At 50.2% G+C, this 242,311-nt stretch overlaps 1 protein-coding gene and 1 pseudogene across 3 annotated transcripts; both read right to left on the reverse strand.

The window, feature by feature from the left end:
• Positions 1 to 371: 371 nt before the first annotated feature.
• On the reverse strand, positions 372 to 112,133 carry ITGA11 (integrin subunit alpha 11). Of its 3 annotated transcripts, XM_034993718.1 has the most exons (30): positions 112,039 to 112,132; positions 82,200 to 82,311; positions 60,663 to 60,763; positions 56,066 to 56,157; positions 52,566 to 52,680; positions 49,829 to 49,956; positions 48,436 to 48,584; positions 43,623 to 43,767; positions 42,978 to 43,143; positions 41,341 to 41,411; positions 33,450 to 33,594; positions 29,699 to 29,847; positions 26,139 to 26,279; positions 25,694 to 25,897; positions 24,827 to 24,957; positions 21,762 to 21,928; positions 20,337 to 20,479; positions 18,613 to 18,723; positions 15,699 to 15,784; positions 14,686 to 14,893; positions 12,500 to 12,598; positions 10,954 to 11,030; positions 10,280 to 10,369; positions 9,306 to 9,396; positions 7,719 to 7,832; positions 7,420 to 7,506; positions 5,933 to 6,043; positions 5,726 to 5,821; positions 2,379 to 2,492; positions 372 to 1,668 (listed from the first exon to the last, which is right to left on the reverse strand). In XM_034993718.1, exons 1-30 carry the CDS (start codon positions 112,088 to 112,090, stop codon positions 1,597 to 1,599), a joined length of 3,567 nt encoding a protein of 1,188 aa, XP_034849609.1. In that variant the 5' UTR covers positions 112,091 to 112,132; the 3' UTR covers positions 372 to 1,596. The 3 variants fall into 3 exon arrangements, with proteins under 3 accessions (XP_034849609.1, XP_034849610.1, XP_034849611.1); XM_034993719.1 differs by lacking the exons at positions 372 to 1,668; positions 2,379 to 2,492 and adding an exon at positions 3,438 to 5,321 and having other exon boundaries at positions 112,039 to 112,133; XM_034993720.1 differs by lacking the exons at positions 372 to 1,668; positions 2,379 to 2,492; positions 5,726 to 5,821; ... (1 more) ...; positions 7,420 to 7,506; positions 7,719 to 7,832 and having other exon boundaries at positions 9,312 to 9,898; positions 112,039 to 112,133.
• Positions 112,134 to 183,419: 71,286 nt separating this feature from the next.
• On the reverse strand, positions 183,420 to 194,667 carry LOC118003578 (annotated as a pseudogene).
• Positions 194,668 to 242,311: the final 47,644 nt, after the last annotated feature.

Raw genomic sequence — 242,311 nt, forward strand, 5'->3', positions numbered from 1 at the left:
CACTGAAATGTTAGCCTGGAGAAATCTAGGAGGCCAGAGAAGGAAGGGCTGGAACTAAGGGCTAGACGCTTCAACCATCCAAACAGTGAAGATGGACCTGGTGGTCTTGCGAGGGAGGAAGTGCTCCATCACCGCAGATGTCCATCCCAGACCAGGCAGCCATTTGGCGGGGATGGTGTAGGGAGCGAAGGGTGGACAAGCCCCTTCTCAACATTTAGAGATAATGCGAAAACAGGAGGGGCCCCGCAACTACCTCCTTTGCTTCAGAGAGAAGAGGTTGGTTCCCCAGGACATGCCCTTCCCCCAGAATGGGATGACAGCACCTTGGTTGTTTTCAATCCCTGTATTTTTTTTTTTTTTAATTTTTAAAAATATTTACGACAGTAAAGGTCGTACTATGTGACAGGGGGACAGATGCCTTTGATGCATCCCCCTTTCATTTCTACCTCAAAACAAGATTAAGGCATAAATTACTCGCTGGGCACCGGGCGTGCCTGTTGTCCTCAAGGCGCCGTCACTGGTGGTACCACTTGTCCCGTGGGCCAGCGGATCAGATATTTGCCACCGAGGTTGCACAGACTCCGGTGTCCCTACACCGGCTTTACCCAGTGCCTTCCAGAGAGGACCCCTCAGCAGCGCCGGCTGAGCCCTTCTCTCGTGCACGGTGGGCGGAAGGGAGGGATGGGAGGCTGTGTGTGTGTGCGTGTGTGTGTGTGCGTGCGTGTGTGTGCATGTGTGTGCGCGCCCTCGCGCTCGCGCAGGGCGGTGGGTGACGCAGGGAGGGGAGGCTCCGCCCCGCTCCCCCGGGAAGACCAAGTGGGGACGCGGGACGCAGGGAGTGCGTGTGCGCGCGCTCCCGCTGGGCACTAGGAACAAAACCGGCTGGCGGGGTGCGCGGGGGTGCGCGGGGGGTGGAGGGCCCGCCTGCCTCCCCATCTCGGGGGTGGGCGCCCCATGTTCTGCGTCCCAGGTGCCCGTCCATCACAGTCTCCGCGTCCCAGGGTCCTTCTTCATCCCTAGCCAGCAGCTGTCACCATCGAGCCCTTGGGCCCTGGTTCATTCAGGGGCAGCCCCGGGGACCTATCCTGTCCGAGGAAGGGGCGAGCGGGACTCGGAGCCTTGAGCAGTGCGGGGGGTGGGAGGACAGCACAGAATGCAGATCTGCTGCCCCCCCACCCCCCCAGGGTCCTTCTGGGACTCGAGGCCTGGAGTGTGCTGAGTGGGTTTGCAGGGCAGTCTTCCTCTCCCTGTTTCTTCTGAGGATGGGACGGGATGGCTGGAATTCCTAGCACCTTAGTGGCCGGGGCAGCAAATGCCCCCACAGAGCCTGGGGGAGGCTTTGGGGTGCCGTGGGAGGGGTCCCTCTAAATCACCAGGGCTCTGTGTTGGAGGTATCTGGGCCTCCCACTAGAGCAACCCCTCTTAACACTGGCTTGAGTTCCTTTCAGAGGGTGCAGCCTTGGTCTCTCAGGAGATGAGGTCAAGTGCAAAGCGAGCTGGCGGTCTTCACCCCTACTCAGTGGGCCCTGGGCCTGGGCCTGCACACTGCCTGGACTGGCGTCCTGGCCCCCATCGACTTGCAGCCTCCTCTGAGCCTCATTCCAGCACTTTGGGGGTGGGGTCCAGGCCAGGCTCCCTCCTGCGCTTGGCACTTTTAAAGAAGCCGAGCTGTGGGCGGCAAAGGGAGAAGTCTCAGCGGTGGGCAGGGCGGACAAGGCCTGTCTCCCCTCCCTGCTTCCCCTTCACTGACCCTCCTAAGGCTTCTTCCCGAATACCCCAGCTAACACGGACCCAGCTAACACCCCCAACCCCCAGCCCAGCAGGACTCCCTTGGTGGGCTGCACAGTGGGCCACTTAATTGGTGAGGTGGGGGGGGGCTGCAATGGAGTGGATGGAGCCTGGGTCAGGAGGCAAGAAGTCGTGCTGTGTGACCCTGTCCCGGTCAACACCCCTCTCTGGGCCTCCCTCCCCTCATCTATAATAGGAGGAGGTTGAGACCAGGGGCTCTCCACCTGAGGCTCAAAGATGGAGAAGGCTTTGGGGGGCTTGCTGGCAGCCTGACACTGTTCGAGAAATTTTGTGGCTCTGTGTGCTCGCTTCTTTTTCTAATAAGAGGAGACCTAGCTTTCATCAGGTTCCTAAAGGGACCCTCAGAAGGGTCAGAGCCACAGGTTGCGGGTCCTCTGGTGGCCCTAGCCAAGCTGTCCCCTTGTGGTGAGAGATGGATGTTTCGGTAGGAGGCAAGTTCTAGCGAGGAGGCTGGGTGGGCACCAGCTCCCATGGGGAGAACGTGGGGACTGGCCCCAGAGGCTAGAGCCCCTGGCCTGGGCCAACCTGCCAGGACGCTGTTCCCCACCACCTGCCTGCTGGGGCCTCACCTTCCATAGTGCCAGGACCAGCAGGGCCAGCAGCAGGAGGCCCCCCAGCGTGCTGCCCACAATGATCCAGATCGGGATCTGCCAGTCTTCTTGCTTGGAGATCTCAAATGTGATCTGCAAGGGGAGGAGGGCGCCAGGTCAGCAGCATTACTGTTCCGGGGCCCCGGGGGCAGCCAGGCGTCAGGGGATAGCTTACACCTGGTGGCATCTGCTGGAGGGATGGGTGGCACCCGGCCTGCAGAGGCCCCAGAGCCCCCAGCCCTTGCACAACAGACACGGGACTTAAGGGACCCAGGTGATCCTGCCTCCTCTTTGAGACACTTTCCGCCTTTGGCCTCGGGTCACTCTCCACTCCCCCTGGATTCTCCTACCACGTGGGCTACTTTTTCTTATTTTCTCTCCTGCTTCATCACCTCCCAAACTTCTAAATTTTGGTGTGTCCCGTGGCTCTGTCCTTGGACTTCTGCTTTAACCGACAGTCACTTCCTGGTGAGCTCGGGGCCGTATTCCCTGGTAGGCACCATGGGCCCAGGCCCCTTCGTGCTTTTAGGGGCCCTTGAAAATGTTCTATAATTTCTTTTAAAATTAGAAGAAGAAAAAATATATAATCTTGCTTGGATTATGTTTGTCTTTATGTGGACACTGCCATAAAATAATAATTTAAATTAATTTTTTAAGGAGGAAGGGGCTCCGAGGGCAAAGGTGCTCAGGGCCATAGAGGGCTTAACGCAGCCCTGGACAAACTCCCTCCAACGCAGGGCTTTTCCATCTCCCCGCGGACTGCTGTCACCTGGCCTCTCCGCTAAATTCCAGACTCATATGCTACCGTCTCCTGGCCTGCTTGGTGTCTTTAGCAGGTCCCCAAACAGACTCTTGATCCCACTCCTCACCCTCAAACCTCTTCCTTCACCGCCTTTCCCACGGAAGCAAATGGCCGCACTGTTCTTTCTTGCTGTTGCTCAGGCCGGAAACTTCGTAATCGGCACTGACTCCAGCAAAGTCTGGCCGTTCTACCTTGGAAGCACCGAGAATGTGGCCAGACGTCCCCCTCCAGGGCTACCTCCTTGGACGAGCACCCTCCTCTTGCCCTGGAGACCGTAAGAGACTGCCTCCCAGCCTCTGAGTCGCCCTCTGCAGTCTGTTCTCGGCATGGCAGCCGGAGGAAGGCAGATTTATTCTCTGCTCTGCTCCGAGCCTCCAGCTCAGAATGGAAAATAAGAGTCGCTGTCCTGGCCCGCAAGGCCCTATACTCTCTGGCTCTGCTCACCTCGCTGGCCCCATCTCCTCCTCTCCCCATCGCTCTCTCTCCTCCAGCCCTCCAGCTACCCGGACTCCAACGTGCCAAGCACACGCACACTGCAGGGTCTTGTCCTTGCTGTCCCTTCTGCTGGCATGGCTCCCCCACCCTGCCCCAGATAGCCACATGACACCCCCGTTCTTCATGCTCTCTGTCTGATGTCAGTTTATCGGGAAGGCTCTTCCCAATCTCCTCGTATAAAATAGCACCCCCCACCCCCCAGTCTCCACCCTTTGGTGCCTGTTGTTTTTCTGGGCAGACCTCATCACTTGACACTGATATATTCCTGTGTCTTGCCATTCTTCCCATCTAGAATGTCAGCTTTGTCTGTGTTGGTCACTGTTCTGTCTTCAGGGGCTGGGACAGAGGAGGAGCTCAGACAACATGGCGGATGACTGAATGAGTGATCCCCCCTGGCTTGGCCACCGACTCACTGTTCATTCAACTTGAAGCCAGTCAGGGCCCCCTCTCTGCCTTATTTCCCACAGCCTCAGTTTCCATATCTGAAAAATGGGGGGGAGCGTAACTCACAGTGCTTTGAGGAGTGAGCCAGAGCGCATGCCACGTGTCTGTTACAGGGCCTGGCCCAGAGTCAGGGCTCAACAAACGGCCAGTGCCTTCTGTGTTCTCTTTCCACCCACGAAGGCTAGGACCTTCTCCGCCTCCCCACCCCTGACAGTAGCTCACACCAAGCCAATGGGGGCCTTAGATCCTGGGTTGTGGGATTTCTAAAAGAGAAGTGAGGCATCCAGAGAGCATCAGAGGGATTTTCTTGGGGGGAGGTGGGAGTGGAAGGAGAAGGAGAATTCACTTAGAAGACATGAACTAGTGTAGAGAGAGGGGTCGTGTGTGTGGGGGGGGGGGGGGGGGGGGTGCCCATACAACGCCTCTTCTCTCTCGGTTGCCTGCAGAATTCCAGCATATCTCTTCAGATTCGGTTCAAGTGGACTGTCTCCAGAAAACTTTCCCTGGACATCCCTCCCTCTGACTGCCCACCCCCCAGGCCCAGCACCTGTGCTCACCCCCAGATCGTAGCCATGCTGTTATCCTCATCCCCTTGTCTGCTTAAATCATCTCTGTACACCCTGGGGGCCCGAGTCATGGGAGGAACACCCACCAAATGTTGGATGAATGAACAAAGAAAACTGCTCCTTAGGTGGGTCCCCTGTACCTGCTTCCCTTCTGCCTGGCAGCCCCCCACCCGGTTTACTAGTGGTATGTGTGCATTTGATTGAGGTCTGCCTTCCTGTCCATGCCGAGTTTGCTCTCCAGCATCTCCACGGTGGGGCTGGGGGTTCACTTGGCCTCTGGTACAGGAGCCGCTCTCAAGGAACGCAGGCCACGGCCAGTGTGGGGATGTGGCCAGTGGAGGGCAGCAGTGTCCCATGTCCCAAGCCCCTCTCCCAAAGACTGGGCTTTTCTTCAAGACCCAACTTCTCATTTTCTCAGGAGAGCACTGCACGAAGCCTCACCCCCTTCCTGTGCCCTGATTCCAGCCGGTCTGGTCTGCGACAATCCGGTTTTACCCAATTCAAAATGAGTCCCAATACAGAGACGTCTTGCATCCCTTGTTCTTCATGAATTCAGTTCACCCCAGACTCCTAAAGCACAGCGTGTGCATTTCCTTAGATTCGAGGTGAGAATGGCTGGGGAGGAGAGCGGTGGATGGTCATCCTGCCTCACTGCTGGTGGAACCCATCAGTGAGTCTCCCCCCCCCCCCCCCCCCCCCCGGGCAGGCAGGCCTGAGCTCCAGTTCTTTCCTCTAGTGCAGACTATGCCAGTTCCCCTCCTTCCTCTGCTTCCACTGAGGAAGTACAGAGCCTGGCGCCCCCGAGGCCCTGGGCGAATGCCTACTTCTAGCCCCCTCCCTGTTTGGCCCCTCCCGGCCTATTTGTCTTGCTTCTCTCCTCTCCTCTGCTGCTGCACTAACTGCAGATCGGTCCTTCTCTCTCCCGCAGGAACACGTGGAGAAAACTCCAGGGAAAGGGGCAGCCCCTCCCCTAGCTGCTCTGGCTCGAGCTGAGGCCTGCAGGATTCCCAGGGGCTCACCTGGCGGCTGGGATCCTCCTCGCGGAAGATGAAGGGACTGTGGAACTGTCTTTGCAAGGCTGCATTGATCGTGATCTTCATCAACTTGTACTTGAGCTGTATAATCAGAGGCCTTGTCAGAAGCTGACCCCTCCCCTGCTGGGACACCCCCCAGCACCCACCACCTTCCCTTGTTTCCTTGGAGTCTCGCTCAAGTGCTCTACTTACTGCTTTTAGGGACCTCAACCACAGGTTCCCCAGCAGATGGAAATTGATCTCCTGGTTGGGGGCCAGCCTCACGTTGCAGTTGATGGAGACTACGTCAGAATTGCTATGATTCTGAAAGAGGAGGTGGGTCTCGGGGTGAGCGACCGGGTTCTGGGGGAGCAAGGGAGGCAGCTGGCCCAGCCATGACCCAAGAATGTGAGCAGGGACTTGGGCCACCAGAGAGATGGCTGAGCCCAAGTTTTGCTCCTGGCGGGGGGGAAAGGGCAGAGGACGGAGACAAGGAGCTGGCTTAAGGGCAGAGGACGGGGACAAGGAGAGGTGGGGGGCCACCAGAGAGATGGCTGAGCCCAAGTTTTGCTCCTGGCGGAGGGGAAAGGGCAGAGGACGAGCATAGCCAATGCTCATCGCGGTTGTGTGTAATCGCGTGTATTCCAGGAGCAGAACTTTGGTTCGACGTTAGGGAGCCTATAAATGTCATCACCACACAAACAGATTAAAGGAAACAATTGTATGATTACTGTAACAGATGCAGAGAAAGCATTTTAGGAAATCCAACTTCGGGTTATGGTAAAAACTCCCAAGGAACTTCCTGAATCTGAATAAAGGGTGTTTATAAAAAACCTATGGCAAGCATCATATTTAATAATGAAAAATTAAAAACAATTTTTAAAAAATCAGGTTCAAGACAAAACTGTCATCATTTCTGTTTCCCACTGCCCTGGAGGTCCTAGCCAGAGCCAGAAGATGAGAAAAGCAGTTTATAAGGATCGAATGGTAAAACTAACACTGTTATTATTTACAGATGATACCATCTCAACAGGAAACCCAAAGAAATCATCAAATGATCAGAATTTATTAGATTAACCTTGTTTGTGTCTCTCTCTTGCAGCCATGTCAACCCCCCCACCCCCCAGGCCCAGTCTTCAGGAAAGTACACTACGCTCAAAAAAGGCTTTGTCTGAGGCGCTCGTTTGGGGAAATAAAACCCAAACAGCTAAGATGTTTGCTTGGGGAAGAACAGTGAAAGCATGCTCAGAAACTGCTCTCTGGGGGGCAGTGGCAGCCCTGGGAACATAAAGCTGGAAACTAGCAGGTGTCTTGGGGAGGGCCTTGGGAGGTGACCTGAGCTGCCCTCCATCTCCGGGGCCAGGCAGGACCCAGCTGGGATGGGCTCAATGTCTCCAAGACAAGCCAGGTAGGTCCTGGCCTTCATAGCCTTGCTCGGTCTGGGCTTCCCCTTCCCTTTGCTCTTCCGTACCCTGCTGGCCAGTCCACGATCCCTGTTCCTTTACTGGAGGTTGTCTGATCTGCTGTCACTCTCTTGACACCTGTCACAGCCTCGTCCCCTGGCTCCTCTGGCATCCACTCTTATGTGCCCTGCGAGATGGGGAGCTCATTACGAGCAAGACGTATCTTTTCTTCATTCTGTTTCCTCTCGGTTTGAAGCTCTGGTATGGTGGCCAAGCCCCGGGTAAGGGGACACTCACCAGCTGTGGGGCACGGGTCAGGTCTTCCTCCGTCGGGGCGTGTCGGTACTCGGTGCTGTTTCCCCAGATGTTACAGGACGTGTTCACCTGCACAAGGGCCACACGCAACCAGCCTCACAACCAGCCCTGGCACGCTCAGCATCCCGGAGGTGCTCTCCTCTCCTCCTCTTTCCCGAGAAGGCCCTGCTGGCCCGGGGCCGGGGAGGAGGAGCTGAGGTCTGAGGACTTGGGGACCCCCTCGGGGTAGGTCTGTCTCCTACGGGCCCCCTCCCTTGAGGAGGCTCCCGAGGGCACAGTACCTGGTTAGTAAGGAAGTCCCTCAGCATCAGCAGGCGGTTGCCCGCCCTGGTGGCGATGGGGACGGTGATCTTCATCATTACTCCGTGGATAGGGAACAAGCCCAAGTTTTGGATCTGTGGCCAGAGAGGGAAGGAGTCAGGACGTCCAGCAGCAGCTGGGGGGGTAGGGGGTGAAGGATGAGGTCTAAGGGGGCGATCCCCCCAGCCAGGTTGGGAAGCAGGCCCCTCCAAGCCCCCTGGCATATTTGCTCTGCCAAGTCACGGCGGGAGCTGTGCCGACAAAGGTGCGTGAAAGCCCCGAAGCAGCCGGGCTCCTGGAGGCTGAGGACAAGCCGGTGGGGCCATGAGGCTGGAGAGCAAGGGCACTTCCATTCTCAGCCTCTCTTGGCTGTGGGGATTCTGTAGCCTGGTGCTGGTGGTCACCCTGGGCCACAGTCGGGGCGGAGATGGTGAGAGCAATGCATTTATTGTGAGAGCGAATCATTGATTAACGAGGGCTCTAACTGGTGAGCCAATGATGTGCACGTTCTAGCCGTGCCGTACCCCGTGTCCGAGCAGCGGTGATTCCAGGCAGGGCTCTGGACTCAGAGAGGCCGGTACACGGCCCAGGGCTGCGACCATGTCCCAGCTGTGTGGCCTCCGGCAGTCGCGAAACCCCTCCTGGACCAGCCACCCAGGTACCAGTGTGTCTGATGCGCCGTTTCCGGTGTCAGCCTGCCCCGAGCTCTCACGCAGAGTTCAGGGGTTGGGGGGGGTGGTGGCGCGGGGCCCACTGGGCAGACTGCTCAACTGCCCCCTCATTTCCCTTCTTGCTCCTTCCTCACACGGGAACAGAGACGAATGCCACATGTCCCAGCCTCCCTAGGTAACTGGCAGTGTGAGGAACTGCCAAGGCATTTCTTTAGTAGGGAGGGGCTTGCTCTTCTCCCCTTCCTCCTTCCTGGGATGAGAGTGTGATGGCTGGAGCTGCAACTGTCTTGGACTATGAGGTGAACCTGAGAGGCTGACAGTGGCATGTCGAGGATGGTGGAGCAGACCCAAGACCCAATCCTGAATGATTTTGTGGAAGCTGCCAACCCTGAAAGAAGTCTGGGGACTTCTTTCATGGAGAGAATAAACTCTGGTCCATTTAGACTACTGTTTTTTATATTTTTTAAATTATATGCAGCCACACCTAACCTTCACCGATAACATCCTCCCAGTCCAGCCCCATTCTTTTCTTTTCTTTTAAGATTTATTTATTTTTATTTGAGTTGGGGGAGAGGAGCAGAGGGAGAGAGAGGATCTCAGGCAGACTCCCCGCTGACCTTGGAGCCTGATGCAGGGCTCGATCTCATGACCCCAAGATTATGACCTGAGCGTAAACCAAGAGTCAGATGCTTAAGCGACTGAGCCCCCCATTATTTTCTAGATGAGGACTGAGAGGCTCAGAGAGGGCAAGGAACTTGCTTAAAATCACAGTGACTGGGTAGCAAGGGCTGAGGCTGAACCCCAGGCACTTGCAATGATTCTAGACTCCTCCCCTCCCAACCGGGGGATCCTCAGCTCTTGTCCTTCACTCTCTGCCTGGCTCTCTGCCAGTCTTACCTTGAAGACGCAGCTGAAGGGAGGCCCAATGCCGTCGTACCTCTCCAGTGAGCTGTTGGCCTTGACCTCGTAGTGGCTCAGGCTACTGCTCCTGCAGGGACAGAGGACAGGGCCGTCGTGAGCTCAGGTAGTGTGGGCTAGTTGGATACGTGCACGAAAGAGGGCGTGGGCATGTGGCTGGCTCCCCTGGACCACAGAAAAGAGGTTTCCTCTCGTGTCCATGGGGAGTGGGAGGGCTGTGTCAGGAAGGATTCAGAGCCCCAGCAGGAACGTGCGCTGAGATGGCTCAGCAACATCTGCGTCCTGTGGGGGATGGCCACGGGCCAGAAGAGCCGGTCGTTGGCCATCCCTGGCCTCTGGGGCCATCCCTGGCCTCTCTGCCCAGGGGCACGGCCTCTTTGGAACACGAAGGCGCCCACTCTGGCCTGTTCCAGCCTCAGGTGGTGGCCACGGCAGGGCCTGCGTCTGCTTTCTCTGTGGTTGCTAGTCCGACTTTTCCATCTGCCTAGAGGCTCCCAGAGGACAGGGGTGGCCGGTGGGAGCACTTTGCCCTGCGGGGAGGAGCATTTTCGCACGTTTGCTGTGGAGGGTTGCTGGTGCAAGGTGGTAACAAAAAGCAGACGGACTTTTAGTAGGCTTTAAGACTATTTTAAAATCTCTCAGACCATGCCCCCTCTTAAAGCCTGCCCTGGGGGTGGACACGTCCCGCGGCCCCGGCCCTCCCCCGCCCCCCACGGGAGCTGCCAGGAGGCCAGCTCTGTGTCTCCTCCTACCCCCTGTGCAGCAGGGCTGAGGGGGCTGCACTCTCTGAGCCCTCAGGGACACCCCCGGCTCCGTCTCATAGTCCCTCGGCACTGCAGCCCAGCCCTGGAGACCTCTGATCCTATGACGGCCCCCCCAAGGGTGCCCCGTCTTAGGTCTCACTTCTCTCAGGCCTCCCCCAGCCTGCCCCCCGCCCCCCCCCCGCCGCCCACCTGGTGAAGAGGACGTCAGCCTCATATTTGAGGTGGAAGCGCAGGAGGGCCGTGTTGTCTTCCTTGGTGCTCTCGTCCTCGTCGCTGTCACTGTAGGGAGAGCCACGTGGGGCGGTTGGGGTGGGGAGCCGGCACACTGCATGGGCTCAGCGCAGCCCCTTCAGATGGGCAAAGCAGGGATGAGTGCCCCCCCCCCCCAACTTACAGGTGAGAAAAGGAAGGCTCAGAAAGGCTGCATGAACTTCCCAAGGACACACAGCAACTGGGAGCGGGACACTGGTTTGTTCTCTTTCTTGGTGTTCTTTCTGGGGACTTCTCTCCCCGTGGGCATTTTTCCATTTTAAAAGACCTTCCTTCCCTTACCCTCGGAGGATAACCCCCGCCTTGCCTATCTTCAGGGGCTGCTGTGAGGCCTGACGATTATACGTAGGGTGCTTAATAACTGAAGGCTTTAAAAATAGCTGCCACAGAAATCACTCTATAGAGGTCAGGGTATTATTATTTCTATCCGAGCTGCCCGAGAGTACAGAAGGCAGCAGGTGGGCGCCCCCGTGGTCCGGCCCAGCAGGGACGGCCTGGGGGCGATCCCAGGGGCACAGGGAGGAGCTGTGGCTAGTAGGGGGGAGCAGCGAGCAGAGCCCAGCGGGGGCACAAGGAGCAGGCGACGCCCAGACCTGCCAGCCGTGAGCCGGATCTCCAGGTGGTGCAGGAAGACGGATTTGCTGAACTCAAAATCTAGCCGGAAAGCCACCTGCGAGGAAGAGGTCCAGTCACTGGAGCTGGGGCGACTGGGAACTGTGGGGTCTGGGCATGGCCAGCCCGCCCCTCCCTGCCCCTGCCCTGGTTCCCCGGGGGGCGGGGGGAGGGTAGCTGCTGACTGGGAGCTGCCCAGGGCCGGGGTGGGGGGCCGTGAGGGCTGCTAACTGGGGTGCTGGAGTGCTGTGAGCTGAGCTCGGGACCTGGGGGTGCAACCATAGACAACAGCTCCTCAGATGGGGTTTCTTGGCTCTGGGGCCAGCCGTCCTCCCCCTGGACTTCCTTTTTTGTTTTCAACTATAGGCAATTAGCAGGCAGCAGGTCCAGCTCCAGGATCCTGCAGGAATTCCTGAGTGGGGAACTTGATGGCGGGAAGGGGAGGTGACCATCACCATGAGCCACAGGATGTGGGGCCAGAAGCCAGTGGGAAGCCTGCCTCAGCGGCCCCTTCTTCCCGTGTGCGGTGGGGTGAGGCCAGCAGAAGGGTGAAGCCTGCCTCGGGCCACCCAGCAGGTTAATAAGGCACCTGCCTCCTGGTCCAGTGGTCCTCCCACCACTCTGATAGCCCAGTCCTGAGCTTCCCTTGGCCTTGGCCCAGGACTCCGGCCTGGGTCCCCTGACTGTGGTGGCCCTGTGACCTCTGACCCTCCTTGCCACCTCCCACCCCACTCTGGGGGCGTTACAGGGACTTTGCACAGACCCCGTGCTCTTCGCAGGTCTGGCTCTCTTGGGGTTTCCCAAGGAGACCTTGGGGCCCCATTCTTGACTTTTGTCCCAGTGGGGAGGTTCTTTGGCAAGGATACTCCCCCCTCCCCCCAGCCTTGCAGACCCTGGTCCTGGGAACATGCTGTCACTCTACCTGGCTCTTGCCTCAAGTTCCCTCTGTCTGATTCCTGCCCTACAGGCAGCCTGGTCTCAGTCGGGTCTTTTCTTGCTCCAGAACCTTCAGTGGCCGCCCACTGCCCCGTGGTGATGGGCTAGTGCTACCTGATCTGGAGTCTGGAATTTGGAGATTCTCCTTCCTGGAGAATTTGCTTCTCCCCTCACACACCCTACCCACTTTCCACTTGCCCTTTCAAGCACATGGTAAGTGCTCACGAGATGTTAATTTTTCTCCCAATCTCTCCGCATGCATGCCGCAGGATGACAGAGGCCGGACTTCGAAAAAGTGTATTAGGATAAAGGACAGCAGGGATAATTGCCCATGAGGTGGTGGGAGAGTGGGGGGGTGGGAGTGGCAGGGCTCCCTCTGAGGTGAAGGGGCCTGGATGCTCCCTTGGGGTGGGCTGGCTAGTTAGGTCATTTGAAGTCATTTCCCGGGGGGGAAAAACATACTTAAAAGCCATGCTCAGGCATCTCCAACCTCCCCCACTTCTCCCCTCTGTTCATTTCCATTTCCCTTGCCTCCCCAGTGCCTCCCAGTACCCGCCCCAGTCCTGCCCCCACACTGCCCCCAGCCTCAACCTTGGCCTTGGCCCGGAAGAAGGGGTAGCTGACATTGCAGACTTTCTTGTGGAGTCTCCTCTCCTCGTTCACGCACTCGATGCTGCCTTCTGAGTCGTCCTGGGGGTGGGTGGGGGGCACCGCGGGTGGCAGTTAGGAGGGCCAGAGACCCAGGTCTGGGGGTCACCCCTGCCGCCCCCGCCGCCTACATAGAAGCTGTAACACAGGTCCTTGGAAGGAAGCTGGGACCCCGGGGGCCCCGGAGACAGGGGTGGCGGTGGCTTTGAGGGGGAACTGTCACCAGGCTCCTGGGCCTCTCTGAGCTGCGGCCCTGCTGGGCCAGCACGGGGGTCCGCTCCGCACGGGGCCTGAGGGGGGACTCCCGCACGGCGCTCTAGCTCGAGGCTGCTGGCTGGCTGTGCATCTTTGTGTGCATCTTTGAGCATGCATATGCACGTGTGGCTGGAACGGCATGTCCGCGTAGACTCCGCACGCGTGGGTCTGCATGTAGGCCCACGTGTGCGCATGCGTCTGGTGGCGTGTGTGAGGAACACGTGCGTTTCCTTGGGTGTATAGGTAGGTCTGTATACTTTTGCATGTGTGTGTACAAAGTGCACGTGATACAAAGACTAACACCTTTGTATCTGGCTGGGTGGTGGGGGTTGGGGGGCAGCCTGGGGAGAGGAGTGCTGGTCTCCCAGCTGTGAGCAGCTCCTGGGCTGGGGCTGGTGGGGCGGAGCCAGGTTGCGGGTTATCCCCACACACCACCTGTCGTGTGTGTGGACGCAGCCCCTTATGGAACACACTGACCACCTCTCTTTGCCTCTCTCAGTTCCCAAAGCCTTTCTATGTCATAGACACAAAATCCCACGATGCCTGCCCCCTGAATAGTCATGGCACTGTACGGTCTGGGCCAGGGAAGAAGTGAAAGGGGAATGCAGGTTTGGGGCTCAGTTTCCCCTAAATACTCCAATTCAGACAGATGCAAAAGTCTCTGGGCAGGACAGGACTTGGAAGGAGGACCATCACATGGGCTCCTCATCTTCACTCTGGATTGTGGCGGGGCTTGGCGGTGGGGTCTAGTCCTGGGTCTGATGGAGGGACTGCCTGGCAGAGGTTCTGGGGGGTGGTGAGGACAGAAGGGTCCCGTGCCTGCCCCACCCCACACTCTGGGCTCCATACTGATGCTCTGAGATCACTGAGGGTGGAGACTGTGTCTGAGGGGAGCTGGGACCCCACCCCCCCAGCACCCACACAGGACAGCGATGTCCTGGGTTAAGTCGATAATCCTGTCTCAGGACTTCTCTGTGCTCATGCCCTTCGGAGTTCAGGGCCACCACAGGCCAGCACTCAGGCACTGTGGATTTCCTCGGAGCTGTGTGGGGCTGGAGGAGCCTGTGTGGCCTTCTGGGAAACTGCTCTGCTGCTTATTAGCTGTGTGGTCCTGGTCAGGCCCCTTAACACCCCTCTGTGCCTCACTCTCCCCCTCTGTAAGATGGTAATCAAGAAGAAACAGGAGCCTGTCAGGCAGAGGAGGGAGGGAGTCCAGGTTGGGGACCACGGTGGGGAGGGCCTCGGCATGAAGGGAGGGGTGCCGGGAAACAGCAGTGGCTGGTGGGACTAAGGGTGTGGGGGTGAGGGTAGAGGGGGCAGGTGATGGATGGGGAAGCGGGACGGGACTTGACATAATAAAGAGTCTGGAATTTGTTTTGAAAGCAACTGGGCATGATAGGAAATGTTAAAGTGGGGAATAACCTGTTTTGGTTCTTGTGAGAAGGGCCCTTTTGAGAAAGCCCAAAGGATGAACTGTGGGCAGATGGGGTGTATGAGCTGGTGTGCACCCATGTGGGGTGTGTGTGTGTGTGTGTGTGCGTGCGTGCGCGCCCCTAACGAGGGCCAAGGACACAGGCTGAAGGACCTTCCTCTCCACATTCGGGAAGGGCTCAGACCCCCCTTTACCGGTGGTTCTCCCCCTGCACCCCCCGCCCCGGCCACACACTGACTTCACCGGGGTCGCTTTAAAAGCACGCTGATGCAGGCCGGCCCCAGACCAGATCCAGTGGAATCTCTGGGAGAAGCCTGGCCACAGGGATTTGTAAGCTCCCGGTGGTTGTAATGTGCAGCCAGCCAGGCCTCTCGGCTGGACCCCTCCATTCCTGCCTCTGCTCTTAGCTTGGGGCAGGCTGGGCCGGGGGCTGAGGTCTCACCTTCTGGATCAAGCTGGCAAACTGCAGGTTTGTCGACTGCGAGATATTTAGGACCGTGCTATAGGCGTTCTCGCCTCTGTTCTCCAGCACGGCCTCCACTGGGACCCGCCGGCGTGTGCTCTCGATGATGAAAACCGTGGTGTCGAAGGACAGCGTGTAGACAGAGCAATCCTGCACGGTCTTGCCCAGCACCCTCTGGCAGTACTCCCTGCAGGACAGAGGCCACCAGGGGCCAGGCGCATGGAATGGGGAGCTCGGGGCCAGGCCTCTCTCCTCTACTCAGTGTATTTCCCTTTTGGCTTTGGCTACCAGGAATCTCAGAGCTAGATATAGAGACTATCTTGATGAGTAGCCTAGATGGCTAGACGGTTTGCTTCTTCATCCTTCTACAGGGTTTGTATGTGTTATTTCTACTTAATGTATACGTCTTCTAGCTCAATCATATCATAGCTGGGTAAAGGTAGAGGACGGATTATTTGAAAATAAATGACATAAATTTCAAAGAGGACATTTTTCATGATTTTTCCTTGTATGCTACTTTTTTTTTTTTTCCCTCTTCCAGGAGATCGTGGGCACCCTGCTCATCCTCTGCTAGTCTCCTTAGCTCAAGTAGTCTGTCACTGGGCCACACAGTTGTTGGGGGCTTGGAGGATGAGCAACCAGGATCACAGGTCCTAGTCTCCACCTTTCATCTGTTTGGTAGTAAAGACTCCAGAGAAAGGATTTCTTTTCCTACACGAAGTTTGAGGAGATTGGATAGATGAGTACTTTTCATTTTGCTGAGTAAGTCACTGAGGCCCAGAGAGCGAAAGGACGTGCCTGAAGTCACACAGGAATTAGACGCAGAGCCCGGGCTAGACTCAGGCTCCAAGTTCAGTATTTGATCCACGGTGCCTCCAAGCACGATATGCAAGCAGACATCCAGTGCCCAGGGAGCCTTGGATCTACTAGCAGGGAAGGAAAGGAGGCAGGGCAGTGGGGGTGGGGGGGTGGGCAGGGAGGAGCCAACTCACATGGCTGTGGGCAGATCACTGCGGGCATCCAGCAGGAGGTCAGGGACACAATGCTCGTCCTCATTGCAGCCATTCCAGAAGGGCACCTGCACCAGGGAAAGCAGGGAGGGGTGGCTGGTTGGTTCTCTTTGCTGCTGCCCAGCCCTCACCCCCACAGCATGCAGGCTCCTCTCTCCACCACACTGGACATGGGCTTTGTCTCATCCGCCCTCCTCACAGACACCACCCTGCCGTTTCTCGTGCTTTTGCATACATACTCCCTTCTTTAAAACATGGCTCAAAACTCAACTCCCCCTGGGTGTCTTCCAGTTCTCAGCCGAGCCGGTAGCACAGAATACCCACCCCCGCCCAGCAGGTTTTTACGGATCACCTGTGTTGGGGGCAAGGTCTTAGGTACTGGCAGTACCGGATGAGGAAGACACAGCTCCTGGGAAGAGTGGTGTGTGAATAAATAATTATAGCGTGAAATGTGCAAGAAAAAATATTAGAAATCTGTGTGATGAATAGGAGAGGCAGAGGGGAGGAAACAGTTATTTTGGCCTGTACATGGTCAGAAAAGCCTTCAGGGAAGAGAGAGTATGTGAGAGTTTTGAAGAATGACCACGTTAGCTGGGTGACCAGAGGGGCAGGAAAGTCGAGGGGAAGGACGAGCCTGTGCAAAGGTCCTGAGGCATGAAGCAGCATGGCGAATCTGGGAAATGCTGTGTGGTTTAGCGTTGCTGCATTTTGGGGTGGAGAGATGGGTGGGGTCCGTTCTTATAGGGTCTTGGGGTCGTTCCTTGCAGCTGACAGGAATCACTAACCACTGTAGGCAGGTGAGTATCCTGCCAGACCTGCATACTGAAGGCTCCCTCTAGCTGCTGTGGATGGATGGACTGGAGGGATTAAGGCTAGAGTCAGGGAAACCACTGAGGAGGTTGCTTCAGTGTTGAAGCAAGAGATGATGATGGTGTTGGAGGGGTACTGGGTGTGGAGGGGAGACAACAGGTTGTGGAGGGGAGACAACAGGTTAGGGCCTCCAGAGGGGGGGGTCCATAGGACCTGGAGTTCATCAGCACTAAGGGGCCGAAGGGCCCAGGATGTTGGACGAGGTCCTTTGTTAGTGTCTGGAAGGAGGGCTGCACCATTCGTTTATAAACAGAGGGGTGAAGTTGAGTTCGGTTCTGTGGTCCTGTGGTCCTTCTGGGTCAAGTGCTCAGCAAGCAGGTGGGTGTTCAGGTCTGAGGGCTGAGGAGTACAGCTGTCCCTCCTGAGGATACAGCCGAAACCCAGGGGAAGGGAAACGGAGCCCACCCCGATCGGAAATTCATGGACTTTTCTCAACGGTGAGCTCCTCAGCTTCACTCAGACCCACACGCCGCCCCCAGCTTCCCCATCGCGCGGTGGATTTGCAGCTAGGAGCAGGCACGCGGCAGAAAGGGCAGCAGAACCATACAAAGTAGGGCGGAGTGAGGCCATCCGCCAAGGGACAGGTGGAAAACACTGGTAGCCCGCAGGGGCCTCACTGTACCCTTGCACCCAGGTTCACCTCGGTGACTTCGAGTCTCCGATGAGATCCCCCTTTGTAAGCTTCCTGCTTACAAAGGGTGCAAACTGTCCTCTAACCTTCAGAAACATCTCCATCCAGTTGATTAGAAGGAATAATTAATGTGATAAGCACTGCTGCACTCAGTGATGTGGAACAGCTCATTCCCCTGGGAGGCGAGATACCGCAACGCTAGAGAAGCACTGGGGGCCGAGCGGATGCTAAATAAGAATTTGCAGAAGAGCGCTGGGCGGAATGTTTCTCATTCGCTAGAAACTGGCGGGGCGGGGCGGGGGGGAGGCTAGAAATCCAGATTAACAAGATTTTTGGGAAATTTAGCTGCTACCTGAAGCCCTCGATAATAGCGCCCAGATTATTCTTCCTTTTTAATTTTTTTCTCTTTACACGTTCCCTTCAGCCTGCCTTTTTCACTGCCGTCCCTTGGTTATACCGTCAGCTCTCCCGGAATGGAAGGCCACTCTTCCCATTCTTCCCATCCCCGCAGATCTGAATCTGGTCTATTCCTTAGGGCCCGGCTGAAAGCTTCTCTCTCCAGGAAGTCTTCCTGGCCTGTCATCTGGTTGCTCAGTGACACCTCCTCTGAGCTCACTCCCCTCTTACTGCGGTGGGGGACGGTAGTGACTCCGCGCACCAGCTCTCTGACGTCTCCAGCTCTGCAGTCCGTCCCCCACCCCCTTCTCGAACTGTGTAAGACAGCCTCTCTTATATGCTGGTGACGAGGAATCAGGAGAAAGGACGGCAGGTGTGGGGGTCCAGGGCTGGGGGGTGGGGTCTGGGAGGGCGGGGCGGGGGGGGCGAATGGGAGCAGAGACGGGATTTCAGAAGCCTTGCTGCTCCTCAAAGTTCAGGAATTAGGTATTAATTTCACGAATTTCGCCTGCTCTCCCAGCACAGCTCAGGCAGAACTAAACTGCGGCCTTTTCTGTGAGTGGGATGTCTGCGGAGTAGCAGGTGGGAGGAGCATGTGAGTGTTCCATACCAGAAAGTTCGGATGCCCCGAGAGCCAGGGAATAGGACCTGCGGTTGAGGGGGCCCTACCCCAGCTGCAGAGCAGGCTCTAGGTGGTTGACTCCCGTGCTCTGGCCCCCAGTGCCCTCACCTGTACATGAAGGAGGCGGGCGATAGAGACCTAAGGTCCCTTCTGGTTCTGTGATTCTCCAGAACCGTCCAGTGCTCACCCTATGCTGGTGATACGGGGATCCTCGAACAGGAAAAGCCCCGTCCTTCCCCTCAACTTGTTCACAAGTTGACAGCGGTAGGAGAAGATCTCCTTTGTACCCAGGGCGCTCTGGATCTGGGCTTCGGGGAGGAGGTGGGGATCGGAGGGACGGAGTGCCCAGGTTGTGTGCCCTGTACATGGGGATGTACCGAGACTCGCAGGGTGGTGGGCCAGCCGTCGTCCAGCACCGGGCCGTGGTCGGGATCCTCCAGGGAGTACTCCACCCAGAAGGTCACTGGTTTCACGTAGTCAGCAGTGTCCTGTGTGGGAGGAGATGAGGACGGGGTGAGAGGGCACGGAGCACCCGTTTCTGGGCCAGGACACGGAGAGAAAATGTCCAGTTCCCCCAGGCGGGAGGGCAGCCTCCCCGCCGGCCTCAGGATGAGGCCAGGAGAGAGGAACGTGCTGGGTGGCTGGAGGTTCAGCAAGCCCCCACTCAGCCTTCAAGGCTGGGCACCCATTCCCCGGCGCCTCGGCCTCCGCGGAGCCAGACAGCACCCACCACCCCGTGTGCACAGCCCACTTCTCAAGTGGCATTCGGAATATCTCCGTGTGCCTGTCTCCGTCCTTCAGAAGCTCCTGGCCCAGCCCCAGCACTGTGACAGGGTTCACGAGCGTGCTGAATCAATGGATGAACAAATGCGTGAGCAAAACAGGGGTTGTTCCAGTGGTCCAAGTGTGGAGGGTAAAGAAGGGGATGCTTAGAGATGCCTACAAAATCTCCTGCGTGGAACCTAAATCCTGACGTGATTGGCTTCTTTGTATCAAGGCAGTGTCTCTCAAGCTTGAGCTTGCATCAGAATCCTCAGGGGGGTTCCAGCAACACGATGAGGGCTGAGCCCACCCCCAGAATTGCTGATTTAGTGGGTCTGGCGTGGGGCTTGAAAACATGCATTTCTGGGGCACCTGGGTGGTTCAGTCGGTTGGGCGTCTGCCTTTGGCTTAGGTCATGATCCCGGGGTCCTGGGATAGAGCCCCGTGTGGGGCTCTCTGCTCAGCGGGAAGCCTGCTTCTCCCTCTGCCCCTGCCCCTCCCCCCCACTTGTGTGTGCGCGCTCTTTCTTTCTCTCTCAAATGAATAAAATCTTAAAAAAGAAAAAGAAAACACGCATTTCTAACAAGTTCCCATGTGATGGGGCTGTTGCTGTTGGTTCGGGGGACCACACTTTGAGAACCAGTACACAAACACATCGGAGGGGGCCACATATTAACAGACACAAGGACTTCCCACACTTACTCATTTTTCTGCCTTTTGGCCTTTGAACTACAGGGGGCAGGTGGTGGGCTCTGAGTGACCCTGCTTGTGTCTCCAAGGCCAGAGCTGTGGCCTGGGTATTTGGAGTTTCTGGATGGGGCAAAATTCTCATCCTCTTCCTTATCCGTAAAACCAGGCCCCAGGTCCCTGCTGGTTCTCCACCTCCTCCAGGCTGGCCACCCTCCGTTCCTCCTTCCGGCTCACCCCCACCAAGGGTCGGTCTTACCTGGTCCTCAGCATTAGCCAATGCCTGCTTCCATCCCCTCTAGCGACGGCACGTGCCGGCTGACCCCTGTTCGCTCTGTGAGACCTCACCGAGCCCACCTCCCTCCTCAGATTTCACCCCCTGTTATAGGAACAGTGAGCATCTGAGTGCTGGGAAAGACGGGATTTCGGAGAGGGTACCACGAGGTGGTAGATAGTGTGTCTCAGTAGCCTTTTCTCTGGGGCATGAGTATGGGGCGGCCATGGTCCAGAACACTGCACCCTGGCGGGGCCTCCCGAGGTGTGCTGGGGGCTGGAAACCAGCCTGGTACCCGCTGAGCACCTCCTCCAGCTCTGTGTCCCCTTTCTGTGTGACTTGCTCCCTGGTGGTGGGGCTGCTGGGTGTCAGGCTCACCAGGACATGGAAGTTGATCCGCTCACAGTGTTCCTGGCCAGAGGAGAGCAGGACGGCTCTGTTGGTATATCGGTCCCCGCCCTCATCCAGGTGGGCCCGCGGGGCGTAGCGCCTCTCATCCATGGTAGCATTGTACCTGATGCCTGGAGGAGGGAGAGGGCAAAACCAGGAAGGTGGAGCCACAGGTCCACCCAAGACTCTTTGCCTGTCTTCTAAGAGAGCCTACTGAAAGCCAGCCTCCTCCAGGAAGTCCTCCACCCTGGCCAAGGAAGAGCTGCTCTTCTCCCCTCATGAGGCCTAGTGTGGGTGGGAAACTCCCATGCAGAGATCGAGTGAGAAAGGAGAAAAAGAAGGAACCAAAGAGAAGAGAGGCAGAAGGAGGAGGAGTGAAGAGGGGGCTGACAGAGAAGGGAAAGAGAAAGAGGAAGAAATGCAGGAGAAATGAATGGGTGAGGGGCCAGGGCGTTGCCCTCATTTGAGCCCCCGCTGGAGTCCTGGACCTCCCCAGCTCTCCCTTCCTTCACCTTCCTGGGCTTGCCCTTGCCTCTGGGATCCTGTCAGGTCTGGCTCAGAGCCCCCACAGGCCGCAATTCCCACCCATGAGCCCCTCCCACTGGCTCCTTGAACCTAAGACTCCATCCTGGGGTTTAAAGCCTGCAGCCTCCTTCCCTTTTGCTACATCCAGGAAAGGCTTCGTCTCTTCGCCTAGACCCCAGCCAGCCCTCTGGGTGCACCAGGGCCTTGCACCTTTCTCCTTTTCCAGATAGAAGGTGAAAAAGACTGCAGCCACCCAGGCTGGCTTTTCTCTCACCCCCACCCGCACCCCCACCCTTCTGGTGGGCCCTGCTCCTTGGCTAAGAAGCTTTCGGAAATCCCAATTTCCTGCCCTGGGCCCAGTCCCATCCCAGAACCTGCAGCCATCACTTTGTGTGGCCTCGTGGGCCCAGGGCTGCTGCCTGGGCTGGAAGTGATGATCCTCAGAAGTACCCGCCCTGCCGCAGCCATGTGCCCACTCTGAGCCATGAGCGCTGAGACTGGGTGCTGCGTCTGTCTGACCCCCCTGTTTCCTACTCCCTCTCCTGGCTCTGCCTCTTCTTCTGCATCCAGGCTGCTCCAGTTTGCTCCACTGCTCCCAGTTCCCTGTTTCGACCCAAACTTTGCACCCCAACTATTTCCTTCTTCCCCTGGCCTCTCCCTTGTTGCTCATGGCTGCTCACTGCCACCCTCACCCTGGCATGATGTCCCCTTTTGGCTCCTTGGAATTAGATCGGCAAGTGCAGTCATCAATGTGGCTCAAGGTGCGACCTGGCCCTTAAAACCCATTTCAGCAGAAGCCCAGGTTTTGAAGCTGAGCAATCCCAAAGTCCACAAGGGAGATCGGGGCTGGGGGCTGGGAGGGGGCTGTAAGGGAGGGGCCTGGTTTACCGACTGTGTCCGTTTCGAAATGGGGTGCCAGGAAGACGGGCGTGAAGCAGAGGAAGGCGGCCAGGCAGGTGGCATCCCTGCCGCTGCGTTTGCAGTCTCTATGGAAGATGTTGATCTTGGACGGCTCAAAGTGGAGGCTGGCATTGATCTGAACCACCGGACGGGACCTGGAGTGGAGGAACGGGTAGCTGGGGGGTGGGGTGCTCTGCTACCCCTGGGACCCGGAGGGGGGGAGGGGGAGAAGGGGGGTCGCAGATGGAAATGGAATCTGCAAACCTTTGGGGGAGGGCAGAGAGGGGTCCCAGATGTTAAAGTTGGGCAGAAAAGTGACAGGTGGGTGGAGGGCAGGCACCTAGCCCTGGAGGCAGCCCTTCATCATGTCCTAGATGCTGTACTCGTTGCAGACCACACTGACTTCCTTGTGTCTCCCCATTCCATCCCTGGACATTAATTACAATAATAGCGAGAGTTTTAAGAAATCCTGATGCCCAGTTTGCCCTCCAGGTCAAATCAAATCAGAATTGGCATCAACATGTCTGAGGCTGTGCTTCTCAAATTTTAACATCTGCACGTCTCTGGGGCCGTGGGGGGGATCTTTAAAATGCAGATCCTGACGCTATAGGTGGGCACAGATTCTGCATTTCCAGTAAGTCCTCAGTGACGCTGTTGCTGTTGGTCCAGGACCAAACTTTGAAAAGCAAGGTGTTAAAGCTCCCAGGGGATTGCAATGTGCAGCCAAAGTGGAGAACCACCCCCTGTTGTAGAGATTCCCCACCTATCGACCCGACACTACCCTATGGTTCTCAAACTGGGCTGCCCATTGGAGACAAATACCTGGGGAGTCTTTAAAGCTTACTGCTGCCTGGGCCCCTTCCCTAGAAATTCTGCTTTAAGTGGTCGGGGTAAAGCCTGGGCTACGAGCCTTCGCAAACCTCCCCAGTTTGGGACAACATGGATGGACCTAGAGGGTATGATGCTAAGTGAAATAAATCAGACAGAGAAAGCCGAATACTGTATGATTTCACTTAATATGTGAAAAGTCTAAAATCTAAAAAAACCCTAAAAAATCTAAAAAAACAAAACAAACGAATAAACAAACAAAAAGCAGAATCAGACCTATGAACACAGAGAACAAACCGAAGGTTCCCAGAGGGGACAGGGTGGGGGGATGGGTAAAGTGGGTGGCAGGGAGTGGGTGGTACAGACTTCCAGCTGTGGAATGTCTAATTTATGGGGGTGGAAGGCGCCGCATAAGGAATATGGTCACTGATTCTGTAATAGCGTAGGGTGACGGATGGTAGCGACATTGGCGGTGAGCACAGCATATCGTATAAACTTGTTGAGTCACCGTGTTCTCCACCTGACACTAATGGAACATGCGTATCACCTATACTCAAATAGAAAGAAAGAGGAAAAAAAAGGAGGCAAGCTCCCCAGATGATCCTAATGGGGCAGTCTGAGATCCATGGGGTTTGAGCGCAGAGTCTTCCCAGAAGGTTCTGGCCCACAATTTCATCACCACTAAGCACTTAGGTTGAGACCTCAGAAGCTAGATCTCCAACCACTCCTCTGCGTCAGACTGATTCTCTTGGAGGGGCAGAGGCGTGCGTCTCTTGTTTCCAGTAAAGGACTCAGTTTCTGTGTCACCCTACCGATCGTCTAGGCCATGTCTACCTCCTACCCTGGGCCCTGGACAGCCGTCTTGCTTCCTGGCTGTTGGAACCAACACTGGGAATACCTTTACCACCCCAACTGCTCTTGCTGCCCCCGCCACCCCCAAAGATCCACGAACCCCCACATGCGGAGCAGACCTTCAGAGAGAGGCTGTGGTACTGGTATATGGCCCAGTGCTGCCTTTAGAGGGCCAGGGGACGCCACGGGGGACACAGGGACCCCCCCAGACACACTGCTGTCCCTCCTCCCCTACAGTGCTCTGTTGCAAGACGCAGAGGTGTGTCCCGCCTTGCTGGAGATCCCGTGAGGGAGCAGCGGTTCTGACGGTGAGGCCCCGGCCGGCTCAGGGATGCCCCCCACTCACACTGCTCCTCTTTTCTGCTCCAGTGTCCTTGCCCCCCACTTCTGCCTCAGGGACGAGGCTCCTCCTGAAGCGTTACGCGTGAGCTCTAGTCTCGGGCTCTGATTTCTAGGGAACCCGGGCTAAGACATCTCCCAGCCGGGCTGTGATGTTTTTGATAACTGAGAGCATATCCACTCCTTCACTCTCCCCGTGAAGTCCTGGGATACCTCGGTTTCATGCCTCTTAAAGGTAGTATGAAAAATATGACTGTGCTTATATAAACTTATATGCAGGTGGGAAAAGATTGGTAGGAAGAAAAGCCCAAATTGTAAGAGCGCTAATGTTAAGCTGATGAAACCCTGAATGATTTTTTCTTTATCATGTTTCTTTAAGTTATTGGATTTATAATGAAAAATAGCTCACCAACGTAAATGAAAAGGTAAACAGGTTTTTTTTTTTGGCTCGAAAAGTAGCCAACACATCCCATGGTAAAATACAGGGACTTTTAGAAAGCTCTCTTTCTCTCTCTCTCTCTTTTTTTTTAAGCTGTAGACTTTAATTGCTAAAAAAAGCCCCCCCATGCGGATGTATGGCAAGTATCTGATGGGATGGTGCAGAGATGAGGCCCTGGAAAAGGAAATGAGGAGTCCGGAGGGGTTTGGAGGAAAGAGATCTCTGTATGGCAGAAACATTCTGGGGAGAAGGGAGATCCGTCCAGCCGATAAGAATATCCTCAGCCTGTCCTTTGAGGAGCTTGAAAAGCTGAAGTGGAAGCCAGAAATTTTAGGCCATGTTCTAAGAGGGGTTTTTGGATACTCGATTGCTCTAAAATCTTAGAACGCTGTTGGGAAGAGGGATTTGGACTCCAAAACAATTTACAGTGATTCCTCAGAAAGGAAATGTGTCATCACGAGAGGATAAGAACAGGGTGAGTTGGGTTGACAATGATTAAAGAAAGGGACAAATGTCCTAAAGCATATCTTTAAAACCCGGTGTCCATCATGGCCCTCAGAAGACCCCGAGAGCGAAGAGAAGCAGGAGAACCAACCACAAAATCACAGCGTTGCCCAGGGCGCCCACCGCCAGGTCGACCAGCCCATCCTCGTTGAGGTCCAGTTGCCCGTGGATGCTGCAGCCAAAATACTGGAGGCCGGGAGCCAGGTCGGAGGCGGCGATTCTCTGCAGGAAGTGGGAAGAGAAAGCTGGGTTTCGGCACTGTTGGCACAGGGCAGAGCGATCCTCAGGGAAGCTACGATGGGGAGCACTGGAGAGAGCCCATTTGGAACCATCAGGAAGCTTCCCCAGCCCAAAACTATCCCCTCTCCTGGTCTGTGATGGCACCCACCATCCAGTCATCCTTTCAGATTAAGATATTGTGTCTTAAAAGGGTTCCCCATTAAGGGTAAGTCCCTGTTGCTTGGCAGATACCACCCCACCCCCCGTCCCTGGCATCTCTGACCATGGTGTATTAGACCACCTTACTAAGAAAATACGTAGGCAAAAATGATGACCCGAGGGCGTGGGACCTGAGACGGGTCCCTCTTGAGGGGAGCTGGGTTTCTAGCATGCGGCATTTCTAGGGAAGAGCAAGTCCACGTGGAAATTCTCCACTCCCAGTCAACCTCATGCATGCGTGTGCGGAGGGGGGGGGCGGGGAGAGTGAGGTTGGGGTCCCTGAGGTTTCGTTTTTGCGGGGGAGACAAAGTTAAGCAGGGAGAGGGTGCCCACAGGGGTGATGGGAACACCGTCCCTAAGACAAAAGCACCCATTTCGAAATCCCAACTTGGGGCAAGTAGAGCCAGGACAGATTGGAATCCTTCCCTGCAGGACACAGAAGAGACTCCCACACGGGATGCCCGAGCCCCAGCGACCAGGACGCCTGGGCCAGCTCCAGCCCTTTACTGGGGCGCCTTACCTGCTTCGGCGTCTTTAGGAGGCTGGCTTGGAAGCCGTGGAAGATGTAGATGGCTCCTCTGTGGTTGTCCTCCAGAGGGGCTCCCACCACCACGTCGTTGTAGGAATCTTGATTGAGGTCCCGAACCGAGGCGATGGAGGACCCGAATCGGGCGTTCTGGTAGTTGTGGGAATCCTTCAGCGTCCCATTATAAACAAACCGATTCTGCAACACCAGGGGTGGGACAAGGCTCAGGGGGACAAGGCAAGGGCTGGCAGCACCTTGTCTCCACCCCACTGTACCCCCAGAACCCCCTCTCTGGCTACCTAAGTCCAGCGACAGAGGAGGGTCCTGCTGTCCCCAGCCTGGCTCAGCAGGAGGGCGCTGGCCTCTCTGGGGTGGCCCCGTTTCCCTCACGGACACCCGAGTGAAGGCGGGGGCGGGGTGCCCCCCGCCGCAGTGGTACCTGTCTCAGGTTGTAGACGTACACTCGGCCCTGCTCTCGGCCCTCGCTGAAGTACATGGGGGCGCCCACAAGCAGGACATCAGTCACCCCGTCGCCGTCGATGTCCACCGAGGTGATCTCACTCCCATAATAGGAGCCTATCTGCAGCACACAGATGGGGGGGGCAGTGGGCTGGGCTGTGCGGGGAGCTGGGGACACCCTTCCACTACGAATCCGGCCCTCCCCTTCTCACCCCCCCGCCCCCACTCCCCTCCCCACCTCTCCCGTGGAGTGGGTGCTCGCCTGTTTTCACCGGGTCCCACCCTGCCCTCTTTTCTCCTTCTGTCATCCGCCCCTCCCCCCTTCTTTCTTTCCATTGGTTAATTGTCTTGATTGTCATTGGTTCTGTTTGTGAGCAACACAGTCTCACGGCAAAAATGAGCAATATCAGAAAAAGCTATGAAGAAGATAAAAGTCACCCATTGTCCCAACATCCAACTAGAACTCCCATGAACGTTTGAGTGTATTTTCGTCTAGTCTGTTTTGTCCAGGGTGTGTGGGGCTTGTTTGTGTGTGTGTATACCGTTTTACCCTTACAATCTGGGGTTGTAATATATATATGGCTTATATCTGATTTTTTAAAAATTATTTATTTATTTGACAGAGAGAGACACAGCGAGAGAGGGAACACAAGCAGGGGGAGTGGGAGAGGGAGAAGCAGGCTTCCTGCTGAGCAGGGAGCCCGATGCTGAGGGACTTGATCCCAGGACCCTGGGATCATGACCCGAGCTGAAGGCAGATGCTTAACGACTGAGCCACCCAGGCGCTCCTTATATCTGATTTTTAAATCAAACAATGGATCATGAGCAGTGTCTCCCTGATGTGTTATATTTTTTCTTACAATCTGATCATTAGTGGTTCTGTAATATTCCAAACCACGTATGGGCCACGTGTGTATAATCAATCCTCTAATGGGATATTTGACTTGTTTCAATGTCTAATATTACGAAAAACTCCAGGATTAGCACCTTAGAAGGGGAATTATGGTTTCTTTTCAGCATTTGAGCACCCACTGAACTCCTCTCCCCCTTTGGGTGCCGTGCCCCCCACTTCAGTGAGGGTGCCATCCACTTGTTCAGTCTGAAACCTGAGGGTCCTCCCTGGTCCCACTGCCACCTCTCCCACCTGCACACTCCCAGCAAGCCCTGCCTGATGTGCACCAAACTTGCCTTGACTCTGCCTACTTCCCTCCTCTGCTGCTTCTTCCCCAGGTGAGGCACCTGCCGAAACACCCCCTGCCTCACCCTCCAGTCCACCCCCATGGGCAGCCAGAGTGGCCTCTAGCAGCTGACCACACCACTCCCTTGCTCTTGGAGAGGGTGCGGGGCAAGTCCAAATTCTTTAGCGTGACCTGTTGGACGTGCTTCCCTCCCCAACTAGCCTCTGTGTCCCCCACCCCCACCCCTGGGCTCCACCACTTTCTCCGGACATTCCCAGTGATTTCTCCAAAAGCCCAGGCCCTGGCTGGGTTCCAGACTTCCCTCTGTACACACTTTTCTCTTGTCTGCACTCCTCTTCCCTTCTCCCTCCCTGATAATGTCTACCATCCTCAGGTCACTTCCTGTTAGACTCCCGCCCTGCCCTGCCCTGCCTGCAATGGGTACCCCTCCTTGATGTCCCCCCCAGCCCCATACCAGCACCTGTTGCCCCCATGGAGAGCGGGCACTGGGCCTGCTGTGTCCCCTCCAGGCCTGGGTACGATGATAATATAATAAATACAATAAATGTTTATTGGACCAGTGGGTCACTTGGGAAGGATGAAGGAGTCCTTTCCACAGACAAGCCCTGTGTGACACACTTCACAGCCTCAGTTGTGTGAGCCTCTTGCTACCTTAGGAGAGATCACTGTCCTCATTTTACGGGGAATGAACTGAAGCTCAGCGAATATGAGTCGCTTGCCCAAGGTCGGAAGGCTGGCCACAGCCAAACTGGGTTGAAACTCCAGTCTGACACCAGAGCCCATGACACTCCCTCGCCCGGTCGCCTCCTGGCTTAGGGTGTTTTCAGGAGAAATCTATCTGCAAGTATTAAAAGCTTTTAACTGAGGAGTGAGATAGAAACACAGAAGAGAGGAAGATGGAAATCTCAACACAGGGGTGGGCGAGGGAAGAGCTATCCCTGCGTAAGGGAATTAGGAGGCAGACAGAGAGCAAGTAAGGGAGGCAGGATGGAGACTTTTGTCTAAATATGTGGCCTCAGCTATGTGGGTCACGGTGATTTGGAATCCACTTAATTTAGCTGCCTTCAGCACTGCGGTTTCTCATTTGGATGTTGGAGGCGGAACCGGGCAGTAAAAATGTCATAAATTCATCAGCAAATTCCCTCTAGCTCTCAAGGTCTAGCCTTGGATTCCCAGAAGAACCGGCCCCGGGCAGAGTGTGGGCAAGGCGAGATGGAGGCCGGGGGACAGAGCAGGGCCCTGGTCTGCCAGTGTCCTTGAGACAGGAAGAGGAATGGTGGAATGATGGCTTCCTGCAGCTAGAGGGATTTAGGTTAGACCCTGTGAAGAGCTTGTCCTCAAGGTGACAGGCCAAGGGCAGCAAAAGGCGCAGGAGAAAGGGCTGTTCTCGGCTCTGCAGAGCTGAGGGTGAGCTGGGAATGATGGTAAGGGCCTGCCTAGGGCCCAGCTCAGGCCCAGGAGACCATGGATGCTGAGCTGTGCCAGGCGGGGTGCGTGCATGTGTATGTGTGTGTCTGCACGTGCTGGTTTTGAGGTTGTCAAGGGTCAGCAGGTAGCATAAAGCAGAGAGAGAGAGTCCTGGGTTCTAAACCTGACCCAGCCTCGAATCCACCATGTAACCTTGGAAAAGCTCTGTGGCTCCTCAGGACCACCCTCTTCCTCGGCTGTTGGAATGACTTGGGTCAGAACCCCGTTTTCTGGGCTTCCCCCCACCAGTGACTCTTATCATAGCTTTGCAGCTGGTATTCATGACCACCGGACACGAGACTCTGAGTAGCACAGCGTGGTTCCCACGGCAGCCCGGGCGGGGCCGTGGGGTTGGCGGCGGTCGCATTCTGTACTGTTCCCATTCCAGGAACAGGAGAGAAGCTGGCGGCGTCCTGGAGAACCCAGGGGGCCTCGCTGTGGGTGGGTGTGCTGTGGGCAGTGTGAAGGTGGCTTGAGGAACATGCCTGTCCCTCAGGATGCCTAGGGGCCCCCTGCAGCCCGAGCTGCGAAGCCAGAGCCGAGCTGCTGCCTCTACCCCTGAACTCTGGATGCGAACACAGAGAAGCTGGCTGTCAGGCGCAGAGGTCAGGCACCAGAGACAAGAGGTCCATGAAACGGAGGCAAGCAAATTCTCCCAGGCTCGCCTTGCTGCAGAAAGGACCAGGGCCTGGCTTTCTGGGGAAGGGACAGTCCAGCTCCAAGGCTGGTAGGAAGGAGGTGTAAGCTCCCCCCGCCGCCCCCCAACTAGGGAGGATGTCTGGGGAGGAATTGCTGAGCTCCAGAGTCCTGGGCAGCCCAGCCCTTTCCATATACCCTCCCAGCGCGCCCCTGCCCCCAGATTCTCCTTTCATACCTGCTCACCCCGCAGGGCCTGGTGGATGGTGAGACTCCTGTTGTTGTGCATGGTGAACAGGATGGCTTTGCCCGTGTGGTTGAACCGAGGTGCTCCAGCCACGTACACCCACCCCTGCCTGGAGGACACGACCGACGTGACTGTGTACCCTGCCACAGGAGGAAACAGGCTGGTCTCTGCCCCAGGTCCTTGGCGGTGCCTGAGGGCCAGCCCCCTCAGGGAGTGCATTCAGGGCAGGCTGAGCAGATGTGAACCCTCAGGGTGGTAATTCCTAGGTACAAACTTGGGGGGCCTGGAAGAGGCAGGGTTCAGGACTGGGGGAGGTTTGGAGGGTGGGCAGAATTCATGCACCCCTCCTCCCCCTGCTGGAGGGCACCAAGGAAGCCAGGGGCGGGGGGTGGGGGGTGGCTACTAAAAGGTATTGCTGATGCAGAAAGTGCATGTCCCTCCTTCGCCAGAGTCCCGAGTGCACAGGGGAGCAGAGAGGAGGGAGATGGTGGACCCGAGCTGGGCTTCATTACATATTGGGCAGGCTTTGTTTGTGATCCCCACCAATTGTCTCTCTCAAGGACCAGCCAGTGTCATCCTCATTACTACAACCTGCTGCTAAGCAGTTCGTGGAAAATTAGAGCATTGCCTGCCAGGCGTAAGGGGCTGCTCCACTGGGCATTGACATGGGGTCCCAGTGACATCTGCAGCCCCAGAACTTTGCAGACTCAGAGGAAGGAGCCCCGAGCCTCCTCTCAGTCCCACACACACGATACGCAAGTGAGGAGGAAATGGAAACCTTTGGAAAGGCCCCCACTCCTTGTCCTCGGGTTGGCTTTGCCTGATCGCTGTGACTCTTGATGCCCACACAGCACCCAGGAAGCGTGCAGAGCCTAGAGCCCCACTTGCCGCCAGACGGCCTCAGATACTGGACCCCCGTTTTTAGATGCCTTTGTTGGCAGTTCCTGGGCTGTTTCTGGCAAATGGTTGTCTCCTGCTGCCATGTGTGTGTGTGCATGTGTGTGCGTGTGTGGGGGGGGGGGCCGGTAACCGTGCTACCACGGTTCGGTTCCACTGGTTGCTTACACAGTGGCTGCAGGATGCATAGACGAGTTGATTCGGTGGCTGGGAGCATGGGTGCAGTGGGGTGAGCTGCTCTGGTTCCAGACACAACATTTTTGACTCTTAGAGGTATGTTCTGGGGAATGGGGCTTGAAAGGTCAGTGAAGCAGGATATTGCATGGGCTGATAGGGCTGTGTATTAACCCAACCATAAACATATGAGGGTAGGGTGGGATCAGCCTTACAGAGTGCGGCTGAGCTTGTTTGTTTGCTTGCTTGCTTGCTTTCGTTTTCTTTTTTTGGGGTGGGGGAGAGAGAATCTCCATGCTCAGCATGGAGCCCCACTCAGGACTTGATCTCCCGACTCTGAGATCATGACCTGAGCCAAAATCAAGAGCCGGACACTTAACCGACTGTGCCACCCAGGCGCCCCACCAAGCCTTCTTTTGAGTCCCCTGTCGCACTACTGAAAATGTTCTCAATTAGCCCCCCGGCTCAGGGCTTCCTCAGAAGGAGGGACAGTGGTGGGGGGAGGGGCGTGGGGGCCGAATGTCCTGGGAGCAGGCACCTCTCAAAGCAGCAAGCAGCATGGGAAACGTCCTGCTTCCCACAGTCTGCTGGCTGTGGCTTCAGTTTCCATGGGGTTCTTTGGCCAGCATGCAGGGCCATCCTGAAAGCTGGACCGACCTCCCAGAAGGCCTGACAAGATGACAGAGGAAGACCAGTGGCCAAAAGTCTGTACAGCTTCCTTGTGTGGAGGCAGAGAGCCTGGCCTCCCGGTCTCCTTCCTCCAAAACCCCTCTCCTTTGGGGCACATAGGAAGGAATCTTCCAGAGATCCCAGACTCTCATGGATGAGCCCCAGAGGGAGGAGGAAGAGAGAAGGCATTCCTTCAGGACCCCCATCCAAGGCTGTGGCTGTGGGTAAGGCCAGATGGTGGGGCCTCACGAGGGATTTTCAGCCTGGCTCTACCCTACGAGGGTCTCCTGGGAGGAGGAAGACAGCTCTGCTGGGCCAGGAGAGAGGGGGGAGATTCATCCTGCTGCTCCCTCACTCAGACACCTTCACTATCTCCCTACTGCTAGCATGAACAAACTCCAAGTCCTCACCTTGGCATTCGAGGCCTCCAGCCGCAGCCTGCTCTAACCTGCCTTCCCCTTCCTGCTGCACCCCTCTGCCCCAGCCTCACCGCTCCACCTCCTGGCTCCTGAACCCGCCTAGCACTTTCCACGCCTCCCTCCTTCTCTTGGACCGTTTTGGTTTATTCGGATTCTTCCTGCCTCAGAGCCCTGGTATAGGGCTCCAGCTCATGCACAGCGGGGGCCAGAGTGTGCTGGCCACTGGACCGAGACCACCCTCGGTGTCTGTCCCACTCACTTGGGCCCTGGGCGCTGATGCTATCTCCCTGATATTTAAGGCTTCACGGCAACTGCTCCACCACCCCTTACTTGGTGCCCCCGCTTTCGGCCCAGTGCTGAGCACATGGGAGGAGCACAAACCATCATGACTGATCTGTGTGAGGTGGGCGCTGGCCTTCTTTCTTCTGACATCTTTTCTAGTGTTTGGGCATTTGCCAAGGTGGGGGTTCCAATCTCTCCCTCCTTTTCTGTGCTTGCATCCACACTCTGGCCCCACTTGGGTCATAATTTTTATCTGTGCCCCTGTGTCGGCCCCACTGGCTGAGAAACGGCTGGAAGGCAGAGGCAGGGTCCCGCTTACCAGGGCACTCGGAGGGCACCGGCCACAGGGGGCGCTCTATGCAGTTTAGGTTTAATATCTGTGGGCCAGGTAGTGTTGGGGGACTTCTAGGGACCGACACCTCTGTATTGCCCAGGCAAGTCCTGATTCCAGCATTCTGTCCTGTGGTCAGCTCAGGGTCTCAGAACTGGGGATGGAAAATGCGGTGACCACCGCGTGGGCAGTGTCACAGGCAAGGGGAGTGGCTGAAGAGCTGAGGGACAAAGGCGGGGATGACATGGAGCATTAGGGAGAGGCCAGACATGTGGACAGATATGCCAACTCCGGGGGGCCCAGTCTCATGGAAGAGTGGGGTCCAAGGAGTCATTAATGATGGGTGACCTCAAAGATGGCCGACTTGGCTCAGAGACAATGGGACCCCCCTGGCCGTTCACCCGCTTCCGCCCTTCGCTCTGGCTTGGCCCTTTCAGAAGGGAATCCTCCCTGGCAGCCTTAGCGTGGAGGGCCAGGCTCATGGTTCTTACAGGACTGGAGGTGACTGGGTTCAGTGGCTTAGGGCCTCACACCTGGGACCTATCACCATTAGGCCAACAGTCTGTGGTTCTCTTTAATGTCTGCTTCTGGAATGCTTACTGGGAAGTGACTTCTGCCTTGACTGTGAACATTAATACTTGCACTCTGCCTTAGGAGGCAGCTCAGCGTGCTCAAACCCTAGTCAAGGCAGCAAGCTTTAATACCAATGGCTGACCTAGCGTCTAGAAGCATCAGCTGAATTTCAGGTACAGGTGCATTGCTTGTCACTTATTCTGCCTGGTTATCGAGAACCTACTGTGGGCCAGGCACGGTGCTGGGTGCAGTGGATGCCAGGCTGAAGAGGCAATGGCCCCTGTGCCTGGGTATTCACAGAATATTCACACACAGGCCCCTTGTCTCGTGTGGGGGCAGTTCCACTGGGGCCCTCCTGGCCGGCCGCCCAGCAGCCACGGTCCGCTCGGGCTCTTACCTAGATAGGCGCCATGGTTCTTGAGCTCCTCGGGGAACTCCTTCAGGTACGACTCTCGGAGAGGAATGACCTTCCCGCCACTGGTCTCTTTCAGCACGGCTCCGTTCCAGTCGTAGGCACCAACGGCTCCCAGCAGAATCCCGTCCTGACATTGGGGAGGGGACACACATCAGCTCACATCCCCCGGGGGCCCCCTGCTGGGAAGCCGCATCTGGGTTCTGCACAATGAAACATGTGCCAGCCACCTCAGGCACCTTCTCCTGTGTTCATTATTTAACGGCTTCCAGCCAGGATTCTTGACTTCTGAATGAGCCAAGGACCTTCCACCCCGTCCTTAGCACAAAATGGGTCAAACAAAGGAATGCTCTAGAAATAAACTCCACCTCTAGGCCCCAGCCTCTGTGGGCTTACCCCCTCTGTAGGAAATCTCCTGTCACTCTCCCTTCCTTCCTTCACTCCTTGAGGCCGTGCCCCTGCACTTGGCCTCCTTCCACATTCCTTTGTGGTGTCTGAGTTGCTTCCCTGTGTGTAAATCTTACTTCTTCATTTCTTCAGTGTCTGCTTTGTCCCAGCCACTTGCTTGGTGCTGGGACATTGTCTCTGCCCTCGCAGAGCTCCGAGTACTAAAGAACTGTGCAAATAAGCATAATAGTTGCAAATTGTGACAAATGCTATAAGTAAATAGCACAGGGAGGTTTAGGCTAGACTGAAATGGGAGTCAGGAAAAGCATTTTGAATACGTCATGCTCACCTGGACACCTGGACAGGGAGGGGACGAGTGTGCAAAGGCCCTGAGGCTGGAGAGAGTCTCGAGGATTTGGTTTTAAGGAACTGGAAGCTGTTTAATGGTCTGGAGCATGGAATGGGGGGCCAGAGTGACTCTGATGAGACTGATGGATAAGCCAGGGCCACATCCGTGACAGCCCATGCTCTGAGGAAGGATGCTTGTCTTTAGCTGCAGGGTAAGTGGGTGCTGCAGTGCTTGGAGGGGAAGATGGGGGCTCTGGCTCCCTGAGGGGCCACTACCCCGCCTCCTTAAACAACCCACAGAGCTAGTGGGCACAGAAAGACAAACAGCAAGCATTTAGAAGAGGGAAGAGCAGTGACTAGGGACAATGAAGGTCCGAGGAGGTGGTGGAAGCAGGGAGGGCCACCTTCCTGGACGACCTTGGCGATTCCGGCCCGGGTAGGTGGTACCCCAGCTTTGGGCTGTGAGAGGACTAGCTGGTGAAGTCACCTCTCCCCTGCACTGAACCTCCTGGCTCGTTGGCAGGATTTGAGGTCCCCCCAACCACTCCATCTCCCCGCACCTCCAAAGCGATGGTGCCAATGGAAAAATGTGATTCTGGCCTTGGGACAGTCAGGGCCGTGAGTGAACAGGCAGGCAGGGTCACCAGGTGCTGGTCTCACTGGTGCCAGTGGAGGGGGCAGGACTGTGAACCTGAAGCTGACCTTCCATTTCTCATTTCCCCGGGGGGCACTTTAAAGACTGCAATTGATCTTAGATAAGGTTTAAAGAGTTGGAATACTCTGGAACTGACTGTTCAGACAGAATGTTTTTACGACTGTAAGTAAGCCGGTCTCTGGAGAGTCTGATATGCTTGGTTGTGTTTAATGTCACACTTTCTAATTAGCTTTTTCCTCCAACTCTGTATGAGCCTCAGATTGGGAGTGCCTGACATCTGCCGGGCCAGGATCAGGGCCGGGGCTTCAAAGACTCGCTGCCCACGGTCACCGCCAGCGCTCCTTGAACTTGGGGCATGCTCCCTTCTTTGCAGAGTACTTTCTCATCCAGCCACCCCTTTGTGAGAGGCTGCTGGGACAGATGTTCATTATCTGCACTTGACAAATAGCATCCAAGCTTCAGAGAGGGAAAGGGACTTGCCCGAGGCTGCACAGCAAGTCGCGGCAGGGCTAGGACCTGGAGCAGGGAGGTAGGTTGGGCAGAGGAGAAAACATGCATGGGCAGCCCCTGGACTCAGGTTCCAGTTTTCCATCGGAACACCCTCTAAGAGGAGAGTGATGCGTGGGCCTCCACCTCTCTCTCTCCTCCCTCTCTCTTTCGGCTGAGTCCAAGTTTGCTACTGTAGGACAGCCTTCTTCCTCCGTGGAGAAAATGAGTTTTTGGCTTTGCAGATGACTGGAGGCCTCCACGATGTACTGAGGAGGCCTGGCTCAACTGACATGGCTGGGATTCTGCTGGGGAGGACTGACGCCGACCAGCGGAGCTCGGGGATTCCACTGGGACTTCTGGATTTGGTGGTACTGGGCTGGCTGATGGCTCACGGGCTCTCGCCTTACACCGTTTTACCCTGGCAGGGGCTGCACACTTGTGCTCCCAGGTGGTGGCCCTCTTCCAAGAGGGGTCTGTTGCCGGGGAGAGCCTTGCCGAGGACAGTGGCTGAGGGCTGGCTGGGAGGGCAAGCGAAGGCCACCGGAGCAAACCTCGCTATGGCACTGTCTTTCCCCAGCTCAGGGAGCCTAGACATTTTGAATTTGGAAAAAATGTGGAAGGGCAGGGCCCCCCAAAGGGCCAAAGCCTTGGCAGAGGAAGCCAGGCATGCAGACCCGGCTGGAATACGAACATCAGGGCATTCCAGGGAAGAGCCTTGTCCCATGTTCCGGGCCTGGCACTGGCTCCCTGATTTATGGCCTCCTTCCCCCTGGGGCCACCAGAGCTCCCACCACATAGTGCCAGGGTGTGCCCGGGTGGCCTTGCCCATGGACCCTTGGCATAAGCTGACTTTTCTGGTGCCCTGTGCAGAAATGAGGATGCAGGCATGGTCAAGGCCAAGTCCGTACCCTCCCTATAGGCAACCTATACCTGTATTCACTTGAGCATAGCACCTGCCATTGGATTCTGCTAGCTCAGCTCTTAGCTGCCTTCTGCCCCAGCCCCTGCAGCAGTCTTGCCTTCCCAGCTGAGCTGAAGGCTCCCTGGGCATGTGACCTCAACCATGTTCCAGCCAGTGTGTGTCCCCAGCCCTGGAAACAGCATAGTCTAAGACAGTGGTTCCTGAGTTGGGGGCAGCTCAGCCCCCGGGCAATATTTGGCAATACCTGGAACCAGTTTTGGTTGTCAGAGTGGGGGGTGGTGTTGGGGTCGGTACGGCATCTGGTGGGTAATGGCTAGGGTTGCTGCCTATAGTACCCAGGACAGTCCCACAGCCAAGAACTGCGGGGCCCAAACTGTCGGCTGGGCTGAGGCTGAGAATCCCTGGCCTGGTGGCTAGAGCATGCCTGGAGTCAGACATCGGGGTTCCCGTCCCAGCTCCAGAGCTGCTAGCTGTGTGACCCTGGGCAAGCTTCTCTCTCTCTCTCCCTCGCTCTTTCTCTCTCTCTGTTTCTCTGTCTCCGCCGCTGCTGTAAATCGTTTTGTTGTGAGGATTAACATTTTTAATTCTTAGCGTGGTGCTTGGCAGCCAATCAGGCCTCGGTATATAGTAGCTCTTCTCATTCTTTAGTTCGTCCAGAAAGCACCAGGGAGGCCGGAGTCAAAGAGGCAGACCTCACGGTCAGGTTGGCGCTGCAGATGATTCCCGACAGCAGCCCAAGGGGAGGGCCCCATTGGAGGCCAGGGCAGCCTGGTTGGGGGGCCCCCCCAGGAAGAGGCGGGCAACAGAGGAGGTGGGTGGAGTTAGGATAGGATTTTAAGAAACCCTTACTTGATTTATTAGCAAGTCTCGAAATGTACACTTCCAGTTCCAAGCCTCAAGATTCACTTCCAGCAAATATTTTTCAGACATCTGCTCAAAGACTGAGATTCAGAAAGGTTGAATGATTTGTCTGAGGCCACATAGCCAGGCAGTGCTTTCTTCTTGCCCAGCAGTAATGGAATGAGGATACCAGACGCCAACAATTCTTCTTGGCTTTGGATAGGCGGGTGGAGGTGGCTGCTGGTGGTTCCGCGCACTGGTGCAGAGACCACCTAGAGGACCCCAAGTACTGTCCTCCTCCCTAGACTCCTCCATGGCTCCCTAGTGCCTGCGTGCCCATCATCAGAGTGACTGTAGAAGGGCCGAGAGCCCCTCCGAAGGCAAATGCATGGTTAAGAAGATGGATTATACTTTCACTAAATGCTCAGATTCTGTCAGAAGATGATTATTTTTAATAAGCCCGAAGTGGAGCCTAAGGAAGGGACGAGTGCCAGGAGGTTTAGATGGGGTTGGGCAGGAAACACCTGGAAACAGGCCCTCAATCTTTCTGTGGAAAGAAGCTCTTCACCGTGCTGGAAATCGGGAGCCAGGGTGACAAGGAGGTGGTGTGGGGAGCAAGGGCCACATGGTACCTGACTGCTCAGTCCTGCTCAGAGTGTTGGTGGTCTCTGCTCGGAGGTCCTGGGAACGAGGCCCAGGAGTTGAGTGAGGGGCACCAACGCATAGCCTGAGGGCCTGGGGCTTAGGAGGACACCCCCCCCCCCCCAATGAACTGGAAATGATTCCTGCCACCAGGAGTCACTTCTCAACAATCTGAAACAGCAAGCCGGCAGACCTTGGCTCCCATGTCCTGGTCACACAAGGTGGAACCTGAGGACACCTAATTGCCTGGCCTGGCTGGCAGGTGGAAGAATCCACTGTTTAGGGCTATGGGGGCGTAGAGGAGTTAAAAACCCCTCACATCATCATCTATGGATTAGTTTCTTTCATTTTTGATTGAATCAAATGTGCCAAACTAGTTCAGATGTAAAGCTCTTAGGAAAGATTACAGCCTGAAGGCTTCAACAACGGCCTTAGCTCTCTAGCCCACAACCCCAGGGGGCGCTGCGGGAAGGGCACAGGCTGAAGGGGCAGCTGGCCGGGGAGGTGGGAGGCTCCCCCCGCCTTGGCCTGTTCTGGGTCATCTGGCCTGCTGGGTCATCACGTGTAGGTGAAAGGAAAGTAGTCTCTTTCCATCTCAGGTGAGTCACCAAAGTATTTGGGTAGACAGGACCCACGCTAATAACACTGCTTCCGTCTGGAAACTTTTGGGGTTGGGGAGACGTATGGACTGTGGGGTAGGAGGTCCATGTGAAATTCCTCGGCTGAGCCCTCAGGTAAGAGGAGCACCCCAGCTCCATCCACCACCAACGGGCAATGATTGTAGTCCCTTCCTTCCTCTATAGCTTCCCCTCCTGGCCTGTGGGCATTAGAGACTCAGAGAGTCTACACCGCCTTGGGAGGTATGGAGCCCTTTTGTAAACTTTCTGGCCGACTCCTGCAGCTTCTTCTTGATTACCCAGCTCAACAGGGAGTTCACCACCTCAGCAGGCAGCCAGGACCAACAGAAGCCACTCCAGCTATTAGTGAGCTTTGCATTCATTTCCAAATGCTAATGGAGCCATTGGCTTAAAAATCTGTTTTAGAATTTGACCAGAGATCCACAGCTGGCCTTCTTGATGGTAATTTCCAGAACATCCTTTTTCCCTTTTTTGCAAATCGAGACTAGAGTTCCCTGGGTTGACTCCAGCTCCCTGGGTTTCCCCAGTGGCTCCTGTGACCTGGGGCGTTGGGTTCTTTGGGTGACCAGGTGACATTTTGGGGTCTCCTCTTCTACCCTGGGCACTGGAGTCTCTTTCCTCTTGCTGCTTTTATCCTTTTTCACTCGAAGGCTGGTTTCCTTGCTAGGTAGACAACAGCAGCCCAGGTGATGAGCTACTGGGCCCTTCCTCTGCTAATTGAGAACATTCTATGGGGTCCGTCCCCTAGGACTGGAGATCTTTCTCTCTGACATAACTAAACAGGCCCAGGGCAGCTGAAGGCTCTCCACACATTTGCAGGAAGCAGCTGTCTGAGGCTGTCTGTGGAACACTTTTGGGGGAGTTGGAGCCTGGTAGCTTGCCCAGGACGTGGACTCACTGGGGCTCCGGACCCGCTCTGAGCAAAGCCAAAAGCCTGGACCAACTGCTCTCCATCCCCACAGAGGTCTGACCGACCATGAGAACGGTGGAGCTGGACTCCCCAGGGACACGACGGCTGTGGCCAATTATGATGGCATCAGCGGCTGGCACTGAGAAACCTCTGTGCCCTAAAATGGCGACCCAATGGCCAGTCGCAGTGCCAACAGCCCACCATCGTTGCTCCATGCCTTCAGATTTGGAAGGATTTTTTTTCTTTTTAAGTATTAAAGAGTCTCAGATTCAAACTTAATCATCATCTCTTTAAGAGTCCTATCAGATAAAAACTTCCAGATGCCTGTTACTTGAAAACAAGACTTGGGGGTTTTAGAAGAGCTGGGGTGGGGATGAGGATGGGGAGAGGCACCCTGGTCTCTCCAACCATGGGAATGAAAACAAGTTGGACACGTGGGAGAATCTGCACAGGGCAACGCATGCCCTTGACCTAAGTAACAGGCCAGGCTCGGAGCTCTTGGTCTCCCCTGTGCAGCTGGGGAGCCCGTGGATCCTGCAGGGACTCATCTCGCTCAACACACTGAACTGCTTGGGTCATTTTCAGGCCTCATCTCAGCGTTCTTGAATACCTGAACCTCGTCGTAACCTCCCTTTCTCTTCAGGTTCCCTGATTCCTGGGCATACATGGACCATCATATTCAAAGCAGGAGTCTGCACCTTCCGGGACCCAGCACAGGGCCCAGCACTGAGAAGGCACAGAAAAGATTTGCAGATCTGACCACCTAAAACGGACAATTATTCCCACCTGCCAACCCAGCAGGGCTGTGCTGAGCGTGAAATGGGGCACAGGAATTTCCTGGAAAAGTTTACAGTGCTGTGCACATATAACACGAGTGTTATAATTACAGGCAGTTCCATTTATATCCTGCTGTATTCGGGTGGGCAGGAGCCTGTCCAGATGCAGCTCGGGAACAGCGGATCATGAGTCAGGTTTCCACCCCTCCGCAAGCTGCCTGCTGTGCACAGGTCCCCCCACCCCACTCCCTGCCTCCGATTTGGGATTTCTGACTCAGACCCCCTTAGATTCCATAAGCTTTAAGGGAGCAGCTGCTTGGTGTGGGGAGGAAGAGTGTAAGACTGGTGTTTTTGTCACTCATGTCACTTCAGCGGGTCGCTCAGACTTTGTGTGACTCAGTTTATTGCTCTGGAGACAGGGACCAAGGAATCCTGCCCGATTCACCTCACAGAGGAGTGGGGGCGGGAATCGGTGAGATAATGAAGGTCACGTATAAGCCGGCAGGATCAATAGGTCTTTTCTGGCAAACGAGGAGGCAGAAGGACACTCCTGGGGTGCCAGCCTGGGGAGAACAGCTAGGCACCTGCCTGCCCAACGCATGCCCCCTGACTCAGACTCCTGCTGTGCAGTCCTCCCACCACGCAGTGCTCCCAGGCGGGGCTCCACGGTTTAGAAAAACGTACTCACAGACACCGACTCTCTCGAGGCCCCTCTGGCGATTCCGGGAGGTTCCAGCCCCATCTTGCCAATCAGAACCAGGTGAGGTGTGCCGAGGGCGAGTGACAGCCTGACGCTCCGGGCCTGCGATGCAGAGCCTCTGACACGGCATGCTGCTCGTGACACGGCGTGCCCACCTGGGACCTCTGCCACCTGGCACGTCTGGACACCCTCCCGCATCGGCGTGGGGCCACGCCCCCGCACTCACAGGCCGCCTCGGGCACAGGGTACTATTAGTGCAATGTCTTTGGTTTTGACCCAATTTTCACGCAAGGCTCTGTGGACCGATTGGGACCTTTGATCCTGGAGGAAATGCCCCCATCGGCACCCCGGGCAGGGAGGGGACAGTTCATTACTTGTAGCCCACTCCCTGCTGAGAAGGGCTTGAGACAACCTGTTGCACGTTGAAGACCTTGACTTCCTTCTTGGAGTCATGGCAGACGGAGACAGAGGGACCGGAGAAACAAAGAGGGGTGAGAGCCCAGGAAAGGCGGGATGACCACCTAGAGAGCTGGGAAGTGTACGGAAGGGCGATTCCAACCCCGACCCACCTCTACCACGTGGGACGAAAAGCCCGTCTGCGACATTTCCAGCCCAAAGGACGTTTCGTTCTTGTTGGTGCCTAAAACAGAAGGACAGAAAGATCTAGCTCCATGCCTGATCGCTTATTGCCACACACACGTGCATCTCCACCCCCAGCATCTGTGTCCTGGGGGCCCCTTCAGCGAAGGCAGAGGGCGCCCTAAGGCTGAGTCCAGCAGCACTGCCCTCCTGGGTGGCCCCAGAGGCAGGCAGCCTGCACAGGAGGGCACCAGGCACCTTCTGGCAGCTGCTGGCTTTACAGCCCCATTACTGCTGGACAGGGTTTGGGACGAGTTATATGACAGAGCATGTAAGCTATATGACTGTCAAAATAGGGGAAAGAACAAGAAGAGTCCATGGAAAGAAATAGTCTACATTTTTGGCAAGAAGTGGAAATTCCATTTCTTTCCCCACTTCTCTCATTCCTATTATTCACCAGCTTTGGTTCCAGGGGCCTCTGGAGGATTACCAAACGTTGGCTCGATCCTTGGGAGGGAGACCTGTCACCACCACAGCTTTGCACAAGAAACCCATGTGTGCTGAAAGCCCCTCCCCAAAGAGTCCCCCCCCCCAGGGCCCTGGAGCTGATGTTCTCCACGCCCAAGGAAACTGTTTCTAGAAGTACCCTCATCTGGATATTTCAGTCCTATGTGAGTGTCAAAACTCAGGTTCACACTTTCTATTCCTTTATCCTGTGGTTAAGGGCTGCTTTTGTCTCCTCGTGGGTCTGGAGCTCATCTTTTCCAATGTGCTCAGGCTCTGGGATGCTGCTTTCTGTCTCTGTTTACAACCCTCCCATGTGGCCCAGCCCAGTGTCGGGAGGGCCGGGTCTAGCAATACACGGCACAAAGGAAAGCCGTGCAAACAAAACTGGAATTTAAATAGTAAGTAAGGTAAGGGGGGCGCCTGGGTGGCTCAGTCGGGTAAGTGCCTGCCTTCAGCTCAGGTTATGATCCCAGGGTCCTAGGATCGAGCCCCGCGTTGGGCTCCCTGCTCAGTGGGGAGCCTGCTTCTCCCTCTCCCTCTGCTGCTCCCCCTGCTTGTGTGCTTCCTCTGTCAAGTAAATAAATAAAATCTTAAAAAATAATAAATAGTAAGGAGAGAGGCAATCGGAAGTAACCCTATGCAAAGTGCTTTCGGCGGAATGGGAGGCAGCTGGACTCAGGGATTAAGCGTTTCAGGCTACGGAGGCAGGCACAGCTGCATCCAAACTAGGGTTGCCAGATAAGATACAGGATGCCCAGTTCAATTTGAATTTCAGACAACCAGTGGATAACTTCTTAGTATCAGTCTGCCACAAACACTGCATTTTATATTTGCTAAATCTGGCGACACTAGCTTCCCAAGCCGGGGAAGCTTTGGCAAGTCACTTGGTTCCTACAGGCTTCAGGATCGTCAGTGGTCAAAGGAGGAGAAAGTCGCAAAGCCACCGTCCGGGGCTGTCTGTGAGGTGCACGGCCTCCAGTCCCGCACGGAATACCACGCATTTATTGTGACGGGATGACTCCTGCTAAAGCATTCCGCATTGTGGGGCTGGATGTCGCTCCATGGGGTTCACTTGATGTGAGCCTGGAAGCGTAGACCTCTCTCGGTAGGTATCGCTTACCTTCCAAGCTGAAGATCCTGTCCCCCAGGGCATCAACAATGTCCTTCAGGGCTGCCTCGTCGGTCACGTTGAAGAAGTGCTTGTCATCGGGGTCACTGGCGATGTATTTGATCTCGTTTAGAAAAGCTTCTGGATTGATCCCCCGGCGGTTGTAGTAGCCTAGGACCTGCCAGGGAACAGGGGCAGGGTGACCAAGCAGGACGTAGCACAGACCTCCCCACACGCCCGAGTCCCCTGACCCCGAGTGGCCAGGGCCACTGTTTCAGCTGCCAGGAGCAGAACTTGGGGTTCCACTTGCAGTTTGAGACAGGCTGTCTTGTAGGGGCCAGAGAAGCCCCCTGGTCTAAGATAAGGGTCTGGGGGCCGGGTGGCTTGGGGGTGTTTCCTAGAGTTCTGAGGTTTCAGAATCTCCCTGGCAATGGAGGAAAAAACCTCCCAAGCCCCCACAACTGTTGTGGATGGCCTTGGACAGCACTGAAGGAAAATTCCCCAGATGCTCTTTAGGAGAGGCTGAAACAAGGAGAGGCCCATTGGAGGGCCTGGACAGCTTGTTCACTACCCAGAAAATGCCCCTGAGACTCCCCAGAGGTTTGATGGCTAAGCCTCTAGGGGCGCGCAGTGTGGGACACTTGGGGCAGGACTCACGGCCACAGCGTATCTGGTCACGTTGTCTCTCTCGCTTTGCTGGATCACCTTCTCCAGGTCTGGGCTGTCATGGGACTCTCCGTCTGTGATGACAATCATTACTTTCTTGGCCCCTTTCCTTCCACCTTTCTGGAAAGCCTCTGAGCTGAAACCATAGCACAGGGGGGTAGGGTCACAAGAAGGATGTAGGGATGGGGCAGCTTCCAGTGCTCCTCCCAAGGGGCAGCCACAGAAGTAGGGCCAAGCCCGCTCACCTCCCCCGAGGGAGCAACCCAACAGGGTTGGATCTTGAACCAATGAAGAAGCTGGGTTGAGATGCCCACACTACTCATTCACCAGCTGCTCAGACGGGTCACGTATCTGCTTGTTCTTTTTTTATTTTTTTAAAGATTTATTTATTTATGAGAGAGAGAGCACAAGTGTGAGGGATACAGGGAGAGGGAGAAAGGATCTCAAGCAGACTCCGTGCTGAGGGCAGAGCCTGACCACAGCTTGATCTCATGAGCCTGAGATTCAGGACCTGAGCCAAAACCAAGAGTCAGATGCTTAACCGACTGCACCTCCCAGGCGCCCTTGCTCATCTTTAAAAAGCGACTTTAAAGAACCCCTTTAGGGTCTCGACCATGCTGTTTTGGGCAAGCGAAGGGGACAGGGTGGGCTTGGGAGGAAAGTTCAAGGTCAGATAGAGACCTTTATTTTATTTTAATTTTATTTTTTTAAAGATTTTATTTATTTCTTTGAGAGAGAGAGAGAATGCACGAGTGGGGGGAAAGGGGCAGAGGAAGAGGGAGAAGCAGGCTCCTCACTGAGCAGGAAGCCTGATGTGGGACTCAATCCCAGGACCCTGGGATCATGACCTGAGCCAAAGGCAGACGCTTAACTGACTAAGCCACCCAGGCACCCCAGATGGGGACTTTTAGACACCCTAAGTTAGTGGTTCAAAAACCCAGCTGTACATTAGAATCACCTGGGGAGTTTTAAAAAATGCTGATGTCCAGGCCCCACCTGGGCATGTGATCAGAAGCTCTGGGGCATGGCCTGGGCATCAGTATTTTTCCAAAGATCTAATGAATACTGATGCTGAGAACCACTTCCCTACATACTGAAAGGGTGATGGGCCAGAGTAACTCAACACCCAAACAACACTAATCCATAAAATACACGGAATGAAGCCTGAACGAAGTTCTGACTTTTCCCACGAGGACTATTTTGATTCTATTTTAGGAAATATTAAGTATCAAATTCCGTGACAAATACTCCTCTTTCTTGCTTTTTATTTTGTTTTCAGTGCCTGAAGCAGGTGCTTGGCCTGCCTGTTGGACCATCCAGCCAGGGGCCGGGGCCTGGTTTGCTGGTCCACCACACTGTGGAGAGACTCTTAGAGCTGGCAGCCCATCTCAGAAGCAGGAAACCTGGCTCTGGAACCATCACTGGCTCTCGGTGCCTCTGTGGCCAACCCTCCTTTAGACCGTGAGGTTCTGAATAGGAATGACATGGTCTGGACCCAAAGTCTGGCCCAGCAGGTAGGATTTTCCAGTAAGGATCTGAAAATAAATGTTTCCCTGAGACTCTTGGGTCTGACCCACAGATTGAGGCTCCACGATGCTAGGTTAAAGCTCATCACCAGAGGTATCTCTTGTGACACGGCACGCTGATGAACTGATGTGCATGATTTAGATGTTGAGGAATTCACAAAGCCTGGAAAAAGTTAGTTCAGAGCATCTTCAAGCTCCCAGGTAAGAGAACAGACCATCTGCCATTCTCTCAGCTCTATGATATTGTGGATAGACGGACTTAAAAAAAAACATTGAGTTTTGTTTTTGTTTTTTTTTTTAAGATTTTATTTATTTATTTGACAGAGAGAGAGATACAAGTAGGCAGATGGGCAGCCACGCAGAGGGAGAGGAAGAAGGAGGCTCCCTGCTCAGCAGGGAGCCCAATGCGGGGCTTGATCCCGGGACGCCGGGATCATGACCTGAGCAGAAGACAGACGTTTAACTGATTAAGCCACCCAAGCGCCCCAAAGACCATCGAGTTTTAATATGAGCTATGAACTGAAGGAAGCCAGAGGTACACTTGATGTGACTACAGCAAATTTTGAGCATCAGCCTGACCCTGCCAGTCCCTCAAAGGAGATTCTAGATGTTTCCATCACCTCATTGAAGGATCAGGCCCAGGCACAAAACTCCATGTAAAAAAAGTATGGCAGGGGAGAAACAGGTTTTATTATATAGGGAGCCAAGAATTTTCAGGTTCGTATTTCCATATAGTGGAATTGTGTGAATATCTGTATGAATCTGCAATGGGGTGAATATTGACATGAATCATCAAATTTAAAATTGTGACTTTTTATTGTGTAAAAAACCTTGGATTTGTTCCCTTGTAAATCAGATCATAAGTTCCTTGAGAGCAGTGAGAGCTTGATAATCTCAACTCACATTCTGGAAGTCAGAATGATCTATGGACAAGTAGGCCATATCACGTCTCCTTTCTGCTCAAAACCTGCACTGACTCCCATTTCTTTCGGGTCCTGACAATGGCCTATCAACCCATCATAATCTGGCCCGGTCATCCCTCTGTCCTTCTGAGCCCTTCCTCCTGCTTCTTCTCCTTAATTAAAAGTGTGGAGTGAACTAAGGTGGAATCACATCATTGTCCCCATGGCCTCCAAGCCATACATGACTACCAGATTCACCTTTACGTGCATATCTGATGAAAACACTCTCGAGCCTAAGAGCCCTCCATGGCCACTCATGGTTGTTTTAGCCATGACATTATCATTCTCACAATCTGGCTCCAATCCCCCAAACAGGAACCCCATTCCATTGTCAAAAGACTCCAAATATAAACATTCCTTGACTTTCCCCCTCTTCCGTCCTTGACCGGATGGAATGTCTTCTTTCCACCTCTCCCTGATCGAATCCTGGGGTCTTCTTAGGGCAAGCCAAATGCCAGCCCCTCTTAGCAAGTCCTCCCTTAGATCCTCTCCTTTCATCCTCACTGATTTAGGCTGATGCTTCTCAGAGTTCCTGACTGGGCCAGGGGGGGCCACGGGTTACCATCTCTGTAACCCTCAAGTCCATGGCCTGGATCTTCATACTTTTGCAGGTGCACACAGGAAAAAATGCATTGTGAATAACTGAGTGAGGAGAGCAAACCTTTTACTTTAAGACACACCCCCTGTAATTTGGGACTTGGCAGGCTGAGGAGATCAGATTTCAAACTTCACTTGAGGCCCAGATTGCATATCCCAGCAGTGCTCATGAGTCACGACTGGTTCAAACTACTAAGTGGGTCCCACACTCGTAATTGACCTGGGGTTGGTGGGCTGCATCCCTGTATGAGTCAGTTAGTTCACACCGAAGAAATGATCACCAGTGGGCACCGGCTTCCTCTGTTGCCCCAGCAATTCCATGGGTGCGTGTGGGGGGCTCAGGGACTCATCCCAGTGACAGCAAAACAGAAAAATGGCCCGTTCCTTTTGAGGATGAGTAAGTGCCATCTTCACACGGAGGGAGGCTCATGGCCCATTCTTTGTGAGGATGAGTAAGAGCCAGGTTCATTTAGGAAAAACATTTGAGCAAGTTTTATCAGCAAACAGAATTATGTTAGTGGAGCCGTAACTTAATTATAAAGAGTTATAAGGTTGGAGAAAGTTTCATCGTTTGACCGCATGAAATCACGTTACTGCTAAATTCTATTAAACACTTTGGCTTATCTGACGTGAGGTGGGATTATACGAAAATGGGCCTGTGGTCTCAATGGACATAGCAGAGCTTATCTTTGTAGATGTAGAATTTATACATTTAAAATCCGTTAGCCTTAGATGTAGTCACCTTAGGGGTTTAGGCCTCAGCGCAAAAGATCTTGGGGAATTGCTTCTAAAGTCACTTCCTGATTTCAGTGGGGGTGAGCACAATGTTCTGAGCAATGGCCGTGTCACTGGAGAGCACGGAGCCATCCGTGAGGGTGCTGTCTAGAGGCAACATTCATCTTCATGGTGAGTGGGTACTGGTGTGGTTTTAAGGAGCCAGCCTTGTGAGTCTCCAACCTCAGGAGTTAGGAGTTACATTTAACGATGTTCCTCGCACTCCACTGTGACACGGACTCCATGGAAGATTCTGCCCTCCTGGAACCTATCCACTTTTTTACGGGTCTCTGTGGCACTGCGCATTTTCCAAAGTTGGTTGCAACAATACCTCCCATTCCAAATGCTCTCCTGTGATGTGACCTTGCCATTCCTCCATCAAGAGGCAGAATCAAGTTCTCTTCCCCTTGAACCTGGGCCGGTCTTAATGACTTGCTGGATCAATAGAATATGGCAAAAGTTATATCTGGGACTTTGGGGGCTAGGTCAAGGCAGTCTCAGAGTTCCTGTGGGGGCCTCTTGGAAAGCTCTCTTGGGACGCTCCCTCTCAGAGCCTGGCTGCTACACCACGAGAAAACCGAGCCACATGGCCACGTGTGGGTGCTCAGGTTGCCAGCCCACACTGAGCTCCCAGCCAACAGCCCGAGACAACTGCCAGCCTCATGAGTGTGCCATTTTGGATGTCCAGTCCAGTCAACCCCTCCAATGACAAGAGCCCCAGCTGACACACCGGATTACACCCATAGGAGAGAGCCCCAGAGAGAATGGACCAGCCGAGCCGAGTCAACCCTAGAACCTGGAGGGATTAATAAATTATTGTCTCAAGGTACAGAATTTTGTGGAGGTTTGTTACACAGCAATGTAGAACTAGACAAGTTATCTGAGATTTAAGTAAATTATCATTATTTCTATTTTATTGGCATTTTTTTTTTTTTTTTTTTTTACCGAGCAAATTCGATGCCAAATGCCGTCCGGGTCTCCGTTCCTCCTCTCTGCTCAATGTGGCTGGCAGCTTCCACCACATCTCGTACAGACCTGTAGTCATTGAGGTGAAATTCATGCACCACGTCTTCTCCGTATTGGACAACTCCAACCTGTGAGGGAAGAGAAAGGACCCCTGAAAGCTGTGCTGTGGGCGGTGAGGCTTTCCAGAGTCATCTCTCTGTCTGCAACTGTTGGGGAGTGCGAAGGGCGGGGGAACTTCCCAAGGAAGAGTCACTGGGAAGGGAAGCTATTCTGCATAGTTCTGCAGAGCTCCAGGAATGAATGGGTGGCTTGGTGGGGTGGGTGGAAGGCGCCTCTCCAGAGGGGAGACTGTGAGGTGGGATCGAGCCCCGCCCGTGTCGGGCTCCTTGTCTAGCGTGGAGCCTACTTGGGACTCTCTCTCTCTCCCTTTCCCTCTGCTCCTCCCAGCTTGTGCACTCTCTCTCTTAAAACAAAAAAACAAAAACAATAAAAATAAAGAAAGGCCCAACAGATTATGTTGCTTGAGCATAGGATTGAAGCCTAAAATATTAGGAGCAGAATGACTGGAGGGCCATGGCATTTTTCACCAAAGGCTGGAACCAAGGTTCCTGAAAACTTGGAGGAGAATCTTTCATCGCCAAGGCTGATAAGATATAGACAATATTAATAGCCTCAAAATAAACAAAAAGCCTTAAGGGCCTATAGTAGGACTGGAATGAGAAAACCTTCCTGTCAGATGGGCCCCAAGTTTATCTGGTGCCTTTTTAAGGCCAGACTTTCGTGCACGAGACCCTAAAGATGACCTTCCCGTTGTGGGCAAGTCATTACTTCTTGAGAAAGCCCACTGCCTTTTTAACAGCTCTAATTGTTACAAAATAATTTCCTAGAATGACTTGTAATCTGCCACCTCGTGCCTCCTAAATGTCAGTCCTCACTTGGCCACCCAAAACAATACAGAATAAATCGACCCCCTCTTTAGCCCGGTGGCGTTTCGGACACCTGCTGGTAGCTATGTCCTCCCTCCCACCCCCTCTCGGTCTTCCCTCAAGATCTGTGTGTCTAATTCTCCCCTGTGCCTCACTCAGTAGGGATCCACTCAACCGTCCCTGCCTTCCTTCTTACTCTCTCTAGGAAAAGTTTCTCTTAATAGGTGGCATCTATCCCAGAAGACGGGTTTGGCCGGTGAAGTGGGGCCTCCTCGGAACCGTCCCTGGATGCACCCAGCAGAGGTGGGCGTCCTGGGCTGCAGGGCCTGAGCCTGGCCCTTGCACCTACACCTCATTAGCACGTGCAAAGATGCTCCTCCACGGCCCAGGCCAGAGTCTTCCATAGGTTTGGGGAGCCCTGGTCAGAGGAGGAGGGAGACACTCACCTGGATCTGCCCAGGGCCGATGTAGAACTTCTTCAGGATGTTGATGAGGAAGTGCTGAACCTCCACCCAGGGGTAGATGCTGTTGGAACCATCCAGGACAATGATGATGTCCATGTAGGTCTGGCACCCTGGGAAGTGGGGACACCGTCATGGCTGCCCAGTAACTCGGTGCTTTCAGTCTCTGATTCTCCAGGTGTGGGTCCAGGGGACAATAGAAGAAGGACCCTGTCACATGCATGTAATTCCCTGGGCTAGGAGTTTATTTGGGCAACATGAATGATGAGCCCAGGAATTCCTGGCTCTGTTCAGCCACTCTGTGCTGGCTGTTTGAACCAAGCTTAAGTCCACCCTGACTCCCTCTGCTCTTCATCAGGGACCAACCTACCATCAGCTGGCTGATGCTTTCAGCCCAAATGAATGAACTTCACTTTTTAGGAGAGCAGTAAGGGGTGATGGCTTAGGATGAGGGATCCAGCAACAGACCGTTTGATTCCCGGCTTTGCCGGGCATTAGCTGTGTGACCTTGGGCAAGTCACCTAACCTCTCAGTGCCTGTTATCTCTGCTGCAAACACAGGCTTGGTGATAGGAGAAGGTTGCCAGGAGGAATCAAGGAAATGAGGCTTCTAAAGGGCTGAGCACAAAGTCAGTGCCCAAGAAATCTTAGCGGATCCTCTTATTTTTTTAAAATTTTTATTTATTTATTTATTTATTTATTTTTAGATTTTATTTATTTGAGAGAGAGAGAATGAGAGAGAGCACATGAGAGGGGGGAGGGTCAGAGGGAGAAGCAGACTCCCTGCCGAGCAGGGAGCCCGATGTGGGACTCGATCCCGGGACTCCAGGATCATGACCTGAGCCGAAGGCAGTCGCTTAACCAACTGAGCCACCCAGGTGCCCCTCTATTTATTTTTAAGCAAAGTACTTTGTCAATGTGACAATGACATCGTCAGGTCAAGCATTTGTGCCTTTATTTCTGCTCTGAGCATAAAGGTTTCTCTATATTCTTATAATATTAATACCAAGTTAAAATGAACACTAAAAACCATCAAAGAAACATTGGTACCGCAACAAATGCAACAATCTTTTAAAATCTAAGTAACTTATTTCTATTGGTGAACAGTTAGGGTTGCTTTGAAATTAGATGTCCCAATATATGATATATACATACTATATTAGATTATATCATATTGAAATATTGGGTATCTGCTGACTTCTAGTGGAGAATTTTCACACTGTTGTAAAATCTACTTTATAGCAAAATGGCAGGAGACTTCTGTGTGTTAACCATTCCAGTAACTCCTGCATCATGAAGGTGCAGTTGGTTGAAGTCAGTGCTCACCAGAGACAAAAGGTGGCGGCTTTGAATGTAGACATTCTCGTCCCACCTGCATGCTGTGTGCAGCATGTGATGGCCCAATTCTTCTGGGCTCACATAGCCAGATAGCTTTGTCCTTTTCCAGCCTGGTTAATGCCTGCCACCAGCTGTGTGGTGCGGGCGGCCAAGGACGTGACTGAGACAGAAACTCCTTAGTTAGGCGGAGTTCCTAATCCAGTGGTAGGAACAAGGTTTCTTTTATTTTTAAGCCATCTTTATTATTAGAACGCATTTATTACTGCTGATTTCTTTCGTGCTATTTCACTTTTTTTTTGAAAGCATCTTGGGAAGAACTTTGCTTTAGATCTGTGGTTCCTAAACAGGACTGAACACTCCAGGGAACACACACACACACACACACACACACTCACTCACTCCCACGTACACACACCCTGGGGCTTGTCCCAGACCTACTGAGTTAGAGCCTCCAGAGCGGGTGCCCTGGGGTCTGTGTCTGATAAGCTCCCAGCACACTGCTGCTGGTGGGCCAGATGAGCAGGCCTCCACCAGAGGAGTTCCTGGAGGCTTAGATGGTCATTTGTTGGCCTGGGGTGAGGTTCCCCATTCACACCTCATGTGACCGAACTTGCCAGCCACAGTACCACCTTTCCCTTGGCCACTTTGTGAGCATAGAATCGACACCTTCTCCTCACCCTTAAAAGGACCACTTTCTAGCCCCTGCTGTGCTGATGTCCCCCACCACCCCCCCCTCCCTGGCCAGAGGTGCTAATCCCTTCACCCTCAATAAAACGGGTTAGCAGCTGCTTGGATGACGGTCTTCAGCCCAGAGGAAATAGTGAGGCTTGGAGCCAAGTAGTCTGGGCTTGCAGGAGACAAGGTCTGAACACTATTTCTCCAGATTTTCTTGGCTGGTGGGGAGTGAGTGGGAGGTTTTGTGTTCCATGAGCCTCTGGGCAAGCTGGGCAGAACTTCCTGATATCCAGGAACACCAGTCAGAGGGGGCCGTTACCAGGGATATTTCTGTTTTCCTTGGCCTTCCACCTACAAGGCAACTGCATCGCGTAACATCAGAGGGCACCATTCACATTGTAGTCTAAGTGAACAAGGTCCCCAGAATTGTGCTGAGCATGGGCTTGCTGCTCTACATGGTGGCCCAGCAACCTCTTCCTCACTCACAGTGGGTTTGCAGTGAGCCTCTCTGCCTGCCAGGATTGTCTTCATAACCTCAGCTCGTTGGCCTCTTACCAACACTCTGTTGTGGGTAACCCACAGGTTCTGGGGCAGGGCGGGGCTCGAGTCCAGGTGCTGCTTTGTAGCTGCAGGGTGGGGGGGATCAGAGCTCGGAGCCTTCCATGACAGTCGGCCACTCAGCATGGGTCTGCAGATTTGAAGCTACTTACGTTGGAGAGCTGGGGCCACCGTCTTGGAGAACCTGAAGTTGGAGTTGACTCTCGAACACATCCCTGTGGTGTAGTAGGAACTCCCACACTCGTGAGACCAGAGGGGGCTGCAGGCCTGTGAAGCACAGGGCAGACCCCTAGTCAGTGGGGGATCTCCGGGAGGGTCCAGACCCAACAGGCTTTGGCCCAGCCCAACCTCCATGACCTAAGATAGACATCCTCTATCTGAGTATTGGTACTCCAAGGATTTAGAGAGTCTTCTTGGAGTCTAACTGAATTATTTCTTGCTCTAATGTGTTTTAGTTCTCTTGCTTCAGATGGAATGGAGAAAAACTAATCTTAGAGTCCTCCTTTGTTGCATTTTCAAGGGTCCCATTCTCTATCCCATCACCTAGAGTTGTGACTCTCCTTCACCCTTCCTGCCCACCCTACCCACCACGCAGCATCATCCATGAGAGTGAACCCTTCAAGGTCACTAGAAGAACCTCTCTGTCTGAAGAGGTCACCTGAAGGTCCTTACTGGGAAAACTTCCAGGACTGGGTTCCAACAATATACCCATGCATCTTACTGGGAAAAAAAAAAAGAATGTTTCTCCTCCTTCTCTGAAATTTGCTACCAAACACATTGATGTCAGCTTCTCATTTAAAGATTAAGTGATGCGTCCCCCTCAGGGTCAGGGTCATTAAAAATGAAAGCTCAGCCACATGCCTCCATTTTTGTCTTGCTGCCAGGAAACCCAGGACTAAATTTTGTCCTATAATTTCCTTTGGTCTGGAAAAATAATTATTCCATTTCTAATTTCTTTCTTTAATTAGCTTTCTTTTTTTAGTCAGATTTTAAGGGTTTTGTTTTATCTCTGTCCTTTGTTGAAGCTGCAGTAAATTATTTCTGGAAGTAGGGGGAGAATAAAGGAGGGTGGATGATGGATGATGGCTAGAGGGATAGATGGATAGGTGATGGCTGGAGGGACAGATGGATAGATGATGATGGATGGATGAATAGATGGATAGATAATGGATGGATAGATGGATAGATAATGGATGGATGAGTGGGTGGATGGATGATGGATGGATGTAAGTGTGGGTGGAAGGATGGATGATGGATGGATAGATTGATAGATGATAGATGGATGGATGGGTGGATAGATGATGGATTGATGGATGGCTGGATGATGGATAATGGATGGATGGATGATGGATGGATGAATGGATGATGGTTAGATAGGTGGGTAGATGATAGATGGATGAGTGGGTGGATGAATGATGGATAATGGATGGATGGATGATGGATAATGGATGATGGATGGGTGCAGGAAGGGATGGATGGAAGGATGAGTGAATGGGTGGATGAATAGATGAATGGAGAGATAAACAATTGGTTGGAGGATGGACTGATGAGTGAATGGATGAATGGATGAGTGAATGAGTGAACAAATGTTGCCATTTATAAACCAGGGACTTAACCAATCCGGAAGCCCCAGAGGGTGTATCATACAATCCTTCTTGGGCCTTCATCCACCTTGTGACGTAGATGAAATCAATTTGGTAGGAACATGATAAGGAGCCTCAGAAGGAAAAAGGAGTAGCAAAAAAGCCCCTGACAGGTCTGTGTGTGGACAGGACCCAGGGCCCTGTTTGCCCTTGGTTGGGATGATGAAGGGCTGCAGGCTGACCACACACCAAGGCACCTCTGGACTTTCCCTGGCAGGGCCACTATGCTCTCCACAGCCCCTGAGCATCCCACTCATCTTGTTGTCCTGCTGTCTGGTGCTCCACACCCTGAATGTCCCATCTGTCCACAGAAACATTTTTTTTTTTTTAAGATTTTATTTATTTATTTGACAGAGAGAGACACACAGAGAGAGGGAACACAAGCAGGAGGAGTGGGAGAGGGAGAAGCAGGCGCCCCGCGGAGCAGGGAGCCCGATGTGGGGCTCGATCCCAGGACCCTGGGATCATGACCTGAGCCGAAGGCAGACGCTTAACGACTGAGCCACCCAGGCGCCCCTGTCCACAGAAACATATTGTTGGATAAGAACAAAGAGCGACACAAGCCCTCCCATCTTAAAATGAGTGGCTCATTTTATTGGGCTTTCTGGGGTAATGTTTCTCTGAATTCTTCTCCTGTAGCTGTCTCTAGAACTATCTGTCCCAGCTGGATCCTGTTTTGAATCTCCAGCATTGCCCAGCCCATGGTGGCAAGGAGCAGGCAGCATCCGCCATGATGCCAGCCACACTTGCTGATTGTGTGCAGGGTGCAGAGACCTCTGACGACAGGCCTTCCTGCCCCAACGTCATGTTTACACTCCTTGTTGGCTTATCAGCTCTCCCCCCACCGGAACTGAAGCCCCAGGGGAGGGAGGCGTTCTGTTGACTGCTGAATCCCCAGTGTCCGGCATTGGGCTCAGCACATCGTAAGGGCTCAAAGCATTGGTGTTGAAATGAATAAATGTCCCTACCACTTCAGCACAAGTACCCCCTCCTCTCTCTTCCCTGCTAAGACCCCTGTCTCTTCTTGAAAAGCAAATAAAAAACCTCCCCCAGAGGGGTGCCTGGGTGGCTCAGTCATTAAGTGTCTGCCTTCAGCTCGGGTCATGATCCTGAGGTCCTAGGATCGAGCCCCGCATCGGGCTCCCTGCTTGGCGGGAAGCCTGCTTCTCCCTCTCCCACTCGCCCTGCTCGTGTACCTGCTCTCGCTATCTCTCTCTCTGTCAAATAAATAAATAAAATCCTTAAAAAAAAAAAACCTCCCCCAGAAAGCCTTCCCATCTAACCCTGCACAGTCCGGGGGTCCCAGTGCTCTGTATCTCTTCCCTCAGTCGTCGTAAATCTGTGTTCTCTCATTTATGGCTTCCCTTCAGAGACTTCTTTTTTTTTTTTTTTAATATTTTTTATTTATTTGACAGAGAGAAAGACAGCCAGAGAAGGAACACAAGCAGGGTAAGTGGGAGAGAGAGAAGCAGGCTTCCTGCCGAGCAGGGAGCCCGATGCGGGGCTCAATCCCAGGACTCTGGGATCACGACCCGAGCCGAAGGCAGACGCTTAACGACTGAGCCACCCAGGCGCCCCCCCTTCAGAGACTTCTTAGGGTGTGTGGTGTGTCCTGTTTCTTTGACCGAACCTGGAGCAGAGATTCGCGCCCTCCCCCACCCCCGCCTCAGAAATTTGGCTCTCCAGAAGGAGGGATGGGCTCCCTTCACACCGTTGGCCGTCTTTATTCCTGTTCCTTTCAGGCTGTCCATCCTGCAGCCCCAAGGTGTGCACACAAAAGAGCTCAATATGTTTTCCTGCCGGGGCTGTCCCCCTCAAAAGCTGAGGGTACCCTGGCAGAATGGTACAGGCAGGAAGTCTGGGGCAGAGCTGCTCCCTGAGCGTGCGGACAGAGTGTGAGCGTGTAAGGACACAGTGACTCACCCCCTGCCTCTCTTGGCCCCAAGCAGAAGGTCTGTGGGGCAAGAGGGGCGGGGATGTGGAGAGAGGGTGGGGTGGGTGGCTCTTACCAGGAAGCTGTTGTCCTTGGGGTTGGTGGCCAGGCTCAGGCCGAGGCGCATATTGTCCTTCCTCTCAGACACGTTGGACAGAGTGACCCTTCCTGGGGTGGGAGGGAGAAACTTAGCCAGCAGCCCCCCTCCCCCCGCCCACCCCGACCCAGAGCCCCCTGCAGCTGTCAGCCACCAGAGTCCTTCCTGATTCTCCCCGCCCCTCTGGAACCCTTGATCGCCTGCACGTCCAGGCAGCCCTCCATGCTATATTAAGGTCTTGCCCAGACGTGGTCTTAGTACTTCCTCACAATTCCCTGTGAGATGAGGAAACTGAGTCCCAGAGAGGCCAAGCAACCTGTTCAAGGTCACACAGCAAGCACTAGGCAGAGCATTGCCTAGTCCAGCATTTTTCCTCCTCCAGACATCTGACCGGTCCCTAGCATTCCTCATGTGTCCTGTCCTGCATCTTCCAGAACGCCTGACTTAGGCTGGCTTCCTCTGGGCAGCGTCCCCTCCACATTTTCCTTCAAGACCGTCTGCCATCAAAACTTAGTGGTCCGGGTCCTCCCGTGACCCTGGCTCTCTGCTCATCTGATAAACTGACATACGATAACCAGTTCTCTGCCAGGACAGCAAGAGCTCTCTACAGGTGTGTGAGGTCTTGCGAGAACATCCTTCTGTGGTTGGCTGTCAAGAGAACTGATTAGGAGCAGGATTACTATCAGCCAGCTGAGTGTCAGGAGAGGGCTGGGGCAGATTAGAATTGCTCACAAAGATTCTGTGAAGGTTTGACAAAATCATTCCACCAGACCACTGAAGGGAAGGAAGCAAGCTTGGCTCCCCCAGAAGTGTCATGGCTGTTGGGGTTTACACGCGTGTGTGGGCATGCGGCAGGGCGTAGCGTTTTGGGGGGAAGTGAGCCGGGCATTTCATTAAATGCAGAGCAGGTCAACCTTCCTGTCCTGTGAGGGGCAAGTAGATGTCTTCCCTGCCGACTTCCAAGGATTTGGGTGGCCTCCACTGAGAATGGTTTGCATCTGGATTCGGTGGTGGCTGTCAGTTTGAAGAGGGGCCTGGGGCCGGGCATTAGCAGGGGCCCGAGCTTCGACGCCTCACTGTGCTGTGGGTTGGGGGTGGGGACCGCTGCATTGGTTGTTTTTTCTCTCTGGGTTCCCCCAGTTGGTAGTAAGGCTCCTTTTGAAATCCAGCCCCTCTTGGCTGGAGACTGAGTGACTGGGGTTGTTTTGGTTTTGTCTGTCCAAAGAAGCCAGAGAGAAAAGAATAGTAATAACTCCGTGTTTTTATAATGCCTATATTATTTACAAAATACTGCCCACATGTGCCCTCCCAGGACCGCATCTTGGTCCTGGGAGGCCCAGGAGTCAATATTCCCATTTCACAGATGAGAAAATGGAGATGCAGAGAGGCTTAGTGACTTCTAGAAGGTCAGTTGCTGGTAGATGAGAGAGCGGGGACGTGAGTCCAGGCTGTGCACCATTCCATCCTGAGCTGTCCTGTCTGATGGCAGGGCGGTGGTGGCAATGGGGTGGTAGTGAGAAATCTGGAGAGGAAGCTCTAAGCCCTGACTGGGCAACCTCCACCCCTCAGCAGCTTGGAGACTTCTGCCCTCCGTTTGTGTCAAGGGTATGCCCCCCCCACCTTAACTTACCTCACCTCACCTCACCCCACCCCACCTCACTCCACCTCAGCTCAGCTCACCTCACCCCACCTCACTTCACCTCATCTTACTTCACCTCACCTCACCTCACCTCACTTCACCTCACCTCACCTCACTTCACCTCACCTCACTTCACCTCACCTCACCTCACTTCACCTCACTTCACCTCACCTCACCTCACCTCACTTCACCTCACCTCACCTCACCTCACTTCACCTCACTTCACCTCACCTCACTTCACCTCCCTTCACCTCACCTTACTTCACCTCACCTCACCTCACCTCACTGTGTACCATCTCCTTCCCCCTGGTCTCAGTGACTAAGTCCTTAGTCAGGTTGCTGACCCAGAAGCCGATGAACATGGTAGGGGAGACTCAAGCTCACATCCTGCTTTTGCTGCATACAGGCCTTGTGGACTTGGGGCAGTCACCACCCTCTCTCGGGTTCCGTCTGCCCCTCTGTGAGCAGGAGAGACTAGCATCTTTCTCAGTGGGTCTGTTTGAGGACTGGGTGGCACAAGCCCTTCCTCACGCGGAGCCTGCCTTCCAGAATCGCATCCTCTGCTTGAGCCTCTGCCCTTCGTTAAAACCCCGACTTCATCCGGGTGTCGGGAAGGAAGTGCCAGTGACAGGCTTTTTCACACTGAGTTGTGAATGTCTGCCACCCATTTAGCTTTCCCTGGAGAGAGAAGAAAGGACATTCCTGGCTTGGTGAGGCTCACAGCCTGGAAAGGCCATAGGAAAACCCAGGAGTCAGGTTTCCCAGCCTCGCGTTTTCCGCTGTGGGGATAAACTGACAGATGGTCTTCCTGCCTTACACTTTCTCCTTGGTGGGAGGGAAAGAAACACTCCCCAAATGAAAGGCTTCATGATCGGTTCTTTTCCTCTACTCTGACTCACTCTGCTGCCCACCACCTCCCAGCTTATGCCCCAGTTCGGGAATGTTTTCCAGGGTCTGATGGCTTCATGGCTCTCACTGCCAGCAGGGGCTCCTCCTCCTTTGGAGGGAAATAGGATCCACACTGGAAATCAGAGCAGTAAAGGAAACTAAATGATGAATTCATGTGTCTATGTCCCCACCTGGACCAGGAGCTTCTCTCAGCGGCCTTAGCCTGAACCCAGTGCTCACCCCTCCGACCCCCTCCTCGCTCCCTCTGCCCCAGCTGTGCAGCCCTTCTTTCAGAGTAAGCTCATTCCCACCTCAGGGCCTTTGCACGTGCTCTTCCACTGCCTGGCACGCTCTGGCTCCACCTGACTCCTTGCCATTGGACCTTTGCTCAAATGTTACCTGCTTAAGGAGGCCTCCCCTGACCACCTTACTGAGGTAGAATCCCCTCCCCACCACCTCCCTCCCCAGCCTCTCCTCTCGTAGCTCTGTGGTTGATCACACAGCATTTATCCCTGCCTGTAGCAGTATGCCTGTCTATCTCTACCTGATTTCTAGTTTGTCTGCTTGCTTCTTGTCCTCTCCCAGGAGAGCCCTTGGCTTCCTGTGCCCTGCTGTATCCCCAGAAACTAGCACAGTGCTTGGCACATACTAGGTTCTCAGTAAAATTTGGGGACATATTAGACCTGGAATAGATCCTAGGGTCATCGAGTCCACCCTCCTCACTTTACACATGAGCGAACCGAGGCTCAGAGACAGGATGTGAACTCCCTATGGACACACAGCACAGAAACTGTCCAGCTGGAAGGAGAAACCCCGCGGGGCTTGTTTCAGAAGCCTGTGCCTTCAGGGTGGGGGTGATTGGGTTCTGTGAGACACCAGCGAGGCTCCCGCCTCCCCCCAGACTGTTTCCTTACTGGAGTCTGGGCCCCGGCTGTGCTAGGGGTTTGAACTTCCCACCCACGGTGCTGACGCAGATGTGGACAGTGGGAGTGTCCGGCACCATGTGATGGGACAGCTGGCCGCCCTGGGGATCTGGGTTCTTGGGCTTTCTTTTTGATGCGGGCCTTTGCCTCCATCTGCTTATCTGTTGAAGCTCTGCCACCTCCCCCACCAGGCCCACCCCCCCCAACCCCGGCTTCACCTCCCCAGGGAGCCCCACCCCTCAGCTGGCTGCTGGGGGCCAGAGGCTACCTTCCTAGAAGGCGGGGAGGCCAAGGGTCCTGGCTCTGGGGAAGGCAAGCCTTAGCGGCAGGGCTGAGATGGCAGCATCTCAGCCCAAATGGAACTTTCACTCCCTTCTGAAAGCAAAGCCATGGTGTGACATTTAGGCCAGAGTGGAAGTGCTTTAGAGGATTAGCATGGGTGTTTTCACAGATGCACAAGGATGTGCACACATGCGCACACGCATACGCACACACGGATCCTGTGGCGCTCTTGGGTGAGGACAACGCCTTCATTTCTGGAAGGCCATGCTGCTCACTGACGGCAGGGTGGCTGAGGGCTGCCTGGATTGGAACCTCGGCCTCGCTACTTCTTAACTAGGGGACTCTCGACAGATGCCCTCACCTCCCCCCGCTGCCATTCCCTCCTTTGTTACCTTAAATCTCGAATGGTCGTCGAGGGGATTAAACGAGTCCAAAATCCCTAAAAGTGCTTAAACCAGTGCCAGGCACACAGGGAACATTATAGAAGATATATGAATATTCGCTATTGTTATTACTTCAAAACTGGAAAGAAGACAGGAAATGTCTTTCTCCCGCTGGAAGAGAAAGCCTTGCGTTGAGGGGCAGTGAGGGAGTCGGAAAGAGCAACGGCCGGGTATACTGGAGGGCAAAGTTTGCATCCTGGCTGGCCCCTGACAAGCTGGTGCAACTCTGAGAAAGTGGCTTCCTCTCTCTGGCCTCAGCTTGCTCATCTGTAAAATGGGGGCAGCGACCCCAGGGTGAGTGGGAGAAGCCAGCGTGACTGTGGGCATGGACGTGCTTTAAAGCCTGTCCCGCCCTAGACGGTGGTTGGCCTCACTGTGGGGAGACCAGAGGCTCATGTTACCCAGGTTGAGCTTGGTGCAGTTCCCATGGGTCACCGGACACTTGTACACGTCTCCCGTCTTTTGGTGGCCGTTGGTTTCCAATGGAGCACCCACGACCAGCCTGGGAAGGAAAAGAAGACAAGTAAAGACGCCGGAGGAGGTGCTTCTTCCTGGCAGAGGTTGGAACGGGGAGGGCAGTACTGAGGGGAAGATGGGGTAAGGAAGGCGGGAGGAAATGCTCAGGGGCAGCCGTGTGCAGACCCTCCAACTCAGAACTGTGTCTCCCAGGGAGAGGGACACCAGGTGTTTGGCACGAAGTCATGGGGCCTGTGACCTACTCTGGGCCCTTGCCAAGATCTAGAGATACAGAGATGAAGACCACATGGGTTCTGCTGCAAATGGGATGGAGGTTAGTCCCTGGGAGAAGAGAGCAGGGCAGCCGTCATGGGGGAGGTGTGGTTGGCCTGGGTCTTAACGGGTGATGATGAGCTTGTCAGACAGTGGGAGGGTGGCAGTGGTGGTCATTCAGGCAGAGGAATGATGGTTTTGGAGTCATAGAGTCCTGGCCATGTGTTAGGACCTGTGGAGGGCCTCATTCCTCATCGTATGTGACAGTCTTTCCGCTGGGGACCCAGGCGCTGGGGGGCATGGTGCCTCGTGGTCATTCATGGCTGCCTCCCGAGCCACTAAATCTTTGCTCAAGGTGGGCGAGGCACCCAGTGGGGCTAAAGCATGGCCAGGGGCAGGCACCCAGCTGGGGCCTCCGCCTTGGGCCTTTGCCTTTGTGACCTTGCTTGCCCAAAGAAGCAATCGTGTCTTCTGACTTCTGCTGGCTGAGAGAGGACAGGCTTGGAGGTTCAGGCTACCCAGGACTCCAGTGGCTTCTTGTGGTCAGATTGCCCCCGGCCCCCGCTCCTGCCCACCTCTCTCTGCTCTCAGGGAAGCGTGAGAGGTCTGAAGGGGGTGGTTAACAGAGCTCTGTTTGAAATTAGAGTTTATGAAATAAGAGCTGAGCTTTCTCCCCTGGGAACCAGATAATGACAGATTCTAAATATATCCGCTTATTAAGCATGCCTATTTTTGACCAGCAGGAATTAATTGGACCCATAAAATCTGTTTGTCTAGACGATGTGATTTTTGGCTACTTAATTCTGTGAGCGATTGTGTGGTCAAGGCTGCTGCATTTTTTTCAGCAAGGGGGGTGGGGAGAGAGAGGGAGAGACAGAGAGACACAGAGAGAGACCAAGAGAGAGGGAGGGAAGGAGGGAAGGAGAGAGGTAGAGAATGAGTGAGGGAGGGAGAGAGAGGGAGAGAGAGGGAGAGGAGAGAAAGAGAGACAGGGAGGGAGGGAGAGAGACAGGAAGGGAGGGAGGGAGAGAGGAAGAGAAAGCCAGGGAGGAGGGAGGAAAAGAAGGATGAAGAGAGGGAGGGAGGCGGGGAGAGAGGAAGATAGGGAGGGAGGGGGGGAGAGAGGGAACTATCAGTAAGTGAGCCTTGGGCTCCAAGCTTGCTTTTCTGGCTGCTCTAGTTTTCAAGGTCAACCTGATATGTGACCCAAAGGGATGTTCCCTCCAGGGCCCCACCGCCTGCTGGTGAGTGCTTGCTAGAAAGAATGCTTTTGAGGAACACCTCATAGGGTGCCCCTGGGAGAACTAGGTGCAGCAGGTTCTAGGTCAGAAAAACCATGACCATCTGCTAGAAAACCTGTCTCCATGTGTCTTCTAGAAAACACTTCAGCAGCCTGATAAGGTGGACTCCTCACAACTCTGCCCATTTTATGGAGTGGAACTTTGAGGCCTCAGCGGCCTACTTGATGGGGCCCCCAACACAGGGATAGGCCTTTGGGCTGAGATTGTAGGGGCTGTGGTCTGTGTGGTCTTGAGAGGTCATTGAACTTTCCAGACCTTGGTTTTCTTAGCTGTGAAATGGGGTTATCAACCCCCGTACTATCTCTGCGCGAAGTCACAGATGTCAAAAGTCATCCAGAAACCAGAGGGGCTATCTCTAAGTAGCCTATGCAGAAAGACTAAGGTCATGGGGCACCTGGGTGGCTCAGTCGGTTGAGCGGCTGCCTTCGGCTCAGGTCGTGATCCCGGAGTCCTGGGATCGAGCCCCACGTCAGGCTCCCTGCTCAGTGGAGAGCCTGCTTCTCCCTCTCCCTCTGCCTGCCTCTCTGCCTACTTGTGTTCTCTCTCTCTCTGTCAAATAAATAAATAAAATCTTAAAAAAAAAAAAAAGACTAAGGTCATGTGGTCTGGCAATGTCCAGCATGTAACAATCTGGCAGTTAAATCCACCAAATCATTGTGACCCCAAACTTGCCTCAAGACCAGGTGTTGTTCTTTTCAAAGAACAAGGGCCAGCCCCTACCTCCCCTCTCCATTCTCCAGACCTGATTTCCCTGGGGGGTGCTGGCATCTCACGAGGTGGCAGGACAGGGCATACTGTCCCCATATTACAGATGCAGAAGCTGAGGCCCAAGAGAGGAGCTGACCCAGGCCCCCCAATCTGTCTGTGGCAGAGCCAGGACTGGTTCTCCTGGGACAGCTTTGTCTGTGTTGCCCCAAATATTTCTTTGCCATGCAGTGAGGGCCTGGGTCAGCCTTCTTTACCATTCTCGAGTCTTACCGTTACGTGCGCCTGTCAGGCTTGAGGTTTTAAGGCTATGATTCAATCTCACTGCGAGGGGGTAAGTGCCCAAGCCCAGGAAAAATGTTTGCGTCACCAGCGAGACCAGCCAAATGGCTCCTGGGGTCTGGCAGCCCTGGCCATCCCCTGTGGCCTCAGCCTTATATAGCCATCTGCGGCCTCAGGCTTGCCATGCCTCTGGGGGCAAGACACCAGTCCCTGTGGTGTGGACACCAGACAGCAAGACAAACCCCAAAGGTCATGGCGAGCATCAGGCCCTTTCCATGGGCTGCGTGCTGTGACTCACTGGCTGTGGGCTCCCGGCATTCTTCTGGGATCAGGGCTGCTGCGGGTGGGAGAATTGGTGGCAGGCTTCAGCCACAGCCCTGTGGGACCCCTCCCTGGTGGCTGCCCTCTATAGAAGCAGGACCTTGCCAGGGGAGGAGGCTCCCCGGAGAGAAGGCCACCTGAGGAAGGCAGGTGTGGCCCTGCTGGATGCCGGGCTCCTTGGCTCCCAGCAAGTCCTGGCTCTGTACCTCACACCCTCTCCAACAGGGCCCCATGGGAACTCATCCTGACCTCTGCTTATCCTTGGCTCCATCCTTCAAGGCAATTTCAGCCTCTGAACCTTTTCAAACGCATGCTCCTATCAGAAAAAAAGGTAACATGTACCTCCAATGTGTATAAATTTATATGTAAATTATACTACTGTGAAACTGTTAGTCTGTATCTTAAATATCAGTAATGGTTTTTTTCCAGATAAAATATAAACTTAAATAGAATTGAATCATTTTATTTCTGTGCCCCAAGTATACTGTCCTACCCATGCCCGGTGGAGTGCACATCCCACCCCGGACACCATCCCTTTGAGATCCAGCAAAATTCCCACCTACTCCAGGAAGTCCTCCCTGATTACCCCATGCTTTCCCACATGAACTAGCATGTAATCTCTCCTGCCTGCTGTGGCCAGTAGTTTATCATAATTCCTTGAAGGCTGAGATGTCCTCATCTGGCCTTGCTGCCAGGACTAGCATTGGGTGGTCTGGAAGGCCCTCGGTAAAGAGGTACCTATCAGCTTCTCTGACCTTATGGTTGATGGTCCAGAGCTGCAGCAGTGGCTTCCGGAGCTTTTGGCTTTGCCTCAGACCTAAGAGGAGCCCCAAGTTCAGTGCCCAGAAAAAGGGTTACTGAGAAATGGAGTATTTTCTGTGCAAAGGAGTGATCCAGCTTCCATTTAGAGTCAGTGTTGCTTGCTTCCCTGTGTCCCATGTCTCTCTCCCCACAGTCCTCGTTTTTGTTTGGGGATCCAGGGAACCTGGCTCCATTCCCAGTCCTAGGGACTGAGCACATATCTCAGGCGAGGCCAAGTTTATCCCCTGGCTGCAGTGATTAAGTCAGGGTCACCCCCATCAGAGTGAATCTCGGGACTTTTGCTTGGGACTCAGGGACCAAAGTAGTTCCTTTTCTCTGGACGCCATATGTAGATGTAAGCCGTGGAATTGCCGGCAGCCACCTTGTGGCAACGAGAGTTGTGAGCTGATGCATGGACAGAGGGAGGGCTGAGAGAAGCATTAAGAGAAGGAGCTGAAGTCCTGATGATACTGTAAGCCCCCAGATCAAACTCTACCTGAAGCAATAACTACTTTTTACATATAAACCTGTTTGGGTTGAGTTTTCAGGTATTTATAACCATAGACATCTAACTAGAGTGTGCCAAAAAAATCCACATAGTTAAAATTACCCTTAGAAATTCCATATATTACCATGCTGTAAGAGGAACCTGACATCCAAGGCCAAAGAGAGAGGAGCAGATTCCTATCCTTCAGCTCCTGCTCCATCTGGGGCATAGACTTACTTTGCCGCGAGTAGTGGGTGGATTCAGAGACACCACGTATATTATTTCTCTGGTTGTTTAGCTGAATGCATAAAACCGTCCCCTGGTCCAGCCTTGTGGGAACAGAAATTCTTTTGTTCTATGTGCATCACTCTTACAACAGCTCCTTGGACAGGGAGCTCTGCACTCCTGGGGTTTCTGGTTACCTGGTAACTGACCAGGCAGGCCATTGGAGCCGAGAGGAAACTGAGAGGTTCCTTGGGTCAGCCTCACGACATGACAGTGAGTCATCAGAAGCCAGAGCAGGGAATTCCAATGTCTGAGGTCTCAGAGCACACGGTGCATGGCATCCTGATTCCCAGGGCAATGGTCCCCCAAAGCCGGGAGGGTGGAAAGCATGGGGGCAGGGGCTGGGGCTCTAGGCTCAGCTCAGCCTTTTACCGGCTGAGTCTGGGGAGGTGGGTGTGAACAGCTTAGCTCCCCAGCAAATGGGGTCAGCAGAAGCCATGGACACAAAAAGGCCATCAGAGTCTTGGGGAAGGAAAAAGGAAACTTCCAACTGATGGGCCTACCCTCCGAGGAGGCCCTGAGCCCAGAGGTCAGCACAAACTGCTGAGGAAAGGCAGGATGTGGGGTTTCATCTGCTCCCCAGGCAGCCTCTTTGCCCCTCTCTACCAGACCTGGCCCTCGCATCCTAGGAAATCCGACTATCATTGATTATTTTTTTCATTTTAATGAAACCCTTTTGGTGTCGTTGAATTGCACTTGATTTTGATCACCAGAACAGCTTTGAGGCTGGAAGGACAGTTAGTATCTGAGGCTCAGAAGGTGATGTGACAAGGCTGTGGAGAGACACTGGGACTCCAAGTCTAGTGCTCTTTCCACCACTGTGAAAGAGTGGCCAGTTCAGAAGGCCCAGCGTGGAGAGGGGCTGCCCCCCTGGAGCCAGCTGGGCCTGTCCTCCAGGGGCCTCTTGCCTCCTCCTCTCCCACCCATTCTATTCCCTCCCTCACCTGTTCCTCTCTCCCAGCACCCCTACTCCATTCAAACCCACCCAGGCCCTTTGCTCCACTTTTTTCTTGGCTCCATTTTCCTTCCCTGAAATCAGATAGGGGCATCGGGGAGGGAGGTCCACTTGAAGAGCAGAGAGCTCAGGGGAACAAAGGAGAGACTATTCCTTTACTGAGGTTTTTCCTCTCCCTCTCTCTCCATGGAAAATGTAATCTCCTGCAGCCAGCATGAATAGGGTGGTTAATGTGTTCAAGATGGGGCTGGGGAAGTGCTGAGTGCAGCAAACCCCATGCTGGGGCAGGGGCCCTGGGGCTGTATTGGCTGGGGGGAGGGTGCGGAAGGAGAGCCCTCCTGGCACCTGCTGATCTTCCTGGTTCGGTCGGAGGGGCTTGTGGCTCAGAGGCCTGGCAAGGCCTGGACTCCTGGGGGCCAGAAAAATGAAGACTCCTCTGTTTGCCAGCACATCCCTAACTCCCCCTGCCCCTGTGCAACCCCCATCAGAGGTGGAAATCCTTTGTGTGCATTTGAAACAAACACATATATAGTGAGGATTAATTTTATGTGCCAACTTGACAGGGCTAGGGGTGTTCAGATATTTGGTCAAACATTAGTCTGGGTGTATCTGCCAGGGTGTTCTGGGATGAGATGAGCATTTAAATCTGAAGACTGAGGAAAGCAGATTGTCCTTCCTCGTGTGGGTGGGCCTCATTCAAACAGTCGAAGGCCTGAAGACAAGAGGGCTGACCCTAGCCCCAGTAACAGAGAATCCTTCCTAACAGACTGCCTTGGAACTGAGACATTGGCTTTTTCTTATTTGCGGTCTCAAATGGAAACTTCCACTCTCCTAGGTCTCCAGCCAGCGGCCCTTCACACAGTAACTACCCCATCGGCTCCTCTGAGTCTCCAGCTTGCTGATGTACCCTGCAGATCTTGGGACTCACCAGCCTCCATAATCATGTGAACCAACTCCTTATAATAAATCTCTTTATATAGGGGCGCCTGGGTGGTTCAGTCGTTGGGTGTTTGCCTTTGGCTCAGGTCGTGATCTCAGGGTCCTGGGATCGAGCCCCACATCGGGCTCCCTGCTCGGCGGGAAGCCTGCTTCTCCCTCTCCCACTCCCCCTGCTTGTGTTCCCGCTCCCGCTGTGTCTCTCTCTGTCAAATAAATAAATAAAATCTTAAAAAAAAATCTCTTTATATATGCATATGTATACACCCACATATACACACACATCCTATCGGTTCTGTTTCTCTGGAGAACCCTAATACAGTTACATAGTGCTTGTTCCGTTCTAAGGGTTTTGCATGTATTTGCTGCTCCTGGTGATCCACGCCCTCATTCATTCATGAATCATGAGCATTTTTTGAGCCCCTGCTAAACCATCAAGCACTGGGGGCATGACAACGCACATGATGTCATCTTGCCTTCCGGAGGTTTCCAGAGGAGCCTCCCCAGTGAGACAGGCAGGTTAAGAGGTCGTTACAACACTCCAGTGGTTCTCAAAGTGGTTCCCAGACCAGCAGCATCAGCCTCCCCTGGAGCTGGTTAGAAATGCAACATCCTGCCCTCCACCCCCCACCCCAAAACTGACAGAATCAGAAACTAAAAGGGGGACCCAGCATCTGTGTATTAACAGGACCTCCAGGGGATGCTGATGCATGTAATCATAATACATAGGGTGACCTGCAACCCTAGCTGAGCTCAAAGCCCTAAATCCATTCCAGTAAAATCCACCTTCTTTACTCTGCCTGCCAATGCTCTGTGTTTGCTCACTGCCGCTCACCTGCCTGTCCCCCCTTTTATCAGGGTGGCTCTGAATGTGGCATGGCTGGGTCTGTCACTTGAGGCTCAGCTCCAATGTCACCTCTCCCAAGGGGCCTTTCCTGACCACCTGCCACTCCTGTCTCACCACCCTGCCTTAGCTTCCGATAGCACTTCCCCGTCTCTGAAGACAACTTTTTTTTTTTTTAAGGATTTATTTATTTGAGAGAGAGAGAACATGAGTGGAAGGGGCAGAGGGAAAGACAGAGAGAATCTCAAGCAGACTCTGGGCTCAGTGTGGAGCCGATGTGGGGCTCCATTTCACTACAGTGAGATCAGGACCTGAGCCGAAACTAAGAGTCGGGCGCTCAACGAACTTCACCACCCAGGTGCCCTTGAAAATGCCTTTTTAATTTTTTTCCCATTCATCATCTTTTAAAAACAAATTTTTTTTCATCTTTTTAAAATTTTTTTGACACAGAGAGAGCACTGGGGGGGGCAGCAGGCAGAGGGAGAAGCAGGTCCCCCGCCAAGCAGGGAGCCCAATGTGAGTCTCGATCCCAGGATCCTGGGATCATGACCTGAGCCAAAGGCAGTCGCTTAACGACTGAGCTACCCAGGTGCCCCCTGTTCATCATCCCTATCTCCCAGTAGAATGTGAGCTGCAAGGGGGTGAGGACCTCGTTGGTCAGGTTTGCATCTCTAGACACCCCAGCACCCACGAGAGTGCCTGGCACAGAGTAGCTCCCCAAAATACAATTGTTGGATGAATTAGCCAATCACCTGAGCGGGATGACTGTAATCCTATAGCCTGCAATTTGGGACCACTGACTACAGGCCCTCTTTGGTCTCCCAACACCTGTTAATCTGGCTGGGAGAGTGGAACAAGCTCTATTGGAGGAGCCAACACCCGAGATAAGGCTGTTAACTGCCCTGGGCCTCAGTGTTCTCATCTACTGAATGGGACCGAACACACCTGGGCTACTAGGGTTTTGAGGGTGGTGCGCCCCAGACCTTGCTGGTCATCAGAGGCACCTGGGGAGTTACCAATTCAGGTTCCTGGGTCTCACATCCAGAAGGTTCTCATTCAGCCAGCTGGGGACAGGGCCCAGGAATCTATTCTTAGAAGCTCCCAGATGTTCAGACAGGAAGTAGATATGTGAACATGTGGACATGTGAAAAAGCACGTGTGTCCCAGGAATTTTTACTACATCTGGGGATCATGATCACCGCAACCTTCTTAACTGTCCAGGAATGTTTTTTTCTTTTTCCTTTAATTTGTTTCTTTTGGTCACAAGAAAACACGTAACTTAACACATAAGTGATACATGCTTGCTGTTTAATGTTCATGGTGCAGAATTGTGCAAAGTATAATATGCAAGGCTTCCCCTCCTTCACCCAGCCCTCTGTAGATAACGACCACTAGCAACAGGGGTGCAGAAAAGCTTCCAGGCATTTACGGAGCGAATTTGAAAAATGGACTATTCTACACACATGGTTCCGTAGTGAACTATTTTCACTCAATTATTTTATATTTGAACAAGTGTCTGTGTCAGTGTATATCAATGCCACACTTAGACCTGGTCTCTGGGCCCCTGCCCTGGGTCCCACTCTGACCCGTCTCTGACTGTGCCCCCTCCCATGGGGTGAGGAGTCCTAGGCGTCAAAGGGACAGGACACCTAGAGCCCATGGCCTCCCAGTCTGGATGCGGGGAGGCTGAAATCTCCTGCTCAGACAGCTCAGGACAGGCTTCTTCCACGGATCTCTCTGACGGCAGATCCTACCACCAATAGGGCTAGCAGAGGAGTGGCTGCTCGACGGGGGTATGGATAGAGCTCGAGATGCAGCCTTTCATCAGCACTAGTGAATAAACAAGGCTCCATGCTCCAGTAGCTACTCGGGACAGTGCAGTCAGTGGGGACAAAGCCCGTGCCTGTTACTGTGCAGGCAGGCTCTGGAGCTGGCCCCCGTCGTCTTGGGCACAGAGCCTGCCTGACAAACATCATCACGGCTGTTGACTTCACAAGCTTGGTTTTCTGCTTGGTTCCTGGAAACTTCTGGGTCCACCTCAGCTTACATCCAAACAGCATTTTTTCCTAAGTTGCAGAAGAGGGAAGAGTGAGGGAAAGTGACTGCAAAGGACAATCTCAGCCCACTGGACGGGAAAACGAGAACCTGACCCACTGACCGTGAAGAACGGAGTGGCCAGGTTGTGCCGTTTAGCTCAGCGCCCCTCCCCTTCACACACCCGGATGCCAGTCTCCCGGGGCCACTTGTCCTAGTTTTCACCAGACCTGGAACTCTCCTTCCTGCCTGTGTGTGTGCAGTCCCCTGATTCCAAACTCTTGAGCCTGCCCCCTTCCATCCACTCTTCAGTGCCTCTTCTTCCAGGAGCCCCTCCTTGATCTCTCAACTGAAAGCTCTCTCTCACTTCCCGTGAAGCTTTGTTTCTACCTTCCTGTCTGTTTTTTCTCTCCTTTAGAAAATTTGCCTCGAGATAGCAGAGAGTGAGACCCCGATCCACCTTTAAGTCTCCCCTTTGGTGCTGGTCAATGTACCTTGAACACAGTCTAGGCTTAATAATTGCTTCCTGAGTGAATATACAGATGGACAGCTGGAGGATGCTGCTCATTTTGCAAAGATGGGTTGAATCTTCACTCAACTTCTTGGGGGATAGGTAGCTAGGAGCAGAGCTGAGTTCTTCTGGGCCCCCTCTGCAGCTGTGCCTCCAACTTTGGAATGCCCTTGGCCTGGTGCTCCCCAGGAATGTGGCTGTGGGCTGGCCTCCCTTCGGAGAGGGGAGTGTAGGGATCCCACCCTTCTCTTTTCAAAATGTCTGACAAGCTTGCTTGTTTTTCTGAGTCACGCCCAGGGTTGATTCTTCCCCCCACTTTTATAACAACTCTGTCCTCCGAAAATGAAATGTAAACACATGGATAGTTTGGGCAGATGTTGCTCAGTGGAATGTATGGTTTCAGTGTCGTGGCAGCTCCTCAGTCCGTACTTGGTAGCAGGGCCAGGGGCCTTGGAAGCCCCCGTTCTCTCTCCCAGTCAGGCCTGCTTCCTCGGGTTCACGATCAGGCTGGTGATACTCAAAATGTGAGCAGCATACGGAGCCCACGGCTCATGGCATTGGCCCCAGGGCCAGGGGAGGCAAGCACACAAGAACTCATCCGCCTCTGGCTGATGAAGACAGCAAGGCCCAGAGAATGTCAGAGGCTCTGGGTAGAGGCTGAGGCACAGCTGGGATACTCCATAGTCCTACTGAGTCCACTGCCCCTTCCACCAGCAGGACTTGGGGAAAGGAGCAAAAGGGGAGAAGGGGCAAAACAACAGATGCTGTTTTTCAGCTTGGGGCCTGTTGTCACGTTTATGGTTAATTCCGATCTCCTCCCAGGCAGGCTAAGTGACCTGGGGGGAGCCCCCTGCCCTCTCTGGGCCTGTGTCCTCATCTGTGAAATAGAGCTTGGGCAGATTCAGTTCAGAGAAGGAGTCACTGAATGCTCACTATGAGCTGGGCACTGAGGATGGAAAGCTGAATGGAGCGCAGTCCACACCCTTGATGTGGAGGAGGCCGAGAGACCTGCACCCGATGATATCAGGGTGGAGGACAGTGCTATGAGATGGGGCCCCGGTGTGGTGGGGGCACAGAGGAAGGGCACTTGCTCAGCCATCTGGGAAGCCTTTCTGGAGCAGGCAACTGCTCGGTGGAGACTTGCAAGGTGAATAGGTGTCCCCCAGGCGAAGAGGGACTGGGGCCCACGGGGAGGAATGACAGCTGAGTCCCGACGGTGCCAGGCTGATATGTGTGATTCTAATGCACCTCCTGTGGCAAAGGCTTCCATGGGCCACGGATGGACCCGGGGAGACAGACAAGTGCCTGCCTTCACAGAGCTCGGGGTGCGGTCATCCTCAGCTGGGCTCACGCCATTCATCCCCTTTCTTCCTCCCCACCCACATCTCCTTGACACCCCAAATTCCCACCCGTCTCCCCTCGTTTGTGTAGAGAACTCTACCTAATGCAGCCTTAAGTGTAGATAGATGGTTAAGTGCCTACATGTTTGAGGACCATTGCATTTTCTCCCTGATCAGATTAACCTCCCTGCCTCCCTCCCCCACTTTCCAGAGTCTCTAAGTTCCTGCAATTTGCCACCCCTTTGGGTTCAGGCATTGAGGGTCACTCTCAAAGTAAGCCTGGAACCGGCTAACCCACGGAATCCACGAGAACTCCCAGACCCCTTAAATCAGTGGTTCCAGAACCTTGGCTGGGCATCTGACTTATGTGGGGATGTTCAGGAGTATGGATTTCTATCTCCAAAGATTCTGATTTTGTAAGTCTTGGACTGGGCTAAAGAATCTTTTTAAACCTTCCGCAGGCAATTCTGCCTGCTTTAGGAACCCCTAGATTATATTATCAGGTGATCACCAGGCTTTGAAATAATGGAAAACAGGCCACATAAGAATTGGGGACAGGATGCCCAATCAAAAACAGTTAACAAGCACTACTTAACAAACATCGACTTTCAAAGCACTTTGTATGAACAAGCAAATAAACTAAGGCGTGCATAAAGGACTGTTTGGGGCAGCTGATTGTGGGTCTGGGCTTGTGCTAGGTGCTTCCTTGGACATTAACCCAAGTCACCCAGCTGGCTAAGGAGCAGCTCCATGGCCTCATTCTCCCCGTCTCTGGGCACAGGGGGGCAGGACACACAGAGACCAGCCCTGAGTTGCATCAGGGAATTACTGGCTACGCAAAATCCTTCGAACTACTTTCTGTCTGGTTCAAAGCTCAGATTTATTTCCCTCCTCTCCCTTCTGGATTGTGAGTAATGGCTCTTCTTACAGAATTATTATTGGAGAAGCCATAAAGAAGCAAAGAGGCTGTAGACTCACTTGAACCACTGGAGGGTAGAGTCTGTCATTACATCATTGCAACCATCCTCCCTCTTGGGTAACAAAATCCCTGGCTCGGTGGTCGGGGAGAAGCAGAAAGGACGGTGCAGAGGAGTTGCTGCTGCGAAGTAGGCACCAGCGTGGGGCCAGACTCCTGTTCACCCCCCACCTGCTGCCTGCCTCACTCCCCTCCCATACCTCAGCCTCTCACCAACCTCTCTCATGTTGGGCCACTGTCCCCAGGCTCTTTACCACCAGGACGTCCAGCTTAGGGCTGCCTTGAGATTTAGGTAGGTCACAGCCTGACTTCTAGAACCATTCTCCCCTTCTCCTTTTGTGGGTCTGTGCCAAGCAAAGAAGAATCAAAGGCGAGCCTTACCCTTGGGGGCCCTTTGCGACTTCTCTTAATTGGCTTTTTCTACAACTCTCCACGTCTGTCTGCATTATTGGCTTAGGGTGACTAATCACAGCTAAACCAGGAATAAATGGTTCGAGAAAGGATTTAGAGATTCCACAGAAGGCAAGAGCAACCTTGTCAAGATGGTCTGGAGTCAATGACAAGCATTTACCAATGGCCATGTGTCTGAGGATGCAGTCGTGTGGAAGAGAACAAGCGCCATGGGAAAGAGTTTGAAATCCTGAGAAGCCCTTGATTCTTCACGAAGTAGTCAGGAAAAGCTAGAAGGAGGTAATTTTTTTTTTTTAAGATTTTATTTTATTTATTTGACAGAGAGAGACACACAGAGAGAGGGAACACAAGCAGGGGGAGTGGGAGAGGGAGAAGCAGGCTTCCTGCTGAGCAGGGAGCCTGATGCGGGGCTTTATCCCAGGACCCTGGAATCATGACTTGAGCCGAAGGCAGACGCTTAATGACTGAGCCACCCAGGCGCCCTTAGAAGGAGGTATTCTATCCAAGTCTGGAGAAAGCAAGGCTTAGGTTAAGCAGTGGTCCATCACAGTTGAGGTTAGTGAGAAAAAGCATGTATAGCACACTGATTTGTTTTTATAGTTGAATATAACTCTAAAACATGTTTATTCCAATTATGGTTTTCAATAAGGAGCTCAGTCTTTCACATTTTATAGCCGAGCGGTATGGAAGTACGTGCTAGCCCTAAGCTGTTAGTAACATCAACGGGAAGCCTAGGTAATAGACGTGAGGAGCCCTTACCGGCCAGCTTTGCTCCCCCTAGTGTCAGTTATGAGAATTGCAGATAAAGTGCTAAGGTGAAATTAATAACCAGTCTTGAAAATTCAAACCTATGAAATTATAGAAAGCCATTCTCAAGATGGAGTGAATGTCAGCATTAGTTTGTTCTCCACGTCATGTGAGGAGCCCTCCTTCCCTGTCCTGTGCTGGACCCAGGAAGGACGTTGGGGGTCCCAGAAGGAGCCAGGTGGAAGAGTCCATAGGCCCCTGGGGCGGGGGCAAGACGGGGCGGGGGGGGCGCGTGGAGAAGATGCTGGCTTTCCTGAACCCCCCTCTGGCTTCCCTGAACCGCCCAAATTAAATTTATTTTCTTTCATGGAGGTTAGTAACCAGGAGACTTTCCTGTCAGCGTTTCCACTTACCCTCAAAGCATGCAATGGTTGGCTCCACGCCTCTCCAAGCTCAGCACTAAGGTTGTTCTGGGACCCCGAGGACCGGCCTCAGCGCCGTCTCAGGTTGACCCGCTGTGTGTGTGTGTGTGTGTGTGTGTGTGTGTGTGTGTGTGTGTGTGGCCCGGGGTTACCTGAGCCCTCGCTGACATACTCTTCAAGTCCCTGGACTTCCCTGTGTGGTTGTGGCATAAAAAAAAAAAAAAAAAAAGAAGAAGAAGAAGAAGAAGAAGAAGAAGAAGAAGAAGAAGAAGAAGGAGAAGGAGAAGGAGAAGGAGAAGGAGAAGGAGAAGGAGAAGGAGAAGAAAGAAAGGAGAGAGGAAGAGAGAGCAAGGCAAGAAGAGAAACAGTATCTGGAGATGCGAGGGGCCGGGTAAGTGTTTGCCGACTGCGTCTTACATGTGCGCCCGGCCCCAGCCCCGGGGTTCCCGCTGCGGGCTCTCCCTGGCGGCTCGGAATACTGCTCTGTCTCTGAGGGCCTGAAGGTGCCCCCGGCTCCGGCCTGGAAGGAAACTGGCTGGATTTCCACTCCTCCAGCCCGCCGCGGCTCACGCTCTTCTGGGGCAGGTGCTGCCTGCCTGGGGCTGCTGGGTGCCCGGGCCCCGGGCCCTGGGCCAATGAGCACAGTTTTTCTCTTTCTTGCTCTTCCTCTCTCTGGTGCGTTGGGTGATTTCATGCTACCCTGGGCTTTGCTTCTGTAGTGATTTATCCCTTAACCAGAATGAGTCATGGTACCGGATTTTATTTGTTCCAAGAGAAAATAGCAGAGGGCATTTCTGCACTGAGGTGTTGGGAGCCTGCTCTGGGGGCCTGAGCCAGGAGAAGAGCTCGGGCCACTCCTCAGTGCGATTTCTACAGCAACAAAGGCTGAGGCTGCCCCAGGCCTGACAGCCCGCTCGGGCACCAAGGAGGAGGGTTGGGCTTGCAGAAGACCTGCCTGTTCTGCCCAAACAACAGTCCCCGGGGCCCTTTTCCTTGAAACCTTTCCCCGGACACCATACCCTTTTGTGGAGGATAGGCCAGCGCAGGGAACTAACTCCAGCAAAATCCGCCCGCACTAGACCCTTCGCACACCATCTCCTATTTCTCCCTCATGAGAACCCTTTTGGGCTCGCATCACCATGCCCATTTCACAGATGAAGAAACTGAAGTCCAGGAAGTGGCTGTAACATGCTCTGTTCCCCTGGCTTGGAAAGTGGCTGAGCAGGGAAGGGAGCCCAGGTCTGTGTGGCTCTGAAGCTTCGACGTCTCCTTAGGAAAAAGCCCCCTCAGTGTACCCTCATTTATGTGCCCAGGCAGGATACCTGTGTCAACTGTGAGACCTGCCATAACCCTGAGGGAAGGGGCTGGAAACCCGCCGGGGCCGGGAGAGGAGAGAATGGCAGGGCCAGAGGGCACCCTGGGCTTAGGCTTGACCCCAGAGTTGGTGGATTTATTCCAGTCCACTGGACTGGAATATTCTATGTGAGTGGGCCTCTTGTTATCTGAGAAGGTCCATACAGAAAGTCCATGCTATAAAAGAATCAGCACCTTACCCCAATTAGAACTTAGTTGAAATAGATATCACCTAGGAAGGAGCAGGGTGGGAAATCCAGAAAGTAGGAAGAGGAAATGGGCAAAGAGAAGAAAAAAGAAAATTGGAAGGTAAGAGAAGGCAGAGGGAGGGCTAAGAGAGACAGGAGGATGACAGTGAGGTGTGAGCAGGTCTTCTCAAGCCCCATCCCGAGCTGACTCTGGGCTCCCCAAGTCCCCATTTCCCCACACATGGGAGCACCTACGCGGTTCAGGTCATTTTGTGTCTGCCTGTTGACATCAGCTTAAGATACCGGGACCAGAAACCTCTAGGTCTGTGGTTCTCAGAGTGTGGTCCGCAGACTGACAGTACCAGCTGCTCCTGGGAACTTGCTGGATAAGTGAATTCTCAGGTCCCACCCCAGACCTAGTGACTCCGAAGCTCTGGACCTGGGGCCCAGCAATCCCACGTAACGAGCCTTCCAGGGGAATCTGGTGCCCACTGAGGTTTGAGAACCACTTGCTCTAGAGTAGTAAGTGCAGACATTTCACAGATGTTGCAGTGAGTCTTTGAGAGAGCTCTTGACTTACTCTGCGTGCGTAAGTGCACATCATGAGCGTTTCCATCCATTACAAGGGCTCCGGTTCTGTAAGGGGTTTGCCCAGCGCTGCAAGTTCCCCAGCTGCTCCCCCACCGCCCGCTGCTTCCCGGAGGGGCACTCAGGGATAACCCCACCCCCTCTGTCTCGCAGTTCTCCCCTCTCCTCTGCCCTCTGGGACACTGCACCCCTTTCTGTCCCCACCTCTGACAGTTCTCTCTCCCTCCTCCCCACTCACACCCACAGGCATCCTAGGGTTCTTTCCCCAGCCCCCTCCTTCTCTCTGAACGCTCCTCTGTGAATGTAGTGCTCCCAGCACACATCTGAGTCTTGGTCGTGATCTCCCCACCAAGCTGAAGGTCTCTGGCCCCTGCTGCTGGCTGGCCACCTGCACCTGATGACTGTCGGATACTTCAAACCAGTGGGACCAAAGCTTAGCTCCTGTTCCCCCAAAGTCAGTCTCCTGTTGCTGGATTTTGCTTTTCTGCCTTTTCGTTGTCTTCCCGGTCAGCAGGATCTGCCCCTCAGTCATCCTTCATCCTGTTTCATCTGCCTCCTTCTATTCTTGCCCTAGCTCACTTGATTCCAGCCACACACAGTGTTCCTTGAACATTCCAAGCATCCTCCTACCTCCTACCTCCTACCTCCTACCTTTGCACTTGCCATTCCCTCACCTGGAATACTCTTTTCTCAGGTAGCCATGTTGTCTCAGATTCTCCCTTTCCCTCGGGTCTCTGGTGGCTGTCACCCTTAGCATTGAGGCCTTTCTTGGTGGCCTGCATAAGGTGGCAGCAATCACCTCGCCCCCGCCCCCCCCACTTGTAAGCCCCTTTACCCTGCCTAATGCTTCTCCATTGCCCGGATCACCATTTGACAGACGATGGACAAATTAACAACCTGTCTTGTCCCACTAGAAGAAGAGCTCCATCAGGGTTGGGACTTTGCCGTTTTGTTCACCATTGAATTCCCAGGACCTAACACCAGGTTCTCAAGGATGAATGAATGAACTACTGACACTCACAAAGCAGGCGCCTTCCTCAAGCCTCCACTCAGACTTCCATAGCCTTCCCACCAGCCTTCTCACCTCAGGCTCTCCTCTTTCAGTTCCCTCCTCCACATAGTAGCCAAATTGAGCATCCTAAACATCATACCTCTGGTGAACCACTCTCCTGCTCTAAAACTTCCACTGGCTCCCCCTTGCCTCCCAGATACAGTCCCCTTACTCTGGTGTTCTCCTCGCCCCCCCAGCCTTTGGCTTCACTGCTCGGCTTTCTGCACCTTCTCCTCCAGCATCATGGGATGGTGTCCTTTCTTTAAATGTGGCCTTTTCTTTTTCACCTCTGTACAACTACTCATGCTGTGCCCTCCAGTTATTTTCTTCTCACCCATGTGCATGCTGCCCATGGAAATCCTACCCATCTGGAAGCTCCCTCCTCCACTGCCTCTCCTGATTCCCTCTGCCTCCTGAATTCCCACCCTCCCTTGGTATTTATCATGGGGGACTGGGGTTCTATGAACATACACCCTCCCTTCCTGGCTGGCCTCAGCACGTTTATGTGAATCTGCTAGCGTTGGGTCCTGGGGACACCACTGCCTCCGTTCTCATAGGGCCAGCAGTGGGGCCAGTGGGGAGGGGCACCTCGGAGGAAGCCTGTAGGTTCCAGCTGGCCTCAGGGCTGGGGCTGCTTCTGCTCTGGCTCCCCTCGGGCCTAATGAGATCTGGGCTCCAGACCTGGCTCGGACCCTTACTAATTATGTTCTCTCTCTCTTGAGTCTCAGTTGCCCCACCTGTAAAATGGGGACAAGCCGACTTCTCTTACAAGTTGCTCATGTTGTTCTTGAACTTGCACTCCAGGGAACGCGCCATGCCCTCTTGTTTTTAAAGCCCACTGAGTTCCAAAGGGGTCCCTTCGCCAAGCCCGCTAGGGCTATCTGGCTCCCGCTCCCCAATGCCCTCGAGGGGAGAGAGCCAAATGCCCTGCCTTGCCAAGAGCTGAAGCTTCTCTCTCTAGGGGTGAGAGCTTCAATGACAAACTGGAAGCCTGTGGGGCCCGGCTCTGTTTTTCCTCAGCACCAGGAGGCTTCCTGTTCCGGGGGACCGAAGGCTTGGAGAGGCCCTCCACAAACCCTACGCTGAAGCTTCTGGAACATCAAATGGTCTTAAAAACCAACTGATTTAATGATTTCAGTGTACATGCATTAGAGTCATATGGATTAAATTTCTCTGAAAATACACAAGGGCTTTAAAAACAGGGACAGAGAAGGCTCCGCACAAGAGGAATTTGTTTTCTCTTTTCCATTTTGTGTGTCTGTGTGTGTTGTTATTGTTGCTTAACCTGAGGCATGTGAAAAACTGTTCAAGATATCTGAAGCACTGTGTCCAGTCAGCTTTGCCCAGTTTGAGTTTAGAGTTGGGGGCGTCATGGACAGGAGGCGAAGGGTTAAGAAAATAAAGTGGCATCCCCACCAGGTCTGTCCCCTCATCCTCCAGCTGTTTCCATCTGGCTCGGGTGCCCTTGATGTTCAAGGAGGCCCACAGCCTAGTAAATGGGGGCCAGGCCTCGTCAGCATCTGTGGTGGAAGACAGCTGGGGGGCCTTTTCTGTGGCAGGGCTGGGACCTGGGTATTTGGGCAGGGGCTGGGGGGTGATGTTGTTCCCCATGGGCATGTTCCTCCCTCCAGCAGAGAAGGTGGTCCTCAGGAACCCCCACCCCCCTGCTAGAGTCTCCTGGGGAGCTCTTTAAAACACAGATTCCCTGGCCTCACTGCAGGCCCAGGGGATGCAGGCCAAGGCGTGCCAGCTCTGCCGTGAGGGCCGGGAGCCAGGTCCACACTCAGGAGGCAGGAAGAGCCTGGGTCAGAGGGAGGCTCTCAACCAAACTGCCAGAGGCCCGATTTCAGGTTTGGCTGCTTGCTCGCTGCAAGCAACTCAATCCCCCATTTCCTGCTCTGCACATTCACATTGGGGGTATTCTTTGAGCTTGCCTAGCACCCTGAGATATGTAAGTTCATATCCATTTTATACACGAGCAAATAGAGGTGCAGGGAGACAGAGAGAGCGTCTCCCAAGCTCTCCCTCCAAGCCTCCATCTTTGGACTGCAAACCTTTGCTCGCACTTATCTTCCCTTTGAGGTGCCTCCTGGCAGGGTGTTGAATCAACATGTCCCACTGGGGCTGTCCCCATGTATCATTTCCAGCCAGCATCCCCCAAATCACACTGGCATCAACCTCTTTCCCTATGATCAGCATCCACAGAGGCTTATGTTTGAATACAACTCTTGGGATGCTGCCTACAGGACAGGAAAAATGGGGGGCAGAGGGGAAGCAGAGAGGGAAGCAAGGAAGTAGGGTGAGCAGGGGTGTCCCTGCAGTGGGGACAGGGATTCCTGAAGGGTCCCGTGTGCCCCTGATCGTTCTGCATGAGCTGTGGCTCCCTGGGGCTCCAAGGCCTCTCTCTGGCTCTCCCAGCCAAGGTCAAGTGGCTCCCGTGCAATGCCCCTCCCCTCCCACGATGTACCCGGATCAGCCAACGGGACCAGGAGTTGAATCTATCCTACATTTCTGCTCATCTAGGCCCATCCTCCAAGACCCCACTCAAACACCCCTCTTCTGTGAAGCCCTCCCAGAGACCCCAGGCACAGGGATTTCTCCTTTCAAACTCTGGCTGAGTTTCTTCTATGAGCAAGATGTGCTGGGGGATGAAGATGGTGTCCAGGAGGGGAGATATGCCAGGGGCCTAAGCGACTCCTGCACAAGGTAGGGAGTGATATTGCCGCCAGAAGAGAGGGCTTGGGAAAGGTCAGGCCATTTTAGGCGAGGAGAAAGATCCGGAGAGCCTCATGGGGAAAGTGGCCTCACAAAGAGGAACATAATGAACACCAGCTTGTATTTTGTCTTGTAGTACGTTTTAATTATTTCAAGGATATTAGTGTGGCGTCCTCAAATGGTCTGTGAGTTATTTGAGAGTGAAACCATGCCTTACTCATACTAATATTTTGCAGAGCCTAGTGAAGCTTATTAACAGAAGCTTAATAAACAAATATTAGTCAAAACAAATTCAATCTTGCCAAAACCAGTTCTATTTCACCCTTAACCCTTCATACCATGTGCAAAGTATGGATGCTATGCCTCTTATATTTGGGTGGGTTGAGAGAGGTTTAAATCATTAATTTAGTCCTTCAAAGCACGTTCTTTCAAGCATCTACTAATTGCCAGGGAGTGTACCCCTTATTTTAGGAAAAAAAGACAACAAAACAGGCAATCCCTATCCAGTTTGAAAAACATCGTAAATAAACGAAATACGGAACCCTATGGGGCAACTCATCCAGTCATGGGAAGGGATGGTCAGAGAAGTGAAATTTCAGTTGGTAAAAGAATATGAAGGAGGACTTTCAATTCTAGCCATAAACCAACTATGAAAGCTCCATTAAACACATGGAACAGCCATTTTCAGGCACTGGACAGGAATCAATGCAGAGCTCAGTACTTGAGAAAAGGGAAGAACAGCAGCTAACCCCACAGTCAGCCTCGCTCTCTCCATGAAGGCATCTTCCTTATTTTGGCACAGGGGAATGGAATCCAGAGAGCAGCAGTCTTGCTGGGTGGAGGAAACAGTAATTGGAGTTGGAGCTGAAACTTAGATCTGGTAGGGGCAGGCAGAAGGAAGAGAGCCACAGAGAAAGAGTCCCCAAAACTCTGCTGAAGTTTTCCCCCAGGAACCTTGGCTGACTCCTAAGCTGTGTATGTATTAGTGGGAGACTCTAGAAAATCTGTTAGAGAAGAGCCGCTGGGGGAAGAGATTTTAGAGGCTGCCCAGTGCTTGGGAGATGTTGGGGTACATGCTCATTCTGAATGGAGAAACTTTAATGAATAGTGTGGGCTTTCAGTTGAGATCCCGGAAAATCCATGTCCTAGGGATAAAGACCACAGCCTAAGAGTAAGGACAAAACAAGATGATATCTGCCCTAACCAAGGCCCAAACCAAGCCATGGTAAGATCTAGGTGGTTTCCTCTATATTTTAATTGCCTATCAGAACAAAATGTATAATTCTTTTTTTTTTTTTTTAAAGATTTTATTTATTTGACAGAGAGAGACACAGTGAGAGAGGGAACACAAGCAGGGGGAGAGGGAGAGGGATAAGCAAGCTTCCCGCAGAGCAGGGAGCCCGATGTGGGACTCGATCCCAGGACCCTGGGATCATGACCTGAGCTGAAGGCAGTCGCTTAACCAACTGAGCCACCCAGGTGCCCCAAAAATGTATAATTCTTTAAAGGAAGGTAACATAACCTAGAGCCTCTACTGTGTACCATTCACAATGTTCAACATAGAATAAAATAAAAAATTACTGAAGAGGCAAAAAGAATCAGGAAAAAGTGACTGATAATCATAAGATGAAACAGTCACTAGAAGTAGACCCAGAGATGATCCAGGTATTGGAGTTAGCCAAGGACTTCAAATGGGAGAAAGACAGATAGTAACTACTGGTTCTGGGATGCCTGCTACCTGTGCTGTTTTTATCCCCATTTTTCAGATGAGAAGATCGAGGGCCTGCTATGGAATGCTTGAGGTTTCATAGTCAGGGGCAGACCCTATGCAGCCGGGACAGGAAGTCAAGTCACTGGATGTGGGGGTGTCTATATGTGAGGGCCACGTCGGGCAGCTGGTAGAGGGGCCAGGTATGGGGAGGTCCAGGGCTGGGTGGGGTGGCAGCTCTCACTTACCACTTCTTGCCACCAATGTCATGCTGTTGCACCGTGTAGCCGAAGAAGGCAGCCCTGGAGCCAGCGATGATTCGAGGCTTCCTGGTGTCCATGTTGAAGGTGTCTGTGAGCCCTGGAGTGGGGAGAAGAGGGTGGTCAGGCAGGCGGAGGTGTGGGCCACAGCGGCTTGATGGGCCCCACTGGCAGGTCTTGGCTGTGAGAGGAGTATGTTCACCTGTCCTCGGGGAGCCCCTATATGAAATGGTTTATGTAGTCCCCGCTTGGAGGAGCCCATGGTCTGATGGGAGAAGGCCCAGCCCCTGCCCTGTGAGAGCCATAATCTGATAGGGGAGGCATAAAACCTACTCCTAGGCAGACCAGGTCTGACTGGGAAAACCAGGTCCCTCCTTCTGAGGATTCCTGGTCTCAGGATGGGGTGGGGACAATACTGCTCCTTTCCTCCTCCACCACTCCTACCTCCAATTCTGCTTCTAGTTTCTGCTCTCTTCTTCCATTTTGTTCTCTATTTTCCCTCCTTTCTCCTCCTCCTCTACCTCTTGTTCTTTCCTCTCCTCCTTCGTCTCATTTCTGCCTGTTAAAGAGTTGAGGAACTAACTTCCCACCTGCCCCCCAAGCCTGGGTTCCCTAAGGGCCAATCCTCCAACTCTGCTGGTTCACCACCACCTTCTGAACCAATTTGTGAAGCTCTGCCTGGCTTCAGTTGGGGTCACTGCTTGGCTGGGACAGCTGATGCAAAGTAGAGGAACTGTCCTATAATCCTTTCACCCTGGCCTCTACGGTCTGCCCTGTTTAGTTAGGTCATATGTCAATGAACCAATTCCACCTGCTGGAGGGCCTTGGTGTTGAGCTTTTGGCATTCTTGTGCCAAATCACAACCAAAAACAACTCACATCTGCATGGTAGCCTGGGTTTCTGGGTCTCCTCACATCTGTCATTATTTTCCTTCACAGAACCTTGGGAAAATAAACAAGCATCATCTACGTTTGGCAGAGGGGGTTTCAGCCCCAGAGAGATTAAGAGGCTTGTCCAGGGATGCACAGCAAGTCAGTGGTAGCACCAAGAACTAGGACCTCAGATGCCTGCTCTTTGACTCCTTCCCTCCACGAGGCATTTTCAGGGCATGTCTGGCCTCCTTACCCATCATCACTAACAGGAACACCAAACTTGGGACCCATGGAATTTCAGGGCTGGGATCCTACCCTCAGACCAAACATTCAGATTAGTGAAATATAATCAGTAGAATAGAATAGAATAGAATAGAATAGAATAGAATAGAATAGAATAGACAGAATATCATGGTCACTCCTTTCATGTGTAGGGGACTTAATGCATTTCAAAAAATATCTACATATATGTTACCATTTGACCTCCATGACAACCTTGTGATGTGGGTAGCAAAGGGTGGCCTACTAGACAGGGACTCTGAATGTGAGGCTTGTACCTTGAATGTCCCACTGTCCTTCCCGTGGAGACTGAACCCCTGGGTTGAGTGTTTGACAGTGATGCCCAGGAGCACCTGCTTGAACAACACCTCTTGTATGGGGACAAGTACTTTCTTCCACACTTTCTTTTTTGCTCTAAAAATGGATACAGTTTCATTATTAGAGTCATTGAATTAGAGTCCCAGAGGGAAAACTGGAACACCTTGAAGTAGGGATATTAGATGATTGATTATTAGTGCTGCCTAGAGCACTGAGTTAAGAAAGATTCTGAGGTCAAGTCTGTGTTCAGTGGGCAAGACTACTGTGACCCATGAGCAGTGCCTGCTAAGGATCATGGCGGCAAGTTGCTATGTAGCTGCCCATCCTGTCTTCATGATTCCTAATCTGCCACATGAATTTAGTGTCATGGCCCAGAGTGGTGGTGGGAGAAGAGGAGTACTTAACCCTTTAGTATTTTCTTTACAAGGCACAGACCATGAACAGACTTCTCAGCCTGGTTAGCAGCAGGCAGCCTCAGGGAAGAGGACCCTGGTCTGGTGAGCACAGGGGGATGAAGGAGCTCCTGTTCTTGGCCAGTAAGGGCATGTCATGGAGGAGACAGGGACCCTAGTGGCCCCTGTGCAGAGCTGGGAGGTGGGCACCGAGGGGTCAGAGAAGTGGAATTGCAAATGAAGAACTCCAAATCGTACCCATAAATGAACACACACACCCATGCACACACATATACCTGTGCTCACACACATGCAGCACACACAAGTCTGCGCGAGGGCACGCGCACACACACACACATTTATATGCACAGGCCACACACGTTCCCTGATTATGTGCAACACTTTATCTGTCTCCCTGGCGCCCCCTGGAGACACCCCATGGCTGTCCCTGGTCCTCCTCTTTCTGGATCTGACCTCAGCAGCAGGAGGTGGCCGGGAATAAGAGGAAGGCACATTCTGGCTCTCAGGACCCACCCACCGTTTCCAGGCCTGGAGGGCGAGGGCCAGGGGAAATAGGGCCAAATATTGTGTCTTTGAGGTCTTCCCACTACCGGTGCTTCTTGTGTGAACATGGCCTGAGGGATCCTTCTGAGACCTGTGAGGTCCTGTCACTCCTTAGCCCCATCCCCTCCACCTGATTCCCACCCCACTCAGTCAGAGTCAACTCTTCACCTGCAAGGCCCTGCATGACCTCTCCCCAACCCCCGCACTGTTCCCTCTGCCCCTCATTTCCTGTCCTCCCCTCCATCTTTCTGCTCCCGCCATGCTTTCCCTTGTCCTTCCTGCTCAGTGTCTTTGCCCTGGCTGTTCCCTCTGCCTGGAAGGCTCCTCTCCCAGTTACCTGCATGGGTCACCCCTTATGTCACTGGTGTGCCTATTTCAGTGTCATTTTGTCCATCGCCAGGCCACCCCATCACTCTCTATCCCCCTTCTTCATTTCTCCTGACAGCACCGATGACATATATTTGTTTCTAGTCACGTGGCTGATAGTCAATAATATTCTTATGTTCTCTTTAGTGGCATGAGACACTGTTGTGCCCTCACTGCTCAGACTTAAGGCCTGAATAGAGACCTAGCCCTTGGTGCATAGTCATAAGGATCGACTGATTGGATGGTTGGGGACCAGGAGCCACACGGGGCTGGGACGTCCTCCTCCCTCCTTGAGGAAAAGGAGAAAGAAAAGTCTATTTACTGAGCACTGAGATGTTCCAGGCATGATCCTAGGTATCAAACCATCAATTTTACATTCATTAGTTAAATCTCACACCAATCCTCTGAAACAGGTACTATACCTCTGGGAGGTTAAATAATTTGCCCTAAATCACTCAGCTGGGAGGAGATTAGAGCAAGTCCGAGATCAAAGAGCTCACGGCCCTGGGGTGATGTGTTACCCCTGGGGGACCAGCCTTTCATAAGAAGGACCCACTAGGGCGGAGGGAATATTATTATTATTTTTTTAATTAACATATAATGTATTTGTTTCAGGGGTACAGGTCTGTGATCCATCAGTCTTACACAATTCACAATGCTCACCATAGCACATACCCTCCCCAGTGTCCATCACCCAGCCACCCCATCCCTCCCACACCCCTCCACTCCAGCAACCAGAGGGAATATTCTTTTCAGAGAAAGGAGTCCTCCCCGACCTCTGCCCTCAGGTGCCACGTGCTCTGCCTTTGGGGTCTGCTGGGAGAAGCGCATGGAGAGAAGGCAGTCTTCCTGTGCTCCTCCCCTCACTTGGGAGTCTGTCTAGGACCAGTCCAGTCTCCCCCTACCCCCACCCTCAACCTCCAGGGGACAGGATTGGTGAAGCTGGTCGCAGGGAAGAGGACAAAAGCCCTCACTCAGGGCCAGGGTGTTAAGTTACAAAGTGCTGGTTTCTTCCCTGGCTCTGGCATTTGCTTCTGACCAAACGGAGTCGAGAGAATGGATTTCCTAAATGTGATGTCAAGTCCGACACTCTGACCTTGGCTCCCAGAAAGATCTCTGGCTCGCTCCTCTGATGGCAGACGGCTTTCATGCTTGGGGAATGTACTCTTCTCAGAGATTTATGGACCCCGAGTACCAATAAGAAAAAACAAAGTTGTTTTTGACAGGAATCGACAGGCTGATTGCAGAGACACCGGGAGCCTGGCCGGGCAGCTTGCCGCTCCTCTGCCCTGGGTATTGATGACAGAGGAGGGAGACCCATAAAACTTGGGCTGCTCTCCGGTGGACCGAGGCCAAAGTTACATCAGCTGCTGCTCCCTTTTTCAAAAGAATATCTGTCTTTTTAAAAGGCACCAGTCAGTCCCAAGGAGGGATGGCAGCCACAGCCCTGGGCTCGAGCACCCCTCCAGGCTAAGGTGAAGGCCACTGCCCAGCTACCAGGTGGGGCAGTCCCAGTCCCAAATGCTGAGGCACCCTGGCCAACACAACATCCACAGCTACTGCCGGCCAACAGCTCCACGGGGAATGCTCACTCTCGCCTAGGGGGCGGCTGCTGCGCGCCCACACTGTGTGGGTCCATTTTCACTGCTCGCCACCCGCCCCCCGCCACCCAGCCCTGTCCCAAATCTTCCACGCAGTCCCAAGGCCTCTGCAGACTCATCTTGTGTGAGTTTTCCTCTGGCTCCCTGCAAGGCAGCCCCTTTCTGCGCCCCAGATACCCCTTGCTTCCTCCCACCCTGGGCCTTTGCACCTGCTGCTTCCTCTGCCTGAGCCTCTCTGGCAAACTTCTCATCACCAGTAAATCTCAGCACAAATGTCACATCTCCCCCACACCCCCAGTAGCCTCCCTGACCCCCGATGACACCAGGTCTTGCCTAAGGATCTCATCGCCTCTTGTACTCGCTAATAGGGCTAATAGGTGATGGGTGACTTCTTTTCTTATCACAGTAATTAGACACAGCCGGTGTGAGTGTGGGACTGCTCCTGTCTTCCCATCAGGATGGTGGCTCCATGAAGGCCAGATGGGGTCGGTTCACTCACTGCTGGATCCAGCACCCAGCCCAGGGGCTAGCCCCGAGCACCACTGAGGGGTGAGCCAGACAAGAAGACAGTAGGGAGCCCATCAGCTAGGGAGAGGCACGTGGAGAGTAAGTGCAAGGCTGTGACCACGGGGCCATGGTTGTTAGGGAAGGCAGGGACTGCTGTGGGCTGGGCGGGTGGGGGAGTCAGGAAGCTTCTGGAGCTGTGATCTCAGCCTGGAAAGGTGATGCATAAACCTTGGTAAGGTGGTAGGCAGGAGTTCCTAGTGCAAAAGGAAGGAGAAGAGGAGAGCTTGCCCTCGTGGAGGTGTCAGAATTGCCCGGCTTCTCCCGCCCTCCTGCCAGGCTCCCTGAGGAGAGAGCACAGCTTCTGAGTTCAGGGAGGGCTTGTTAGAAGCCTGGCTCCACTTTCATTCACTAATGGGTGACCCGGGGTCAGTTAATTCGTTCTTTCTGGTTCTCAGTTGACTCATCTAGAAAATGGGAACAATAATCCCCACCGCAAAGGGTGGTTGACCAGACCAAATGCAGTAACTAGTGGCAGGTAGGTAACGTAGCGGCAGGTCCTACTACGTGGAAAGCATTCGGTACATCTTGTTTGAAGTGAATTGAGTCAAGGTTTCCTGTTCTCTGAGCTGCCTCAGTGCCTTTGCCCACGCTGTGCATCTGCCCTAGAAGGCCTTTCTTTCCTTCTCGAACGTCAAGGCCCAGGTCTGATAACACCTCTGCTACATCATGGTCCTTCCTCTGGGCTGCTCTTACCAACTTCCACACTCTTCCTGGGATCAGAGTAGCTTCTCCCTCTGCCTTCCTCTCTTACCTGTGTCCACGCTACTCAGAGCCACACCCAGGAGTGGCTTCTTCTCTTTACCCGGTGCCTGGAGGATGCGGGGACACTTGCCTGATATATTTCTCACCTTCTGAGAGTCTGTGCTCAGAACCAGTACCTGCTGGTTTTTTCCTGCCTTAGTTTACCTCCCAGCCCTCTGACTTAGGTACTAACAGCCCCCTGCCACCTAGATTATGATATCCCGGATAGCATTCATTTGGTGCCAAACACTGTTCTAAATTAATTTCGTCCTCCCAACACCCTTTTGAAGTAAGTACATTATATTCTCATTTTACAGGTGAAGAAACTGAGGCACTGGCTGGGAACCAGCTGGGGCCACACGGCTAGGAGTGGCAGGGATGCACTCCAGCCCCATGCCACCTGCCTCCATCAAAACTCCTCTCCCCCGTCAGCCCCACCCTCTCCCCGCACTTGAATTCCTTGCCCTTGTGCTCTCACCCAGGCTTGATCTCCTCCCACCCCCTGCTTCTTAAACACTCACCAGTCTCAGGTCCCACGCCCTAAATCCTGCTCGCTAGGGAGCTGATCAGTGAACCCCTGATCATAACAGGTAGAATATAAGGGATCAGCTATGCCAGAAGGATGCAACCAGAGTCCCAAGGACCTTGAAAGCACCAGATTGGTGGTGACGGCAAGAAGAAGCCCCTCAGGGGAACGTGAGAGTGAATGCCTCTCAGCAGCCCTCCTTGTGCCCGGACCCTGGCCTCCAGCCCCGGCTCATTCCCTGGGCCCTGATCGGGGCTGCAGACGTACCTGTGTAAGCAAACCCTTTTGTTTTCCTTGGATGATATGAGTTGGGTTGGGGGCTTTGAGGGAGGCGGAAATGTGACCCAAACTCTCTCGGATTGTCTCCCTCTTCTCAGTTTTACTTGGGCCCCAAGAATCTTCATGTCTAAAAGCCAATCACACAGATAGGGGGCAGGGGAGGGAAAGACCCTGAAACTAGCTTGAGCAAAAAGAAATGGTAAAGTGGACCCCTTGCTGCTGGGGAAGACAAAATAACACATTTCCCAAGTGAGACAGAAATGAGATTTCAATGCCTGGCTGTTTTGCACCATCTGCATGGCTGTCCCTTCTGCCTGGCCTGGGCAAATCACAAAAGGTTGGCGATTCTTGCTCTGCGCCACCAACCACCTTTCCCTTCCACTCCGAGGCCATTGTTCCAAAGAACAGGCATCTAAGAAGGCAGCCAGGTTTGGGGGCGCGGCTGGCAAGGCCCCAGGGTTCTCCCTAGTCTAGGCCCCCTGATAGGCTCTAGTGGGATAAAGAGAAGGAATAGGAGGAGGGAGCATGGGGTCCCCTCATCAGAGAAGCTTCTAGCTTGTTGAGAGAAGATGGCCTCTACTAGTGAGAAGGTGGTCCCAGCCCAGAGTGCCCTCCGGTTCTGGGGAGAAGCAGGGACCCTGCCCCTGGGGGTCCTGCTGCCCTCCTAGGAAACCTAGCAACTACACACATTCCTTCAGGAACACCCCCAGAAGGGTGGGGATCTGGGCTCTGGCCTTGGGAACCCTGGCAGGTGGAGGAAGAGTGCCGTCCTTCCCCGCGGGTAGCCACTCCAACAACAGGGCAATCACACCAGCCCACACGCTTCTCTTGGGCAGCAGCTCCGGTACCTCCCCTTGTGGAGGTGTTGAGTGAATACTGGTTAAGTGTGGGGTTAAACCTATACACTGAGCAGAATGGATTTCCTACATCGTCTCCCAGTGCCAAGACTCTGAGCAATAGGAGGACAAGGACTGGGTTCCATTTCTCTCTTCACTCCTAACATAGGGTTTGGGACCCAGTAGGTGCTCAGTAAAATGTGTTGAGCTGAAGTAGAACATTTAGCTCTGCCTAGCAACAATACATAACAAACACTGTTAAGCATTCCCACTTGACTTGGGGCTGGGCCTCAGAAGGCAGAAATTAAAGTGAGCCAGTTCCCAGCCGAGGTCTTACGACGCTTTGTTTCTGTTTGCTCACTTGCACCTCTGCCATCGATATGAGAAGTAGTCCACTCAGGCTAGGGCACTGATGCCAGGGAAAGGATGAAGGGTATTTGGAGCTGAGCTGCCCTAGCCAAACCCAGCTGAGATCGGCCATCCATCCCCAGGATGCATGAGCAAGCCCAGGGAGACCAGTAGAACACTCGGTTGAGCTTAGTTTAGGTCAGCTGGTGCCAGACATATGATCTACATAATTATTGGGCGTCACTCAGATTTTGGGCGGTTATTTGTTATGTGGCATTATTGTAGCGATTGGGAACTGATTTTGTCTAGCTGCTAAAGGACAGACAGTCAGGGAGGGGAAGGAACGGTTTCATCGAGTGATTGACAAAGACGCAGGAGAGGGAGGCTGGGGATCTGTGGGGACTCATGGTCTCTGGATCCCATGAGCAGTCCGATCATTCCCTTCACAAGGGCTCATGGGGAAGGCCAGAGTGAGGCGGGGCTAGACCGGGTCCTAGCCTGTCAGGGAGCAGTGTGGCCCAGCCAGCAGGTCATGACCTGAGCCATGTACCCGGCCTTAGAGCCGTGCTGCCGTGCCTCGTCAGGACACGGAATGGCCGACACGGGGGCAGCAGACATACAGACAGACTCCGAGCATCCATTCTGGGCTCCAGGGAGGATCTGTGCAACCACAAACCCTCCACAGCACAAGGGCCCTCCTGTATCTCATTTCCTTTCCTCCAATTGCTAGGGCTCATGAACCACTACCTTCCCCTCCCAGATAATTGAACACTGGGTCAAAGGAGTAGCAAATTTGTTATCAGGGAAGGGGAACGTATTCAGATTTTATTTTTCCGAGCAAGCAGGCATCTTAGAGATCAAGTCTCTAAGTCTAGCAGTCTCCAAACTTTATTTTTCTGCAGTGAATCCCAGCTTCTCTGAGCACAATCTACACATGAAATGCAGACACAAGAGGTGGAGGTTGGGGTTAGGGGTGGAGGACAAGGAGTACCTCTTCACCCCCAGTGAGTTTCCTAAGACAATTCCTTGGAACGCTGGGGTGTCCTGGAACATAGTTTGAGAACCACTTGATCAGGTTTAAGACCCTAATTGTCATAAGTGAAAGAGCTAAGGCTAGGAGACGGGTGGGGATTTGTGCAAGGTCACCAGCTTTTCTCCACACCCATCTTTATTCACCGCCAGGCCTTCTGCATGACCTTTCTCTTCAGGCAGTCCTTCAATTCAATAAAAGTCTATTTGGGTCTGTGAGGCTTAAGTTTCTATGCTCAGTAGCAGGCACACGAAGTCAATAAGACAAAACTTGTGCTCTTCAGAGTCAACAGTCTTGTGGGCATGCCAATGGACATGTGTGCTGGTCAGCAGAGCCCAAAGCGAGGCCGAGAGAAAGTTGGACCAGGGTGGTGTGATCTGGGTTCTAATCTCAGCATCGTCACTCACTTGGCCGTGTGTCCATAGACAGTCCCTATGCCCCTGTGGGCCTCAGTTTCCCCATCCATAAAACGAGAGGGTTCTGCTCCCTGCCATCTAAGGCCCCATCCCCGCGCACATCAGTAAGGTTCTCTTGGGCAAACACACAGCCAGCTTCCAGCCGTCGGCACGCGAGCATCTGTCTTGAGTCTTTGCAAACAATTTAGAATTGGAGGCCCGGCAGTGTGGAGGAATGCAAACTCAACTTAACGTTGGCCGGAGCCAAACACATGTAGGAAGGGAACTCTCCAGGCAAAAATGATCATATTTTGCATTCCCGAGCCAGAGGGAAGGACGGACGAGAACTGCCATGGTGCACTCTGCAGTGTGCAGGCCCAGCTCCCTCTCCTTGCCTGAACTCCGGGGACCAGGCCCCAGGGCCTCTCTTCCCTGGCTACAGCTGCTGGGCCCGCCCAGCTGTCAGAGGGGTGGCCTTGGTGGGGGGCCAGGCCATGCGGTCACCTTTCCAGGAAAGCCCAGCCCTGCGCCGTCATTGGACTGTGCTGCTGAAACCCCAGGGAGGAGATCGGGGGCATGTAGCAGGGGGCACGCTGACTCCCTTCAGAATTCTCTTACTTGAGAATTGTGGATGCCGGGCTTCAGGCACTAACTCCCTGAGTACACAGCTACGTGGCCTTGGAATGACTGAGGCTTCTCTCTCCCTGTGATCTAGGAATGGGAGCAATGAGCCCTTCACTGGGGAGAACTGGCTGGAGGAACACCGCCTAGGTCATAGGCCAGAGGAGGGGCTCCTGACCACTCAGAAATACAGTGCCCACCTCCTGAGAGCTAGGACTGCCGTGGGAAGTAGAACGAGGCTGGGTGTCAGGAGCCCTGGGTTCTCCTCTGGCTTCTGCCACCGACTGGCTGAACCTTGAACAGGGCACTTCTCTCTGGGCCTGTTTCCCCTTATCAAAAATGAGGACGCTATCCCTGGTGGTCTAAAAACCTTGACAGTCAGGATGTTCTGAGTCTCTGTGACCCTTCGCCTCTGGATTCACTTCCAAATCCATCTCCCATTGGAGGGGAGAGTAGGCAGATGAACACTGGGCACTCCAAGAGGGCAAGTCCCTGCCAGATTGGCTTTTGGATCTGGGGCCATCCCCCCCCCTCCAGCACCTTGGTCCCCCTCAGCTTCAAGCCACTTCTGAAAGTGAGCTGGAACCCCGTCCCGCCTGTCCTCCGCGGCTCAGCACTCAGCGGGACGGTCCACTGCTAGAATGGGGGCTGTGATTGGGAGGGAGGGGGCGCAGGTCTGGGGATTCCAGGCCAGTTCTGACCACAAGGCCCTGATGGCCCTCTGGTGCTTGTGAGCAAACCTGCCCCAACTCGGGTCTTTCCTCTTGCAAAAGATCAACCTGCTCTCCACCTCCTCTAATCAACTCCTCGGCATCTTGCTTCTTTACAGAATGACTGCCCTTCTGGATGGACTTCATGTCTCTCTGCTAACTAGTCATTATCCCACTGCCTTTTTCTCAGGAAGAAGCACTATGGAGCCTACCCTCCTTCCTATCCCTCCAACCATGAGTGTCGCCAGCCAAGCACCGTCCTTCCTTTTCCTTCTCTCTGTTGAAGAAGCAGGAGGGAAGCTTATCTCTGGACGGAATCTCAAATCCTTGGCTCCCCGCCATCCCCCGCCCCCCACCGTGTGGTGCAGGTCAGAACAGACCCCCTGAGGGAGCCTGGTGCAATGATTTCACCTGATGGAGTGCAGAAGAAGGAGCCGTTCAGGGGACACAGGTGCCATCCCTCGGAAGGACCATCCCTCTCCTCAGACTGGTAGAGAAGGGAGGGAGGGGCCTTCGTGTGAAGGCTTCTGTGGGATTCTGCACGGAATGAGCACATCACTCATGTCTTAGGGGTCACTCTCAGTGATCTCCTCTGGGAATCAGCATGTCCCCAGCTCTCATTCCCTGCTGCCTCTGTCAGCGAGCTGTTCTGGGCGAGCCAGCGGCCATCTACTGGGTAGCTGTGGACACCTGCCCCCCTTCCCAGGAGGAGGGGCCCCAGATCAATGTGTATTTTCATGTCTTCTTGGACGTTACATGTGTGGAAAAAGAGCACATTGGAATCAGACTGCTTCCTTGCGGGTACAATGAGGGGGCCTAGACATTGTCACTGGGTGAGTTCTGAGCTTTGAAAAGGCTTCCTATGTGTACAGAGGTATGAACTGGACAAGGGCTTTCATATTCAGGGTCTCATTGGGTCCAGGCGGCTTCTAACACAGCGTCTGCACAGAAGGAACACTACTGCTCTCACTTCCCCACCTCTGCTGCCCATTCCCTCCACCTGTGTGCCTTCTCTTACTGTCCACCCTCTCTTCTGCACCCACCCACGAGCAGGGCCCCGTGCGTGTCCCACTGGCCCTGCCATCTTGCTCACCTCGTCTCCACCCCATCCTGTACCCTTCCCGACTGTCTGGCCTCCTGACCCTCCCCTTCCCAGCTCGGGGGGAGAGTCCAGGGGCAGGAAGCACGCCGTGTCCTATACCTGCATGCCCTCAGTCCCTAGTGTTTCAAACACTAGTCACTCAACGAACATGAAGCGAGCACACACATCAAGGGTGGACTTGGGCCTCTCTCACCAATGGAAACAGAGACTCAGGAGGCTGCCCGCTGTGACCAAGGTCATCTAGTTGGTGGGGCATGTTTAGAGCAGGGAATCCAAAGCCACTCCCTTCTCGAATCTCCCAGCGGGATTCAACTGCCCCTCTCCGAGCACCTACCAAGCCCCGGGGAAGGGCCAGGTGTCTCAGTACGGTATTTCATTGAACCCTGACATGTGATTGGGGATTTGATCCCCACTGGATAGGTGGGGAGGTGAAGGCTTCAAGACCACCTTGCCCGTGGCCCGGGTGCTGGTGCTGAGGCCCCATCCTGTCTGCCTCCCAGGTGACACATCCTTGAGCCCTGTCGAGTGCCCCCTCCAGCTCAGCTGTGTCTGTGGGAAAGCAGGCAGGGCAGCGGAGAGCCCTCCTTGGTGGGTTGGGTGAGACCCCACCTCTCTCAAGTAGAGAGAGGTCTCTACTCATGTCCAAAGGGGATGCCCCCTCCCCCATTCCTGGACCCAAGAGAGCTGTCTTTGAGGTTTTTACTTGGGCTGAAGCATGGCAGAGCCTAGGCTAACCCGAGCTTTGGTGCCAAAAGGGAGGCTACTGTCACCAAGTCGAGGCAGCTTCTGTCCCTCTTCAGCCCTGAGCCCTGCACGGTGTCTAGAACACAACAGGATCTCAATAAAGTTGACCGAACAGACTCATGAGTGAACTGGTGAATGAACGAGCATGGATGAGCTTACCAAATTAACCTGATATTCATCTAAGAAGGACCTAGGCTGATGGGAGCCAGGGCAGTCTTGGCTCTGCCCACTGCCCTCCGTCAATTCACCCTCTGCTCTCCCCAGCCAGGTTCTGCCCTGCCCTCCTGCTACATGCTGGGTGCCCATGGCTTCGGAGCCCTCCTGCCCTGGCCTGCCTCCCTCTCTCCCCTACTTCAGCCTCCTTGTCTCATCCAAAACCTCAACTGTTCTCTGTCCTATTCCCGTAGGGTCCTAATGCTTGCTGACATGTGACTTAGCACAAATAAATCCTCTAAATCAGAAGCAATCAGACACGGGCGGCACGGCCGTGTGGAGTCCTGAGGGCCCCCACTGCTGGGGGTTATGGAGGACAGCAAACACTTGCTGGGCCAGGCGGACTGCGGGCTGAAAGAGAGACCTTGCATAAGAATGCAGAGAGGGGAGATGGAGAGAAGGAGCCTGAGAAATCAGGAGTTTGCCAATGTGCTGGTTAAGCAGATGTCAAGCTCATGGAAAACAGGCCTAAAAATTGAAAACAGCAAACACCGAACTGAAATTTGCTGTAGTTAACATTTGTTTTCGCTCCCAGCCTTGGACAGCCATCTCATGCCCTCAGGGGATCACCCCCTTCAGGAATAAGACTCACAATTTCATGAAAGCCAGCGCATTTTTCTGCCTTACATCATTTACTCCTTTTTCTAGCCAGGGGAAGTGATCAAAATGGACTATTTTACTTAAGTTTTCAAAAACTGCTGTGAAGGAGATATAAAAACACACCACTCTAGGTGTTACGAATCTCTTTGTTGCAAGTTCATTTAAAGTAAAATAAAGCCTCGATCAACTGACCCCCTCCCCCCGTACATACCACAAGCTGCCTGGGGGACTGCAGTCAGTGATGGGACCCTAAAATACACCTGTAGGACCCAGCTGAGTGAGAGTGCCTTTCCCCACTCACCCCAAAGTGGCTCAGGCCCCTGTGAATCCCAGACCACACCCAGCCCCGCCCAGCCCTGCCGTCTGAGCGCCATGGTCAATGCCCAGCTTCCCAAAGACCTTTTCATTGAAATGTCTCCTGGCATCTTGCTTCTTGTGACCAAAAAGTTGTCTTAGATTTTCTCTCCCCAGTGGGCTTTCCCCAGACACTCCCCATTTCAGGACCTGGAGTTACCAGTCACCTGACTGCTCCAGTCAGAGGCTTGAAAGTCAGTCCTCAGAATTTTCCTTCACTTAAGGGCAGCAAATCCTGCAGGCTCCGCCCCCTCGATTCCTCTCGAATGTGTCCCCTCTTCTCTACTTCCTCCCACACCACCGACACCAAGTCATTCTCATCCTTTTGTGCTTGGACCTTTGCAAGAGCCTTCCAGCTGGTCCCTCACATCTACTTTTGCTCAGCTTCAAGCTACGCTTTTCAACAGTAGCTGGAGTGATCCTGGCACTTTTCGGCTGAAAACCTTCCAGGGTCTTCTCACTGCATTTAGGGTAAATTCCAGACCCTTCCCCAGGGCTCACCAGGCCCTGCAGGCTCTGTCTGTTCCGCGTCACGATCTTCTTCACTTTCTACTTCCAGCCATACTGACTTCCTCCCTGCTCCTCAAACCCACAGAGTTCCTTCCACCTCAGGGCCTTTGTACCTGCTGTTCCTTTGGTCGGGAGCATTATTCTCCAAGACTGCTCTGCCAGCTCCTTCGCAACTTCTGGTTTTAATGTTCTGGCCTCAAGAAATCTTCCCTGGCCATGCTATGGAGAGCTCTTATTCTCCTTCAAAGCATCTTCCTTATGTCTTTTACAAATAAAGGTAATTACAGTTGGTTATAAGAGCTATTTGCTCACTTGGACATGGTCCCCTGTGCCCCTGGAGTTTAAGTTCCACAAGGAAAGGGACAGTGGTATGCTGGGAAGACCATGCTCATAGAGCTGAATGTGTGCAATCTTCCCTTTCAGTGATGTCATGGCAGTGGCTTTTAATGGACCACAGCAGGAGGATTTACACCATGGTGTTTGGCAAATGCTACAAATAGGGACTTTTCCCATCTCCTCCCAAGAGCCAGAACGAGTTGTTAAACATTTATCAGCACTCTCCTGGAAGGGACTGTGTCTGTCTGTCTCTCTATCTTATCCTCAGCATCTGGAACAATGCCTAACACACAATAAGTACTCAATATGCATGTGTTAAAAGAGACGGGGGAAAAAATGAATGAAAGCATTCAGGCCTCTGAGAGTCTCATACACTAACCTGCCAACAAGGAGTAGAAGGGGAATGTGAGACTTGAAGCCTCAGAGAGGGAGAGAACTTCAGAGTACCAAATTTGGCTCCAGAAGCCCTGGTTCTAATCCCAGCATAGCTTTTAACTTGTTTGACAACTTGGATGAGTTTCTTCTTCTTCCTGACCCTGCTCTCTTATCTGTAAAAGGCACACACTGGACTAGATGCTCTATTAATGTACACTGTTACCACTTTACCCCCTCGGGTCCCCCAGTCACTGCATGGCACTACACAACTGCAGAGGGTGCTGTTTATATTGCAGTTGATTGAGTTATGCAGTGCACAGTATGCACAGCTATACGTGGCGGCCCTGTCTACTCTGGTCCTGGCCAGTGGCCATTTCAAAGGAAGCTGAGTTGGACAGTGAGCTCCTCCCTTTCCTGACATACTAACCAGCTCAAAGAGCTCAGACAGTTTGGTTTTGATTTTCCAATTCCTAAGATTATTTTCTGCTTGTCATGGGCGTGTGGATCAAGAGCCCTGTGCACCCAGGGTTAGCCCCAGCCCAGGGACTGTTTGGGCAAAGTAAGAGCAAGACAAGGCTTAGGATATGCAATTTGTGGCAGGGCTTTCCCTCGGAGGAGAGGAAGCAGCGCAGTGGGACCTGGAGAATGGCTGTGTCTGTCTGCCCCTGATCTTTGGATAAGAACTAAAAAAAGGAATTGTGGGGGCCTTCCCTCCCAAGCCTGCAGGGCCCGCCCTACAATGGATACACCCACACCCTTCTGAAAAGTTCTCTGGCTGCACAGAGCTCAACACAGACCCAGCAGAACCCAAGTTAAGCTGGATGCTATTGGCTATAGGCTTGATGAGGGTGGAGGGGACTATGGAGTGGACGTGTTTGGTTCCCAGAAGGTTATGCAGAAGCCCTTTCTTTGGGTTTTGGTGTATGTCCATTCCAATGGTTTCAAAGCTATCTCTAATGTCTATTGTCACTTTCAGGTCTTTAGAAGAGTCAAGGGCTCATGACTCCATCTGCCTTTGCTGGAAAACAAAGGTCTGCCTTGTGAGGTGGTGAGCTCTCTGTCACTGGAGGGATGCAAGCCAAGGATGGCCACTTGTCTGGGATATTCAGGCTCCAAGTTTCCTCTCAGGCAGATACTTGGTACTGAGGCCTTGTAAGAGGCTGCTGAGGCCCAGGACTGCTCAGGGACCTGTGGATGAGGAAGGGCCAACCATGCAGTGGGTCCAACCATGCTCGAGATGAAGTTCTTTTAAAAGAGAGTCCAAGTGATCAACTTTCTTGTTGACTGAGCTCCTCATCCCTGCCAGACATTTTGGGGTAATCAGTATCATTTCTAATTGTTCATACTAATCCTACATGGTAGGCATTACAATCTCCATGATACATTCTAAAGAGAAGTGACTTGTCCAAGTTCACACACTTCGTGTCAGGGCCAGGATTCACACCCCAAGTCACTGCAACATACCCCTCATGTGAACCGCACTGGGCTCAGACTCAGTCTCTCCACCTGTACAATGGGTTTCACCTGCTCTCCCAAGCCCCTGGGGCAGATTCTGGTCTGGTGGTGCCCAGGGATTGGAGCATAACCTGGGGCCTACCATTTAGTTCCTGCCATTTTCTCTGGGCTCTGTCAGCCCCTCCTTGGGTACTAAATGACATGGTCGCATCCTGCGGTACATGGATGATGTCTGAATCACCACCCTTCTGTGGGGAACGAAGCACTCTGAACTTGTCCTCCACCCGCCTTGTTTCCTGGGAAGTCCTATTATATACATGGGTTTGCATTGTGTAAGAACAAGGCCTTTCCCACGTCTCCTCATGTCCTGTTTGAGTTACAGTAATAATAATGCCGAATAGCACTGGACCAGCTGGGTCGACCTGGGCTGACTGTTGTGAACTGCTCTGCCCCTCCCAAGGCCTCCCTCCCTTCAAGAGACCCTCTTCCACCACCTTGTCCTGCCTGCAACTGCCACGAGCCTCTTCTTGTCTGGAAAGAAAGCCTTTAACATAGTAACAAATAGCCTTGGGGGCCTCAGGACCGAGTGCATGCCCACCTAAGAGATTGGCCTTACAAGAAAGGTGATAGTTGCCTCAGAGGGGATTAATTAATGAGATTTCAGGCTATTGCAGGCCTGGGTGAGTTTTCATTGATTCATTGATTCATTCCGCAACTATTTATTGCTTGCCTACTCTGGCCAGGCACTGCTCTGGACTCTGGGACACAGAAGGAAACACAACATACAAGAATCCTTGCTCTCATTATTACATTCTGTTGGAGGAGACAGACAATAAACAAGGTGAGTAAATAAATAGGTAACAATGCTAAAGAATGACAAACAAGCTCAGAGAGACCGAGGCAAGGAAGGGTGTTTATGTCTGTTTGTGCATGTGGGGGAGGTTGAAAGTTTCATTGGCCGTGCCAGGAAAGGCCTCCAGGAGTGGGTGATTTTGGAGTAAAGGCCTGGAGGAAATGACAGAAGCGCTTTGGCGAGGAGCATTCCAGGCAGAAGGAACAGCAAGTGCAAAGCCCAGGATGCTCGGCGTGTAGAAACTTCCAGAGACTTGTGTGGGTGGAGCAGAAGGAGCAAGTGGGGGAGGAGTCGAGGATGAGGTCAGAAAGGCAGGGGAAGCCAGATCACAAGGGGCCTCTTACTCAGAGTAAGAAGGGAGCCCTGGAGGGCTTGGAGCAGAGGAGGGACGTGACATGATCTGACCTACATTCTAGCAGCGTCCCTCTGCCGACCAGGGGGAGGAGCCTCAAGGGACAAGGGCAGATGCAAGGAGACCAGTTAGGTAGCTGTTGCCCCAAGCCATGGGAGCCTTCCTGGGTGCCCCGCAGTAGCCCCCAGACGCCTGCCTGCCTCCGGGTCCCTAGTCCTCCAGGCCAAACGAGGGGAGATGGGAAGGCGGAGGACAGACCAGAGCTTTCCCAGCGGGGATGATGTGGGACCAGTGGAACTCCCAGGCTGGGGTGTGGTGGGGGAGAGCGAGTTTTAAGATGAGCTAGAATGCAGGCAGCAACACAATGAAAAGAGAAAAGAGCAGGGACGTTCTTGGTGACCATTTGGACGCATTCGGGACAGTCGCTGGGGCCCCTTGCCGAGCCTGCCAGCGTCCCTGCCCCTGGCTGGCCTTACCGTCAGCAGCAAGCACATTCCACAGCTGATGCTTGGCTTGTGGTCTGGCCTGGCCCTCTTCCTTGGTTTCTTCTGCTCTGAAACGCTTTTAAAATCAAAATCTGGGTTCTCTTTAAGTTCGGGGCATGAATCATTGCTTCTGGGCCTAGGAAGGGGATGGAAGGCAGGAGGCCCCATCTGCGGGTGCCCTCTCTCATGTAGGCTGTGTGTCACTAAGCACGTTTATGTGACAGGTTCCCAGTCAAAGCACTTGGAGTCGGACTCGCTCCCGAGCTCCGGCCAACCTTCTCAACCGCCTGAGGGCCACCTCCACCTGCCCCCAGAGCCCCACGAAATCGACATGTCTCGAACAGACTCGACTTCTCCTCCCCCAACCTCTTCTGCTCAGGCCAGTGGCACCAGCCTTTGGCCTCTCTGACACCTTGCCTCCCCTGGTGACCAGGCCCTGCTCCATTCTGCGCCTCCCAGGCTCACTCCTCTTCTTCCATCTCACCCCCTTTCCATCAGACTCTGGTGTCCCCTGTCCCTTGCCTGGGTTGCCACCATGGCCATCTTATCATTCCACCCACTCCCAGTTGTCTTGTTGCATTCACCCTTCCCCCCCGCACTGGAACTTTTCAAAACACAGATTCGAACACGCCACTACCCTCCCTCAAAAACCTTCAATGGCTCCCCATCTGCTAAATCCAGTACCTTGCTCAGTGCCTCAGCCTACTCTTCCCTTCTTGCAGTTCTCTGTGGCAACCTCCAGCATCCTGTTGACCAACGTCAGGCCCTTTGCCCAGATCCACTCTCTACACTTCCTGCATTTGCAACCTCTTCCTCAACTCTCAAATCCAAGTCTTTTATCTGTAGCTGGAATAGCCTTTAGTAGGTTTTCCCTTATATTATAGTTATTTCCCCAAAGATCCTCTCCCTGCCACTCAACCATAAACCCACCGGAGGACAGGCTGCATCTCTTGTCTTTTACCCACTAGAGTACCTAGCACGGGGCCTGGCTCATATGGGCTCCTGTGTTAGGACCTCCTGAGGGAGGCATGCACAGAAAAATGTAACATGTCCATCTTGCCCTTAGATAGCTTTCTGTTTACTTGAAGAGATCATGCTTACATATGTAATACATATTAATCGAGCATCGACTGTGGCACTGTGGGAGAGCTGGGGACACAGGGTCTGATAGGGGACGTGGTCTCTGCTCTCGGTCCAGTGTGAGAAGATGTTCAAGCAATCGCTGTACTGTGTGGTGAGTGAAGTGCAGGGGTCTTGAGGTCAGACAGGTCTCCAAGGTCAGACTGACGGGGTAAGGTGAGGCTTCTGGGAAGAACTGGTGCCCAAGTGGAGACCTGAAGACTGAGCGGGAGGCAGCCAGGAGAAAGGAGGAGGTGGGATGGGAACGAAGGAGCCACTGAAATGAAGGTTGGAGAGAGTGGTGTGTTTGAAAAACTAGGAAGCTCAGTCTGGTGGGGGTGCCATAGGAGTGTGCAGGTGCTGGGCAGGTGCTGCTCTAGATGAGTCCTGAGCATAGGTGAGGGCCAGCTCTTCAGGGTCTGCTTAGCTCTCTGACAGTCTGAACTCAGCCTAATGGCAATAGAGAGCCATTGAAGGTTTTAAGCAGGGAACTGATTATACTACTCTGTGTTTTGGCTTTATGCTGGCTGCTATTGAGAAAGGTCTGATGGATAGGAGTAAGAAAGACAATGATACCTGAGCTGGCCTGGGCCTCAGGACGGTCCCAGGGCCCTCCTGCTCTGCCCCCAGGTCTCTCTCCCTGACAGAGCACCCTTTCCCACCCCACCTGGGCTTCGCTTTGCCTGTGTTGCATCTGGAAAGCCTGGCTTCTTGGGTGTGTGACCTGGGCAACTGCTCAGGGCCCTACACTCAGAAAGGCCCTCCCTTGGCTTAATGCTCTGCTGTGGCCATCCTAGAATTCTCAAACTTTTTTAGGGGCGCCTGGGTGGCTCAGTCGGTTAAGCGGCTGTCTTCGGCTCAGGTCATGATCCTGGGGTCCTGGGATCGAGCTCCATGTCCGGCTCCCTGCTCAGTGGGGAGCCTGCTTCTCCCTCTCCCTCTGCCTGCCGCTCTGCCTACTTGTGCTCTCTCTCTCTCTGTCAAATAAATAAATAAAAATCTTAAAAAAAAAAAACTTTTTTAAACAAGGAGCACTGCATTTTCATTTTGCACTAGGTTCTGTAGGTTATGTAGCTGGTCCTGTATGTGTGGAAAATGGTGTGAATAAACTCAGAGACAAGCCCTGTCCACAAATTATTTATGGGATGTTATGATTGCCACCAGTTACTGGATCTGAGAGGCTATTAGCTCCAGGGAAAGACCAATTCTGGTAGAGGAAGAGAAGATGGACTTTGCTTTGTGACCTTTCTGGCAGGAGGAAGGGGCAGTGGTCTGAGGGTCTGGGGGTGGCCAGGTTAAGAGGGAGAACTATGGAGACTGGGGACATACCCAGAGGTCTACAGAGAATGATTTCAATGATCTTATCCCACTTGCCTACCAGAAATGTAGAAATTCTACCATTAGAACTTCATTCATTTGCTGAAGCATTGCTTGCTCCTTAAATTAGGTATAGCAGATTAGATTCTTAACCTCATCTTTGGCCAGAAGACCTGTCCCTGAGTCCCCATGTGACCTTGGGAAAACCTTTAAGAGCCTCAGTTTTTCCATCTATCTAATGGACATACCCCCTTGGCAGGGCCTCTAAGCTTCAGCTGGCCCCCCCCTCACTGAGAGAATGAACATATGGGAATGCTCTTCAGAATCTGCATCCACTTGCTCATTTCATGTTTTTTTTTCCCCAAGACCTTCCTCAGGCACAGTCTTCTCAATCTGCAAAGAAATAGGCCCAGGAAATCTGCAGGGTCAGGATTTCTGGTAGCCTAGCCCAGCTGGGTGATTCTACTGGAGGAAGAAAGCCATCAGCCCCAGCTGCAGAGGCAGGAGCCCCTTCTCTGTGTCATCCTGTTTGGAATCCTGGAGTACGTTGCTATAGCAACTTGCCTAACTCACTCCACATGCCACGTGGAAAAACCTCTGTTTGCTTAGCGCATCACCCAAGCCACAGACTGAGTTCTTCTAAGTTGGAGGATGAGGCCTCCATCATCCACAAGGGCTGGGGTAGGATGTGTCTGAGGGTCAATGGAATAGTGGGCTGAGGGGCTGGACCATGTGAAGGCAGGTCCCCTCCTTCGTCTATATGGTCTGCTGGCTGGTCTCTACGCCTGACATTCCACCATTAGCCCCTGGTTCCTTTAGCTCAAGGCACAGCCCAGCTCCAAAGCAAATCCCTTCAGGTAGGACACATGAAGTTGTCTCACTCATTAGGGCTCCTTAGCATGAATTAACTCATTGTTAATGGACTGGGGCTCAGAGCAGGTTTTGATCAGGGGAATAGGAGCTGAGACTTGCTGAGCCTGGACCCTGAGGATGGACTGGAGAGAGAGTCTGGGGGCAGGTGGAGTGGTCCAGAATATAGGGCACTTGGGGGGCAGGTGGTAGAGCCTCTCTTGGCCCTGAGCTGTGAGGCAAGGGAGGGAGAGCGGCTCCCACTTTCAGAGGCCCCTTGTGAGCACCACTTCGCACCAAGCCAGCATCTTGACTGAGAAATCAGTGGCTAGCTGAGTTTGAAGAAGGAGTTGTCACTCCTGAGCTGGTGCCCCTGTGTGGGTGGCCATTTGAGTGCTGATCTCATTTTCCCAGAGGACAGCTCCTTCAGCAAGAGCATCTTACTTATCTTTCAATGCTCTCCAGGCCCATTTCCCAAAGAAATACCATGAATGGATTAAGTCAGAGCAGCAGGTTGGGGGCCAGACAATCCTGACACTACCTCTTACTCTATCGGCATGACCTTGGGTGAACCATTAACTCCTTGCGTGTAGCCTGGTGACCGTGACAGTGACCTCATGCAGCAGTAGGCAGGCCTAACTGAGATGCAAGAAAGTGCTTCACACCTCGGCTGGCATCCGTCAAATAATAAATGATGGGAAGGGTAAGAACTGGTCCTGTTAGCTGAGGGCTTACTGGGTGCCAGATACTGTTCTAAGCACTTGATGTAGATGAACCACGAACGGATCATCTAACGTCTAGTGCTCAGCAGCATGTGAAGTCATTGTTCTCCCCATTTTACAAATGAAGAAAAATGAGGCCCAGAGGGGCTTATCCAGGGTCCCCCAAGGAGAAAGGATTTGATCCAGGCTGTTAGGATCCCAGGCCCCGCACGTGGAGATTATTACTGCTGCTCAGGATGCATGCAGGTGAAAAAAGAAATGAGGGATGGAGACAGGGAGGCAGTGTGACCCCCCCCGACTTTTTCCTACAGGTGGGCTTTTATTCATGTTGTGACTCAGGTCATAAGAACACAGAATGAAAGCCCTTCACGGAATGTTTTGGGAGCTTATTCATGTGGGGTTTACAAGATGACCAACGGCAGTCACTCTCCTCTCCTTCTCTCCTTCTGGGTTTTCAGCTAAGAATTTGTACAGTTAGGATTTACATGATGGGGGTTGGGTATGGCCCCCACCTGGACCACAGGTCCCTCTAGCAAGCACTCCATACCGAGGGGATGTGGGTATCTTTGAAGCTCTCAATTGTTTGGGGGAATATAGTTTCAAATGGCTGTCCATCCTTGATGGTAGCCCGCAGTTTGGTGGTAGTGGCGGGGGTAGGGGCATGAAGTGATGAGGATCAGCAGAAATACCATTTTGAAATGTGTTAGTGCATGTTAAAAGCTTGTTTTGTAGCTGACCTTCTCTGAGTCCACAGGATGCCATCACATACCTCAACATAATAAAGGCCACATATGACAAACCCAGAGACAGATAAGGATGACCAACTTTGCCACCTTTATCCAACATAATATCCCAAATCTTCGCCACAGTAATCAGACAAGAAAAAGCAATAAAAGGCATCCCAATTGATAAAAAAAAGAAGTAAAACCATCACTATTGGCAAATGACATGATATATATAGAAAACCCTAAAGAGTCCACCAAAAAAAACCAACTAGTAGAGCTAATAAATGAATTCAGCAAAGTTGCAGGATATAAAATACACAGAAATCTGTTGCATTTCCATACACTAATAATGAGCTAGAAGAAAGAGAAATTAAGAACACAATCGCTTTTGCAATTGTATCAAATAGAATAAAATACTTAATAAATATACCCAAGGAGGTGAAAGAATTATACTCTGACAACTGTAAGATATTGATGAAAGAGAGTGAGGATTGGGGCACCTGGGTGGCTCATTTGGTTGAGCATCTGACTCTTGATTTTGGCTCAGGTCATGACCTCTGGGTCATGAGATTGAGCCCTGTGTCGGGCTCCACCCTGGGCATGGAGCCTGCTTAAGATTCACTCTCTCACACTGTTGGTGGGAATGCAAACTGGTGCAGCCACTCTGGAAAACAGTATGAAGTTTCCTCAGAAAGTTAAAAATAGAACTACCCTACAACCCAGCAATTGCACTGCTAGGTATTTATCCAAAGGATACAAAAATAGTGATTCAAAGGGGCACATTCACACCAAAGTTTATAGCAGCATTATCTATAATAGCCAAAATATGGAAAAAGCCCAAATGTCATCCAACAGATGAATGGATAAAGAAGATGTGGTATATACACACAATGGAATACTATTCAGCCATCAAAAAGAGCGAAATCTTGCCATTTGCAATGATGTGGATGGAACTAGGGGGTATTATCTTAAGCAAAATCAGTCAGACAAATACCATATGATTTCACTCATATGTGGAATTTAAGAAACAAAACAGATGGACATAGGGGAAGGGAAGGAAAAATAAAACAGATAAAAACAGAGACAAAGGCAAACCATAAGGGACTCTTAACTATAGGAAACAAACTGAGGGTTGCTAGAGGGAAGGTGAGTGGGGGGATGTGGTAACTGGGTGATGGGCTTAAGAAGGGCACTTGATGGAATAAGCAGAAAGAAAGAAAGAAAGAAAGAAAGAAAGAAAGAAAGAAAGAAAGAAAGAAAGAAAGAAAGAAAGAAAAGAAAAAAGAAAGAGGGAATGGAAGGAAGGAAAAGAAAGAAGAGAAAGAGAAAGAAAAGAAAAAAGAGAGAGAGAAGGTGGGAGAGAGAGAGAGGAAGGGAGGGAGGGAAGGAGAGAGAGAGGAACTGTACCATTTTCTTACATCATATACAAAAACAAATTTAAAATGGATTAAAGGCCTAAATGTAAGACCTGAAACCATAAAACTCCTAAAGGAAAACAGGCAGTAAACTCCTGGACATTGGTCTTAGCAATATTTTGGGGGGGGGGGGTTCTGTCTCCCGAGGCAAGAACAACAAAAGCAAAAATAAACAATTGGGACTACATCAAACTAACAACTTTAGCACAGTGAAGGAAACCACCAACAAAATGAAAACCATCAAAATCTACTAAATGGGAGAAAATACTTGCAAATGATATACCTGATAAGGGGTTAATACCCAAACCATATATGAAGTCATACAACTCAATATTGAAAACCCCAAATAACCTGATTTTTAAATGGGCAGATATACTGAATAGACACTTTTCCAAAAAGGACATACAGATGGCCAACAGGCACATGAAAAGATGCTCACTGTCACTCATCATCGGGGAAATGCAATTCCAAACCACACTGAGCTATCACCTCACACCTGTCAGAATGGCTGGTATCAAAAAGACAAGAAATAACAAGTGTCGGAGAGGATGTGGAGAGAAGAAAACCCTTGTGCCCTTTTGGTGAGAATGCAAACTGGTGCAGCTACTGTGGGAAACAGTATGGAGGGTCCTCAAACAATGAAAAGTAGAACTACCATATGATCCAGTAATTCTACTCTTGGGTATTTACTCACCACAAATGAAAATACTAATTCGAAAAGATATATGCCCTCCCATGTTCACTGCAGCATTATTTACAATAGCCAAGATATGGAAGCCACCTAAGTGTTGACAGATGAATGGATAAAGATGTGGTGTATGTACACAATGGGGTATGACTCAACATACTCCATTGCCATCCACAACAGCATGGATAATAATGAAATAATGAAATAATATGAAATCTTGCCATCCACAACAGCATGGATAATACCCAGTGGGTGTTGCACTAAAATCAAATTTAAGTCAGACAGAGACAAATACCTATGGTTTCATTTACAGGTGGAATCTAAAAAAACAAAGCAGGGGCGCCTGGGTGGCTCAGTCGTTAAGCGTCTGCCTTCAGCTCAGGTCATGATCCCAAGGTCCTGGGATCGAGTCCCGCATCGGGCTCTCTGCTCAGCAGGAAGCCTGCTTCTCCCTCTTCCACTCCCCTGCTTGTGCTCCCTCTCTCACTGTGTCTCTCTCTGTCAAATAAATAAATAAAATCTTTAAAAAAAATAAAAAATAAAAAAACAAAGCAAACGAACAAACAAAGCAAAATGGAAACAGACTCAGAAACACAGAGAATAAACCGGTTTGCCAGAAGGGAAGGGGGTGGAGGGGTGGACGGAGGAAGTAAAAGGGATTAAGAGGGTATAAACTTCCAGTTATAAAAATAAATAAGTCATGGAGATGAAAAGTACAGTGCAGGGAGCATAATCAATAATATTGTCACCACTTTACATGATGACAGATGGTAGCTGCACTTATCATGGTGAGCATTTTGTAATGTATATAAATGTTGAATCACTATATTGTAACCTGGAACTAATACAATATTGTATATCAATCGTACTTCTATTTAGGGAGAAAAAAAACCCTACCATTAAAAAAAAAAAAAAAAAAAGAGCCAAGCCAGCTCAGAAGAAAGTTTTGTCCTAAGCAATGAGGGGAGAGGATAGAAGGGAAGTTCCCTGCTGCTGGAGGAAGTTTCCCCTACAGGAGGGGAGAGAAAGAGCTCCAGAGAGGTCATAAAGAAGGTGAGTCACCATCTGAGTTTCTTAAGGCCCACAGCCCTGTGTGGGTGGGCGAGGACAAGGAGAATGGCCAGGAGATAGACAGCCCATCTCTGGGGGTCCAGAGTGGGGTGGATGGGCTACGGTATATAAATAGAAAGAAGGTGAGACTCCACTCCTATCCCTTCAGGGCTCTATGTGGAAAGGCTTCCACGTGGAAGGGTCCAGAAGCTCCTCAGCTGATGATGGTAGTGGAGAGGCTTGGCTGACAAGCTCCCAGCAGGGTGGGACAAGTTTCATCTCTTTCTCTGCTCTTCCAAAGCTGGAGAGCAGGGCTTGGGTCTTTTTAGTCTTTGCACACTCTGGCTGCCTAGTCCTGTGCTTTTTCCAGACACAGTTTTCCTGCTGAATAAGACTCCCACTCACAGGGACACATGAGGGCCATGCTGCATGGCGTGGCTCTTCTCTGCTCCACAAAATGCCACAAGGCACTCACACTAAGATCACATCTACTTCATGACAGCCTCCATGGCAAAAAACATCCCTGAACGCCCGTGACGATCAAGACTTTGGGCCAAGTCTTTGGGAGAGGAGCTGGGAAAGTTTGGGTTTACTGGGGCCTTGTATGCCCCCTGTGAGCCTCCAGAACCCCAGCCCTTCCTTTACACTTCTCTTAGGGACTTGGGTTTGACAGTTTACATCTCCGTGCATCCTCACATCTCTTACTGAATGGTCAGTATCTTGAGTGCTGATGTTTCTGCTGATGATGGAGAAGAGAGACAACCTCCTTGAATGCATAATATGTGCTGGAACTTTCCAAGCAGTTTATGTACACTTACTCATTTGGATAAACTTTGGATAACTCTGTAAGTTCTATTATTTTCATCCCCATTTTGCAGGTGAGAAAGCTGAGGTACAGAACCACTTAGTAGTTTGCCAAGAGCACAGAGTCCTAACTGGCAGAGCCCACACCCAGTCCAGGCAGTGGAGACCCCAGGGCCTTCACCCCCACACTGTGCCTGATCTCCCTGTGTGCCTTTATGGAGCCTGGCAGATAACAAGTGCTCGGTAAAGACTAAGGTTTTAAAAGAATCATCACTTGGGGCACCTGGGTGTCTCAGTCATTAAGTGTCTGCCTTCAGCTCAGGTCATGATCTCAGGGTCCTGGGATTGAGCCCCGCATTGAGCTCCCTTCCTAGTGGGAAGCCTGCTTCTTCCTCTCCCACTCGCCCTGCTTGTGTTCCCTCTTTCGCTGTGTCTCTCTCTGTCAAATAAATAAATAAAATCTTAAAAAAAAAAAAAAAAAGAATCATCAGTCATCCGGGCACCTGGGTGGCTCCATCGCTGAAGCATCGCATTCTTGGTTTTGGCTCAGGTCATCATCTCAGGGTCCTGAGATCCAGCCCCATGTGGTGCTCTGTGCTCAGCAGGAAGTCTGCTTCCCCTCCTCCTCTCCCTCTGCCCCTCCCCACCACTTTCACACGACACACGCACTCTCTCTAAAATAAATAAATAATTCTTTAAAAACAAAAGAATCCTCACGCATCAACCCTTACTACTGATGTGTTAATGATAGAAACTTATCAATGGATCTACTTTCTCTGGATGTCAGCTCTGAAAGTCTTTGGCCTTGTCTATTTCTTTTTTCTTTTTTCTTGGTTTCTTGATAGCTTTGCCCACCCATCACCCTGCCCAGCTTGTAGCAGAAGCTCTGGCGAGACAGAGGCTCTGAACTCATAATGGCTTCAATGCGGACTGCCTCCCAACTTGGCCTGTGATAGGTTCCCTGTCCCCCTGCTCAGCCAAACTGTGCCGTCACCGGCAGGCACGCTTCCTGGTAATCCTCACATTGAATCCATGTGATGCACTGTTGGGAGATTGATTATCAGTCTTGCTCCAGAGCCAGGGGAATGAATTCATTGACCCCGCGACCTTTCCAATTTTCAGAGTCCAAACTACGGTCACCCTTGTGGTTTTAAAATATCCACCTTTTTGTTCTTTAAAAAGTCCCAGGAAATAACACTCTAACTTACAAGCCTCTCCACACTCCTTCAAGACCCTGTTGAAATGATACCTCCTCCTTCAGGAAGCCTCCCTTGCTAATCCAAGTGAAACTGAACTTCTTGTTTGAACCACAGCCCTTAGCTTTGTGCCGTTCACTCCCTAATCCTTCTACTTAGCTTTCCCTGGCCTTGCCTTATTCCCAGCTCCAGGCAGGGCCTAGACTGCACACATAGTTGGTCCCCACCCCCCAGTTCCTTGCAAGCAGATGTCGTTCCAACATTGATTGATATGTTTAATGAATCCCATATTTTAAGAACCCAAACTGACCAGACATAACTCAACAGTGGTTTTCTCCATATAAAGGGAATTCTGAGTCACAAATCCTGTCCCCCGTCCTTCACCCCACTCCCCTAGCGCACACACCCCCCACCCCCATTCCTGCTTGAGTAACAACACTAACAACGATTGCTTCTGTCTGCTGTGCACCAAGCCCTGAGTTAAGGACTTTTCTGACAGTGCCTCACTTAATTGTCTGGGGAACCTTATGAACTCAGCCTGAATTTCCATCTCCATTCCACAGAGAAGGAAACTTGTGGAGAGATTGCATAATGTACCCAAGGTTGTGCAGCTAGTGGGCAGCAGAGCCAGAATGGAAGCCAGGTTCTGATTTCAAAGACTTCCCTCTCAGCTTCCTGAGGTCCAGACTGACTCTAGCCACTCCATCTCAGGGTCCGGTGGGATGGGTCTGCCTATCTGGAGTCACACAGGGGCGCATTCCCTTCTCCTACGGCTGGATCTCCTTGTGATCTGAAGACAGTTCCTGGAGTTGTCTTCCCTCCTGTCTAAGTGACCGAGAGTGGGCTTCACCTCCTACAGCTGGTTTCTAGATGAATGCTTGCCGGGTGGCAGCTCTTCCTTCGTCCTCCCTGACACCCCCTCCCCCAACAACTTAAAGCGTTAATGTTTATTTTGCGGCTCTAGGATCTGGACTGAACTCCATCAGCCAGAGACTGTTTCAACTACAGGCCCTCCCAGAAGCTCTGCTATAGTCCGGGGGGAGGGGAGGATGTGCACTTGTTTTCGAGGTAACCTCGGACGGGGGTGAGAGAGCCCGGGCTGGGGGGGTCTGCACCTGTGCTGCCTGAAGGCTCCTCTCCCGCTGTCTCCACATCTGATCCCCGGTACCGGCCCCAGGCCCCAGCCTGGAACCCATGCGCAAGGGGAGGCGAGGCCGGGGCTCTGGTCCCCGCCGGGGCACTCGGCCCCGCAAAGGAGAGGCCCCGAAAGCGGTCGCTGCCGGTAGAACGGCGCCGATGGCCGCCGCCCAGCGCTACAGGTACGGGTCGGGCCGGGGCGCCAGGAGTGCAGAAGCCCTCGCTGGTTGCCCCAGTGCGGACCGCCTGGGGTTGGTCTCTGGCTGCCGGTCGTGCGCCCCGCCGGACCGAGGTCCCCGGCGCGCCCCGACACCTGGATTGCATTAGGCGGGCGGCGCGCGTGTCGGCGACGGCTGCTTCCCCAGATTGTTGAATAACTGCATAATTCCAAGCGCGGGTTGCCCCGTCCCTACCCCAAGCATCAGGCAAGAGGGAGGCCCTGGCTGCGGAGCTGCGCCCATCGCCCTTGGCCCGGCCGGCTACAGCTCGCCACCGCCTAGGGGCCGCCGCCCTGGGGCTTCGTCCGTCCGCGGCCCGAGGGATTCTGCGCAGCTCGCGGCGGCCTCCGTGTCCCGCTCCCCGAACTCGAGGCGGCTCCCTCCGCAGGCAGGAGGGCGCCCGAGGCGGCGCTTGCTCCGCGCGTCGCGTCCCCCCCCAGCCCGGGCCACGCGCCCTCCGCGCTCCCGGGACGCCCGAGTGTCCCCGGCGGGGCGCCTGCCGTGGCCAGCGTGTCCGGCGGGGCCGCGGGCCCTCCGCGCTCCTCTTCAGCTCTTCCCCAACTGCTCCCCAACTCTTCCCCAACTCTTCGCCACACACCAAACTCCCGGCTCCAAGTCGCCCGGGCGCGCCTCCCTCTTTTGCGGAGCTTGGCGGAGCGGCTAGACTGCAGCCACTTCCAGGGGGACCCCCGTCCCCCCGCAGCGGCCAAGCTCCGACCCTGAGAGGGGCTCCCACGGGCACGCGGAGGCAAGGGGCACGTACCTGGCCACAAGCTGAGCGCCCAGGCCACCAGGAGGCCCCTGGGCAGGTCCATGGCGCGCGGCGCGGCGGCGGGGCCCGGGTGCGGGGCGGCGGGGCAGCGAGCCCGAGCGGCAGCGTCCTCGCGGGCGCCCCGAGCCTGCTCTGCGCGCCGCGCGCCCGGCTCCCTGACAGCCGCCGCTCCTGCAGAGGAAGTGGGAGGGCTCGGGCGGCGGGGAGGGGCGCGCGGACACGCTCGCGCCGGGCTCCGGGCCAGTCTCGGCCCCTCTGCCACCTGGGCAGGCGGCGTGCCGCGCCCCCGCGCCGTCCGCGCCCCCCCCCCGCCCCGCGCCCGCCCCCCCACCTCTGCCTCGGAGACCTGGGGCGGCGCCTCCCTCCGCACTCCGCCACCAAATTCCACGCCGCTGCAGGAACAGTGGCTTATATTCCCATTTCCCAGAGGGAAGAGCTTCACACATCTCCGAGGGATATCTCAGGTCACCCGGGGACACCGGGCCACGCCTCAGATCTCCCTTGGCCCAGGGGAGCGGATGTCCCTCAAACGTCAATTCTGAAACGTCCCCCTGCCGGGCCGCCCCGGGGAGCCTGGAATGTAAAGGCCCCGGTGCTTCTTCTGACCTTGCAATAAATGCAGCTCCCTGCTCCAACTGCACTCTGTCTGCCCTTCCTACCTGAGGCACCCCAACGCAACCAGGAGGATCAGGTGCCCACTTCTACAACAGTGAAGCTCTTCTTTGGAACGCAGCCACCTTCCCAGTAGTTCTAACCCCAGACAATTAAATCCCATGCACATTTGTTGCACAAACTTTAAATGAGGACCTGGACCCCAACCCTGGTGAGTGTGGAGGCTGGCCCACCCAGCAAGGGACAGAGCTGAGGCAGAGGGTGGGATGAACCAGATGGTGAAAGCTAGAGCAGGCACCCCTCATCACTTTGTCAGAAAAGCCTTCCCACCACCTCCCAAACCCATATCTGCACCGGGGTACATGCTCATTCTCTCTCTCTCTCTCTCTCCTTCATTGTACTTATTAGTAGAGAAACTATACATTAGTTGGTATAATCATTGAACTTTTCTCTCCTTGTCCAGACTGAAAACCCCATTAAGGTAGAAATCCCTGTTTGGTTCACGACTGAGGACTCAGCCCTCAGCACCCAGGAACATAGAAAGTGGGTGGATGGATGGATGAATAGGTGGATGAGCACAGGTTGATGCAGGGGGTGGGGGTGTTGCACAGAGGGTAGAATTTCTTGTCTGGGAGGGACTGCAAGGGCTTCCCAGAGGGCTTGCCATTCAGGCTGGGTCCTGGAGGAGGAGGTGGGTTTTGAGAAGGCCCAGGTGCATGCAAGTATAGCAATGGGTGTTGTGCCAACATTGCTCTCTTCTCTAGCCATCCTGGTTTTTATTTTGGTAACCTCACCTCTCCCACTCAGCCAGACTTTGGGGAAAAGCTGATTCTGTCTCTGGGAGGTGTATGTGTGTATGTTGGGGGAGGCATGTGGTTTAAGGCTGAAATGAATCGGTGTATTGCTATCCTCTGTCTATAGTTTAAGAAAGGGAAATGTGACAAAGGAAGGTTTTCTAGGAAACAAGCTTTCTTGCTCTTCTAAAAGGGCCCCTAGAATGAAGGAAGGAAGGAATGATGAACTAACTAACTCGCTCCTCCCTTCTCCTACTCCCACGTCCCCTCCCAGGCTGAGACAAAGAATCATGTAGGCCCAGAAGCTCACAGGGGGTGGGGTGGGGAAGGGAAATCTGGTCTCGGGGTGAGGCAGACAGATGCTGGATGGCAGAATGGAGCACCCAAGTCCAGGAGGGTCTTGTTGAGCCCCTGAATCAAGCTATCCCCTCAGCCTGCTCCCCTGCGGACTTCCCAGTCCTATGACCAATGAGTCCCCTTCGTTGTTTAAGCGGGTTTGAGTCAGGATGCTTTGAACCCAGAGCATCCTAACTGGTAACAGTTATTCAGTGAGCTGCAAACCACTTCCTTGCCGCACACAAATTCAGGCTTTCTCTGCTGGTTCTCAAACTCCACGTAAATGGGGCTTGCCCGAAGTACCTGTGAAGACCCAACACTATTTGATGAAGGGGCTCCATGCGATGGGTGCCGCAGAACAATTCTGCTATTCTGCCCGTCATTAGCTCCCATTGTCCTCATCAAGGGCATGGGAGTCCTGAATAGAATATGTGTGCCTTTGCGTAATCTGGCAGGGTGGGGAGGGGGAGAGGTGTGCCTTCCCTCTTTCAGCGTGCAAAACACACTAGAGGAGTCCACGCTGGAGGAGCGAGGGATGGAGCTGAGAAGACAAGACATAACCTCATATTTATTGATGTGATCATTATTTACTATTTAATCACTCATTTTAATAATGTATTATTTAATGATTATTAAACATTGTCAAAATCACAAAGGGCAGCAGCATATGGGTGACAAATGCATGATCCAGATTCAGTCTGGAGAAGCTCAGAGAATGGACGAAGGGCTTTATGGAAGATGGGATTTGAGTTGAGCAATGATAATAATAATACTAATCCTTCACATGTATGTAGCATATTTATTTTTCTTGAGACAATTCACATACCATAAAATTTGCTCTGCAATTCAGCAAGTTTTAGTTTATTCGCAAGGTTGTGCAACTATTACCACTAATTTCATTGTCATGACCCACCCCCGAAGAAACTCTGTAGTCATTAGCAACTACTCCCCATTCCCTTACCCAAGTCCTTGGAAACCACAGATCTACTTTTTGTCTGGATGGATTTGTCTATTCTAGACATTTCCTGTAAATGGAATCATACAGTACATAGTATTTTGTGTCTGGCTTCTATCATTTAGTGTAATGTATCTGAGGTTCCTCCCTCTTGTAGCAAGGATCAGTACCTCACTCCTTTTTATTGCTAAATAACATTCTGTTGCGTGGATATACTGCATTTTATTTATCCACTCATCAGGTGATAGATATTTGCTTGTTTCCACTTTTTGGCTATTATGAATGAGGCTGCTACGAGCATTTGTGTACAAGTTTTTGTGTGAACATATGTTTTCAATTCTCTTGGGTGTATAACTAGGAGTGGAATTCTGAGTAGTACGGTAACTCTATGCTTAATTATTGGAAGAACTAACCACCTGTTTCTTTTTTTTAAAGATTTTATTTATTTATTTATTTATTTGAGAGAGAGAGAGTATGCACAAGCAGGGGGAGAGACAGAGGGAGAGGGAGAAGCAGGATCCCCCCTGAGCAGGGAGCCCAACGCGGGGCTCAATCCCAGGACCCTAGGATCATGACCTGAGGCGAAGGCAGACACTTCACTGAATGAGCCACCCAGGTGCCCCTAACCACCTGTTTCCACTGTGGCTGCACCATTTTTACATTCCTACCAGCGATTTATGAGGGGTACATGGTGTTTTACCAATTTTGAAATCCCTTTCACACTTACAATCTAATTTAATGCTCACAAGAGCCCTGCAAGGAATTTTATTCACTTTTATAGATAAAAAGACTGTTTGGTGAGGATTCTTTCAGTTGCAAGGAACAGAAACTCTACACAAACTGACTCAAGCAGAACAGGCAGTGTACGAGCTGATATAAACAGGAAGTGCTGCAGGTATGGCTGGATCAAGAATCTCCAGTGAAACTCTCATCTTTTTTCTCTTAGTTTTCTCTTAGTCTTCTCTTAGTTTTGCTTCACTCTGCTCTCCTTTCCTGCAGCAGACAGGATTTCTCTGCCTGCTAAGAAGATGTAGCCAGCTGACCCAAGCTTATACTTTATAGATTCTAAAGGGAGAGAGACAGCCTTCCCTACTAGATCCAGCAGAAAAGTCCAGGGTTTTGATTCATGTCCACTCCGGAACCAATCAGTATCTGAAGAATAGGGTACTATAATTGGCCCAGTCTGTGGCACATGCCCAGCTCTGAGGAGTTGGGAAGAGAAGGGCGTTATGACTGACAGCCCCACCAAGACCACATATTATAGGAGAAGATTTCCCTAAAGGAAACAGAAAAAAGGGGATGACGAAATATGCCAGACAGAGAGGTTTCCTGGGTTGCTGGACTTTCAGTGTCAAAATCGGAGCCATCCCTGGCCAACTGGGACAGATTGGTCCCCTATCTCTGTCTCTTGGACCTTCTGCCTCCCTTTCTTCAAATTTCCTCTCCAAGATTCTCCTCCCCCCTCCCACACCAGGTATCTATCTCCAACTCTCTGTTATTTCTCCCCACCTTTCTATTCTCTGCTCCTACCTGCCTCCAGTGCAACCACTCACCATGTCAGCATGCAGGGGAGGGGGGTCCACCTTGGAGGGCACCCTGGCTCCTGGGCTCCTCTCTATCCCCTCAGGCCCCCCTCACAGATCTGCCCTCCTCCCAGTGCTTTGTCTGTTGGTTTGTGCTTAGGAAATGCAAACTCTCTTTTTAAATTAAGATAAACTTCAGGGGCGCCTGGGTGGCTTAGTCCTGTTAAGCGTCTGCCTTTGGCTCAGGTCATGATCCCAGGGTCCTGGGATCAAGCCTCACATTGGGCTCCTGCTCCGCGGGAAGCCTGCTTCTCCCTCTCCCACTCCCCCTGCTTGGATTCCCTCTCTCGCTGTGTCTCTCTCTGTCAAATAAATAAACAAAATCTTAAAAAAAAAAAAAAAAAAAAGATAAACTTCAGCAAACGTATAGTCCCTGGGAAAGGGACATCATCTGCCAAAAAAAAAAAAGATATAATAAATTCTAATGCAAAAAAACAAAGTAGAAGAAAGCTACAGGACTGTTTTTGTTATCTGCTGTTTGATTGACACATGTCTCTGTCCCAGGCCAATAATGGGATGATGGGAAAGTGATTGTGTCGCACACAAATGGCCTTAGGTTTCAGTTTGTCATGCCAGGTCTCATCCTTGCCAGAAGAGTGAGAGAGGTTAGCTTTGAATAAATGTGTTTACCCCAGTAGCTGATGTTTGCCCCAGCCACTTTCCACTTGAAGTAGAAAGTCCGATCCAAAATGTTGGAGTGGGGTGGATGCTCCCATCTTCCAAATGCTGTGCTGAGCTGAGGGTCAGGGACTGGGATTCTTACTGGGATCAAGCCCTGTATACAACCTATACCAAATCCAGGAAGTTATTTTCTGATTTCCATTTCTCAAGCCACAAGTATGTACAGTATTTCGCAGTAAAGATATCAAAGGGAAGGAGTATGGCCACAACACAAACAGGCCCACGAGATGGATGAAGAAATATCCTTTTGAAGAAAAATAGGCCAGAGTGTGCGGGAGAATACAAATTGCCTTAAAAGTCTCGAGGTAACAGTTGACATCCTGATTGAAAGGCTATTTCTGATGCAGCTTAGATGAGAGAAACCTTTGACCATGGACCAGGAAGAGCGACATCAGGAAGAAACGTCACAGCGAGAACAGTATGAAGAACACCTGCCTTCAAAGAGCACTCAGTATGTCCAAATTGGAACTCCTTTAATCACCAGCACAGCCCAAGTGTGAGAGAGAAGCCGTGAAGGTTAGGCGTCTGGATGGAAGGCACTAGGGTAAAGATGGGCTCTCAGGAGAGTGTCGAACCAAGGATGTGGAGCAGAGAAAGGGATTCTCAGCTGTGTGCATGGACCAGGTGCAAGGGTGCCACTCGGCCAGGGACCAGGAGCTGGGCCATGCTAATGTGTATGATTGGGCCAAACACGCAGGTACACACACACACACACACACAGGCACGCACGGTCACATGCATGCACACACATCCACACCAACAATAAATACACTCTTCCCATCCAGCACCATCCGAATCCGTGTTAAGGAAGAGAAACGTTTCTCCAAGTAAACCTCAAATGTACGGATTTCCCTGTGCCTTTTGGAGAGAGCATTTTCCCTGATTTTTTAGAACAGTATTGGTTCCTCGTTGTTGTTTCTCCCACTTTCAGATGAAATCTCCAGAGTTATGAGTCACTGCATCCATGGCTCAAACGCCAGGGACAGAGATCCCGAAGGACACCATTTGGCTCTAAAAAGGCCCAGATAAAGCTTTTACATTTTTAGCCTTTACTTTGGGGGCAGATCAAATTCCGGGGGGCGGGGGGGATAAATCCTAGGGATTTTGGGCGGGAGGGTGGTTAAAAGATAAAGGGTGGAAATAATTTTGGTCCCATTGTGGGATATTTTTAATCAGCTTTCATTTGATAAGTAACGAGAAGGCTTCAGAAGTTTTTGAGTGAGATTAAGGAAGGGTGGGGAGGTCTGTATCCAAACCAGTCAGGGGGACAGAAGCCTGTAGCCTTTGGGCAATTCAGGAAGGTTGTGTGAAGGAGGGGCCGACACTTCCCAGATCATCTTTTAGATGTCCCCTCATGCTCCCCCAAGACGTTGTGAGCTTTCATGTGCATATTTGAACTTCCATAAAGATGCTGTCTTTTTCTGGCCTTAGCCTTGGTGAGTACTGTTCCCTGTGCTCGCCAAGGAACCTTGCACTCCTCTCCGCCCCACCTACTCTGCTCTCAGTGCCCTTCAAAGCCTGTGTAATGGGACTTACTCCTGCCTTCCCTCTTGTGTTTCCTGCCTCTCTCCGAAACAAACCATGTGCTCTCTTCTGGTGGCTACTATTCAGCATGCCTGGAACGCAAATAATAGGACCAACTACCATCACTGAGCATCACTGGCCACGGACCAGATACTTGCACTGAGCGTCCTACACCATCTCATCCCATCCCTCGGCCTGCGGTGGGTCTTCTGTTCCCATGGAATGGGTAGCACTGCGGCCAACTGTCTATATTTCAATGTATTCCTTTGGCCCTTGCCATTCCTGTGAATGCTATATCCTGAGGCTTCCAACTAAGAGCTAGAGGGTGTTCTCTGGGTTCCCTGTCCTCTGGAGCTCTGTCAGCAGGCTGGGAGTGCTGGGGAGTTAGTGGGAGCAGTCCCCAACCAATGACTGATGGGAGCTGGTGGACGAGTACCCCGGTTCCCACAGCCTTTACTATGGACTGAATGTTTGTCTCCCCCTCCTCAGATTCATATGTTGAATCCTAATCCCTAAGGTGATAGTATTAGGATGTGGGGGCCTTTGGCAGAGGATTAGGTCATGAGGGTGGAACCCTCATGAATGGGATTAGTGTGCTTATCAAGAAAAGACTGTGAGAGTCCCCGTGCCTCTCCTGCCCTCTGAGGTTACAGCCAGGAGACACTGTCTATGGACCAGAAAGCAGGACTCAGGAGGCACGGAATCTGCTGGTAACTTGATTTTGGACTTCTCAGCCTCCAGAACTCTGAGAAATACATCCTTGTTGTTCATAAGCCACCCAGTCTGTGGTATTTGTGTTACAACAGGCCAAACAGACGAAGATGTCCCTCCTGAGGGACCACTCTGAGGAATATTCCACAGTGTCCCAGGGAGACCGGTGGAATTGAGCTGTTTGCCCGCAGTGGCCATCTGCTCACTACCACACCCTGTATTGGCTTCCTTCCCTTCTCCGTCTCGTTATTCCCTTCATGGTGCTTCCTGGGATCACCTCCCCGCTACCCCACCCCTACCCCAGAACACTTGCACTTAAATTCTTGTTTCAGGGTCTACTTCCAGGTTTAGAGGAGTAAAGCAACTGGACCCAAGTTTTGTAGCTAGAAGGTGGTGGAGTGAGCCTTGAACCTAGGGGATACGGGCAGGACACTGAGAGAGGCTCCAGACCACTCTAACTATCCTGCCTCCAGGCTTTCTCACATCTGTCCAAGCACCTGGGATGTCTGGGAATGCTGGAAATTCTGCTGTTTGAGTGTCTGGCTCCAGGTACACTCTGTGAAAAAGAAAATCCCACTTGGGAAGTAGATTAACCTATTCAATGAATATCCGCCATTCATTCCCCAAGGTCCTGAACAGAGTAGGAGCTTTAAGAGCGACAAGAAAGGAATCTGATTTTGCAGCGAGTGGGGATCAGGAGCACCAGCCCTCAGGTAGCTGGAGGCCCCAGGAGGAGAAAGCAGCCCCTCAGGGAGGCTGCTGAGAGGGTGGGGGGAAAGTAGCGGGTCCTGTTTCCCCATTTAGCTGAGAGCCACTGGTCCTAGGCCTCGGCTGATGTCCTCAGCCTGGAAGGGCATGCAGAGATTTCTGAACATCACAAGTTGTATACTTGATCTTGGAAGTCCAAGAGAAGAGATAGAGGAGCACAGCCCAAGACAAACCATTAAAAAAAAAAATGTTCGTGACAACATAACCAGTGATGAACCCTCTATCTATCTAACCTCTGCCTCCAGCCAGCCTCGCTAAAGCCAGCGACTAGAATTTTAAAAGGCTGCTACCTCCCTGTACCTCCTCTTCTGCCACAGGCTTAAGGGGCTGGCCTCGTCCCTGCGATCACACACCTGCCAGGCTGGGGCAGCCACCAGTGCGTGCTTGCTTGGAGATTGCTTGTCTACACGTATTTCTGGAAACAGGACAGACCTCTGTTCTGCCAGGGGAGGCTGTCCCCAGACTTGCCCAGCTGCTGCAGCTCATCCTAAAGCATGTACTAGAAATAAACATTTCCCAGGCAATTTGCAGCTGGGGGCAGAAGCTAAGTGGTGGTGGTTGCAGATGGGGAGAGAGGGCCGGGAAGTGTAGATATTTTAGTTGACATTTGGGTAGAAAATGCTTCTATGAGTCTTTTTTTTTTTTCCCCTCTGTTGAGCATTGGTGAGAAAAATATCGGTGCAAAAGCTGGGCTGAAAACCTCTTAACTCCACTCCCCTCCATGTAGGCCTAAGTTAAGCATCATGTGGAGGATTATTGCAAGGAAAGGGGCTAGCAGCTTTCTTCGTGTTTGCAGAGCTTCAAGCAGGCTCTGTGAATGGCTGGGGACCCTGACATTGCTCATGAGGCCGTAGAGGGTAAGGAGTGTAGTGGTTACACATGTGGGCTCTGGGCCCAGAGAGACCTGGCTTAGAATCCCAGCCTGGCCCTGCATCAGCTGGGTGACCTGGCACTAACAACCTTTTCACTGCCTATAAAGTGGAAATGATAAACCACTTACCAAGTGCCAGACACAGTTCTCAGCACTGGACGTATATCGTCTCATTGAATAATCCCAGCAGCTCTCCAAAGTTGGTGCTATCACGATTCCCATTTTACAGATGAGAAAACTGAGGCAAGAGGGGGCCATAACCTGCTCAAGGACACTCAGCTGGTGAGTGGTGGAGCCGGGAGATGGCCTTAGGCAATCTGGCTGGACGCCTCTGCCTCTTGGGTTGCCGTGAGGCATGGATGAAACACAGCCTAGAAGGGCTTGGCACAGTGCCTGCCACATGGCAAGCTCTCAATGAATGTTAGTTTTTATTATTAACAACACATGAAACAGCGTAAAACAGACTAGTCAAGCTATCTGCACCATTTGAGATTCTTAACAATGCCTGACATTTGTTTAGCCCCATATGTAATTCAAAGGACTTTCCCAATTAGGTCTCTGAGAACCCTCGTTGAGGCCCTGTGAGGGCAGTGGGGGCAGTTCCGAGTGGGCATGATTACTGGATGAACAAGGATATGGAGGTCCAAGGTCAGCGAAGTGCATAAGGTTCCATGCTAGCCCTCTGGTCGCACCATCCTCCCGCAAGCCTGTGTTGATATCCCTGAGCCTGAATTACACACCAGCGGGCTGAAAAAAAATGCCAAAGAATCATCAGCATGTGGTCCTTTAGTATGTTTCACTCAGATTCTATTTACACAAACATTTTCATACCCAACTGTATAAACTGTGATACAACAATAATTTATCACTTGTTTATGCTCTAACTTTATAATTAGGATCTGAAGGGATTACAATAAAAAAAAAAAACCCGACAATAGAAGACAAAGAGTCAAACAATGGAACTAATATTTGTGTGGTGTTTTCCATGTGTGATCTCATATCAACCTCCTGACAATCCACCATTGAACATAATTGTGCCATAAAATTTGAGCTGAGCAGAGCTCCTGTAACAGAGAGTCTTATGGCCATGTTCAAATCTCCTACTCCTGGGGAATTTTGCCGTGTGTTTTGTCAGTTACCGAGAGGGTAGTGTTAATGTCTCCCGCTATGTTTCACCAAGACTCTGGAGCTAGAATGCTTGGTTTTAAATCTCAGCCTTGACACATGAATTCTGTGACTTTGGGCAAGTGTCTTAAGTTCTTGGTTTTTCAGAACTCTAACCTAGTAAGTAAGCATACCTGTCTCACGTGACTCTTGTGAGGATTGAATGAGTTCACACATGTCAAGTGTTTGGAAAAGTGCCTGGCACAAAGTGCTATTTGCTTCAGTAAAACCAAAACTTATCTCCCAGGAAGACTGTAGAATCACATGTCTCTCCTTTTTAGTTCTGTCAGTTTTTGCATTATAGATTTTTTTTATTTATTTGAGAGAGTGTGTGAGAGAGAGAGAGGGCACGAGCAGGGGGAAGAGCAGAGGGAGAGGGAGAAGCAGACTCCCTGTTGAGCAGGGAGCCTGATGTGGGGCTTGATCCCGGGACTCCAGGATCATGACCTGAGCCAAAGGCGGACACTTAACCGACTGAGCCACCCAGGTGCCCCTGCATTACAGATTTTGAAGCTAAGTCACCAGGTGTGTGCAAATGTAGAACTGTCATATCTTCTTAGTGACTTGAACCTTTCATTGTTACAAAATGACTATCTTTAGCTATACCTTTGACAACATCTACTTTTTGATATTAACATAGTTACACTGACTTTCTTTTGGTTAGTGTTTGCATGGAATATCATTTTCCATTTTATTTGCTTTCAACTTCCTATACCTTTGTATTTTAGACCTATCTCATGTAAGCAGCATTTAGTTGTTTTAAAATTTAACCTGTTAAACTTTCATTGGAACATTAGTCCATTTACATTTAATTTAATTGTCACTATATTTGAGTTTAAATCTACCATCTTAGTATTTTCTATTTGTCCCACCTGATGTGTGTGCTCTTTTTTTGTTCTTTTCTTGTTTTCTTTTGGATAGATCATTTGTAATCATTCTTTTCCCCACTCTGTTAGGTGGGAAGTAATAAAGGCATTTGCTGTGCATTAATGATTCTTTAGAGATTTCAGCATGCATCTTTAATTTATGAAAGTCTAATATGAAAAAGTGCTTTTATCTTTTCCCAGACAATGGAAGAACCTCAGAGCATTTGCACTGCATTTGCTACCTTCATGATTTATATGCAATTGTTTTTGTTTATTTTAATTCTCTCCATATTTTAAAAATCATGATACTTTATTATTTTCTTACAGCCAGTCAATATTTGGATTTGTCCACATATTTACCATTTTTGTTGCTTTTCCTGCATCTTTGACTTTCCATATCGGATCATTTTCCTTCTACCAGAAGAATACCATTTAGCATTTCCTTTAGGACTGGATTTTCTGGTATCAAATTCTCTCAGTCTTGTTTGTATGAAAATGTTATTATTTCATTTTTATTCCAGAAGGATGTTTTCTCTGGGCATTATATTTTTTCTTTTATCACATTGAAATTATCATTCCATTGTCATCGGATTCTTGTTATTTCTGATGAGAAGTCAATTATCAGTTTAATCATTGTTCCTTTGAAGGTAAAATGTCTAATTTCCCTATAGCTGCCTTTAAGATTTGTTTTTCTTTTGGTTTTAAGAAATTTTGCTATGATGTAGATTTCTTTTTATTTATTCTACTGAGATTAATTTAGCTTTTTTTTTTTACCTGTGAATTCAAGCCTTTTATCAGTTTGGGGAAACTTTAGCCCTTACCTCCTCAAATATTGTATTTGTCCCATTTTATCTCTCCTCTACCACTGAGACTCCACTAAACATTTATTAGAACTTATCACTGTATCTGTCATAGACTGAATGTTTGTATTGCCTCAAAATTTATATGTTGAGATCCTGACCCCAATATGTTGGTATTAGGAGGTGGGGCCTTTGGGAGGTGATTAAGTCATGACAACAGTGGCCTCATGAATAGGATTTATGTCCTTATCAAAGACACTTCAGAGACCTCTCTCCCTGCTTCTGCCATATGAAGACATGGTGAGAGATGGCCAGGAAGCAGGCCTTCACCAGACACCAATCTGTTGGCACCTTGATCTTGGACTTCCCAGCTGTGAGAAATAAATGTTTTCTGTTTAAGCCACCCAGCTTATGGTATTTTTGTTATAGCAGCCTGAATGGACTAAGACAGTATCCTTTATGCCTCTCATCTTTGCATTTTTCAATTTTTTTCTTTCTAAGTTTCGTTCTAGATATTTTTTTCTGCCTTATTTTCCAATTTATTAGGTCCTGCCCCAGCTGACTCAAACCTATTCTTTAAGTTCTTAATTTTGGTTATTTAATTTTTTTATTTTGAGAATTTCTATTTGGTTCTTTACAGTTCTCTTTTAAAATGTTAAATCTTGTCTTTTATCCTCCCAAACACAGGAAATGTCATTATTTTAAACTCTAGGTCTGATCAACTGGAGTCATTATGGTCTGCTTCTATTGTATGTTATTTCTCCTGATCTCCATATATGATGCCTTATCTCCTCATGGGACTGGCTATCTTTGATTGTGCATAGGTCATTGGGCTTGAAAATTATAAAAATAAATTGAGAGCTTGAATTTTATCTTCCAAAAAGGATTATTTGCTTCTGCTAGGCTCCCAAGGTCATTCAAATCACTTGAATAATGTTAATAATGTTAATAATATTTTGGGGCTGAGACTTTCTTGGGTGCCCAAATGTCTAGGAGCTGGATTTCAGTCTATGTGAGGGCTGGTTTACTAAAAGTTCACCTTTACTCTTAGGGTATAGCCCTTCAGTGTTTAAAAATCTTAGAGGTTTACTACAAAACCCACTTTTGCTGATCCTGAACTACAATTTTTTCCCTACCCACAGATGTTGTCAAAAATATTTCCCAGTTTCTCAGCTGCATCTTCTGGATTTGCAAATGCCCCCAGGGTAGTGGCAGCCCCAAATGCCAAGCTACCCTTTCTGGGCTTCCTTCCTCTTCCAGACCTCAGTCCAGTAATTTTTTTACTACCTTGACAGCTTTCCCATCCTTTCAAGCTGATTTTTGGAAAATATTTTGTCCAGTTTTTTGAGTTTTCCTCAGAAGGAAACTTGTCTACATTACTCAATCTGCCAACATTGGAAGTGTAATCCAAAATATGACAATATCATTTCCTCAAGACGACCTTTAATGTCTCATAAAGTGCAGCAAGAATTTTCTAGTAAACCTTCTAGAATTTTCTATTCAAAAGTGAGTACGTCTGGGATCTTGATTTTATCTAGTATTATCTAATAACAATTCATGGACTAGGAAATTAATTTATTCATTTATTCAACAAATATTAAATGTCTGCTATGTTCCAGGCACTGATCTAGGCCCTAGAGATATAATGGTAAGCAGAGCAGACACCTTCCCTCCTGTCCCTAAGTTTAAAGTCTAAAGAGAGAGAGTGAGGGCACATATAAAAAATTAGCTACACTCAAATATGATGAGAGATTGAGAGAAAAATCCATTGAAAACAATCAATTGCGGGGCACCTGGGCGGCTCAGTCATTAAGCGTCTGCCTTCAGCTCAGGTCATGATCCCGGGGTCCTGGGATCGAGTCCCGCATCGGGCTCCCTGCTCAGCGGGAAGCCTGCTTCTCCCTCTCTCACTCCCCTTGCTTGTGTTCCCTCTCTCGCTGTGTCTCTCTCTGTCAAATAAATAAACAAAATCTTTAAAAAAAAAAAAAACAATCGATTGCAATAGGAAGAGTATGAGGATGCCAAGTACAAGAAGAATTACAATAATTGTGATGCTCTGTCTGCAAGCATCAGAAAATTGGACCCAAATGGGCTTAAATAATGACTGAATGTATTATCCCTTACAAAATAATAAGTCTAGAGGTGCAGGAACCTCAGACAGAGGTCATCAGAATGCTAGCTGCTCCTTTGTCTCTTCCCTCTCATTGTCCTCAGGCTGGCAAAAGACGGCCCCTGAAGTTCCTTTGGTCTGATCCAACCACTGAAACATCCAGAGGAAAAACAGGAAGACCATAACACACCTCCCCTCATCTCTCCTTGTTTTTCATTGGGCAGGTTTGGGTCACATGCCCTCTCCTATACCAATCACTGGCAAAGGAAATAAAATTACCACAGTGAACTAGACTAGCCACGATCTGTTTCCAGCTGGGAATGGGGTCATCTTTCCTTGATTCATGTGTGGGAAAGGCCAATTCCACAACAAAATTGGGGTTCTATTTGGAAGGAAGAGGAAGGAGCAGAAAGGTTGCTGGGTAGTATTCACCGCAGGGGATTGGTAGTAAGGGTGGGACATCACCAAAGACAAACCACCCATTCCACACATTCTTCTTGAGTCTTTACATACACATTCTAACATGTTCTTCACAATTAGCCCATAAATCAATAGTAATAGCTAACATTATTGAGTGTTCATATATGTGAACCCACTTAGACCTTATGACAACTCAGTGAGGTAGGTCCTATTATTATCCTCATTTTATAATGGCAAAACTGAATCACAGAGTGTTAAGGAACTTGTCCAAGGTTACTTGATGGGTGAAACCTCGATTTAAACCCAAGTCATCTGGTTCCAAAGCTACAGATTTTACCCTCTTTGATAAACTATCTCTAGCGAGGTAAATGGAAATGATTATTCTAATATTTTAAATGAAGAAACTGAAGTTCAGAAATGTGAGGTTTGTCCATCCACTTATTCACTTATAAAACTTTATTGAATTATGCCTTAATACTCTTGCTATGCTAGACTCTGGGAATGCAGTTCTGAACAAGACATTGTCCTTGACCTTATACTGCTTACAGACTAGTAAGGTAATAATTATTGGATGCTAACTGTGAGCAATTTGGCACAAGTAAATGCTGCAGGCTCTGGCATCAGATGCTAGGGTTCAAGACCCAGCTTCATGGCACAGTATCTGTGTGACCTTGGGCAAGTCTCTGTTTTGATGACCTCTTCACTCCATTGGTGAGGGAGAGATTACCACCCTAGGGTTATGGGGATGGCTGACCAACAGTTGTTTATTAGTTATCTATGCTCACAGCCTAGGGAGGAGGATACCAACACCATGAGGGCCATAGGGGATCTCACTCGGGAGCAGGGTGAACAACTGGGGACTGAGGGAGGCAGGCTTTGTAGCCTCAAGATGGTGCCTCCTACTTCACAACGATTGGCTTATTTATATAATTCTGTGGTCTGGCAAGGAACTGAAACATGCTATTCAGAGATAAGTAAGAATTGCACCTGGCCTGTCTGATAAGAAGAGTTGGCTAGAGAAGCTTATCCATGAGAGCAGAGGGGAGAGTGGAGCTGGTCCTTAGGCCATTTGAGGCCTCCTTAATTTCACCAGGTATTAAGCAGCACATGATATTGAACCTTAATTTCAAGGTTTACATCACTGTTTCTTAACCTGGTTGCACCTTTGTTTCTTTATCTTAAAATAGGAATAATAGCGCTTAATTCATTGGTTATTTATGAGCTTTGAATGAGGCAATGTGAGGTGAGCATTTTATACAGGGACTGGCACTTGGTGAGTCCAGTTGTTGCCAAGTGCCAGGCATGGGTTGCATGACTTGCAGAAGGTCATATGGCTGGTAAGCAGTGAACTCAGACTTAACCATCCACCTTTTTTTCTAGATACTGGGAACTTTCTACAACACTGAACTGAAATCTTGTTCATTGGGAAAATATGAGTTAGTTTATCCATCCATTCGTCTAAACATACGTGCATCCATCCACTTATTTGCTCATTCATTCAACAAACATTTATTGAGCACCTACTATAAGCATGGTCCTGGCACTACGAAGATGGCTTTTAGAAGCTCACAGTCTGATGGAAGAAAAAGACATGGGATGGGTGCTTTACAATGTGATGGAAGCTGTGCCACAAGCAGTCAGTGCCAAGGACAAACCAAGTAAGAACCGCTGGAGGTAGGATGTGGGTTGTAAAGACCCTGGGAATATGCCCCAAGGCAGCCCATCGAAATATCTCCTGTTCCCTCCCCCATGATGGTTGGGGCTGATGACCCCTGTGGTCCACACTGGAGAGGAGTTTCCCATTGGGGTTCCTGGCTGACAATTGATAGGCTTCAAAAAAGCCAAGACTTTCTGTTTCTGGCTCCTGAACCATAGCTGTCACTCACTGGTGGTGGGATCCCAGGCTGGTCCCTTCCCCGGACTGGACCTTAGTTTCTTCATTTGTAGAACAAGGGTATTGGGCAAGGTGGTTTGGGGAGGTTCCCTCCAGCTGTACCCGAAAATATTGTTTTTATTAAACACTATGTCTCATAAGACCCCTACTCCACAGGACCACCACTGTTCCCTAACTGGCCCCTACTTGCCTTCTCCCACCCCATATACACACTACACGCCTCATTCTGGTCTACATTACACACTACTCTAGGCAGGGACTGGCCTCTTCAGATATTTTCCTCCAGGAGGGAAGTGATATGAAACAACAGCAATTAAAACAACAAAACCCAGGAGAAAGAAAAGCTGTAGCTTGCCCCTTTGTCTGTCTTTGGAGATTGGCATACCTCGTTCACTTTTCCTCAAATTAGGCTCTCATTTTAAATTAGATTGTGCCATAGCTTGGCGGCTCTATTTTTTATTCCATGCTTGGTGCTGGCATATGCAGGAATGTCATAAAGGAGAGCCAACTTTGCACTTTTCTCCAAATCTGCTTGCTGTCCAAAGATCTGGGAGGGGGCTTTCCGAGGCTGGATGGGAAGATGGAAACCCAGCAACATCCGATACTTCCCAGGCTGGCCTGTGGGTAGGTGGCAGGCAGGCAGCTGGGTTGGCAGCTGGGGGAGAACCCAAAGAATGAGGCAGGGAATTTGCCTCTTCCTCCAACTTGTATAGGAGATGTGAAGGAGAGCTCCTGGTGCTGGGCTCTCTCGATACTGTATCTGGAGTCTGGCTGGGGTCAGTGTTTCAGAAGGAGCAATGTTGTGAGACTCTCCCCTGGCCAATGCTCTTCCTTCTCCCTGGAGGAAAACCAGGTTCTTTTCATCAGTGAAAGCATCCAAGTTCTGCTTTCACTTATTTGAGGAATATTTCATCAAGAGGAAAATCATGTAAGCCTGGCACTGCCACTGGCAAGCTGTGAGACCTTGGGCTGATTGCTTTACTTCCCTGAGTCTCAGTTTCCTCTTCTGCAAAATGAAAGGATTGTATCCAATTATCCAAAAGATCACTTCGGGTTATAAATTGTTATGAGGGGGTCATGATCATGGTCTCTGAAATCAAACAGTTTGACCCAGTTTGAATCCCAGCACCATTTACCAAGAGGGGACCTTGGGTAAGGGGGTTAACCTCTCTTAACTCCAGGGTTGCTTGAGAATTACATGAGTGAGTGCATGCTAGAGTGTAGCACAGGGCCTAATGTAAAGGAAACATTCAGTAAATAAGTTATGAGCTCTCAAGAAGATGAAGGTAATGAGCCTGTGTGCTCAACTCTGTTCAAGTTTCTTCTACTCGCTCTTTCTGGGGCAGAGACTGGAAAGCAAATGCAGTGGAGTGTTTGGGAGCCAAAGGTGGCACTTCACTCCCCAAGGCTGGTATTTCCTCCCCAGGCACCCAGGCCAATATCTGGCTGGGTACCAGAGGATCAAAGGATAGACATGAGGTGGCTGCTGCTGAGTGTGAGGCAGGGAGTCAAAGGAGGCCAGCCAAAACCCAATAAGTGCCAATAGATGATGCTAGAAGGAACAGAGAGTATTTTCGGGGGTGGACCATAATTGGGATGAAGCTCATGATTCCATCTCCAGCTAGACTGGCCTTAGCCTTCTGTTATGTCCCATGCCATCCTCTTATGAAGTGGAAGCTGATGGTGTGCACAATGGGACACAAGTATGGTAAGGGAAGAAGAGGATAGAAGGATGCTGGGGACACTTGACCCCTTCACCATAAATCAGAGACTTCTCCCAGCCACGCTGCCCACAGTGGCCACGCTGCCCACAGTGGCCATGCTGAGTAATCTGCCAGGTCAGCCCTGGCCCAGGAATCCTTCTATGAGTAGTACTCTCTGTGGACTCATTTAGCTCCTCTAACAATGCCAGCATCTACGTGGCTATGAGCTGGCTTCTTCTCTCTAGGCCTTAGGCTCCTCTTTTGTGAAGTGATGGAGACTTCTTTTTCCTGCATGATGGCAGACCATGAACCACGCTACCAGATGAAAGAGTGCACAGTGCTATCTAAAGAAGGAAAAAATATTTTCAACTGCACTGCTAAGCTGGCATAAAGGTAAGGAATCACAAATGAGGTGAAACCCTAAATCCTTGAATATAAATTGGTACCAAAGCTCTCCTTTGAATTGTGGGTTTATGTCAAAATTTGGAGATCTTGAGCTTCTGTTTCATGGTTTTACAGAAGCAGGGAACAGAACAGAAGGCCTAGGGGCCACCCAAGGTAGAAAATCTAATAGGAGAGCTCTTTTTTTTTTTTTTTAAGATTTTATTTATTTATTTGAGAGAGAGAGAATGAGAGACAGAGAGCATGAGAGGGAGGAGGGTCAGAGGGAGAAGCAGACTCCCTGCCGAGCAGGGAGCCCAATGCGGGACTCGATCCCGGGACTCCAGGATCATGACCTGAGCCAAAGGCAGTCGCTTAACCAACTGAGCCACCCAGGCGCCCCTAATAGGAGAGCTCTTTGCATAAACCTAAGACATCTCTAAAAAGCTTTGTCTTCAGTGGAATTGAATAAGAAATGAACTCTGCAAAGAGGGCAAAGTGTGGAAACTAGTCTTTAAAAAATCTAAACTGTGGATGGAGAGGGGAAAAAAAAAACTCTAAAAATTCAAAACTATAAGCTGACCTTTATGTGAGTTTCCAGTCCAAGTTCATACTCAGTGTGGCCCAAAAACCTCAAGTGGAGAATTTAATTTTAAGTGGTCCTACATTAGAAGAAACAAATATAAATAATTTCTGAAGGAACTAAACTTAAATCCAACCCTCAAAGAATTCTACAAGTAAACTTCCAAAGAAAAGGAGAAACTCACAGTAAAAACAAAATGAAACGAAATAGACGAGGAAATAAGATACCAAAAGGAAGGGTCAATGGAAACAACAAAAAGCAGATCTGCAAAGACTTCATATTCTGAAATTAGCATATGGAAAAACTAGGTTTCACACATTGAAAGAAATAAAAAGTATCTTATAAATATGAGCAAGAAATAAGCAGGTTTGAAATAGAGTCAAGTAGATTGAGAATTGAAAAATATAAGAAGTAAAACTAAAAACTCAAATGAATGGGTTAATGAGCAGATTGGACACTGAGTGGAAAATTTGTAAACTGGAAAATGGTTTCAAAGAACTAGCCAAATGTGGACCCAAAGAGCTAGAAAATATGAAAGAGAAGGAGGTGTTAAGAGACATGGAAGACAGAGTGAAATGTTTTAATATATTTTGAATTGATTTCCAGAAAGAGGTAAAGAGAAAATGCAGAGGAGATGTTTTAAGAAATAAATACTAGTAATGTCCCAGAATTGTTGAAAGCTTCTAAACCATGTATCCAGAAAATCTAGCAGATTCCAAGAGTAAACACATACACATACATGCATGCACACACCTAGACATAGAGTAAATATTGTCAAAGCAGCCAGAGACCAAAGACAATTAGATGGATTGCTGATGTTTTAACAGAAAAGCATGAGTTGAGAGAAAATGACCACCAATATAGAATTTTATACCTAGCAAAACTATCCTTGAAGAATTAGAATAAAATAAGACATTTTCTGACAAACACTGAGTTTATCCCCAAAAACCTTCCCTAAAGGCAACGATAAAGTATGTGCTTCAGGCAGGAAGGAAAATAGTCCCAGATGGAAAATTGAGAGTGCAAAAGGTCATGATGGGCAAAGATACCTGTAAAGATGCAGGCAAGTAGTCTGCATAAAATATCAATAATATTGACTAATTTATGTAGGGGAAGAAACAAGGTAAAACTAGAATACTGAAAAACAATAACAAATGAATTGGGAGGAGATCATTGGAATTAAAACATTCTAAGACCTTTATATTACCTGGTAGGAAGGCAGGTAATGTCTTCTGCAGGTGTTAAGCTCAATCTGCATTTCATGATAACTAGGACAGTCACTAAACAGACAAAGAACATACAACTTCTAAGTAAAGAGAAAGAGGAAAAACCCAATAAATGAGAAAGATGGCCAAAAAAAGTTAGTGGAAAAAGGAGACCAAAAAAGCAGGAAAAAGAAATAGTATGTAATGAAATATTAGTAATAAATTCGAATACATCAGTAAGCACAATAAGGGTAAATAGACAAAACTCAAGGTAAAAGAGAAAAGTTGTCAGACTGGGTTAAAAGGAAAATGTCCATCATATCATAAGGTGTTTACTATAGTCATATGTAAAATAAGGAACAATGGAAGATTGAAAGTCTCAGCATGGGAAAAAAGATGTGCTGGGCAATACTAACCAAACTAAATCTGGAATGTTTATATCAATAAAAGACAAAAAATGAACTTTAAGATCAAAAGTATTTTATAATTAAAGAGGGATAGTATATAAGGATAAGTAGAAAAATTGACAAATAAAATATGAAATTCTAACTTTATATGCATATAGTAACATCCTCAAAAGGTAAAAGCTAAAATTCATAGATCTACAATGAAAAAATAGACAAATAGACCTTACAGTGAGAAATTTTTAATACACTTTTGCTATTACCTATTGAGTAAAAAAATGTTAAGACTCAGTAATAGCATAATATGCAAATTTTGATCTAATGGGCATATATAGAACATTATACTGAACAATCAAAGAATATAGGAACTATCAAGTACACATAGGAGAAATATTTATGATAAATTTATAGGAGGTTGCAAAACTCATCTCAAATGTTTCAAAAAAATTGGTATCATACAGGTCATATTCTCTAAACACAATGCAATGGAGTTAGAAATAAATAACCAAAAGATTGTTAGAAAAAAACCCACACATTGAATTTAAATCTAAATATACTATACTACTAAATAATTCATAGGTCAATGACACAATCACAACAGAAATTAAAATACTTATAACTGAACAATAATGAAACTATTATGTACAAAATTTTATAATTTCTAGCTTTAAACTATTTCCTTAGAGAAGAAAAAAAGGCTAAAATGTAATATGCTGTGTCTAACCTAGGTATTAAGAGGTTCAGCAGGATGACCTTAAATAAAGCAGATGGAAAAACTAAAGGTAGAGGCAGAAGTTAATAAAATAGAAAGTAACTGGACAATGGGAAAAAAACAACAGACCCTAAACTTTGTTTTTTGAAAAGATTAATATGTTAACAACTCCTTAGCAAGTCTAATCAAGAAAAAAAGAGAGAGAGAAAACACAACTGCCAATATCAGAAACAAAAATATAGGCACCCCCATGGATCTTATAGATATTAAAAAATAATATATTATGAACAATTTTTTGAATAAATTCAGAAAATTTAGAGGACAAAGTTTTTAAAAAATACAATTTATCAACTTTGGTGGAAGAAATGGAAAATCAGAATAATCTAATATCTATTAAAGACCTTTTAAAAAAGATTTTATTTATGTGAGAGAGAGCAACAACATGCCCACAGGGGTGGGAGGGAGGGGCAGAAGGAGAGGGAGAAGCAGACTCCCTACTGAGCAGGGAGCCCGACTTAGGGCTCCATCCCAGGACCCCAGGATCATGACCTGAGCCAAAGGCAGACGTTTAACAACTGAGCCACCCAGGCACCCCTCTATTAAAGTCATTTAACGGATGATCAAAAACCTCCCTAGAAAGAAAACTCTGGGAATAAATGGATTTACTAGTGAATTCTTCCAAACACTTAAGGAAGAAAGAATGCCAATTTCACAAATCTTCCAGAAAACATCAAAATAAGGAACACTTCTTACACTTTTCATAAGGCCAGCGTCACTTTGATATTGCAACCTGGCAAAGACCGCAAAAAGTGAAAAGCAAAAATCAGCATCTTTCATGAATATAGTTGCAAAAATCCTTATCAAAATGCTAGCCAATAAAATCTGGCAACATATTTAAAAAGCTAGCACATTATGATATTTGGGATTTATTCTGGGAATGCAAGTTTGGGTTAACATTAGAAAATCAATTAGTGTAATTCACAATATTAACAAAAGAAAGGAAAAAATAATATGATCATCTTGATAGATTCAGAAAATGCATTTGATAAAAGTTAACATCCATTTATAAAATCTCATATCAAACTATAAACAGAAGGGAACATTATTAAACCATTAAGGAGTATCTGCAAAAAATCTATAAGAAACATCATGCTTAATATCTTGCTGTTATATAATTGCTTAATATAATGTCTAATATTGATATTATAATATCAATATAAAATAATGACCACTTTCCGCCTGAGATTAGGAAGAAGACAAGGATGCCTACTATTACATGTCTTCAACATTGTACTGGACGTTCTACCAAGGGCAATGAGGCAAGAAAAAGAAATAAAAGACACATGGATTGGAAAGGAAGAAGTAAAACATTTTTTATTCACAAATAACATTAATTTGTGCCTAGAAAACCCAAAAACAATCTACAAACTACTAGAATTAATAAGTGAATTTCACTAGGTCATTGTTTATAAAGTCAGTACTAAAATTTTGTGTTATTTTTCTATACAAGAAATAAGTAGGAAATAGAATTTAAAAGACAGTTTCTAATAATACCAAGAAACATTGAGCACCTAGGAATAAACCTCACAAAATATGTGCAAGCTTCCTGTGGCAAAAACTACAAAATATTACTGAGGAAAAATGCTGAAACAGAATATACTCCTCCTGTAAAGGGGGGAGGAATAAACTATGTTTATGGATTTAAAGATTTAATATTGTGAAAATGTCAGTTTTCTCAAATTAATCTATAAAGTCAATGTAATTCCAGAAAAAAATCTGTGTGTGTGTGTGTGTGTGTGTATTTGGTGAGCATAAACAAGTTAATTCTAAAATTCGTCTGAAAATGTAAAAGACCTAAAATATTTAAAACAATCTTCAAGAAAAACTAAGCTGGAGGACTTTCACTATTAGCTAACAAGACCTGTCATAAAGCTATTGTGGTTAAAACAGCACGGTTCACATACAAACAGAATAATGAAATGGATTAGAATCTATTAACTGATCCACAGATACTCTGTCACTTGATTTATGATAAAGGTGGCACTCTAATGTAGTATAAGAATGACTTGCTTTTCATAAATGGTGGTAGGTTGATGGGCTATTCATATGTAAAAAAATATATTTGGTCCACCAGCTGAAATGCAAAAACTGAATCCAGAGGGATTGCAGATCTAAATGTGAAAAGCAAAAAAGTTTAAAAATAATGACAAAATGATAGAAGAAAACACTAGAGAACATTTTCATGACCTTGAAATAGGCAACAGTTTCTTAAACAGACACAAACAGCATTAGCTACAAAAGAAACAATAATAAATTATAATTTCATGATGTCAGGTCTTTTAAGTTGGTATGTAAATTCAATATAATTCCAATTCAAATCCCAAAAGTATTTTTTTTTTAGAATTTAACAATCTGATTCTCAAATGTATAGAAAGATCAAAAAAGTCAAGACTAGGGGCGCCTGGGTGGCTCAGTTGGTTAAGCGGCTGCCTTCAGCTCGGGTCATGATCCTGGAGTCCCGGGATCGAGTCCCGCATCGGGCTGCCTGCTCAGCGGGAAGTCTGCTTCTCCCTCTGATCCTCCCCCTCTCATGCTCTCTGTCTCCCATTCTCTCTCAGATAAATAAATAAAATCTTAAAAAAAAAAAAAGTCAAGACTAGCCAAGACACTCTGATTTTAAAATCCCCAGCAAACCAGATGGTAAACTTATGATGCCAGATATCAGGATTTATCATAATGATACGATAATTAAGACAATGTGATATTAGCATAGGGATGAAACAGAATAGAGGGCCCAGAAATAAGCCCTCACATATGCAGAAACTTGATTTATGACAGACCAGACATTGCAGATCTGTGGCACGAGGACAATTGGTTATCCGTATGGAAAAAAATGAAACTAAATCCCCCAACTTACACAATATACAAAAATCAACTCCAGATGGAATAAAGTCTTAAATGTAAAATGAAAAAAAGTATAAAAACTATTGGAAGATAATATAAGAGAATACCTTTAGGACCTCAGAGGAGGGCAAGATTTCTCCAGCAAGACATAATAAGTACAAACCATAAAGACCAAGATTGATAAATTCAGCTACATTAAAATTAAGAATTTTTGTTCATTGAAAGACACCATAAAGGGAGTTAAAAGACAAACCCACAAGCCAGCAGAGGGTAATTGCAACAAGTAAAACTAACGAGGTATTGAATAGCATCCAGAATACATAATTACGAATCGAGTACAAAATGACAAATGATTGAAAACTGGGCAAAAAAAAAAAATGTGAATTGGGATGTCATGGACATAGAAATATAAATAGTGTATGAGTGTAGGAAAAAAGGCTCAACTTCAACCGTCATCAAAGAACTGCAAGTTAAAGTAAGATACGATTATACATTCACAAGATAGGCAAAAAGTAAAAAGTCTGATAGTACCAAGTATTGGTAAGGATATAGAGCCATGAAGCCCTCTTCCATTGCTGGTGGACATATAAGTTGATGAAATTATTTGGAAACAGTTTACCATTACCTGGTAGGGTTGAACATGTAGAAACCCTATGACTCAAATTCCACTGTTAAATAAAGACATTTTTGTGCTTGTGTACAAAATGTTCACGGAAGAACTCTTTTAACAGTCCCAAATTGCGGGGCGCCTGGGTGGCTCAGTCGTTAAGCATCTGCCTTTGGCTCAGGTCATGGTCCCAGGGGCCTGGGATAGAGCCCCGCATCGGGATCCCTGCTCCGCGGGAAGCCTGCTTCTCCCTCTCCCACTCCCCCTGCTTGTGTTCCCTCTCTCGCTGTGTCTGTCACATAAATAAATAAAATCTTTAAAAAAAAAAAACAGTCCCAAATTGGAAACAACTCAAATGTCTATCAGTAGAAGATTCAGATCCTTTGCCTGTTTTTATTTTTATTTTTTAAAGATTTATTTATTTGAGAGAGAGAGCGTGTGCGGGGTGGGAGAGAGGGGCAGAGGGAGAAGGAGAGAGAAATTCAAGCAGACTCCACAATGAGCATGGAGCCGAATGTGGGGCTTGATCTCATCACCTTGAGATCATGACCTGAGCCAAAACCAAGAGTTGGACACTCAATGGACTGAGCCACCCAGGTGCCCCAACTTTGCCTGTTTTAATTGTTATTTGTCTTTTTTATTATTGAACTGCAATAGGTCTTTACATCTTCTAGATACAAGTTCTTTGTCAAATACAGAATTTGTAAAAGTTTTCTCCCATATGTAGGTTGCCTTTTCACTTTCTTGATGGTGTCCTGGCAGGCACAAAAAGTTTTAATCTTGATTATGCTCAGTTTCTCTACTCTTTCTTTTGTTGTCTGTACTTTTGGTGTCATGTCTAAGAAATCATTTTCTAAGGTCATTCCAAGGTCATGAAGATCTACACAGGTTTTCTTCTAAGAGTTTTATAGTTTGAGCCCTTATTTTAGGTCTTTGATCCATTTTGAGTTACTTTCTGCGTGCAGTGTGAGACAGGAGCACAACTTCATTCTTTTGCATGTGGAAATTCATTCTTTAAAAATACACATCACCCAGGATGCCTGGGTGGCTCAGTCGGTTAGGCATCGACTCTTGGGTTCGGCTCAGGTCATGATCTTGAGGTCATGAGATCGAGTCCTGCATCAGGCTCCGCACTGCCCTCTCCCTCTGCCCTCTCCCCTACTGCTCTCTCTTGTCTCTAAAGAAAAAAAGAAAAGAAAAAGAAAAATACATATTGCCCAAATAAAAAAGGAGCACAGGGTTGAAGTAGACATCTCTCCAAAGAAGAGACACACATGACCAGTAAGTACATGAAAAGATGCTCAACGTCACTGGTTATTAAGGAATGCAGATGAAGGTCATAATGAGATACTACTTCACAGGTCCTAGAGTGGCTGTAATGAAAAAGACAGACAATACCAAGTGTTAGAGGAGATGGAGAGAAATTGAAACACCCACACTGTTGGTGGTAAAATGCTGCAGACGCTTTGAAAGACAGTTTGACAGATCCTCAAATGATTAAACATAGGGTTACCCTGTGACCCAGAAATCCCACTCCTAGGTGTGTATCAAAGAGAAGTGAAAACAGATGTTCACACAAAAACTTGTACACTCATGTTCATAACAACATCGGTCATAATAGCCATAAAGAGGAAACAACACAAATATTCATCACCACCTGATGGACAGATAAACAGAATGTGACATATCCATACAACGCAACATTGTTCGCCCATAAAAAGAAGTGAAAAACTGATACATGCTACAACAGAGATAAGCCTTGAGAATGTTACGCCGAGTGAGAAAGGCCAGGCATAAAACGTCACTTATTGTACGATTCTCTTTAGACAAAATATCCAGAATAGAAAAATCTATAGGGACAGAAAGCAGATTAGTGGTTTCTAGGGGTGATGGGGAGGCTGGAATGGGAGTGACTGCTAACTGGTAGAGGGTTTCTTTTGGGGATGATGAAAATAGTGGTAACAGTTGCACAGCCATGTAAATATACTGAACTGTATTGTTAACGTTAAAAGGGTAAACTTTAGGGGCGCCTGGGTGGCTCAGTTGGTTAAGCGACTGCCTTCGGCTCAGGTCATGATCCTGGAGTCCCGGGATCGAGTCCCGCATCCGGCTCCCTGCTCAGTAGGGAATCTGCTTCTCCCTCTGACCCTCCCCCCTCTCATGTGCTCTCTCTCATTCTCTCTCAAATAAATAAATAAAACCTTTAAAAAAAATAAATAAAAAAAATAAAAGGGTAAACTTTATACTATGTGAATTGCAACTCAATAAGGAAAATACATATTAGGTGGTAAAACCAGTTTCGAAAGTAAAGACTGGCTAACCCCAAATCAAGACATGCTTGCCTCTGGTGTGTGTGCATTCAGCAGGGGCGGTTATTACAGGAAATGGGGGTGGGCAGTTCGAAAGCGTTGGTAATGGGTTATTCCTTAATTTGGATGGTATGTACACGGTGTTCATTTTTATGATTTTGTGAACTAAACACAAGTGCACTCTTGGATGTATGATCTATGTCATCATAAAGACAAATACACTGCGGGAGTTGGATGAGGGCATCTCTCAGAGACCTCTTTGCCCAGGGGGTCTCCAGCTCTGTGGAGGTGACAGAGGAGTAGAAGCAGCTCTTAGGCACAGATCGGATGACGTTCCCAAATTGGGACACCTTGATGTGGATGACTTTCAAGGTGAAAGGAGGTCTCCCATGCTGACCGTTGAAGGAATCCAGGCTGGCCATCTCCTCAAGGCCTCAAGGGGGCGCTCATCACATGGACTCTCAGCCAGGCACACCAGACACCTGCAACCTTGGCTTTGGCTGGCCTCCTACCCACTCTGCCTTAGTGGGGAGGGGCAGGTTCTCATGAATTAAACATACCAACTTCATAGATACACTCGAACACTACATTGTTAATTGGCAAGTAGAACTAAGTCCTTACGTCAGTGTGCCCACATTCTCTTCCTGAAGAGGGGCTCTCGTCTCCCGCAGGAAGCGGCTCAGGGCGCTCGCTAGTGAGGACAGGGTGGCCATGCCTCTCACGCCTGGATGGCCTTGCCAATGAGCTTGGCACCCTCACTGTGTATTGACGCAGCTTCTGCAGTCCTTGTCTCAACAGGGATGACATGTCCTGCATTCAGCCAACACACATTTGTCAAGTGCCATGGTGAGCGCTGGGGACACAGCGTGGAACAGAGCAGAGCTGACTGCCTCACTGTGGAAGCAGGACAAAAACAGCTAAGCACGCAGCTAGAAATAAAGTTATACCTTGTGATAAATGCCACGGCAACTCATGTTCCGGGGAATGGCTAGAGATTGAATGAAATGAATTTGTCCTGTGCGTGAACGTGCTGCCAGTCCAAAGGCCAGGGACTCCGCTCTTTGCATTCCCAGGTACTGACGGGATTGTTCTGGACATGTCTTCTGTCATTGGCCAGGCCCTCCCCATCGGACCCCCACAGGCTTTCTTTAGACTTGCCGTCAGGATGTGGCTCAGTCTTGCTGACAGGGGTGCCATTCTGTCTCCGAGGGTTCTTGGGGAGCATGTCCTTGAGGCCACGAGCACCCTCCACGCTTACAATCCTGTAATGTGATGGTGAGATGCTGGTCACATCCCGTCCGGGGAAGTACCCGGGGAGCTGGGAGAGGCCACCACCTCCGCTGCATGGCAGGCATGAGCCTGTTCTGAGTGGCATCCAGACTCACAGATGGAAGTGGGGATCCTGGGCCACAGGCGGCGAGGAGCTGGCGACTTCAGAGAAGACAGCGGGGTGAGGTCCTTGGACATGCTCGGAGGCGATCAGAGAGTGGGAAGGCAAGGAAGGAGGAAAGAAAAGGAGGGGATGCCACAGACAGCTGACCAGGGACACTTTTACCTCACTGGATGGAAGGAGCCCACTTACTCCGCTACTAGGGAAAAGGACCCTGTCTTCTGGGAACGCAGGGAACCTTCTAGTGGAAGGGCCTGGCTGACAGAAGTCTGCCTGTCTCTCAGCATCGCAGAGTCCTTCTCGGGAAGGTGAGGCAAGTAAGGATGGTCTTTTCTGAGAGCCAACTCTGCCTATTTCCCCCAGAACTAGGGAGAGTGAGATGAGCAGGCATTTACCTGTTCTTGCCCTGAGAGGTCCCCTCTAGCTGGTCAGACAGGACTACCCACAGGAAACGGATATCAGCAAGACAGGGTGTAAGAAGCTGCCCAGGGGGTGGTAGAGACAGAATGAGCTGCAGCCCCATCCTCTGAGCCGTGTAGCCCAATGGTGAGAGCGAGGCCCCGGCTAGTATCCCAGCTTTCTCACGGACAAGCTTCATGACCTTGAGCAAGTTACTTCAACTCTCCAGATGCCTGTATCCTCTCTCCCTTCACAATGGGGATACAAATGAGTGATAATGCCCGAGGATTTACCTGAGGTGATCTCTTAGCATAGCACTCAGCAGGTATAAAACCTCAGGAAATGTTGGCCACTCTGGGAATGATTATTATCATGGCTCCGAGAAGGGAGAGAGAGAACCTGGGGTAAGCTTCATGGAGCAGGCAGAATGAGGCCCTTAAAAGAAGAGTAAAACCCGGATACATGGAAAGGAGGCAGGAGTGGGGGAAACTGAGGCAGGAGATCAGGAGGGGTGGGAGGATGGGGTAGCTGGCGGTGAGGAGTCCACCCGGCTAGAGCACAAAGATGGAGCTGGGGAGTTGAGGTGTCATCAAAGAGGAGCTTGAGGGATGAGGATGGACAGTTGATGAGACCCCCAAGGGGTGAGCATGGGCCTTGAACCTCCGTCTACGCAGCGCTTAGCACCTCAGCAGAGACAAGTCCCCTATGACTTGCTGAAGGGCTCCTTGAAAGCATCACCTCTCACTTCCTAAGATCACCCGGTCACTTCTGATGACTTCACAGGCAGCTGCTATTTTGGAAAGATCATCGTGTGAAGTCTAAGGGAGACTCAAGTCTTGGCCTAGCTCTGCCTCTAACTGGACTAGTGAAGACACCGTGCTGGTCCCTCCCTTCCCGGGACCTACTCTCCTTATCTGTAAGATGGAAGTGGGGGAAATACCTCATCTCTCTCAAGTTCCTGCTACTTGGGGAGCTCTGCAAAAAACCCACCCAGCCCTAACCTCGCTGCTCCTGTTTCAAGGATTTGCGGGGCCAAATCTCCAGATATTTTATTTGGTTGGAGTTCAAGGAGATGTTGCTATGAGCTGATCCTTGCCATCTTGCTTACTTTTTAAAGCTGAAAATTAACAAGGCAACCATTGTCTCTGGTTCAGTATTCCGAGGCTCCTATTTAAAACAAACAAACAAACAAACAAAAACTCTTTAAACGCAAATGGCTCCTGAGGAACCCATAGGCAGCTGTAGGGCCGGGAGCAAGCCTTGGTCTTCTGGTAGGTGGGTGTGGCTGGAATGCTGGCTCAGCCACTCACCACCCAACCTGACCTTAGTGGGATCCTTCAGCTCCCTAAGCCTCCGCTTCATCTCTGAGATAAGGTTGAGGTTCCTTAGAGCGCAAGGCTAAGGGCAGATGGGATATCATCACCATGATGACATTCTTTCTTATCTCACTTTTCTTCAAAGTGTTGAAATTTGGCCATCCCAACAGTCTTAGCAGCCAAAGCAGATACCACGGTCTCTGTGTCTCCGTTTCCAGGTTGGGAAACTGAGGCTCAGAAAGGGAAAGTGAATCTTCCAAAGCCACACAGCAATGGCAAAGTTGGGGTAAGAAAGCCACTGCCCGTCTCCTTTGGACTATGACGGCGCCTGCGCCAACCTGCCCCTCCACGACCACTGTGAACGGGGACAGAATTCACCATCCTTGTCTTGTAGGCCCCAGCGAGGCCAGGCTCATCCTCACAATGGGCTGTTTGGGAACATCTGTGCTGGGGAAGGGCCCTCCTGGTTGCAGCTCTCCAGCCGGGGTGGGAGCAAGAGCCCCCCAACCCCCCCCCCAACCGCCGTCGATGACCATGGCCCAGGAAGGCGAGGCAAGGCCCTGTGGCTGTCGACCACAATCACCAACAGGCCCCCAATTCCAGTAGCTATCCCGGAAGCTGCAAGCCAGGGCTGTAATTTCCAGGTTGGGCCTGGACCAAGAGCAACCCCACTCACTGCTGAATCAGTCACTCAATCAGTCCTATCTTATTTCTTGGCTTTCTGGCTGAGCAGCTTTGCCTCCAGGAATTGGCGCACAGGAGCCTGCCTTCTGCTTGGCACACCTGGGGGTCCTGGCTGGCTTCCTTCTGGCCTCCTCACTGTCTCTGTCCGGCTCCCCACAGCTCTCTAGCCAGGAGGAACCCGGACCCCTCACTCCTCATTCCTCACCCCCAGCATCCCTCATCAATTGCAGACCTTTCTGACTCCACCCTACTGGCTGAATCATGCATTTCTTCTCCCCAAAGGGTCCCAGCTGGGGTTTCTGCCAGACAATCTGACAATCTGTGCAGATAAGTGCAGGGGACTTTCCCACAAAAAATGGGAAAATGGCCCAGAAATTAAAGAACTTGCCTCCCTTCTTCACCTTCCCCCATCCCTCTCCATTTTGCAAAATGCCTGAGCTCAACCGAAGAGGACATGGTTCTTAGGAAGAGAAAGCAGGGGACTGCTTGCAACTTCCAGGGCCCATTTTGTTCTCAGCTGGGCCAAAGAGCTGAGCATCCTTTCCTGAACCCCAGTGCCCTGCCGCAGAGGCTGAGGACTCGGGCTAATGAAGGCCTGGGTTTCATTCTTAAAAGACCTTAGCATTTGTCCCCTTTATCTCTGCTGGTGACGGCTCTGGACCACGCAGTCATCTCCCAGCAGGAATATCTGCATCCCAGATGATCTTGTCTCTTTCTCACAGGAAGCCAGAGTCCCCTTTCTGAAATGTAAATGTGTTACAACTCTTCCAGGTCCCCCTCTTTAAAACCAGTCAATGGCTCCTTACTGCTTTCGGGGAATTGTCACTTTCACACTCCGAAGCCCTGTCTGGTCTTCCCACTTACCCTCTGGTTTTCTACCTTTGTCACTGCCCAGGCCACACCAGCCTGCCTTCAGTTCCCCGTGGCCACACACCCTCCCACCGCAGGACCTTTGTACATGCTGTTCTGGAGTGCTGTTCTTTGTCTGTTACCTGATAACACCTGCTTATCCTCAGACTTCACTCCCTGTGTCCCCAAGTCCAGCTCAATCCCAGTCATTCAGGGTACCCCCTCATAGCACTACGGACCCTCCCATCACAGCAGAGTCATGGTGCATTGTATGTTTGTCTTTGCGGCTATTGGGTTAATAATGTCTGTCTCCTCCACGAGAGCAGGGAGCTTGTCTGATTTCACACACTCCTGTATCCTCCTCAGTGCCTAGTACCCTGCTTGGCACAAGGCAAGTGTCCAATCAATATTGGTAGAGTTGGGGAAGCAAAGGCTGAATCTTCCTGGTGCCAAGCTTCTGTGGCCCAGGAGCTCAGAGTGGAAGTCTCAAAAGTTTCCAAGAAAAAGATACGATCGATTTGAGGCCTGTGGATGGTTTAGTCCATTTTAAACATGGGAAAGACACAGATGTGCATCCTCAGAAAGTGTGTGTGTTCGAATCCAATGTAGTTATGTGCAGGTATAATCCCACGGCCCAAACGCTGTCAGTGCAGAAATCCCTCTACTTCTGAAGCCCATACTGTCCTTCATAGGACAAGTCCTCAATACTGACATCAATTTCCTTTAAGAATTATCCCTCAGCTTATCCTGGTCTTCGGCTTTGTCAAGAATCCCACATCATGCTTTTGCGTTTATTCCTGGCTGTATGTCTGTCTGTTCTTTCAGATTTTATATTTGCCCTTTCCCAGCTGTGGCTCATAAAGTGTCTGAGGCCGCCATATTGGGTTCATCAACCAACACCCCTCAATCTCTTTTGTGTCAGATCTTATCTGACTGAGCTCAGCTGAATCTTAATTTGCTATAATAAACTCTATGATATAGTCTCTCAACATGAGATGTGAGAGCCACTTGCCTCTAAGTTGTCCCAGGAGATTGTGAAAAATGCAGATTCTGGGCTTCATCCCAGACCTACTAAAACCAAGTCCCGGAGAAAAGGGTCCAGGAATAACATTTTAAGCAAACTTCTTGGGAATTAAGATGTGCAGTTAAAATTGCAAACCACAGTTCTGGGGCACTGGACAAGCACCTAGCAAAAGTGAGACCCCTTGCACATTCTAATGCTCTTACTCCCCGAGTGGATTTGTCTAAAAAAGGGTAGAATTCTCAACAGGGTTGGTGGTGGGGAGGACAGAAGTGGTGTGTTTTTTTTTTTCTTTGACGAGAGAAAGCTGTTTACCATGTAATGGTAGAATGTTCCTTTCCTGGGGCTTTAGTAATATCATTTCTGGAGCTACTAGGTTTTCCAAAAATGCCTCAGAAGCTGATGAACTGAGCTAGCTCCAAATTCACTGGCCAGTTGCTCAAACATACCATGCATTTATTTGTGCTCAATAGTATTTATTGAGTGCCTACCTTATGCCTGACACTGGGGATACTTTGGTGAAGAAAACAGACCAAAACCCTGTCCTCATAGAACTTACTTTCTAGTGGAAAAGGCATAAGCCCGCAGGAACACAGAAGAAGAAAGGAGACAACAGCAGCCAGTGAGTGATGCTAGCTCTCTTTTGGAGGGATAACATGCAGTGAGATGTGGGGTTGAGACATAACAGGTAAAGGTGACCCATGAGGATGTCATGAAGGCGATGTCCAAGGGTAGAGGAGGGATGGGGGATATGGGGACTCTGAAGATGATTAGGGACTGTGTCAAGATCAGATTGCATCTTATGTCAGACTAGAGGGGGCCAGGACGCATGCAGTAGACTGACAGTCTGTAGACAGATAGTAGCTGTAGATTGGGTATGTGGGAAGAAGGAGAGGGAAGTGAATGTCAAGGTGAGGAAGTATGAGCCTGATAATTCGGTAAGTGAACTATAAAGCTGGGTATACAGAGAGATGAAGTTTCAATGTGGGTCCAGGCAACCTAGACAGGGCTGGGAAGCCTCCGAGCAGAAAATTTGTAGGTTTGGCTCATCCCTACGTGATTCCACATCCACTGAACGTGGGGCACTGGCCCCTCTCCTGACAAATGGGACATGACAGAGTGGAGGGCCTGGCTCCAGGGCTCCCCAGAGACACAAGCGAAACATGTGTGCTGAGCACCTGACAGGGGCCTGGGATGTCACGTACAGACTCACGTAATCACACGCACACACACACATTCACATTCACACTCACACACACGTACACACAGCCACCCTCCTTCCTTTGTTACATCAAGATTGTTCGGTGTGGGGTGGGGATGAGGTCGGTGCTACAAAGGCTGCTCGGGGCGTTGGTTGGGACATCCGAAATATAGTGGTTAAAAGAGGGGAGAGGATGTGCTGCTTTCTGAGCAGAACGTCTTCGACAATCTCTGCCGCCGGTTCAGCTCTCCACTTCTCCCAGTCCCCAACTGAACTTTTCAGTGAGTTAGTAATAATAGTATCAACGAAGGAGAGAGCTCTTCAAATAGCACCCAGTTGGCATTGGTCTTCCCGAAGAATGGAAAACACATTTTTGAGATCAGATTCTTTATAGTCGGGGAGTCATTTTAGCCAAAGTTACTAGCCTAGTGCTGTGTCATTTTGACAATACAATTTCATGTTCATTGTATTTTCTTAGTGTAATCTTTCCCTCCATCCTTCGATAAATATTTATCTTGTACCGCTATATCCTGGGGAATTGTCCTAGATGCTCAGTGGGAGTGAGGACCAGCCCTGGCCCTCTTGGAGCTTATGCTCTAATGCAAGATCAGACCTGGCGAGCACAGAGGTTTTGCAGTGACCAAAAGGGCTGGGAGTCCATACTGAACTTTCTGGATATGCAGCCTTCCCTCCACTCACCCAGATGATGATGCTGGGCTGGCACCACCGTCACTCACAGAGAATGAAGTCATGAGTGTGCAGAGAGCTGAGTCCCAAAGACCAGATGCAGCTGCTTCTTTCACCCTCCTTCTCCCCTCAGGAGACTTCTCCCTGCTTCCTGCACTGGGATTCCCTGTAGTCCAGGGGGTGGACGGGAGGGAGATCCACTTGGGGTGTGGCCAACTTCCTGGGGAGACGGCGATGAAATCCCACGGGTCTGGGTCTGCGTGTAAGGCAGCACTAATATGCTCCATTTCTACTTCCTTCACCCAGCTCCTTCAGCACCTGCCTTCCAGTCCACCCATCCTGGGACGCAGAAACAGATGAACCAACATACCCAGCGTGCATGGAACAGACCCGTGGTAGCTTGATGGAGTAAGAGCAGGGGCCCCAGAAGGCCAGAGTTGGGGACACCAAACCCTGAAAGAGATGTGCCCAGATTTACACAGATTCCCTCTTCTCTGCAGGGGAGCTCCCCAGCGCAGGTCCACCGTGGTACCCCAGAGCCTAGCACAGAGCCTGGCACGTAGTAGCTGCTTGCTAAATTTTTGTTGAGTAAATGACTAACGATAGCCAAGCACTAAACACAGGGGGAGGCCATTGGTCTTGCCTCTCTTGTGCCCTAGCTTATGTGGTCAAGCTGGAATTTCCCCGCCCCCTCCACTGCTTCAGGGCTGGAGGATCACGTTATTAGTGACCCCTGAGAGGCAGCCTTGGTTCCAGAGGGGGCTGGACAGTGGGGCTAATGCAGGCGAAGCTTCAGGGCCCCCGATGGACACTTTCGAGGCTAGGTGTTCTTTGCTAGGAGTGCAGGATGCCCATGAACCTGGGTCAGTTCCACCCCCCAGCCTTAGAGCTCCCCTGGGGGGTGTCATTGAGAGTGTGGGCCCTGCTCTGAAAGCCCATGGAGAAGAATCTGAAGGAGACAGCACTAAGCTGCAGACTTTACTGTTACCCTACTCCGTGGGTACCTATCCGGCAGGTGAGGGTGACGGTGCTGACTGGGCTAAGCTGGGCCAGGTGCCTATAGGCATAAAGCACCAGGTAAGCAAGAAATTTCAAGGGAATATAAGCAAGAAACTTCAGGGGAAGTTTTATGTGTGATATTACCAGTAACAAGCTATGAAGCCGACTTTTCCAATCAACAGCACAAAACGCATTTTGATAACCCATGCCAGAGAGAGAACTGAATTATCTTTCTTTCCCCTCTTTAGAAAAGGATTTTATAAAATCCTTATTGCGTAAGAAGGTAATCAAAGAGGACGCAGTCAGAAATGTTAAAATATAGGGGGTAGGTTGAGGTGTGGTAGTTGTCAGTTATTGTCCGTAATAATAACATTATGGTATTCTTCTGGATTTGGTGATGTTTGTGTTATTTGCCATGTTTTTAAAATTCTCATTTGTGATTTCTCATTCTGAAAAAATTCACTTTTATACCTGATTTTATATTTGTATTTGGTATATTTTTTTTCTTGGAGGTTCTCTCCCCGCTCAAATTGTGTAAGATTTGCACAGCGTGGATACGTCTGTATGGTTCATGACATATGCTCATTATCATTGCTGTGGTCATTGTCTGTTTTTTAAATGTAGGTGTTTAATAAACACCTTTGAGCCTACCACCCAATACCAGGAAATAGAGGACTGGTAAATTATTTCTCCCATCCCATTTTCCTGCCTCCCCCTGCTGAGATAACCAGTGTTCTGAAACTTGTATTCATGGTTCTCTTACTTTAAAAATGTATTTACCCAATATGTGTGTTTAGCTTTAGTGTGGCTTTTTTTAAAGCTTTATAAAAGTGCTGTTTGTGTGTTTGGTTTGTGGGTTGAAGACTCGATAGAGTAAAGAGGTCCGTTCTCCCCAAATTAATATATAGATTTAATGCAATTCCTACCAAAATCTCAGGTAGGTACTTTGTAGATATAGATAAGACTATTCTAAAATTCCCATAGAAAGACAAAAGAACTAGAAAAGCTTAAATCATTTTTAAAAAGAAAAATAAGGGGCACCTGGGGGGCTCAGTTGGCTAAGCATCCGACTCTTGATCTCAGCTCAGGTCTAGATCTCAGGGTCATGAGTTCAAGCCCCGTATTGGGCTCCACGCTGGGCATGGAGCCTACTTAAAAAAAAAAAAAAAGGAAAGAAAAATAAATTGGGAGAAATCAGTCTACACAGTGTCAAGACTTACTAAATAGCTACAGGAATCAAGATTGTGTGGTATTGGTGGAGGGATAGACATGTAGATCTATAGAACAGATAGAAAACTCAGAAATAGACCCACACAAATGTACCTCACTTATTTTTGACAAAGGTGCAAAAGCAATTCAACAGAAAAAAAATGGCTTTTTCAACAAATGGTGCTGCACAACCATAGGGAGAAAGATGAACCTGATCCAAATCTCACACCTTGTACAAAATTAATCCAAAATAGATGACAGACTTTAATGCAAAATGTAAAACTATAAAACTTTCAGAAAAAAACAGAGAGGAAAATCTTTGTGATGTAGGGCTAGACAGAGTTCTTAGACTTGACACCAAAAAAAAAAAAAAAAAGAGCCATAAAAGGAAAAATTTATAAGTTGGGCCTCATCAAAATTAAAAATTTTTATTCTGAAAAATACCTTGTTACACCCTGTGGATAGAAAACAAGCTACAGACAGAGGGAAACTATTTGCAAACCACATAACTGACAAAGAGCTAGTATTTAGAATATCTATCGAGTTTCCAAAACTCAACAGTAAAAAATCCAAACAATCCAATTAGGGAAAGGACAAAAGACGTGTCCAGACATTTTACTGGGAGGATATGCAGATGATAAATAAGCACCGAAGGAGATGTTCATCATGATTAGCCATTAAGGTAACGCAAATTGAAATTCTACAATGAGATGTCACGAGGTTCAGGATGGCTAAATTAAAAAATAATGTCAGTGCTCAGAGACTGGTTCACTCTCATTGCTGGTGGGAATGTAGAAAGGTACAGCTACTTGGGCAAACAGTTTGGCAGTTTCTTTAAAAACCAAACATGCAACTACCATATGACCCAGCAATCGCACTCCTGGGCCTTTGCTCCAGAGAAATGAAGACTTTTATGTTCCCATAGAAACCTGAACACGAACATTAAGAAGAGTTTTATTTGTAATAGTCAAAACCTGGAACCAACTGAGCTGTCCTTTGACAGGTGAATGGTTAAGCAAACTGTGGAACGTCCACACCATGGCATGCTACTCAGCAATAAAAGGAAATGAGCTACCGATGCATGCAGCAACTATGCCGAATCTCCAGAAATCATGCTGAGTGAGAAAAGCCAATCCCCAAAGGTTACATGCTGTGGGATTGTATTTATATGATATTCCTTAAATGACAAAATTACGGAAAGAGAGAACCTGCGGCTCTCCAGTGGTGCCAGGGTTAAGGAGGAGATGGGGACTGGAAAGAGACATATGTGGCTGTCAAGGGCACCATGGGAGATCCTTGTGGGAATGATCTGTCTGTAGATTGTATCAATGTCAGTATCCTGGTTGTGATACTGTAGTATGGTTTTACAAGATGTTACATGGGGGAAACTGGGTACATTGGTTCTCAAAACAGCGTATGAATCTACTGTTAGTGTACATGTCTTGCAGTTTTCTGGGGATGTGGGGAAAGAAGTGTTGGTCAAAGTAACTGGAAAAGTTAAAGATGCCCCATGGATATAACAGCTGCCATGGTTGCTGATGTTGACCATGACAGTGCCTCTGGTACGGGCTGAGTACTCTGGATCGCAAACGCTCTGGTGTAAAACAACCAACCCTTGGCATCAAGACGAAAGACCTGGGTTCAAATCTCAGCTTAACTACTTACTAAGACCTTGACCTTTGGCAGGACCAATTAGAGTCTTCTTTATGCCTTCTTTTTCTTTTTCTTTTTTTTTTTTACCCCAAGAGCTATCATAAAGGGCACTTTCTTTTCCTCTGGGACCATGACTCTAAGAATGACATGGGAACTGCTTGGGCTCTTCTTCCCTAGGCACATGGGAGAAGCAATAACCTGATATTGTTAGAGTTCCTAGATCCAGCCAGACCTGAAGCCAGATACTGCAATAAGTATCCTTTTTTATTTATGCTAATTTCAGTGAGGTTTCTATCACTGGCACTTAAAAAAGTGCCATGATTATCATTTCATTTAACTACTTTGACCCTGTTTTATTATCTATTTATAGAAATATTTATTTATCTATTATATAAGTAGATGTAGTAATAATAAAATCTCATTGATGTACTTAAAGAGATCATGCACATAAATCTTTGTTCCCCTTCTCCATCCTTAACCAGTTGATTAACTTGGGTAGAGTCCTGGAGAAATTTAAAACATAATACACTAAAAGGTCATAGTTAGAGGGGCCTTAAAGGTCATCCAGAGTACACATTCCATACTTGAATCTTTTCTAGCCCCCCCGCCCCGTTTAATTTCCTGAGTCTTGTTTTTTGTTTGTTTGTTTGTTTATTTTTTACAATGAGGATGATATAACCACTTTTTTTTTTTTTTTTTTAGCACATGGTGTGGTTGGGAGGATAAAATGGCTTGATACATTTCAAAGCATTTTGCACAAAATGGAAGAAAATAGTTATTCTCTTACAAGGAGCTTGTGGTCTGGTAACAGAGATAAGGAATACTCCAAGAATCTTCTAGGCAGAGGTTCTGAGAATATAGCGTGCACGAGAATAACCTGAGGAGTAGGGCAGGCTGATCAAAACGCAGACCTCTTCCCTCTTACGAAGCCTGGGTCATTCTGGTGTCACAGTCTGAGAATCGTTGCGCCAGTGACTAGAGAAGAGGATGAGAACACGAGGAAAGGGAACATTTAAATGCTGGCTGCTGACCACCAGAGAAGGGGTCCATAGGAAAGTGCAGAAGAGACAGCTCGTCTGGAGCCAGGATGGGCTCCTGGAAGAAGGGCTTCAGAGGTGGGCTTCTCCCAGAAGCAGACTCTGAACCAAGGAGTCAGATGCCATGGGCTGGCCAAGGGTGTGCTCCCATGGAGAACTGGTAAGGGAGTGGGTGCTGCAGGATACGCCGGGGGAAGAAACCTGGTCCCAGGGGGGCTCTGAAGTGAGAATTACACCTCTATCCTCCCACACGACCAGTCATCGGCTGTGGGGCCAGAGGGTGGGGATCCACTCTGGCCCATCCAGCCCTCCTGATGGGGAGGCTGTTCCAGGGTCCAAGAGCAACTCGCAGAAGGTCATGGATGCCAGCCAATAGCAGGGAGAAGCTGGAGAAGCTGGGAGAATCTGGGCGGGGCATCGGCAGTGGTCATCACTGAGGCCTGGGACAGCACCTTGAGGCTGGATGCATGACCTAAGAAGGAAGAGAAGGGGGACATTTCAGAATCCTGGATTGAAAGCACCACGGGATGGATTCAGTGTGGCCAGAACCACCACTCTTGGTTCTTATTTCTTGCATTCCCAGCAAAGCGCAGATAAGAAGAATCCAGAGCATTTGGGAATGTGACCCACCTTCCCCCAGCCCCTCCTTCTCAGCCCCCCATCACACACTTTAAAATGAAATATTTTTAGCTGTGCTCATTTGCTGTCTGTCTCTCCAGACAGGGTTGCATAAGAAGGGGCTGTTTTCTTCCCTGTGGGATTTGCAGGGGGATGGCTAAGTAGCACACGGATGGTAAAGCCATTTACACATGGAGAAGCAGTCATTGTGGCTTAGGGGGTTGGCAGGTCCCGAGCCTCATGGCACATAAAGGGAAACCTGACGAATGCCAGGGAGGCGAGGTGACTTCATACAGACTCTGATTTACTGCAGAGAAGACTACACACGCCCTCCCACTGCCCCCGCCTTTTCGGGTTTTTGGAATCAGAACCTGTTACAACTGGAGCCTTTGTAAGTGGATCATCTGGCCTGAACTGGTCATTCTAAAGCTGAGGCCTCGAAGTGGGGAAGAGAAAGGGACTCATATCTATAAAACAGAGCCACTACTTGGCCCAGGCGCCGCGTTGGACGCGTTTCCAGATTGCTCCATTTTAGCTCCACACTGGCATTGTGGGGTAGGATTATGAACACCATCCAAGGATACAAGCTCAGGGAGGTAACACAGCTTTCCCCAAATCTCACAGCTAAGCAGGGAGCTGAGATTCGAACCCAGGCCCAGCTTTGTTTTTCTTTATCTTCAGGGTAAGTTGGGGAATGATTTTCTGGCCAGCCATGAAAGAGCCTGTGTCTGCAGCTTCTCACTCAAGTGTCAGTGCCACAGGGCAGGGTACTGTCCCTTCTCCTTACTTCTATATCGCACTGCCTAGAACAGGGCCTGTAAGTGCTCAATAAACATCCATTGGATGAGTGAGTTGAAGTGAGCAAGTGTTTTTTTTTTTTTTTTTTTAAAGATTTTATTTATTTATTTGAGAGAGAGAGAATGAGAGACAGAGAGCATGAGAGGGAGGAGGGTCAGAGGGAGAAGCAGACTCCCTGCCGAGCAGGGAGCCCGATGCGGGACTCGATCCCGGGACTCCAGGATCATGACCTGAGCCGAAGGCAGTCGCCCAACCAACTGAGCCACCCAGACGCCCCGTGAGCAAGTGTTTATTGCACACCTTCTTCCTGGAGCTACCTGCTCCCCGAATGGAAATAGCACCGTCCCTAGAGGTGCTCATGCTAGAGTTGATAGGACGAGATGTACACATGGAAAATGCTGGAAAAGGGACCTAGGTGACACAGACACATAGGAGCTAGTGCTGTGCAGACGAGGCTGGGTTCAGGGCAGCTTGGGGGGGCGTGTATTTCACCACTGCTCTACTCGCTTCCACCCCACCTATGCTCTGGCCACGAGGAGCTTTCCCAACCAGAGGCTTGGTCTGAGATAGGCTCCTTTGCAGTCCCCAGGTCCCACCAGCTGTCACGGATCAGCTTGAGTACCATCTCCTACAGGACACCTCTGCTGATCCCTTCAGAAGCGGGGGGTTTCTCCCACCCCTGAGCTCCCATAATACCTGACCAGCACCTCTCTTGTAGCATGTGACTTCTCTCCTTTACTGAGCCCCAAGATGGGTGTCAGGGTCACCACTGTAGCTCCAAACACTTGACAAAGAAACTGCACACACTGGAGCTCCCTAAATGTGTAACAAGTGTCACATGGATGTGGAGTTGAGGGCCAGACAGACGGGTGCCTGATGGCTTCGGAGTAGGCAATTGTCTCCCTGATACGATTCAAGGAGCCCAGGAGCCAGCTCCCTTGAATCAAACATTCCTCAGCATGGTGCTGCCCTTCACGTGGACTGTGAAACATACACTGCTTTGAATTAAGGTAGAGGGGCGCCTGGGTGGCTCAGTCAGTTAGGCATCTGACTCTCGGTTTCGGCTCAGGTCATGGTCTCACCATCGTGGGATTGAGCCCCGCATCGGGCTCCGCACTCAGTGTGTAGCCTGCTTGACATTCTGTCCCGCTCCCTCTACCCCTTCCCCTGCTCCCACATGCACTCACTCTCTCTCTAAATAACTAACTAAATAATTTTTTTAAAAAAATAAGGCTTTGAATTAAGGAAGAAGTAGGAGACCTCTGTCCCCCCCTCCCCCGCCTGGCAGAATGAAACCCTTGGCTTAATTTCAACTCATATGTGGAGCAAGTAGCAACAAGTGAGGTCCCTATTTGGCACTTAGAGTTGCAAAAAGGCATTTGGCTATAAACACTTTTGGTATAATAGCCTAGAGAGGTGGTTTTCAAACTGTGTTCTGAGTCACCCCCAGGGTTCCATAAACAACTTGTTTCTATCTCTCGTTGGTTTTATGTTTCTCTCATTCAATTTCTTTGAATGAATCTCCCATTAAGAAGTTTATGGATCTGTTAGACGGAAACATCACACCCTGGGCCTCACCTGTCTGTCTTTGTCTGGCTATCTGGGTCCTGCCCCCCCCCCAGGCATCATGGGTGCCTGGACCTGCATAGTATTCAGTAATCTGCCTCCAAGCCCAAATTTCTAGATCGCAGGCTCCAGAAGGACAGGCACTGTGCCTTGCTCATTGTGCATTCCCCCAGCACCCGGCATGTGGCCTGCACCCAGAAGGTGGTTAAGTGTTTCTTCTTTAGTTCTTCACTCAAGAGGGGGAAAAAGAATGGATGGATTAGATGACTGGAGGTCTTGGAGCATTTGGTAAAATTATTGATGAACATTTGGTGGGTATTGATGAACTTTTGGAACACTATGAAGAAATGGCTATGGGAATATAGAAAAACCAAGTAAACAGGAGTGGGTGGGGGTGGGGGACAGGAAGAAAGTCATTATTAAATCTAATCCTGCCACTGGCTGAGTCCTGCCTCCACATCCTGCCATGTGAGTGCATGTGTGGGTGGACATGCTGCCTTCATGTCCATGTTCCATCTGCAACCCTCCAGAAAGCATCCACTTCTTGGCCACCCCAAGGGGCTAGGGGTGTGTGCCCAGCAGTGTGGACCCTCCTTGGAGAGAGAGTTCCAAAGAAGACTCCCTGGAAATGGGCATGGGGCCATTGAACCAGAGAATTCTGCACTCCCAGGAACCCAAAGCATGGTCTAGAGGGGAGGAGTCCTTCCAGAGAGAGGCAGTTAGAGGAAAGCCAGCATGGAGTCCAGGGCAGGCACCCCGAGGTCCGGGGTCTCAGGGACGAACTCCAGGGGGAAAGAGCTAGATGCCAAAGGAAGTAAACGCAGTCACTACCTGACCCATCAGGAACAACTTCTACAGAGGTGTCATAATAGCAACACTACCTACTGATGCAACTAAAAAACTGTGCTTTTTGAAAATACGGGAGCAGGCGCCTTGGTGGCTCAGTCGTTAAGCCTGAGCCTTTGGCTCAGGTCATGATCCTAGGGTCCTGGGATCGAGCCCCGCATCAGGCTCCCTGTTCCACAGGAACCCTGCTTCTCCCTCTCCCACTCCCCCTGCTTGTGTTCCCTCTCTCGCTGTCTCTCTCTTTGTCAAATAAATAAATAAAATCTTAAAAAAAAAAAAAAAAGAAAAGAAAATACTGGAGCAAGGAAGTTGGAGAGTCACAGGTCAAAGTGTTAAATCTCCAACTCCTGAGGCAAGAAGCCAAGAGATTCTGCCGAAAACAAATAGTTCAAGGAACCGCAGGATAAATGCACATCTTTTTCTCTTTAAAAATCTGACAGTCAAGGGCACCTGGGTGGCTCAGTCATTAGGCGTCTGCCTTCGGCTCAGGTCATGATCCCAGAGTCGTGGGATGGAGCCCGATGCGGGCTTCTCCCTCTCCCACTCCCCCTGCTTGTGTTCCGTCTCTCGCTGTGTCTCTCTCTGTCAAATAAATAAATAAAATATTAAAAAAAAAAAATCTGACAGTCAAAACCAGAAGAAAGAGCTGAAAGAATGACAAGCTGATGCCCTAGGGAGAGCAACCCTAAGGTAGGGGCAGAGGGCGACGGTGTTTGGAATCTTAGCACTACCTTCTAAAATAATGTGTGTGTGGTACCATAATTAAATAAACACTAAAAATTAAAGGAGGGGCTTTGGTAGCCCTGTGGAGGTTGGTCACAAATGATGAGACTCGAGGCAGGGAGGTTAGGGGAGGCCGGGCCTGAGGGCCAGCAGGACAGGGCCTGTGGAGGATGCTTTCGGGGGGAAGGGCACCAAGACAGGGCCTGGGTGAGGAGCTGCAGGTCTGGGTCCCCAGAAGACTCAGTGTTGGGGACTGAGGGGGCAGTTGAGGACAGGAACAGCATGGGGCAGGTGAGGCGGGCATCCCGGGCTGGCCTGGGAGTGAGGCGTGGGGTGTGGAAGAGCTCAGCGCTACCCTAACTGAGGCCACTGCGGTGGCCCATGCACCCCTCCATCACCCGCCTGGCCATCCAGCCAGCATCTTCATGACAGCTCTGGAGGGGGCCCGCCGTTCCTATGGCCAGCAGGCAAAGAACCCCAGGAAGGGAGAAGGAAAATGATGAAATTGAATCTGGCCCTGAAATAAAAATAGCCCATAGCTGAGATTTTTAAGAAAAAGGAAAAAACAAAAACAGCATTTGGTACATGAGTCACTCCAACTTCTCCCAATTACCAGCATTTAGCTTCCAAAGAAAGCTTCCGACAGAGGAGCCTTGGAATGTGGGTGGTGGTGAGGACGAGGAGATCCGACCCCTCCTGCCAACCTCACGTTTGGCTCTCTGCAGTGGAAATCGTCAGCCTGCCTGCCTAGAGCCGAGGGCCTACCTCTGGCAGCTGGGTGCCAGAGAAAGACCAGTGGCCTGGGAGCCGGAGGCCTGGTGCAAGTCGTGTCCCTCTCGAGGCCTCAGTATCCTCCCCTGCCAGCGAGGAGACTGGGCTGAATGGCGCGAAGGCCCATCTTGTGTCCCCGCCTTCTGCCGTGCTCCAGTGAGGTAGGAACAAGCAGCAGAACTCGCTGTGGCCGTCCCCCTGGTGCTTAGACCATGTCCGTATGTTTCAGGGGTGTATCGTCTCATCCACAGACTATAGAGACAACCCCGAGCCCTGGCAGGGGACTCCCATTCAGAAGACTGGGTGCAAATTTGGGGCTAAATCCATCCCTGCTCTGAGGCTGGACGAGGAAGGGAGTGCTATGTATGGGCTCACTTGGGCTGGCCAGGGGTTTCTTGAGGTGGTCTCAAGCTTGGAGAGTCAGATGGCTGACCCCGCTCGCTGGCTGGTTCAGAAAAGGGTGCCAGAGGCAGGGTAGTGGACCGGATGCCTTCCACAGAACTCCCGGCCCGCGTCCCTGACGTCCAGGAAAGCTCCGTAGTAACCGTTCCTCCCCTTGTGGGTCTGCACCACCTTGCAGCATCCCCACATGCTCCTCTGTGAAGCAGGGGTTTCATCATTTCCAAGGACTGACGTACACACGCTCGGGGGGCCTGGTGGTGAGAGAGAAGCTAAGTGGTGCGGGAGGTGGTGGCTGTCATCTCAGTCTGCAGGGCTGAACGCTAGAGGAGGGGCAGCGATGTTCTGGACCCTTGGTTAGTCTCACGGCTGCGAACCGCACTTGGTAAGAGCCTCTCGTGGAGCCCAGTGCACCTGACGTGCCATGTTCGCTTGGATGAGGACGCCAGGGCCCGCGCCGGCAGCATTCCATTCTACAGACCCTGATGTACGGCTGGCCTCTGCTGACCAGAGGCTCCTGTCGCCCACAGCCCCTGCCTCTAACTAGATGAGTGATCTTGGGCGCAGGGAACAGACAGCCCCTCACAGGGTTTCTCTGAGCGGAGCTTGTGGTAGGGGCGACTTCCAGAGGTGTGCGCAGGGCTAAGGGAAACCGTGGAGGATGGGGCAGCCCCAGGGGTCCTGCAGAGGGCTTGTTCCGCTGGAGATGAGCCTCTGAGCACAAGGGCAGTGGAGAGAAAGGTGGAGGGTGGATCTGGAGGGCAAAGGCCAGCATATGGGACCTTTCCGTGCCTCAGTTCCCTCATTGTAAAATGGTGTGATAACACCATGCTGTAGGGCTATTGTCAGGATTACATGAGTCAATCAGTGTCTGTGTCTGGATCTATTGCTTAGAACAGGGCCTGGCACAGAGTATGTGATGTCAAATGTTTACTGTTAGCCTTGTTGGTACCACGCTCCCACCAAATGGGTTCCCGTCCTCTAGGCACCCAAATGCCCTTCCCCCTTTTATCCAGCTGGCTCTTGGGAAGGGCCTATGATCAGTTCACACGAGGGAGTACACAACTGGTAGGCTTGAGCCATTACCTCTGTCTGGGGGCATTTGCTTGTTAATAGAAGGCACTGCATCCTCCTGAGTGTAAGGCTCTAACTCAGAACCCCGGGTCTTCTGTAGCTGATGTGATCGCAGGTGAGTGGCCTCCTCTTCCTACATTGAATGGCCTCTCCCCAGCAGGGAGGTACTGGGGTGAAGCAGGCTTCCTGTGGGCCCTGACCAGGGACTAAGCTGTGAGCATCTGACAGGAGGAGGTGGTCGAACTCCACCAGTTAGACACTTGCCAGCTCCCGGGAAGCCACCTTGACCCTGAGCGGAGAGAGTCCTCTGAATGAGGCCCTTGCCTTCAAGGCTGGGGAGAGCACCTGCATCAGCCAGACAGCGAGGTGCCCAGAGAGCGGTGACCTAGCCTTGTCATCTAGGAGGCTGATGGTGAGGCCAGGATTTAAACCAAGAGTCCTGGTCCCAAGGCCAAGGTCCTTCCTTCACCCCACACCATCCACTCTCAAAGTGCACGCCCTTGAGTGGCCAGAAGACATCCCTGGGTAGCCGTCTGAACTCAACAGTTGGCCCAGGAGCTTGGCCATTCAGCCAGAGGGGAATGTGTGACCCAGGAGAGGCTCCCAGTGTGACTCAGGCTGAGAGTGTGGACTCTTCGGGGTGCTGAAGCTCCGTTCTCAGTGCCATCCATGGTTGGGACCCTCTGTCCTGGGCATGTGGCCTTGGCAATGACTCCCTGCTCCCACCTACAGAGGTGCCCCCCAAATGAGGTTTCCGTGGACCTCAGAGCGCCCCCCACCCCTCCCTCTGGGCCATTGGTCACATGCTCTGGGACAGTGTGAGCTGACTGTTCATGCAGTGTTTGCTCACAATAGCAACAAGCCCCTTCTTCCTCCCACAGCCTTTTGATCATAAAATGCCGTCACACTAGGAGGGGCTATAAAGTAGCTGGCAGCAGAAAGCATCCAAGCAACAAGCTTGGGCTCATGAAAGCTCTGGAAAACAAGCTCAGGCTCAAGAAAGCCTCCCAGCAGCACCGCACTTGGGCTCACACCCTCTCCCCAGCTCCTGACTCGTGTGCACAGCCCTAGGCCTCGCTCCATCCTCCGCCATATCGCAACTCCCGACCCGGCATCACTCACACCCAGGTGGCCCCACTTCCAAGGCTGAGAAGAGGAGGCCGTGGGACCACCAAGGATCTTAGCAACACAGAAATCTTACGACATTAAAGTTGAAAGCTTCTTAATTTTGTGTGAATGTGAGTTTTCTTGCGGTCTCGGTTTTCATCAGATTCCCAAGGAGGGGGGGTGCTGTGTTAGTCAGGATAGACTGGGTAATGCTGTAGTAACAAATAATTGCAAGATCTCAGTGGCTGATGGCAACGGTGAATTTTCGGAGAGCCTTGTTACAGTCTATCTCCTATCCCTATTCTCCCTCCCTAACACCCCGCTGCCCACCTATGTAAGGACAAACTGAACGACAAAAGACAAACCTAACCACACTGTTTTATTAGCTTATCCTCCGTGTGGCGGGCACAGAAAGAAGCAGGTGTCTTATGAAGTGCTGTCTCATTTGATCTTGTGAAGCAAAGGAGGAAACTAAGGCTCACAGAGGGGAAGTGACTTGTCTGAAGGCACCCACCTGGTTGTGTAGCTGGGCTGGGGTTTAAACCCAAGCGGACCCCAGTAGCTACAGCAACCGAAGCCGATCACACGCAACCCTCCCAACCACAATGCCACTAGTCCTGGGGTCTATATTGGGCTCTCAAGTTTACACAGCATTTTCATTCATTGCACCTCCTATGTGCTGGGGACCGTTCTAGGTGCTAGGGTTCGAGTGGTGAATAAAATCAACGCAGGGCACAAGCAAGGGGAGGGAATGGATTGGGAGCAGTAAAGAGAGAATAACTGGATTTGAGGCTGATCCGCAGACAAAACTTGAAGTGGAAGGAACGGCACCCAGTGGGGGATTCAGGCTCTATACAGATTAGCCAGAGCTATTCCCGAGCTTTCCATGGCAAACCAAGCTACCGCGTCTCCAGCGTGGGGGATATGGCTGCCCGGAAAGAATTCTAGGAATTGTCCTTGTGCCACTGAGCCTCAGCTAATTGTTTTTTCTTTTTTTTTTTTAAGATTTTATTTATTTATTTGAGAGAGAGAGAATGAGAGACAGAGAGCATGAGAGGGAGGAGGGTCAGAGGGAGAAGCAGACTCCCTGCCGAGCAGGGAGCCCGATGCGGGACTCGATCCCGGGACTCCAGGATCATGACCTGAGCCGAAGGCAGTCGCTTAACCAACTGAGCCACCCAGGCACCCCCCCCCTTTTTTTTTTAACTATGGAAACACATTCATCATTTTGTCTCCAACAGCCTTGGATGTGCTTTGGAGAAAATGTTCCCCAAGTGGTTATTGAATGAATGAGTGATCAAGTAAATGAATGATGACCTCCAGTGGGCAAGCCCTTTCCACTCTCTGGGCCTCGGGCTCCTTGTCTGTCCACAGAGATATTGTCTAAGGGCCCGTTGAGTGCTGGCATCTGGCGACTAATGTGACAGCAGCGCGTCTAGGGGGGTTGGAAGCCCTGCTTGCCCAAACAGGGCCTGCGTGTCAGTCCCCAAAGCTGGCTTCTGGGGGATCTTGCCCAGAGACAAGTGCTCACACGACTGCATGGGAATGAGTCCCTGCAGCGTCGCCGTGGCGTGGGTGAGGAAGGCTAGGGGAGCAAGACTCCGGGCTCTGTGGCCGGGGCTCACAGTCAGACGGGTGTGACTCCAGAACCACAGACAGGAAATGTCTTTCCCCAAATACCTCTTCTGCTAGTGCCTGAAATTCCACCATTTGTGATTTATTCCATTGGGTTCAGCATTGTGTTGTTTTGTTTTGTTTTGTTTTGTTTTGTTTTGTTTTTGGTGAGTCCTCTTTATAAGTGCTAAAAACTTTGGCAGAGTGATAGGGCTTTTGCACAAAATTCCATTCTTGATTGCCTTTTATGCGCCAGCCCCTATAGGGGGGAGGGGACGGTGGGGGCAGATACAAAGGTAATAATGAAGACAATATAATTACTGTTCATCGATTACCGTTTACTGAGCATTTACTATGTGATGCGCTCTGCTTACTTAAGCCCTGACTACAATCCTGTGAATACAGATTTTGGGCCTCATTTTAAAGATCAGGAGACTGAGTCACAGAGAAGCTAAGACATTTATCTAATGTAACATAGCTGAGTCAGTCCTTCCTGTTTAACCATTATACTACAAACCCCCTGGTTGTGGGGGGTTATAGGTAATGGGGAAAAGACGGAAGTTGAACAGAATCAGTGCTAAACAGAGGTATAAACAGTGAGCCATGGTCGGAGGGGTTCCACGTTTGGGTGGCCAGAAAGGCTGAGATTTTAGTCAAGCTCGTTCTTGAGGGATAAGAAGGGTTTTCATAGATTGAGAAGGAAAGAGAGCAATAAAGCCCTGGAGAGTTGCCAGGCCACTGTGCCTGACGGTTGTGCTAAGACGTTGTTCTTCTCCTGTCCTCAGGCTCTCCTGGCCCTCAGGCCTTAAGATTCTGACTGCACCACCACACTCAGAGCTGTCTAGTGGTTGGTATTAGGACGGTTGGAGAATGCAACAGATGGAAAAAGAGGGTGAGTAGAGTGGGCCAGACCATGGAAGGCCATGGAATTTGGCAATGGGAGCCATTGAAGGTTATTGCACAGTGAGACCCCATGAAGTTTGTTTTCAAATACTCTCTCTGCTGAGAAACTGACATAGACCAGAAGTGGCTAAGAAGATCCCATACCTAAAGGTAATGAGCCAGCGTAGACAGGCACCTGGAACAGAAAAAGGACATCAGTGAACAACTGAAGACATCCAGACAGGTACGGAATTTAGTGACTAGTAAGTAATGTACCAGTGTCAGTTCATTGGTTGTGACAAATATCTCCTAGGATGTTAGTGATAGGGGGAGCTGGGTGACGGTATAAGAAAATTCTTGGGATGCCCGGGTGGGCTGCCTTCGGCCCGGGTCATGATCCCAGGGTCCTGGGATCGAGTCCCACATCGGCTCCTTGCTCAGCAGGGAGCCTGCTTCTCCTTCTCGCTCCCTCTTCTTGTGCTCTCTTTGTCAAATAAATAAAATCTTTAAAAAAAAAGAAAAAGAAAATTCTCTATGCAACCTTAGCAACCTTTCTGCAGTCTCAACCTATCCTCAGATAAAAAGCTTATTTAAATAAATTGAAAACAACTCCCTCTGCAGGCAGCATGGAGGGTGGAGTTGAATGCGGAGGGCCAGGGTATCCTCGTGGTCATGGTCATGGTCATGGTCGTGAAGACCTGAGCTCTGCTGGTGGCACAGGGCAGTGGGGGATCCAGGGCTCAACAGCTGGCTGGATGTGAGAGCTGAGCTGGAGGCGTGGGTCAGACGGGATGATCCAGCTCAGAGCCCAGGGCCAGGCCTGGAGGAGGCTTGAGAAAGGAGGGTAGGTTGCAATGGACCAACCCGGGCAGCTGGGGGCAAAGGAGACCCCCCATGGACCTCAGCTTCCCCTCCCCACAAACCCGCTGGCCCCCAACGCCCATCCACTCTGAGCACTGCCCTGCTTGGATCATGACGGCGTGTCCCGGGTACCCAGACTCCTTACAACAGTACTGCCCAAACTGCTGGCGGTAAAGGACCAGGTTTTTGGTTTTGGTTTTAAAAATACATGTCCAGTCCAGTGAAGATCGATAGTTTGGTCTGCACCCTGTTCAGGGAGGCAAGTGCGCGATCGTGTGCTTGGACGTCAGGTAGTTTCAAACACTCTACACGTTTCTGAATGCTTCCCGTCTGCATGCTATTTTTACCTCACCAGTGCAAACACAGTTTGTGGACTGTACTGTCTATGATTCTCATTGTACAGATGAGAAAACTGAGACTCAAAGAGATTTATAGCCCTATCCGAGGACACGGACCTAGTCAATTGCCGTGAGCAGAGATTTCATCTGTCCCCACTCGAGTCATACAACCCCATCCGGCAGCCCGGTCGCTTGACCTCTTCTCCTCGTGCCCTTCAGGTTGTTTCCAGAGCTCTTCACTCCTTTTCCCTGGAGGCCGAATCATGCGCTGCTTTGACTCAAGAAAAGGAGGATGTAGAGGGGCGCGCCTTTGCCAGAGGTGACCTCACAGCCCATGTCCCCAGGACGTGGCGCTGGGAGTATGCAAAGAGCTCAGGGCCAGTGGGGACCTTGCCAACGTGGCCGGGAACACCGACCTGACCCAGGCCTCATTCCTAGGGCTCTGCTGCCAGCACGGGCTGGGAAGGGAAGGAGGATGGTCCCGTGGTGTCCCGCCCAAAGACAGTCCTTTTCGTGACCCCAAGCGGTACTTCAACAGCAGCTTCTAGCAACAACAGAACATCGGGGCACCTGCCAGGCACAGGGCAAAGTGTGGAGACACTCATTTGTGTTTACTTTTGCTCTGTGGAAGGATCGAGAGGATATGACCTTGGGTTTTTTCTTTACTGCATCAAGTTCTTTCCCACTCTGAGACCGACGCCGGGCTTTCGGGCTCCCTCTCCTCAGGGATATTTGCAGAGGCAATAGAGAATGGATTTGGAACAGTCTCCTTTCCAGGCTCCTGAGAAAGCCTGCACTCCCAAGGAGATGGTGCCAGAAAAGGGACAGGCAGTGCCTCTGGGGCTGGTGAGGTGGCAACAGACAGTGGGAGGTTCCAAGGTCTTGGGAGAGGGGCTGGAAGCCAGCGGGTTTGTGGGGAGGGGAAGCTGAGGTCCATTTCCTGGGGCCACGACTGAGCTGTGGGCTCAGGGAGATTCATTCATTCGTGGGCATGCACCCGTGTAGGTCCCGGGCCCATACGCATCTAGGTTCTCAGGCAAGTAAGACAGACTTTAGAAAAATAACATACACTATTTAATAGAGTAGGAGTCTCTCCTCCAGCCCCTGGCTGTGATCATCCCTCCAGCCTCCGTTTGCTCGTCCTGTCCCCACAGCAGGACACTCTCGCTCAAAACTCCGATATTCCGTGGCTCTGTCTCAGCAAAGGATAGAAAGTGCACATTCCTTGCCAGAGCACGCAAAGCCGTCAGAATGGAATAAAACTAGACCTGCCTGTGACCACCGCTTGCACCCACTCCTTGGCAGCCACCCCTCACCCTCCATACCCAGGCGGGCTCATCCGCGCCACATCCTTTCCGCGTGTTTCAGGCTCTGGCAACACACAGCCCCTCCTTACAATTCACTTGCAGCTCTCTGCCCCCATCCTTATTCTGTTTCCTCTGCCCCAAATGATGTTTAGATTGCCCATTCCTCATCATACTGAAATCTCATGCATCGCCCGAGGCCCAGCGCACATGTCACCTCCACTGGGAAGCCTTCTCTGATTTCCCTGTTCCCAGCCAGCCTGACTCACAGTACTCATTATACCCTCCCCACCTTCCAGCCAACATCTGTGTTGCTTCTGCACAGCCCACTGCTGTCAGCCACACTCTGGTTGGCCCCCGCTCTCCACTCCCAACCAGGGGAGAAGCCGCCGACCACGACAGTTGTTCTCAAGCCTGTGGACCCCCCCTTGTCCCTGTGATCGCCCGGATGACAGGTGAACACAGGCTCAGCGAGCGCGCAGTTCAGATGCAAATGGTCACACAGGCTCCGAAGGGGGTGGCCCGGGGAAAGCCTCAGCTTACGCGGTCCCCTGAACTCGCTGGAGGAATGTCCCTCGTTTTGAAGTTTAGGGGCTGAATTACTCACAGGTTCATGGGAAGCAAACAAATGAAAGGGGAAAAGCAATTATTGACTCCTGAACAAGACAAAAGCTGTTCAAAAGAAAATGTAACTGTGGTACACTACGCGCATTATTTATATAACCATAATCACGTCAGTACTGAACAGGGATTTAAGTAAAAATGGTGATACAACTATATTGAAAGGACAGGAGTTTGGGAAATGTGTGTGTCTGGCTGTGCACACACGTGTGCATCAGAGCTGGGAGTCAGGACTAAGAGCCGAGTTGTCATCTTTGACAGCTAATGGCTAATGTCAGCAATGGAAAAATCAGGAGTCGGAATTGTAAGTTTGTTATATAGAAATAGGAAGGTAGGGGCGCCTGGGTGGCTCAGTCGTTAAAGTGTCTGCCTTCGGCTCAGGTCAGGATCCCAGGGTCCTGGGATCGAGCCCCGCATCGGGCTCCCTGCTCAGCGGGAAGCCTGCTTCTCCCTCTCCCACTCCCCTGCTTGTGTTCGCTCTCTCACTGTCTCTCTCTCTCTGTCAAATAAATAAATAAAAATCTTTAAAAAAAAATAGGAAGGTAAATGCACTGCAGAAAGCATTGAAGATGGTTGTCTCGTTTCCAAAATCAAGATGCTACTGTGTTTGTTATAAATTTGGTGGGACTATTTGACTTCGTAAACTGAAGCACATGCATTGCTCTGATTAGAACCCGAATGTCAATCAAACAATTTAAATGCAGGTGAAAGACAAGTTGGCAGCTACCACTCCCCCAGAGTGGCCCTGACATCTGTGCCCATCCCCCTGGGGAAACAGTGGTGGAGCCGGCTGGGGGGGGTTGCTGCAGAGAGTGAGCCCTCAGCCTTCAGCCCCTAGGGGCAGTGGGCTCCCTCGGGAGGGGTGTGGGGGAATCTGCTGGGGCCCAGCTGCTGTGTCTGGTGGTGTTTTATTGTCATGCCTCAGAAGCATGGGGTAAACTGGTCCTTGTTAGCCGGCGTGTCTCCTGTTAGGTGGAGTTTGCAGCAGGAGGCATTAGGTGGAAGGGTGTTTCAGGAACCACTTGCAAGCTGGGGACAGGGTGTTTGTTTTTCCTCTGAGACCCAGACACTTCTGGTAACCATTGTTCCCAAGCGTGGTTTTTTGAAAACTTATTCTTTTCAAATTCCACTGGCAGCCCAGACTGATTCGTCCGTCTAGGAATTTGAGGAGCCAAGAGCAGAAATAACATTTTATGAGAGAAGGGGGATCAAAGCCAGCAGGCTTTCTGCAGAACCCACTCAGGTCTTCATTTTGGGGATCACACCTCATTAATGGCCCCCCTGCCGCACCGGGTGGGTTTTTAACAAGCTGCCCTCCTGCGTGCTTTGGCTTTTGGTCATTGTTTTCCAGGCAGACTGCTGTGTCTCCTGGTGCTGGGACAAGTCCCCAGTGACTCCAAAGCAGGATCCAGACCCCACCATACGAGGGGTCTTGTGCTTCGTCTGACAACATACCTAAGTTTTCCTTCTGGATGTTCTTTTCGCCCTTAAAGCAATCCTTTAGACTTCTCTAATGTTTTGCAGTTCATAAAGCACCTCAGTTGATCTATGTTATATCAACATGGGATGGGCGAGGATTATAGTTTCCGTTTTATAGGTGGGGAAACTGAGGCCCAAATTGGTGAAGGGACTTGCCCAGATCACACAGCTAACAAGGGCAGAGTTGGGAATTGAACCCAGGTCTCCTGAGGCCCCTGCCAGAACTCTGCCTGGTGCCGGGCACCTGTGAGGGTACCCACCCCCAGCTCCAGGGTGGCAGACCATGCCCCCTCACCATGGCACAGCACGCGGCCTGGCTCACCTGCCTGCCTGCCTCAGGCGGAACCAGGTCTCCAGGCCTCTCAAGTTCCTCTCCCCTCCCCAACCACAGCCTCTTTAGCCTGGGGTCTGGGTTTCAACTGTGACCACCGGCCAGAGAGTCTGAAGCTAACTCACTCTGAAGGGTGAATGAATGCCACTCAGCCCCTCCCAGGTCAGAGAACCCCGGGCCAGGGTTTGATGGTAGGTGAAGTCCCAGCTCTGTCAGCGGACAGCTGTGGCCTCGGGCAAACTTAGGGCCTTCCAGATCTCACTGTCCTCTTCTCCAAAATGCAAACAGTAATTCCTATCTCAATTGGGTTTTACAGATCAGACAACCAAAATAACTTATCAACTGTACAAAGGAAAAGGATGATTAATATCAGGTATAATTATAATTGCCATAGATCCCACACCTTTTCTCTGAAGGATCCATCATTCTCCTGACTTCACAGATGGGAATACTAACACTCACAGCTACTATTTGACTTGTCCAAGGTCACGCAGTGAGTTAGTAGAAGTTTCAGGTCTAGACCTTAGTTCTGCTTTACTCCAAGTTCAATCTTCTTCCACTTGCCAGAAGTCAAATATTTGCCTCCCCACGTAAATACCCAACTTGTGCCTGCATTGGTCCGCCTGGCTCAGTTTTCAGAGAGTAGCTAGCTCATAAATTCTTTCATTAAAAACTGTCATATAGGCGGTGCATGGGTGGTGCAGTCAGTTGAATGTCCAACTCTTGGTTTCGGCTCAGGTTGTGATCTCAGGGTCATGAGATTGAGCCCCACGTTGGGCTCTGCGCTCAGGGGGTAGTCTGCTAGAGATTCTCTCTCCCTCTCCCTGCCCTTCCTGCTGTGCTCTCTCTCTTTCTCTAAAATAAATAAATAAACCTTAAAAAAAAACCTTTCATGTGTGTTAGGAGGCTTTTGGCTGCAAGTAACAATTCATAACTAAAACGTGAGGAAAATATATGACATCCTACAGCCAGCAGTCCAGCGACCCCAGAGCTGGTGAGTTCGAGCTCGGTCACATGGCCAGCAAACAGCAGGGTGGATGCGGCATTTCCAGGGGATTCACATAGGCAGGATGGAGCTCGTGGAAGAAGGGAGGGTGTCTCCTTTCTGGTATCCTTGCTTATTAGTGAGGAAGATGTTCCAGAAGCGACCCCTCCTCCCCAAGCCGAATTCACCTTGTATCTCATTGGCCAAAGCTGCATCACAGGCCAGGACTAAGACCATCACTTGCAAGGAATAGGGAATTGCCAAGATGGGCTCAGGCTAATCAACATCCGCCCTTGGGTGTCACCTTCCAGAATTCACGGGCAGGTGAGCACCTAAGCAAAATCAGGGTTCTGGCAAGAACCTAGAGCAGTGCTGGGCGGTAGAACTTTCTGCAATGGTGGAAGCATTCTGTGTCCATGCTGTACATTACATATGCCTACCATTTGGGGTTTGGCAGGTCTAGAGGGTGTATGAAAGTGTGCAGGTGGGCACGCGTGTGCGTCTGTCCATTGGATAGGTAGCCAGGAGTCTGCTGCAGAATTCATGAGCTTTCCTGGGAATACTTACATTCTCTTTTCCCCAAAATGGAAATAGAGGCTCATGGCAGGTCATAAACTGGTGGGTAGAGGTGGAAGTTGAGAAGCCCCCAGCAGGCCCAGCTCAAACAGTAGGTGAGGACCCCACAACCTCGGAGAAGCCCCCACTGAGCAGGACGGGCTGCCCCGCTAGGGCCTGCCACCAGGACACCCTGGACAGAGGGCAGAGGTCCCGAGACCTGCCCTCCTCGTGTGCTTTCTGGTTCCTCTCTCTGTTCTCCCTCCCACCACCCCCAACCCTCATTCCCACCCTTCTCCCTGCTCCCCTCCTCTTCTGGCCCCTCTGCCTCTTCTTTCCTCCCCCTCGTTTCTTGCTCCCTTTCTTACCCCCACTCCCTCTCCTTTGTGTCTCATCAGCCCACCAGGTTTTAAACTCTTGTCAAAGAGTTTCTCCAAATCCTTTCTCTTCCTGGGTTTGCCAAATCCTGCTCACCCCTGTCTCCTTTGCCCAGCCCCCTGCCCCTCATTCATCAGTGCCTTTCTTTTTTTTTTTTTTTTTTTGATTTTATTTATTATTTATTTGACAGCGAGAGAGGGAAGACAAGCAGGGGCAGAGGGAGAGGGAGAAGCAGGCTTCCCGCTGAGCAGGGAGCCCGATGCGGGGCTCGATCCCAGGACTCTGGGATCATGACCTGAGCCGAAGGCAGACGCTTAACGACTGAGCCACCCAAGCGCCCCTCATCAGTGCCTTTCTTAGCAGGTGCCACTCACTTTGGAAGAGGAGCCTCCTGGAGACATGGTCCCTGAACCCCAGGTGATGAATCTGACCTTGGAAATGCCTAAGCCCCAAACAGGACCATGGTGGCATTGAAGGAGCAATTTGGAAAAGGAAAGGGGCTTCCTGGAGCTCCTCAAATCACATAGGGCAGTAGGAAGTGGGGACAGCTTGGGGCACGCTCCGGTGAGGACCCAGGTGCTAGAGGTCACCCATCTCTCTGCATGGGCCCGGGATTCCTGGGAGCCCTTTGGGGGTGAGACATGAGGTAGGGCCTTCAATCTGGGCCTGGTAGTCGAAGGGCCAGCCACGGGTCTTCATGAGGAGGGTGAAAGCAGCTTGAAACTCTCCTCCGTGCCCCCAACCCTTTGCTGACCTGAAGTGGTTTTAGCAGACGTGGGCACAACGTGAGCACAAGCCCTCAGAGTTCAGCTGGTCTGTGGGCCGGTCTCCTTCCGCAGCTGGAGCTCCCAGGCCAGATGGGAGAGACAGGCCCCAGCCTAGGTAGGCCGGGCCCTGGAGACCCTTTCCCTGTCTCCAGCAGGCTGGCCTGGTGCTGGGGTACCATGGGTTCTCCCTCGTCCTGGACGACTGCTATTCCTGAGACTGCTACTCTCTGAGGACTCTGCCTATTTCTAAAACCTGGGAGTCCTGTCTGGGCCTAAGCAGCTCTCTGGAAGGAGGGATGACTCCACCAGAGTTCTTTCCAGTTTCTGGTCTTCGCCGTATTTTTAAGGGCAAAATGCCATCACCCAGACCCTTTCAAAAGGCCCAAATGGCTTTCAAACGGGACAGAAAGAGGCTTCTGCTCTCCAGGAAAATCCTCTATCCCAAGTCATAAACAGCCTGGGTAACCCTACCCCAGAGCGCCCGCTCTGTAAATGCAGGCTTTGTTCAGGGAAGGGGCCTGGGAGAGGGATCAAGTCTGAGCGCAGTGATTGCCTTCCCTCCTGGGGTCTGTGCGGGTGGGGAATTCCAGTGCCCCTGTGCCGAGCAGCGCAGCCCACCCAGGTGACGGCGGACGGAGCTGTGACCCACCTGGGCCCTGAATGCGGAGATGGGGGTGGGGAGTTTGGCCGGGCTGTAGGGCTTTCTCATAAACACTCCTCTTCGGCTCCCAAGCAGACCACCTCTCTAAGCAAACACACCCAAGTTCCTGGGGCCCTGCCTCACTCCTAACCCTCCCTCCATACCTCCTGCCCTCCTTCTGTTCCAGTACTGATCCTCTAGACGCATGCCAGCATCCCACACTCTCCTTATCTCCTTGCCCCTGTTTAAAATGTCTCCTCCTCATCTGCCTACCTGGTCCTGGGCTTCTGTCAAGGTCTAAGTCAAAAGCTGCCCCTTCCTCGAAGCCCTCCCAGATTTCCACTGAGTGTCGAACAATTTCCCCTCTGTCTCTGACCATCCGTCTGTCAAGTATGTTAGAATGAATCAGAGTCTGCCTTACTTTAGTGTTCACTGTACGTGGCTGTTATCTTACCTACATATCTTTGGGTCTATCCCTCCTTCCTGTGCCCCACCCAGTGCCCAGCACAGGTCCCGTTTGAACTGGGTCCTCAGTCCCTTTGTCAAAGATTGACTCTTTTGCAAGACCACATCAGGGTGACACTAATAGCTAATGTTTACTGAGCACTTACTCCGTGCTTGGCCAAAGTCTAAGTATTTTATGAGCATTAACTCATGTACCCTTATAACAGCCCTATGAAGTAGGTACTGAAATGATCCCATTGTACAGATGAGGAAGCTAAGGCACAGAGACACTGCATAACCAGCTCAGAGCCACACAGCCTGGAAGTCTTGGTGGGTCCAGAATCCGTGTCCTTTCACCTCCTTCTTCCCCTTTCAAAGTGGCTGTGAACATGGGGTCTGACTGGTGGCTTTGGATCAGGGCTGCACCTTCACTATCTGCATGACCTTGATGAGGTCACTTATGTAAGCTCATGTGGGAAATAAGGCAACAATTGTGTCTATATCGCAATGTTGTTGTAAGAGTTCGGTGAAAGAAGGTGTGCAGAAGGGCTTTGCACAGCACTTGGCACATAGGGAGCATTCTCCGAAAAGTGCGCTGGCCATCCGCTCATAGGCCCAGGCAAGCACTTGGCGAAGGACTCACAGGGGATGAGCCCAAGTGTAAGGACCGGTCCTGCCCAGGACCCTGGCAAGGCCTGCCTATGTGGCATGGGGCAGGGGGCGGTCAGGGCTGACCCTTCCACCTGGCACTTCCCAGTCTTGCTGCCCAGCACCCCAGAAACGAGCCACCCTCATTTCCACAGAGCCACAAGGGCAAAATTCCAACAGCAGAAAACCGACCAATCAGCAAATCAAAAACACCCCGGGGATAATAGGATTGAGGTTAGAGGCCTGGAGTGATACAATCCCTTTATATCTTTAATGAAAGGAATCAGCCTCACCGTCTCCAGGCTAACTATTGTCTCTCAAGGTCTTCCCTGAACACAGGAGGATCATACTATTTCAAAAGGTGTATGTGTGTGGACAAGAATACCAAAAGAATTGGAGGTAATAAGCAAGAGTAAAAAGCGTTGCAACGTTAGGTGTGCCATCGGGGGTGGGTGTTTCCAGAACATTCTTTAATGGTGTTGTTATATCCTCTCTCCCCCAATTAAAAAACATTGGAAGTGAATAATGTTTCAGACACATTGGCTGTGATTGCCTGTGGAGTACCTGTTCCCCTGTCTTCTGGGCAAATGTCCTCTCTCCCCACTCCTAGGTCCTGGGGTCCTGGGGTTCTGATTCCGGGCCTGGCTCCCAGGTTGGACCCGTGACCCAACTCTGGCTTTTTAGAGCATCAGATGCCTTGGGACGCAGAGCATGGCTCGGAAGTGAACATATGAGACTCATTTCTGGGACTTTCGTTAGGACAGTTGGGGGAGTGTAGGCCTCAGCGGCTGGCAGTCGCATGAAGAGGCATGAAACCAAAGGCAGCACCAAGAGCTGGCTGAGGGACAGCCAGGACAGGGGGGACAGGTGAAATTGAGCTTCCTGATGCAGGCATACTGCAAGGAAGATCTCTTCCAGGATTTTCCTCTCGGTGGGGGTTAGGACATGGGTGTTGGAGCCAGCGGGCCGAGGCCAAATCTTGGCTCTACCACTTGCCAGGAGAGGGACTTTGGTTGAGTCCACCGTCTGCCTCGTATTCCTCATCTGTAAATGGGAAAAAGAATCTGTACCTCTAGGTGGTGGTGAGGACTAGTGAGTTATGCATAGAGCAAATACAAACTGCAAATACGTGTTGCTTATCAGCAGTGTTGAACTGGGTTTCTGCCTTGCAACTGAACGGGTCCTCACTGTGTCATGGCGCCAGGGGCGGGAATGTTTCCTATGGCTGGCGTGGAGGAAGGCTGGACGACTGGCCCTGCCTGGCAGAACTATCCATGGGGCTGGATACTACGGCTATCAGTTCCCTCTCTGCTCCAGCACAGCCCCTCGGGCCCCTTTACCCACAGCGTGAGCCAGTTCTGACCAGGCAGTCTGTCTTGAGGACTGGAACCAGCCGCCCTGGGCAATCGGGGACCTGGTGAGCCTGGTGGGCCCACTGACCAGACCACATTCTCTTTCTTCCTGGACCCATTGTCACTTGAAAGACAGGCCACTGACCGTCTGTCCTGGCTGGCCCCGTGGTACCCTGTACAACCAGCACCTGCCTTGCTCAGCCTGTGGCAGCCTTGTCCCCAGCAATGGATTCTGTCCACACAAACTAGGCTAGCTCCAATCAGCCGCATCTTCTGGAACTTGCAACAGCCTGACAACTGCCTACGAAAGGAAATCCCCAGTGAGGCCCAAACCAAGAGCATGACAGTCATTTACTGCAACAGCCACTATTTCTGGAACATGGGACAAGGTTCCTTGACAATAGAGGGTGACACGGAGCTATGTCCTGGCCAGGCTCAGCCGGGGGGCTCCCTCTGCCCAGGCTGCTGACCTTAGACAGAAACAAGCCTGGACGGGGGCTCTTCTCTCCCGGGCCGTGCCTCAGTCCTGGCAGGACAATCTCCCCACTCTCCCTGCTGTCTGGCTGGCTGCTGACCACGGCTGGGCCCGAGCCCCCCTGTATTGGCTAGCTAGATCTGCATAACAAGTGACCCCAGAGCTTCGCAGCTTAAAACACTTCTTGTCTCCCACAGCTTCTGAGGGGCAGGAATCCAGGAGTGGCTTAGCTGTGTGGCCCTGCTCAGGACCTTTCATGATGTTACAGTGTGTCCGCCAGGGTTGCCAGTCATCTGAAGGCTCGTCTGGGGCTGGAGGACCTGCTTCCAATAGCCTCACTCATGCAGCTGTTGGCAGGAAGCCTCAGTTCCTCAGAACTGCTCATGATTGGCAGCTGGCTTCCCCCAGAGTCAGTGATGAGAGAAAGGAAGACAGGGGTGGGGGGGGCGGGGAGAGAGGGAGAGAGATGGAATGCAAGAGAAAGGAAGAGGGAAAAGCCAGCAAGACAGAAGCTGCAGTGTCTTTTATGACCAAATCTCAAAAATGGCACACCCCCACTTCTGCCATATTCCACTGCTCACACCAATCAATCCTGGCACCGAGGAGGATACAACACAGAGTGTGAACACCAGGAGGTGACTCATGGGACCCATCTTGGACAGAGGTTAACACAGCCTCCAAAGAGGCTTTGGAATCAGAAAAGGGGGTCAGGGGAAGAGTGCAAGTCAGAGTTAAATAGAAGTTTGAACTGTGAATGGTGACAGTAATATGTCAATTGCACTAAGTGCTCACTCGAGAGACTTTGATTGTAATAAGGATCAGTGACTGGATCATAGCACCCGTGGCCTGGGCCGACATCCTCGCAGGAGCAGGATAAAGAGTGGGATCCCGCCCTGAGCAGGGGAGGGTGGAGGGCAGGGCGGGAGGGTGCCAGTCTGGGGATTCGAACAGGCAGAATCGTAGATCTGAGAAGACAGGGGCTTTGCACCTGAGGCTCATTGTGGGTCTGGGCAGGTGTTTCCTGGGCTGTGCACCGAGCTGCAGGCTGTGCACCTGCCCGCTCGGAGACCCAGAGTGGCCCTTGGGGAGAGTCTGGGGAAGAGACAGGTCTCCTTTGGGAGGGGAAGCTTCTGAGCAGTGCCTTCAAGAAAGGGAAGGATGTCATCAGGCAGAGGCAGCAAGGACATCGGAGTGGAAGGAAAGGCTGGAGAAAGGGACACAGCAGTCAGCTGGGAGTTCCGAACCTGTCTGCCATCCTGGCTGCCACATGGGCCCATCCCCAGCTTCCCGCCTCCGTTCACCTCGCCTCCTCATTTCACCCCACCACATTTTAGATTTCAGTAGCTGGCCAGCCGGGGTGCTTTCCCTAGATCTTAGTGTCTGCTCGGAGCCCCCAGAGCCTGTCTGCAGTGCAGAGGGTTCGCCTCAACCCCCTCTGGCCCACTCACCTTGAACTACCCTCTCACTGCTAGCAGGCTCATCTCCAGCTGCACACATCTGGCCTGGTTCTGCTGGAAACTCCATCCCCAAGGAATTACGGGGACTGGGCTGCTCCAGAGCCAGCCAGCAAATTCCTGAAGCGTTAACATGTTGGTTTTCATTAAAGACTTGAAGGTTCTGGACAGCCAAACACGTCTCTTTCAGGTAATGATATTTGCAGCCCCCAAGGCCTGACTTCCAGCCCCTGGGAAGGGCAAGCTCTCTGCCTCCCAACGTCTATTACTTTGGGTCCTAGAATCCCTGATGTCCTTTCCACCCTCCTAGGAAACTCCAGAGCCTGGGATCTTATTGAAAGGAACAGAACCCAACTACTATAAAGTAGCCATCCAGCCAGGAGGGACCAGGGGGCCGCAGACTCAGGCCCCAGAAAACGCAGCTCAGCCTCAGGCCGGAGTCTCCAGCACGGCCAGCGTCTCCCTCTGCCTTCTGCCCTTGGGGCTCCCCTGGGGTACACTTCCTGCCCTCCCACTTCATGAGGCTGCTGAATAAACGAACTGATGAGATTATGTAACTGTAAAGTGTCAGGCGCTGCTTCTCGAATTCTTTGCAGGAGTCTGCGCTTCTTTGGTTTGAGGTTTTTTCCCTTGCTACAGAATTCCGTTCAGGCCAGCCCCTTAGCACCTCCCACCCCGTAATTTAGAGGGAGTGCTGCTTCTAGATCAGGAGGAATAATCATGGTTATGGCTTTTGTGGTACCAGGGAAGAGACCCAGATGCAGACCCCTGTAGCAAGTTCACATGGGGCAGGGGGCTTCTCCCTTGTTCCGAAGGCCCCTTCCATGCCCCCCAGGTGACAGCAATGAGAGTAACTCACGTTTCTCAAGGAGAACCAGGTCAAAGGGACTGGCTTTTGCCCACTTTCCCCTCTCGCCTCCCCCCCCCCCCCCCCCCCCCGATTCTGGTGAGGAAGCTCTAAGAGGAGGAATCAGAGGACGGTTTCAGGGTGCTGGTGATGCGGCATTTCCCCTCCCCTCTGAACGGTGAGTCTGTGCAGTGGGGGCCCTGGAGCTGGTCTCCAGCTCTGGCTGCAGCCTCCAAGTAAATGTGCAGGTGGGCCGCTTTGGGGGTGAGCGGGCAGCACCCACCTTTGCATCCTCTGCCCCTGGGTGGTGGCCAGGCGGGACTGAGGTCACAGGAGTGACTCTGGGACCGCTACTGTCCGCTCCTTTCTGACTAAGACTCCTCTGTGGTGCTACCTGGGGGTGGTCTGGCAGATACGGTCAAATCCAGGCAGGCCACTGGGGCAAGGAGGAGCGGGCAGATACGGTAGGTGCGGGAATCCGTTTCCTCATTAGATCAGCATTCGTGCCTCCGAAAAATATCCTCTGCACTGTGTGCCAGGCCCTGGGGATGTAATGGCGAGTCTGACCGTTCTGCTCCCGCTCTCCCATTCTGGTGGGGGACAGCAATGGCGTCCCTCACTACTGTGCCACGGGAGCCCATGCCAGGGGCACTGCTATGGATTGAATCATGTGTCCCCCCAGCACCTGGGACCTGTGAATGTGACTCTATTTGGGAATAGGGTCTTTGCAGATGTGATCAAGCCAAGGTCATTAGGGTGGGCCCTAATCCGTTATGACTGGTGTCTTTCTGAGAAGAGGAGAAGAGACAGGCAGAGACTCCCAGAGAGGACACCACGTGGCAAGGAAGGCAGACCATGGAGCGATGCTTCTACAAACCGAGAATTGCTTGGCAACACCAGAAGCTAAGAGAAAGGCATGGCACACGTTCTCTCCAGAGCCTTCAGAGAGAGTGTGGCCCAGCTGACACCTTGATTTTGGACTTCAAGCCTCCAAAACAGTGAGAGAACACTTTTCTGTTCTTTAAAGCTACATGGTTGGTGGTACTTGGCCATAGCAGTTCTAGAAAACTAACACAGGCATGTCACCCATCTGGAGATTCCAACTGGCAAGTCGTTCACCTGGGAAGAGTAATGGCTCCCAGAGAGCATATGCATGGAGAGAAATGAGAAAGTGGCCAGGGACGGAGCCTCGAGAAGCATTCAACTGTAAGGAGTGATTAGAGGAAAGAAATCTGCAGAGAAGGAGGTCAGTGAGCAGAGAGGGAGGAGGGGAACCACAGGAGGGTTTCACGGAAGTCACACAAAGAGGACTTGACAAGGTGGAAATGGCAGCAATGTCAAATGCCAAGTAAGATGAGAAAAGAAATATTGATTGACAAGGAAGTCATTGATAATCTTGGCAAAAGCCATTTCATTACGAGAGGTGAGGGCAAGAGCCAGATCGCGGCAGCCAGGGAGAGGGTAAGCGCTGTGCGTGTGGACAGCTATTTCCAGATAAACAAAGTATGTCTTCTCTAAGTTTGCTGGGGTTTTTTGCTTTGTTTTAGATTTTTATTTTTAAGTAATCTCTACACCCAGCATGGGGTTCGAACTCCCAAAGATTTCAAGATCAAGATTCGTGTACTCCACCAACCGTGCTAGCCAGATGCCCCTGGAAGTTTTTAGATTTACCTTTTGCACCTTTTGCTATAAAATTTGACAATCTGATCCATGAATGTCTTACTCATATTTCACTTGGTTCATCCCTAGATGATTTATAAGTTCGCTGCTATTGTAAATAGTTTATTTCCTACTTAGTTTCTAATTGATTATTGGTATTTTAAAGGAATGCTATGAATTTTATAGTTTGATCTTGTATCCAGCCATCTTAAAGATATTTATTTTAGTTCTATTAGTTTGCCTGCTGAATGTTGTTAGTTTTTATTTGAAGACAATCATAGTTTCATGTCTTCCATTACAGTAGTTGTAAGTTTTACTTCTTTTTCTCCTTTGATTGCCTTGGCCAGGCCCTCCAGCACTATATTGAATAATACTAGTCACGGTAGGCATCCCTGCCTGGTACCTTCACATAAGAGGAATGTATCAGAACGCAAAAAAAAAAAAAAAAAAAAAAAATCTTTGAGTATATTCGCTGTAGGATTTAAGTAGAGGAACTTTCTGAAGTTAAATAAGTTCCCTTCTATGTTCAGCCTCTAAGAATGTTTATCATAAAGAGATGATGAACTTTTCAAATACTTTGTATGTTTCTGTTGAGACCACCTGTGATTTTTCTCCCTTAATTTATTAATGTGGCAAAATACATGGATAAATTTCCTGGTCCTGGAGCATCCTTACATTCCTGAGATAAAACATTCTTAGTCATGATGTGCTATTTTAAAATAACTTGCTAATTTTTTTTTAAGATTTATTTACTTAACTGAGAGAGAGAGAGAGAGAGAGCATGCATGCCTGCAGGGTCTGTGAGGGGAGAGGTAGAGAGAGAGAGAGAATCCCCAGCAGACTCCGTGCTGAGCGTGGAGCCCAACATGGGGCTCAATCCCACGACCCTGAGATCATGACCTGAGCCAAAATCAAGAGTCAGACGCTTAACTGACGAAGCCACCCAGGCGCCCCATTTGCCGTTTCATGAAGAATTACAACTATGTCAATAAGTGGGATTGTCTGTAATTTTCTGCCTGTCCGGTCCTCATCAAGTTTTGAGAGCAATGTAATAGGGGCCTCTCTCTTTCTGTCAGGATTTCTGTGCGGCTGGGCTTTCATGTTGCCGAGGCCTGGAGAGTTGGCTGAGATCATCTCACCATGTGTTTTCCTCAAATCAAGGTTTTCCCCGGAGAATACTGATCACATATGTGCTTATAGAGAGGGACCCTGTCCCCCCCTTTCCCCAGCCTCATGGGGGTCTAAGGACTCCACAGGGAAGATGTGCTGGGCGGACCCACCTGCCCCTCTTTCTTGTGTGAGCAATGAGGCTGTGCTTGGGTCAGGCTGGCCACCGTGTAGTAGGTCAGTCTGGACCCCGGGTTAAAGGTCAGTCTGTGGCCAGTGAGTAGCTAGTTCACTGCAGTCAGGGGCAGCCTTTGAGGGCCGGGGTCTATATTCGAGTATGGTTCATGCTCACGGTTAGTCTCCTGGCAGGGTAACCCCGGAGTTACCCCACCTGCGACTGGGTTCATGGTCAGCCCGTGACTGAGTTTGGGGCCAGTCTGGGCCTGGTTTGAGGGGTCTTTGTGTGGCCAGGGTTGAGGTCAGTCCTGGCTAGGGTTAGGAGTCCATGTATGGCTGGAGCCGTGGGCCAGAGAGGGGCCACAATGGGTGCCTGAGGCTGGTCTTGGCTCCACGAGCAGCTCCCGCTACCCTGTGCACTGCCAGGAGCCCCAGGCCTTACCGCTGAGGCCGGATAGCCTCCGCTCTGGGCATCTGTACAGCACGTGCTCTGGCCAGATCCTCCTTAGCAACCTGGGCCATGGCAAACCTTGGCCTTGCCCCCTCAGCCCTGGGGATGGCCCGTCCCTCTGCTTCCAACACAGCCAGGTGGCGCTGTTGTGAGATGGCCCTGTCCTGGGCCCCCAGAGCCGGCGACCCCCCAGCCCACCCTCCCACAGAGAAGCTGGCGGTTACCTGGAAAGAGAGGAACAGGTCATGGAGGAAAATGTGGCTGCCTAGGGCAAGCCCGAAGGTGCCCGGACGTGCTACCCAGTCGCACTGCTGGGTGGATGAAAGGGTCCTAGGTTCAAATCCTGTCTCACCCACTATGGAGCGAGCCATCTTGGGTAAGTCATCACTCGCTCCAAACTTTAGTTTTTTTGTTTGCAAAGTGGGAATCGGAATTTCTGATGGAATGAGATGGATTGTAGACATTTAGAGTTCAAACTATAAAGTGCTATTACAAAGGAGGGGATGTGGTCATGATGGCTTGATGATGACACCAGACGCTGATAACGGTTTCTTTCTTTTTTTTTTTTTTTAAAGATTTTATTTATTTATTTCAGAGAGAATGAGAGAGAGCACATGAGAGGGGGGAGGGGCAGAGGGAGAAGCAGACTTCCTGCCGAGCAGGGAGCCTGATGTGGGACTCGATCCTGGGACTCCAGGATCATGACCTGAGCTGAAGGCAGTCGCTCAACCAACTGAGCCACCCAGGCGCCCTGATAACGGTTTCTTCTCTTGGAGTCTCCTCGGCGGGGCACGGAGTTCCTCCTTCAGGCACAGAGCGGTGAGGGCCCCTCTACGGTCACACAAGCTTCAGTTCCAGGCTCAGCCTCCTACTAGACGTGTGTCCACGGGCACAGCACGTTAGGCCGCTGAACCGCCTCCTCTGTAAAGGGAAACCCTCAGAATAACCAACATTTTTGGACTATTTATTACGTGCTAAGTGCTTTTCATGAAATACCTCGCTTAAATCCTCACGACATTGTGCAGATGGGGATACTGTGGCCCAAAGAGGTCAAGGGAACTGTCCAAAGTGACCCCGTGAGTGCCCATTCAGGAGTCACACCCTGGTTGGCTGGCCCGAGTCCTCGCTCACGACCACCACGCTCCGCTGACGCTCCAGGGGCACCCCACTCCCTCCGTCACAGGGTCACCCTGGGGCTCCGCGCTGACGTGGATGCCAAGGGAGCATGAGACAGGTGCAGCACTGACCCGGCCTGGCCCAGGAAGTGAGGAGGAGGAGGGCCCCCATGGTGTCACCTGAGGCCGTCATCAGCGTACCCCTGGTGAGCGTGTTGTCCTACAGTCATGCAGCAAATGCACCAGTCTCTTCATCATCTGGTGTGAACCTTTTCGTTTATTAAATCAAATCACAAATTAAAGCAAAATAAAGATAGGTCTGTGAAAAATAAAAAAGCGAATAAAGCTCTTCCCTCAGTATCTGGCGCATCGTCCATGCTCAGTAAATGGCAGCTTTCTTCATTATCAGTATTTAAGCCTAAAGATCCCAAGACAAGTGCCTGTGGGACCCATGTGTTTGCGGCACTGAATCTGTCCCGACACTTGACAAAGCCCTGTCAAACCCAAGATTTCAGTCGAATCCTCGTGGCCCCTCCATGTTGGAAGGTATGTTAGCCGGGCTAAGTTACACATGCTGAGGCAACAAAAAAAACCCTAATCTCTGCAACTTTTCACAGCAAACCCTTTCCTCTCCCTCACCTCAGGTCAGGGGACTGTTTCGTATCGTGTCTCAGGGCCCCAGGCCTCCTCCGTCTCGTAGCTATACCCTCTTTATGTCCTCGGAGGGAGAAAATGGAGCTTCTGGCACACGTGAATGTCAAGGCCAGGTCCCTTGTACCTACATTCCACTGGGCAGAACTCCGTTACAGGGCTGTGGATCCGATCACAAGGGTGCTGAGAACCCAGGAAGAAGAAGCAGTATGGAGAACACATAGCACTATCTCAGCCCCGCCAGGTATGATTAGCCCCATTTTACAGAAGAGCATACTGAGACTTGACGATCACGTGGTTTTCCCAGGATCACATACCTCAGAGGACCTCTGACTCCTATTTGAGGACGTGAGCCGTGACACCAGCAGCCTCAGTGTGTGTTCCTGAAGGCTGCTTTGTCCTCGCTTCTCCAGCAGCATCCTCCTGCTGTCCGCCTCAGGGCACAGGGATAAAGCTGGTAGCAGGAACTGAGTGCTTACTATTCACCAGGCACTGTGTTAAGTGTTTAGACACTTAACTTTCCTCTCTTCCTCATGACAACCTTTATTTTTTTTTTAAGATTTTATTTATTTAAGTGATAGAGAGAGAGCACGTGAGCACACACATGTGTGAGTGGGGGGAGGGGCAGAGGGAGAGGGACCTGGGGATCATGACCCGAGCCAAAATCAAGAGTCCAACACTCAGCTGACTGAGCCACCCAGGTGCCCCCTCATGACAACCTTTAAAAGTGAGGCCTATTTAGGGCTGAAGATCCCAGGAGACAATGCTGCAGGTGGGGAAACTGAGGCTCAGAGCGGTGTCCCGCTCTCCCACTTGCCAGTCAGTGGCTGAGCCGAGACTTCTCTGGGGCCTCTCTGGCTCCGAAGTCTGCTGTCATCACCCCTGTTGTACTGAAAGTCGGCCAGGCTGGGACTCGGACATCTGACCTCCGGGCCTTATGTGACCCGCCAACAACACCTTTCTGGAATCTTGGACTTGTCTAGCTTTCTCATTTGGAGATGTAACCTCTTACCAGGCCTACTTCCCAGAGGGTAGTGGAGGGTCAAACGAGTGGCAGAATATATTAAAAAGGTCAAAATGTTGCTTAAGCGGAAGAGCTTTTTAATGCCCTCCAAACTCTGCTTTTCTTCGCTTTTCCTTCCTCACTTCCTCGCTCCTCCTCAGTAACCGAGTTAGGACAAAAGTCATGATTCTTTGAGGGGCATAGGCGGGGTCTGTCCCTTGGAAGGGCCTCTCCTCCCAGCCTCCTGGGGGTTTTCCAGTTTGGGGGCTGTTCCCAGGACCCCAAGAAGACTGCCACCATTTCCCTCCACAGCGATGGAAATAATTAGCCCCTTTCTTCCTATTTGGATGGTCATGCTTAGTTGGGCTCTTAAATATGATCTTTGTTTGCAGTGCATTTTCAACCCCTCACAGGTTCTATTTTTACTTCTCCAGCCAGAGGAGCTCTGGGAAGGCGATTCCAACACAAAAGGCCCTAATTAATTTCCCCTGCCTTTAAATATTTTTTTTTCAAATATGTGTTTGAAAAGGACATTTAAAAAAATTCCATGATTCTGGAGGCAGATTCCAACATACTTCCCACCACTTTCCACTTGGAAAGTAGCCTCCCCTGCCAGAGGTGGCCTGGCGTGCTCATTCTGTTTTGCAGCTGGTACTGCAGTTTCTCCGCCCCCCCAACCGGACAGAGTGCCTTCTCCATTCTTCTTCTGGGCCACAAGCCACCTTTGGTTCCAGAGTCTGGGGGCCCAGGGCGGAGATGGTCCTGGCTACGGGCCCGGCCAAGGTAAAGGGGGCCTCCGGGGGCCAGACTTGTGGAAGCACAGGACTGGGCTTTTGGAAAAACCGTCAGGGAGATTCTTCTGCCCTGAATCCCCATTCCCAGAAGGGCCACGGAGCCAAATCATACATGTGGGACGGTGATTTATGATCGATCTGGCCATCCCACCTTCGAAATGCCATCCTCACCCTGGCCATGTGCTCACAAGGCCACAGAAGGTCTGAGCACACGATCCCAGGGTAACAGAGAAGTTTCTGGGATCTAGAACACGGGCTTGGAGGAAGGCCGGTTTATGCTTTGGGAGCGATTCTGGTTTTCAGGCTTCTCGCTGAAAAGTTGTTTTGATAGAGCAGAGGCTTTTTGAAAACACACAAGAAAGGCCTTCTCCCATTTCCAGCTCTCGGTTGCCAGGGTGAGGTTCCAGCTTTGCGGGATGAATCCAAAATCTAGGCAGGGGGTCAGAGCCTCGCAGACTCAGGGCAGTCTCAAGTACTCGAGAGCCCTGTGCCTGAAATCCCACCCTTAGGGCTCCTCACTGGCAGTGATTGTAGGCTCCGTCTCAGGCAAAGTGCAAATCCTCTTTAACCAACATTTGGAAAGTGCAAGCGGCCGTGACCTAGGGACAAGCTCCTCTCCTCCCCTGTCCCTCTGCTCTCTGTCCTCTTCTGCACCCCCCCTGCTTCTCCCCTCTCCAGGCCCCACTCCCTCCTCTCTGTCTTTCCCATCCCACCCTCTTTCCGGCTCCCTCCCAATTTCCTTGTCTCCTCTCTCCCATGGGGGGGGGGGGATGGGATGGGGGCGAGGTGGGGGCTCTCCTCTCTTCTTCCCAGGAAGCAGCCTCTAGACCCTTTCTTCCATGCAGTCTTGCTGCTGGAGTCGGAACCATCGGAGCATGCACTTTAGCTGCAGCTGGAGAAACACACTACGGACTGGTCTCCACCCTAGGGCTTCTTAGGGGCTCCCTGGTAACCCCGTGATGACCTCTCCTGCTCCTTTCAGATGGAGCCAGGGGAGGCGGAGGTGGGGGCCGGCTGGAGGAAAAAACAGGTCTTCTCTTTATGGCTGTAAACACTGAGAGGTCAAGGGGCCTTAAAAGACATGAAGTAAGCTAGATGGGCTTTGTCCCTCAGACCCTGGGTCTTCAGACCCTTACTTCAGCGCCCTGGAATGACCTCCAGTCTAGGAGGAGGAACTTGGGCCAGGCCTGGGCTCTCTAGTCACTTATTCCAGACAGCATGCCCCAGCTGTCCAGCTCCAGACCCAAACCTGCACATATAGGGGCAAAGACAGAGCATGCAGGGTCTCGGGAGCCACTCACACTTGGGGATGCCCACAGCTTGGCATCACACACGTGTGCATGCGGGATGCCGCTGTGTGGTGGCACCCACCATCGCCCCACCCCCGGGAGAAGGATCCTGCAGAGGACTCCTCGGGAGCAGCCAGGTGCCAGTAACCTGCGGAGAATGTGGCCAGGACAGACCCAAGGAGACCTGACTTCAGAAAGGTGTACAAACACATAAGAAGCAATACCCATAAGCATGTGCGATTGGAGTCTCAGGAGAAAAATTAGGAAATGGGGCAAAAGCCATATTGGAAAAGACAATGGCCAAGAATTTTCCAAAACTGTCAGGCAGGTTAATTCTCCATTGTTAACTCTATATGGATAATTCTATTCTATTTCACCTTTGTCCAGATTTATTGAGATATAATTGACATACGACACAGTGTAAGTTTCAGGTGTACACCAAGCTGATTTGACACAATGTATCGCAAAACGGTTACCGCTATAGGGTCAGCTGTAATGACCATTGCTTTCCTGTGATGAGAACATTTACGATCTACTTTCAAGTGTATAATACAGGATTATTAACTACAGTCACCATGCTATACCTTCCATCCCCAGAACTTACCCATCTTATAACTGGAAGTTTGTAACCTGTGACCAACATCTCGCCTTTTCCCCCACCCCTCAAACCCCTGGTAACCACCATTCTAGATTCTAGTCTGTTTCTGTGAGTTCCATTTTTTTGCATTCCACAAATAAGTGATATCTTACAGTATTTGTCTTTCTCTGACTTACAGAACTTAGCATAATGCTGTCAAATTTCATCCTTGTTGTTGCAAACAACAGGATGTCCTTTCTATTGGCTGGAGAGTATTCTAATGTGTGTGTGTGTGTGTGTGTGCGCGCGTGTGTGGACATCACATCTTTACCCATTCATCCACTGATGGACAGTTTCCTTGTCTTGGCTATCATGAATAATATTAATTCTATTTTAAATCCAAAAGACCTAGACATTCTGGTTTTAGAAGCTCTACTCTTTCCTACTCTGCTTATGACCTGTATAAATGCAGTGTGAATATTTTTTCATCCCTGATATTAGCAATTTGTACCCTCTCCTTTTGTTCTAGATTAGTCTTTCTAGAGGCTTATCAACTTCATTAGTCTTTCAAAGAACCAACTTTTGGCTTTGTTGATTTTCTTTAGTATCTATGTTCTATTTCATGAAATATCTGCTCTTATATCTACTATTTCCTTCCTACTATTTTCGTTGGGTATACTTTGCTATTTTTCTAACTATTTGAGGTGGATACTTACATAACTGATTTTCAGCCTTCTTTTCGCTTATGAATTTAAGGTTATACATTTCTCTCTAAGCATAACTTCAACTGTATCTTTAGGTGAATATTAGATAAATTGATTGGAGCCTTTTTTCTTTTCTGATACAGGCATTTAAAGTTATAAATTTTCCTCTGAGCACAGCTTTAGCTTCATAAGTTTTGATATGTCGCATTTGCCGTATCATTCAGTTCTAATTTCTCTTGTGGTTTTTTTTTTTATCTGTATGAAGCAGGGTTAATTTTCAAACATCCAGGAATTTTCTAGTTATCTTTGTCTTACTGATTTTTAGATTGAGTACATTGTGGTTAAAGAACCTATTTTTGGGGGCGCCTGGGTGGCTCAGTTGGTTAAGCGACTGCCTTCGGCTCAGGTCATGATCCTGGAGTCCTGGGATCGAGTCCCACATCGGGCTCCCTGCTCAGCAGGGAGTCTGCTTCTCCCTCTGACCCTCCCCCCTCTCATGCTCTCTCTATCTCATTCTCTCTCTCAAATAAATAAATAAAATCTTTAAAAAAAAAAAAGAACCTATTTTTGAATCATTCCTACCATTTGAAATTTGTTGAGATTTGCTTATGGGTTAGTACATGGTCAATGTTGATAAATGTTTCATGCTTGAAACATGCTTGAAGCATGCTTGAAATGAATCTGTTTCCCACTGATATGAAGTGCAGGTCGCACATATGCCAATTAGGTGAATTTTGTCAACCGTGTTGCTCTGATTTCTCTCCTTACACATTTTTGTTGCTTGTTTCATCAGTTACTGAAAGAGATATATTTGAGTCTCTCCTTATACTTGTGATTTTGCCTCTTTCTCCTGTTAACCTTGTTTATTTTTACTTTATATTTATTTTTATGGACATTAGTCAGTTCAAGTTAATGTCTGACAACCCTAACATCTAGGTGCTTGTGGGCTTGTCTTCCCTGTCTGTTTTTCTTGTCTGTTTTTTGTTTCCTCTTGGTCCTAACTTGGTACACCTAGTTTTTCTGATTGAATGCTAGAGGGCTTACATGAAAATGTGTGGAGGCTTTGGATGGCGTCATCTCCTTCTGTAGGGGATTCACCCTAGCCTCTGGCAAGCAGTGAGAATAGGGGCTGGCTGTCTGCCTCAATTCAGTCAAGGACTGAACAGACCTGAGGCCTGGTTTCAGGCTTTTTAAGACTTGGTCTTCCTCTGGATGGCCTTTCCTCCCAGACCATAGCCCTCCTGTGGTCCCAGCTGAGAACCTAGGGTCATTCTTGTGTCCTTTATCCTTGGCAAATCCTAAATTTAAATTTTGCTTGACTTCTTACCCTGCATAGCTAAGAATTGGCAAATATCTCAAGGATAAAAATGCCAACTGCCAGGATCACTCTTCTGTGTCTCCACTGTCTCTTGGATCTTGACCCCTTGAGTCCAGGCTGTCTTGGAAGCCCAGAACGGTGCTTTGTGTTTCCCTGCTCTGTGAGATAATCCAAAGCTCTGCTGGCTTCTCTGCCTCCTCGTGGGTGACCTTGGCCAGGCCTTTGGCCTCTCACCCTACACCACATGTCCCAAGGGGAAAAGTGAGGACCAGATGTCCCTATCTTTCAAAGAGCTTTCTTTTTTTCTCCCAAATCGTTGCCCCTTGAACTGTGGCTACCTTGGGAGTCCTACAACTCTACCAAGAAATTTAAATAAATATTTTATCCAGCTTTCTCAGTCAATCTCAATGAAAACTTTCTCTTTTTTTAAAGATTTTATTTATTTATTTATTTACTTATTTACTTATTTATTTATTATCTATTTATTTATTTGTCAGAGAGAGAAAGAGAGCACAAGGAGGGGGAGTAGCAAGCAAAGGGAGAAGCAGGCTCCCCGCTGAGCAAGGACCCTTATGTGGGGCTCCATCCCAGGACCCTGGGATCATTCCCTGAGCCGAAGGCAGACGCTTAACTGACTGAGGCACCCAGGCATCCCTCAGTGAAAACTTTCATTTGATACAGACTTCTCCCTCATAGCCCAAAGCAGAATTATACCTTATTATCCTTTAAAATCTCACTTTAATGATTTTTGAGTCAATCAAAACTATTCCCCCCCAGCCCATTTTTGCTGTTCTATGAGGACATACTCAAATAAGGCATATATACTTTCATACGCTTTTCACTGAGTCACCTTAGGCTTATCTCCCCAATCATATTCTTTTTTTTCCCCCAATCATATTCTAATAAATGAACTTTACAACTTTATTGCATGTGGAGTGTATAAACTGGCATCCTGAGCATGATCTCTTTGAACTTCAGCTTAATCCGGTCGAGTACATAGGGATACAATTTCCCATTTTGAAAATCATGACGCCGTAGCTCACAAGATTCACTTAGCAGAGAAGTTAAGGAGCATTCTTGAATGAAGGCTACTGAGTAAGTGGAGAAATTCTAACTAAATTGTAGTTATTTTAGCCCCAAGTGCAGCCACCATTCATGCTTCTTTTTTTATTGTGGGCTCCCTGAAGCCAGAACCTTCTTCTGCATGTTCCATCAGGCTCACAAAGGGTCGGAGTACACCCTTGTACTTGGAGCAACAGATGCTCTAGGGATGCTTGCTGAAGTGATTTATATTGTGTTGCAGCAGCTGATCAGAAGGGGAGGCTCCCAGCCTGACACTGGTTCTAACTATTGCATCAGATTTTTATTTAAAAGGAACTGAGAATAATAAATTAATTTCTGGTGCCAAAAGAAACCCACAGGAATTTATGAGAAATACAACAAACTCACTAACATTCCTACTCAGTATTTTTTCTTCTCTGTCTTATATTTAGGCACATCTGGGGATAACTAAATCAGATAAATCTGCCCCTCTCAGGCAGGCAGCTTAACCCAGCAAAACCCCCACTAAACCACCCCGAATAAAGCAAACTGACATCATTTAGCCATTAATGGGGCCTGTTATGGTCTAAGATGACAGGCATAGAAATTGAAGCCATTTCTGAAATAAGTCATTCAGAATTCCAGGGGTGGAGAGAATACAACCTTTAGTTTCAACATAAATTCTGGAGCATTTTGAAAAGAAAAGAGCTGTCCATGACACATTGCCGAACAAGCCAGGAAATACAACAGATGTCTTCAAGCAGATAACCGGTCAGCTTGTCCAAATGTGGGAAAAGATCGTGTCCCCTCAGTCTGGGTCATGGGATTCAACCAGGCTTTATGAGTTACCAAGTGGAGACGAACTCAACTCTTGACAGAAGCTTTTACAGGGCTTGGGGAAAATATTCTTCATTTGTTAAAAAGTAGAAATGCCATTTCTGTTATTTGCTCACCCAATGAACATCTCTAAGCTCCTGTCTCAGATTCAGCCTAATTTACATCTGTCCCCAGCACAGAAACTGCAATCCACGAAAGAGGTCAAAATTGTCAGCACTGTTTTGAGAAAGGGCTGCTGGGCAGAGAGTCAAGCTTGGTTTGCTGGATTTTTGAAAATGTTTTAATCAATTTTATTGAGGTATTATTTATATGTATGTGCCTACATGCACACATGTGTGTCTATGTGTCTATACAGTAAAATGAACCTATTTAAAGTATGTAGCACCAAGAGTTTCGACAAATGTATACATTCAGGTAAACAACATCAAAATCAAAATGAAGACCTTTCCTCACCCCCCCAAAAGTGTGCTTGTACTCTCCTAGTCCATCAGAGAGATTGACAACCAGCCCTAGGCAACCACTGATCAGCTTTTTGTCACTATAGCCAAGATCTGTCGTTTCTAGAGTTTCTAGCATTTCAAATGAACGGAATTCTGAGTACATCCTCTTTTATAACTGACTTCTTTCACACAGCATAATTATGTTGAGATCCATCCATCTGGTTGTATGTGATTCCTTTTTATTGCTGATTAATAGTCCATAATATGCATGAACTACAATTTATTTATCCACTCACTAGTTTATGGACATTTTGGTTATTTTTAGTTTGGGGCTCTTATTAAGTGGCTAATAAACATTTATGGGTGAGTCTTTCATGGACTCATGTCTTCATATCTCTTGGGAAATGCCTAGAAGTAGAATTGCTGGGTCATATGCTAAATGCATGCTCAACTTTATAAAAACTGCCAAAATTTTCTGAAGAAGCTATACCATTTACATCAGCCCCACTATTCCCCAAGCTCCACATCCTTCCAATTCCTGAAATTGTCAAGTTTTTTGTATTAACCACTGTGATGGCTGTGTAGTTATAACTCATGGTGGTTTTTAATTTTCCCGTCCCTGATGACAAAGGATGTCAGGCACCTTTCACGTGCTTATTGGCTACTTCTACATTGCCTTTTGTAAAATGTCTCTCCCAATCCATTGAGCATTTTTATTTGAATTTTCTGTTATTGTTGCATCCTGATAGTTCTTCACATATTCAGGATATAAGTCCTTTGTCAGATACATGATAGCGAAAGTGAATATTTTCTCCCAGCCTGTGGCTGGTCTTTTTATTTATTAAAGATGTTTTTCAAAGAGCAGAAATGTTTAGTTTTGATAAAGACTGTTATGAACCGAACTCTATTTCCTCTAAAATTCACAGGTGGACGCCCTAAGCACCAAGCGAAGCCCCACACCCCCATATTTGGAGATAAGGCCTTTAAGATGGTACTCGAGGTTAAATGAGGTCAGGAGACTGAGGCTCTATTTTGATAGAACTCGTCTCTTAGAAAGAGAGAAAGAGACACCAGGGATGCAGGTGCACAAAGAAAAGGCGACCAACCTGCTGGCACCTTGATCTTGGACTTCCAGCTTCCAGAACCCTGAGAAAATACATTTCTGTTCCTTCAGCGCCCCCAGCCTGCAGGGGAAGCCCTCGCCGACTAATACACGAACCGAGGGATCCATTTTTTCTTTCGTGATTTGTGCTTTTTATTTTCTAGCTAAGAAATCTTAGCCTACGCCAAAGTTGCAAAAATTGTCTCCTAGTTTATTTCCTGTAAGTTTTACAATTTTACCTTGAGGTCTCTTACCTATTTTGAGTTCATTTTTATGTGTGGTGCTCAGTAGGGATTGAGGTTCATTTATCATCCCCACCCCGTGTGGACATCTAGTTACTCCAGGGCCATGTGTTAGTGGCTGCCCTTCCCTTGATTGGAATATGCCAAAAATCAATGGAGTGTGTATCTGAGTTATTTACACTCTTTATTCTGTTCCACTGATCTGTGACTATTTTGGTGCCAGCACCACAATTCTCTTGGGTTTTAGAGTAAGCACTGAAATCAGGTAATCTGAGTCCTCCAACTTTTTTTTTCAGACTTGTGTCCTCTAGCCTAAGTCTTTTGTATATTTCACATACATTCCATACATTTCATGTGCATTCCATTTCCATTCTAGAATAAGTTTGTCAATTTTTTTTAAAGATTTTATTTTATTAGTTATTTGAGAGAGAGAATGAGAGAGAGAGAGAGCACAAGAGGGGGAGAGCGGCAGAGGGAGAAGCAGACTCCCCGCTGAGCAGGGAGCCTGATGTGGGACTCGATCCCGGGACTCCAGGATCACGACCTGAGCCGAAGGCAGTCGCTTAACCAACTGAGCCACCCAGGCGCTCTGTCAATTTTTTAAAAAGAAGCGGGGGGCCTGCTGGGATTTCATTGGGATTGCTTTGAATCTATTGGTCAATATGGGGTGGATTAATATTTTTACAGTATTCCAATCCACAAACCGAATATAGTTCTCTGCTTATTTGGGTCGTCTTTGATTTCTCTCAGTGATTATTTGTAGTTTTTAGAATACAGGTCTTGCATATATTTTGTTACATTTATCCCTAAGTATTTCCCATTATTTGATAATACTATAAATGTTATTTTGTTAAATTGCGTCCTCTAGTTGTCATTGCTAGGGAAAGATAGTTGATTTTTGCATACTGGCCTTGCATCCCCTCACCTTGCTAAAGTCACTCAGTAGTTCTAGTAGCCTTTCTTAAAAAGATTCCTTAGGATTTTCTATGTACACAATCCTGCTGTCTATGAATGAAGAGGTTTAACTCATTCCTTTCTAATTCAGGTGATCTTTGTTTCTGTCTCTTGAATTATTGCACCAGGTAGGATCTCTAGGACAATGTTGAATAGAGGTGGTAAAAGCAGACATTTGTCTTATTTCTCACATTATAAGGAAAACACACAGACTTTTATCATTAACTGATCCTCTTTATCAAAATAGAAAGTTCCTTTCTATTCTTAGTTTATTGAGAATTTTTATCACAAATTCTGTTGAATTTTCTCAAATACTTTCTCTGCATTTATTGAGATGATTATACAATTTTTATTCTTCATTCTGTTACAGTGGTGAATTACATTGATGGATTTTTTTTTTTAAAGATTTTATTTATTTGACAGAGAGATAGTGAGAGCAGGAACACAAACAGGGAGAGTGGGAGAGGGAAAAGCAAGCTTCCCACTGAGCAGGGAGCCCGACGCGGGGCTCGATCCCAGGACCCCGGGATCATGACCTGAGCCGAAGGCAGGTGCTTAACGACTGAGCTACCCAGGAGCCCCACACTGATTGATTTTAATGTTAAAATATTTCAGTTAATGATTGCATTCCTGAGATAAACTCTACTTTTGCCTTGTGTATTATCCCTTAGGATATCACTAGTTCTACTTTTTAAAGATTTATTTGGATTTATTTAAGGATTAATAATTTATTTTTGTAAGTTCCATTTTCTTTATCTTTTGTAAGGATTTTTGAGTTGTATGTTCATGAGAGATACTGGTCTGTATTTTTTTTTTTAAAACAATGTCTTTTTGTAGTTCTAGTATCAGGATATGATGATCTCAAAGAGTTGGGACATGTTCTCTCTTCCTTTTTCTGAAAGAAGTCATTTAAAATTGGTATTATCTCTTTCTTAAATGTTTGCTGGAATTCACTAGTGAAGCCATCTGGATCTGGAATGTTTTGTTTTGTTTTGGGAGGAAGCTTTTAAACTATTAATCCAATTTTTTAAATGAATAATGTGTTGTGCTTGAGTTTCCAATTTCAGTTTCAATTCCAACATTACTCAGATTTTAACAAAAACTATATGCAGAAGCCGAACTAAGAAACCCCCAAGTGACTTAATTAAACATTATATATTCAAACAATTATTTCTTTTAAAAGATAAATGGCAAAAGCAAACTTAAAAGGTGTAATGGGATAGACTATCTGAATCCCTGAATCAGTCTTTTTCTCTTCCTAAATCAAGATCAGGTGTCCTTTGATCTCTGACATTCCAGTGTCTCTTGGAGAGACACAGACAGCCAAGCACATGGGTTGCTCCAGGCAAGTGGCTTGATGATGGTGTGACCAACTGGCATCATTCCCTGGCTCTCCCCGGTCAGGAGTTACAGTATTTTTCATCAGCATGCTTCCATAATTAGCGTCTTGGTAAGCATAACTCTATTTGCTGCTTTTTGCTCTATTTGTGCCTGTCAATTTAGAAAGGAAATAGCCAAATCCTCATGTTCTTTCACATAATGCCAGTCATATTAGTCAAAGCAGGCCATCATAGGTAACACAAATAGCTCTAAGGATGAGAGATATCGCTCACAAAGCTCAAGACACATTCATAACACATATCAGGCTATTGTGGGTTTTTTTTTTTTTTTTCTTGAGTAAGTTGTGTCTTTAAGCAATTGGTCATTTCATCCAGTTTGTTGATTTTATTGGCATGAAGTTGTTCATCACACTCCTTTACTATGCTGTTATTTATTGTCTCTAGAATCTGTGGTTAGCTCTTCTTTTTCATTCATTATGTTTGTAATTTGTCTCTCTCTCTCTCTCTCATTCTCTGATGAATCTTGCCACAAGTTTTTCAATGTATTGGTCTTTTTGGAAAACTGCTTTTGGTTTTGTTGAAGCTCTCAATTATTTGTCCGTTTTCTATTTCTGCTCCTTATTATTTCTTTCCATTTACTTTGGGTGTCATTTGCTCTTCTTTTCCTAGTTTTTTTTTTTTTTTCCAGAATGAAACTAGAAATGTTGATAAAATACCTTTGTAAAATAAACATTTAAAGACAAAAATTTTTCATCGAGCAGTATCCCACAAATTTTATGGTGAGTTTTCATAATCACCTATTAAGGTATCTTCGTAAATATCTCGTGATATACTTTTTGAATGAAGGCCTTTGAATCAAGAAGTGTGTTGTTTGGGGTGCCTGGGTGGATCAGTCGGTTGAGCATCTGACTCTTGATTTCAACTCAGGTCATGATCTCAGGTTGTGAGATAGAATCACACATAGGGCTCTGCGCTCAGCAGGGAGTCTGCTTGAGATTCTCTCCCTCACCCCCTCCCTCTGCTCCTCCTCCCTGCTTGCTCACTCTCTCTTTCTCTCTCTCTGTCTCTCTAAAATAAATAAATAAATCTTAAAAAAAAGTGTGTTGCTTAATTTCTACATATTTGGGGGTTTTAGATATCTTTCTGTTACTGATTTTTGGTTTAATTCCATTTTGTTGGGATTAAACAAACTTCGTTTTCAGTCCTTCAGATATACTGAGATTTGTTTTTATGGCATCTTGATACATATTCTATTTGCACTTTAAAAAATTGTGCATACTATCGTTAAATTGATGCTCAATAAATGTCAGTTAGGGTCAAATTGGCTTAAAGGTTGTTCAGGTGTTTTTTATCTTTACTGATTTTTTTATTTTTGTTCTATCAGTAATTGAGAGAAACATACTGAAATCTCCAACAACAATTGTGGATTCATCTATTTATCTTTGCAGTTCTATAAATTTTGCTTCACGCACTTTGAAATTATCTTAGTAAAAGTATACACATTTAGGATTTTGTGTCTCTTGATGAATTGTGTTTTATTATAATTAAATATTCATTTTTATCTCTGATTGTATTTCTTTGCCCAATACCACTTTTTCTTTTCTTTTTTAAGTTTCAGATATTTATTAATCAGTGTAAAATAAACCCCAACACAATACACCAACATGACTTCATGCATTTAGAGGGGAAATATTTCCTGGATAAGTGGAAAACTGTGCAGATGTCTTCTGGGAGATCTTCATTCTAAGCAGCGTTATAGTGAAACATTTCACTTAGAAGTCTGGATTTTCGGGGCGCCTGGGTGGCTCAGTTGGTTAAGCGACTGCCTTCGGCTCAGGTCATGATCCTGATGTCCCGGGATAGAGTCCCACATCGGGCTCTCTGCTCAGCAGGGAGTCTGGTTCCCCCTCTGACCCTCCTCCCTCTTGTGCTCTCTGTCTCTCATTCTCTCTCTCTCAAATAAATAAATAAAATAAAATAAAATAAAATAAGAAGTCTGGATTTTCTTTCTTCAGTTTGCTGTAATCTACACTCACTGAGCAGAACTTGTATTGATCATTGGGACCCAGTTTGTTCCAGGGTTCTATGTTATTCTTCCTGGCCCAAATGACATCAGGATTGAACAATGCCAGGCACAAGACATACAGGGCTGCTCCAATAACATAGGAAGATGCAGATCAAACTCGGATGCTTCTTGGCCTGATCCAGGATCTGATGTAACATGGCTGTGGCAGAGGCCTCCCATCCAGAAGAAGAAAATATCAAATCTGCCAGGCCCAGCACTAAGTAGTCCTACACTAATGATGAACGGATGTCCAAAGTCACCCAGCTACTTTTTCTGATAATAATACAGTCACACGTCTTCTTATCATTATTCTTTTCATGGTGTGTCTGATTCCATCCTTTTACTTGCAAACTATCTGTGCCTTTATGTTTAAAGTGGGTTCCTTGTAGACAGCATATAGTTGGATCTGCCTTTTTAGCCTATCTGATAAGATCTGATTTTTAAATTGGGGTGTTTAGACCATTTATATTTAATGTAATTTTTGGTATGAATTTTCCAACTTGTTTCTTGTTTCCGATTTGTCCCATCTGTTCTTTGCTCCTTTTTCCTTCTTTCCCTGCCTTCCTTTGGGTTAATTAGGTCTCCTTTTCATTCCATTCAATCTCCACTATTGACTAATTAGGTACACTTCTTTATTTTTTTTTAGTGGTTTCTCCACAGCTTACAATAGATATCTTTAGCTCATTACAGTTCCCCTGTAAGTAAAATTATATCCTTTCATGTGCAGTTTTTGACCTTTACAACACTATACATTCATTTCTGCCTCCTATCCTTCATAGTATTATCATCATACATTTATTCAATTATCTTTTAAAGAACTTAAAAAATGAGGACTAAAACCATTTTCTAACATATTTATACTATTTTTGACACTCTTTGCTTCTTTGAGTAGATCCAAGTTTACAGCTGATATCATTTTTTTCTTCCTGAAGAATTTCCTTTAATCTTTCTTGCTGTGTGGTTCTGCCAGTAATGAAATCTATCAGCTTTTGTTACCAGGAAAAGTTTGTTTTCATTTTTAAAGAATATTTTCTCTGACTATAGAATTCTATATTGACAGAGTGTCCTTTTTTCCTTTCAGCACCTCAAAGGTGTCTTTTCTTGTTTTCTGGTTTGCACAGCTTGTGACAAAAAGTCTGCGGTACTGTTATCTTTCATCCTCTGACATAAAGTGTCTTTTTTCTTTAGACACTTTTAATAGTTTCATTATTGGTTTTCAACAATTTGATCATGATGTGCCTTTGTCTTTTATTTTTGTTCTGCTTGGGGTTTACTGAGGTTCTTTGGTCTATGAGTTTACATTTTTCATCAAATATGGAAAAGTGTTGCCAATAGTACTTTAAATATTTTTCTGTCCTTTTTCTCTCCTCTGGGACTTTAGCAACATATGCATTATATTGTTTATGCTGTCTATTTATTGTTCAGCTTTTTAAAAATTTTCTGTGTTTGAGTTTAGATGGTTTCTATTGCTATGTCTTTAAATTCACTGATGCTTTAAGTTTCTTCTAATCTACTCTTAACCAGTGTTAAGGTTAAGTGACTTTTTCATTTCACATATTGTATTTTTGCCTCTAAAAATTCTATGTAGTTCTCTTCTCAAGGATTTTTGTATCTTCTATTTTACATCATTATATTAATATTTTTCTTTAGGACCTTGTACATACAGAGCATTTTTTTTTAAGTTTATTTATTTATTTTTTTAGTAATCTCTACATCCAATCTGGGGCTTGAACTCATGACTGCAAGACCAAGAGTCACACACGCATGCTACTGACTGAGCCAGCCAGACACCTCTTGAGCATATTTATAATAGCCTTTTTAAAGACATTGTTTGCTAATTCTGTCATTTCTGTTTCTGCTTCAACTGACTGATTTTTCTCCTCATTTTGAGTCACATTATCCTGTTTCTTGGTGTGTCTAGCAATTTTTAGTTAAATTTTTATTTCACTGTGAATATTACGCTGTCAACTATTTTGTTGTCTTCCAGTAGAGAGTGTTGGAATTTTTATATCAGGAGATTAAATTGCCAAGGATTAGCTTACCTCTTTCAAGGTTTGTTTAAACCTTTGTTAGGGCAGGTCTGGAACTGAATGCCCCGGATGATCAATACGAAATTTCCACTCTGTCTGGTTATAGACTAAACATCTCCTCACCTGTATGAACCCTGGGAACTGTGCAACTGACAAATCTTTGCCTGAAGTCATGGTGTTTCAGTCTTCACATGCGGGACTTATAATTCAACAAGCATTTCAGGGGACCCCTGTGCAATTTGGGGGATTTCTTCTTCTGCATAGATTCTTCTCTCCAGAGCTCTAGCTATCCTTCCAACTATTTTGGCATCCCTGGACATTGAGCTCCATCTCCTCAACTCTGTGCTCTGCTTGAAATTTCTTCTGTGTATCACAGTCCAGAATGTGCCTCTAGACACAAATCCATAGAGATCACTGGGCTCATCTTATTTGTTTCCCTTCTCTCAGGGATCATACTCCCAGGTAGCATGTTAACCAATGTCTGAAAGCAGTTGTTTAATATATTCTGATCACTTTCCTAGTTTGTTATGGTGGGAAAGTAAATCCGAACTCTGCTACTCTAGCATGGTCAGAAATGGAAATCCTCTGTGCGGAATTTTAATTCAGAAACTCTCAGCCGGGCTGGGGAAAGCAGAGGTGGGTTAACAGGTTTGCAGATTAAACAGACATATAATATGTATGCAAAACATATTGGTGCAGTATGATGAAATAGACAGAAAAACCTGACCAAGAGGGATCTGGGATAGACTCGCCAATAGAGTAGCTAGACTGGAGCTGGAACCAGTGGGGCTGGATCATCTGGTGCCCACCGATTAGTGATAACTGCCCCTCCTGGTGATCAGAGGAGGGAATCAAACCTGGGATGGGCCTTCCCTGGGCAGGGGCCATAAAAGGATGCAGTCAAAGAGATGAGTAGCCACAGCTCCCCAAGCACCGTCTCAAAGACTAGTGTCTTTTCAACATTTTCAAAGGTTACATTTGACATGACAGTCACTAAAATAGTAATAAAAATTTGTTAATGTAAGCAATATGAAATACTCCATTGAAATACCTGTGCCACAGATATGAGAACCTGGAGAAAGTAATCAAAGAGTAGGGACCTTTTTGTGATCATTTTCCCACCACATCCTACACATGCTTGTGCACAGCCCCCCATCTTGGATCCTCATGTTCAGCAGGTTTCTACAGCCATTGGTAGGTCCCAACAAGGCCCAGTCTGGCCCTAATGTCCCCTCCTTAAGCTTCCTACCATGAACTCTACGTCCAAGGCAGGCAGAGTTCCTCACGGTTCCCCATGCACATGGGTGCCCTTTCCCCCAAGAACCTGTGCATCTGGTGGGTCCTCTAGATGGGAAGTCTTCCCACCACTTCTGCCAGTTCCACCCCATCTAGCTGACTTCTTCTTTCTTGTCCTTATAGATCCAGCCCACCATGTCCATCTCCGTGAAATCTTTTCCCCTCACCTCTCTGTGCATGAGTGTGTGGCCCCTTCACTTATATTTGATCTTTGTTCACCTGTTCCTCCTATTAAAGTGGAACTTCTTAAAGACAAAGATTTTGCCTTATACATTTTCATAGTATTTTATCTCTAGACCAAGGAACATGGTAGAAGTTCAGCAAATGATGCTAAATGGTACACTCACTTCCACCTTAGGAATTTATCTGCCAAATGGACCAGAATACTAATGTCAGCCAATCCAAGCATCCCTTTTTCTCCACTCACTGCTGATTAAAGACTGCTAATTTACCCTGTGAAAACTCACTGATGACTACAGCCCCTTTGCCAATACATTTGTTCTTTCTGTGTGTACCAACACAGCGAGTCTGGTGTCATGGTTCTTAGTTATGTGGGCATGCACTCAAGGCTTCACCCTGGTCACCTTATATAGATTTATGCTTCCTCAAGTCTTCTCGATTCCTCACTTTCTACCCACTCCCAGGAAGGATCATTTCTATATATTGCTCCTTTTATCATCTTCCTGTTGAAATTTAATAGTTTTGATCTCAAGGACGGGGTGCTGTTTTACTGGGCTCTGCCCTAAAGCTGGAGGCATCTCCCCACACCCCTGGAACCAACAACCAGCCCTACAATTTTGAATCCATTTCATAGTTGTGTGACTTTAGATGAGTTACTTCACGGAGTTTGATTATCTACAAAATGAGGATATTGATGATAATTATTAATGATGTTAGTCATAGTGATAATTCAATCACAGGGTTGCTGGGATGATGCAATGAAATCAAATATGTCAAGAACTAGTGTGATGCACATAGTAGGCATTCAGTAAATATTGTTGTTCTTCTTATTAGCGCTTCATACACAGATGATGCCACCTCTCACTCCAGCCCTCCTGCCTCTCACAAATCTATAAATACTTCTAGGATCTGTTATGGGTTATGCAACAGTGGGAGGAGATTAACAAGAAGAAGAGTGTCTGCCACTCACATCAGAGGGGGTGATGTTATATAAATGCTAACTTGAGAGCAGACACAATTTCAAAAGCCAGTTCAGTGGAGACTTAGGAACCAGAGACCCAGAATGTCATCTACAAGCATTGTGTGGGATTCCGAACACATTGAACCCTGTATGATTCTGAAAATTTGGTCTGTGAGAATTGTGTGGGTTTATGGAACATCAGATTCTAGGAATGCTATGTGACTCTAGATCAAATGGCTTAAAAGAACTTTGGTTGATTCTGAAGCATTAACCTGAAAGAATGTTATATGATTTACAATTTTTGGTTATGATAATGTTATGCCATTTCATAACCTTGTGTGAAAGATGACCTGCAATAAACTTACATGATTCTGAAAATTTCGTTTATTAAAACATTATGTAATTCTCAAAACTTGGCCTGAAAGAATTAGTATGCTTGATTCCACAATCCTGGCTGTGACAAGATTACTGTAATAACACAGTGTTATTGCTGAAACTTGCTATACAAGAATATGTGATTTGGAAGCTTGGTCTATAAGAAATTAAGTGTAAATCTGGAATCTTGGTCTCCATGTACCTTAGCCTATAGGACTCTTGCATGCGTTTAAAAGCTTGTTTTGTAGGAATCTCAGATAATTCTGAATGCTCGATCAAGAGAATTTCATGTGATTTGGAAGGTTGGTTTCTTGGATTTTGTTTCTGAATCCTGGTTTGTAAGAATTTTAGGTGAATCTGGAATTTTAGCCTGAGTGAATTTTATCTAATTCTAGAATCTCAGCTAATGAAAATTTTACGTAATTCAGAATCCTGGCATATAATAGCACAGCAGGTCAGCACTTTGGCCAGTAAGAATGTGGTACAAGTAATCTGGCCCATAGTAACGCAGTTTCTCGTTTCAGAAACTTCATCTTTATGAAGTGTGATTATGGAAGCTTGGTATATCAAAGATCGCTAGCTGTCCCTTAATACTGGTTTTTCCTTTCTTCCTTGGTTATAAGCCACCCGACTTTTAGCTGGGGACATGGCCACCTGAAATAAAAATTAAACTTCTCATCCTCTCTTGCAGGTTTATGTTGTCCTTGTAACCAAACTCTGGTCAATGACAGGTGAACAGAAGAAGCATACATACTTTCTAGGAAAGGAGCCTGAGCTCCTGACACTGGGGAATACTATCCCAACCCTACAAAACATGAAAGAGAACTCAACTGCCTCATTTAAGCAAGCTGAATTCACTATTTTAATTCAAAGAACAATAGATGATTCTAAAGACTTGTTTTCTGTCATTCTGGCACCATGGCCTACAAATTTTCTGTGATTCAATACGTTGGTGTGCTGAATTATCTGTCGCCAACCAAACACACTGCCACCCTTTTGAAGAGGAGAAGCCAAGAACATTTCCCAGAATTCCCTTCAGAGTGGTTCTGGATTAGTTTGCCTAGGAGAGGCCTTCACGTGAGATTTAGAAGAGAGAAGAAGAGAGACCCTTAGTCTCCAAAGACAGTGATAGGCAACATCATGGGCAGACTCTGGCTGCAACACCTTAGAACAGAAGTTAACAAACTATAGCCCACAGGCGAAGCTAACATATTGCATGTTTTTTGTTAATAAAGTTTGATTGAAACATGGTTATGTTTACCTTTGTCTATGTTCTCTTTCACACTACAACAGCAAAGCTGAGTGGTTGTTACAGGGACCATATGCAGCCTACAAAGACTTAAATACTCACTACCTGACCCAGCACAGAGAAAGCTTGCCCATTCCTTCTGTAGAATACATGGTCAGGGTTCCGTAACTTCAATTTAATAAGTATGTACCAAGTATCAGATGTCTGCTGTGGGGGAAGGGGAGAGTCTTGTTCATGGGGTGGGTACCATTTAATGGGGCAAGCTAAAGTATATCCAGGTAAGAGGGTCTCAAACTTGCTTACGCTATCTTCAGATGTTCAGAGAAATATATAATTTTATTTTTCTTTCCCAATAATTGATCTGATCTCCTTCTAGTCACTATCCATTGGGTAACAGAGGCAAGAAAAGTTACAATTTAATCTACCCCAGTAATTTTAAAGTGCATAAAATAATTTAGTCTTTTTAAAGCAATGCTTGGTTTCCTTAGGTAAAAACATACAGGGTGTGGCAGCTGGGGGAAAGATGGGTCTTTGGATTCTTGCAGTGTCCCCTAAATGCTAAGTCCAGCTGCAGAGGGGCAGGTCTTGAGAGCTCCTTGGGCTGGTGACCGTGGGGAGTTCCTGGGGGTGTGCCTGGCATCTGCTACTGGAGTCCGTGGTTGCTATAACTCATAGATTGCACTCCCCCTTCCTCTGCATGGTCAGATCACCCCAACTGATTTGGCCCCACTTCGGTTCTGGCTGTTATTTTGATTGAAGTCTGGTCTTCAAGTTCACTCTAAGCAAATAGATACTTCCCTAGAGAAAAGTAGCTCACAATGCTGTGAATACAACAATAACAAAAAGTCAGCTTCATTGTCATCTCCCAACCTCCTTAGACCCAGTGGGAGAAAAAAGAGGATTCCTGGACCCATCGGGACTTCTTGCACTCTGGGCAAGGCACTGGGACCCCTGAGGAGGGAACGAGGTGTTATTACATCAGCCTGCGAGTTCTCACAGACCTGAGTCTCACTTTGTCCCATCAGAGAAGGACACGTAGTCGGGGGTCCTTATTTCTGTTAGGCAAGCTCACTAAGGCATTGATGGTTAAGAAAACTATTAATTTTTAAAATTATTATATCACAGAATGGCAATCACACCCTTTTTAAATATATATTTTATTTATCTATCTATTTAATTATTTATTTGAGAGAGAGAGAGAGAGAGAGAGAGCACATGCATGAACAGGGGGAGGAGCAGAGGGAGCGGGGAGAGAGAATCTTTAGCAGGCTCCATGCCCAGCACGGAGCCCCATGTGGGGCTTGATCTCACGACCCTGAGATCCTGACCTGAGCCAAAATCAAGAGTCGACACTAAACCAACTGCGATACCCAGGTGCCCCATGGCAATCCCACTCTTCTGTTTCAGTTTTTGTGCCTGAATTCAAGCATTTGCATTACATTTGAATTTCACTATGCTACTTAACATCCGTAGGCTGCTCCAGCATAAGGGATAGTTCAGGGACCAAGAGCAAATGTAGTCACAGAGCAACAGAATCAGGCAAGGCAGGAGCCCAAGCTGCAGGAGAGCGCACTGAACCAGAAAGGAAAGCCCAGTCCTCCCGCAATGTCTCTGGCTCCCTCTACTGGCAAGGCTTAGCCTTGTGCTGCCTGGCAAAGAAAAAAAGGATTTAAAGGGCTCGGCTCCATTTTTGCAGAGTTGGCAGTGAAGGATGAATTTAGAACTGAGAGTCAATAAACTGATAACTGGCACATATGGGCCTATATCTACTTGTAATTCCCTTCTAGAAAAAGGGAGAAATGTTTGTAATATGGATTTATTTTAAAATAACAACGACCAACATAATGCATTTTAAGAAAATAACTGTATTTTCCAAACAAAATTAGTGAAAAGAGTGGCATTATTTGAAATTTTTGGAACACTCTTTGACATTTGACTTAATGAAAGACAGCTAGACTCTTGTATCAGCTTCTGCAGTCAATTTATTTTGATAGGTTTTTTGGTTGAAGTAGCTGAAGCAAATCACACACACACACACACACACACACTATGGTAACTATGTAACTATACGTTAGATTGTGGTGATCTTCCCACAATGAATATGTATATCAAAACATCCAGGGGTGCCTGGGTGGCTCAGTGGGTTAAACATCTGCCTTTGGCTCAGGTCATGATCTCAGGGTCCTGGGATCGAGCCCCGCATCGGGCTCCCTGCTCAGTGGGGAGCCTGCTTCTCCCTCTGCCCCTTCCCCCTCCTTGTGCGCACTCTCTCTCTCTGGGTCAAATGAATAAATAAAATCTTTTTTAAAAAATTAAAAAAATAAAAAACAACAAAAAACATCCAGTTGTGCACCTTAAATATATACAATTTTTATGTCAGTGATATTTCAATAAAGCTGTTTTTAAAAGCTTTTTTTTTTTTTTAAGAAAATCTGGCTTCACATAAAAGTGTAGCTGGAAAAGGGAGGAGTATTTTAAGTTTTTAAGATGACTGTGAATATTCTGCTTTACCAGTGCAGCAAAGCTCAGCAAGTGGTAGCTTCTTAAAGGATAGTTACAATGAAGGGCACCTGGTTGGCTCAGTCAGTAGAGTGTGAGATTTCAGGGTCATGAGTTTGAGCCCCACGTTGCGTCTAGAGCTTACTTAAAAAAAAAAAAAATCAGCCTATTTGCAGTGAGGAATCTGAAATCATATCAGTGAACTTTTCATACTCTGTTTCATTAAAATCTACTTGTCAACCTTGCACTTTAAATGCATCTTTTGCTTGTGCCTGGTCTTAAAACATCAAGCACCAAGCATTTGGAAAATATTGGTTCATTGAGTTATTTAGATCTTCCAAATGTTGATATATTTCATTATACAATATAAAAAAAAAAACATTCCTTAATATTACGACCAATCCCACTGTATTGGGAAGCTGTCAATCTCACAGTGGCAAACACAAATTTTCCAAAATTCTGATTTGCGCTTGAAAGCTTGAATTTTATAATTGGCAACAATTAATGTCAATTTCTTTTCCTTGAGGTGGTGGACTTATTTCATTCATTTTCAAGATTGTGTCTGCCAAATACACAAGTCTGGGTAACTATACTTTATCTGTCTTTCAAGTAAAAATGGTGTTGCATGAAAAAGTGTCTAAGTTCGGCTCACAATTCAATCACACGAGTCCTTGTCCTCTAGCTAACCCTCATGCTTTTGTATGCAGCAGAAGTGTTCTATGCATTTTTCCCATTTTGTCACACAGAACCAGAATATTAAAAAGGCATGTCCTCAAGGTTCAATATTTAATCAAATGAATAATTTTTACTGCTTCATCAAGGACATTCTTTTTTTTTTTTTTAAAGATTTTATTTATTTATTTGAGAGAGAGAGAGCATGAGAGGGGGGAGGGTCAGAGGGAGAAGCAGACTCCCCGCCGAGCAGGGAGCCCGATGCAGGACTCGATCCCGGGACTCCAGGATCATGACCTGAGCCGAAGGCAGTCGCTTAACCAACTGAGCCACCCAGGCGCCCAATCATGGATCTATTTAAACATTTGATAACTAAGTATCATCATGTACTTTTAGGGCCCTAATTTTCATTTGAATTGAGAGTCCTGTTGGCATCACGTAGTACTATTTTATTTTCAAGGACTCCGAGGCTAGGAAGAGGCATAGCACAAAGGTGACAGGTTTATACCAAGTGATGGCAGGCTGCGTGAACAAAGGGTTTCGAGTAGTTTGGATAGAGGGGAAAAGTGGCAGAAGAGTTGGATCATTACACAAAATCATAATATGCCAAACCCAGAGGAATCTATATCTCTGTAGTCAGTACCATAGTCATAGTGCCGGTGGTGATTTTGTTTTATCAAAATAACACCTTTTAGAGCTAACAATCCCTGACTACTGAAGCAAGACCCTGCTGAGTGCTTTGCCCAGTGCCCTGTGAATTATGGGATTGTTCGGTCTGGCTGGAGAACAGGCATTCTTCCTGGCCCTGGGGGAGTTCTGCTGTTCCCTCTAATCCTGCCAGGTGGTTCTTCCCTGGTCCCCATGTCGTTTCCTCCATGCCTGGGCTTCTCAGTGCTCTGTGAAGATTTAACGGACCCTCTGTGGATCTCTGGAGTTCTTCCTTCTGTGGCTCTCTTATGTGTCATCTGCGCCCTGTGAATTCTGCCTGCCTTGGGCTCCCTAAATTCAATTCTGTCTTCTCAACTCAGGGAGTCCGCTGGGATCTGTCTGTGTTTCTTCTGCCTGCACTGTGGTCTGGAAACTCTCTCGGGGCAGCAAGATGAGGCAATCTCAAGACTCGTCTCATTTGTTTCTTGGGGCTCGGGGATCATTGTTCTGTGTTGCTTGAGGTCCAGTGTCTTGAAATCCACTGGTTCATATTTTTAGTTGTTTCAGGTTGGCTGGTAAATCCAGTACCTTAACCCTTCTTGGCTGGAATTGGAAGACCCCGAGTGTTCCACATCTCACCTTCCCGTCAACACCCATGTATTAACCTGACCCATCCTTAACCATGTAATTTCTGAGCTCATCACTTTTTTGCAGCCAACACTAAGAAGATCACACTATTAATGTTCTGTCTTCAAACTTCTTTCCCTAGACTACATTCCAAGGGACCACAGGTAATAGTTTTACCAAATGCTTCTCCACTGCCAGGATAGCCATCTTGCCAGCCTCCAACATCAGTTTTCTCACTGCTCGCCACTGACCCTCTAAGAGAATGCCACATCTTGAATGCAAGCGGGTGCAGCCAACTCTGGAAAACAGTATGGAGGCTCTTCAAAAAGTTGAAAATAGAGCTACCCTATGACCCAGCAATTGCACTACTGGGTATTCACCCCAAAGATACAAATGTAGGGATCCGAAGGGGTACATGCACCCCGATGTTTATAGCAGCAATGTCCACAATAACCAAACTGTGGAAAGAGCCAAGATGTCCATCAACAGATGAATGGATAAAGAAGATGTGGTATATACATACAATGGAATATTATGCAGCCATCAAAAGGAATGAGATCTTGCCATTTGCAATGACCTGGATGGAACTGGAGGCTGTTATGCTGAGCGAAATAAGTCAATCAGAGAAAGACATGTATCATATGATCTCACTGATATGAGGAATTCTTAATCTCAGGAAACAAACTGAGGGTTGCTGGAGTGGGGAGTGGGGTGGGAGGGATGGGGTGGCTGGGTGATAGACGTTGGGGAGGGTATGTGCTATGGTGAGTGCTGTGAATTGTGCAAGACTGTTGAATCACAGATCTGTACCTCTGAAACAAATAATACATTATATGTTGAAAAAAAGAAGAAGATAGTAGGAAGGGTAAAATGAAGGGGGGGAAATCGGAGGGGGAGATGAACCATGAGAGACTATGGACTCTGAGAAACAAACCGAGGGTTCTAGAAGGGAGGGGGATGGGGGCATGCATTAGCCTGGTGATGGGTATTAAAGAGGGTACGTTCTGCATGGAGCACTGGGTGTTATGCACAAACAATGAATCATGGAACACTACATCAAAAACTAATGATGTAATGTATGGGGATTAACGTAACATAAAAAAAAAAAGAACGCCACATCTTTTCGTTTTGTGTTGGTTTCAACACCACTGCACTTCCAAGTACAAATGTCTGTGTCAGTTGGAATGGGCTAGTCTGCACTGTGCTAACAACTGCCCCCAAATGAACAAGAGTTTACTTCTGGCTCACACTACACGTCCAGGGGGGGCCAGAAGGGAAGGGCCTTCCTCAGGGTCGTCACTCAGCAACCCGGCCCATCTATCTCAACACCTGCTCTCACGGTTGCCGAGCAGGAAGAACACCTGGCCGAAATTGTGCACTGGCTCGTAAAGCCTTCCAGAAGCGTCCTAGTCACTCTGTTCACATTTCGTAGGCCAGGGCAAGATATGTGGCTTCCCTTAACTTCCAAAGAGAACAGAGGCGTGCAATCCTGCCTACCACATGCTGTGAAGGAGGGAAATGGGACTACCGTTGACCAATCCTAACGCCTGCTCGTGAATTGCGTCTGCTCCCTCTTCGATAATCAGTGGTCAGTATGTGATGTGTTAAGTAACGCTTCACCCCCTGGCGTATTTAACAAGAAAGAGCTTGTCGCAGACTTCTGTTGGGTTGTCAGAATTTATTGTAGAACGAGGGAAACGCCTAACTTCCAAGGAAGTGCCAATCCAGAAAGCAGCCCGTTGGACTGGGAGGTAACTCAGGCAGCTTCCAGTGGGGGGAGAGGCTTTGTGACCCAGAAACGGCCACAAGCACGGTGACGCTGGGCTTAGGTCCTGCAGAGGCACTTCCAACACTGGCTCTGCTGCCTTGACCTATGTGACCTTGAACAAGTCCTGTCCCCTCTGGAGCCCTCAGCTTTCTCCCCTCTAAAAGGAGGATAATGTGAGTGGAAATTTCTAGAACAGTGGCTGGCTTGTTCCCTTCCCGCTGGCTGGGAAACGTCTCTGTCCTGGACCGGAGCCTGGGGCTGATTCACAGGCCCTATCAGCATCATTCTCAGCCTGGGCCAGGTCAACGAGCTGTTTATCTTGGGGCCTGAGACCATCCCTGACATCGCAGAGACACAGAGACTGAAAGCACCCAAGGGCTGGTGCTGGTGGATCCCCACCCACCTTTCCACCTCAGGGGCTTGTGGGAGTGACTAAAATGCAACCAGAAGGTCAGCAAGGCCAATCTCCCAGAGGTGGAGTCCATGGTTCCCATGGAGACTTTCCGCCCTGCTTCCAAGGAGCCTTCCCTTGTACTAAGTCTTGACTCTCTGCCTTCTTTCCAGCCCCGGTGCCGGTCTCTGAGCTCAGGAAGTCCATCCCTCTGCCCCGGGACAACTGCAGGCTCTCCCCTCAATCCTGCCCAGGCCTCTCCCCAGCCCTCCGCGGCCATCCTGCTTGTACTTCCAACCCGGGGTTGCCAGGTCTGCCTTTGCGGTCTCCTGCCCAGGGGCTTCAGCGGCCGTCCAGGTGAGGGGACGAAGCGTCACTGCAACTCTGGACCCCTTCCCTTCCTGCTCCCCGGGAGCAGTCAGCCTGCTGGACGAGTCAGCTGCTCTCCCCCTGGAGTATGCTCCCCATCCCTTTCTCTGACTGTCTGCAGGCTCCCCAGACCCCACCCACTGACCACGCCAGCCCGGCCAGGCGCTGGCAGCCCCCGCTGTAGGCAGCCAACTGTGGAGGGAAGTGGTTAAGAGCAGAGGTGGGGTCCACACCCTGGCTCTACCCCTCCTGAGCAAGTGGCTGGACCACTCTGTGGCTCAGTTTCCCCATCTGTAGAGGGTAGGTAATGATGGTACCTTCCTCAGAGGATTATTGCAAGATAACGTGCAACAATGTGCAGTGTGTGCATGCTTGTGAGCCACGCACTAGTCATCATTTAATCCATCGATTGACCCATCCCCTTGGCACTCATGCACTGAACCCCTCATGTTTGCCAGGCTCTGAGCTCGTTGCTGGGGACACACAGATGCCCAGGAGTCAGGCCATGCCCCTCGAGGAGCCGTCTTTCAAGTAGGGGAGGGGACCAGGTAGATAAATTACTAGACACGGTGTGATGTTCGTGTGCAGAACTGTGTCCAGGCTGTGGGAACAGAGAGCACCAGAGCTGGGCTCTCCAGCTAGACATGGCGGAGGGCACCACACCCCAACTGGACCCTAACCGCTTAGAGGATGGGGACGACATGGGAGACATCTTCGGGATCCCTCTGGTGCCTGGCACAGTCCCCTGGAGCCTCAGGCACTGCACAATATTCGTGAAGGTGATGAAGCTCAGACAGCTGGAATCATCTACCAGCTCTGTAGCCCTCCGATGACTCATTTTCTGCCTCTGTGAGGTGGTGGTAATCATAGTCCCACCTTCGCGGGGTGGTGTGAGGATCGAAGGAGTCCTGATAAATCGAAGTTAGGATGCCTAGCACATAAGGGGTATTCAGTCAGGGAGGAAGGCACAAAGAAGTGAAAACCTTGCCTCGAAGCCTTCACGGGTTCCCCCCAACTTTTCAATCTGGGGGGTCAATTCCCTTGTTTCCGCTTTTTCATTGTTTTGATATGGAAAAGCATTTGTGGCTGAAAGTGTTAGGTCTCAGGTTTGCCCGACTCCCAAGTTTGTGGCCTTCCTACCCTTCCCACCTGAGCCCCTGGCACACATTAGGTGGTAAATTCAGTCCTTTGAATTGAATTGTGACTACAATCTGAACAGGATAGGAGTGCATGCTGGTGTGGGGATGGCTACTCTTTGCATTTTAAAGTTCTTGAGATGGGCGCCTGGGTGGCTCAGTCGGTTCGGCGTCTGACTCTTGATTTCAGCTCAGGTCATGATCTCGGGGTCCTGGGATTGAGCCCCGCATCCAGATCCCTACTCAGCCAGGAGTCTGTCTCCCTCTCCCTCTGCCCCTCCCCCTGCTCATGCTTTCTCTCTCCCTTTCATAAATAAATAAATCTCTAAAAAAATAATAAAATAAAATAAAATAAATAAAGTTCTTGAAATAGAGGATGGGGTTTCCCACTGGCCTTTCCCACCATCCCCAAAGTTCCCTGAGATGAAGACTTAGTGCTCCCGACCAGGCTCGTCCCCTCCTCTCTTTGGAGCCTGCTGGAACAGGGCAAGGAGGTGGTGATACTGGGGGAGGGGAACAGAGCCACAGCCAGGACCGCATTTGAAAGAGCCAGAGAGGCTTCCCTGTCCTTAGGCCCTGGCCAAAACATTCGTTTCTCAGGAGAGAAACATTCCCTGGTCCAGTTCAGTAGGGTAAAGAGCCAGGGTAAATGAGGCCTGTCTGGGAGGCTGTGGACATCCCATGGGGGCGGCAGGAGCCGAGGTCACCTCCCAAGCTTGGTTCCAGACGTCCCCCAGCCTAGCCCCAAGGCCGTGGTTAGGAGAGTGCTGCCTGGCTATGCCGGGGCCCAGAAAGGCTGTCAGGGTCAGTGGCCACCCGGAGACTTGGCATCTCCTCCAACAAGGTCTCACTTCCTCAGCACAGGGTTTCCCACACCCCCGACCTCAGCCCACTCGCTCTCCCCTTTTCTGCCAACTCATGTCACTCATTTTCCAGTGCACAATGCCAACAGCAAATTGTGCGTGCCGCCCTCCATTTCCCCGGGTAGAACATGGACTTGAGGCTCTTTTCTGAATACAGAGCCATTCTCTTGTTGATTGTTCCTTATTTTCCAGTCCTCTCCCCTCTCCGTGTTTCCTGCCAGGAGGTTGGCTGCACAAGAAACTGGGGCGTTCATCTTGCAGATGAAGAAACCCATCTCAGAGACATTGAGCCTTTTGCTCCAAGACCTCCCAGGACTTGGCTTTGAGATTCTGCCATCCAATTGCGATTTTCCCCATTTCCTCCTTTGTCTGATACCCTGCACCATGGAAGGAGTTTGCGTAGATCGAATCCTGGCTCAGCTCCCCCAAGGACTTCCCGGGTTTCTGGGGACCTGTCAAGATGAGAACAAACAATCGGCCATCCCCAGCCCAGATCCTCTGGCTGCTCTGTGGTGGTTTCCCAAGCTGGGTTTTGCTAATTCTAGAGCCTGGGGTATCTAGATGGGCCACCAGGATCTGTTACTGGTGCCCCCCTCCTCCCCAACCACCACCTGGCCTGCCTTCGCTGCCTGGTGTGTGCATTTTCTTTCTCCCCTGCAGACTGCCTGCTTCTGATCCTGGTACTTAATAGCTATTGAATGAATGATTGAATGAGTGAACAAATGGATGTTGCCTTGTTTTGTCCTTGATCTAGACTTGTTCCTGCCCCTCTCTGGTGTTATGCCTTCCACTGACCTTGGCCTTGACCTCAGCTACTGTATGTCCTCTGTCCTCTCCATCACCCAGTCCTTTATGCCAGGACAAAAAAAAGCTACAAATATGAGCTAATATTTCTGGCAACCACTCAGGATACCTTCTTCCTCTCTTGTTGGATCGCATCTTCTTTATCTGATGGATTTGAAAAAGAAATTGATTTATAACCTGCCTCATTCCAAAAAAGACTCAAATCACTTTATAAGTTTAAATACAATACAAAATGAAGTAAATTACAAAACAGATGCCAAACTTACAGCAAAGGGAAAGTGATGGTTTAAAAAAAAAGAAGAAGATAAAGTTAAAAATGAGATATGGTTGAACTAGATTTTTTGTTGCCTTTTTTTTAGTTTAAATAAATTGAATTTTAAAAATATCAAATTGTCTCCATGTAACTTCCTAGGACAAAGCCTAAGCACATCTACAGTCGTACAAAAATATCCAGCACCCAACAAGGTAAAATTCACAATATTTGGCATCCAATAAAAAATTACCAGGCATACAAAGAAGCAGGAAAATATGACCCATAATGAGAAGAAAGATCAGTCAATAGAAACAGATCCAGAAATGATAAGGGTGATAAACTTAGCAGACAAGGACAGTAGAACAGTTATTATATGTGTATTTCACATGTTCAAGATGGTAAAGAAAAAATCAAGTATGTTAAGTGGAGACATGGAAGAGACAAAAAGGGACAAACCAAACTTCTTTTCTTAAAAAGATTTTATTTATTTATTTATTTATTTATTTATTTATTTATTTATTGAGAGAGAGAAACAGAGGGAGAGGGAGAGAGAGAATCCCAAGCAGACTCCATGCTCAGTGGGGTGCCTGAAGCGGAGCTTGATCTCACAACACTGAGATCATGACCTGAGCCGAAATCAAAGAGTCAGCCGCTTAACCTACTGAGCCAGCCAGGCGCCCCAGGGACAAACCAAACTTCTGTCTAAGATGAAAAATATACTCAATGGGATTAACAGCAGACTAGATACTGCAGAAGAAAAGGACTTGTGAATTTAAAAGCATAATAATAGAAACTGAATGAACAGAGAATAAAAGGAAAAAAAATGAACAGAGCCTCAGTGATCTGTGAGGTGGCCCCAGCAGCCTTCTGTACATGTAACTGGAGTCCCTGAAAGACTCCTCCCATAGACATATGTCCCGTGCATAATATCGATTATTGTTTTTAATCTCCAGAGCCGTATCCTACTGAACATTTCATTCAGTCACCTGTTGTTTTCAGCTTAACCATATGTGTTTGAGATCAGTCCATGTTCATAACATAAATCTGATTTTTTTCACTTCTGTACATTATTCCATAGGATAAGTATACCACATTTTATTTATCTATTCTTCTGTTAATGGACATGTAAATTAGCCAATGTTTTTTCTATTGAAATCAAAGCTGCAAAGAACATATTTGTGGTGGTGTGTTGGTAAATGTTTAACCATCAGCTCTCAAAAAAAAAAAAAAAAGAACCCTGCTTTGTAGTGTTCGTTAATTTCCACATTGTAAATACTCTGGCCGCCACCGAATATTCAGGCTACTGACATGATGTCACCAAATCATGAGTTGGGGAGAATTGGACATCCTGGGGTCCTTTGAGCTGGTACGAGTTGACTCCTGCACACCACTGCATACCTGCCTGTGCGTATATGTGCGTTTCTCTGGCAATATATCTCAAAATGAAGCTGCAGTGGGCACTCTCAAATTTACCCCTGGCTGCCCAATTGCTGTCCAAAGTGGCCTTCCTAACTGAGACCCTTTCCAGCAGCCAGTGAGAGTATTCATGTCTCCCCATCGTCCCCAGGACTCAGTACATTCAGACTTGCATTTCTGCCACTGTGATGAATGAGAAACGTTTCAACCAGTGAGCCTGAACACCTTTTCATGTATTTATTGACGACTTGGATGTCCTCATCTGCAAAATGGCTCTCGTATTTCCTTAGCCCATTTTTATCTTGGATTATTTACCCTTTTCTTAATGATTGCCAAGAGTACTTCCTATAGCATATCCTAATCCCTTGTTTATTATATGAATAGCAAATACTTTTAGTCTGACTTACTAATCTTTTTTTTATTGGTTTATGCTTTTTGTAGTTTGTTAAAGAAATTCCTCTCCTTCAAATCATAAAGACATTCTCCTCTATGCTTCCTTTTTACAAATCGGGTTTTTTTTTGTCCTGTTACATGAGCAATACAAATTCTTTGCAGAAAAATTAGAAAATACATAAAATCCAGGAGAAGAAAAATCACTTACAATCCTGCTACCCAGAAATAAACACTTTCAGTATGTTGGTCTGGGATATATATATACACCAGACATATATATAGCTCTGTCCCTGGAAGTGGGTCTGTGATGTCACCCTACCGAGGGCACCTTGCTCTGTGCAGTGTGCAGCCCCCTGAGAGTTTGGTTGCACTTTTTAATCTGTCAATCTTCCTTTCTAGCATTTTTTAAATCTGGACAGCCCATGCTTGGTTTTTGGTCTTTTTAAATAGGTCTGTTGATAGGTTAGCAGGTTGTTTTAATGCGTCTGCTTTTCTGGCACCAAAACCTCCTGCTGTCTTGGGCAAGGACTTCCAGTTCCTTCCCTTCTGTTCCCATTCCAGCTGAGCCAGCTGGGGCCTTATTGGGGTGGGGGTGGGGCTTCAGGGCAAAGGGGTCCCTGGGAGGAAGGAATTCGAAAAGCCCTGAGCTGGAAATTGGGCCACTACTGTGGAACTTCTGGTGACAAGCAAGTCACTTAGCCTCTCTCAGTCTTGCTCAGCTCCTTGATCACTGCTTCCTGGCGGTGGGGGCGGGGGGTGCGCGGGCAGACTATGCGTGTTAGGTTTTCTGCACCTGAGAGCAGGTAGATTCGGCCAGGAGATGGATAGGACAGCTGCCAGGCCCCAGGTGTGCTTGGAGCTGGGAGTGCTCCATGAAGAACACTGCTTGCCTGAGGTAGATTTGAAGATGTTTCTTTCTTGCCAGCATGCAAATGCAGAGTCGCTCAGACAAGCCCCAAATAAGCTTGGAGGAGCCCCGGGGGATGGAATGCTCCTTCTTATTGATTTACGTTCTTTCCCAACTTGTCACTGACTTGCCCGGTGGTTTGGCAAGTCACTCAGCCTGGGCCTAGGACCCCTTCTGGAAACTCCCCTTCGGGGGAGGTGGGTAGTGATGTGAGGGTCTCTAGCACCAGACGGCAGCATTGAATTTCATCCCCGCCCCCGACCAACTTACGCAACTTATTTAACCTTTCTGAAGCTCAGTTTCATAACCCATAAAATTGGAACCTGATAGCACCTATCTTGAATAATTTATTGATGCGGGCAAAGTAAGGCTCAACAGGTACATTTTAATATAAAGACAGGGTTCTAGGATTCCAGGGTCGCCTGAGAATGGATGGGCGTCATACCCAGAATGGCCAGCAGGTGGTGCTGTCTCAGAGCAAATCTCCCAGCGGCTGGTGGAAAGGTTTTCTCCAGCGGGGGGGGGGGGGGGGTCCCTTTGGAGCCAGAGTACCCTGAGATTGAAGGGGTTCTAGAGAGTCCAGCTCCCTCATTTTCCAGAGACGGGCTCTGAGGCTAAAGAGGGCATGCCGCTGTAGTCATGACAACCAGAGCTCCACCCCAGGGCCCATGCCCCGGAGGGAGCCGCCTTATTCTCCCCACACCTCCAGTCTCCCTGCCACCAGCAGGCCACCCCCGCGCCATGCCCGCCCCACCCCCGCAGAGGTGTGGCAGAACCTGCTGGAGAGGTTGGGATGACCGGCTTCCCCAAGCCTTGCTGGGTGTGTGTCTGGGTGGGGAAGTGGTGCCTGAGGAGGACACAGGCTGCCCACCCCTTGGATGACCCTGCACAGAGTTCTGCACTCAGCCTTTCTCAAGGGTCATTGGCCAATGGTGGGTGGGGAGGGGTGCAGTTGGGAGAAACTAAGGCATGACCTGAAAGAGGCAGCTCAAAGGGCACAGAGCCGGGATGCCCTCCACCCTCCAGGGACCCATTCCATGTGAGTGCCTGATCCTCAGCCCAAGCAACCAAGTACCTCACTCTCAGCGTTTGGGAGCTGAGAGACCCGGCAAATGACCCCCAGGGGCTCTCCTGGCAAGCTCAAGGCACAACCCGGCACTAAAGGTGGCTCATCTCCCTTTGGAGACCCTTAGCCCCAGGTCCCCACATGGGCTGTGCACCCAGCCTGCTGTCCCCGGCTCTTATTTCCAGCTCTAGGAGCAGAGCGAGCAGAGATAGGCCCTCCCCCAGCTCTGCCTCCCTAGTCTCTTTTTCTCCTCAACGGTAGCCCCCACTGCACCCCCCAACAGACCTGGGCCTTGACCAGCCACTTCACTCCCTCTGAGGGTCCTGCATCATTTCCAGGCAGCCCAGACCCCCAGAGCCCCTGGGAGGGATGCTGAGGGGCTGAGCCCCTGGAGCCAGGGACGCAGGGTCCTCACAGGGGAAATGGAGGCCTGGGCCACTTCCATTTCTGCAGACCATGGGGAGTGGCAATGAGAGTTACAAAGACGGCAGCTTATTTTAAATACTTACGATTCCAGATTAGCAGTTTCCACTTATAAAACATGACAGTGACTATAACTTCTCTGGTATGACATCTAAAGTCTAGATTTGGGGACCTTTGTGAATGTAAGGCCCAGAGCCAAGTGGCTCTCCTTCCTTCTCCCTACCATAGACCAAGACCGGCTGCTGTGGACTTGGGTGGATCAGGGGAGGGGACAGCGGTGCAGAGACCTGGCTGGAATATGGGGCCTGGGGTCTGCTCCGTCTTTGCCCCTGAGGTTCTGGAATCATAGAATGTCAGGCCCACAAAGGGCCTTGGGGATCTACTGGCTTAAACCTTCCTCTTAAAGGTGGAGAAACAGAACCAAGGAGAAGTCCTTTGCTCAAAACACTCAGCAAGTGAGAAGCAGATCTAGGCCATGACACCAGGTCTCCTGACTCCCAGGCTGGTGTTCTCCTTGCTTCATTTTAATAAAAATGGAAACAGAAAAACACCCAGAAAAGACTGAGGCTGAAATGCCCCCTGTTCCCCTCTCCTCCCCTAGGCAGACTCAGCCCACCTTTCTCCCGATGCCAAATCCACGACCCTGAGCACACCAATCACAAAACCAGCCCCTTTCCTTTCCTACACTTGGGATTTGGACACAGAGGGAATCTGGTTCCATCTCAACACTGGAGCAATCTAGAAAGGGCACAAAGCTCCCAAGGGGGCAGAAATGGCCATAAGAGGGATGAGGGAGGTGGGCCTCGTTGCTGGGCAACCAGCTTCATCTGTTGCCTCGGTGACAGCCCCATCAGAGGGAGGCTGCGTGCGAGTGTGGGCCTGTGAGTCTCCAGCCTTCTCAACACCAGCTGGCTGGAACCACGTCCTCCCCCATGGCAGGCTGCCTCCTGTACATATTCGAGCCCCCCCCAACATGAATAAGACCTTGTCCTGCCTCATTTCCTGCCTGCTCCCCCCTGCTCATCACAGAGTCTCCTGCTTCAGCCATCCCAAATCGGCAGCCTCACCAATTACAACATCCTTGATCTTGCTTCCAGACCTTAGCTCAAGCACTTCTCCCAACCTAGTGGCTCGCTGGGCCACTGCCTCGTGGGAGTAGCGGGGGGTGGGGAAGAGGGATGCTTGCAGAGGCTACCTGAGGCTGGGCCCCCTGCTGTTGGCCTTTGGGTGACTGAAGAAGCCAGACAGGTAGCCGTTCATACACTTAACAAACATCCAGTGAGCGCTGCCTGCAGGCCAGGCACTGTGCCAGGCCCGGGGACCCAGGGGCTCATCGGACAGCCCAGTCCCTGCAGCTCAGCCTCGCAAGGGTGACAAACAAGGAAACAGAGTTATACAGGCCAGTGTGCCTATAAAGAGGAGATCCCGGGGAACTGTGTTGGCACAAAGAAAGGCCTCTCATCCACAGCTGCGGGAGAGGGGGGTGTGGTAGGCTGAATCAGGGCCCCCCCAAAGACATCCATGTTCTAAATCCCAGAACCTGCGAATGTTCCCTGATGTTGCAGATGTTTACGGATGTGGTTAAATTAAGAATCGTGCGATGGGGAGATTATCCTGGATTATCTGGGTGGCCCCCATGTAATCACAATAGTCCTTAGGGGAGGGAGGCAGGAGCGTCAGAGAGGCTGGAGTGATTGGAAGCAGGGCCAGGAAGCAAGGACTGCAGGCGGTCTCAGAAGCCAAAGAAGGCAAAGATCAGATCCACCTCTGAGCCCTCGGGAAGGAATGTAGCCTGCCGACACCTTGATTTTAGTCCCTGAGACTCATGTTGGACTTCTGACCTCCAGAGCTAGAAGAGAGTAAGGACTGGGAGCAAGTGGGTGGACTCCTGAGCAACAATCTCATCTGGGCTCTGCTGAGCACTTCACGCAAAGCCAAGCCCTCGGGAGGCCTGGAGATGCCTACCTGGAGGCCTGGGACTCCCACCTGGAGACGCTGCGGCTGCCAGAGCCTGAACAGACCTTGCCTCCTCCCTCAGGCAGCCCTCCAGCCCAGGCCTCTTCCTCCTCAAAGACCTAGCAGAATCATACCAGTTCTAAGACCCTACGACTGCCATTGCTTGGGCTGGGGCATTTGGCTTCGTTCCTGGCCTTTCGCCCCCTTCATTCCAAATTCCCTGATAAACCCCAGACAGAGTCAGCCCTGGTCTCAGCGGGGCGTGAGCTGTGGCATTGTTGACGTCCCCCGCTGTCAACGAGAGTTGGGGGCTACCGTATCGCCTTCATACCCTGCGTGACCCCGTCTTGGGTTAGGGCCTACGAAGCCTCCATCCGCAAATGACTAGGAAACCGATGGAAACAGTCGCTCACCTTTATGAGAAATCCAAGAAATGGCTACTCAACTGGAGAACATTCTCAGAGCGCCCGGTGGCCAGGTTGGTGGAGCCACGGGGGGAGTGACGTGGTGTGTCTGGAGAGCGACTTTGGAAGCTGGAGCTTGAAAAATGCTCGTTTGCTTTTACTCAGTAATTTCCCTTCTGGGAATGGGGCCTAAGGAAATAAGCAGAAACGTGGGGGAAAAGATTTATGTACAGAGCTGTATCTCGTGGCCGTGTTGTCATGGGGGAAATGAAAACAACCTAATGAACAACAGGGCGATGGTTATGGAATTCAGGGTCCCTGGTAGGAAGATTATGAGGCCTTAAAAAGAGATGTTTGGGGAAAAAAAAACCTTAATGATGTGGGAAAATATGCGTAATATAAAATACTTATATCATGCACAACTGTCTTAATGGTATAAACGACTCCACCAAGAAAATTGCAAAGGAAGAAATTTGAAAGCAATGTGCTGAAGTGAAAACTTGATTAGCTATGAATCTGGTACTTTGGGGGTTTTGTTTTGTTTTGTTTTTGTGATTTTTTTCTTGCTTCTCTATGATTTTCTGCATTTTCTACATTTTCTACAATAAATAGATACTACTTTCACAAAAACAAAAAATAATAGGGGCACCTGGGTGGCTCAGTTGGTTAAGTGTCCGACTCTTTTTTTTTTTTTAAGATTTTATTTATTTATTCATTTGTCAGAGAGAGAGAGAGCACAAGTAAGGGGAGTGGCAGGCAGAGGGAGAAGGAGAAGCGGGCTCGATCCCTTCCTGAGCGGAAGGCAACCACTTAACCTACTGGACCACCCAGGCGTCCCAAGCATCCGACTCTTGATTTCGGCTCAGGTCATGATCTCAGGGTGGTGAGATCAAGCCCTCCGTCAAGCTCTGTGCTGGGTGTAGAGCTTGCTTGAGCTTCTCTCTCCTTCTCCCTGGGCCCCTCCCCCTGCTTGCACTCTTTGTCTAAATAAATAAGTAAAATCTTTTTAAAAAAATGGTAAAAAGAAAATAATAATAATAAAAAACCAAAAAGTCTATTGGAAATCAGGAGCTGGTCTGCTTCCAAAGCCCGGGGCTCCCCTAGAATGGATCAGAGTCTAGCCCTCACCCCACTGCCCCCCCGAGACCCAAAAGGCAGTGAGCCACTTGGGTGCTCCTGGCTCTGACCCGAAGTCACCTGGTGCCCCAAAAGAAGAGAGCAGAGGCCTCATTCTCCTCATCTGTGGAGTATGGGGCTCCAACCCTGCCCACTCCCCATGTGCCCGATGCAGCCCCCAGTGCTTTGCCTGCCTCCTTTGGCTCAACCTTCTCATCCACCCTGTGCAAAGGGTGTTCTCACACTGGAGATCAGGAACCCTGGGCTCAGACAGGCTGAGCAAGCTGACAGGGAAATTGCTCCAAGTCCCACAGCCGGGCAGGGTGGCGCCATGGTTCAACACCAAATACCCCAGCTTTGGGGCCAAAGTCAGACGAGGCCACCCTGACAGCTAGTACCTGGCAGAGCTGGGATGGGATCCCAGGCCTGTCTGATACCCGCGGGGTACACAGGGGGGTGAAAGGAGTGGATCGGACAGCATGGTGCTTTCCACCCCTAGGTGCACATTCGAGTCACCTGGGCAGATGCTGGGGCGCCTGGGTGGCTCAGTCGGTTGAGCGTCTGCCTTCAGCTCAAGTCATGATCCCAGGGTCCTGGTTTCGAGCCCCACATCCGCTTAGCACCCGGCTCCTTGCTCAGCAGGGAATCTGCTTCTCCCTCTCCCTCTGCCCCTCCCCCCTGCTTGTTTTACTCTCTCTGCTCTCTCTCTCTCAAATAAATAAATAAATAATCTTAAAAAAAAAAATACAAATGCTGATGGGGCACCTGGCTGGCTCGGGAGGTAGAGCACGAGGGTTGTGCGTTCAACCCCATGTTGCGGATAGAGTTTACTTTAAAAAATTAATTGAAATCATTTTTAAATAATAAAGAAGGCTTCTGCTTTTCCGAGGCCTTCCTCCTGGGCCTGGGGCCCAGCCCACCGCACGCCGCACCCTGCTCCACAGTGGGCCCCCGGGGCCGTGGTCCTCCCAGGCTGTCCCCCACTGATGCCCCAGCAAGCCCTGCTCCTCACTTCCGGCTCCCTATCCCGGGCCAGCCGCTTGACCCCTAAGCCCCTGAGTCCACGGCATGCGAAGCTGGGTCCTCTGACCAGCCCTGCCTCCCCCTGGGCTGCTGAGAGCATGACACCCAGTGACATGGCCTCCACGCTGGGTGACTTCAGACACCCAGGAGTATTAACTCCTCGGGCCCAGGTGGCCAGGAAGTCAGGGCCGGTGGGGGTTGGGCCCTCCCATCTGGAACCACACCAGGTGGCTCTCCACAAACAGCTTTTTCCCCTCCCCCCAAAACTGGAGCAGGTTCTAGGCCAGGCCCCCTTTTTGCAAATGAGCAATCAGAGGGACTGGGAGAACAAACAAGCTGCCTGCTTGAGGTGACCCAACCCACTTCTGTCAGAACTCACAGCCCTACCTCCCCAGTCAGTGCTCCCCCAACTGTGGGCCCGGGGTGGGGTGGGGTGCTGGCCTGCAGAGAGGGTGGGCAGTGACAGCCTAGGGCGCCGGGACTCACCCACCTCTTACCCGGGTTGCCCTCCCGTGTCTGAGCTCAGGAATCTGTGTGCATTATGTCGGGAGAGGGGCTCAGGTTCACCGGTCGTGGTGGTAGGTTCTTGTTTTACATCTTGATGAAATTTGTATGATATTCCATCGTCATGGATGAGAAGAGAAAGACTTTGCTCCGAGCTGATGGGTTCCCCAACTCTGTGAAGTCAAGCAGGGGGGGACATGGCCCCTTCCTCTCTCCAATGCTCTGCTGATGATGTGTGGCAGAGTCTGGAAGAAGGAGAGCAGGGGCTGGGTTCCCTCATGAGAATCTGTGTTGAAGGCCAGGGGTCAAGGCCCATCCATGATGTCAGTCTCAAGGTCACAGACCGTCATCTGGCCCTCCCTCCATGACCCGGGCGTGTTAGAACCGGAAGGGGTAAAGGTTGGCAAGGAGAGGGGCAGGTTCTGAAGAGGGAAGAAGAGAAGGCCCACTTCCCCCTGTGCCCCTGGGAGCTCCTGGCTGGGGCCCCTAGGGATGAGAGGAGGTTCAGGGGCCAAAAAGGAGAAAAGTTCCGAAGAAGGGAAGCCCACTCGTTTTTACCATCTTCCCACAATGCCTACTGATAATAGGGATGCATGGCAGGAAGAAAGATGGGGTGATAAGAGCTGAGACCCCCAGGGAAAGAGCAGAGCTCTTGCCTCCTGAGTGCCCCAGGGAACCAGGCTGGCAGGGCTCACCCAGGCTTGCGGTCGGCGGTGGGGGGTCATCACTGGGAGGCACATCTCCCCTTTCCCAGACTAAGTGCTGCATCCCCTCTCCCCCAACCCCCCGCCCTGCGCCCTTCTACACTCAGTCAGTTGTCACCTTTTGTGATGTAAGTATGAGTATAGAAGGGTGTTGGCCTCACATCTAGAAGGCCACCCTGATCACAGAGTCCACAAATGGAAGGTTTAGAAAGCCCAGACCTACATGGCTCAGGCCAGAGATGTTGAGGTCAAACGGACCCCCAAGTGCCACCCCCAAGAGCCAAAGTGCTTTGTGTGTGGAGCACGGCGAGTTGCTCTTTGTTGCCATAAGATCGTGTTCATTTTGCAGAGAGCTCATCCCACCAGGTTGGGGAGAAGTCCATTTGGTTATTATTAGGGGTCTTATCCTTCACCCAGAATTGCACCAGAATGGGCTGCCCACTTGCCCACCATCTAAGCCCACGTGATCCTTGGCTCGAGCCACCTCACAGAGTCCTGACCGCTTCCTGGAGCCCACTCGTGGGACCCGTGGGCCTCTTCCCCACCTCTCCGGATCAGTCCCCTACAGACCTCTCTCAGGGACTCTTGGCATCCAAGTCAGGTGTCCAGCTTTTGGAAGTTCTTGGAAACAAACAAATGGCTCTTGTTGGCTGTGAACGTCCCCGGGAAAGGGAAACACAAAGCCTAGCTCCCTCATGGAAAGGAGACGACAGGGACACGGGCCTCCACACAGGACCAGTACCACATACTGCTCACCAGGGCTCTGAAGGGGACACACAGAGAATTACAATATGGAGTTCGATCCTCAACGGAAGCCTGGGAGGGTTGCAGATGAGGAAGCTGAGCCTCAGGGCGGATCCATCTAAGGTCGTACATCTGGAAAATGGCAGGGCAGGGAGGGAAACCCAGACCTGGGCTTTGCACGCCCAGCTTTTCGGAAATAAGGCAACCTCACACCCATAATAGCATCTTCTCCGAGGGCTTACTAGAAGCCAGCCACTGGTCTAAGCGCTTCACATGTGACCCTGGGAGGTAGACACCATTGTTTTCATGATCACTTGGGAGCACAGAGAGGTTAAGTGAATGTCCAAGGTCACAGAGCTAGTGGGTGGCAAAGCTGGGACTTGACCCTGGGCCGTCTGCCCTCCGAGTCTGCCCTGCTAACCAGGACCGGGGTGCAGGGAACGATGGCTGAGAAAGGTGCCTGGCATCACACTTACCCACCTCCCAGGCAGTGTCTTTCCTCTGCTCAGTTAGACTGAGCTTGCTTCTGGAAGGCCCCAAAGACACACTTCGAATGGTGGGCAGTTGGGCACTGTGATAGGCCTTTGGTGGGGGAGGAAGGGGGTCCTGACAGCTTGTCCTGGGAAGGCAGGGCAGCCTGACAGGTCCTTGCAGGCACCTCCCAGATGCGGATGGCAGGGAGGTTAGGGGAGGCCCAGGGCCTGCAGGAGCAGGCACCAGTGAGTGCCCTGGGGCTGTCAAGAGCCTAGGGGAGGGCAGGAGGGGAGAAGCTGACAGGTGAGGCTGGCTCCTGACCCGCTTTGGGGATCCACCCAGGGGGCCGGCGGTGGGGGGGGACACCCCATGCATAATGCATCTCTCTGCTAAGCCCAGCCTCTCTGGAAGCTGGCTCCTTCTGCCAGGGGTTCTGCTGGAGTGCCAGATGGCTGGGAAGATGGGGGTGAGGAGGGGAAAGCAACTGCTTCCCCTGGACTCCAGACAGGATGTGGTCTGCAAGAAAAAAGGAGGAGGAGGCTATGGGGCCCCCAGGCCCCCTGCTAGCTCCTTGCTGGGGGCTGCAGGAGAGGCAGGTGCGAGGAGCTGGACAGATCTCGGGGCAAATCACAGCCTTGCTTTGACTTGCTGTGTGACATTGGGCCAGTTTACTCCCCTCTCTGAGTCTCAAGTCCCTCAGCTCCAGGTCCTGTGGGGAATAAAACAAGCTAAGGATGAGAAAGTGGCCCAGGTGGGCCACGGAGTGAGCGTGTTTATCTTTCGCTGCCGTATCACCTTCATCTCAGGAAATATTTCCTGAGCACGTTCCGGGCCGGACACTCTCGGGTGCGCTAGGAAGAAGGGGTGGGTAGGCAGATGTGTGTGACACATGGCCCTGCTTTACCAGAAGAGCAGGACACCTGGGGGGCAAGGAACATTATGATTCAGTGACATCCCTGCCGGTTCAGAGTGGCAGGGTGTTTCATTCATACTCTAATGTAGAAATGATCCTGTGCTTTGTTTTGCCAGGAGCAGTTGCCTAAGAAAAAATAACTGGGCAAATTTTCCCTGCCCACCAGCAGGGGGAGCAACAGCCTTTGGGGAAGTCTGGGGCTCCCTGGCCCAGGGCAGGGCCTGGGAACTGAAGGCCTTCGATGAACTTCCACCCGCGCATTCATCTCAGAGGTTGGGCCCATCTTCCTCAGAGTGTGGGCAGAAGAGCCCCCGAATCTGAATGACTCAGAGCACGTACTGCAGCGGATTCCTGGGCCCCCCTGCTGGTCCTCTGCCGCAGCAGCATCTCTAGTGACCGGGCCCAGGAGTCTGCATTGTAGCAAGCTGCCCGGGGCAAGCAGAGGTCTGAGAAATCCTGCTCGGCCCCCGGCAGGACAGGCTGGGGGCACAAAGTGCAGGATTGTGTGGTGGGCGTGGAAGGCTGGAGCGGGAAGCAGGGGAGGTCAGAGGCCAGGCCACACAGGACCCCTGAGGAGCCAGGGTCTCGGAGGGACGGCCTCGGTGAGCCCCGGGGGACAAGCCGCGAGCAGGGAGGCCTCGCAGCCCTGGGGGTGGTGGGGGTGGTGGGGGTGGTGGGGGTGGGAGGGTCCCTGCAGGGGGACAACGCTGGGAGGATGTCTCTGCTCCCTGCCCCCTGCAGCCCGCTCTCCGCCGGTGTCCACAGGGACGTGGGGACAGTACCAAACAGGGCCCTCATGCCCTGCAGTGGTTCTCGGAGCATAACCTGAAACTAAGACCATTCCCATCTCGTGTTAAACAGAGACCAAGAAAGAAAATGACTCAGGGACTTGCTCCAGGAATGGTAAGACTGTGAACTAATGGAAGTGTCTACTAGGAACCAGGTCCAGACTCCCCTCAAGGCCCTGCGGTCCCCCTTGCCCCCCAGCGCAAAACTCTGCCCACTTTCCTCAGTCCCAGCCAGTTCCCTGCCGGCTGCAGGCAAGCTTGGGCCCTAAAATCCTATCAGTCCTCTTGCCCCATCTCCCCAGTTGGGACGCTGCTGAGAGCCTGTCAGGTGGACTCTCCCTTTCTGCAAGAGGTCTGAGAAACGTAGCTTCACGTCATCAGCGGATGTCTGGTGTCTTTGGGGAAGTCCAGGGTCAACTTCTGGCCAAAAACTGTGGTTGGTGCCTGTGATGTAAAAAGAAATAGATATGACCTTTGTCCCCTGACTCTGGCACAGAGCCCTTAAGACCCTTGGAATTTCCCAAGTATTAGGAGTGTCATTCATTAGGAGTCCCTTCTGAGCACACCTGAATGTAGGCTAATGGGGTGACTCAGGATGGGGCCCCTAGATTGCCTCAGGATGGGCCTGGCCACCAGAAAGCCTGAGTGATTAAACAGTGGGAACATTCAGACCCAGACACTGACCTCCTGGAAATGGGAAGGGGGCGTGGTGGTCACAGATTAAGCTCAATAGAGATTGTCAAACAGCCGGAGTGGATGAGCTTCCGGGTTGGTGACCACAGGGAAATTCAAGGAGGGGGCGTGCTTGGAGGGCATGGAAGTTCCAAGCCCATTCCCCCACACCTTGCCCAGTGCATCTCTTCCACTTGGCTATTCCTGAGTTTTATCCCTTATAATAAACTGGTAAATGTAAGTCAATGCTTCTCTGAGTTCTGTGAACCGCTTTAGCAAATCGATCACACCCAAGGAGGGGGTCGTGGGAACCTCTGATCCATAGCCAGTGGGCCAGAAGCCCGGGGAACAACGTGGGACTTGGACTGGAGGGGCGGGTAATCTTGTAGGACTGAGCCCTTACCCTGTGGGATCTGACGCTATCTCCAGATACAGGGTGTCAGAATTGAGTTAAATCCGTGGGACACCTGGTCAGTGTCCATGGACAACTGCAGAACTGTTTGGTGGTACGAGAAAAAAGGTCAGGGTGGCTTAGGAGAATAAAGACCCATCCCGCTTCTTACACTCTGAAAGCACGGATTGAACCTTGCCTCCTGCGTGGTGGCCTGACTACGTCGGCGGAATGATGAGCCTCCGGAAGCAACCAGTCCTGCTGACACCTTGACTTTAGCCCAGGGAGGCTAATTTTGGACTTCTGACTTGCTGCAAGAGAACACCCAGGTGTTGTGAAGCCATGAGGCTTGGGGTAATGTGTTACTGCAGCAGTGAAGGACTGTTACACCTGCCATATGGGATAAAGGCTCTGAGATGGGCCGTGGGTGCTGGGCACTCAGTCCACCCGCGCCTGGGCTGGGGGCTGGGGACTTCTGCAGTTCTCAGGTGCTCGGTGACAGTTGGGGGAGGGTGTGAGGCCACAGGGCAGAGGGCCTCAGAAGCCGGGGTGCCACTGTAGGCTTGTTTCAGGAAGGTCGCTCTGGCTGCAGAGAGGTGGATATAGACCATGGGGGCCTCTGGGGGGCAGTCACCGTGGTTCGGGGAGCAGGACTGAAGAACAGTGTAAGAAAGGATGCATGTGGGGTGCCTGGGTGGCTCAGCTGATAAAGTGTCTGCTTTCAGCTCAGGTCATGATCCCGGGGTCCTGGGATCGAGCCCCACGTCAGGCTCCATGCTCAGCAGGGAGCTTCCTTGTGCTCTCTCTCTCTCAAATAAATAAATAAAATCTTAAAAAAAAAAAAAAGAAAGAAAAGATGCATGTGTGGGATAGGCTACCAAGGGAGGAAGAGGGCACCGTTGACAGAACCCAAGCCAGCGCCCACAAAAAGAGGTGAAGGGACAAGATGGGGACAAAGGGGTAGAGAAACAGGTTTGGTGGTGGCAAGATGTTGTCAGCCCCGGGGCCTTTTCTGTCTTTAATCCTTTCCCTCTCTGGGCCTCAGTTTCCCCGTTGGTAAAGTGATCCCTCACGGTGTCACAGCAGTCAGTGAACCTGAGGCCGCAGGGAGACCATTGCCTGCTTCCCACCTGTCTCCCCTCCTGGGGGTGTAGTTCCCGAGGGTGTCCACCAGAGGGCAGGGCGGCCCACAGCCTTCTTTACTCCCGGGCTTCAAGACAGCCCCGTGTTTCCACACGCGTGTGCGTGCAAGACTCTGGCTCTCGGCCTCTGTGTCACTTTGGGTCCTATGGTAGGAGTTAGGGGTGCAGGAGGTTTGTCAAGGCTTACACTTGGGGCAGACAGGGAAGGAAGAAGCGGGATTGGCCGGGAGGGCTGCAGCCTCACAAAGCCCCCGCCAGCCCCCACCCAGCAGGGACCCCCCAGGGCCCAGACTGTCAGTCTGAGGGGTCCCCCGCGGTCGCACAGGCGGGCCCCTGAAACTCGCTGTGCTCACACTGGCTGAGGGCTGCTTGGCGAGATAGGCCTTGTCTTAGCTAATGGAAGGTTCTAGAGGCTGCCACGGGGCCGCACCCCTGGAGGGGGGGTCTGCAAGTTCTTTCTTGCAGGGGGACAGGGACTGCTGCAGCCCCCCCCTCTGTCAGAGCACGGTGCTCCACAAACAGCCCGCTCCCCCGTCAGCCCTTGCCAGTCGGTCCCCTCCGGCTGCCCGCGGGAGGCCCTCCCTTTCGGGGACGGTGTTCAGGGCCTTGCGGCCAGTCTGCCAGGCCTTCGGACTCATGCACTCGGGGTGAGGGTAGAGCCAGGACAACCTGAGGTGCCCGCCCAGAGGAACCAGAGCCGAGGCCCCCTCACCGTGTTGTGAGGTTTGCACAGGTTAGCACCCACCCTTCGGGTTTCATACAGCACAATCAGGATAATCTTCCCCACCAGCCCCCAGGGAGAGGATCCAAAACGGGAGTGCAGGAGGGGCCGCACGTTCCCCCAAGGGCATGGCACACAAAGGGCTCAAGAGCCCCGATGGTTTTAAGGGGCTTGTGCGCTCCGCACACACAGCTCCACCTCTCGGTGCTGGTGGGGTCCCAGGAAAGGGAGCTCTGAAAGGGGTTTTTCCGGAATCCGTGAGGCCTGAGGGTGCCCAGGGAGGTAAGGTTGTGGAGGAGGACTGGGCTGCAGATACTCTGCTGGGCTGTCTCCTCCCCTTGCCTCTCAGGCGCCATGATGCCCATCTGCCATTATGGAGTCCTCCGCAGTTGCCGGCAGCTCCCCTCTCTTGGGTCCAGATGGTCATCCCGTGCCTTCCTCCCCCACTCTCCCCACTGCCCTCGTCCCCCAGCCCCACTCAGAGCCCAGGCCTGGGCAAAAGCCAGCACTGCTTCCCAGCACCTTCTCCTTCCCAGGTGGAGGGTCCTTGGTTGCCATGGAGACCAGGCCTGCCCACCCTCCCTCCGCCTCCCCTGCGGGGAGGGAGAAAACGGCTGGGGTGGGGGAGCGGAAGTTGGACAGATATCCAGATAGAGATAGCAGGAGAAAATCCACCCCCTACACACACACACACACACACATGCACACACACACACACACGAGAGCCTGAGAAAGGACAAGCAGAGTACACGAGGTTTGTTGTGACTGATCCATTATTAGGTCCAGGGTCGACAGAGTGTAAACACGTATGCAAATGTGTGCAGGGCCAGTGTCTGTGTGAGCCCAAGGCGTTTCAGGGGGTCTGAGCAGGTGAGAACATGTTTCTGTGGGGGTGTGTTGGGCGGTCCTGTGTGTAGAGTGCATGGGAAGGTGTATCTGGTACTGGAGTGCTGGTGAGCACGTACATGAGAGGTGGTTGGTGTGAGCACATGTCTAGGAGGATGCATGTGTTGTGGGGGTTGGGAGTGCCCTGGTCTCCCACATGTCTTGTCCCCCAAAAGCAGGCTGGCTGGGACTCCCCTGATCCCACCCACTGGGTGAAAAGGTGGACTTTGGGTGCTGGGCACTGGGTGGACGATGAAGTATGGCTGGGAGAAGCTTGGAAGAACCAAGAAGGAGCAGGGACCACGGTGCCAAGGCCTGACTAGCCCCCCCTTGCCTTCATGGGAAGATCGAGCTGCCTCCCCACTTCCTCATCTCCCTCCGATTGTAAGCCCCCTGGGGCAAGGATTGTGTTCCCTCCTTGAAGTGGATGCCTGTCCAAGCTGGGTCCTGATTTTTCCCCTTAAATCAGAAGTTTCCAGAGTGTAGGGCTGTGTCTTTATATTCTTATTTGAATAAGGTTCTCAGATAAAATACAGAAGACTCAGTTAAATTTGAATTTCAGATAAAAAGTGAATAATTTTTTTAGTATAAATGCATCCCAAAGAGTACATGGAATATACTTATACTAAAAGAATTACTCATTGTGTCTCAAAATTCAAATTTAACTGGATGTCCTATATTTTTATTTGCTAAATCTGGCAACCCTATATTGGAAGCCCCCCAAAGACACAAATAGGTTGGAATGAAAGGATGGAAAAAGATATTCTATGCAAAGAGAGACCAAAATAGAGCAGAGCGGCTATACATACTAATATCAGACAAAAGAGATTTTAACTCAAAAATTGTTACCAGAGACAAGGATATTGTATATTCATAAAAGGGTCAATCCAACAAGAAGACATAAGGATATAAACAAATGTGTGTTTAACAACAGAGTCCCAAAATATATGAAGCTAACGTTGACAGAATTGAAAAGAGAAATACAGAGTTCTACCATAATAATAGAAGAGTTTAATACCCCACTTTCAATAATGCATAGAACAACTAGGAAGAAGTTCAATAAGGAAATAAAGGACTCGAACAGAGTTATAAACCAAGTAGACCTGAAAGGCATATACAGAACATTCCGTCCAACGACAGCAGAATACACATTCTTCTCCAGTGCACATGGAAGTTTATCTAGGATAGACGCTATGGTAGATCACAAAACAAGTCTCAATGAATCTTGGAAATTTGAATCATCCAAACTATCTTTTGCAACCACAATAGGATGAAACTGGACACCAACAAAGAAGGAAAACTGGAAAATTCACAAGTATGTGGAATTAAACAACACAGTCTTAAGTAACCAATGGGTCAAAGAAGAAATCACAAGGGAAATGAAAAAATTAGAAAATATTTTGATACAATAAAAACAAAAACACAACATACCAGAACTTCTAAGATTCAGGGAAAGCAGTGCTGGGAGGGAAATTTGTAGCTGTAAATGCCTACATTATAAAAGAAGAAAATTCTCAAGTCAGTAGCATAACTTTACACTGTAAAAAACCAGAGAAAAGAGAGGTGCTTGGCCGGCTTGTTGACGGAGCGTGTGACTCTTGATTTCAGGGTTGTGAGTTCCCCCACACTGGGCGTAGAGCTTACTTAAAAATAAATTCTTTAAAAAAAAAAAAAAGAAATTAGTAAAAAGAGCAATCAGAACCCAAACCAAGCAGAAGGAAGAACATAATAACAATTAGAACAGAGATAAACAAAATAGAGAATAGAAAAGTAGAGAAAGCCAATGAAACCAAACGTTGTTTCTTCGGGAAGTTTACAAAATTGACATAACATTAGCTAGACTGACTAAGGAAAGAGATAAGACTCAAGTAACTAAGGTTAGAAATGAAACTGGAGGCATTACTACCAACTCTACAGAAATTTTAAAAGGTCATGAGAATATGAACAACTAACTGAATGCCGAAAAACCGGATGACCTGATTGAAATGAACAAATTCTTAGAAAGACGCAAACTACCAAACTTGACTCTGGCAGAAAATGAAAATCTGAACAGAACTATAAGAAGTAAAGACATTGAGTCAATAATGAAAAATCTCCCAACGAAGCAAAGCCTAGAACCGGATGGCCTCCCTGGTGAATTCTACCCACCATTTAAAGAAAAATCAACACCCATCTTTCCTAAATTCTTCCAAAAAAACAGAAGAGGAGGGAACACTTCTCAGTCATTCTGGGAGGTCAGCATTACCCTCATTCCAAACCCAGACGAAGATGTTACAAGACAGCTACGGGCCAATATTCCTTGAGAACATTAGATGGTCTAAGCTCTAAATAACTGCTGTATTTAGTGTGTGTGTGTGTGTGTGTGTAGGGGGGTGTATTGTAAATTAGTGTTTCTTACTTACTTACCCTTTAGTAAACCGTGTTTTCAACATGTGACCCAATTCGGAGAACTTACAATCATACAGCGGGCCTCAACACACCTAAACTGAGCTTCTACATGGGATTGTTTGGAGAACACTTTAATTACAGCCAATTCTTTCAAGCCTTTGGGCATTGTTTATGTCTCCGTAGATTCAAAATCATCAGTGACTACAGAGTCACTCTAAAAATGAAGAAACAGAACATGAGTCAGTCAGTTACTGTCATATTCTAAAGCAATGGGTCAAAATCATGTCAACAGTCTCTTTCAGCCCTTTTCTCTGACTTTTGGAGAAGAAAAACTTTAGGTTTTACCAAATAGAGTGATAATTTTCTGGCGAAGATATTTTACTAGAAATTACTGTTAATTGGTGGAAACACTTGCGAACCACTGTAATCAATACTAAAGAAACAAAGATATAAACACATCGCAATTTCTAGATTTTCCGTGAAATCATCTCGACCAAATTTATCCTTATATTTAAGACTTTTCTTATTTCTGTATCTGTTGCTCCACGTGGAGGAAAGTTTTCAAGGTTAAAATTAATAATTGTTCTTTCATGAATTAGGAGCAAACTTGGATGGGCAAGTATGGCTTTAGTGTCATGAATTGAATGTGATTTGGGAAGATTAATTTGGATGTATTTACATATTTGCAGAAGCTGTAATGTGGTTATTTGCTACCTTAACAGACTAATAAAGAGATAAAAGTTTTTCTCTATTTTTAAAAACATGTTAATGTAACTAAAAAGTATTAAACATTGCTATTTTCATTTTTATGTACTTTTATTTTTAAATTTTTTATTTGACATGAGTATATATAAAGTTCATATATTATGAATTTATAAAGTTTGTGTATTATTATGCACAATTGTGTATTATATTTTGATTATTTCTTTCATTGCAAATAAGTAAAAAACACTAACTTACAATACACCCTCATCCCCCCACCCCCATACACACACACATAAAACATTTTCACTGTCTGCATTTCTTTTCCAGCCATTTTGATTATTTCTTTCATTGCAAGATCATAGCTACACGTAAGTTCATTGTATAGGGGAAGGGATGGCCCCCACTCCAGGTGTCAGATGCACTAGAAAGGGTCCTTGCCCGGGAGAGTATTTGTCTATGGCCCTGAGACCAGGCCTGCCTGATACTCCATGCCTGCCTCACCCCTTTCTGGAACCTTCTTGCCCAACAAGGAATAATACCTGCTGGGGCACCCAGCCTTAGCTGATGATTCCACAACATCCCTCTCACCCCTCCCCGCCGGGCCTGGCGGCTTCCTCTGCCATGTGGTTCTAGGCCCCGAGCCAGCAGGGAAGCAGACCAGGGTGAGAGCAGACGGGAGCCTCACGGTGTTAATTGGTGCTAACGAATTCCCCGCAGCCCTGTCTTTCCTCCACCACTGTGGGGAGGCAGCGGAACCCACCGCTAGCTTTGCACTTTGCATCCTGAAGTCAAGCAGCCCCTCCCCCTTGCCCTAGGTGCCCTGCACACGTGAGAAGGAGTAGGAGGAAAGAGGTGTTAATATTAAAAATAGTCCGTGCCTTCTCTGTGCCGGGATCCTTCCGAAGCACTTTTCATGTATGTTACTCCCTTAACCTTCATGACAAGGCAGATATTAATCAGGAGTCCCAATATACAGCTGATAAGCAGCTAATGTATTGAGTCCTTACTCTGTCCAGTCCCGGTCCCAGGCCAGGTACAGACTTTGCCCTGGTAGATGGTTGCTGTCAGTCAGACCCTTTCTAGTGCATCTGACACCTGGAGTCCCATTTGATAGATGAAGAAACTGGGGCCCAGAGAGGCTAAGTAATTCAACCAAGGCCACACAGCCAGCAAGTAGCAGAGACAGGATTTGGACTCAGATGGGGCTGATTCTCAAGTCTTGCGTTCCTGATCCACAACAAAACATCCTCTCTGAGGGGCTCCCACTGAAAATCCTGTCTCCACCCTGTGGATAGGAGAGGTACCTGTAGGGACACCGGCCCCTCCCCTCCAGCCTCCGGTCACACCTGGAGTCAACATACTGCAGGAATGGCTTCTGGCCCCAGATGCCCAGCTTCCCTGGGCTACCGCCTGCCCCTTCCCTGCATGGTGACCCACCCCTGCTCCACGGGCCTCCTCCGTGTTTAAAGGGCAAATGAGGCCCCCACTGCTCCTGGCTTTCCTTTCCTGGCCTGGCATGTGGGGACAGAAGTCACGTGGGGAAGAAGCCCGTGCCGCCAAGGGTCCTGGGGCGAATACAGCGGGAGCCAAGGCTCTGGAGGCCCAGGTTTGGCCTTTCTTGGCTCTTGATTCGGTGGGTCCCAAAAGGAAGGACACAGCACAGTGCATCAGACACACACGCTCACTCACTTGCTCATGCAGGCCTGACTCAACTGACCTTGCCACAGCTCAGGGACCTGAGGAGGTTGGTGCCAAATGTCCAGTGAAAAACTCGGACCGGCTGATCCGCATACTCCTCCTTGGGTCTGACAGTTTCCGCTCTTTGACATCTATGTTTCAATTTTTTCACCTTCACATGGGCATAAAATCAGTAGCTATTCCACAGAGTTATTGTAAGAAATCAAGGAAACATGCTTAAGGATGGTCCTGGCTCACAGTAAGGCTGTGAGCCATCACTTGTCATTATGAAGCCAGTCCCCAGTGATCAGGCAGTGGGGCCAACCCCTGGGGCACCCTCCAGGGTCAGCCTGGAAGGCATGGGGGTAAAACGGGAGGTTGAATACAAGCATTGGGCCTTCCAGAACCTTCTTGGCCACTGACCGGCCGGGTGACCCAGGGCACGTTGCCCGTTCCCCACCCCACCTGCTGCTCCCCTTCCTACCCTAATCCCATGCTTCTGTTTCTCATCTATGACATCAGGATGGTTGTAGGGATTAAATGAAATCATGTGCATAGAGTGCTTAACACAGGGCCTAGACATAAATGGTGCCTATTATCATCATTATCCCTACTCATTCTCTGAGGGGTTGTCATGGGGATGGGAACAAAGAACAAGTCTTTTTCTCTTGGTTTATAATGAAGGATATTGGGACCCAAAAAGTCAAAATGACTGACCTGAACTCCACGGCTGATTTCTGGCGCAGCTGGGATTTGAAAACATATCTACCAGTCTTTCATACCAATAAGCCAACTTGCTGTCTACAAACTGTCTCCGTGGGCACAAGCTTGTTTATCCTAGCTTGAGACCTGGGTCATTTTGCTTCTGTTTTTTAAAAATAGATTTTTATGTTTTAGGGCAGTTTTAGGTTCAAAGCAAAATAGAGCAGAAAATACAGAATTCTCACATACCCCTCCCCCCCAGACATAGCCTCTGTCTCTATCAAGATCCCGCACACATCGAGTGGGACATTTGTTGCAGATCCACAAACCTGCATTGACACGTCATTGTCACCCGAAGTCCATAGGTCACACCAGGGTTCCTGCTTGGTGTCGTCCAGTCTATGGGTTTTGACAAATGTGTAATGTCCTGTGTCCACCATTTACAGGAGCATACAGAATGGTTTCGCTGCTCTAAAATCCTCTGGGCTCTGCCTATTCATCCCTTCTCCCCCTTACCCCCTGGCAAGCACTGATCTTGTTACTGTCTCCATAGTTCTGCCTTTTCCAGAAGGTCCCATAGTTGGAACCTTACAGTACGTAGCCTTTTCAGATCAGCTTCTTTCACTCAGCAATATGCATTTAAGTTTCCTCCGTGTCTTTTCATAGCCTTAAAGCTCATGTCTTTTTAGTGCTGATACTATTCCATTGTTTATCCGTCTATCTGCTGAAGGTCATGGTTGTTCCAAGTTTGGGCAGTTATGAATAAGGCTGCTTACTGCTATAAACACCGTGTGTAGGTTTTGTGTAGATGTAAGGGTTTTTAAAATATTTTATTTATTTATTTGATAGAGAGCACGAGGGGTGGGGGCGGGGGGAGAGGGGCAGAGGGAGAGGGAGAAGCAGGGTCCCTGCCGAGCAGGGAGACTGATGTGGGACTCGATCCCAGGACCCTGGGATCATAACCTGAGCCGAAAACAGATGCTTAACCAACTGAGCCACCCAGGTGCCCAGCGTAGATGTCAGTTTTCCACTCTTTTGGGTAAACGCTAAGGAGTACAACTGCTGGATGGTATGGTACGCGTAAGTTTAGTTCTGTAAGAACCAGCCAAACTGTCTTCCAAAGTGGCTGTGCATCTTGTGTTCCCACCAGCAATGAATGTGAGGCCCTGTCATGCCACATCCTCACCAGTGTTTGCTGTTGTCAGTGTTTGGGAGCTTTGCCCCATTTTGCAGGCGGGGGGACTGAGGTGCAGAGAGGTAAAGGCTTCACCCCGGCGGTGACAGATTGTCCTCCCACTCCACCTTCGCCCTGTGCACCCAGCTCTCACAGTGTGTAGGCTATGGAGTCATTTTCCAGCGGGCCCAGTGCCCTTCCCAGCAGGGAGGAGCTTCTCTGGTTGAGTCCCCTGAGCAAGCATCCCTGCAGAGGTGATTCTGGAGCAAAGGGCAAACCCGCGGGGTGGCTGTTCTCTTCCCCTCTGTGGATGGCTGGGTGGTGCTGTCAGAAGGGCCGTCTTGCTTATAGTTGGACAAGAGTCTGTATCCCAGTTCTGCCGCTCACTAGCTGTGCAGCTGCGTCCAAGTCACCTACCCTCCAAGACTTAGTTTTCCCACCTGAAAAAGGGGGCCACTCCCTGGGGTTGTTGGCAGGATCAGAGAGGACTCTGCATATGTAAAGTGCCTGCAGGTAACACGGCGATTACTCAGACCTTAGACCATCTATATTCATAAGGGATGTTGTTCTAGAGTCTTCTTTTCTTGTGATGTCTTTGTCTGGATTTGGTGTCAGGGTAATTCTGGCCTCATGGAATGAGTTAGGGGCTATTGAGGGTCTTGATCATGAAATTGTACGACGTTGGAAGGAATTTCTGGATGGTGACTCATAAGCCGGTGTCCTCACACTGAGAAGAGACCAGGAGCTAAGATAATCGGGAACAAGCCAAGCGCCCGCAAATGTAGACTGGTCTGAGAGCCTGGGAACCCCAAGTAGGAAAGTAGGGGTGCTTCCATGCTCTCCTTTTGTTCTCCCTGGGGTTCAGTGGAGACTGAGGAAGAAGCCGTGCCTGTCCCAGCAAGGCAGCAGGGAGCATAAGGAAGGATCCGTGTCCAAAAATGCAGAGATCCATGTGGTGCAGCAGAAAGAGCCCCAGGGTGGAGCCGGGCTGACCCAGGGGTGACTCTTGTCTCCATCACTGCCTCTTAGATCAACCTTGGGCTCCAACTCACTGAACCTCCATTTGTTCATCTGCAAAATGCACATAAACCCCCTCTAGGACCGTGGTAAAGACAGATTGAGACAATGGGCCTTAAGCAACTCAGCACAGGGAAGGCTCCTGGGACTGGTCACCTTTGGATTCTTGATCTTGGCTCCGCATGTCTGATGATGGCAGAAAACATGAATCTTCCCGCCTCCAGGGGTCCCCTGGCAGGATTCTGTCCTTTTGGAAGGAAGTCTGGAGGAAGAGGAAGAAGTAATGGATGGTGCGCCTGGCTGTGGGCGTCTACAAGCCATGCCCCAGGGGGCGCCTGGGTGCCTCAGTCCACCGAGTGTCCGACTCTGGGTTTCAGCTCGGGTTGTAATCTCGGGGTTGTGAGATCGAGCCCCGTGTCGGGCTCTGTGCTGGGCATGCAGCCTGCTTGGAATTCTCTCTCTCCCTCTCCCTCTGCCCCTCCCCCCACATCCCTCTCTCAAATAAATAAATGAATAAAATCCATGCCCACGCTTGCGTGGCTCAGTCAATTAAGTTTCTGACTTTGGCTCAGGTCATGATCTCAGGGTCCTGGGATCGAGCCCCACACTGGGCTCTGTGTTCAGCCAGGATCCTGCTTCTCCCTCTCTCTCTGCTCCTCCTCCTGCTTGTGCTCTCTTTCTCGAATAAATAAAATCATTTAAAAAAAAAGGGAAGAAGAAAAAGAAGAAGCCATGCCCCAGGCTGTGGAAGAGTTTGGGGATAGAGATCTGATGGCAAACATCTCTCTAAAGAACTGCCCAAGAACGCGGGCACTGGCTTCTGTGTCGGCTCCTGGAGGATCGCTCCACCCCAGTGCAGGATCCTTCTCTCCCACCATCCAGCCCCGTGGGCCGCCACACCAGGGTCTGCAGGGTCACCCCGCCCTCTGCCTGGGCCTCTCATGCCCAGACCCCACTGGACTCCCGTCCCGCTCTCCTTGGGGCTCTGCCCAAATGTTGCTGAATTCCTTAGGTCTCCCCCAACCCCACTCCTTACTCCTTACCTTGCATCACACCCTTCATCCCCTGCCATGTATTTATCTGGCCATTTGCTCATTGTCTGTATCCCTCGCCCCACACCCACAGAACAAAAGCTTATGGGGGGCAAAGACCTTGGCTTTGGTCCCACTCCCATCCTCAGCCCCCGGCACAGCAGATGGTATGGAGTAGGTTCCTGCTAAATATTTGCCAAATGAATTATCAAATTAATACCGCTTTCCTGATGGGAGAAGCAGTCATGGAATGGAGACAGCCCTGAGGGGGAGGTAAGATTTGGGGGAAAGGAGCCTGGGCCACACGGAGCCCAGGGTGCAGACACCAGGCCCCCCCCCATAAGAGGTGCTCCCAGAGCTGACCATGGGGGTGGCCTCTTCCACAAACACACGGGGCTGCTGTAAGCGACGAGGCTCAAGTCCCCTGACCCACAGCCCAGCATCCTCCCCTCCAACCAAGTCACCTTCACTGGTCTCTTTGAAAGCTCCCTGCTCAGTGGGAAGTCTGCTTGTCCCTCTGCCTCTGCCTTCCCGCTACTCTGCTCTCTCTCTCTCAAATAAATAAATAAATAAAATCTTAAAAAAAAAAAAGAAAGAAAACATGGGTCTTGGATTCTACAAAGAATCTTCATATGCCTTGATTGAACAATAAACAAGTTAGTTTCCTTTCTCTACATATTATTATAAATCTTCATTGATAAATCACAACACCCCATATGGGCCAAGAATTTTGTAGTACATTTTAAAATCAAATTGTTTATATAGACATCCCCCCCCCCCACATACACACACACAAATTTCCACAAGGCCCTGCACACACTAAGAGCAGCCCTAATGAGGGGGAGATAAGCCTTATTCTTGGGAACCAGAGTCAGAGCATCTTGCAGCAGGCAGAGACCTTGGTAACCATCTGGTCCCAAGCCTGCTCTTTACAGATGATGGGGGGACTGAAATGCAACAGTGACACCCCAGGGTATTTAACAGTGACAAGCTGGTGAGTACTAGGGGCTCTGTGGAGGGAGAGGACAGAGTGTCTGGGTGACGGGGGGGATCCTCAGAATGAAAGGACTTTCTGCTGAGCCAGCCTGGAGGAGAATGGCACAGAGCATTCCTGGGGTGGCAGTGGGGGATCCAGGCACCGAGGGGCAGAGGGAGCAGGACCTGGGAAGCAGGGCACTGTCAGGGATTGGTGGGGCTGAAGGGCACCTGGGAAGGGCAGTGGGGTTGTAAGTGTATCTCTGAGACCTTTCTCCAAGTCTGAGGCCCCACCCCTGCCCTCCAACTTGAGGAGCTTCTCTCCCACGAGGCAAGCAGGATATGGGCCATTCCCACTCCTGGGGGGTCTTCAGGATCGGCCTCAGAGAGCCGGCGGGGGCTAACCCCGGGCAGTAGCTGGAGCCACTGAGTCTGTACATGATTTCAGGCTAAAGCGCGAACATCCAGAGCCATGTCCCCTCTCTAGAGCTGCTGCAGACCCACTCCCCTCACCCTGCCATGCCTGTAACCTCCTCGTCTTTGGTGGAACGATCTTAAAAGCCTCCAGCTACGATTTTGAAGCCCAGGCTCAAGTTCAGCGCGGCTGAGAGACGGGAGGGGAAGCAGCCCCTTCCTCCTGGTTCTGTGTGGTTTGTAAAGCACCCATACCCCCTGAGAAGTCAGCCGCTGGGCCACTGGGTGCTCACCGTACTCTGTGCTGACCATCAGTGCTTCTCAGAATCCCAGGAGGACCTATCTAAACACACCGCTGGACCCACCTCCAGAGCTCCTGCGCCGGTAAGCCAGGTGTGGGGCCCAAGAAGCTGCTTTTAGAGCAAGCCCGCAGGTGGAGCTACTGCTGCTCTGGGACCCATGCTTTGAGAACCACTGATGGAGGTGTTACTGAAGTTGAGATGTAAAAGGAGCTCCGGGCTGGGAATCTGGTTCCCGGGTCCCTGGTGGCGGGATACCAGGGACCGCTCGCGCCCTCTCTTGGTGGTTGGCGGCATGGCAGGCTTTTCTTCCCCTCCTTTTTTTTTTTTTTCCTTTCAAATATTTTTCATCGTTAATACATGTGTGTCAATTGATAGCACTAGAGTCGATGGGTTTCTGTCATCTCATTCTATAAAGGGGTAAACCATGGCCTGGCTAGGCTATGGGGCTTTGGGAAACCACATGCTCACGGATGGTAAAGCTTGAGCTCTACAGAACTCAGATCTCCTGATTCCCTTCCCTCTACCCTGGACGAGTCCGAATCCACAAGCTCGTCGGGCAGATACACGGCCCCCAGTGCTCTCTCACTGAGAGTGGTATTACCTCCACGTTGGAGAAGAGGAGACGGGTACAAGGGTACAAGGAGGTCAAACACCTGACCTGATCACACAGACAGTGTGGGAGAGCCAGGATTTGAGCCCACGCATTATGGCTCCAGAGCACCACACTGAAGCCTTGCACTCTACAAGAGTGGCCAGGGTTTCCGGAGCAACATTGTCTCTGGGCTGCACCTGCGGTGTCTGCCGTCTTCCCTGCCTGTGGCTGAAAGTGCCTGTTTGCTTCCATGGCCCCAGAGAGAGCTGGGAGAGCAGACAAGGGTGGGGGGAACTGACCCCCGGCTTCCCTCACTGAGCCCCGTTCTGCGGCTCCTCCTCTGTCATCCATTTCCGTACATCCCACAAATACACAGCATGCATACGGGCACACACCCTCTACCCACTCACACACCCCCATACCCACTCACGCAAGCTCACGGAGTCAGAGTGGGTCACAGATGAAGAGCCTGTGCCCAGGTGAGGGCATCCCCAGCCAAGGACGCAGATGTGCCTCCTTTCAGGAGGCTCAGCGATCATCACCCCTCTGATATGGGGTGAAGGATGACACTCCAGAACAGGGCCCCCCTCCCAAAGTCAGCATTATGTGTGTTGGATAGGGGCCATGGAGAAAGGGGGTGAGGGACCAGGAGAGAGAGAGTGGGTGAGAGAGGGAGCGAGGCAGGGACAGGAACACAGAGACAAAATCAGACACAGAGAGATGAGGGGACAGGTGGGTGGAGCTGAAGGAGAGACAGGAGGAAGAGAGAGAGCTTGAACGTCCAGCAGAGGGGAGGAGAGGACAGGCCCTACCTAGGCATGAAGAGTAGTAGAAGGAGTGGGGAGGTGGAGGGCAGAGTAGGAAAAGCAGGAATGAGGGGTGTCTGTAGGTGAAGAGGTGTGGGTAGGACACAGACATGCAGATTCGAAGCGTGGGGAGGTGGGGGCAACAAAGACAGGGGAAGAGAGAACCCGGGAACTGAGGCATGTAGTCAGGGAGAGAGATCGAGAAAACAGTGAAAAAGAGACTGGAAGGGAGAAATGGAAACCATGAGAATTGTATAGAGGGAAGAGGACGAAGCAATGTGCTAGGATTGCTGTGTGCTGGAATCGCCAAGAAAAGAAGCAGTTCTTGTCTTCAAGCAGCTTGTCCTACAGCAGGTTGCCAAAAACACAAACAGGAAATGACAAAACAATACACAAGCACAGAAGGAAACTCAGGGAGTATGGAAAGTAGTACAGAGACTGGGCGGCTAAGCCATCCTGGTCATAGTCCAGGCGGGCTTCCTGGAGGAGGCGACATCTGAGGAAAAAATGAGGAAGACTCTGATAGGTACTGAGGGGAAGAGATGGGTAAGAGTATGACGAGACAGGAAGCCTGAAGATTAAAGGGGCTAGGGCAGGTCTCGGAGGACCCTGTTTGGGCTTCATCCTGAAGGCATCAGGGAGCCCCTGATAAGTTTCAAGGAGGCAGATCTGTGTGTGTTTTCTCAGGAGTGCATGAGCTGCTGGGTAGAGAATGGACGGGTGGGCACAAGATAGGAGGCAGGAGGACCAGTTGGGGTGACCCAAGCAAAAGAAAATGCTGCATGAAGGCAGTAATAGTGGAGACAGTGATGAGGGGGAAGGATTTGAGGAGAAGTGAGGTGTGCAGGGCCTGCCGACTGAGCACCTGGGGGCAGGTGGAGTGTGTGTGTGTCCTGCTTTGAGACATGGCATGAATGAGGAGCACCTCCCTCCTATGGGGCTTCATGGCTTTGGCAACTTCCCTCTGCTCCCTGCTACAGGGCAGCACCCACCCATGGTCTCGGATGTGTCCCCACGTCGGTGGGCGAGGACCAAGTCCTTTCCACTAGGTAGTGTGGCGCCCAGCATGGTGCCTGGGCGAATGAACACACTAAGCAGGGCAGCGCCTGAAGTTGAGAGACCCGACGCCTCACTCAGGGGTGCTGGGACCGGAGCCAAGGGGTCACTAAGGCTGAAGCTAAAGGTGCTGTCTCATTGGCTTGGTTGAACAGTTACCGAGCATCTATGTGTCAGCTACTCCTTATGATTAAAAAGAGAGAACACATGATCATAGCCCATCCGAAGAGACAGGACAAGTCTATTTTAGTTATGATCATGATCATACAGTTCGAATCAGGTCCCCGTGGAGGTGGTGTCAGGAGGGCCACGTAGAGGAGATGCCATTTGAGCTGGGCTTTGAAGGACGAATAGGAGTTTGTTGTGCAGAGAAAGAGGGGTAGAGGCATCCAAGGCCAAGTAGGGAGCATAATCTAAGCATCGAGGTGTGAAAGTGTCTAGGGCAGGCCAGAGCGGCTACTGCACATTCTCATTTCCTCCACGATTTATAGCACCTTCCCTCAGTTTCCCTCGGCTTGCCTCCCCGAGAGCTCAGACTTGAGCTGACAGCATTCCTCCTCAAGGAAGTGTGTGTGGGGGTGACTTTCCACTTTGTGACCCCGGGCGTTCTCCAATCTGAAGCGATCCCCTCCGTGGCAGCCTTCGACCAGTGAAGAAAAGGAACCTGTCCATAAATGCCCGCTGACTGACTGACTCCTGGCAAGCAATGCAGGACACATCCCAGAGGTCGCTGGGGAAACGGGGCCCTCTGGCCCCCAGCAGTGACCTCGAGAACACACAATATAAAACCAATCTTATATTGGCGTTTCCTCCTTCCCAGACTCACTACCCACCCCCGCCCCACCATCCCACTCCTACTTCCTGGGATCACCTTCCAATTAAACCACCTGCATCCAGCTCCTTTTCTCAGGCTCTGCTTTGGGGAGAATGCAAAGTAAGACGGGCCGCACTGCTGGAACCCAGGGCAGGAGGCATTGTGGTATAGACAATTGCACCACAGATGTATTTCTGAGTATCTTCTATGGGCCAACCCTTGGTTTGATAAGGGGATGCAGAGTTCTTTGAGACGGTCGTCCCTCTCCCAGACCTCCATCCTGATGGGGAGATGAGATGAGAGGGGTGAGCCACCAGCACGTGAGTGAAAGTTTTCTGTCTGCCTTCGGAGCGTGTAACGTGGGTTGTGGGCAGCAGATTGATGTTCCTAATTACATTTGGCTCAAGCTGATATTAAGTATTTGTCTCACTCCCAGAGCCCACAATGCCCGCGGACGGTGGGGAAGGTGCCAAGAGGCATGCTGGCTAGCTGAGGCTAACAATCTGGGATTTTAAATATCCATGAGAGATAAAAAGTGGACGAGTCACAGCCATGGGGGAAGGGTGACTGGTGTTCTTGAGTTGTCCTTCAGTGTCTTCCAAGAAGGGCTGGAGGGGCCCCGGAAAGGTCTTGAGGTCCATCCTCCTGTCTTGAAGGCTGATCTTACCCAAGACAAATCCAGACAGGGAATTTGACCCACCTCTGATGCAGGACTGAGGGGAAATGCTTTTGTGGGTCTCATTTAAATTTCTTCTGTTGCACCTCAAAGGTTTATTTTGCTTGATTCATTGTTAATGGCATTAAATCTTCACTGAGCACCTACTGTTTGCCCAGGGGTACACAACAAGAGAAGTCATGCCCTTGTGCTCAGGATACTTGTCAGCTCACCATCTGTACTGACGGGAAGCTCATGAAAACAACACCAGGCACGCAGACCCAAATGCAACAGGGGGAGCATGGGGGCTGGAGTCGGGTGCACCAAGGAGGTAGGGCCTGGAGACGTGGGGCGTGTTTGGATTAGTGCATAAAAATGAGGAGGGCATTCCTGGCACGGGACCAGTGTGGTCAAAGGCGTGAGGTCCAACCTGGGAACAGGAAGGGTGTGCACAGAGAGATGCAGCAACATGGGCTCCCCAGGAGAATTAGTAAGTCATTCAAACATGTGGAAGCGGGACTAGTGGCTGTCCCTCTCCCTTCCAGGACAAGTGTGAAGCTCACATAAGGCAGCAGGTGTGAGTGCCCCCTGGGATCTGCAGAGCCAAGGCACGATGCTGTGAATGCTATGCTCCATTCAAAAAGACTTCTGTTCAAGTCCTGGCTCTGTCACTGTGTGATCTTGGGCAGGTCCCCTCCCCGCTCTGAGTGTGCTCACTCATCAGCAAAATGAAGATGGTAATTCCTTCCTCATACTCTTGCATGTAGGATTACAGGGAAAAAATTAAAATAAAAATAGCAGGCTGATCCCCGGAGCGCTCTGCAGATGCTGATTACTCTACTATCGTAGTCTACTCAGTGAGCTCCTGGAAGCCAGGTACCTGATCCCCCCTCTTCCTCCAGCACCTTCCACAGAGCAGGCGCCCCGACACCACCCGGTCCACTTGGTCTAGTTAATTGCTTTGTAGAGTCGCGCGGGAGCCGGAAGCCAGCACTTCCGGGCTTGCAGGCGGGCGGTGGGGCGCGAAGATCTTTCCGCCTCCGTCTCCACTAACCCCTCCTCTTCTGAGCCTCAGCGGTTCGGTAACTGCCGAAACCGGTTCTGCTCA

The sequence above is a fragment of the Mirounga leonina genome, unplaced genomic scaffold (genome assembly GCF_011800145.1).
Source record: "Mirounga leonina isolate KUSES-001 unplaced genomic scaffold, KU_Mleo_1.0 Mir_91, whole genome shotgun sequence".
Lineage (NCBI taxonomy): Eukaryota > Metazoa > Chordata > Mammalia > Carnivora > Phocidae > Mirounga > Mirounga leonina.

Excerpts from the sequence above, each read along its gene's own strand:
- ITGA11 (XM_034993718.1), bottom strand. The coding sequence starts at position 112,090 with ATGGACCTGCCCAGGGGCCTCCTGGTGGCCTGGGCGCTCAGCTTGTGG. Across the intron at positions 14,894-15,698 it reads AGTGATCTGCCCACAGCCAT|GGAGTACTGCCAGAGGGTGC; the intron begins GTGAGTTGGCTC and ends TCTGTCCTGCAG. Across the intron at positions 1,669-2,378 it reads TGGTCCTGGCACTATGGAAG|CTCGGCTTCTTTAAAAGTGC; the intron begins GTGAGGCCCCAG and ends TGCCGCCCACAG.